This window comes from Phyllostomus discolor, chromosome 1 (assembly GCF_004126475.2).
Source record: "Phyllostomus discolor isolate MPI-MPIP mPhyDis1 chromosome 1, mPhyDis1.pri.v3, whole genome shotgun sequence".
NCBI lineage: Eukaryota > Metazoa > Chordata > Mammalia > Chiroptera > Phyllostomidae > Phyllostomus > Phyllostomus discolor.
Window position 1 is genome coordinate 178,199,493 of NC_040903.2, and position 206,504 is coordinate 178,405,996.

Sequence of the window (206,504 nt, forward strand, 5' to 3'; positions counted from 1 at the left end):
TGGATCCCACTGTATCCCTAGACTGCAGAGCTTAACAGGGGCAGTGGTGCCACTGCCCTGGCCATTCTCCTGCTCTCCCATACAGACCAGCACACCAGTGCTGGTGACATAATGGCAGGGTTGGTCATTATTATATAGGAATGGTGTGTTGTCACAGTGATGAAGAGTCCCTGTACCTTGTGCAGGTCCCCTAAACTGCAGATCTCATTCTTAACTTCCTCTTCTGCAGTATGACAAGAGGAACACCTGCTTCCTAAGGTGACAGTGACAGAATCTATGTGTGAGTGCTTGAGTGTGCACATAAAGGACCTGCTGTGCTTTCTGGCTGTGAGGCCTGGCCTTTTCCTTGAACTGAGGCATTGAGGCCTTTCCCTGAGGCATCCAATCCCTAGATAGGGTGGGGGTGGGGTGGGGTACTGACAGCTGTGCTCCCGTCCCCCACCCCACCACCCAGTACAGTAAAATCTAGCTGCACATCTTGCTGGGCCAGTTTTGCAGGGAGCTGGGTTCCTTCATTTCCTGCCTAACATCTCTTTACATCCAGCTCTCGTGTCCAGGGAAATCTGGCCATGATTTCAAATCAGCAATTATGATTCAGAAGACATGCTTATCCACAGCTCTAAGGTGCCTGCCACACTGTACAGCAAGGGATCACACCCTTAGCACCTCCCTTGCCTTATCTGGACCATTCTAGCTTTCTCGGAAACGAATTCCGTCCCATCTCTCTCCTAGTTTCCTTTTCTGCCATGTATGTGTCTCTCTAATGAACAGCACAAAAACTAGTAAACCAGGTTTGCCTTCTGGGCAGGATTTATGAAATCCATGTGTCCCCGGATATAACAGCTTTAAAACTTTGTTTTGGCTGCTCAGCATTGTCCTGATTTTTTTCAGAGCATTGCCCCTCCCCTGCTCACTGAGAGGCTGACTCTACCCCGGCTCAGCATGGAAATCCACCTGGCTGGTCAGCAATGTGCTCAGGGATAGGCCCAGGCCTAAGTCTGGCAAAGAGGCGGTCCCAGGATTTTCACTGACACTATTAGCAGAGAGGGTCTGGCTTTCCACAGGGCTTGCTAAACTGGAAGGACGTGATCTAAGGCTTCTGGTGGCCACCTTGCCACCACTTGGGGAGGGAGAGGCAAATAGAAAAAAGCAAAGGTGAGAGATACTCTTGGTGACTCTGTTTAAGCACCTGAAGCCAGCTGTGTGCAAAGCCTCTGGTTATATGAGCTGATGAATTATTTTTTTGCTGAAGTCCATTTGAATTGGGGTTTATATCACTTTCAATTTAAAGAGAGCTGGCTGCTAGCTGGTTGCAGTGTAAACTGATTTCAGGCAATCAGAGACAATGTGTTTCTTCAGGTAAAAGAGAAAATAAGAGGCAGAGGAAGAGAATAACAGAAACCCGGGCAGAGAGGCTGGAGTCTGAAACACAGCTTTACATTTTCTCTCTGCTTATTAAAACCATTCACTCCCCTCTCCCTCAAAGCCTTGTGACCTGTGTCTACTGTGCCGTTAGCAACACACCCTTGAAAAGGAGACTGGGAGAGACTTGCTTTGGTCAAGGAGAATTTTTAGAACATACCAGGTTTTCTCCCCAAGGGTCCTTTCCTTGAGCATCCCTCCAGAGGCTGTTCTGAACCCTAAGCGTCACTCCAAGCTGATAAGCAGCGGCTGTGGGGAATGGCGATCTGGATCCCCCACCACCGACTTGGAAAAAATAGTTCTTGGAGTAAGCCTTCCACTTCCGGAAGTCTTCAGACAAGCAGCCCTATTCCCTATCCAGGTGCCAGTGAAAATTAGATTCCGCTTTTAATTGGCCCCACCCTCCACCCCCAAAGGAGTTTAAACAAGATACAAATCTATTTTCTTCTCATGTAAATGAAGTTTGGATTTAGGCTTCCTGAAGTTGTCAAGAACCCAGGATCTTTTTATCTTGCCTCCTCACCATCCTCAGCATTTGGCATATGCATTCAATCCTCCCTCCCCTACTCCCTCTCTCCCTCCACCCCCACACACCACTTCGACTCACATCATTGGGCAGACATGGACTCAACCAGCAAGGGAGCTGGAAAGGCATCCTTTACTCTGTGCGAGCGTGGGGGACGCATTACTAAGGAAGAAAGGTAAAATGGATAGTGGGGACACTAGGAGTCTCTGCCGCCACGTGGGTTACCCCATGATGTGCCACAGCAGAGCCCTTCACAGGAACAGCTCTGCTGCTGGCGATGCTGATGGGGTCGCTGGGGAAAAGGATGATTAACTCCAGACACATCAATACAGACACCCTCCTGTTACAAATGCTGAGAGGATGGCGTGGGACCACCTGGGGAAGCCTATCCCATCATTATCTGTCCTGACCATTCAGGGGTCACTGCCCTTAGGGAGTAAGGCCTCCAATCCCATCTCAGTGCCTCAAGGACAGCTGGACTTACAATGGCATTAGATCTGCAGAAACGTCTTAGGAAACTCACTGGGAGCCAGAGAGCAGGCAAAGGAGCCGTGTCCCTACTTGACCCCATCTCAGCTGAGAGTAAACAATAGCAGCTTTCTTAGTGGAAAAATAAAGTGGAGTGTGTTTCTTGATATATTTCACTACCATTTGACATTGGGTTCGTTTATGAATAAGTGAACTGTGAAATTCCACACCGGGCTGTTTGATCCCCGAGTGCCTTCTGCAGCTCAGAACTGTCACTGCCTTGGAAGGTCACGCATGCACAACCGTTTGACAAACTGTGTTTAGGGAAGGACCCCAACCTCCCCACTCACTGCTTAACATTTGCAAAGTGCTTAAAATGCTGGTTGGCACTTATTAGGGACTCAGTCAATATTAGTGGAATATGAGCCTGAGTGTCGTGGGTAAGAAAAGGACTTACTGTTATTAACATTTTATGAAATGTTTATTATACATCAACTATGTATAAGGGACTACTTGAAGCACTGTGGTGGGTGACAGAGATGGAGAAGACACCAGCCTTTGCCCTCAAGTTTACAATTCTAATAAAAATTATTTTAAGAAGCTGTTTAATTCATGTTGATTATCAAAACAAAGCAAAAATTAATCAAGAAGAGAAGCTGGGGATCCTGCTTTCTGCATTTGTCATTGTGTCTGTGAAAAGGCTGGTCTCTCAAACCCAATTCTGTCCCCTGGAAGAAATGGGGAGGATTCCATGTAGTTCCCGTGGGCCAGGGTTTGGGGAGTCTCGGGCAGAACAATGTCCTTGGAAATAGCGGTGGTCGTGCCTTCGGTTTGCTCCAGGCACCTCCTCTCTCCAGGTGAGCCTCTGCCTCAGCTCCCCTCTCTCCAGGTGAGAGCCACTGCATTTGTTTCTTCCCAGCTCCCTCCCTCCCTCCCTCTCTTGCCATCTGTACTGATGGAAGCAGCGATATCTGTGAATTATGGGGAACTTCCTGAGAACTGGTTTCACAGCAAATCTGCCTTTGGAATGTAGGACTGAAACAGCTGGCTTTTCAGCATAACAGCTTTGTTTTGAATTAATCTTGACACCAGCTCTTCCCAGGAAAAAACGATGGAGGAGGAAACAGAGGGCAGGATAAAATGCCCAACGGAGAGTAAAACAAAACGCCGGAGACCTGGGGGAAGACTGGAAATTTCCCGAACTGAATCCTCTGCCACCAGACCTGAGGGCAGTTCTTTGATCTCTGGGCACTGAGTCCCTCATGTCTGTGCCTGGGGCAGCCACTTCCTCTGCCCCAGGGCCACTCTCCTCCCCACCGCACAGCACGTTTGCTGTGCCAGCAGACTATAGCCTTCAAAATCATACACATTTTTGTTCCATTCATTTAGTGACTCATTTACTCATTCTATATTCATTCAGTGTTTATTGAGCACCAATAGGCACCATCTGGAAATCTTACCTGCATTTGCTACCAGGAAGGGTATGTATTTGCATCAACATTTCTGTACAGTTAGTTTCATTTCTCAAGCATGGTTTTGGACTTGAAAGTAGAACCTCTTCTGAAAGCTGAGTCTACAGTTCTGAGGGTGGGGCCCACTTCTCCAAAATAGTCTTGCATATCCTTAGCCCAGGTGAGCACCCATCTCCCAGCTCAGCCCCATGGGCATTCAAAACCAGAAGTATCTCTGCACAGTCCACGCTGTCCCCAGGGAAGCCAGAGGTGACTGGTTGTAACTAATAAAGACTCTTTGTGTGGATGGGGCTGAGTCACCTGACAAAGTCTGAAGTGTAACTTCCTCCTCTGGGGCCAGAGGAGCTAAATCTGAAACACTGGAAGGATGGGTCAAAATGAAAATAAAATTTAAAAGCATAAAAGTAGAGTTTTGTGCTTAGTGATTTAAAAAATAAAGGTGAAAGAAGAAGGAATCTCATCTTGATGGTCTTCTATGTGAAGCTGACTTAGAGATTTTGGTAGACTGCAGGCTCAGCATGAACCAAGGGCTAATCTGGCAACTAGAGACCGAAACAACCTTGGACTGAGTGACAAGGGTCTAGAGAAGAAGAAAGGATTCCCCTGGGCTTGTCTCAGGGCAATGTTTAAGCTTAGTTCTGAATCTACATTGTAAGAGACATTTTAATGTACTAGAAAGATCCATTAGGAGGATGGTATTAGTGTAGAACCAACACCACACGAGAAATCATTGATATTCAGTCTATAAAAAACAATTTATGGACGTGACAACTTTCTTCAGATATTTGATTGGTCATATGGAAAAGGCAGCCTGGAGAACTGAGGGCCGAGAAGGGCCATATCATTCCCAGATCATCGTTGAAACCTTCTCGTGTGGACTTCCGCAACTTCAAGCCCCTCAACATCTGATCTGCATTTTTCTCCTTTCGCTTCCTCCTGTTTCAGAAGAAGAATCATTCCTCTTTTGTTTGGAGGCTGACCTCATGCGCTCCCATCTCCTCTAGGACATATCCCACCAATTACCACCCCCTCCAGAATCGTTCATTTTTCCGTCTCCACTGGTTTTTCCCATGAGCCTGTGAATATAAGAAGGTGAAAGATTTATACAATCTGAAGAGAAACCAGAGTATGAGCCTTCGAATATAAGGAAGACAGTGATTTTGGTTCTTATTATGTTCCAGGTTCATAGTGATTTATCTGCCTTATCTTGATTAATCCTTACACCAACCCAATGATATCCTCTCTTTTTATAGATGAGGAAACTGAGGCTTTGAGGAGTTCAGTGACATTCCCGAGTTCACACAGTTGCCAAGTGGTAAAATTAGGAGTCAATTCCAGGCCCATCTGCCTCTCACACTCTGACCTTCACTTGTATTTGGGCTGTGAAACACTCTCTCCTCCCTTCCCCAGCCTGATTCCTTTAAAGATGTCTCTTTTCATGTGTCTGCTTCCTCACCTCTAATTCATTCCTCAGCCTGTGCAGTCTGCTTTCTGCATTCACCCCCTGCAGAAACAGCCTTCCCAAAGGTCATCAGTGACCCAGTGATACAATCCAACAGCCTTTCCTCAGCCCTCATTCTACCTGGCCCTTCTGCGGCACCTGACATTGCTGACCATGCACCCCTTCCTCCCTCCCTCCTGTGTCTGGCTGAGCTCATCCACTCCCATCACTTTGCCTCTCAACCTTCTTGGGTCCCTCTTTCCATGTATCACTAGTTATTTTAAGGAATCTGAGGACTCATCTGAAGTTGGAAAGCAGGAATCTGTGTGTGAGATTTCCCTGGTAGGTGTGAGGGTAAGACATGGAGAGCAAAGACTTGAGTGTGCTGGAGAGCACAGTCCCACGATTCAACTGTCCTCACCCATGTGAGGTGGAGTTAGAGTGGAGAGAGGAAAGTTTTAAGGCAGAACAAAGGAACAGAATGGGAAATGGTATAGTTTCAAAAAACAGAGAAGGCTGGCAGGGCAGAAGGCAGTGCTTAAGAAAAGAGATATGAAGTTCAAGGAGAAAGCAGGCTGAGACTCTGGGAATGGATGACCCTGATACAGATCAGATGAATATTGCTGCAGTGACAGATGTCAAGGAATTAAGAGTCTAGAGTGTTGGCTGGCTCATCTACCTAGACTCTAAAGCCCCTACAATCATGGTAGGAAGTGGGTTAAAATTCTCTGACTTGTGCCTGGAGCCCAGATGAAGCTGTATCCTCAGCAGCAATAAGATTTCATATCCCTTGGGCCCATCTTCAATTTTCCAGTTTTCCCAGAGCTCAACATCCCTGCTGCAGTTAAGCAGGGCCATAAGCCCAGTGCTATACTGAGTGGCATAACTTCAGTAGTGCCCCGCCCACTGAACCATTCTGATAGGACAGTGTGTAGCCCACATAAGCACTTATTGAATGAACAGGTGAATGAATGAATTCATTTCCTGCGAGTCTTATTCCAATGTAGTTCAGCAACATTATTTGAGCACTTAGTGATGTCAGGCTTTTTGTGAGGGCTTGAGACAGATTATGGTGAGAGAAGGGAGCAGAAAACAGCCTGATGCTCAGGTGCTGATATCCTAGATTCTAAATTAGGCCAACACCTTGGTTTACAGGATCCAGATGCAGCCTTAAGCTCTTCTGGGCTCAGCATTTGCAAATCTCCTTTAGAATCCCAGAAACCCTTTAGCATGATAAATGACAAGAAGATAGTCTTGATGAGACCACTCAAGACTGTTTGGCTTTTCTCAGGTACTGGGCTTCTCCACCAAGAGATACCAGGGGAATGAGGTTGAAATGTCGTAGTGCTTCTTGGACAGAGCTACTGCTGGGTCCTCAGTGGAAGGCCCTGGAGGCTGCATCCAATAGAGCCCCTTTGGATTCGCTCTTTGTTTTTCAAATTTGAGTGGAGAGGTTGTGAAATTTACTGGCTTGTCTCCCTTGCTTCATCTCTCATCTCATTCTATTATGAAAGGAATCTGAAGATCGCTTTTCATTTATATAGAAACAACTCCTGCTTCCAAAACCCTCCTGGTATTTCTTGGAGAATTTCCTCTGGGCTGTTTCTGTCTACACCAACAAGAGCTATAGCATCACAAGAGGCTACTCCTCCTAATTTCCAAAAGAAGAGAGCAGGCAAAGAGCCTTGCAAGGAGAGCCCCCAAACACTTCCTGCTGTGCCCACATTAAAGTAGCTGTTTCCCCTCACTCTCCCATTCTAAGCAGTGATGTGTCGGGGGAGCAGGCTGAGGATTCAGCTAGATGGAAGGAGAGGTCTTGAAGGCTGCCACCACAGGCCTTTCTTCAGAGACTTCCAGAAGAGCTTCCCTCTTTGTTACTCTCCTGGCTGGCCATTAATGTCCCTGGTACCCAGGTTCCTGCTACTCAAGCTATAAAAACCCAAGCAAAACTGGAGCATCCAACATGTGGCAGGGTGGGGGGGGGTGAGGGTGCACTTTTGGCTCTCCGACTTCCTCTGGCAGACTTCCTCTGCCAGCACCCCGCCCCCAAATACATGAAAAAAGACAAGCTGGGGTCGGGAGAAGAAGCCAAAGACAGAAGCTTAGAACGCTGATGAGGAGGGGACTGGTCCAACAGACAACGGGGAATCCCTTTCTAGAGGCCAGTTTTGATGTGGGGGGTGGAGCAGGGGAACCCAGAAACCCTCTGGAAGAGTTTGAACCCCAGACCTGGATTCCTGGGCTAGTCCCCCTACAGGACAACCCTAGAACTGGACACATTCTATGGCGATAACTGGCAATGCTGGGGACACATTCATCTACAGATGTGTTGTACAATATTGCAAGAACTGGGCTGTCATGGCAAACTGGTCTGTGCTGGTTACGCAGAGTGCATGTCTGACGATTCTCCACACTCTCCACCGCACCCTGTGACATCCTTCACACGGCGGCAGGGTACAATTGGCTTTGCACTTGCCTAACTGTTTTCCTTATAGTAGAGAAAGATTTCTCCCCATGCCCTTTGCCATCAAAAATAATTTTTCCACCACCAAAAATTATTTTTCAACACTGGGCTTCCCAGCTCCCATTGGAGTTGGAATTTGCAAACCCTGACCTAAGGCACCTAGATTAGCCAAGACTGTGTCAATCACAAGAAACAGAAAATAAACCCACCCAATTTAAGCAGAAATAAAAAGAGGGGTGGCTGGCTCGTGCAGTAAGAAGGACACATGGGTGGCTACAGAAGTGAAGGAAGGCCTGGAGGAATCACAAAAAATGGTCATTCAACCCCCAGAACTCTCTCCAGCTCTCCACTCTGCTTGTCTCTGCGTTATCTTTGCACATCGCCCTCATTCTCTTTCAGCAGATGCCTTGGCCGCACGGTGCGGATCATGGTCACCTGAAGCCCTGATTTAGAAATCCCAGTAGAAAAAAGAGCTTCCTTTCTCCACTTCTGAAAATCAATCCCAGGAAAGAATTCTGGCCTCACTTGGGCACATGTCTTAGAGCTACAGGATGTTTCCTTTTAAATCTAACACCAAAGTAGCTGGTCAGTCTTCTAAGCAGGTCACAAATATTAATTTATTTAATCCCTATTTTTTAAAAAGCCCATGAGTTAGGTCCCATTGCAAATGAAGTATCTGAGGCCCAGATCAGTTAAGTGGCTTTCCCAAGGCCACATAGCTATTAATTGGTGGAAACGGAATCTGGACCCAGGCTGTGTGGTTCCAGAGTCCATGCTGGTACCCCCATGCTATGACTTTGCAGGTTTGCTGCCTGACCCTAGGGGAGCAAATCTTGGACTCGGGAGATCTGGACTTAGAAGCATGACCTGCATAGGCAACATGAAGGGCCGGCATGTACCCACCCCTTGGGCCAATCACTGTCGTCAGGGTGGATGGGAGGCTGATGGAGGCTCATAGGGGGTGTGTGGGGGGTGGCCCTGTGACTGACAGCCCCCTGTGCCACATCTATGGAGGGACAAGTGGTTCCCCAAAGAAAGAAACCCAGGCAGGCGGTAACATATGACTATCTCAGGGGCATCTAGGGTCAGTCTTAGCTATAGCATCTTCTTGTCTTCCGGTCCCCCAAAGATGTCTGAGGTCTGAAATGGCCTCTGGGAAGGTATTCTGGTTTGGGGTCTCTTTTTTGAAAATTATAGATTTCACCAACTAAACAATAAAAGGTAAACAGACATAGTTCAATGTCAATAACACAAAAAGGCTCAAAAGAAAGCTCTCCCAATCACTGTCTGTAGACATGCTCTGAGCCTCTTATAACTCTGCCTTTTTGTTGAGATACCCCACACAAGGTACCTCCCTTTTCTGAATCTCACTTTCTTCATCTGTGGAGTGGGAGTACAAGGCCTGTCTTCTGGCGCTGTTAGGATTTGGGGAGATATGCAACCATCTAGCATGGCTTGTGACACATGGAAGTCTCTAGAAAATGTTAGCATTATGGGGCTAATTTTCACTTTTGCTCTCATGGGCAAGTGCCATTCAGAACACTCTTTTCTCATTTCAACCGTATCTAGCATGTACCTCTGAGAGCTACACAGGCCTTATGCATCCGGCCTCCCTGTGGTCCTCCATACATGGCTCCTGGAAACAAAGTTTGAAAACCAGATCTGAATCAATCCGGAATCAACACCATCACAAATATCAACTCTGCTTGCATTCTACAAATGAATTACCTATTTCGTTGTCCACCCCAAAACTTAATGTCTGAAAACAACCACCATTGTATTTGCTCTTGATCTTATGGGTCAGCCGTTTGGGCTGAGCTCAGCAAGGGGGTTCTCCTGGGGCCACTCACATAGCTGCTGTCATACAGAGCAGGGGTCCCCACACCCCGAGGCTGCAGACAATGTTAGAAACCCTTCCACAAGGAAAGCTTGCCTGGAATCCACCTCCAGTCTCTGTTCCTGACTTTGTTCTTCCCCCCACAACCCAGTCCACAGCAGGAGGTGAGCCAAGATGGCCTCACTCTTGCATCTGGTAGTCCATGCTGGCTACTGGCTGGCTTTCTCTCTGTATATGGTCTCTCATTCTAGGAGAGTGCCTCCGAGCCTCTTTGTATGTAGCACTGAGTGCTAGGAGGGCAAGCAGAGAGGCTGAAAGGCCTCTTGTGGTATGAGCTAAGCAGTCACATAGCATCACTTTTGCCACATTCTACTGGTCAAAACTGTAGGGAAGAATGTCAAAGTCACACTGAAAGGAGTTATTTACGTAAGAATGGGAGGAAATTTTGAGTATTTTCTGTAATCTACCACTTCTTATTTTCTATAACCTTTAAAAAACACATTTGGCATGTGTTTGGTATACAAGGTTGACAAGCTGTAGTATGTGTGGGAGGATGTGGCAAACCCTGCTAGTCCTCTCCATTGTTCCTTCTCCATGTTTTCTTATTTACAGAACCTTAATTCTTTTCATCGGGGTGGCAATGTGCCCAGTTATAAACATTCACCTTCCTAGATGCCCTAATAGTGGGGGTGACCGTGTGGCCATTCTGGCCAAGGAATGTAAGTAGAAGTCTCCCAGGCAGGGCCTTCGGGAGAGCTGTTGTTTTCTTGATAAAAAGGAACAGGCTCTGTGCCACTTGCCACTTGCCTTTTCCCCTTCTTCCTTCCTGTCTGATTCCTGCCTGGATCTCGAATGCAACACTTAGGGCAGAGCGGCCTTCTTGAAATCATGAGGATGCTTGAAGGATGGCAGGAGAGAAGCACAGATGAACCCTGATATCCGATGGCACCATGGGACATCAATTCTAGTTCTGGGCTCTCTCCTCTGAGCTTCTTGGTGCCAGAGGAAAGTAAACCTTACTTGGTTAACTCACAGTAGGAGCTGTGCTTTCTGATACTGACACAGGGAGTGACAAGGAGATGAGACTGGAAAGGAGAGCAGAGGGCTGATGGCAAAGGGCAGTTACTATCGGAAAGACATCATAGTTGCTATGAAAACTGGAATGAGTTTCTGCCTGCTGTGACACAGTTGTGTGTTTGTGTGTATTTGGATGTGCATGAGTCTGGATATATGTGTGTTTGGGTGTGGGGGAGAATGTGTGCACGTCAGGAAATACTATAACTGTTGCAAAATTTAAAATCAAATTGGAGCCCTGACCAGTGTGGCTCATTTGGTTGGTCATTGTCCCACAAAGCCAAAGGTTGATGGATCGATTCCCAGTCAAGGCACATGCCTGGCTTGCAGGCTGGTCATGGGTTGGGGCTTGTGTGAAAGGCAACCAATCAATGTTTCTCTCACACATGGATGTTTCTCTCCCTCTCTTTCTCCCTCCCTTTCCCTCTTTCTAAGAATAAATAAATAAAATCTTTAAAATCAAATCGGAGTCCAGATTTTGAAAGGCTAAGATAGTAACTTAAAAGTGAAAAGATAAGTTTAATGGCGATGAACATAAACCCTTATACTTAGATTAAAAAAAAAGATGTTAGATTAGGAAAGCTCAGTTTCACAGCCGGGGGTGGGGTGGGGGGTGTTAACTTAACTGCAAAGGCTTAGAATGAGCTCTCAGACTAAAGCACAAGTGTCAAAATCTCTGGCTCACCCTTCCCGCTGCAATGATCACCTAGGATCCAGAACACAGAGGGCAGACGTCCCTCAGCCTATGCACGTCAGAGCACTGCAAGCCAGCACTGTGTCCCTCCCGGGGCTGGTGAATGGAGCCCAGCAGGGGAAGACCAGGATGCCATCCAGAGATCTGGGAAACCAACTTGGATGAGAAGACATGGAGGGGCTAATGTAACAATAACTGTAATAAGTCATCTATCACTGTGTGTCAACCACACCTAAAATTTAGTGATTTAAATCAACAATAATCACTCATTTGCTCATGATTCTGCAGTCTTGGCTGGAGAGGTTCTCTGCCCCATGTGGTGTAGTGGTGTGGGCTGGGCTCTCTGATACGTTTGCAGCCAGCTGGCAGGTCGACTGAGGCTGGAGGAGACATTGTCTTACTCGCAGTCTGTCGCCTCAGATGGGATCTTTGGAATGGCCACACCCCTCTGCTCATGCTCTTTCAGCCTCCTTCTCCACATGGCCTCTCATCCTCAAGGAAGCAGCCCAGGCTTCATGGCTTCTGCAGACAACGAGATAGTGAAAGCAGATGCTACAAGGCTCCTAATGCCCAGGACTAGTAATTTTGTCACACTCTATTGGACCAAGCAAGTCATAAGAACAGTCCAGGTATAATGTGGAAAGGGACTACACAAAAGGGTGAACACAGGTTCTGATGGTGCCGCTCAGCTGGTTGGAGTGATGTCCTGTGAGCTGAAAGTTTGCAGGTTTGATTCCCAGCCAGGGAGCCTTTGAGAGGCAACCATTCACTTTCTCTGTTACATCAATCTCTCTCTCTCTTTCTCCCGCTCTCTCTCTCTCTCTCGCCCCTCCACCTTCCTCTCCCTAGAAGAAATGAAAAGAATGTACTCAGGTGAGGATTTTTAAAAAATGTGAACATACAAGTGTGATTCATTTGGAACTGTTTTGTAGCAGTCTTTCAAAATAACTAACATCCATTTTTTCTATAGGCTGTGCAGTTCACAAAGAACATTTCTTGTACTATTTTATTTTATTCTTATAATTAAGTTAAGATATGGTCAGTAGTGTGCTGGTAAAACAAAAGTAAACCAATGAAAACCTTGATTCATCACATTTTCCACTTTCCATGGTATAAATACTCCCACCATAGCTCATTTTAAGAGACTAATGTGAGATTACTGAATGCAGAGCTGAGAGGAGATACACTCAATAGTTGGTTCCAACACACCATGTACAGTGGGTATTATCTCTACTTGCAGGTGAGGTTATGGGACTTTTTAAAAAATCACACACAACCAATAATAGCAGCACTAGGACTCAACCTGGATCTGAACTGTAGACTTTGGATCAGTTTTCTTCAAACAGCTAACAGGCTGCTAGAGAGGAGGAGTAACTAAAGTCTAGGTTGTCCCAGAAGGAAAAATATGAGTCAATGTGAGTAAGTTTCAGAGAGGCAGATTTCAGTATCAGAAAGCCAATATGAAAATGGATCCTTCAGTAATAGAGCCATCCAAAGAGAATGAATGGCTTTGTGCCATAGTGTTATCCCTATCATAAAGTGACAAAGGCCAGACCTTTGAAGATTTCTGAATTAGGAAAGAGGTTGAATTAGATAACCACAAAGACCCCTTCTATGACTTAGATTCTGGGTGCAAGAATGTTCTGAGCTCCCACATCTGGCATCATTTAATGTCCTTTTGAGACCAAAGAAGGCCAGGTGAGGGAACAGGGCAAGTGAAAGGAGAGAAGATAAGGGACAAAAGAAAGGCGGTGAGTGTTAAATCCTGGGAGAAGCTCAGCCAGATGAGAAGCCCTAGCCCTGGAGATCTAGGTCTCCTGAATATATTCAGAGGTGAGAAATGGGTCTTCACTAGGGTAGCTCTGGTCTCAGTGACAGAGCCATATAACTCATTATTCAGATTCACATCTTTCATTTACCCCAAGTCCACTGAAATGACAACAGACAGCCCCAGACCTAGTGTCTGAAACACTAGGATGTTCTCAGAGTAGTAGAATGCAACCACTGATGCCGCCTGACTGTTTAGATAATACTGTTTCTTTCCAAATGAGCTTCTTTAACTTTTCTCAGAAGGAAAACTTGCCGAGGAGTTAGTATTTCGTCTTTTTGGCTCGACCAGAACCCAACTGCTCCTCCTCCTGGCTACACACCGCCCCAGCTCTGCAAAAGTACAGACGACTTGCCTGATGGTCTGGCAGCCTTGGGCACTCCCTGCTCAGTCCTGAGGGCTTCCTAAAGCAGTTAAAGGTTCTGGTTTTATTATGAGAGGCACAAAACTACAAGCTTTCAAGAAGGAACAGCTCAAAACTTGAGGAATAAATCTTAGCATTTGGGAATAAACACCTGGGATATTTTCTGGGGTGACTCAGGTGTCACCAACAGTACCAAGACACTACACAGGTAATCATAATGCTTGAGAACTTCCAGAGAATGCCCAAGACAGTTACTAAAGTAGCTAACTCATCTCTGAGAACATGTCTTTCAGCTCAAAAACTGCAAAAGTCCATGCATCTCTGGTTCTGAGGAGCTGCTATTTCCTTGTGCTGAACCCAAAGAAAGGAAGATAAGTTGACCAAGTGTAGCCTGGCCCTGCTCTTCCTGCAGGCAGCTCCCACAGGCAGGACTGGCCCCATCAAATACTTTCAAGAACACCTTCAAATTAAGGTTCCTAGGTGTCCACTGGGTGACATCCCCCCCTCCCCCAAGTCCAATGGATCCATCACCCATGGGTAGAAGGGCCTGGAATAGCTGGGCTGGATGTATAATAAGCAATGATGGTCTCAAAAGCTGCTCCCTAGAGACAGGTGCTGGGTGGCTGTACTCCCCTCTGAGAAACATTTAGACAATAAGGAACTATCACTGATTAAGACACAAACTGGCACCGGCTCTGGAAACCAGAGGAGCCCTATCCCCAGGCTCAGAATGCCCTCAGTTATCGCTGTTTTGCTCTTGTACAGAAATAGATCTAAAAACCTCAGGGAAACAGGGTATAAGCTATTAAACTAGAGCTTCCTGTTCCTATTTCCTCCCTCAGCAAATGGTAGGATTTGGGCATTCATCTTGAGTCTGAAACTGTGGGGCACTCTGGGCCTGGGACCTGGAGCTAGCTCAGGGCTCAGGGCTCAGGTTTTGGGGCTGCTTCACAAAACCCATGTTCCTTTCTCTTCTTACTCCTTCCCTTCTTCACTCCTCTCTTCACCAGCATCAAGTCACTAGAATCACAGGCTTTAAGGAACTTAAAGATCATGCTAGTTTAATCACCTGCCTTTACAAGAGAGGCCCAGAGATGAGGAGTAGAGGTGCCGACTTTTGAAACGCATTCAACTGGTTAATAAATGAGTCTGTCACAAGCCAGTTCATACCATTAACCTTATTAGTGCATGACCCTCTTCCCCGTTTCTCTTTCCCAAACAGGGTGAGGTAGCCAGCCTCTGAGATGGTTCCTAAGGTCTCTGCCTTCAGGTATTTGGACCCTAGTATAGCCCCCTCTCTCCCTGTACCAAGATTATTCTATATGACCAATAGAATATAACAGACATGATGGTATGTCACTCCTGAGAGTCTGCCTTGGATTCTTTCTCTTTCTCTTGGTCACTCATTTTGGGGGAAGCCAGCTGCCACATCATAAAAACACTCAGGCAGGTGATGGGAGCTTCACGTTGTGAGGAACTGAAGTCTCTGGCCAACAACCAATGAGGAACTGAGATCTCTTCACAACCACCTGAGCTTGCAGGCGAATCCTTCCCCAGCTGAGCCTTCAGATGACTGCCGCCACGGGCAACAGCTTACCTGCAACCTCAGGAGACCATGAGTCAGAACCACCATCTGAGCCACTCCTGGATTCCTAACTCTCAGAAACTATGAGAAGATAAATGTTTGTTGCTTTAAGCTGGTAAATCGCATAGTCATTTGTTACATAAGATATGAAAACTGGGGTTATTTCTTTGAAAACAATAGAGAGATGAAATAAAATCCTAGGTTATGGCTCAACAAGGCCTTGTCCCACACCAGGAAAAAGGAAGCTTCCCTGGAGGCCTAGGGCAAGTGTGTCATTGGCACAGGACTGGGTGTCTTTCCAGGCCTGAGTGAAAGAGTTCCAGTTACTGGGTGGCTAGAAGGCACCAGCTCCCTTTCCAGAAGTTGTAAGCATGTGGCCTATGCAAACGCTCACCATGAAACATGCATCATATATACACTTTACAAAGCTGTAGAAATGGAGTTTCTCATTGGTGGCTGTTCTGTAACTTATGGGCTCTCTCTTTTAAGCTAAAGGTGATTTCCTATAATCCTGGCTTCCCAGTTGGGACTGAGTTTCCATGTGATGTTTTTCAGGGGCTTTGGCTAAGGCAGAGCCTGCATTTAACATGTCCTCCCCGCCCCCATTCACTCTTACTGTGGACCAGCCCAACCCTATCTGCCATGTACACACCAGGAAAAGAAACTCTTTGAAAGGTGCCTAAGCAAAAAGCATCTTACAAATGCATACGTTCAACAGAATATGGTCACAAGTGTTCTTTTTCATGGACCAACTCATTGGAGGGTCCAAAACTGTAAGGTCCTTAAATAACAAGCTCTATCCTATGCTCTCTGCCCAGTGCTCAAAGATGAGCTCTGTCTCGTATTCTTTCCCAGAAAGCCTATAGCTAGAAGCATAATGTGCTTTCTGGTGCCCAGCAGTTGTTTCCTAAAATATAGCTAAACTAGGTTAATCCTTTTCTTTTTTTGCCCTTGGAGTATAGATTCAAGGGAAACTTCCTAATTTCTTATTTTAAAGATCCAACGAGAATATAGCTATTACCTTCCTTTTGGGAGGGATTTCAATTGAATTTCCTAGAAACAGACAAGCCAGAGAGGTGAGCCTGGTTGGCTCTCTCAGGTCAGTTAGAGACGGCGAGCTGGCTGGTGCTCACTCTGCAATGTCATGGTGTCTTACTGTACAAAATAATGCCAAGTTCATTTGGCTGGGAGAGGGCTAGTGGCGATTTCAGGACCTATTATATGTAAGCCAACAACCTCATCTCTCCAGCTGTTCCTTGGTCTCCTAAAGGAGACCAGGAAGCAGAAGAAAATAAAGAAGTCAGAGCCAGAAGTCAGTTTCTGCCAGCAGGAACAATGGGTGCAATTGTGCTTCTCATACAGCAGCAACTGCTCTCAAGAAGCATTAAATGAAATTATGCACATGCTGTTACCATCATGAGAACCTCGCCATGGGAATTTCCGGATGTAGTCTTTTGGAATTTGAGTGATCTGGGGAGACCATTCCAGTGAAAGAGAGATTCTATAGAAAACTCAAGCAGTGGTCAGTTCTTGGGTGACCTCTCCAAGTGAGAGAAAATGCAAATATATGCTTTAGGAGTTTCCTCAAAATTAATGGAAATCTTTGTTAGTGCAGAAGACATACTTGCCCCTAATATTAAGATAGTCCTGGCTCAATAGCTACCAAATTCAGAGGAAAGAAAGAGACCCTCAGAGCTGGGAAATCATCACTTTACATGGTCTCTTGTCCTTCCCTTGATCGTGCTCATGCCAAACTCTGCAGAGTCTACAATGTTGGGCCCTGTGTATGCGCGGGGATTCTGAGACTTCTCAGGGGAAAGACTGAGGTGGGATCTCAGAGTCAATGTGGTGTGCTAATAAGGACAAATAACAAGTTGTGCTTCAGGCTAATAACTTGAGTTCTGCTAACCTCAAGAAAGTTCCTTAACTTCTCCCAGCCTCTGTTTCATCTGCTTTACAATGGAGATTATAACGAATTTCTGGGTTCTTTTTTTTTTTTGAGACAATGCATGTGAATGAGGTTCAAAAACCAAACAATACTCTCTGTATTACATTTGATTGTGCCTGATACACAACATTAATAGTTCAATGACCCAGGGTCAGTAGAGGAAGCCTTGTCATGTGCCACAGACCATGTGACGCCTCAGCCCAGGACTGCCTGGGAGCCCTGTTCTACTACATAATGAGAAATCTTGAGTGGGCAGGCTTCCTTGTCCTAGGGCCTCCTCGAGGCAGTGGAGTGATTCTTCTGGAAGATCTTTGTTCTTCTTCTTCCTTTTGTCCATCCAGTGTTGCTTTCTCTCTCCTAATGTGGTATCTGTGTTCCATAACTCACAGCCTGTTACATTTACAGATCAAAAGACCGTTTCAAAAAACTCACTGACCCAGCTCTGACCCTTCTTCTGATGGCTCTCAAATCTCTGTCTCTAGCTCTGGCCCCAATCCCAAGCGCCTGCTGGAAAACACTATCTAAATATCTATTCTACCTTTAATTCTGTTTTTCAAAAAGGATATTTTCCTCTCAAAGTGGTTCCAACTCCCAACTATGGCAAGCTAGTAAAATAAGGGCTCCACTTTTTATTTACTTATTCTACTTTTTACTCTTTTTTTATTCTCTATTTCAACCTGTTACAAAAACCTGGTACATCTTCATTTCAAATGACTCTTAAAATTCCCTCATTCTTTCCAGCTCTTTTCCCGCTTCAAATCTTCCTTCTTGCACATCTGAATTCATGTCCCTTCTTATCATCTCTTTACATCCAGCTTTCTCTCTTCCATTTATTTGAACACATCTTGATCTTCATATCACTCAGGCTAGGTTAGGCTATGCTGCAGTAACAAATGACTCCAAAATCTAACTGGCTTAACATGATAAAGGTTTGCTTCTTGTTTACATTATACATCCACAACAGACTTGCTCTGGTTCTGCTCCAAGATGTTTTCACTCTGGGAGCCACGCTGATGGAACACTCCTCACCCGGGACAGTGTTGCTCTCAATGCCAAGGGAAAGGAGCGCATGGTGATCCATGCAACAGCTAGCAACACTTTTGCCTAGGGATGACAGACATCCTTTTTACTCATATTTTATTGGAAAAGTCACATGACCAAGTCTGTCGTCATCTGCGTAGGGGTGTATAACCCTTCCATAGGGAGGAAAAACAAATAATTATGAATACTACTATAATCTGCCACAGTACTTGTTCCTGCATTTTAGTTTTCCTCTTCTCTGCCATGACTCAGATGCCATATATTGAACCCCAGCTATCTCACTGCCCTATGAAGCCTACTCTCTCTAGCTCAGAGTGCTTTCTCTTTTCAATGGCCTTCAGGTGACTTTACAATCAACAGTCCCCATACTGGATTTATTTTTGGTGTCTATCTGCCCATAGCCCTTTAAATGGTGTTACGATCCACTACTCGTGGCCCACTACTCCTGACTGGACCTTCAGAGATGGCAAATGACTTAAGGATAGCCAAAATGTAAGCTCACAGAAGCCTAGGAGCTGGACCGATCAAGTGTAAAAAGAACCACTAAACAACTACCAGATACAGAAAGAATATACCACTTGGGGTGGTACTGAAGGTTGAAAGGATGCCTTGAGGTAGCATCAGAGCAGGTAGAAGCTATTTGTAAGTTGAGGTTAGGAAAGAGGGAGAAGGCTTGCCAGTCCCCAGAGCTGTCTTAAATCCTGTGCTAACCACTTGGACTCTTCAATGAATCCCTATTTTCTTGAGACAGTTTGAGCGGTCTCTGTGCTTACCATCAGCAAGTCTTGAATAAAACTACTTTGGGTTTAGAGAAACATCTGTTGACAATTGTTTCACATGAGTTTAGTTTGATCTTCCCATTGAGACTTTAGGGCCCTAAAAAAAGGTACATGGTTGCATTCTCCTGGTATAGTGTAGATCTGCATAAATATTCTCCAAATGGCTTACCATCAGTTTCCATATGCCTTTGCCCCATTCTTAGCATTATCTGCTTTGAAGCTAACTCTTGAAAATCAACCCAAAACATTATTTTTGGGCAGATGAAAAAAGAAATAGTCTCTGTGCCCACTTAGCACAAACTTCTTTCTGGGACCTTTGTCACTGATGTGCTTTGTCACTGATTATGGGCACAGAGTAGACTTTTCAGAATTGCTATAGCCTGGTCTCCAAATCTCCCACTTGGGTCTCCCAGGTAAATTGCTGAGTTTCAGATTCAGCCTCTTAAAAATGGGTTAACACCTGGTTATACTGAGGGGTAAATAGTAAAAATGAAGAGCCATCAACAAGACGAGAAGCAACACAGATGGCTTAGTAGAAGCACGTCCTCAATTTGTTTTAAAAAATGCCCCATGTGCCCAAAGCTGCCTCAGCCTAGACCGTCATGTTGTGAGATGGACAAAGCGAGCAGATGAGAGGAGCAGCTGGTGGCCACTTGGCCTGCTGGCCTGTTTCTGCAGAGCCCTTGGAAGTCCTGTGTCCCTCCTCCCCCATCCCTTCTGCCTGCCAATCCCCCAAGTGGAAAGCAAAGTTGGAGGGATAGGGGAGACAATGCACAGTGCTTGGGGTTTTTCACACTTGTGTTTGTGTATACGATCATTCAACAGAGAAAGGCTTTAGTGGGGGTCTGAAAAGACTGCATACCACATTTCCCACCCATCTAAACATGGATTTTCTGCCAAGAAAAGGAAAATAAATAGACATATGATAGATAGATAGATAGATAGATAGACAGACAGACAGACAGACAGACAGGCATATTCAGAGACAGACCACGCCAGTTAGCATCAGCCCTTTATCCTTAGGAAGCATCCTTAACATGACTCCCAGGAGGCGAGCAGAAAAGGTTCTACTGAAGGATCTGATCTCACTGGCTAAGCCTCTGGTTGTTGTCTGCCTACAGGTGGAGGGAGGGTTCCCTGAGGTTCTCTGTTAAGAGTAATGACCAAGGGAGACTCTGGCTGGTCTCAACTTCATATCCCGACATGAGGCAGCAGGGAAATTGTTTGCGACCAGTGGCTATCCCCAAACCTCTCTGTTTGCTTGGGCTGTCCTAACAAAAATCCAGAAACTATGTGGCTAAACAACAGAAATTCATTGAAAGTTCTGGAAGCTAGAAATCTGAGATAGAGGTGTCCACAGGGTTGGTTCCTTCTGAGGGCTGTAGGGGAGACGCTATCCCAGGTTTTTCTCCTAGTTTCTGGTGGTTTGCTGGCAATCTTTGGCATTCCTTGGCATGTAGAAACAGCACCCCATCTTTGCCTTCATGTTAACACGGCATTCTCCCTCTGTGCTTGTATGTCTCCAAGTGTCCCCTTTTTATGAGGACACAAGACATATTGGAATAGGGCCTACCCCAATGACCTCATTGTAACTTGCTTCCCTCTGCAGCCCCATCTCCAAATAAAGTCACATTCTGAGATACTGGGGGTTAAGACTTCCATATATTTTTTTGGGGGGGGCGGGGAACGACAAAATTTAATTCACATCAGGCCTCATCTCATCTGACGCAGCATGCTGAAGTCTGCGCCCACTCCTGGCAGCCCTGAGTTTTATAATCAGCCACACACATTGACCTTCTCCCTTTGAATCTTGACCTCTTGGACTCAGTTAGCCAGAGGCTAGGGAAACAGACAGATTAAAGCCTGAACAGCTTGAAAAGCCTCATGGAGGGAGGTGTTGTTAAGGTATCTCTAAGTATTTTTATGGTTTCTCTAAATTGGCAATGTTCTCCAATTATAACTTCTTTTTGAGGTTGTTTTTTAAATTAAATTTATTGAGCCCTGGCTGGTGTAGCTCAGTGGATTGAGCTCAGGCTGCGAACCAAAGCATTGCAGGTTTGATTCCCAGTCAGGGCACATGCTTGGGTTGCAGGCCACGGCCCCCAGCAACCGCACATTGATGTTTCTCTCTCTCTCTCTCTTTCTCCTTTTCTCTCTAGGAATAAATAAATAAAATCTTGTAAAAAATTAAATTTATTGAGGTGACATTGGTTAATAAAATTATGTAGGTTTCAAATGTACATTTCTATGATACATGACCTGTACATCGCATTGTGTACTCACCACGCAAAGTTAAATCTTCCTCCACCACACATTTGACCCTCCGTACCGTTTACCATGCCCCATCCTTTTTCCCTCTGGTAACCACTGTGCTGTTGTCTGCATCTAGGAGTTGCAGTTTTATATCCCACATATGGGCGAGATCATATGGTTCTTGACTTTTTCTGTCTGATGTATTTCGCTTAGCTTATTTTCAAGATCCATCCATGTTGTTGCAAATGGCAGTATTTCATCTTTTCTTATGGCTGAGTAGTACTCCATTGTACACATTCACCACATCTTCTTTATCCAGTCTTCTATCAAAGGACACTTCAGTGTTTCCAAGTCTTGGCCACTGTGAGTAATGCTGCAATGAACATAGGGGTGCATATATCTTTCTGAATAAATGTTTTCAAATTTTGAGGGTAGATACCCAGAAAAGGGTTGCTAGGTCATATGGTAATTTTATTCTTTATTCTTAATAAGAATAAGAATTATGCTTATTCTTGTACCATTTTCCTTAGTGGCCGTACCAGTGGCTTCCCATCAGCAATGAGTGAGGGTTTCTTTTTCTCCACAACCTCTCCAACACTTGTTATTAGTTGTCTTGTTGATATAGCCATTCTAACAGGTGTGAAGTAGTATCTCATTGTAATTTTGATTTGCATTTTCCTAATAGCAAGCAAAGTGGACCATCTTTTCACATATCTGTTGGCCATTTGTATGTCTTCTTGGGAGAAATGTCTGTTCAGTTCTTCTGCTCATTTTTTTAATTGGTTTGTTTGCTTGTTTGGTGTTGAATTGTATGAGTTCCTTATATATTTTGAATATTAACCCCTTGTTGGAGCTGTTGTTTACAAATATCCCAGTTAGTTGGTTTTGTTGGCACTTTCTTTTGCTATGCAAATCTTTCAGTTTGGTGTAGACCCATTCATGTGTTTTTGCCTTTACTTCTCGCCTTTGAGGTCAAATTTATAGAAATCCTGTGTAAGGCCAAGGTCTCTAAGTTTAGTACCTATGTTTTCTTCCATGCAATTTATTATTTCAGGTCTTATATTTAGGTCTTTGATCCATTCTAATTCTTCACACCTCCTTGGGAAGGACGAGAAGGAACCCAGAAGGCTGGCTGTCTCCCTGGACTTTGACTTACTCTCTGTAGGGGGACTCTTGCCAGGCAGCCACTAAGGGAAGGAGCAGGAGCTCGGGCTGTGAGCATGTCAGTTTGTGGAGGTGGAAACACTGAGGTCAGGCCTGGCTTTGGTGTGGCACTCAGACAAGAGAGGAAGCACGGGGGACACGGGAAGGATAGGGGGACCAGGGAGGAGACAACGGAGTTTGGAAAAAGAGATATTATTACAGAATTTTCTATAAAATAAGTAACTTGTGGGTAGTCCAGACAAATGATATTTTTGTTAGGCTGAAAAGAAATTTTGTGTAATAGTTGGGATTATATTTGGTTTTATATAACAGAAAATCCCCAAATAATAGAGGCTTTATAAAGATTGGTCTTTATTTCTCCCTTACATAAAAGAAGTCTGGAGATAGTCAATCCAGTGTTGGTAAGGCAGTCCTGTGAGGATCAGGAAATCAGGCTCTACTTAATATGCTGCTCTCCGAATGCTGGCATGTCTCCTCATGGTCCCTGATGGCTGCTCAGCCTCCAGACATCACATCCAGATACTAGGTAGCAGAAAAGTGGCTTCTCAGAGACCCCATACATTACTCATGCCTATCCCTCATTGACCAGAACTTAGTAATGTGGCTATATAATCTTTTCTCTTGGTAGCTGTTTAACTAGCAAAAACTGAGGATTTGTTATGACGAAAAGAAGGAATTTTGGAGGGCAGACTGTGGTCTCTACCACTGTACTGTGTATGAAGGGAGAAAGTTACTATTTAAATTTCTAAGCTTATCCTTGAAAAGAGAATGTTTCCGAAGCATAAATTCTTTGTGCCCTGGAGGATCTCCCCTTCTAACCTCATATTCCGCCACATCTGAATGGTCCCTTGGGTTTCAGCTTCAACCACAGCTCCTCAAGGAGTCCTCCCAACCTCTTAGCCTGCATTATGCGCCCAGTGCACCCTGCGCTTCTCCTTGAAAGCACTTTGCACTCTAGTCATTACTGGACTCTCTGAAGTTGTTGGTGTAAGGACTGCCCTCCCTGTGAACAAGACGGCAAGCCCTATGTTAGCAGGGACCCTGCCTTGCTCACCATTATCTCTGCAGTTGATGGAGGTAGGAGAGGAAAAACTTCCTTCTACCCTTTTAGGTTCTGTAGCTGGACCTGACAGTTCAACTGACATAAAACATATTAACAAGACTGAGAAAAGTATACACACTTTCTTTAATATTTTTACATGGACATAGGAGTCTTCAAAAGAAAAATGAAGACCCGAAGAAGCCATTAAGCCCCAAATCTTATATACATTTTAAAACAAAGAACAATACATCACGCAGATGTGACGAGACCAAGGGGCTTGGGCTAGGGGCAGCACATTTGGGGCCAGTGGCTAGGAAATACCTGGGGAAACGAAAGGAAGGCAAGTGCTGTTTGAGTGGGTAGGTGTGCTGGCACAGGCCGGTTTTGGCACCATCTCCCAGTCTCTGGTGATAAGAACGTTCTTCTCTCCCTGGTTGGGTGGGGGTGGGGGGGAGCAGGGAGACACCTTTCTCAGGAGAAAATTAATGACCTGATTTCAGGCAGAAAGGGGGGAATCAGAGAGCCTTTCTGTATCTGCTGTTCCTCAAGTGCCTTCAGCTGAAACTAATCGATAATTTGGGGTGGCACCTTCTGAAACTTCTTCATGCGCCCTCAATAAATATTTGCCAACGGGCTGGCTTTGAGAGATTAGAATACTAGAGAAGCCCCAGATTCAAGTTCCATTTCCAGCGAGACTTCTCTCAAACGGCTTCCCTGGCTGAGACCAGGGCAAAACCGGATTCTCCAGTGCTGCACATTGGCCAGGATTTGAGCAGCCTGAGCGCCCACGTCGATGTTGGGAGGGATGTGGGCTGGGGCTGTCAGAACAGCCTCTCGGGGAAAGACTCCCACAGCAGACTCCACTTTACAAAGCCAACAATGCCAGAAGCACACCCAGGAGACAGGGGAACGAAAACTGCAGCAGTGTGGGTGAGCTTTAGATCTGAAAATGCAACCAGCTGCCCAGTGTTTGGGAAGAAAAAGTAGGTCACTGTCTTCTCTCACTCAGTCCAGTGACGTCCCCAGGCCCTAAAGGGGAAGGAAGAATTGTGCGATCTCTGGCGTCACAGGCTGTGGTCAAGTTTGGTCACGCTCAACTTTATGAGAACGGCTTGCTCCATGTCTCCTCATGTTTAAGACTCCCTGAGAAGTCAGGAAAAGATCAGTCCAAGCTGGTCAGCCTTTAGCTCTTTGGACAGAGAGTCTTCCTGAAGCCAGCTTTTTAAGTAAGAATCTATGTGATCACCACACAAGCGAAAAGGCAGGACTCAGAATCCAGAATGGCTCCCAAACCCCTCATTTTAAACTTAATAAAGGAGCATTCCTTTATCTGGCCTGGGACCACAAACAGGGTTTTAAAGGAGAGGGCAAGAAAGAGGGAGAGACTGTGGAGGCCTCAAGCCAAGCGCTGCCTTGAAGCTCATGAGGGTGTCTGCGAACAGGGCTCCCTCCAACTTCCCCAGCCCTGGGAGAAATGAGAACAGGATTGAGAAATGAAAACACATCTCCAGTGCAACAGACAAACAAAGTCATCCCCTGCATCCTATCCCTCCACGTTCACCACTAGTTTAGTCATAACAGTTAAGCACACTTCCCCACTTCTCCTTCTGACTGAGAAGCTGAGAGTGACACTCACCCTGGGTGCGATGTGGGGATTTTCCTGGGGCAGGTCTGAGGCGATGAGGTGCTGGAGCTGTTTCTTCCTAGTTTGCAAGGGTTTGATTATTACATATTCAAGAATTTGGTGAGTCATTGTTGAACCATTGGTAACTTGAAATCTGCCATGGTAGGTGTATTTACACTATGGAATTAGGCAAATCTTACAAATTGGTTTTTCTTCCCTTGTTTAAAGACAGCTGCTTTATCAGCACACAACAGATTCCTCACGCAGGAGCTCTGAGAGGACTGCAGGAGGAGGCGGGAGACAGAGGGTGTTTAGTGCTTCCCCAGCGTCTTTGTCACGTCTTCCTTCTCTGCTCTTCACACGTTTCCTTAGGGTCAGTGTTGTCTCTGTAGAAACACCTACGGATTCCACTTCTGCTTCTTCAGAGACCATGAAGAAGTTGACTTTCATCACCCCTGTGCTAAAAGGACTCCAAGATCACAACCTCCAAGAGCAGCAGGCCCATTTTCTTGCAGAAAAGAAGGGGGAAGAAAAAGCTGAGGAGCCCCCTTTAACAGCGACAAGCCCATGGAAAAGCAGACACAGGTGGCCTAAAAATCAAAGGTTGGCTTCCTTTGAATCCCCTGATACAATCGACAATCCACACTTGCCAATTAAGGTCACAGGTGATGTTTCTTATGTAAGCGGATCCCTCTGCTTCAGATTCATTTTCAGAGGTCATAAAAGGTTGAAAGGAAACAAATTATTTTTCATGAAAAAGATAACAAGTGAAACCAAGACTGGTATGGAGAAAGTTTTTTAAACCTGACTGCTCTGGCCAACTTGGGGATGGGGTGCTTGCAAAAACACAGATTTGCGGGACTTTCACTGAGAAATTTAGATTCTGGAAGTCTGCAAAGGGAGTCAAGAACCAGCCTTTTGAATAGCTCCCACGCCCACCCCACCATCCCCTGCGGGTGGCCTGTGGTCTTCGCTTTGAGAAACTGGTCTGAAGAGGCTCCTCAGCAGGCATTTTGTAGGTGGGGAGCTGACCCCTGTGTAGGACCCTGCTCAGTGACCAAGCCTCACCTTGCCTCAGTTTCTGGTCTTCAGGATTCATCCCCCAGGACATGTGGGCCCAATGTTGTCCCGAGAGGTATGGGAATGGCTTAAAAACACAGCAGAGCATTCCACTTCTCACCACTGTCAGTAAGGAACGGGGTGGAGCCCGGGAAACGTAGTCCTGAGGCGCTGAGAAGAACAGCTGGGATGACAGTGAACTTGTGTTTCTCAGCACAAGTGCAAGAAAGCCTTTTCCTCACGGGCTCAGACAACCCTCTGGGAACTACTGAAAGCTATGAGAAGTTGGGTTTTCTTGTTGGAAGTGCCTTGAGAATTTAGATTTATAAGGCCTGGCAGAATGTATCTCAATAACTCAAATCCACTTGCAAAGGTGAGGTGGAAAGGGACTGTGACATCCCACAGATGTGCTCACTGTGGAGAGAGCTACTGATCCACAGCTGACCCAGTTCCCCAGCCCTGGAGCCCGCCTCTAGGAAGATATCCCACTCCCCATTCAGATGGCCCATCCCTGCCAGGCAGTGTCATGGCAAAGGAGAGAAAGAAAAGATGCGAAGCTCCACCTCTGCACATTGTATACTCTGTCATCAGAGGAGAATTCTACTGCAGTCTTTCCTGGGCTGTGCTCTCTATAGTTCTAAGCCACTTCCTGTTTCCGTTTCTAGGTCACACACCAAGCTTACAGTTGCTGTGATTCACTCACCCAGGAGGCTCTGCTGTTATCTCTCCTCAGAGACTATTGCTGCCCCTCAGGCACGGATCAAGGAGTGCAACTTGGAAAGACAAGGTCCTGGTCCATTCTTAGGAAAACACCCAACCTATCTTAGGCTTTTCAGAATGCTTGTGCCTAGGCCCAGAAGCTCCGCATGCCTCGAAAATCTGTGACTTGCTTGGTTTGCATTTTCTTCTGTACTGACGACGAGGTCCTCAGTTCCCTAGAGAGGCTGAACAAGTACAGTTTAAAAAGACTTTTTGTCAAAGACCTCTCTGGAAACCTTGGTTGACCAAGGAGCCAGGCCTACCAGACAACCACCAGGCAACAGCGAGTAGTCCCTGAGGAAGGTGTGAATGAGAAGCCATTCAAAAACATTATCTTCTAGAAACTAAATTTCAAAATGAGGAGACAATCACAGCTCAGACGTAAGCTGGTATTCAGCAACCTGGGTTCACTTAAAGGCAGACAAGAATAGGCTGTGCACAACTGTGTTGCCTTCCCATTATGATTTCCAACCGTTTACTCATTGGGGAAGGATTATCCCAGTGGAACAGTGAGCACTAAGGATGAGGCACTGGATGACTTGGTCAAGGTCAGTGTGCCAAGTCAGCATGAGGGTGCTATATTTGTCTCCCAATTTTTTTCTCTGACTGTGTGTGTGTGTGTGTGTGTGTGTTAATGTATGGGAAGCTGGAACACAAACTGAGATGCCACAGAAAACGCAGGGCTCCAATGTCTGTTCCCTTGTCCCTGAAGGAGCCGTGCATTCAGGATGATGCTGGGGCCAGGGCCTGGGGCAGGGTCCCTGCCAGGGTCGCCAAGGCTGCAGACACATGCACACCACGTCTTATTCTACAGCAGAGAGGGGGAAAAAAGGCAGTGAAAGACCCAGAAACACAGGCCAGCCAAGGAAGTAGGACTGCTGTCCTGAAAGCAGTCTGGGATGCAGATCCTGGCTTTCTAGAGGTTCTCTAGGTCCTGATCGCAGTGAGATTATCTCCAAAGAGGAAAGCAGGCACTCTGAGTCTACTTGTGCAGAGAAACAACAGCGTCACATGCAGATCTACAGAAAACAGAACACAAAAATAGACAGCATAGGAAAGTAGGAATTCTCATACCCTGATGGTGGGAAGGTAAACTGGGAAAACCTGGTTTGTTGGCAATTTGGTAATTTATGTTTAAGGCAGAGACAATGCTCCATATTCACCAAACTCTGTCCCCCTGCCTCCCTGGGCACTCAGGAAGGCTACAGTTCCCAGATGCTCTTTCAGTTAGAAAGTGGTTGTGTGACTGGGTTCTGGACAGCTGAAAGGTGGACAGAGGAAGTGACGTGAGTTACCTCCAAGTGTGGCCCTAAAACCACCTGTGCAATTTTCCATTCTCTCCTCTCTGCTGTGGGACTCTCTCCCTTTGTGTTTCAGCCGAACTCAGAAGACCCAGTGGAGAACTCCAAGGCCCTGGCAAATGGGAACAAATCCTGGTTCCAGAGGACTGTGCAAAGCCCCCTCCACCCCAACCAGATGACTACACTGAATTGTAACACAAGAGAGAAATAAATGTTTATTGTGTTAAGCCACTGAGATTTGGGGGAGTTTGTTATAACATTTAGCCTGTCCTGACTAATGTAGTACCAAAATCCTTATTATTGTCCATAAGCTTTGACCTAGCAATTACATTCTTTGGAATACTTCCTAAGGAAATAATTAAGAATAGTCACTACAGTATTGCTTATAATAGCAAAAAAAGGTAAACATTAATTTCCAATAATAGAAGATTCTTTATATAAATAATAATATAGCTTTCCAAAGGAATATTAAACACTTAATACCATTGAGATGTATTTATTAACATGAAAAAACTTCATGATATAGTGTTATATGAAAAACAGCAAGGAACAAAACAACATGGAAGGTATGGCCCTATAATCATTCATATGTACGTGTGTGTGTGTGTATCTGGTACTATACCAAAATAACAGTGATTATTTCTGGTAATAGTATTACAGGTAGCTTTAAAAAAATTGTCTTTTTAATACAGTTTTATGCTTTTTTCTACAATAAACATGTATTTTTTGAGTTAAAAATTTTGTTTAAGTAGACTGCTGGAAATGGCTGGGTCTCCTTTGAACTCGAAGCCTGGCCTTGCTCTCTCTGTGTGTAAGTGTAATGTATGTGAAGGAAACCCAGGTCCCTTGGACACTCTACAGGCGAGGGGCTAAAACTCCACCATTCATAAGGGTGAACAGCTATTGATCTTATCCACCAGGAGTAGCTCTTAAGCCTTTCACTTAGCTTCAGGGCTCAGTTCCACAGACAAACTGCCCTGGTTTAAAGGAAGAAGGCACCTTTTCATCACAATGTTTTCCAGGATTTCCTCTAAAATTTGATGTGCCTCAGAACTTTTTCTTTGGGGGTCGCAATCTGGATGATTTTAGAAAACAGCCACACATCTCCCTTCTCCCAAGACAAACTGTGTGATGTAGACCATAACCGCGCTGCAGAAAGCAGGGCAGGAAATTACACTCTAACTATAGGTCTTTATTCAGAAACCCAGCAACCTCACCACAAAGTACACTCAGAGAGCCCTGCAGCCTTCGGGTCCTGACTTACAAGATCAAAGAGTCGTATGCAATCTCTCCAAGTGAACTTTGAACAAAAACTAATGTTGCAGGTTTTTGTTTTGACCTTCCAGCCACATGATCAAGCCAGAACTAAGCTGAAACTCCAACCTTTCTCCTGCTGAATTACTCCCTGCCCTTTTCAACAGACCTTCACACACAGAACAAGTCGCTGAGGTTTCCTGTCGAGGAAGGTTCTTTGGGTTCTGTAAGGGGATCACATGTTATACTAACACAACCCAAGAATAAATTTTGTGTGTAGTGGGACAAAGCTATTTTAGTTGAATTCAACATCTTTTTGGCAAATCACCTGTCCCCAGACTGAGGACATGGAAGGAAAGGATGACTATTTTTAACAGGAGATCCTGATACATTGTATCGGGAAATGAAGCAAATGAAGACCAAAGTCTGAGGACCTGAGAGTGTCCACAAGAAAACCTTAGTAACTCTTTTCCGTTCCTCTCTACAACTCAAATCCTACCTGCCCTTCAAGGCCCAGACAAAGAAAATACTCACAAAGTTCTCTATGGGCAGGTCAGCGTACACCAGTGTTTTTCCTATTTCTGAACCCCTTCCCAGTGGAAAGGTTGTATCAGGCAGCATCTAACCTGAGTGCTGCAGGCTCTGAGTGAACACCTCTGGGCCAGGGCAGTCAGATTCACATTTGTGTCTGGTTTAGGATTGCTCGGGTCCCTTCCCACTGAGGGTCTCTGCTCCTCGAAGATCCCTCTTCCCCCAGGAACTGAGAACCTATCAGATAGTAGCAGCTACACACATGGGCATTGGAGCTAGTGTGGTATGTGATCCTGAGCTAGTCACTTGTTTTCTCTGTGCCCGGTTCCTCGTTTGTAAAATGGTCTTAATAGTTGTGAGAATTCAGAGAATCCATGTAATACACTTCAAACTCAAATAGCAGTGTTTCCATTTTTTAAAATGGCCCCCAAATTCTTTGACACACTTCCCACGCAGAGGCAGTGCTCTCTGTCCCCTCTCAAATCTGGGCTCTGAAACCAACCAATAGAATGTAAGTATGAGATGCCACGCCAAGTTTCGGGCCTCAGGCCTTCAGAAACGGGGAGCTTCCACATCCTGCCTCACTCTCAGGACCCAGACACCACGCTGTGACGGAGCCTGGCCACACAGACAGGCTGCTCTGGCGGAAAGCCCCAGATGAGCTAAAAGCCAGAGTAAAAGCAGAGAAGCTTTTGCAATGACTCCAACTACAGCCACCATTGGTCTGTAACCACGAAAATTAGAGATCAGAAACTCTGAGTAAGAACTGCTTAGCTGAGCCCAGTCAACCCCTAGAACCATGAACGATAAGAATAAAATGACTGTGGTTGTTTTAAGTCACTTATTTTTCTGGTGATCTTATACTCAGCAATAGGTGTCTGAAGCCTTTCCTTGTTGCTTTAAGGAGGTCTCACATCGGTCTGTGAGAGATCTTAGCCCTCACCTGCTAGTCCAGGGGGACACTCGATCATGCTGCTTCCTCCTCCCGAGCTTCACACGGTCAGGTGCGCCCTTCCCTTCCCTTCACCTAGAGATACGTTCAAAGACACGACAGAATAGCTTCTCGTGTGTGCTGCCACCTTCTGTTCACTGCGCTGTCCCTCTGTTAGAGCCTGGTCTCCCCAAAAAAGAATGTAAGCTCCTAGAGAGCAGGCACCCTGCTTTAATTTTAATTTTTGTACAATGTTAATTTTCTTTTTGAGCAAATTTTAACTTTTTGAGGGAAAAAGTGATCACAGCTGGTCGCAACCAGTGAAAAGCCTAAGTATAATGATTCTCCACAGGGACAAATAGTCAAATACGTGCTGGAGGAAAATTACACTGCCCAATATGAATCTTCTGATGCCCAAATTCTCAATGTAAAAAAATAGAATATGAGGCTAAATCATTCTATTGTGAAAATAGGGGTGAAGATGGTTCATACAAAATGAAAACTCCTGGGGTTAGAAGGTAAAATTTCTTTGGTTGTTTAATGTTGTTTCCTTAGTGGAAAATCAAGTATTTACTATATTCTGTCCAAGATATAAGAAGTATTTTACGTGCTGAGTTGATAACTGCAAAAATCTTGGCACTTAGGTCTGGCACCGAAGTCAGGCCTGAAGGATGTGCAGTGGCTGGGTGGCAGAGCGGGGAGCGGGGGTTGTTGGTGGGGGGTGTTCCTGGGGAGCTCATCCATAGCCTCTACCTGGAAGCATGTTACACAACATCTCCTGCTCCGTGGAACCATCTCCCTAAGTCTCCCTGTCTGTTGCCAACCAAGAAGCTGAACATGCTCCAAGACTATTGGCATATGTGGAGCAATCATATGCTCCAACACTGGCCCCTCCTCCAGGCAGGGTTAGTGGTGCCTTTTCTGTGTTCCCACAGCCTTCGTGCTTCCTTTTACACCAACCCCTACTCTGCCTTTCGGTGTCTGTGTACGTCTCTCTCTCTCTCTCTAACAGACTGAGCTTCCTGAGGGCCTCGACAGCCATTGAGGGCCTCAAGTTTTTCTCTTCCTGCTCCCTGGCAATAGCAGGATCCCCTTAGTGAAGTTCCAAATCAATGAGTGAGTAAATGAATTAATGAGTGAATGTACTTTCCATTATTTCCTTTCAATCAGCACAGATTACATGCTTTTTCCTAAACGTGCCCTGTGTTTCCTTGTCTCTGAAGGGACTTGGTTTTATGTGTTTTTGGAAGCCTTCCCAGTGCACATAGTAGTGTAGCAGCAAGATCAGCTGCATAATGTGCAGGATCCATTGAAAAATGAAAATGTAGGGCCCCTGGCTCAAAAATTATTAAGAATTTCAAAAACAGTGACAGCAGAGCATTGTACCATGTGTGGGGTCCTTTTAAGGGCCAGGCCCTGTGTAACTAACTGCATAGTCACATATCCATGAAGCTGGCCTCTGTAGCAGCCACCTGTTCTCTGTAGCAGTGCTGCATGCCATGCCCCTGCTCCTGGTAACTGTAGTTTTCACTCAGGGAGCTACCCTTTCCTAACTGTGTGTCTTGGATGGGACTGCCTACCCCAAGAGGGAACATGTGATCCAGGTCTGACCAATGAGAGCATCGTATCCACCTCATCACAATTAGTACAGGGATAGGCAAGTGACCACCTGTGAGAACCATACCTCAGAAAGGTGTTCTTTTTGTGGGTACTCCTAAATTGGCAGGAAATAAGCCTAGAGCTTTTGGGAGTCACCAGTTGGGGAAATCCTGCCTAAGATAAAGCTGATCCTGAAAAAAACAAGAACAAGATGGAGTAGTGGGGAGTGGGATTCTTGCCAACATCATTTAAGCAGCAGATTGAGCTGACCCTCCAGACTTTTCTTTTTTCTAATTTGTGTAAACCCCAAATTTCCTTCATGGCCTAAGCCAGCTTACCTCAGATTTCAGTGCCCTGTAATCAAAACGGACCTGACGAATGAGTGGGAACTTAATAAATACCTTTCAGTTTGAATAACAGACCAGAAGGGCTTGAAGGAAACCATTGTTACAGTTCTATTGCCCGTCCTTTGCTTAGTTCCATTTGACTTGAGAATCAGGGCAAGAAATTGAGTAGCCCAGAGAGACTGTGACTGGGTTATTAAAACGGGAATTTAATAGTATGTGAAGGACTTATCTGTTCCTCATGCTCATTGTTTCTTGTGTAGACAGAGACAGGAATGAGGAACATGGGTTGGAAGCTGTCTTTGCTTTGGAGATTTGAAAACAAAGTGTTTATGTTAAACATGTTTTACTTTGATAATATGAAAGAACAATAATACAGTTTATTGTTTTAAAGGCTCTGAAAAGATGTGACTAGGGCCAGTGTACCTTTCTGTGGACAGTTTACCTTTCTGTAGACCAGCCCCGTACAGTTAACTCGGATCAGCCATGCCGACCCTCCACTAAAGCCCACCTTCGCAGGGTCCGGAAGTGGGTGAGCCCCGAAGCTCCTCCCTGGGCCTCAGCCTGCCTGCGCTGCCCCTCTCTGCTCCGAGCTGCTTGTCAAGGCCAGCAGGGCACTGGGGTGTTTACTGACTCGGCCTAACCACGCCCCACCTGCATCCTTTCGCCAGTTTCATTTGGAATCCTGAGAAATGGTCTCAGATTGCTGACTCGACTGCCAACAGCAAACATTATTTATCTTCTGGATGGGTTGGCAGGAAAACCAAATTTTTTTCTCTCCACCCCGGCCAAAATCTTGAGGCCAGTTAACTTCCCTCATGATCTCATCAGTCATCCTTCACTTCTGCTCCGAATGAAACCTGATCGGTGCCCTGCTTGCCTCCCAGCCAGCGTTGTTCTCTGTGTCCACCCCCAGACCTGTCTCCCACCCTCCCTCACAACCTTCCTCAGGGGAGCCCTCTTCTGTTCCGGGGGGAACTCTCTCTCCATCCTATTCCCTATTCCTTCACTGAATGCTATATGCCTTCCCTGAAACTAGATCTTTCCAAGGATGCCTACCACCGTCCCCCATGGGCCTCTCACAGTTCTCAAGTGGAAACTCCCAGGGACTCTCCCTACAGCTATCGTCCAGAGAAAGTTTAATTTTCTAACAGGTGTCTCAACCAATACCCTAGCATCAAGTTTGGTTACCAGCTCAGCCTCAGTGGCCTTTGTCTTCTCTCGACTTCAGCCACGTTCCTGTCCTGTATGTCCTCGAAACTCAGCAGTGAAATGTTGAACTCCAATATCTCTGAATGTGTTTAAGCACACACACATGCATCACTTATCTCCCACTTTCTAACTTCAATTCCCTGATAACCAGCATTCATACTGCCAAACATCAGCATTTTTTGCTGTATTGAGGCTTCTAGTCAATGGTTAACTCCATTTTCCTCAAACTCACATATTCAACAAACATCTACCGAGTCTACGTCTGTGCCAGGCATGGCCAGGCAAAGGTCTCGAAGCTTCATTCTAGTGGGAGGATGTTCCAGCTACCTACTGCTGTGTAACAGAACACCGGCACTTCAACTGCAAACAGAAGGATGTATCAGATCCCACAGTTCTCTGCCAGGAACTGGGCCAGGGCTGGGCTGGGCAGCCCTGCTGCTGCTCTGGGGGTCAGCTGAGATCACTCCCTCGTTGACGTTCATCATCGCTGCCTGTCTGTCCCTTCAGTGGTCCTCCGCCCAGAAGCATGGACTTCCTCCCCGCAGGTTGGTCTCAGGGAGTCACACTTGTTACCCGGCAGCCAGCCCCTGAGAATAAAACTGGAAGCTGACCTGACAAGCCTCCCCAAAGTGAAGCCCAGAACTGCACAGCGTCTTTCTGCTGAATTTGGTCAGTGAGAGCCAGTGATAAGAAGCCGTAGGCCAGTCCAGACTCAGTGGAAGGAGAAACAGGCTCCACCTCGTGACTGGTGAGCCGGCTGTGAGTACAGCGAGAAGGAATTGACGGCGGCTATTTTTGGAGACTGTCAACTACAGAGGAGGGAGACAACATATGTATATATGGACAAATCAACAGTGAACTACCAGACAGTACTTCAGTTCTCCGACAGTAATAAAAGCTGTCGGAGAACTGAAACAGGGTGTTTCAATAGAGAACCAACCACTCAGTAGCTCCTGTAGATTGAGGAGATTGTCAAAGAAGCTGTATTTAAATCACAATTTGAAAGGCAAGAAGTGATAGCCGTGTGAGGATCCAGGCAGAAGGAAGAATTAGCGAAAAGCTCTAACTGGGAAGGAGCCGGGCGTGTGTACAGAACAGAAAGAAGGACCAGGTGTTAGGAGCGCGGACAGTGACAGAGTGCAGTTGGAAATGAGGTCAGATGAGTAGGAAGGACCAGATCAAGTGCACTGTGGTAAGGAGGTTAGATTTTATTCCAAGAGCAGTCAGTGAAAAGCCATTGAAGGTTTTAAACAGAGGAGGACATGGGACAACTTACATCACTAACAGGTCACTCCGGCTGCCGTGTGGGGAACAGCCTGTGAAGTACAGAAGCAAGGCTGGTGAGGGCGCTACTGCAGGAGCCTGGACCAAGAGATGGTGGCTTGTTTGGCTGCTGGCTGTCAGGAGGAGAAGCTGAAGGTACGTTTGGGGGTTGGGCCAGCAGGAAGTGTGGAGGACTGAGCCTGTACTCTCTTGGTTCAAGTCCCTTTCACGCCTGGGTGATCAGCAATGCTCCGCACTCATCTGTCCTTAAATGGCACCTTAGAGCTTTTCAAGATTATACTCATGAGTCACTTTAACGACAGGGATACATTTTCAGAAATGCATTGTGAGTTGATTTCATTGTCGTGTGAACATCACAGAGGGCACTTACACACACCTAGATGGTACAGCCTGCTGCACACCTAGGCTGCGTGGTACCGCCTGTTACTCCCAGGCTACACACCTGTACAGCATGTTACTGTACCGAGTGCTATAGGCAACTGCAACGCAATGGTATTTGTGTATCTAAACATATCTAATCATAGAAAAGGAACAGTAAAAATACCATATAAGAGATAAGAAACGGTACACTGATACAGGGCACTCACCATGGGTGGAGCTTGCAGGTCTGGAAGTGGCTCTCGGTGAGTGAACGTGAAGGCCTAGGTCATTGTCGTACACTACTTTGGACTTCATAAACACTGTACACTTTGGCTACACTAAATTTACAAAACAACATGAGATTAAATCAAGCACAAGAGAAAATGACGTAATCAAGACACGAGGTAAACACAAAAGTATGAAGCTGTTTCCAGCATAACATGGCACACTGTTTTACAGAAAGATTATACTCTAAAATAGTGATAAAAAGTGTGCTATAGGAAATGCATAACCCAGTAACACAGTCGTTTGTTACCATTATGAAGTACTAGGTACCATATCGAATTGAACTGCTGTATTTTACATGACTGGCAGCACAGTAGGTTTGTTTGCATCTGCATCACCACAGACACGTGAGTAATGTGTTGCACTGTGACATTACCATGGCTACATCACTAGGTAATAGGAATTTTCAGCTCCATTATAATCTTTTCTTTGTAAAGATTTTATTTATTTATTTTTAGAGAGAGGGGGAGGGAGGGAGAAAGAGGGAGAGAAACATCAATGTGTGGTTGCCTCTCATTCATGCCCCCTGCTGGGGACCTAGCCTGCAACCTAGGCCTGTGTCCTGACTGGGAATTGAACTGATGACCCTTTGGTTTTCAGGCAGGCACTCAATCCACTGAGCCACACCAGCCAGCGCTCAGCTCCATTATAGTCTTAGGGGACCACCACAGCATACGTGGTTCTGCTATGCAGCACACAACTATATTTTAAATTTAGTACCTTTGCATACAGTGCAGCCCTTCATGATAGGCTCTGCCCCCCGCCCCCTCCACTTAGGCTCGTGTCCAGTGTGTGTCCCAACATGCCCTTTGCTCCAGCCATTTCTAATTATTCAGTGTTCCCTGACCATGTCCTAGTTCATGATCCCATGCCTGGCAGGTGCTGTTTCTTTTTTTTTAAATGTTGCTTCTCCCTCACCTTCATTTGTCATCCAGCCAACTTCTATTCCTCCTTCAGAATATAACAGGTGCCACCTTTTCCACTAAGTCTTTCCTGAAACCTCAGTTTTATTTAGATTTCTGTGCACTCCACACATGGCACCAGAGACATCCAACTCCTTGCCTGCCTCTTCCAGCTGACTGCGGGTGCCTTGAGGACTGGAAGCCAGTGCCTGGCTCCGTAAGTGAAGAAAGTGAGACATTTAAGAGAGCTGATGCCACCACGTTTGTCATGATTTGCCCTTGGGGTATGAAACCTGTGTAAGATCAAATCACAGCAGGAAGATGGATTTGATAGGTGGGTCCCTTTACTGAGTTCCTTTCTTCTCCTGAGCTGATTCTAGGGGGCCAACCTCATCCCTTCACAGGCCTTGCCAGCCTCCCACAGCAAGTACTTATTTTCCCCTGAGCTCAGAATTCTCCAGGAAGGGTCTGGCCTCTGCACACACCAAGTATAAACATCATTGTTGATGGAAATCAGGAAAATCTGAAAAGCCCACTTCAGCCAACATGAAGTTCACTGTGATGTTTCAAGGTAAATAAACTACAAGCTGCTGACTTTCAAATCTGTAGCCAGACTTGGTCCTTGCACTGAAATTTAGATTCTCATTTCCAACTGTCCAAATAACTTCTTTGCCTGGGTGTTCCCCAAGCTTGGCAGGTCTAAAATCAAACTCATCATCTCTCTTGCCCCCATATATCCATGACTGGGAGACTACCAGTAACTCAACAAGGAGTCACCAATGAATATTTCTTGAGTGCACCCTCCTCTTCCTTCCTATTGCCAGGATCCTGGCCCAAGTCCTCAGCCTCTCCGGTCTGCACAGCCACATCGACCCCTTCACCAGCATCCCTGCTCCAAGCCTGTGTTCTTCTGGCTCCCTGGGGATCCGTGTGAAATGCAAATCTGATCTGCCCCTCCCCACTCTGAAACCCTTTACATACCCAGCACAGGGTTGTCAAACTTTAGTTTGTATCTGAACTGCCTTGAGAGCTTCTTGAACAATGCAGATTTGATCCCCTCACCAAAACCAATAAATTCAAGGATCTGCTGGGTGGGGCAAGGGACTCACATTAACTGGTCTCCATGCACTCAAGCACTTTGATCCATGACATGAATCCAAGCTCTACATTCACTTTACCAAACCCTCCTCACGTGTCCCTTGCCCTCTTTAGGGGAGGTCCTACCCACCTCTCTAGCCTCACCCATCCGCCTTTACACACCCTGCTCTTCGTGGTACTTCTCACCTTTGACCTTTGCTCTATCTTGCCTGCTAACAGGAATGACTTCTCTGAATGACCACCCCCGCCCCCCCCACTTGTCAATTAGGTAACTCTTTGTAACTTAGCTACTCAGAACAACAGCATCACCTGGGAGCTTGTCAGAAACACAGAGTCACAGGCCCCACCCCAGCCCTACAGAATCAGACCCCGGGTGATTCCAATGTACTTCAGAGAATAAGGAGCACAGCTTTAAAACTCAGCTCAGAAGCACATATTCCAGGAAGACTGACACACACCACTCACCAGGTATTCCCCTGAGTGAACACTGCGCGTCTGCACCGCTGCACGTGCAACATGCCACAGGTCAGGCCTCCCATAACCCAGTCACAGAGAACTATCGGATTTAAAGCATTGCCCAAAGACGAATGTTGATCCCCAAGTACACCAAAGTCAAGAGCACATCCCTTTCTTGCTGTCCCATCCCCTGTCTTGGTACCTCTGCTCCCTGTCTTGTCTGCGAGTGCTCAGCCCCACAGGTGTCCCAACATGCAGGGTCCCCTACCTCACCTGGTCTCTGGGGTGATGCACCTCTTCACTCCGTCTGCTTTTCTCCTGAGAACCTGCCTGTGTGACATGGTCTCTTTTCCCCTCAGAGACGGGGACAGGAGAAGGAGGCAAGTGTCCAATGCTCTTAGAGCATTCAGAGTCCCAGGCTGCAGTAGAAATGTTTGTTCGTTTAAATATGTATCTGCCTCTCCCATCCTCCTCTTACAGCAGTTCATTGCTGAACACCTGACGTGCTCTTCACCACTGGGAGCCAGAGGCCTGTGCTCACAAGAGGCTCTGCCATTGACTGGTGATGTCACCCTGGGCAGGTCCCTGTACCTCTCTAAACATCTAGTTCTTGATCTGTAAAAGGGGGATAATAATGCTGCCTAGTCTGCCCCACCACATTTCTACTGAGCCTGACTACGCTTGGGTGCGGTGCGCATGTCCGCAGGTGCGCGCGCGCACGCAGCCACAGCCTCTCCGTGCTGTTCATCAGCTCACGCAGAACGCAGGAAAGTCCCAGTTTTTCTATCATCTTTCCATGCTGCCTTAAAGCCATGAATGACCTGGCTGATTAGCCGAAGAGCATCAACGGCACCAATAAAATGAGACAGGCCAAGTTCATAATAGGCTGTGCTGCACAGTCATCATTTGTCTCTAACGGTGATGAAGGAGCACGGTTACACTGCAAATTTGAAATCACCTCTTGATCACAGAGCTGGGGAGATTTTTGTGAATCTCACCAACACATTAGAATAATGTAGGTGAAGCAAGTGTGTGGCCTCAGATTTGATGTACAACTCAAAGGTCTAGAAAGATGGCAGAACAATTTGCTCCTGTCTGTCTGTTTGGTTTCATTATACTGATGATGACCTTAGCTGGCATCATGGATGAATACACGCAGAAGAAAAATCCTGGGATTCTTTTTCTAGGTATGTAATATATACATACAAATTGTCTCAATGGAAGAGAGAGGGAGAGGGCCAAGCCCAGGTCAGCTGTCTGCCAGCTGCCGCTCTGAGTCTCAGCCAGGGCACTGAACAGGGAGGAACCCAATCCCTTGGCATCCACATGAGTTTCTAGGTATCTGGTACATGCGGAAGTTCTCACTGGGAAGCGTACCAGAGCCGTTAGCATGCACAGGGGGACAATGGCCATCCAGGGAGCTCGACCCAGCAGAAGCCTGGGTTCGTTGTAACAGAAGAGTGAGGGAGCTGTGGGTGCTGGAGCCAGGGTGCCTGTGGAGGACATCCTCTGTGTCTTTATCTCTGACCTGCTGAGTGGAGGGCTGGGAGGTGTTATAAACTGGTATGGGGCCAGAATACATGGGGTTTTATTTTTGGAATGGTTAGAACTCTTACACAGAAATGAGATTTAAAACTGGAGTATTTCTCTCCTCCCCTACCTCATGTTATTAATAATAATGATCTATGACATACCTACTACGTGCCATACACAGTATTAGGCACTTGGCTTATGTTAAGATGAGAGTGTCTTAGTTAACACGCTCTCGTCACAAAATTGAAAAGGAGGCTGAGGAGCTGATGTGATTTTTAGAACCTAAAGTAAAACCCCTGCAGCTCTGACTCCCACCTCCACTGGCCTTTCCCACAACATTCCCAGTGAGTGCTGGTCCAGAGGGACCTTCTGCAGTCAAATGAATGTAGGAATATCTGCATATTTTTGTCCCCTTTGGTTTTGGGATGCAATTAGCTAAAAAAAACACTGAAGAAACTAACCCAAAGATCTAACACAATATTTAAACAGCATAGGGAATTGAGATCAGCTGTTCGGATGTCCTTGGCTTTTCCCTAGTGATTCTGCAGTAGCTCCGCTCATGATAATGTCCAAAGACAGGAAGAGGCAAGTACACATCTTGTGTTTTGGTTTACGAGTAAGGGATACCTTTCTAGGACTCCCCAGGCCTGATTTTTCTGACACCACAATGAGCAGGGCTATAGCACATGTCCAAGCCTAAAGCAATCACTGTTAGAAGGATGGCTTAGACCAGCCTGGGCACTGGAGAAGGAGCCCACGAAACACACAGGTATCATTGCCAAGCAAAATCCAGGCTATCTGAGCAAAAAAGTTGGAGCAGGGATGAATGGTATTGAGTAGAAAATAACAGGGTCTTCCACACTTTTCTTGGAGATTCGCATTGCCCATGAGCATATTTAAGGCTCTAGTTTCTTTACTAACCCATGTAACTTCTTCCAAATCCAGCGCTTCTCAAAGTTATCTTTCCTTGGAGTTACTAGCTTCCTGCAGGCATGTTGAGAAATGCTGGATCCCACCGTGCTGTTTGTCCTCAGTGGAGTGACAGTCCTGAGGGCTCTCGAATGTGGACAAACTTGGAGCCAGACGGCACTCTTTGCACCTGCGGGAGAGCAATGAGAACAGCTCAGTAGTTTGAGTGTTCCTTGACCCAATTAATAGGAAATAAAGGCAGGAGTTTTCTTTCTTCTTCGGGCTCCTTTTCTTTCTGACGACTCTAAATTAATAGGTTTAAAATGTTACTTATAGTTGGATTTCTTCCCACTAATGTTGCCACCAGGGAGGGAGAAAAGGACAGCTTTTAATACTGATTTGAGAGGGACCAATGGTTAGGTCAAACCAGGACTATGGTTCCTCCCTCCCAGTCTGCATATGCATCTACGTTAGCAAAGCCTGTAAGAATGCTCTCCCACTTGTTACTTGCCTGTGGCCTCTTTTCAGAAGCCAACAACCTCCAGAAGCCTGGACAGCTGGCAGTCAGCTCTCACAAAGCACTCAGCTCGGCAAACCTCTGCCTTTCTCTTCCCCCTTAATCCTCCGGTCTTCCCACCCGCCACTTCTCTGTGCTTCTTCCCTCGTTGGAAATTTCTTACTGGTTTACAAAAAGGAGATCTTGAGGTTCCTTTGACATTGCTATTTGAATGAAAATAGAAACCCCACTGTAGCCCTCTGCTGGGAAAGCCAGCCAAGTGGTAATATCTCTCTTCACCACCCCACCCCACCCCACAAACACAGGTGCTCAGAACCTACTGAGCAGAGGTCCTGAGCAGAGGAAAGAGTTTGGGCAGGCAGGCAGGCAGGAAGGCTACACTTAGCATTCGAGATAACCGAAGTTCAGGTTGATTTCACAGACACAACCACTATTCTCACTCTTTTCCGTCTCTGGGTCCAGCTGTGGGCTGGCCTTTGTTTCCATTCATGCATGTGGGTTTTAAAAGTAAGGCCATTCTGCTGGGCATGGGAGGGAAGAGCAGGCACCCGCGGCTTTCCCTGGCTTCCTCAGACAAGTTGTCCTGCAAGCTCATGAGCTGAGCCGTCTGGGCTAGTGTCTGGTGGAAAAGGTCAGGTGGGCGAGGTACCACTTGCTAGGGTGACAGGGAAAAGCTCAATTCACTCTGCCTACTTCATCCAGACAAGTATCATTTGCAACACTGAGGTTCCCGGGATCCCGGGGTACAGGCAGGTCTGGGATGGACCTTGCACAGGCTTAGCTCTCAATCACATGGCCTTCCCCTGCACGCCACAGTATGCATCTTCCTTCTTCTGGAGTCTCACTTCCTCAACCTCTGCATCTCCCTTTTCTTTCACCCTATGTCCAAAAAATATTGGGTTGGCCAAATAGGTTGTTTCATTTTTTTCTGTAAGTTGGCTCTAGTAAGTGCTTAGTTGTCTTTAACTTCATTTGAAACAATTTTTGATTGTCTTGTGACAGCTGTCATATCAGCATGAATATATAAAAAACTTATCAAAATTGGTGAATTTTTGCCCCTTCTGTCATGGCTCACTGGATTGAGCATTGGCCTGAGAACCGAAATGTCAACAGTTTGACTGTGGTCAGGGCACGTGCCTGGGTTGCAGGCCAGGTCCCCAGCTTGGGGTGTGGGAGAAGCAATTGATGGATGTTTCTCTCTTCTTTCTTCCTCTCTTCCCCTCTCTCTAAAAATAAGTACATAAAATCCTTTTTAAAAATTGGTGAATTTTTGTGTGGCCATTTTAATATTGAAGATGAAAGAAAATAAGCAACATTTTTGGCATATTGTGCTTTATTATTTCAAGAAAGGTAAAAATGCAACTGAAATGCACACACAAAAAAAGACTTGTGCAGTGTACGGAAAAGGTGCTGTGACTGATCGAACGTGTCAGAAGTGGTTTATGAGGTTCTGTGCTGGGGATTTCTCACTGGAGGATGCTCCATGGTCAGCTACACGAGTTGAAGTTGATGGTGATCAAATTGAGACATTAATTGAGAACAATCAACGTTATACCACATGGGAGATAGACAACATACTCAAAATACCCAAATCAATAAAGTTATTGGTGAAAATGAAAAATGTGTCTTTTATTTTACGGGAAAAACTAAATGAACTTTGTGGCCAACCCAATTTCCCATCCATCCACTTCTCTCCATTTCCATGGCCTCTACCAGAGTTTAAATCACCGTCATCTCTTGCCCGGACTGGTCAGCACTACTTCTACTCTTTTATGGTCCAACCCATTCTCCCCACCACAGCCACCATGACCTTAAACTATCAATTCTATGCCTGAAACCCTTCAGTGGTTTCCCACTGACAAAGAACAAAATTGAAAATCTTTACAGGGACCCACAGATCCCAGCATTTCCTGGCCCCTCTTCTGCTCTCCACTGCTCCTGTCCCTTTGAGCAGGGCTGGCTGGCCTCAGGGCCTACGACCAGTGCAGCTGCACAGAGCCCTGAACTCAGAAGGGGGCCCCTGTGCTTGGGGGTTAATGCTCTGGAGTCTCCATCTTGAATTTCTTAATAATTAGTTTTAAATCTGTGTTTTGCAAGTGATGCCTGATGGGGCAATGGAGCATGCCATTTGCCCTGGGCTTGGAGCCTCAGCTAACTTGTGGTCCTGCTTCATGCCTCCCCATTCCCTGGGGCCCCAGATCCCATCTGACCTCCCCTTCTCACCTCCTACCTGTGGCTGCTGCCACACTCTGCCAGGAGCAATGGCCAGGTACACTGGCAGGGGGAGGTCCACATGCTGCTGTCACCCTCCACCCCTGGCAGGGGCTGGGCGTGGTTGTGGGGAGGGTGGGAGTCAGGCACCTGGTGTGAACTCTCAGGACTGGGCATGGCAGCGGCCATCTCTGTCAGGACAGGCAGCCCCATGGGGCATTTAACAAGTGACAACAGTGTTCTGTCACCCAGTCTGGGTCCAAGGATCAAGCATGTCCTGGGACAGAGGTTGCCACCCTTTGAGGGTCTTTCATCTGTGGTGGGTTGGGGTGGTGAGCCCCCAGGAAGGAGACACAGACACCCCACCCCTGGCCTCGGGCCTGCATTTTCATTTGCACTGAGCATAGCAAATTAGGCAGCCAGCTCTGGCTCTGAGATGCTCTGCCCAGTCTGCTCTTCTGAGGGGTGTTGCTCATTCTTCAGTCTCAGCTCACAGATCTCGGGCTCCGACCATGCTGCTCTGCCGTTCCTGTCCAGAGTAAATCAAACCTACTATCCTCTGTTTCCTTCATGCAATTTAGCATCATTTGTAACAATGTATTTGCTTTATTACTTGTTCTCTGTCTGCCTGAGATGTTAAGCTCCACAAAGGCCGGTTGCTTGTCTGTCTTGTTCAGTTACATCCACAACCCTTTGCACAATCTTAGTGATGATGTGTATGTATGAACATATGCGTAGTATATGTTCAATAAATGCTTGTTAAATGAGTAAACAAATTTATTTCCGTTGCTGTATGGTGAAAATGGTTTCTATTAAAGCAAGTATTGACTAAAAATACTACATGGTGGGTCCACAGGTGTTCATTATTTTATTCTCCAAACTTCCCTGTATGCTTAACATTATAACATTTTAAGGAGGTAGGTTTTAGAAAGAAAACAAAGTATTGGAGGTTTTTCAATATACAAATCCTGTAGGTATTATTTTCAACTTGCTGTTTTCCTCTCAACAATGAATTTGTGAGGGTCTTTCCACATCAGTCCACACTGATTGATTCCTCATTTGTACGTTGTAAGTGGTTTTCCAGCATGCTGTAGCAATGACACATTTTGCTTAGCTGTTTCCTTTTGGCTGCACAACCAGCGCCCTGAAACATCTTTCTAGTGCTGTAAGTAATGCCTCCTGGTGCATGTGTATGAGCATTTCCCTAAGGCAGAAAAAAAGATGATCCCCTTCTGTATTTCTGCTCAGAGCCCCTCCTCCTCCCTGTGGGGTGGGATGGGAGCAGAAAACAATGGAGAAAAAGTATAAGAAAGCCTTTGTTTTAAAATAGCAAAGCATTGCTGCTTGTTGTTTTCCTGTTTATTTACTGAAAAACCTGGCTCCAGGTCCTCTTGCATGTAAGGTAGACGATGGAAAGGCTTGGTGTCACCCCAGGATCTAGCATGCACACACTCCACCAATCTTTATCAAGCACCTCAAGGGCTTAGTCCGGGCATTGATTAACCAGCCTGTCACTGGCCCTAGTGCAGAAGTAGGACCCTGGAAGCTCCCTACTGTGTGAGCCACTGCCTGTTTAGTTGGTGTTAGGGACAGAATGATTGTGTTCCCCCCAAATTCATATGTTAAAGCCCTAACCTCCAGTGTGATAGTACTTGGAGGTGGGGCCTTTGGGACGTGATTAGGGTAGGTGAGGACAGAAGCATGGGCTCCTGGTCCAATGATATTAGTGCCCTTATTTTTTTTAAAAAAAAGGACACTGGAGAATTCTCTCTATCTCTTTCTCTCTTGTGTGTGTATACAATGTGACATCTGCAAGCCAGAAAGGATGCCGGCTCTCTCCAGGAACCCAAATGACCATCACTTTGTTATTGAACTTCTCAGCCTCCAGAACTATGAGAAAAAATTTCTTTTGTTAAAGCTACTCATTCTATGGAATTGTGTTATGGCAGCCTGAAAAAACCAAGGTTGTTTGGTACCATGGGGGGTAGGAGCATGGTCCATGGGGACTTGGGGTAGTGTCTAGTCACCAATTGGTACAGAAGTATTTCAGTATTTTAACAACTGGTGCCAATATATTGTGATATGCCAGTTCTGTTTATAGAGTTTACATTACACAGGTGGCAGACAAATGCTAAACAAGCAAAATAAATAGTATGTCAATGGTACTGTGTGCTATGAAGAAAAACAAAGAAGAGGAGAGGGTTAGGAAGCACTGTGGGGCAGGGAGGCTGTTTTATGTTGCAAGAAGAAGGAAAGAGGAGGAAAATGGTCTGTTCCTCATATTTTAAGGCTCCTTTCCAGAATTTGCACATCATCCTTAAAGCCCATTGCTCAAAACTTAGTCACACAGCCACACCTTGCTGCAAGGGAAGATGGGAAATGCAGGCTTAATTCTGAGAAGCCATGTGTGTGGCTACTGAGGGGAAGCGGGGTTTTGTTACTGAGGACGACAGAACGGGTATTGGGGGACAACCAGCCACAATGGGAATACCGCCCATAGTGGGTCAGACTGATAATCACGTGCCTCTCAATGTAATGCCCCGAGAAGAACCCAACACCATCTCTGTTGTATTGTTGTTAAAAACGTGTGGCCAGATTCTAATCATGAGGAAAAATAAATCCACATTGGGGGATATGCTACAAAAATATTAACACCATGAAACGTAAAGAAGGCTGGAGGCCCTCTTCCAGACTCCGGGGACTACAGAGATGGACAACTGAGTGCAATCTGTCATCCTTGACTGGATCTTAAATTGAAAAAGGAAAAAAAAAAACCTAATAATATTATATAACATATCTGTATTCATATTTCCCTTGAAAAAATGGAATATGGATATATATTAGATAATATTACATCATTTTAAAATTTCCTGAATGATATTGTAATGATATAGAAAAATATTCAAGTTCTTAGGTGGCACACACTGAAATATTTAGGGAAGAAGTGTTATGACATCAGCACCTTATTCTCAGAGAGTTCAGGACAAAAATGTGTACACATATAAGGAGGGAAAAGGCAAGAATACAGATGGGGCAGAATTCCAAACAGCTGGTGAGTCTGGGTGAAGGATATGAGGATGTTCACTGGGTCATTCTGTAAACTTCTCTGTAGTCTGATTTCTTTTTTTAAACAAAAAGTTGGAAAAGTGGTACAGAATTCTGGTGGCTCTGAGGAGGATGGATTGGAGGAAGGACAGAGCTGGGCTCAAGCATGGCTGAATGAGGGACTCCAACTCCTCAGAAATTCTCTCTCTGCATTCACCAGAGCTTCTCTCTGCAATATGGTTTAGGTCTGTCTTGCTGCAGATCAGCTTTGTCCAGGCAGTAGAGCACATGGCCACAAGACTCTCTGGATTCACAGCCTTCCATCTGGCAACCAGAGAGGAAAGAAGTGTTCAGCTCTCTGCTTCAGCTCAAAAAATCCTGGGGAAGAGCTCTGATGAGCTCAGCATGGGTCATGCGGTGCCCCGCCCCCCCCCCCCCCCCCAGCCCCAGTAGAAAAAGGCAGGGGGAGGGAGCGATGTGGCCAGGCCCGGGGCTGACTATCCACTCCAGGCAATGAGGGGAGGCTTGGGGACTTCATAAAGGCAAAGGCATCAGGAGGGAGAATAGGTGACACATGGTGGGGAGGAGAGGAGCAGAGAAACCGGGCTGACGCAGCACTTTCTAATTAGGGTGACTAGGAGGTGAGGCCACTACCTAAAAGAGAGAATATAAGAAGACGAGTCAGGGCTGTTCTATTTTGAATGTGGTGAAGCTTTGAGAAGCTTTCAGAAGCTTTGAGGGCATCCATAAGGAGATCTGTCACAGATTGTTGGAAACAGAGTTCTGCAGCTCAGAAAAGCTTTGGCAGTCCAGCCACTGGATGATAGTGTGGGTGTGCCAGCTTCCTCCTGAGAAGGGGCCACCTTGTCCAGCAGCCTAGCAGCAGAGCCTTGTTCCTGTAACTGGGCTCCTCGGTGAGACAGACCCCGGCTGATGAGGGACAGCAGAGGCTGGGAGCCGTGAGAAGGCATGGCATCCACATTTCTGTTTCACGCTTCAGCACCCATGAGTCAGCAAGGGCTGCTCCCGCCGCTTGTTCCAAAGCTCACTGGGAGGTGCTGGGCAAATATTTGAACAGCATTTAGTTCCTGAACCTGCAATGGCTTGAGTGCCCTCCCCACACTCCCAGTTTCAGAACCTCCTGGCCCTGTGTGGGCAGCCCTCTCAGCTTCTCCTTGAAGCCCAGCTACAGCAGGAACAGAGCCACTCAGAGCTCTAGTCTGGCTTTCCAGAGACCGCACCCTGCCAAGGAATGTGTCACCGGGGGACAGGGACACATACTCAAAATTCCAGGGAACTAGCACCCTTCTCCTGCCTTCCTCTCCAGAAAACAGAGGGCTCTCCTTTCTTCACTGTGATCCTTTCGCCTTCTTAGTCTGTGCTCAGGGGAACTTGAGTCCGTGTCTGTCCTTGAGATCCAGAATGAGTCAGATGTGGCTTTGGATTCCAGTTTCTCCATCTACCAAATGGGAATAATGATGCACCTTCCTCCTGGGAGTAAGTGAAAGTTAACATGACTCAGGCTAGAGCTGGGCACAGGGCTTGGCGTGTGGGGGTTGTGAGACAAGTGGTTTCTGGTCACAGGGCAGAAGAGATGGACCCCAGATTGGCTGTCCGAGGATGCTGGAGGGGGGGAGGCTGGAGGGAGGGAGGCCGGGACTTCACTTGTGTAAGCTGCACACCTAAAATAAACCCCAGCAGAAGACTCTGGGAATTTCCTATAATCTTCACTATAAATGTCCTATTCATAAAGCTGAGTCACTGCAAGCCATTGTTTCACAGCCACTCAGCATGTGGAGACAGCCTGGGACAGGAAATAAGGAGTACACCCAGCAACTCGGGCCTCACCCCGGCCTGGGGGGGCGGTGTGCCTTGGGCCGGCCTGGTCTTCCCATCAGCTCTCAGAAGCATCTTGACAGGCTCAGGGTATTCACTGTAAGGGACCAAGATCTCTTTTCCATTGATCCCTTTTTCTGGATTCTTTGCTCCCAAATAGCCTCCTTGTTTTGGAGTTACACATTTACAAGGAAAGCTTGGCCTCCTGAGGGCTTGCTCACAAGCAGTACCTCCTGCCCACCTCCCATCTGAGACCTTAGGGGTCTAATGTCTGAGCAAGGAGCGAGGCATCTGCCTGTGTTCCTGCATGAACAGACCTGTCTGGCCATCTCTGCTCATCCCAGTCTCTATTTTCTGAAAAAGCAAATCCTCCTAGGAGAATTTCCACACAGCCAGGGCTCTGGATGCCTGGGGAGCAGAATTCATGAAAGGCAGTAAAAAAAGGAGCAAAGAGGGGGGCAGAGGTCAGCAAAGAACAGCTGCACTAATGCAGCCATCAGTCCATCCAGGGCAAAGCCTTGAAGGGGGATTGGGAGGGCTCCCTCCTCACTTCCTGATTTTATAGTCACTCAGCCCTCCACTGAAATCTGAGTCGCCAATCACGGCTATTAAACCAAGGGCTCCCCATCCTGCCTGCAGCAGCCTAGTCAAAACTGTGTGGGGCAGAGGGCAGCCCCATATCACCATCTCTCCAGTATGCAGAGAAGTTTCCAAACCAAAGCAACCTTAATGCTCAGCTACAGCTATCCATTAAATACGGTAAACCAGCTGCCCGGTGAAAACATTCTCAACCCCTGACCCCACCTCAGCAAACTGCTTATCAGGACCAAGTGTGGGACCCCGACCTGGCTGTGTCTTGTGGATCCAGCTCTGACGTGTGGCAGCTCTGAGGATGCAGGAGGTTCAGATCCTGGGAAACTCCTGGGGCCCTGAAGCTTTAGGCATTAGGGTCACATCAAAGTGTGGTGACAAGGGCAGACATGGGGCAGGGCCTCTATCAGTTAGTCACTGTGGGCTGGTGGTGGGAGGGATTGGAGGTGCCCATGCTGGTCTCCCAGGGGCTTAAGCTCCTCCCCCTGGCCCCACGTTAGGTAACCAGGGCTTCTTTGGGTGACAACTGCCGCATAGTGGGTCTCGGTCCTGCTACTCTTCTGGAACTGGGACTCTTTTCCCATCTACGGTCCTTGATACTTCCCAGGCCCAGGCTACCCCCTCACCATCCAAGTCCCCCTCTGGAGCCTTCCCCTTCTCTCTGTCTTCTTCCCCTTCTTTAAAGTTCTCCCTTTCTCTTTTTGGTAACATTTTCTTCCTGTTTCCTGTTACCAGAGAGCTTTAGGCGGTGCATACTCCCATCACAGTGGTCAGTGGCCTGACTAGCAAGTCTCTGCATCTATGGAGAACCCAGGTGCTAGCACTGCAGAGGCCCAACCCCTCCCTGTAGTCGGAGGGAGGAAACATTCTCTACTCGTTTCTAGTGAGTCATCTCCCCAACCCCACCACGTACCCACCACAGAAATTAAATGGGGTGGGGTGAGGGGGTGCTTTTTACCACAGCGATAGAAAAACCAAATGTCAACTTACAAAAAATGAAGGCCCAAACACATTGTAACTAATAAGTTTCAGCAAGTTTGCCAGATACAAGACCAACCTGCACAGATCAACAGCACTCACCACCCACAACAGCCAGTAGAAAATATTACTAAAGGGAAATCATTCACTATAGCAATAAGACTCACAAAACATCCAGTCATTAACCAACAATACACAAAAACTTCTATGCAAATTGTTAAGATTCTAATAAAGGAAACAGAAGGTGATCTGAATGAGTAGAGCATATTCCATGCTTTTGGACTAAATTACCTAATATAAAATGACTTATCTTAGATGGCTCTATTAAGTCCTGTCTTAATTAGCCCTGTCTGGTGTGGCTCAGTGGATTGAGTGCCAGCCTGTGAATGGAAAGGTCACTGGTTCAATTCCCAGTCAGGGCACATACCTGGGTTGCAGGCCAGGTCTCTAGTAGGGGTTGTGTGAGAGGCAACCACACACTGATGTTTCTCTCCCTCTCTTTCTCCTTCCCCTCCCCTTCTCTCTATAAATAAATAAATAAAATCTTAAAAAAAAACTAAGTAATGATTAACCTACAGGTTCAATGTACTTCCACTCAAAATTCCAGTTGTATTCATTTTTTTATTTTAAATTAATTTATTTTTAGAGAGAGGGGAAGGGAGGAAGAAAGAGAGGGAGAGAGATGTAGATAAGAGAGAAAGATGCATCAGTTATGATGGTTGCCTCTCATATTCATCCCATCCTGGGACCGAACCTGCAACCCAGGCATGTGTCCTGACAGTGACGACACCCAATTAACTGAGGCACACCAGTCAGGGCCAGCTGGACTTCTTTATGAGGAATTCAATAAATAATCATTAAGGTAACTGTAGGAAAGAAGAGTCAAGAGGGGAGACTTGCTCAAATACACTACAAAACCACAGGAGTAGCAGCATGGTTCTGGCCAGTGGGACAGAACAGAATGGTCAGCTATATACCCACATGCTATATATGTATATACTTTACATTAAAACAGGGGTCACCAAACCCCAGGCTGGTCCACAGCCTCTTAGTAACTGGGCTGCAAGCAAAGCTCGCCTGAGGTCTGCCTCCTCGTCACCCCCATCCTATCCACATGGCGGGGAGGGGGCCGGAGTTAAGCTCACCTGAGCTCTGCAGGACTCCCGGCCCCATCTTCCCCCATCTTAAATGAAATGGGAGCCAGTCTGTGGTGCCAAAAATGCTGGGGAGCACTGCATTAAAATACTCCTTCTCAGTGGGTCCAGACACAAATTAAGGTTTTGTTGGGATGTTCTGTACACTACCACATTGTAATGGGTGTACTTAGGGAATAAACAAAACATGTACCTTGAGGTCCCTGTGTGACTCAAATTGAACTACAAAAAAGTGGCTCTGTGGAGAGAACAGCACTGTGTTGCACAGGCTTAACTTTGCAGTGGTTCCTCCTAAAGTCGGCAGCAGCCACACCGCCCTGTGGTGCGAGGTATAAGAAGCGGGGGAGAACACTGAGGTAAGCCGGTGCACAGAGCCCCGGGGCATCCGTCTCTCCCCACGGGAAAACTGCTGTGCAGCGACGAGAAGACGAGCTCTCAGAGCCAGAGGAGCTGGACAGCGAGCTAGAGAGATGGATTTAGGCTGAGACCGAAAAACAAGGATTCCACAAAACAGCCCCATTCTGAGTGTCCAGCAACTTTTACCCCAACTAATCCATGCAGATGTTCAGCTCGCCTAAATTCCTAAAAGCATAAAAAAAATTTTTTTAACTTTAAGAAAACTATGGCGTAACTTCCTAGTTCCCACGGTTGGCTTCGCAGGCATCCTCTTGGGAGGGAAAACAATGGGGAGGAAGGACCTGCTCAGTCCCCGGGGCTCCTCGCTCTGCCCCCTTTGCTGCCTCCTCCCGAACCCCAGGAGGAGGAGGGACCTGTGTCCCTCCGAGAAACCCTGGATGGCAGATTTTGGTTTAATGTCTGATCGGGACAATACACAGAGACCTTTCCAGTCATGAGTAAGGAGACTGAAGCTCACACAGGTTGTGACTTGCTCAAGTTCGCATCAAGAATAAGTGGTAGACAGTTACTAAGAATTCTGTTGGACAGAAAACAAAATAAAAAATGAAGTACTATTCTGGCAGGTGAAGTAATTTTGTGAAATATTGGGTTGGCCAAAAAGTTCCTTTGGTTTTTTCTGTAAGATGGCTCTAGCAGTTCTTAGTTGTCTTTAATGTATTCAAAACAATTTTGTTAGACTGTATTGTGACAACTGTTATGTCAGCATGCATTAAAAAAGTTATCAAAATTGGTGAATTTTTGTATAGCCACTTGCATATTGAAGATGGAAAAATATGCAATATTTTTGGCATATTATGCTTTATTATTTCAAGAAAGGTAAAATTGCAACTGAAACACAATAAAAGACCTGTGCAGTGTACGGAGAAGGTGCTGTGACTGATTGAATGAGTCAAAAGTGGTCTGTGAGGTTCCATGCTGGAGATTTCTCACTGGACAATGCTCCATGGTCTGGTAGATCAGCTGAAGTTGATAGCAATCAAATCAAGACATTAATTGAGAACAATCAACGTTATACCATGTGAGAGATAGCTGACATACTCAAAATATCCAAATCAATAAAGTTACTGGTGAAAATGAAAAAATGTGTGTTTTATTTTATGGAAAAAACTATACAGACTTTTTGACCAACCCAATAGTATCGGTTTCATTTAATTTGTTCAATGAATCCATCAGACTGCTGTGAAACAAGGAAAGCTCAAATTTGTACATGTTTACATACACACACACATTTCAGACATAATTAAGTAGGAAAGCCCTTTCTAAAGTGTGTTATAAATGAAGAGAACCACATTTTCCAAAAAGATTTATGGTATTTGATAGAATTTAAAAGGAAGTAGGCAATTAACTTTCATTCTGTGGGCATTCCAGTGCACTTGCCAAGCAATCTGAGCTTCTGGTTTCTAGATGTGCTTAGATTTCTAGAGGAAAATAAATCAAACTGAAGGCATCTCCTACAAGAAAAATCCAATTGCCTCTCATTTCTAATACTAAAAAAAGTCACTAAAAAAGAAAAATATGGCATAAAAATCGGATCTCATAAATTTCGTTTCCACTCTCTACCTACTTGTCGCTCATTCAGTATTTCTGTAAAATAACACCCTTTCCTCTTGTTTTCAGCAGGATGAGTCTAGGTTGCGCTGTAGTAACAAGCAAGGCCTGAGTAACAGAGGCTTATGTCTTGGTAATTGCTGAAGGTAAATAATGGGTATAGCAGTTTGGATATACTGCTGTCTCTGCTTTTATATATGTATGTTTGACAATTTTTGTAATAAAAGTTTTAAAAATCCCCATGGCTTAAAGCAACCAAATTTTGTTGGTTGCTCATTCTACGTGTCTATCAAGGATCAGTAAGGTCTCTACTCATCAATGTCACTTCATCCTCACTGACAGACACAGGCTGGCAGGCTTTCACTGTCAGGAGTATTGCTGGTTACATGGCAGAGGAAAAGAACCATGCAGAGCCATGTGACGGGTCCTGAGGCTTTGCGGGGAAGTAAAATTTGTCGTGCTATGCACATTTCATCAGCAAAGCGAGTCTCGTGGCCACACTTTAGTGGCTCAGGAAAATATGATCTACTATATGCTCAGTAAAGTAAAACTGTAAGTATCTGGCAAGTAACACTGATAATGATCACAGCCCCAAAGAGATGGGAATCTAGGAATTGAAGGCAAAAATGTGCTCTGACACACCATACTTTTTCCAGTGGATTTCACCCCAAGACAACAATCACTCAGCTTTCTCATTTGTGATGAAACACTCAAAGTCATACCAAGAGTGGGAGTTCTACAATATCAGGAAGTTTATCTGTCTTACCTTTCCAATGCGGAGCACCCTGTCCTGTCTTTACCAGATGCTAAAATAAGATTTGCTGAACTAAAGAAACACTGGCGGCAGGCAGTGTGGGTTACCAGGCGTTCCCTTAGAGTACCCACTTTTCATCTTGGTTCTTATTTCACCTGACTTGGTCCATGACATTTCCAGACAGAGTGGGGAGGGGCCTGATACTTTTCTAGTTCACTGGGTTGTTGAGGCTGTTTGGGGTGGCCAGTCTTTCTCAGCTGAGAGCCCTGGGCTTGAACTCACCAATGGCAGGGGCTCCCTTAGGATCATACTACCCCAATAATGCATCTTACAAGTGAGCAAACTAAGCCCCAGAGGATGGAATGACTTCCACTAACTTTAGGAGCCTATGGCCTCCTAACTCCTTTAGTCTTGTGGTTGAATTGACCTTGCAACCTGGGTATTCTGGACCCTAGTCCAGTGCTCTCTCTCTTTGCTATGTTCTGTCTAACCATGCTGTGAATTGTAATATGTTCAGCAAAACTAAAATTGAGAGAGAGAGAGAGAGAGAGAGAGAGCGGGCGCACTATTTAAATAGTTCTAGCATTCTGCCTGCTATTCCACTCGGTGAAAGGATACGAGTCTGCTTCTCCCAATCGGTCTTGATTCCTGCCCCCTTCTCATCGGGTCGGAACCAGCAAGGCTTTGGGTACACAACCCTTAGACATAGGCCAGCTCTTCACCTGGGGCTCCACTGAAGAGACACTAGGTATTCTGTTCCTAGTTAGGAAAAGCTGGTCCGACTGGACTCGGTGAGAAACAGAGTCACAGTCTCTAAAAAAGCGACTTCTGCAAGGATTTCCAAGGGCATTTGGACCATCCTCACTGTCTTTAGGACCTAAGCCTCAGCGTGAAGTGCCTCCGATCTAATCACGGCCAACACAGGGGACAGGTGCCAAGAAAGGACCCACCCAGGGTGAGGCCAGGTGTCCGAGTACCCTGCAGCAGGCCCTCGCTGCCTGCCGTCTTCTGGGGATGAAAACATGAACAGACCCACACATCACCGAACTACAAAAATCCTTAAAATACTGAAGTATTTAAAGACTTAATGACCCAGCAAAAATGGAAAATAGAATGAAACGCAGACCTCAGTCATTAAAAATGCATTTTGCACGCCACATTTATCTCCTATGAAAATGGGGGAGAAATACACTGAGGCTAAGATTGCCACAGTTCCCCAAGAGGGTGGGACAGAAAAGTAAGTGACAGTCCTCACTGAGTGCCTGATGAGGCGGAAGCTCTCAGGTGCTCCCATGGCCTTTCTGTCACCATTCAGAGACTTCCATTCCAGAGACTTCTGAACTGTGCAAGAGGCAGGAAGTGTTTTTCTGAGACAGATCCCCTCAAGGGGGAGGCTGCCAGGAAGAGACTGGCTTGGCAGGAGCATCAGGAGAGGAGGCAGCCGGAGCAACGTATATGCAGAAACGCCCAACTTATCAGAGAGCAAATTAGTCTCCTACCACTGCAGGTTTCTTTTCCTTACCGGTCCTTAGTTGCGTTAGTCTGCCAGGGCTGCCAAAACAAAGGATCAGATACTGGGTGGTGTACACAACAGAGATTTATTTTCTCACGTTTCTGGAGGTTGGAAGTCCGAGGTCAGGTGTCGGCAGGGCTGGTTTCTTCTGAAGCTTCTCTCCTTGGCTTGTAGTTGGCTGCCTTCTCCCCGTGATTTCCTGTTATCTTCCTCCCATGCCCGGCTGCACCCACATCTCATCTTCTTAAAAGGATACCAGTCATACTGGATTAGGGCTCACCCGAATGAGCTCATTTTAACTTAATCACCTTTTTAAAGGCCTTATCTCCTAATCAGTCACATTCTAAGATTCTGGGAGTTAAGACTTCAACATATAAATTGGAGGGCAGGGAAGACACAATTCAGCCTATGACAGTTACTAAATGATTATAATACATCAAAAAGAAGGCCTTGGAGGGTTTTGTTTGTTTGTTTTATAGAGAAAATTAAAACTTCATGGTGTGTGGAGTGGCTTCTGCCTCCCTAAGGTGTTTGATTCCTTGAAATTCCAACTCACAAGGACTCCTGTTGACAAACTACATGGACAGAGAGGGAATAAATGCCGGGTTTTTAGCCATAAACCAGTTGTGTGATCTTCAGCAAATAGCACACTCCTCCTGAGCCTCAATGTCCTCATCTGTAAAACAAAGGAATTGAGTCCTGAGCAGGAATTGATGACTGGCACTGGACTTGCTTCTGCTAGCTTTCCTGTGTGGCAGAGACAGGAACACTGAAAACTACATTCTCTGATTCCTTTGCGGCTAGAGTTGTGGTTGCAAATTTGGTTCCCCAACAGGAGCACTGGTGAGAATTTGGAGGACGCAAATGAAGGTGAGGCTGCTTTTCTGCTGCCGTTTTTGCCATCAAGGCCAATCCCAGAAAAAGGAAGTGAAAAAGGAAGCCCTGGCTGGTGTGGCTCAGTGGATTGAGGGCTGGCCTGCAAACCAAAGGGTTGCTGGTTTGATTCCCAGTCAGGGCACATGCCTGGGTTGCGGGCCAGGTTCCTGGTTGGGGGCATGCGACAGTCAACCACACAGTGATGTTTCTCTCCCTCTCTTTCTCCCTCCCTTTCCTTCTCTCTAAAATAAATAAACCATTTAAAAAAATGAAAGGAAGCTAGGCTGAGGGACTTGCAGAGCTTTGACAGTGAGGGGGCAGCAGCAGGAGCAACAGCAGGGGAGAGCCCTAGGAACCCTTCCCTAAGACACGCTGGCAAAATAGGAAACAGTGCGGTGCGTGGCTGCCCTGCCGAAACGGCAACGGACTAGTAACAGCCCTAATGTCTGGCAAGAGGGAGGGAGCTATTTGAATAAGCTGTTGTGTGGATGGAGTGTTCTATACAGGAATAAAAAGAATCTTTCTGGATACTGTTCTGACATAGTTTTCAAGATATATAATTAAAGGCAAAGTGGATAAAGAGCTATAAAATATACTATTTAGAAAGGGGAGCTAGGTGTGCCTATTTTAAAGAGGTCTCAGAAGAATAAACAAAGAAGAGGTAGTCCTAAAGATTTCTTTCAATAGCAAAAATAGTGTGACTCCGGGTCCCAGGCTCCCGTGGTGCAACTAGAAAGAAAGCTGCAAGCTTGCCGGCCTCTGTTTCTCCCACCCGGTTCGGACTAGAGAGCGAGGAGGAAGCAGAGCGATGGCTGCGGGGGGTGTGTGTGTGGGGGGGGGGTGAGAAGGGCAGGGGGGAGGGCACAGGAGGGCAATGAGCATTTACTGAGTGCCATTCACAAGTGCCTGTGCCGGGCTCCTCACATTTGTTCCTCTAATCCTTCACTGCTGTGCTTTCAGGTAGGTATTTTTATTATCCCCACTTTATGCATAAGGAGAGCAAGAAGAGGTTAGGAAACTTGATCAAATTCATAAAGCAAGTGAAGTACCAGAAATAGGGATTTTCACCCTGACCGTTGGGATCCCAGCTATAGCCTCCCTCTCTGGGCCGGCCCCAGACAGAGCCTTTAGGCCATGGCCGTGGGAAGGAAATGCCTCCTTCGGATCCCGGAGTCTGTCTTCTCCCACTTCTGTAGGAACACCAGGCCTGGATGCAAGGGATGAGCCTGGCCCAGCCAGGACATCCTCTGGCCTCCCAGCTGCTCCTGGTCTGGCTGCCGGGGAGGGACGAGTGCCTCTAAGTCCCTGGCTTTCAAGTTGATTGCATATTAAAATCACCTGATCCTCAGGTCCCATCCCAGGAGATTCTGACTTAATACATATGTGTTGTAGCCTAGCCATGGGGTCGTTAGAGGCTCCCCAGCTAATCCTAAGGAACAGCCATGTCCGAGAACCACTGCATGAGGTGCAGAACTAGTTTCTGAGAAGGGGAACACCAATATCAAAATACGATGCTGCTACTCAGCAACGCTGTACCAAAAGCTGACAAAAGGGATATTGACAATGAAGGGACATTGTGGTCCTCAAGGACAGCGGGGCCTGGGTGAACAGCCAAAGTGAGCCAGCAGACTGGTAGCCCCCTTACCAACGCTTCTCAATTTGAGTGCTATATTAATTTCCTAGGGCTGCCATAACAAATTAAGACAAAACTTAATGATTTAAAACAACAACAATCTCCTTTCACAGTTCTGGAGGACAGGAGTCTGAGATCAAGGTCATGGCCAGGGTTGGTTTCCCTGGAAAGTCTGTTCCACACTTCTCTCCGGCTTCTCGTGGCTTCGGGCCACCCTGGGAGTTTCTCCGCCCGTAGACACGCTGCTCCAAACTCTGCCTCCATCTCCACAGGGCCGTCCGCTCTGTCTCAAACCTCCTTCTCCTTTCTCTTATAAGGACACCAGTCACTGCATTTAGAGCCCATCCTAGATCCAGGATGATCTCATCTGAAGATCCTTCACTTAATGACATCCACAGAGATTCTATTTCCAAAAAAGGTCACCTCCACAAGTACTGGGGATTAGGACTTTGTCTTTTGGGGGGCTGCAATTCAAACCACTACAGATGGGAAACCAGTTCCACTTTCTCACAGCTGCCCTCCTGAATGCTGACTCTGAGCAGAGGACCTCCCTGCCAACATCCGTTTCCTGAGGGCAAACGTAACGGGCCTGGAACATGGCGCTGATCCTTACCTCTGGGGTTCTGTGTGAAGCAAAGTGCTTTCACGTGTGCTCAGACTTTGACAGAAAGCTGTGATACTTCTGTGATATTGCACAAAGGAGGAAACTGAGGCTAAGTGACTCCCCAAGCTCACAGAACCAGCAAGGGATAGTCCTCCCACTCTGAAGGTGCTGCCCTTCTGTTGGGAGCAGCTACTGCCAGGGGTATGACCGAACCAGACTGCCTGCAAGAAAGTAGGGGCTGGGAGACGGTCACCTGAGACCAGTGGTCTAATCAAGATTCAGCATCATGCCAGCCAGTTTATCACCACTTGCTCATGGGGATGGTCTGGTCACTTCTTTTCTCTCTCTGTTTCTGGTGACTTCCTTCAATGCCTGTTCTACAAACACAAAGAGCCTCGTATGTGTGAGGCACCCTGGCCTCTGGGAAGCACTCAGTAAATGGGAATGGATGACTTTTGTTTGTGTCTGGCCCTCGCTCAGCAGGAAGCCTATTCGCTAATACACAGTTGAATAAAATGCATCTATTTCCGGGACTCACCCATCCAGGGGACCCACAGACAAGGAAAGCAGAAGCAGTGGGTTCTGACACCAGCCCCCTTGCTCTTGCCAACTCAAAAAATAAACAATAACCGGTAACCAGAGCAGCCAGCAGACTGGCGTTGGTGCTGTCACCTTCAGATAGGTGCCGAGTTTTCCGTGGGTTCACGTGGTCTGGTCAGTGATGTGATACCAGCCTCATCTTTAGAGTCTTCGTGACTGAGCCCAAAGGCCTTGGGGATGCTTGTCCACCTCAGCCATGGCCGCTGCTGCCTCTTCCAGGTACTGAGACTCCTGCGGTTTGAACACCCCTAGTGTCCCCACTCAGGACTCCTGCTGCCCTGTCCTCGTTGCCCTCTCTCAGCCCTTGGGTTTCAGCCAGAAGCATGACTAGCCTACTAGCCTACTAGCCTACCGTCACTTCAAACTCCAAATTTCAAAACTCAACCCTGTCTTCCTTCTTCCCCTTCCTTTTTCCATCTGCTGAATGGCGCCAAATAGACATCACAGTTTGGCCCTCTCTTCCCCTCTTCCCTCTTTAGGCATCTCTTGCCCCAAGGCAGGAGGTGGGGTGCAGAGATGAGTAGGTGAGAAGGGAACGAACATCCTTGAGCACTCCCCGTGATGAGAGAGCCGTGTGTCGTGTGCTAACTCACTGATCTCGACAGCAGTGAGGTGGGGGACAGCATTACTGTTCTAATTATACAGGTGGAAAACAGGGGCTCAGAACCATTCAGGCCCTTGAGGCCAGGTGGCTGGCTACCAGGCAGAGATAGATCCGAACCCACCCTGTGCTCCCTGCACTCCACTGTCATATTCAGCCTCATTTATTTTCTCCGGTGACTCCCAACTATGCTGCTTCTCTCCTGCCTTTGCTGGCACGCCCCAGTCCGGGCCATCACCATCTCCTTCCTGAGTTGCTGTAACAGGTTCCCAGTAACTTTGCATCCACTTTTTCTGCTCCAAGTTGCCTGGGTCCAACGGCTGTGTATTTCTTTTCTATCTCCTGTAGTGCTTGGCTGAGGACCGGATATGAGGTCGGTACTCAGTACATTTTGTTAATAGAATGATGTGAGCCTGGTACAGCAGGAAATTTATATTCTAGCACCTAAATAGGATTTTCTATGAGGCCAGGTGTTGCCTGCCGTTGTCTTGAGAGGATGTAGTAAAATCATCCCAGATACAGACTAGGTTAACCATCCTGAGTAATGAAGGAGGAAGGTGGAAATTACACAGGAAGTTCATATCTACTCTACAGCACTTGCCATGGCTAATAGCTTTAATCCTCTCCCCTGACAAGTCTGCAGTCAGTCTTGGTTCTCTCCTGCCATACAACTTCAGGTAAGGACAGAAGGTCCCAGGGTGTTCATCACTTACACTCCAAATCCCCCAGCTTAGGCGGGAGTTTATAGAAGCCACAAGTCAAAGGAATTGCTGGATTCTCAGGTGACTTGGATGAAAAAAGTCAAGTAACTTTAGCATAACCTGACCCAGGAATGCACACCTTAAGATGCACTTTTCAGAGGGGAAGATGGATTTTACAGAGTAAGTTCTATGTGCCACCTGATGTAATCAGGACAGTAATCAGGACAGTTTGAATCACAGAGACGTATTCCCTTTAGCAACCTGGGTGTAGATCAGAGGCGTACATGGTTAGGAGGTCCCAGGTTAATATGGCAAATACACTGCGCCAGCGGCTGACCATTTGCCAGTTAGCAGACGTGGAAACCACACCTAATTCTTCTCCTTCCCATGAGAGCACCCCTGCCAGGAGCCCATCAGCTGCCTCCCCACCCCTGCCCACAAAATTCAAAACATTTTCACAAATGCACCCACTCTATCTCATATATTTGTCATTGTCTGACTGACTTGTCACCACACAGCAAAGCTGGATTTTATATGAAAATCTAGTCCGATAACAAGGGAACCAGACTCAGCACTTAAAATTTCTTTGTAGGATAATTTGCAAATATCAATTAAAATTTAAAATACGAACATCCTTTGACCTAACAGTTTCAATTCTAGGATTTCCCCCCATGGATAATAATGATAATAACAATAACAACAACAACAAAACAAGCCACAACAAAAATGCGCACACGTGTGTGTAAATATTTATTTAAGTATTATTTGTAAGAAAACAAAACTACACACAATTAAAATGTTCTTTAATAGATGATGATTAAATAAATTCTAATACATTCAAGCAATGGAACTTTATGAAGTCATGAGAAAGAATGTGATAAATATTTGTGATTATATTGAATATGGAATGTGCTAGAAGATATGCTACGATGTGTAAAAATACAAGGGCACAGAGGAATGGGTATAGGGCGCTCGGCATGTGCAGTGCGTAGTATGCTTCCATGTGTATGAAAGGGCATCGAAGGATTCATTCATTTATTCAGTCTAAATTACCATAAGTGCCTCTTCTCTATGTATTTATTTGCTACTGGGTTTATTATAGATTTCTGAGACCCATTATATAATTTAATTTGTTCTAAGAAGCTGTGGTGCCACCATCTCTGAATCAAAATGAGGAGGAAGGAGATTAATGAGGAGATAAGGTCCCTCATTATAGCCTCAGGAAAAAATAGATTTGCTGCTATTGGGTCCGTTCATTATCATCCTCACTGAATTATCCTGCTCCCTTTAAGCTGGTCTTGGTGGGTTCTTGGGATTGGGTTCATATAAGTAACCTTTTAAAAAATCTATTAATACCGAGTCTGGTGCTGGCTCCTTACACCATTTGTGGACTGGAGAGCAGAGTTGGTTCAGATTTTCATCCAGCACCAAAAAGTAAAGGATGAACACTGGAGATTATAAAATAAAAGAGCCCACCTATGTTTGCTGGGAAATTCCACACCAATAGTTCTGTAGGGGCAGCTAGACTAGGGCATTAGGGACCACGAGATTCAGCTCCATACACTTAACCTTGGAAAAGTACTGTAATAAAAAGTGTATGCTCATGAGGAGTGTCCAAATAGTTCTAATCTCTTAGGTTTGATATCCTCTCTCAAGGCCATATAGCATGGTAGATAAGAGCAAGGCTCTGCAGTCAGATTCCAAGATTTGGTCCTGGTGATGCCATTTATTAGCTATTTGATCTTGAATGAGTTACCCTCTCATCTGAGTGTTCTCATCTGTAAAAGGGGGATAATTCTAGCACCTATCTTCCAAGGTTGTCACAAAGATTGAACAAGTAAATATAGGTAAAATATATACCAAGCACTTAACCAATGCTATTACATCCTTAAAAACTAGTCTTTTCAGAAAACCATTATATGAGGTCTGTCTGGAAAAAGTCCAGCCATTGTTAATATAATGAGAATGGTTTGCGTGACATCAACGTAACCTGGCAGCCAAGGAGAGTGGACTGGAATGCATACACGTGAACAATGACAACTTCACTGTACTAGTCAGTGGGGGTGGTAGATGCTGTTGAGTGAGCATATGTACTGTGTAGCTACAACATTCAAAATGACTGAGCGAGTAGAGCAACAAATCTGCATCAAATTTTGTATTAAGCTTGAATATTCACCCACAGAAACTATTCAGATGATTCAGAAAGCCGCAGCTACAGGCAACTGGTGATTGGCAGCTTCATTATGACAACGTGCACACTCATGCATCACATCTCATGCGTTTTTTTTGTGAAACATCAAATCACCCAGGTGATTCAGCCCCCCTACAACCCAGATTTGGCACCCTGTGACTTCTGGCTTTTCCCAAAACTAAAATCACCTTTGAAAGGGAAGAGATTTCAGATCATCGATGAGTTCAGGAAAATACAATGGGGCAGCTGATCGCAACTGGGAGAACTGTGTGAGACTCCAAAGTTTCTACTTTGAAGGGGACTGAGGCATCATTTTCCTGTGTACAGTGTTCCTTGTATCTTGTATCTTCTCCAATAAATGCCTCTATTTTTCATATTACATGGTTGGATACCTTCTGGTCAGACTTTGTATTTCTGCATAGCAAGCATTAAAAGCTTCACCCCCTCATTGCCACCTTCCCTCTCCGAGCTCCCTGAGGCCACAACTGACACAACAGACATGAGCTTTGTCTCCTAAGTGCAACAGAGCAGTTCTTCTTAAGCAATGATTTCCACTGCAATGCAAATTAATGTAAACCATTTAATTTCAAAATCATTTCAGAATCCCATAGTCATTAATTTCAAACCCAGACTTGCTTTTGTATTTAATTATTAGCCCTTTTCTCAGGAGTGGAGAATGTAGCACTTTCATTCATTTACATAAAGTTTAGGTGCACACTGTGGTGGTGGTGGTGTCTGAAAGGACCCAAGGGAGCCCTTGGGTTGGAATGCAAGAAACTCCCAACTGCTGCTGTAGAAATGAGACACCATCCCAGTGCAGTTTCTGGGCCAAAAGCACAGCAGTTTCTACACTGTAGGCAGAAATGGGATTCCAGAAAAGGAGGCAGCAGTGGGCTCCTGAAAAAGCCCTTACCTGTCTGGACCTGCATTTCATCATCTCTAAAACAAAGGGATTGAATAAAATGGTCTAGTGGTACTTTCTAGTCCCAAAGACTCTAAGTAGATATAAAACTTGTCTCAGGAAGCTGGATGGGTTTTTTTTTTAATTATACTAAAACACCCCCCTCTGACCCTAACATTGCCACGACACACGTAAGCACACAGACATGGTGAAACCATAACAACAGCTCCCATTTATTGAGTGCTAAGTGCCAGTGCTTTATACACATCGGTGCAGCAAATGCTCACAATAAGCCTTTGAGGTTTATTAATTTTTCAAACACCCAGAGAGGCCAAAGCGAAGGCCAAAGTGGAAGTCGAATTCTTCTGTAAAAGAGAAACCTGGGCTGGATTACTAAGGTGCCTTCCAGTCTACACCATCCTATAAATCCAGAGCCACTGTATTCTCAAGCCTTCCAAGTCAGCCACACTTCGGGTGGGGGCCTGGAACTGGGCGACTCCTATGGGATTCTTCCTGACATATGAGATGTGAAACAGCACCACCATCCTTGGATGGATTTCTGCTTTCCAAATGTGTTGTTTTAGCCAAGCTGGCTTCATGGGCAGCACTCAAGCTGTCCTAGAGCCCTTGAGTCTCTGGGGCAGAGAGAGATTCCGTACTTTTGATTCCAAACATCCATCCTTCCTCTTAAAAACTCAGACCCCTCTACAGTTTCCCTCAGGAGAGAGATTCAGCTGAGCTCCTCTCCTGTGGGTGTTCAGCCTGCGCCAGGCCACTGGGTGAGGCTGAACCAGAGCACAGAGTGATGCGAGCTCACTTCCAGTGTCTGGTTTCAAAGCGCATATTTAAGTCTTGGATTCCGCGGTAGCTGCACATTTTCTGAGCCTTTAACTTCAATCCCTCCCTTAAGCATTTCAGTCCCCACAGCCAATCCCTCTCCCTCTCCCCACTCCCCCCCCCACACTCATTTTCTCACTCATTCTTCATCTCTTTGAAGATAGTCACAACTGAAAATAAACACATCAAAATTAAGACTGTTCCCTATGACAAGAAAGCGTGTCCAAAAGAAGCAAGAACCTGAGTTCTTAAAAGCTCAGTCACTAAGGAATGTCTTCGGGACCATCCTCTTCACAGGGCTGAGAGCTGCTCCCAACAGAAGGCATCAGAGACTCAGACAGGCTCAGAACGGGAAACGCGCACGTTGTCAGGAGCAGCCACCGGAGGGCTGTGGGAATGCGGGAGCACAGCGGCGTTCAGCCGCTGCTCTGATGCCTGCGGGCCCCCAAAGGAGCAAGCCCCCAGTGCCGCGCGTGGCAGCAGCATCTGCACCGCGGGGCCGTGTGGGAGGACTTCCTGAGCGCCTCCTCTGGAACCCTCCAACGATGAGATGGCTCAAGGGCCCTCAGTCTGCGGCCTGCCTGTGGGGTGGCAGAGGGGCAGGGCCCCGCTGGACCGCCAGCAGCCCTCTCACCAGACCCTCGAGGAGGAAAGTCCTGCCATCTGCAAAGGAAGACACCACTGGACTTCCTGCTGGACCTTCCCTCTGGGTGGCGTTTACCCAATAAAAGTAAAGCACACCCAGTTACATTTGAATTTAAGATTTTATATTTCAGTATAAATAAATCCTAAATACTGCATGGAGTGTACTTATACTAAAACATTTTTTATTTACTATCTGAAGTTCAAAGACAGCTGGCGCCCTGTATTTTATTTGGTCACCATACCCCAACTTGCAGTCTTCCCTTCCACCAGGCCTTCCCAGGGAGTGTTTCTCCTCACTGTGCGCCCTCAGGCAGAAATCTGTGCACCCCTAATTCTCCTGGGGTTCCTGGTAAAAAAGGAGAAGCCTTTAGGCCACATCTACTGAATAAAATCTCCAAGGGTGGGACCCAGCAATAAACATCAAGTTGTTATCTAGATGATTCTGATACACATTTGTATTGGCTATCTTTCCCTTCTGAACGAATTACCCTAAAATACAGATTGGACACAACCAACATGTATCACCTCACAGTCTGTATGGGTCAGGATTGGGGACTGAGGTAGTAGCTTTGAGACCCTGGCTCAGGGTCTCCCGTGATGCTGCAGTCAAGGTGTTGGCGGGCTCTGAAGAATTTGCCTCCCAGCTCACTCACATGGCCTTCAGCAGGTAGGCTTCAGGTCCACGTGGCTGCTGGCTTTTCCCAGAGGTAGGCATGGGGGGGGGGCGGGGCCAGGGTAGGATGGGAGGAGACTCCCCAAGACAATCCTAAAGGAAGAGAATTACACTCAAAACAAGAGAATTACACAAGACCAAGAGGTGGGACTCATCAGGGGCCATCTTGCAGGCTGCCTGCCACAGCACTAAAGTGTGAGAATCATGACTACAGATCAGTCCTTGACACACTGCAACCAAGACCACATTCAAAACCTAGGAGCCAATGTCTTTCTTTACTATTTTTTTTTCTGATTTCCACCCCTCCATCACCCCTTGGGGATTTGAGACAACAATGAGGAAGTAAGAGGAAAAAATAATCAAAACAACAATCCTTAGAGAATAGCAGAAAGTTAAAATTTTTAAATGTCTGCAAATATTATTTGAGTAGAAGGAACTTATTTGCAAACCCCACACATATATAGCTGTGTCTTCCTAAAAAATTTTAGCTCTCAATGTGGGTCCTGAAGAATCTCCCATGAGACCTTTGGGCAACGTGAGACATAGGATGACCAACTGTCTCCATTTGCCCAGGACTCCCTCATGTCCTGGAAAACCTCCAGCCCCAGGCAAAATGAAGTGGTTGGGCAATAAGAAATCACATCAGCCGTGGCTCCTACCCATGGACTGACAGAGCAGAGACAGTGTGGGCTTTGAGCGCCAATGCGGGCCCTTAGCTGTGGCCTTAAGCTATGTCATCTAGAAGACAAGGACCATCAATCTGCTTCAGTGAAGTTTTAACATAATGATGCACATGGAACTACTTGTGAGCTGACAGGTGCCACAGAGACGCTCTTTACGGCTAATTTGAAGAGAAGAGCCACTCCCAGCCTGAAAGGTGGGACTAAAATCGTCACTCCTTCACACTTTTGCGACCAAATCTGACATTTTCTCCTTCCACTGGGCTGGCGGGGCCGACCTCCTGAAAAGGTGAACACAGCCCACCAGAGCCATTATACATCTTTCATTTTCATTTGCCATTTAATCCCCAAATCGCACTATTCCCTCCAGAAAATGCTAAGCTACCAAAAAGGGCAGTCATCTCTATTGTATCCTCACTGACAAGTTTCCCAGAAAGTCTGTGGGAGAACTTGATGGAAAAGACATGATTCATTTTTCACAGCTGTGATGGTGTGACTCCCATCTCTCTCGGGGAGCAAACCTGCCACCAGCGTCGCTCCTGCCCTCACCCTCCTCCACTTCCACTCCTCAAGGTTAGGGAGGCTGTGGTTTGTTGGCAAGAAAGGCAGTCATCTGTAAATTGTGTTCAAGTGTCTCCTCTCTGTTTTTCTTCTGCCTTTACCCGTTCTGAGCAGGCCTGCACATTCATACGATGGAAAGTCTCTAATTCAAAATAGACAATGCCATCTATGCACGCCCTGGCCCTAACCCCTGCTCCCCGGGGGCCCGTTCCCTGCCACTTTGTAGCCACGTAACCTAGAAACCTCTCTGAATCCCACTGAGAAGAAGGGTATCTGGCCCACCTGCAGCATGGGGTGGCTTGCAGAGCTCAAATCAAATAAGAATGATGTAAATGAAAGATCTTTTAAAGTCTTAGAGTGTCATATTAAATATAAGGTGCTTGGTTTTTATTGGAGTCCCTCCTTGGACATCTTGCAGCTCTCTGGCCAGCCGAGTGTTCCCATAGTATTATTATTTGCATTGTTTATTAGGTGAGAATTTCTACTTACTGACCTTAGCAAGCTTACCTAGTAATTAGAGTAGTCTAAAGACTGCCCACAAAGCTGTTGCCTTATGATTTCTGTTTTATGATTTTAACTCTTAGGAAGCTGATTTTTGCCCCTGCAATTTAGACCAGTCTCCAAGGTGTGTTCTTTCTCTGACATTGAAGGTGGTGATATTTCAGTTTCTGCAGAATCTAGCTTTTTGTTTTATGCCATTTCTATAGAGTGACAGGGAGATTTTAAAAATCTCTTTTCATCCTGGCCAGGTGGCTCCGTTTGTTGGAGAGTGGTTCTGTACACCACAAAGTTTGCAGGTCTGATCCCTGGTCAGGGCACATACCTAGGTTGCAAGTTTGATCCCCAGTGGGGTGCATACAGGAGGCAACCAGTCAACGTTTCTCTCTCTCTCACTCTCTCTCCCTCTCCCTTCCTCCCTCTCTAAAAAATCAATAAAAACATATCTTTAAAAAACAACAAAAAGGATTAAAAAACAAAAATCTGTTTTGAAGTCAGCCGTTCTACCTCAATAAAATTGATTTTTAAAAATGAGCAATGTTTAGCAAATCTTAAATAAGTACCGTAATTAAAGAGAAGATTTAAAACATTTTTCCCTGGTTCAGTAAGGTGCATGCTAGCATTAGTTAATATATACAGTTAATTAAAACATTGCAACCATATCAAAAGAAATGACAAGAGAAAGAAATTCACCTACCATCCTATCAGCCTGACACAGGTGAGTAGACTGAAAACGAAACAAAGCACATTGTTTCAGGACAGCATTTTTCTTCTGAAGGAGAAGGGATGAGAGAGCTGGGCTCGAAGACTTGACCTTGCGCCACAGCCCTTTTCACCTTATCTGGGCACTTGGGGAGCCGGGGTTAGTCAGAGCCACATGTAAGCTCTCTCTGAAAATTCTTGAGGGAGCTGGGCACAGACACTGTATTAGTTAACTTTATGTGTCAAGTTAGCAGGGCCATGATGTCCAGATCCTTGGTCCAACATTATTGTGGATGTTTCAGTGGGTGTGTTTTCGGATGAGGTTAACATTTAACTTACCGGACTTGGATTAAAGCAGCTTTCCCTCCCTAATGTGGGTGGGCACCGCCAATCAGCTGACGGCCCCAGCTGAGTCCCTCAACTTCTCTCAACTACAGGACTCTGTAAGCAGTGCCATAGAATGTCTGGTGAGATATTACCTACGACATTTCCTAAATTCACAGTAAGAGTTAACATTGGAGGACTTCAGATGTGTCAGGCTCTGCGCCAAACACTCATTATTTCTTTAACCATCCAACAGCCCCACGTGGTGGAGAGTAGTACTGTCCTCACTTTACAAAGAAAGAAACGGGGGTATAGAGAAGCTATGCCTCCTGCCTTGGGTCACACAGCTGGATGCAGCAGAGCTGGGACTTATACCTAGGTTTTTCCGACCTAGGGAATGCTCTCCCTGATGATGAGCTCTGTGACCATGGGATACCTGTCTATCTCCTAAGCTTGCGGTCAGAATGCAGAAAATCACATTTGGAGAGGCATCTAACACACGCCTGGGTGCACTCAAAGAGAGCAGGGAGAGTCTCCCACCTCAGATTCCCTGTGTCCTGCACCACCAGCCCTTTGCACAGGGGGACTGTGTAATCACACCTGTGAACAGGGGGAGGGGCCAGATTTGCTGGAAATCAATGACCTATCTGCCACGTTCATCAGCATCTTGTTTTAAGAAACATATTCTTCCTGAAAAGAGTCAATATACTTGAACACATTTTTTAATGTTAAAAATTTTTTTTGAAACTCCTCACCTAAAGGCATGTTTATTGATTTTAGAGCGAGCGAGAGAGAGAGAGAAACATGGACTGGTTGCCTCCTGCATGTGCCCCAATGAGGATTGAACCCACAACCTAGGCATGAGCCCTGACCAGGAATTGAACCTGCAACCTTTCGGTGTACAGATGACACTCCAACAATCTGAGCCACCAGGTCAAGACTGTTAAGACTTTCAATATGTTAAATGATTATCTTCTCAAGTATATTTATGAAAAATCTAAATTAAATTACTCTGTGATGCAAACCTTTTGACAAATGAAACATTCTTTAAAATAATGATGAAATATATCTAATATTTTAAAATATAGCTGTAAGACTGTGCTAGTTTGCTAGGGGTGCCATCCCAGAATACCACAGACCAGTGGCTTACACAACAGGAATTCCCTTCCTCACAGGAAAGTGCTAGAGGTCCCGAATGGGGGTGTCGGCAGGGCTGGCTCCTCTGTGGCCTTGCCCCTCTGCTTGTAGTCAGCCTCCTGCCCCCGGGGCCTTTGTCTCATCTTCCCTCTGTGCCTCGCTGGGTCCGAATCTCCTCTTCTTATAAGGTCACCAGCCATAACGAGGTTCGGGTCCATGCTAAGGACCTCATTTTAATCTAATTGCCCCTTCAAAGACCCCATGTCCAAACACAGCCACATTCTGAGGTCCTGGGCATTAGGGCTTCAACATCTGAATTTAGAGAGACACAATTTAACCTAGAACAAATATATTGATATATGTGTATAATATTTTATATTGCATTTACAATAAAATATACTCCTATTTATTGGACATCTTTAGAATCATTGCCTGTGCATAAAAAATATAGTTATAGTCACTATCGTTGAGAAAATATACACATGAATATATTCATACTCACATAAAAGAGTTCTTGAAACAAGCTTTCAGTTAACTGGTTATTTTGGTAAATTTGACAAGTTGGCCATATGGTGGATTGATACCTTGTTGAATTGTATCTCTAAGAAGTAACAATTAAGCATATTGAACCAGAGCTGATGTAAAGCCCTGGTGACCAAAATCTAATGGGACCACCTCCCCCAAGAATATCACACTGCACCCAAAGCTGCGACCACCCACTAAAACAACAGCAGCAGTGGGTTGGTGGCAGGAAGCCAGCGAGGGGCAGTCTAGGGGAAGACAGGAAGGGACCGGACTTCTGAACCTGGAGAAGGCCAGTGGGTGACCTGCTTCCCTGGGAGACTCCGGATCTCAAGACATATTGTGAGCGTAGGGAAGGGAAGAAAAGATAACTCTAGAGATAACTCCTGTCTCCCAAATTTACATTTCGTTCTCCCCCCTTTTCCCAAATTTCTCTCAATCAGGCCACATGGCCATTTTTGTGTCACAAACGCCACTTGCAAGTTCCCCTAGCAACAGATCCTTAGAGCATAAGCTCCTTACTGCAGAGGCCCAAGTCCCCTCCTTCACCCAACTGTGGAAACCCAAGGATACTAGTGGTGTACTTCTCTCCTCCGCATCCACACCCAGATTTAGCTGCATCTCCCTCCCTCCCTCCCTCCCTTCCTGCCCTCTTCCCATCAGCCCTCCTTTTATGAGGGTCAGTTCATCGGAGGTGCCCTGGATCTCAAGACTGGGCTCCTCCACACCTCAACCTGGAGATTATCTAATCCTCCCCCCAGAACTCTCTCCCCTTTGCCTCCAGCCACCACCTCCCCGCTTTCACCCCTTTCTGCAAGCCTTCTCTGGACCCTCCTCCTTATTCCCACCAAACTCTGTGAAATAAGCTGCAACTCTCACTTTCTCCTCTCTATTGCCTCGCTTTTCATTCACATCCACTCGTTTTTGTATCCCCTATATTGCAGGGGATACACATTGTAGGTGCTCAAGGAAAGATAGTTGGATTAATTACTGAAATGAAAAATGGAATATTTCTCGAACAATAAATACAAGGATCGCACAGAATGCAAAGAAGACACTGTTCTTGCCTCTAGGAGGAGACCGAGTTACCAAGAAAAAACAGCAACATGAAAAATGTCACCGGACCTAGGTTGTAAACAGCACAGAGTCTTTTTAAATGGAGGCCTCAGGAGAGGCCCCGAAGCTACGTGAACGCCTTCCTGTTTCTGCCCGGTGAGTACGTGAGCGCCAATCAATACGGCCAGGACCTACGGGGAACCCAACCGCTGTGCCACCCTGGGGGGCTCACCGAAAATGAATGCATGTAGTATGTTGGGACCTCTTTCGTTGAAAAGGACTGTGTCCTTAGAAGGAGGAAGGTGTCAGTGGACAGATGGGCTCCGTGCAAAGGGTGACGCGGAGGAGACCCTGAACTGGTGTAGGGTATGCAGGGCTTCCTCGCTGTCCGGAGGACGCAAGTCAGAACCTGGCAGCTTTCCCTGACCGTGCGCCTGGTTTCCTCAGCTGTAAGCGCAGGGTGAGGACTGAAGACAGGGCATGTGTGCAGCAGTCTCAAGGTGATTTTCCGCACTCTGCACCATGACCTCTGCCACCTTCAGGACCCAGCCCTGCCAGGGCAGCTACAGGACTTGCTCTCTCAGCAAAGTTGGCAGCTGGGAGGAAACATCAGGACCTTCCCCTGAGGTTCAGCCCTGGGAGAGCCCTGTTCAAGGGCCAGGCTCTGAACAACCCAGGCACCTGAAAGCCGGGTGACCAGGGTCCACCTGTCTCCACAGCAGAGCTTCCCATGGGCTGGGCTACTTTAAATCAGGCCCCTCCCACAAACCAAAGCAGCATTTACAGCCTGCCTGGGCAGACCTGCAGCCCCAAGTTCTTTCTGGAACAAAGAAGACACAGTGTGGAGCTGAAGAGTCCTTTCACTTAATAGTTTTGAGAAGCCAAAGTAAACACATTTGCCAATCCTCTATGTAGTAGTAGTAGTAGTAGTGATAATAATAATAGGAGGAGGAGGAGGAGAAAGAGGAAGAAGAATAACAATTTTTTAAATGCTTGGCATGTCCTGGGCTCTGTCCTGTAGCATTCACTCCTTGCAGGGACTGCATCCCTTACCCCCGAGCACCTCACAATTTGCTGGTCACCCACTGAATGCAAATGAGGAGAGATGGTGACTCTGGAGCCGCGATTTTCAACCTTTGTCATCTCGTGGAGCACACAAACTACTCACTAAACTCTGTAGCACAGCAAAAAATATGGTTTTTGCCAATCTGACAAAAAAACAGGTATAGTTTTGATTCACTCACACCAATGGCTATTGTGTTGGCTGTTGTTATCTTTTTACTTGACAACTTAAGAGAAAAGAGGCCAGTGCCCCTGACTGAATAAATATTGCACATTTAAAAAATTCTGGCAGCATACTGGTCGAACATCACTGCTCTTTAGAGGTATCTGGTTATCTTCTATGAAGAAACAGAGTGAGGGGCAAGACTGATAAGACTTGGCCCCAAATCATCTGGAGTCTGAAAGGAAGAAAGTCTGACCCACAGTCTACCTCCACTCCCTTCTTCGGGCCTCGGGCTAAGCACCCCTGCTCGTTCGAGATCCGCAGACGGCGCTGTGAACTGGGCGAGCCAGCGCTCCTGAAGAACTGCCTCTGTTCACCCGGAACGGGCACTCCTGGCTGAGGCAGGGGAAGAAGGAATCCTGCCTTTTGTTAACCATAAGCACCAAAACCAGTAATTACTCATACTTCCATCCAGCTTTCAAGCTGACATTTGGCTCTCACATCCATCTTCCTATTTGAGCATCTTAAGAACTCTGAGGGTAGACAGAACAAATGTCACCATCACCATTGCCATCCTCGTCTTGAAGATGAAGAAATGAACTCATGCCGAGGGCCCTGCCCAAGGACTCAGCTAGTCCACAGCAGAGGTAGGAGTTCAACCTTCACCCTCAGGATTCTACACAGTCCAGGGAGTTTCCAACAAATGGGGGTGAGGCACATCTTTAATCAAGAGAGGGACAGGAGGCAAGGATGTAGAGAAAAGGAGCCCTCGGGCATTGCTGGTGGGAATGCAAACTGGCGCACTCAATGGAAAACTGTATAGAGGTTTCCCAAAGATTAACAATGGAACTGCCTTATTATGACCCAGTGATTGTTTCTGGCATATAGCCAAAGTAACCCAAAATACTGGGTTACTTTGAAAGAATATATGCAACCCTATGTTCATTGCAGTATAATATACAATAGCCAAGATATGGAAGCAACCCAAGTATCCCTCAATAGATAAGTGGGTAAAAAAAAGCTGTGGAACATACATACAATGGAATATTACTTGGGCATAAAAAGAATGAAATCTTACAATTTGCAACAACATGGATGGACCTAGAGGGTATTATGCTAAGTGAAATCAGTCAGTCAGAGAAAGACAAATATTATATGACTTATAGGTAGAACCTGAAGAACAATATAAATGGACAAACAAAACAGAAACAGACTCACAGATAGAGAGAACAGGCTGATAGTCATCAGCAGGGAAAAGGGTTGGGGTACCGGGTTAAGGGACTGAGAAGTACAGATTGGCAGCTACAAAGCAGTCCTGGGGATGCCAAGTACAGCACAGGGAATACAGTCAGTAATACTGTAATAACCATGTATGGAGCCAGGTGGGGACTGGAAATATCAGGGGAAACACTTTGTAAGTATATGATTGTCTAACCACTATGCTGCACACCTGAAACTAATATAAAATAATATTGAATGTAAACTGGAATTGGGTATTGAATAAGCCATAAACCCTTGAAGATTTGAAAAAATAACAACTTAAAGAAAAGAGGGACAGCGTGACCAAAGGCGGGCTTACATGGCCACTCTCCTGGTCAGGCTCAATAGCTGGCAATGATTATTCGGAAAGACGGTAGCGAAATGCCCTGGGACCTCACGGAAGAGTTAGCGTCATGGGGACGCTCCTGTGGTGGGAGAAGTGTCTCCGGAGGGTCACGAGCTGGGGCCGTTTCACCCCCTCCCGACCTGGGGAGGCCGACCAGCCAGAGTCTTGGGCTGTCTCTTTACAGACGCCCACCCGCCTTGCCAGAGTCCCCATGCAAGGACGGCAAACAATGCCCTTCTTTTTGCTGCACAATAATGGTCACATTTTTCCAGGCTATTTGGCAAGTTATGCCTGTGCTCAAGAGACATTACTAAGAAAAATAAAGCCAAAGAATTTCTCCAGCCCTATATCAATTAATTACAAACCTACTTACAGCCTTCGCCCTTCTTTACACACACACACACACACACACACACACATCATCACCATCATCATCATCACCACCACCACCATTCCCTCTGCTCACATTTCACAGGTCTGGGCTGAGATCTTTACCCACATGTAAAGCTCTGAATTGCTAAGTGGCAATATTAGCTTAGTTCTTATGTTAGCCTTAATCATGTTTAAACATTTAAACAAGATCACATAAGGTAGCGTTTATATCAGTTTTGACAGTCCTGAGCCCATCCATATGCAACTGCAATATTTAATCTGGTTTCCTATCGGTTGGCAATTTAATTCTTCTACAATTGAAGCCAATCATCTGTCAATCATCAGAACCTTTAAATTTTTAAAAATTAAATTTATTTTTTATTTTATAGAGAGGGAAAGGGAGGGAGAAGGAGAGGGAGAGAAACATAGATGTGAGAGAGAAACCGATTGGCTGCCTTCCGTCTGTGCCCTGACTGGGGACCAAACCTGCAACCCAGGCATGTGCCCTGACAGGGAATTGAACTGGTGACCTTTCAGTTTGTGGGGCAATGCCCAACCCTCTCAGCCACACCAGCCAGAGCACAGCTGCCTTTAAAATAAACCTAGACTCTATTGTGGGAAAAAGAAGTGAATGGCTGTTTAAGGTTTTTCATAAATTAGTTCTTGTGAGTCAGGGGTCATTCTGGAAACTTTTGAAATTCATGGTATTTTTTTTTCCAGTTTGGTTTCAGGATGCAGTATAATCACAATGTAAGGACCTCAGGCATCCTATATAAGAAATCACAGTTTTTGTTTTGTTTTGTTTCTTTTTCTTGAAGAAAACATGCTTATTTAAAGATTTTGTAGTAGTTTATAACATTACTCTATGTATTTCTTTCAGTAGAAGTTGAAATATGTGGTTTTTACAGTAATACATACAGATTTTTAAAAATTTTATTTTAATCATTGTTCAAGTACAGTGTTCTCCCTTTTACTCCCATTCCAGCCCACCCTCTCAACCCTCCCCACTTCCCTCCCATTACCACCCTCCCCCTAGCTTTTGTCCATGTGTCCTTTAAATTTGTTCCCGGAAATAACAGTTTTTTAAAACTATCATACCAATTTATCTGGAATAACATTGTGTGCCTATAAACTGTATTGCATTTCAGATCTGGTGATATCAAAGAAAATTAGACTTACTTCAATCTATTCAAATACCTCAACTGTTCTGGACTATTATATCTAAAGTCAAGTAAAATGTGTATTGTGTCTATAACTTCTGCACGCCAAGGATTATTCAGCTCTGCCTCCAAAGGCAGCCTCTGGTACATCCTGGGGAAAAGGAAGTTTTATCTTGCATCTCTCCGAGTGGCCCCCAGGGTGGTGCTCTCCCTGGCTCTCCAGCTCTGCGCTGTCCATTCCGTGAGCTATGCCTGGTCGTCCCAGACTGGTCCCCATGCAAAGGATGCACCTCCTTCCTGGGGGCACCCCCAGACCGGTGAATGTGGGCAAGTATGTTTCTTACACTGCCTTCATTTTCTGTCACCACATGTAGGCTAGACCCAGGTGCCAAACTTTTCTGAAAGCTGCACAACTCAAGGGAATTACAATAAGAGAGGTAAAAAATTAAAACTCCACACTGAAGTAGGCAGCATGGAAGTCTAACCTTTTTTTAGATGACACCTTCCATTCCTAATCTTGCTTTCCGGACTTCAGGTCTCACTGCCCAAGACCCTTTCCTAATAGATGCTATAACCTCCCTCCACCTTCCAGTCACTGCTCTGACCACTGGGGTTAGTTCAGTGCTGGAATCCACCTGCTCTCCTAAGTGATTCATGTTCCCAACTCTTGAATTATTCCCTCTAAATCCCCAGATGGGGATAAAGAGGTGGCAGAGTGAACATCTTCTGGGTGCAAACGTAGTGCATTTGCTTTTTTTTTTTTTTAACAGTTAAATCACTCCTACAAAAGGTTTCTTCATTTACACTTTCTGACTCATTTTATGATGTTTACTTTTGTAGTTTGATAGGTTAAGATTTCCACAGTATCAGCAATCAACGCTGTTCTAGGAAGCTTGCAAATCCACTGCTAAGATGATGTGGCGGTATTACAGACACAATGGAGACTTAACAAGCAGATTACTTCCTGGGAAAAGCAGCAGTTGAGAGGATCTTAAGATAGAAGTAGGGCAGAAAGGTTTGAAGGCTCTACCAGTTAGGACCTGCTCCACCACAGGGAAGGGAAACCCAGCCCCAAACCAGCAGAACCGAGTTAACCAGGTTACACAACTGGAGAGTTCAGGGGTGCGGCTGGCTTCAGGCATGGCTGGTTTCAGAGGTCAAAATGAGTCATCAGGACAGTGAACCCATTTCTCTACTTGCCTCTAAACCCTGCTTTCCTCTGTGATGACTTTTATTCTTGGGCAGCTGAAAGCTGATTTTATCCTTAGCATTACTCAGAAAAGAAGTGCCTCTTATCCACCAGGGTTCTGCGAGGTTAACTTGGGTCATGTGACACCCAGCCCTAAACTGAGGCTGGAGGCATGAGGGGGCATGAGGCTGTTTGGCTGGGCTTGGTCTTGGGCCAGCAGAGGAGTCAGTGCAAGGGGTTTGGACAGAAATGTGGTCTTTAGCAGACGGCTGGGAGGAGGTCTGAGGGAGGACAGAAGTCACAGACACAGTCACCCACTACATGAAAAGTTCATGAGCTAAGACAGGCAGCAAAACACACTGCGTATCTAGAAAACTCCGCTTTGGTAAGACAGCAAAGAAGGTACATTGAAAAGGGTATTGAATACCAACGTGGGAGTTTCTACTTAACCTGGCAGCTCTGGGGAGGTTTTCGAGCAGGATGATGAAGAGTCTGGAACTCCCAAGTTAGGAGAGTGCTCTGCCACCATTGTTTGCACAGATGTGTGTCCAGGGACACTGGAAGCGGGAGACTATTACAGGAGCATAAATCAGAGTTAATGAGGCCCAACCTGAGGCGGTGGCAGTAAAATCAGAAAGGAGAGGAAGACTCCGAGTCCCACGGATGGGGGAACTGTGTGATACACTATTTTATGTAGGGGCAGAAGGAATTAAAGATGGTGAGAGGATGATGCCATTAGTAAAACTATGAGGGCAGAAGAGTCTGTTTGGCAGAGATTTTGCCCAGAAAGGGACATCAAGCTAGTGAGGCAAGCAGAGGAAGACAGCAGGCAGGCCGGTGAAGAGGAGAGGGCGGAGCTTAGGTGAGGGGTCAGAGACAGAGGTCTCAAGAGGGGAATCTGTAGTTGGAAACTTGAAAATGTCAAGATCTCTGAAGGAAAGTATGCAGAGGAGAGCTGTTGAAGGACAGAACTCTGGGGAGCTGGGAAGGACGCAAAGGAGAAGGAAAAGGAATTATGCAACTACTCACTGGGCAGAGGGAGGAAGTTGAGCCTACTTAAGTCTAACAAGAGGGGAGTCGTATCCCAAAGAGAAAACGAATTAGACTTCCATGTTCAATATTAATTTCCAGTGTTGGTTCCGTATCCTTCATTTCACATTCTCCTTGTTCCTTTCCACAAGCAAACTCCCACACTAAATCCAACGAGTAGCCATTAGCCGTTGAGGCTAAGGATTCACGGCTTTCTTAGCACCAATTACTTTCCCCCTGGTCTAAGTTGTTAATTTGAGAACCAAGCTTTTTATCACTAGTCATAACATATTCTCTTTTGGGTCTTCTCCCATTTCTCAGACCAAGTATTAAAATAACAGTCCAAGCACCACTGTTCTGCAGCCAACTAAACTGTTGACTGGCAGGCAGTATCACTATGTTGATTTGGGGACAGATGCACAAAACATGAACTTGGCACATGAAAGGTAAGGTGGGGTCAGTGTGTGAAGTACACCAGTGGGAACTGGGTAACCATCAACGTGTTTGAGAACTGCTTGTCCCTGAAGCCAAGAGAGAAGACATTTTCAAAATTTATTGTTTCCCCTTTTCCCAACTATTTCTGGAATGTTGGTATGTCCCAGGTTCTTACCTTGGGTTTTTTATTCTCAATCCCCCCTTTTCTCAACTATTTCTGGAATGTTGGTATGTCCCAGGTTATCTTGGGTTTTTTATTCTCAATCCCTACATGTACGACCTCGTTGTCTGCTACCCGCCCTATCCTCTGTCCCTAACCCTACAGATTCAGCTGCCTATCACATACTACCTAACCAGGGTGCTCAGGCTGTGGACTGCAAAGAACGCCTCCAAAAAGTGGCATGGTTCACGCTGCAGATATCATTGTTGTTCTGGAGTTAAAGCAAAAAATTAAAATTAGAACCCTTGATTCCAGAGTGGTGCAATTTGTATACATGACAGTTTTCTGGCAGGTGGCAATAAAATCTGTATTTCTAATAAAATTAGTATATTGAAACATTTTTTCAAAAGAAAGTGCTTTTCTTAAAAAAGGAACCCTTTCTGATGTGCACAAGGTCACTGTATGAGGGGATTCCCAAAATTGGAATTTTTTAATAAAAATTGTGTATTTATTCTTATATGTTTAAATTTCAGTCATCTTCAAAGTACTCTCCATTTGATGCAATACACCTGTAGAGACGTTTTTTCTACCCCTCAAAAGTTTTGAACTCGTTGATTTTGATGCTTTTTAGTGCTTCTGCCATTTTTTGTTTCACCTCTTCTACATTGGCAAAACATTTCCCTTTGAGGATGTTTTTCATCCAGGGAAACCAAAGAATAGTTGCTTGGGGTGAGGTCAGATGAATAGGGAGGGTAGGGCACAGGGGGTCATGCCATTTTTGTTCAAAAACTGCTGAACACGCTGCATGGTGTGGACAGGTGTGCTTATAAATCACCCATCATGAAATGGACAGATGTGTTGAAAGAGTCTTCCAAAAAAACTCACTGAAGCCGAATGCAGCCTCTCACAACAATGCCAGCTGGTACACTGGTACAGATGGGTTCCCAGAACACTCACCCAGTAGGGGAAGCCTATACAACAAGGGGCCTGCCCTCCAGAAGATAATTCCAGTTTGGGGGATCCCTTCTGTATGGACTGTGTAGGCCTTGATTCTTTTAGGATTCTCCACAAGTACCTACCCCACTATTTCTTGTCCAGTCTAGGTCCACAATGGCTTCAACTCCACCCCTTCCTTCCCATTCTCACTGCTACTGCGGGAGTTCACACCCTCCTACCCCGACGTCTCTTGCCTGAGCCATTGTTAATGCTGCCTTCCTGATTTCTCTGCCTCATGTTTTGCTCCCCTCCAGTCTATCATCCAGACCGTCAGAATCTTTCCACAATGATTTGAACAAATGACTTCTCTGTTTAATATATCTTCTCATTGCCTACAGAATCCAACTTACACTCCTGAATACAGTAGACTCTCCCTGCCCTTCCCCTGCATGCCCGCCTACCAGTCATTTGCTACACACACCCTATGTTCCGACAACCATCGTGTTTGATGCAGTTGCAGGTATTCGTCTAGAACCCCTGACAGGTTGCCCAATGGGCTCCAATCCATCCTTTAAAAGTCAAATTAATGGTCCTCTCATGAAATCTTCCCTGATCAACCCAGGCAGAGTTAACGATTACTCTCCTTTGTACTGCTGCTGTGGCTAATTGACCCCTTTATTATTGTACTTCTCCCAGTGTTGCAATTATTTTTGCATATATCTTTCATATTATGAATGAGTGAGCAGCTTCAGGTTATGGATTTCATTTTATTGATTTGTTTGCCCCTGAAGGAGTATCAGTGTGTATCCTGGCCACCTAGCATAGTTATCTGATGACTAAACTGAAAGAGTAAATAAACTTATTGTTTCAGAGAAGTCATGGATGGTGAATTAGAAAAAGGCAGAAGGGAAGACAGCATGGTTAAATGTGGAAAAACTTTAACAGCAACAAGCCGTATTTCATTTGCTATCACCTCTGCAGTCTTTTGTGGCGTCTCCAGGAACTTCTCCACTAAGTTCTGCTCCTGCCCTCTGCGCCCTCCTCTAGTCTGCGGGGTGGTGGGCTGTTTCTCTGTTTTGTTTTGTTTTGGTATTACATTCTGCTGGCAAGTACCAACTCGGTAATGCCTTGTGCCTTATTAACGTTTTACAGGATCTTCTCCCCTGCAACTTCTCACTCCCTTCCCATGATAAACACAGAGTCTAACTAGGAGGCGAAGAAGTCATGGTGGGAAATAAAAGAAAGTGACAGGCACACTGCTAAACCTGGAATCCCTCCTTTCTGACAAGGAGACTTTCGTTTGTTTTTCATGGGCCACATTGTGTGTTGTTTACTTAAGGAGACTTTGCACCTATTTACCTTTCTGAATTCTCAGAGTGAACAGCTGGGGCTTATGCTGTGGAGATGCCTTCTTCCTTACCCTCATCCCCTTATGTTATCCAGTTTAACCATCACTCCAGTGCTCTCCAGTGGAGAGAGCTCTCATTTTACACAAAGGGACACTAACATTCACAGTTTAACTCACCTGAGACATAAAGCTAGATTACACAGTAATCAAGAGAGCCATTTTCTCCTTAAGAGAAAAACAATGTTCAAGCTTGGATGCATAAAGAGAAGGTGACGGGATTTAGAACTGAGCTGGGGCTATTTTCCAGAGTAAATTAGGAATCTGGTTTCCACTAGCCACACGGAGCCTCCGCTGTTCTCTCCTCTTCCATGGACTTGCGGGCTAACAGACCAAATGGTGGTGTCGAATACATGCTTGAGAGTGAAAAGAGAGGTCTGAACCACAGAATTTTTTTTAAAAAGCCTTGTGACAAAATTTAGAAAGAATAAGTATTTTAAAAGCACATTATTGTACCTACATTCATAAATGGCACCGAAATCCAAAGACACTCTCTGGTTAAACATTTATTATTTGTGGGAGTGTGAAACTTGTTTTTCCTGTTTTTAAATTTCAGGAAACCAGGCCTATGTTCAATGTGAATGATATGCCACAAGATTATTCTTTACGCTCATTCTGAATGCAAACGTAAAGCTTCTCATCTAAGTGTAGGATAAAACATGCCACTTATATTCAGAGCGCCCCAGTATGCAGCTGTACTGTGCACACAGCACAGGTGGGTCTTCAGGACACATCCCTGAAAGGACAAGGTCAGGTACCGAATGCAGATTCATGGGATTGTTTGCACTGTAGATACGTAACTCTGACAACGATTTATCAAAGCAATAATGAGGCAACACGTAGACCTGGAACTCAGACTGTGGATGCTGGGACTTGATAGAGTAACAAAGGGAAGTAAAACTTAACCTTTACAGCTTTTCACCAGGAGTGTTTTAAAAGCACTGACCCATCAAGGGTTTAACAGACTGCCAGTGGTGCTTCATCAGAGCTAATAACGTGAAGGCAATGTGCTAAGTACTGAAATACGGAAGCCGCTGAGAATTGCATCTAGAGCAGCTTTTTCAAAAGCCCTCACTTTGTTTTGCATGGCACAAGTAGCACTGTTTTCAACCTCATGAATATTAAAGTGTGAACTTACTCTTCATGAAAATGTTACGGTACTATAGATAATAAATGTTTCTAAAAATTAAGACCAACTATTTAGTGTCCATGACAATCCTCACAATCTTTTCCATCAACTGAAAACAGAAAGGCCTTGAGAGTTTAATATAACACAGTTAAGCACATGTGCCACTTTATACTGGCTCATGGGGAAGCAGGTACGATTCAAGGTTCTGACTCTCATTCCTGTCCGTTGGTACACAGTTTGAGGGATTCATTAAGATAAGCTCCTGCAGCCCACCACAGACACTTATTACATGGTAAAAGATCATTTATCCAAAAAGCAACTGCTACTGAAGCATTTTAGAGTTAATACATCTAACCTCTGAAAATGGTTATAGATACATCAAGCCCCAGACTTCAAAAAAATGACCTGCTGGAGTACTTTAATTACTTGCTGCTTAACTGGTCTCATTTAAACAGAGATAAGAACCTGCTGCCTAACTGGTCTCATTTTAACAAAGAGCCAAAGAAGGAAGAACTGTCTAAGGATCCAGGGCAATGGAATGTTAATCTTGCAGCTCCAGCCAGCAAGCCCAGACTCCTGTGTTTAGAAATGAGGATTTTCTGTTTCTACTGGCCTTTGAATGCTTAAGGAACTTGCTTTAGAACAATAAAAATGAAGAGCAAAAGTTCTTTTTCCCCACCATATTTTCTTCTAAAACTGTTTACTTGTTCAAATAACAGAACTGTGAAAGTATTCTCAACCTTCTCCCATCATGATGGAGTGATGTTTACACGGGTTCTATACTGTCAGGAAGATGCCCGGATTCGGCACTGCAGCACAGATAAAAACCCACTTGCATCAGGCACATCTCCCCAGTCCCCACATGTAAATAACTCCACTCCTGCTATAATCACATTTATAGAACACTTACTGCTCAGGTACCTACATACATTGCATGTACGAAACTGATTTAATCCCTGTGGCAGACTATGGGGTAGATACTATTATGATCCTCGCCTTATGTTTGAGGAAACTGAGGCACACAGAGTTCAGATCACTTCCTCAAGGTCACACAGCTAGCAATGGCAGAATTGAGATTCAAACCCAGATAATCCAGTGTCAGAGGCTGTGTGCTCCGACAACACTTTGTTTTCAGAACACAAGTGGGAAGAAACATCATTGAAATAATCTGCTCTAGTATTTTTAAAGTCTATTATTTTGAAAACTATCTTGTTATTAATAATGAATTACATAAAATGTAACTCACAATCAATGGACACACTAGATCTTCACAGAATTCTACCAACACAAAAGACTAAGGCAATGTCTTAAATGACCACAACAGTTTTAAACTGTTAAATGAGTAACAGTTTTAACCTAACTGGTGAAAATCATTTGAGAATTTGCTGCTTTCTTACCCAAAATATTATGTAAAGTGGAAACTTTGCTTCTCCATTACTTGATTAATTTTCAGTAAAATTTTGTTGCCAATTTTTTCCTGTATTCATATTAGCATGAAGGTCTCTATGGCATGGAAATGGAGTATTCTACGTTTACAATGTTTATTACCAATGAATCAACAACTCTTTCAAATTCTGATGTTCCTTGCAAAAGAAAAACTGGAAGTCAAATAGCTGCACGCAGCTTATGGGAGTGTGGTATAGTCAAAAACAGAACTTTAGTTTGGATGTAAAAGCTACTAACAACTCTAGTGAGGAAGATACACTGGTATCTTCCACAGAGTTTCAAGTACCTCAGATGTAAAACCATGCATTACATAAAAGGTACTTTCGAGATGAATTTTCTGAACTTGAATTTAGCCACTTAAATGTCTGTCTCTCTAGAAGATTACAGAAAAAAGGCTTATAAATTGCAATTTATGTAGCTTTATGAATGACATTCAAAAATTCAAAAGGCATATCAGAATGCAATGGATAAAAAAGATAAATCAGATAATTTTATTAGAAATCCAATTTCACTTATACTATTGTTATTGAATGTTTGTGTCCACCCCGCCGCCCCACCCGCCCCAATTCGCCCAATGTGATGGTATTTGAAGGTGGGGCCTCTGGGAGGTGAAGCAATCATGAGACTGAAGCTCTCATAAAAGGGACTAGTGCCCCATAAAAGGAAGGCACCCCAGGGAGATCACTTGCCCCTTCTTCCATGTGAGGTTACATTGAGAACAGCGGCTTATGAGGAAGTGGGCACCTTGCTCTTGGACATCCCAGCTTCCAGAGCTGTGAGAAATAAACTTCTGTTGCCTATAAGCCATCCGATCTACGGTAATTTGTTATAGCAGCCCACACAGCCTAAGACAACCATGTTATATTCTGAAGGCAACTCATAACAGGTAGGTAGGTTTATTCTTTAAAACCCAATTAAATTCACCTTTAGAACGCAAGTGTGATTCCACTTCAAAATATTCTATTTTAACAACTTCCTCTCTATAAACTATTTAAAGATAAAGTCAAGCATTGCCATCTACAGGGAACCTTTAGAACAACAAGTCATAGTTCTATGACCCTCATTCTTTAAATGACTCCATCTGCAGTCTGAGTTTAATATTGTATCTGGCATCATGTAACAAGAAAACTTTCAAGGAAAAGGGTAAGAAAAATTTAAAAGGTATGCTGTGTTAAAAAAAAACCCATTACCAATCATTTTGGATTATTAACACAGTACTTCCTAAAAGAATTAAAAGTAACTTCACTCCCAAGTTCACCAAACACATGATCTATGGACCCTTGGTTATGAACTATAGCAGCTTAAGAATCAGAGCTATGCAGCCCCAAAGATCTTTCATTATAACTGGCATATAGAGGAGACCCAAATCATTGGTGACTATACCTGTTAATGATTTTCTATTTCCAGCTGTTGAATTCCCCTTTCCACTTGAGTAGTGCTACCAGGCAGGGGCCTCACCCTAAGTGGGTCTGCCTAGGGCCAGCTGTAGTGTGTGGAGTCTTGAATTTGTGTAGGAAAGATTTCACATGATTCCCGGTACTATGAGGGTATGTTTATTAAAACAGGACAGTGGAACAAGGAAGGGGTTAGTTTAGAACATGCAACAGGAGAGCCTGGGCTGGGATGCCTTAACTCACTGGGAGTCTGAGAAAAGGGGATTTTGGGGACAGGTTCAGGGGATTAGCCTGGAAGAAGCTGTTGCTGCCTGTTTCTCCAGATTGTAAATCTCATGGGAACCCTTTGAGTTTAGGAGATGTGTGACTGTGGGGGAGGAGGTGAGGGAAAGGTAATGGCGCTGGCTGCTCCCCAGAGGGAGACCATGCAGTGCACTGGGTCCTTTGTCTTAGGGTAGGTGTGTTAGTGGTGGTGGGGGGTGGGGGAGGTTCTAGCAGAATATTTGGCAGTTTTCCAAGTGTGTCCTTTTAGCATTCTGGTCTTTATTGGTTGGTCAGTGCCAGGGCAGGTCATTGCAGCTGGTCCTTTGCATCACCCACCTGGTTTTGCCGCTTTTCTGGGCCTGGAGCTGAAATACAACTAAGACCTAGATGTTACCTCTAGGGAGGTGACCTTTTGCATCTGGCTGTAAATTGCTCAGCCAGATTGTTCAGCTATGTTTCCCTATTCCACTTGCCAAGGAATTTTCCTAGCTTCTTACTATTCTCAGTAGTTTCACCTTTACCTTCTTGGCCAGATTCTCTGAATTTTCAGATAATCCATTTCTAAAGCTCAGTCCTGTTTATTTTAAAATCTATTTCATAGAAAATTCCACATTGGATTCAAAAGTCTTTACTTCCCTACAAGTACAGGCCTACTCTAATTAAGGATAGTTTTTCATATTTCTCTTCCCTTTGCTCTCTTCTCTTTGGGAAGAAGATGCTAGATTTCCTTACTGCAGTAGCTCTCAATTTAGGCTACACATTAAAGCCATCTGGAGCCCTTTAACAAAATAGCACGTCTCTGATATAATTGGACTGGGATGGGACCTGAACATGGCTTTTGTTTGCTTTTAATTTTCCAGGTGACACCACGTGTAGTCTAGTTTGAGAAACATTGCCTTATTATGGGGGATCCCTAATTGGCTCTGTGTTCTGATAAGTGCCCCAGGGATTCACTGTGCACAGTGCAACCCCCACTAGTGTGAAAAGCCAGAGGATCAACCCTGAGCAGCTCTACCCTGCACTGGCTGCCTTTAGAGATTTGAGAGTTAGTTATATTCTGGCTGACTCCAAGCTAAGAGGCACTGCACCACACTCATCTGTTGCACCTGCCTTTTAACCTCAAGTTGCTGCAGTTCTCTAGCCCCCAGTTCATGTATCAACTCTCAGGCTGGCAGGATCCACCTTCAACACCTCTGTGCCTGACAGTCCCATCACCTCTCCAACTCCATTCCTATGCTTTGGATAAAACAACAAACATGTTGATCTGCTAGGTAAACACAAATCCACCCAGGTGGGAAAAATGCTGGTCCCTCCTTATTATTTTGAGAATATTGAATTATTCTCAGGCCTCCCTCCCATGGTTTCTAGGTGCAGATGCACCTTGTTTAGCCCAAAGGACTAAACTAAATCCCATTCTTCTACACTGCATTCCTGCAAAAGACCTCTCCTACTCCAGGCCTCCCTGACCTTGTGGGAAATGGTTATTAGTGATAGGGCATGTCATGTGAACTGGGACTTTCCAGTAAGTTCTGCAGGGCTCACTGGTCCTAACTATCAGTAGTAGTTGCCTGATCTTAGAATGTGGGGACCTGGGAATAGGACAGAAAGGGAAGCACACACAAAGGTGTGATTCCGGTGAAGCTGAATGGAGGCTGACCTCAGACTGACTCCTCCATGAAGTTTTGGGGTGTAAGGTGCACCCATCAAGATAAAGGAGCTGGGCTTTTACACAGGAATGTCAAGGGGCACTTTAGGCCGAAGACCCACAGGCAGACTGTCTATCACAAATATAGTGAAAAGGGGAGGAGGGTGAAAAAGGATCTGAAGAATCTTGGTATTGACCAGGCTACTAAAGCTGGTCAATACCAAACTTAGTTTTATAAGTTCCATAATGTTATAGAACAAGCTAGGAAGTGGTCATTTGTCCTAAGACTTCACTAATAATAGCTGGTGCTCTCTGTAACAAATTATCACATATTTAGGTTGTAATAACTGCTTAGTAAATTTATTAATAAAATGCTAAGGGCAGTATGAACAAAGTATTTGAAAAAGAACAGCAAAACAAACTAAAGATTGGAGTAAGCCTGAAGGAAAGAACTATTCTCTTGACTTTAATCCTTAATTTCTCTAAAGAAGATTGTTTTGCTCTTCTGGAAAGTAGTTGTCTGCTTTAGAAGTTCATTTCCTTCAAAGCAATTTCTGAAACATTCGCAGAGTCACAGGATCTCAAAAAGAAAGTTTATTTTAACACATAAAATGTGCGACCTAGCTAGCACCAATGCCTGTAAGTACCATTATTTTATCATTTACTACTACTCTTTGTAACTGGTGAGATAAGTTCTAGACAGATCAGTCTGTGAGCAAACGATTATCATAACATAAAAAAAGACTACACAGAATCAAAATCGTTTCCTAAATGTATACAGAACTACATTTGTGGTTATTTAAAAATGTTTCTCTGTTTCATGTAAACAAGTTAACACCAGTGATTTTTAGCCACCTTTTCTGGGAAGATATATTCAGTTGGCCAAAAAGTCTGTTGTTTTGCCGGTAGATGGCCTAGTAGTGCTTAGTTGTCACTTCATTTGGAACAATTTTGTTAAGATTGTACTGTGACAGCTATCATTGTCAGCATGCATTAAAAAAAAAATTAAAATGTGAATTTTTGTGCAGCCATTTTGATATTGAAGATGGAAGAAAATATGCAACATTTTTGGCATATTATGCTTTCTTATTTCAAGAAAGGTAAAAACGCAACCAAAATGCAAAAAAAAGATTTGTGCAGTGTATGGAGATGCTGTGAAAGAATGAATATATCAAAAAAGTGGTGTGCCAAGTTTCTTGGTACTCCTGACATTTTGGCCAAATAATTCTTTGCTGTGGGGCTGTCTTACACACTGGAAGATGTTTAGCAGCATCCCTGGCCTCTACCCACTAGATGCCAATAGCGGGAGAGAGCCAACATACTCAAAATATCCAAATCAGTAAAGTTATTGGTGAAAATGAAAAATGTCTTTTATTTTACGGAAGAAAACCCCATAACGAACTTTTTGGCCATTCATGAGCCACGTAAGTGCAAGAGCCTGAAAATGGGCTTTTTATTCTCACTCATTCTCATATGAAAAAATTTTATAATGATGGCTTCCCACCCCTCATAATCTCCTGATTTCATTTACCAACTCACTATAGTACAATTTACTATTTAACTCATATAGACATGTTTGGTGGAAGAAAAGATTAAAACTTTGGTCAATGTAAGTATACAAAACATTTTCAGTTTTTTTAATGAACAAGAACATTTAAGTATTAAAGCTATCATAAAATCAATGCGGAACACACATATGATAAAAACTACTGCATAATTATGTTAAAAGGAAAACCTTTTAGATTTACCTATTTTGAAGACAAACTAAAATTTACTGGTTTGAATTTAAACTTTATTATATAGCAATAGATATTTTTCTTTGGAAATTAAATAAAATTTATCTCTAATTTCCTGAAAATAAACCAAATCAATCATGCTGCTTCACTGTTTATCTTTGGCCGACTTTATGCTAACCTCAATACCTATTTTTACTTGAGGAATGATTAATACACAATAAGCAGAACTCGATGTTGAGCTAAAAGTAAACTAAGTTGGATATCAGGCCGATTGGCAGGCGGGCAGGTGGTCATTTTTCGTTTTGCTGCAGCCCATGATGGTTGTTGTCTAAATATCAGATCTTTAAGGACATGCTGGAAAAATCTGTGAACACAATCTTCCCATGCTATATTCACATGCTCCATTCACATCTTTAGCTTACCCAGGTTGTTAGGGGCTTGGGTAAGATGATTAAAGACTTCATGATGAAAATTTCTATAAGAAAAAAAAGGACACTTTACAGATTAAATTCCTATTATTAAAAATGAAGTATTTACTGGGTACTTAATACTAGGTTAATATGCCTAGTAATGGCTAAATTCAAAAGAACAGTCATGCATAATGTTTAGAGATTCTTTGCTGATATCTAAAACACAAGCAACTGAAGAAAAAACAGATACATTTGACATGATCTTAAGCACAAAATCAAAAACCTCTGTGCTTACGGACATACTACCAAAACAATGAAAAAAATTTACAGAATGGGAGAAAGTATTTGGAAATTATGTATCTGGTTAAGGGTCTAGTATCCAGGATATATAAAAAACTTTTCAACTATGATTTCTATAAATATACACAAATGGCCAGTTAAGTATGTGAAAAGAAACTCAACAGCATTAATCATTAGGGAAATGAAAATAAAACCATAATGAAATACCATTTTGTACCTACTGAGGTGGCTATAATCAAAAAGATGAACAATGACAAAAGTACTGGTGAGGATATGGAGAACTGGAACTCTCACACACTGCTAGCGGAAATGCAAAATGTTACACTAGTTTTGGAATACAGTTTGGCAATTCCCCAAAAGTTAAATATAGAGTTCCCATATGACCTAGCAATTCTATTCTAGGAATATACCCAAAAGACGTGAAAACATGTCACACAAAAATGTTTACATGAATATTCATAGCAACATTACCCATTAGAACCAAAAGTGAAAAATACTAAAAGGCTTATTAACTCATAAATGGATGGATAAGGAATGGAATATCCATACAAAAAATATTATTCAACTATAAAAAGGGAGTTCAATGACGAAGTATGCTACAGCATAGCCAAGCCTTAAAAACTGTGCTGAATGAAAGCCAGACCCAGAAAAGCCACAGAGTGTGTGATTTCATTTCCAAGTGTCTCCCCCGAAACCCCACCCCACCGTAAATTCCTAAGCAGCCTTTCACAAGCTGAAATGGCATAAAGTGGAGAGTACCCCAGTTTCACATTATGCCACTTTGCTTTTATGAAAGACCTACATTAGTATCTGTTTTCACTAATCAAAAGAAATCCAAACAGAATTTTCTCATTTACAGAAGCCATTACCATACTAATGTAGGTCTTTCATAAAAGCAAAATGGCATAATGTGAACTTTCAGAAGGGGATACCTGTACATGAAATGTCCAGAACAGGCAAATCCACAGAGACAGAATAAATTGGTAACCACAAACTAGGGACTGAGGCAGGAACAGGAAGTGACTGCTTACAGGTATGGGGTTTCTTTCTGGGGTAAAAATGTCTAAAATTAGAAAAGTGGTCATGGTTGTGCAACTCTGTGAATATACTAAAAACAATGAATTGTACACTTTTTAAAAGGGTAAACTTTATGGTACATAAATTATATCAATTTTTTAAAAAGACCCTGGCTGGTGTGGATTGAGTGCTGGCCTGCGAACCAAATGGTCATGGAATTGATTCCCAGCCAGGGCACATGCCTGGGCGGCAAGCCAGGTCTCCAGTAGGGGGCACATGAGAGGCAACCGCACATTGATGTTTCTCTTCCTTCCTCCCTCCCTTCCCCTCTGTCTAAAAATAAATAAAATCTTTAAAAAAAAAAGATTCTTTGCCAAAATAAAGCCTTATATATTTAGAAGACAAATTCTTTATGCCTCAAAAAAATCTACTTTTAAAACTATGCAATATCAGCTAAAACTAGTTCCATTAAGTCACAAGCCATTTTTTAATCATCGTTATCTCCAGCATCATGCCACATAAGCACTCACTGATCTGAATTACTGATCCCACCACTCCTTTTACCTTACAGTCCTAACATCTAATCTTGATCTCCCAAATTACAAGTTGTTTGCTTTAGGCTAAAATTTGCAATAATCGGAAAACTTCATCACAAATTCAATCAAAATAACAGAAAAAAGTGTTTAACATCTTTAATTCATAAAATTAATCACGCCCCTGCCTTATTACCAACCAGTCACATATACAAAAGGTACTTGGAAGAAAAAATGGATACAATTCTTCCTTTCTATAGACTCAAACTCTAGGTATCACAGAAGCAACCTGCATAAAATATAACAAGTAAAGGAAGCAGCAAAAGAGAGTAAGATAAATTCTACTTAACTGAATGCATTTTTCATTATTGGACAGATTTGCCTTGTTTCATTTTACTTTTTAAAATTTTTTATTAAAGTGTAGATGACATAAATATATCAGTTTCAGGTGTACAACATAGTGATTCAACATATTAACTCCCCTCACCAAGAACTGAACCTGGGCTGCAGTAGTGAAAGTGGACAATCTTAGCCACTGGACCACCAGGGAAGGGTTGTTATATTTTACTTTGACAATTAAAAATTTTTGAATGGTTGGAAAAAGTTCACAAAGGTCAGAGCTGGCACTTAAAAATCTCAAAGAAATACTGGGTTGGCCAAAAAGGTCGTGTAGTTTTTTTTCTATAAAATAAAGGACGCATTTTTTCATACTTATTTGGGTATTTTGAGTATGTTGGCTACTTCCCGCATGCTATGACATTAATTATTCTCAATTAATGTCTCGATTTGATCACTATCAACCTCAACTGGTCTACCCAACCATGAAGCATCATCCAGTGAGAAAACTATAGCATGAAACTTTGCAAACCATTTCTGACACTTTCAATCAGCCACAGCACCTTCTCCATACACTACACAAATCTTTTTTTGCATTTCAGTTGTGTTTTTACCTTTCTTAAAATAATAAAGCACAATATGCCAAAAATATTTTCTTCCATCTTCAATATTAAAATGGCTGCACAAAAATTCACCAATTTTTATAAGTTTTTCAATGCATGCTGATATGACAGCTGTCATAATACAGTCTAATAAAATTGTTTCAAATAAAAATTATTTCTAATAAAAAAGAAGTTAAAAACAATTAAGTGCTACTAGAGCCATCTTACAGGAAAAAACCTAATGAACTTTTTGGCCAATCCAGTAACATAAACTTATAAATAGCTAAGTTACTTGTCTAAGGTAATGCCTAATTATAAAGCTATATAATTTATAGCTGGAAAGGACCTTTATAGAAGAAGCCTGCCTTATTTTAGAGGAGGAACCCAAGGCCAAATAAAGTGACCTAATATTCAGTTAACGCCTGAGTCCAGTGAATCGTCATAGCTATTTCCCTACATCAAAATCAACATCTGCATCACACATAAGCTCAGAGACAGCATCCAGCTAAAGAAGCCTCCTTCAGAGATAGAGCCAGGAATGTATTTACCGATTTTTTCTTTCTGATGTATAAAATATGAATATCTTCACTTCGATATTCTTCATCATGTTTTTCCAAAGGAATTTTTTCAAAGTCAAAGTCTAGTTGAAGGAGCTATAAATTTAAAAGAGATATACTTCAAATTCAATAATATGAACTGTACTGTGGTGACTGAAGTCAGAACAGTGGTTGTTTGTGGTACTGACTAGGAAGGGGGAACATGGGGAGCCTTTTGTGGTCATAAAAATGTTCCATATCCTTATGTTGGGTAGTGGTTATTTGGGTGTGTACACATGAAAAATTGAGCTGAGCACTTGATATATGTGCATTTTACATTTTTTAAACTTAATCAAAACTGTTTAATAATATAAAACTTTCAATGATAAAGTTTCAGAAGTTCATTAATATTCCTAACATTCAAGAAAAACCTTAAAAAATTTCAGCATGTACCTGAGGCTGAAATTAATATTCCTAACATTCAAGAAAAACCTTAAAAAAATTTCAGCATGTATCTGAGGCTGAGGCAGAGTCACACATTTGCTTTCTCGTGTAACCAAAGTCCTTCCAGTGGCTAAAACTGCAGGGCTATGTGCACAAGAGGAGTCATTTGTAATATGATGGATTTTTGTCCGTAAAAATGGTTTGGGTGACCACTGGGGGAGGGTGGATGAAAGATACATGGGACTCTATGTACTACTTTGGCAAACCCTGTAAATTTTTATTTTAAAAAACAAAACAATATCAAAGCCTGAAAACAGGTAAGATATCTCGGTTGACGTTTTCACAAAAATGCAGAGGAAAACAGAAGTAAAAATATCACATTCCATTTTCTATGATGAATTCTCCAAAAGTAATATATAAATCATTAGTACATTCCCCAAAGCCATCATGTTTAATAAAGAAACATTGCAAACTTTCTCAGAAAACACAGGGCATCATCACCCTATTATTTTACATTGTTCTGTATATACTAGATCAACTTATTAGAAAATAGAAATAAAGGCTCAGAAAAGATGAAAAAGGGGCAGGAGCTTAGCAGAATGGTGGGCTTTGAAGAATCCTCCTCGGGTTCTTTAAAGCAGAATGTTTTCCTGACTCAAAATCACCATAATACACTTGAACACAGTCACACAGAGCCTCCCTGAAGGATAATCACTACCAAGATCAATCTAGTAGAGCACCCACCTCAAAATATTTTTTCTCGATTTCTGGATTTTTTCCCATTGTTCGCTGTTCATAACAACATATAATACAAGTCTCAGGTCCACTGAGATCTTTTAGGGTTTTCAACAGCGGCTCCAAAGACTGTTAAAAAAATAGAATATAATTTTTGTTTGAGACTTTAAAAAATACATATTTTTATTGTAAAAAGGTCTAGGGAAGGTAGAGGGTATAATTATACCTCCCCTACAATTTACCCATCTTTGAATCAATCCAACAAAGAACATAAAGACTCTGTAACTAATGATAAGTAAACTCCTCTTAACCACTGTAGTGACTTCAGTTTCCAAAGACAAGAGTCATGTAACTTCATTTTCGAGTTCCCATGGGAAAACAAGTGGAAATAACTTCACTATTAAAAATTTAATGTTATTTAATCTAACTTGGGATTTAAATAATCAGCAATTTACCTACAAAAGCAAGTCTGATCTAACCTAAACATTAAGTTGACTCAATGTTCATACTTTAAAAAAACGAGTGATACTGCTATACACAAATTGGTAATTTTTAAAAGTCACTCTGAGTCTAATAAATTTTGTCACAGAATGATGACTTTGTTACAACGTAATTTAATTCTCAATGTCATGCTTTATATGTTCACTGGCAACAGCTAAGTTAAAAAAGCAGCCCTTTAAAAACAGATCTTAATAGCAAAAATTCTTTAAAAACTTTACAGAAGCCTCTACTAAAATGCACATAACACTTTTCTCAACATGATTCATAGACCTGTACATTAAACACGAGTGTATATACATAGCACCTGGTGACAATATCCTGCATTCAGGTATCTTAAAATGTGTGCTCTAGAATCCAGGTAATACAGTACATCTTCTAAAGAGATTTCTCTCATTGAATATTTACCTCTTCGTAGTATATGCAGTCGGCCATCAATATGTAGTCTGGTGGAGAAGTCAAGTCTTCTATTTCTTCCCCCCTTAAAAATGGCAACCAAATATTTTAACTGTTGTTTTAATAATTTAAAAATCCTTGTTTTAAAAACAAGACCCGGAAGATCCCCTTCCTATTAACCATGCTTTTAGCAAAACACAACTTAAAGCAAACTGCAAATCGTTATTAAAACAAGCCAAAAGGCCATACAAACCATTTCAGTACCTTGGCTTGAACAGAACCAGTGACAAGATGCTTGTTCATATTAATATTCAGCTTCAGCAAGTCTTGCAGTTCCTCAAGATCGGTAACTACAACATCTGCCCTATAAAAGAACGTCGACTGAGGCATAGGCAGAAGGGTGGGAAGCCAATAATCAGTTTCCTAAAGTAGCGCCCCTCCCACCAGCTCTTACCCGAGGGTAGCAGCCATTAGCCCCACGGCCCCGGTGCCGGAGCCCAGCTCCAGCACCGACCGCCGGCTCAGCGCGTGGGCCCCATCGCCGGAAAACCCGGGCGTTTCCAGGTATTTAGAAAGGACAATGGCAGCGTCCCAAACTACGCAACCCACGCCGCCGGATCCATATTGCTGCAGCCGCAGAACCGTGCCATCTGTCTTCTCCAAAATCCGCACGAAGTTCCGCATTGGGTCCTCCACGGAGGACTCCAAAGTAACCTCCATTGCTGCCCAACAGGAGGCGGCGCATGAAGTGACGTCACACCCACGCACAACACCCTGAGGCCCTGCCTTCCAAAGAGCCCGGCGCCTCCTAGTGGTGCAGTTGGCCACTCGACTCCCGACCAAAGGCACAAAGCCCGGAAGGCTGCACTGTCGGGCGTGGCCGAGGCTGGCCACCACTTCCTCTGCGCGCTGGACTGCCTCCCTCTCCCCTAAATTGTAAGTCTAGCTTAAGTCATTTTTCCAGACAAAGAAAGTACAATAATATGCTCTTTAAAAAACAAAGCCAAGCCAACCTCAATATTTTTACCTGGTTGGAGATTGACTCACGCAGCAGTTACTGGCCTTAAATCCAGGCAGTTTCCAAGACTTTACCAAGGATAGCTATAATCCTGTTTATCAAAAGTTGCCAGTATGCTCCTAATTTTTAAAAAATTCAAAAATGGTTGCTAGAGGCTTGCTGACTGCATTTAGCAGTGAAGACAGTTATCCCTCTAAACTTTATTTACATCACTTAAATGCTTTGGGATTATATAATTGAAATTGTACAAAAATACTGAAAACAACATATGTACAAATATTTCTACAGCACTCAATAATCTCCCCCCTTGTTCCTTATATTGAAAACACGTCTTTTAAAAGTCTTTTAAAAATTAAGACTGGGGTGATTTATTGATCTTGTTAAGAACTCTGATACAAAGCACAGTAAAAGGCCACAGACCAGTAAATAAACAACGTGGCTTTCAGCTACCTTACAACTGCTGCTGCAGCACTATCAGAACACACTTTTTTTTTCATCACTTTGAACAAAGGAGTCCAAATGGCAAGTAAAAGTTTTACTCACTTCTCTGATTAAAAAGTTTAATATAGCTTTAAGTATTTGCTGGTTTAAATATTACCAATCTAAAAAAAATATTTAAGAAAATTTTAGTTAACACAAGATTTATAGACAAAGTTACTAGGTTTTGAAGGCAAGGCAGTTGATTCCTATGCCACAGGAAACTTTCCCTTTGAATTTATGAATTAGTAAAGTAGCAGATGTATTATAGGCCTCGAGTCATTTAAATTTATATAGGTTATTAGCATTATCTTCAAATATACAATATAAACAAAACTGTACATACACGGCATATTGTTTGATTTCCAAAACAATAGGCAACTCATTTGCTAAAGACACCATAGTCTGCAAAAACAAAAGGCACATCTGAATAAGATACATGCCCTTTTCTCCTCTAAGATTGGGTTAGGTAGTCTTTTTGTTGACATTTTGACAAAATAATAAACACAGTGCATTCTATTCTTTTCATTCTATTTTTCATTTTTGTCTTCAGCAGCAAATTCTGGCATTTAAGACATGGCATTAAAGAATTTAAGAACAGTGGGTGTTACAATTCTCCTAAATGTAAAAACTGGAAGATGGTCAAAGAGGTTTAAAAATCAGTAACACCACACACCCTAGGCAGTTATTACTCAAATTTGAAAAATTCCACAAATGCACTATCCCTTTCAGTGCAATCAATGTCATTTTAAACCATATTTTTAGCAGAGTCTACAGTGCAAATATAAATTCTTTATACTGGCCATTTGGCAGCACTGAGGATCCAAGACAAGGCAATGCTACTGATCACCTGAGGATAATGGCAAAGGACTTTTATATTTTTATTTTTCCAATTTTTAAAAGCTTATTTGATCAGTAGCATTTTTAAGAGCATTATTTGTAAAAAGTACTAAAATACTATGCCTTTTTTAAAATAAATTAAAAAAGAACTTTACAAATATCATTCCAGTGTCAATGACTACATATGGCTAAGATCATTGAGGAGTTTCTGCGTTTTCTAGCAAAGGCAGTCTATACAATGGGGGGTGTGAAAGCTCCCGTTTATAAGTCTTTGGTGGCAGTTTTGGTAGGTGAGGGCTTGAATTCTGCCTTGGTGGAACAGGGGGAGCTTGGGGATGAACAACATTACTGTGACTAGAATTGAGCACATAGCATCGACGTGGTACCCTTGGAGAGGGTGTACTAGGAGGAGTGTTTGGCGAATTTGGACAAGTGCTAACGTCTCTGAACCAGTCTGGATCTCTGTGAAGATGTCCCAGTGGAGGCGGTTGAAGATTAAATGGACAGTTTATAAAGTGTTCCGGAGGCCGAAGGGGAACTGGTGGAGGGCTATCAGGAAGAGGATCTCTTGGCGGTGGCGGCGGTGGACTAAGCAGTGGCCCATCAAATGCACCAGTAGGAGCAGGAACTCTGGGTTTTATCTTTGGAGGAGGAGGTTGTCTTGGTGGAATAGCAGGAGGGTCATCATCAGATTTCAGATTTCCCTTTAAAAAAAGCAATTAAATTACACTTCTATTCTACTGAAAAATCTCTAACAAAAAGTTTTTAAAAGGATGAAAAATTTCTATGTGTCAAGTTGAATCCAGAGGTTCAAAATAGGTTAATTTAATTTCATGATCAGATTTATGAATAAATTACTCTCAGTTTAATTCAGGGCCCAGTTTAATATTTTTATATGAGTTGTTTTAATTAAAATCTTAGAACATAATACCCTAAGTTATCTTGCTTTGTATATACATTTCATAAATGTATGAACTTTAATGATAATAATAGGCAAATGAATGAAAATAATATATAGTTTTGTAGACATGGAAGAACATGATGTTGAGAAGATTTAATATCCAGCTACTAGTTTCTGGCCATGCTCTTCTACTTTTCCCAGTGAGGCTTAGAGTCACGGTTTGAAAAGTGTGATCCAGGATCCAGAAGTATCAGCAACAGTGGGGAACTTGTTAGAAATGCAAACTACTGGGCCCTATTCCAGACCTACTAACTCAGAAACTCTGGCAATCTGGTTTTAACAAGGCTTCCAGGTGATTTTGAAGCACCCTAAAGTTTGAAGAATGCTTTGAATAATGAAGTTATATCTATCTCTACAGGAAAGAAAATGTACTTCTAAGTATCTGTGAATTTGCTCAGCCACTTTAAAAGTATTATAAGGATTTAAAAAATAAAAAAGCCCTGGCTTGGTGTGGCTCAATAGACTGAGTGCCGGCTTGCGAATCAAAGGGTCACCAGTTTGATTCCCAGTCGAGGGCACATGCCTGAGTATAGGCCTGGTCCCCAGCATGGGACGTACAAGAGGCAACCACACATTGATGTTTCTCTCCCTCTCTTTCTCCTTCCCTTCTCTTAACAAAATAATAAAATAAATAAATAAAATCTTAAAAGAAAAGAATTATGAGGATTAAACAATTACTTATTTTTCAAATAGCCCTGGTTGGTATGGCTCAGTAGATTGAGTGCTGGCCTGCAAACCGAAAGGTCACTGGTTCAATTCCCAGTCAGGACACATGCCTGGGTTGTGGGCCAGGTTCCCAGTTGGGGGCATGTGAGAGGCAACCAATGGACATTGTTTCTCTTGTACATTGAAGTTTCTCTTCCTCTCTTTCTCCCTCCCTTCTCCTCTCTCTAAAAATAAATAAATAATATCTTTTAAAAAAGTATTTTTTTAATAAAACCACACAAATATTTAAAAACCATAAAGGGTCACCAGATTCTGAGACTCTTTATAAGAATAAACACAGTTTTAAAGATTTACAACCTTGAATGAGATGAGTAAGGCAAACCCTACGTCCGATTGACTACCTTGGAATTTGAAGCATCATGATCAAACTTTTTTCGAGGAGGAAGTGGAGGAGGAATCAGTGGCTCTTCACTTAGTTTATGTAAACTACCACACGAACTGAAGAAAGATTCTGTGAATTAAAAAGATCAGTTTAACCATAATTCACAGGGCAATCATTATACAAATTTAATCTCAATTTGTGATCACCTCTGCTATGGCATCTGTCAGACTGTATTCTAGCTGACTATTGGTTTATCTAACCTCTCCAATAAACTGTAAGCTTTCTGAGGGCAGTGTGTATTTATTTTTGTATCTCTAGCACTTAGCATAATGATACTGCCTGTAATGTTGCAGATACTAAGCTAACTAACAGCATATTACTTAAGATTAATGAAGACATTCTGCTCCCTGAAAGCCTTTTAAAAATCTAAAACAGGCAAAACAGACATATTTGTATAAGCTACAGTAACTTCTAGAGATAGATCATTCATAAACAGAGACCATGCATTTTTGAAGCAGCTAGTACGAACACATTTCTATACCAGTAATAAAACCCCCACACAGGAGACCATAAATTAGGGTTGTTGCACATAACTCTCTTTGCAAATCTCTTATTGATAATTGACATGTTATATAACCACATGAATGGAAATTAACTAAATAACATAAGGGGAAAATCAACACTAAACATGCCAACCAGACAGAGAATAATAACTATTTTCATTTATTTATCTTTTTCATATGATTAAAATACCTGTAGTTATGGACTAATTCCCTATTTGATATCTCTTTTCACACACAATTATTATGAAGTCAGTGACCATGTCTTATTTATTATTATACTGAGATTGGGTTTATAGGAGCTAGTTGAGAAGTTGATGAGTTTAATTTTAAACACACTGTGTGTGAACTGCTATGGGACATCCAAGTAAGGATGTTAGATTTATTACTCTATGTCAAAATTTGCTGTCCTAATCATGTGACTGCATTTACCCCAGGAGGTCTTGTTGGCTTAGGGTGCCAAAAGTAGAAACAAAAAATAGGCCATTAGGGCCTGTAGTGAAAGCTGACCTATTCCTTAACTCCAGAGATGGGGTTGGATCAAATCGATCAGAGTAATCCCATTCCTTCAGTCATAGTGTTTAGCTGTAGGCACATAACCTAATTCAGACTAGTAAAATTTGAAAGATTTTCTAGGGGCTACTGAAAGGGAAGTTCCTTGCCCTTTTGGAAAACACTCAGTCTGTCTCTGTACCTCTCTTTCTTTCTTACTTGAGTGAACAAAGGAAAATAAACTTTATTGTTCCTGCCACCACTCATGACTGAGGGGAAACAGCCTTAGATACAGCTGATAATCTGGACAAATGAAGAGTCAAAAAGAAACCTGGTCGTGGGTCTTCTCTTCCTTACAGAAACATAAACACTCAAGGAAGCAGGAAGTAGCGGAAAGATGGTGGGCCAGCTGTGAAAGTTTTTGAATCTGGGTCTGACTATAGTTAGAACACTTAGTGACTGTGTTATACTTCTCCATAGTGGGCACTCAATAACCCTTGCTGAAGTGTGAACAGAATTTTATTTTCTATCAAGAGTATTTCCCTATAAGATTACAGATTTTGCAAGTATTTAAAATGACTCAATATTTCATACTAATTAATGTAAAATAATTTACTAAATAATTTCTATAATGTTTAGTGAGCCATGTAAGTTACTTCCAGTTTTTTTGCCACTCATTCATCCATCCATCCATTCAACAAATATTTACCAGGCACCTTCTATACTGCCAGGCACTATTCTAAGCAATAGCAATATGATAGTGAACAACTGACAAAAATTCATGTCCTTATGGAGCTTATACTCTAGGCTAGGAATGGAGAATAGACATAGTAATTAAGTAAAAGTATAATGACTATAAATTAGAAGAAATATTAGGTAGGGAAGGGAGATAAGAATAGGTAGAAGGGGAGCAATTTTAAATAGGGTGATTAGGGATGGCTCAACTCAGGTACACTGAGCCAAAGCCTGAAGGAGGCAAGGGAGCATGCCATGAAGCAATATAGGTGAAGAGCATCATAAGCAGAAGGAATGGCAAGAGCAAATGTCCTGATGTGGGAATGTGCCTATTGTGTTCAGGAGGCAGAGAAGCTGGAGGAGATTAAGTGATGGGGAAGGGTGGTAAGCAATGAACTCGAACATATCAAAGGAGGCTGAATCGCCTTATGCATCCTTTGAGTGGATTTTAGCTTTTACTCTGAGCTGGAAAGCCACTGGAGGGCTTCAAGCATAGGTGAGACAAGTGTAACTAACATTCTTAAAGGACTTGGCTGCTGTACTGAAAACAGACAAGTGTAGAGAGTGGGAAGGTAAGAGATCATGGTGGCATGGACTAGGGTGGCAACAGTAGAGATGGTGAGAAGTGGTTAGATTCTAAATGTATTGAGGGTAAAGAAGATTTGTGGATGGATCACATTTGGGGTATGAAAAAAGAGATGTAAAAGATAACTCGAATATTTTTGGCTTAAAGTGATTACACAAATGCAATTAGAACTGAGATGATGATGCAGCTGGAAGAACAACTGTGGAAGGGATGAAAACAAGCTCAATTTGGGAGGAGTGAACTTTGAGATTTCTATCAGGTATCCAAATAGAGATGTGTCAAATAGGTCACTGAATATCTGAGTCTAAAAGGTTAAGAGAGAGGTTCTGGGCAGAGAAAAAATAATTGAGGAATTATCATCATATAGATGATATAAAACTGAATGAGACAATCAAGTGATGAAAAGAAGAGGTCCAGGGACTGAGTTTTAGGGCTTTCCAATGTTAATAGGTTAGGAAAATGAAGAAAAATCAGTAAGAGAGACTAAGGAGCTAATAGTAAAGTAGAAAAACCAAGAGAGTGGATGAACATTGTGATCTTCATGTATGTTACTTCTTTGCCAAAAAATGATATTTTATATAAACAAAGGCTGAGATTTTGTCTTTCCCGTTTGGCACAGAATCCCTAGTACTTTGCAGAGTGACTAAGTACAAAGCACTTAATTTTTTGTTGAGTAAGACCAAAGGCTGTGTACATTTTTATGGTTTGATATGCTGTTTTCAGATCTCTGTCCAAAAAGGTCACATTAATATACCAATTTATAAGGTTTAAGTAATGTATGAAACAATCTTTAACACAGTCTTACTCAATACTTTGATATGAACAATTTATTCATGTCCATTGTTAATTCACCCTTGCTATTTTCTCATTACATGTGAGAACTTTTCATACTTACTATAAATATTTATTTCAAGATTTATTTTAGGATATTCAGAATTTTAGGCAGTTACTCTTAATTTTTTCTATTAAATTTCAAAACAAAAATTTCTCTATCATATAGAAAATATGCTTTACTACCATCTAAAATAATACACTCCTGGCTCCAAAATACTACCATCCAAAATACTCCTGGTTCTAAAATGGCACAGTGTTATGGATTGAATTGTGGCTCCCCCCAAAACTGTATGTTGAACCCTAACTCCCAGTACCTATAAATGTGACCTAATTTGAAAATATAGTCTTGTTAAAACTGTATATAATGAAGTTAGTATGAAAGCAGGCCCTAATCTAGTATGACTGGTGTCTTTTGTAAGAAGGGGAGAAGAGACAAAGAGACACACAGGGAGAAGATGGCTATGTGACAACAGAGGCAGAGACTGAGGCAATGCATCTACAAACCAAAGGATGTCACAGATTGCCAGCAAATGCTGGAAGGTAGAAAAGGCCAGGAAAAATTCACCCCTACAGGTTTCAGAAGAGCATGGCCTTGCCAACACCTTGATCTTTGGACTTCCAGCGTCTAGAACTATGCTCTTTTAAACCACTTGGTTTGTGGTACTTTATTACAGCAGCAAGAGAAACTAATATACACAATAAAAACATTTCTACCACAAAACAAGGAAATTAATAAAATACACAAGCTTCAGTGAAGCCAGGAAACATCAAAGCATGAAGATACAATGCATACGAAAGGGACAAATGGAGTAACATGAAACCCACATGTCTACAGTCAGTGATACCGACAGTGAGCAGCAAATTTGCTCCCACAGAACCAAAAGAGGGATCAGAAGCTGAAGGCACTTGGTACAATGGAAGGCATGAGCATGAAAAAAGAAAACCTGATTAAATCTATATAAGGTGCAATTAGGACCCCAATCCCTCATTCTCCACTTTGTGAGGCTAAGCAACTACTTCATTTCTACCACTGTAGGAGACTAGGAGTTTTCTTCTCTGGAGAATCTAAACTTCAGATGTGGGGACAGTAGTCTATGATAGGGACCTGCTGTTAATTTCAAGTGTTTTGGCATTATTTGCTTTTAAAAAAATTTAAATAAAGTTTGAAATTAAACATTTAAAAGAATAAACTTACTTTTCTCATAAGACAGGTACTCTCTTGCTACTATCTAAATCATAAACATTACTATGACAGAAACAGAAGTCTTCCAGATTGGGAGAATTATCCCCAAAGCTGCTATGTCCTTACTGAGTTACATTGTTTTAAACAAATTACTATAGAAAGAAGGATGACAACATGTGTCATGAATTATGAAATAATTAAGAATGGCAGAGCCCTGGAAAGGTGGCTCAGTTGGTTGGAACACTGTCTGTACATCAAAAGGTTGTAGGTTCGATTCCTGGTCAGAGCACAAACCTACATTGTGGGTTCAATCCCCAGTCAAGATATGTATGGCATACAACTGATTGATGTTTCTCACATCAATTTCTCCCTTCTTTTCCTCTCTCTCTAAAATCAATGAAAACATATCCTCAGGTGAGGATTAAAAAATAAAGAGTGGCAGAATAGTGTTTTACTTAAAATACTGCTTTAAAAGATCATGTGAAAAAATAAGTGATCAAGGGCTAGCTTGGGAACCTAATAAACATTTAGTAAATTAAAGGAAAATGAGTTGGGGGGGGGTAGGGAAGAGAAGAGGTAGCATATTTTTCAGACTATAAGATGCCCTTTTTTACCATATTTTTTTGCTTCAAATTTTGTTTCCTATTTCCTCCTCTAAAACCTAGGTGCATCTTAAGATACGGACCCCAGACACACCTAAGTTTTAGAGGAGGAAAATGGGAAAAATTTTGAAGCAAAAAATGTGGTAAAAAGTGTGTCTTATAGTCCAAAAATATGATAACTGATATAAAATCACTACTCATTTTGGGCCAAGTAATGCGGTAGATGCTCTACATAGTTATCTCATTTGATCGCTAACAAGTTTACAGATGCTAATATTTGTTCAGTGGTCACACAGCCCCTAGAACATAGATAGGTTATAAAATGATGAAAATAAACTATAGTAAAGTTTAAATAGTACACGGTTGTAAGCAAGTAATTCAATTTATTATAAGAACTTCACTCATATGTTAAATTTTTAAATGTCACTAAACCCAAAATACTCACATACAAATTTAGTCAACTTTATTATTTTTATAGTCATTTCATTAGAATCAACTCAAATTCTTACTTACTTGAATTTGGCAAGAGAACTGGAGCAAAGATGCTATTGCTGCCTATTGGAATGAGAAAAATTAATTTGAAAAGGAAGATATGTATAGTTTTTATTTTTAAAATATGTCTGCATAAACACAGAGTACAGAACTTCATTGTCATCTTTTGCCATGTTTGTTTTTAAAGAAATGAACCCAGTACTCTTTGTAGCTGGAATGTTTTTCCTTTATTATCATTAGTTTCCTCTCTATCAGTCTCTTTTTAAATTTCCTTCACAGAACTTATCTGCTTGTTTTCTTATTGTCTATTGTTCTCATTAGAGTAGTAGTGGTGCCCAAAAGGTACTAAATAAATCTTTGTTGAATGAATACATAAGAAAATAATATGCATGAACAATGCACAAATGATGCTTTATTCCCCTGTATTAATCACAATTTTCACATTTCTCTGTCACTTTCCACACTAACAGTTTAAAAGAGTTCTATAGTTTCCTAATTAAAATGATGAGAATTATCTTAAACACAAGATTCCTTTCTTTACCAAATGGTTTACATCAAATACATACCACAGGAACTGTTGAGATCCACATCTAAAAACACACTAAGGTCTGAAGAAGCAGATACTGGTGGAGTAGACGGTGTATTTGGAGAGGTTGGTGCCGACACTGTTGATTCAAGCTCAGTTTCAGCAATCCGACTAAAGCTTATTTTACATGGTTCTCTTTCTAATGGTGTTGGATGACCTCTTAAAGTGCCTGAGGTAGAGCCATGTCGGCCTGTATTAGGCCTTATTCCAGGAGATTTTAAAGAGAAAGTTGATTTCCTGGGCTAGGAAAAGCAAACATAATTATCATTATTAATTTGGATGTAGTTTATTTTTATGACTTAGTGCTACTTTAGTAATTCTTAGAATACAGTTAGTTACAAGAGTACAATGAACTCCTAATTTGTAAAATCAGCCTGTAGCATTCTAGTAGCACACTTTGGATGTATGACACACAGACATGGACAACAGTGTGGTGATAACCAGGGGGAGTGGGGATTGAGGGCAGGTGAGGTGGAAGGGGGCAAATGAGGGATATAGATGGGCAGGGAAAGAGACTACTTTGGGTGATGAGCACATGATGTGGTATGTAGCTGATGTTTACTGAGTTGTATACTTGAAAACTGTATGGTTTTATTAACCAGTGTCACCCCAATAAAGTCAATTAAAAAAAGAAAACTTTAGCTTTGAGTGGCTTAATTTTAAGATGGACTCAAATATAAGTAAATTTCCTTTCATACTACATAAGTAAAATTCTTAAATATCTGTGTGAGTAACTTTTTGCTCTCAAAACACTTAAACCTAAACTTCTTCAAATCACTGATATCAATTTACCAATATTTACAATGGACTTAATATATGCAACGTATTATAAAAAGTGCTTCAGAAAAAAAAAAGAGACCTTGCTTTTTTCTTCATAATGGTATATGACCAACATATATAACAGCACTTGATATTTATTTATTATTTATTTTTAGACAGAGGGGAAAGGGGTGAGAAAGGGGGAGAAACATTGATGTTTGTGACAAACATCAATCAGACAACACACTTAAAGTTTTAGAGAAACTGCTATCATTGTCCCCCCTTCAACACCTGCTCCCTTTTTGAAATTATCATAGTGGTAATCTGATGAAAAACCATGAAACTAAGATTCAAATAACTTGAGTTAAAAATCTCAAGTATGTCAATATCTTAGCTATGCAGCCTTGAAAAAGTTATTTAACTCCTTTAAGCCCCAGTTTTTATATTTGTAAAACTAGAATAAGATGTATATCACACAAGTGTTGTGGAAATGAGATAATATGAAACTATAAACATACTGCTTGACCCAGAATTGGTATGTGTTTACTTCCTTTCACATTTGGCTTCACTTTTAACTAATAAGAATTGGTCTGCCACTATTTCTGCTGTCACTGCAAATCTCAGGAATAACTAGGAATTGCAGCAAAAAATTTTAGCAATACAGGTGGGTTCTAGTGACAACCAAGGACCATGGTGCTCTAATGGCAGGAGTCATGCCCAAGCCAGAAGAACCATGACATATCTGCTTACTCCTTCTCAGGTCTTTTGTTTCCTGTTCCAGCTGGCTACCTGTCATTTAGGTCTCTCACAGTTACATTAGGAAGGATAAAAACTGAACAGGTAAATAAGTGGTACTAAGATAAAAGATAAACCAGATTTTATCAAAAGGCTAATGTTTTTCCCCACAGTATATGTAATTTTAGAAATAGTACAGTGCTGCAAAACAAAATACATAAAAACAGGTATTCAAGTAAATTACAATTTTAATGGAAACTGGCTGTTAAACATTAAAGATAATATTGTTTTAAAAACACTTTTTCTAAAATTGTAATAAACTTACAAATCGAGGTGGCTGTTTGCAGTTTCGGGGTTCAATTTCTAGTGACTTGTTGAACAAGTAATCTGTAAACTCTTTTTCAGAAGCACTTCCCATGGGATTAAGGTTTTCAAAGAACCGCTGGAATTAAATATCCATAAGTATATGTTTTAGATCTTATTAAAACATTTATTTCATCAGTTTAATATAAAAAATTGTCAACAAATTAAGAGATCATAATGTCTGAAAAGTCCACAAGGATTGCTAATTCCAATCTTTCTACTTCTGAATAAATTCTGTTCATTTCTTTGGAAGTTATATATTCTAGTTTTAAGAGTTCTGTTAAGAAGGTGAACAGATTTTCATTTATTACCACATAATGGCTCAGTATCCCTCAGTTAATATTATTCCTACTCATTATTAAAACTAAATGATCATTACCAGTTAGCTATCAAAAGTGTTTACAACAGAATTATAGTTATAATCTGCAATGAAACTTTGACAATCAGAAAAAGAGTAAAGATAAACTGGACTAATGTCTATTCAAAAGCAATTTCAAGTATAATTATAAACAACTTATCTAGCAAAATAAACTTTTTTCTTTAGGAGATATTTTCTAAGCTTAAATTTAAGTTTTTAGGTAGAAAACTTAGATGATTTAGTAAAGTGCAAAAAGACAAATAGTAATCTCATTTAACCAGAGATCTCACTGTTAACATTTCACTATTAGACTATCCTTAACTGTGTGTGAATATATGCATGGATATATATATATTACATATTTTTCTGCAAAATTAGGATATGCTGTAATTATTTTTAACCTTTTAAAATTTATATTCAATATATTCAATTATTTTTTCATGCAATTCACTTTATAAAATGTAAGTATTAGCGCTATAGTATTTCATCAGATGGATGTTCCAAAATTTGTTTTACCAATTCTCCATACAGGTAGCTATCCATATAGTTACCCTTCTAATTTCTTGCTATCATAGTAATTATTGTTATTATTACCTCCTTGTGCATAAATTTTTCTGTTCATTTCTGATGATTTCCTTAGAAACATTCCTTAGAAGCAAATTACTGGATTTAGCTTTATTTAATTTTAAAGTGGTTTAGTTAGAATCATATATAAAAACAAGTACTAGGTTTTATCTTTAGCAGTACGCAAAATGAGCTGTAAAATTTCTAGTGTAAAATTCTTCCACTTTTCAGGCATTCTGTCAATTTCAATAAAATTACATTATATTGAAACAAGTTAGGTTAACTATGTTAAATCATATGAACCAACAGTAATTTAAAGACTTTTATGAACTTATAACAGCAATATTCTTGTTTTTCTCATTGTTTGCTCTACTTTTTAATACAATTTAGCTTGGTTAACTATGGTTTGAAAAGTGAATAGCTATTTTATTTACATGTGAAATTTGCTTTGGCTCAATCATAAAGAGAGCATTCTCTGCACCCCACCCCTTCTCATCCCCAAAAGAATGATTTAAAAGATGGCAGGAAGTCTAGTCCAGGTCACAAAAACCTATTAGAAGTTACTGAGATAAGAAGGCTTAACAGTTCTATTTCAAGTATAACCAAGTACAATGTAACATTATTTCTGGGCAGGGGAATATATTGTGAACACCAATCTGGATTTCAAGAACATATGTGCTTAGTCCTATGAAGTCCCACATCAAAGATGGCTGGCTCAATGAAGAGGGAATGGGATGAAATAGTAGCTTATCATCATATTCTTCACAGCCAGTATTTGTTTACATTTTCATAATGGTATATTTTAAACTTTAGGTCATTCTTTCTTAGGACTTCAGGGTACTTTGTTTTGAACTGGGAACAAAGAGCAGTTACCATTTTTTAATTTAAGAGGGTAGGAGTGATGGTGGCCTTTGCACTCAATATGCCCAACATGCAGACTACATCTGAAAGTTTAGCACAATTTTTAATGAGACAAGTGAACTGATTCTGATCCACCATTATTTTATGTTCTGAATTTCAAATAAGTATAATACAATAAATTCATTTAACACAAATTATTATAATTTATTCTAATTTAGAAGGTATTCTACATCTTACAGTACCATAGAATCAATATTATGAATTACTGCTCAAAATAGAACATCAATTGATAGAATGTTTAAAAAATCATTTTCTGCTATGCATATACATATATCATTCTATCAGCAACTTCCCATTAAACCCAGTATTCTTAAAAAGGGATTAATTACTTAATGTTTTATTGGCATATAAAATGTCTAAAATGGCTATCAATAATAGCACTAGTAGATTTTTTTACTGCATGAAAATCAGAAAGCTTCTTACATTCCATTTTGTCATATTTTTTGCTAGTGTTACCTGAACCAGTTACACAAAGAAGCAATACTTTCAAGCTAAGACACCTAATAATATTAATAACTTCAGATAGTTAGAGCAGAATACCTAACATTTATCATTTTATCTATTGATTATTTACTGATTATGTTATTTTCATAGAAAAATATAGCATAATATGTGGTTATGATATTTTTTAGAGATGGCAGAAGATTTAACATGTTCTCTTTTAAAGATAAGCAAAGAAAATATTTACCCTTATTTCTGGTTCTATCCGTAAACAGTAAGGTTGATTCTGATATTGCTGAATTTCTCCAGTAATTTCAGCCACTTTCCTCCTCTTACTGAAATTGATTAAATCTTTCCCTTTCTTTTTAAAAAATCATTATTCCCTTCTTCAGTCTTCAGAATATTTGTTAAATATATTCCTAGTTAAAAAAAGTATTGGAAGAAAAGTTATAAAATTGGTTACTTAACCATTTGGGAAAACGATGTATTTAGAAAAGTTGAAAGACATTCTATAATCTAGCAACTTACTCCTAAAATGTTGGTAAGTCTCTGGTACTTAATAATTAATTCTACATTAAGAATTTAATATGCAAACAATTCAAAACAAAAAAAATTAGGGTTTGAAGAAAGTTTAATTTGTCATTTCTTAGACTAACAGCCTAAAATAAAAGGGAATATTCATTCATAAGTCTAAATTTTAAGTATTAAATCTATTCTAACCATTTTAATATTTGGTTATACATATCTAGTGCCAATGATCTTAAATGATTATTGATCAATAAATTTTAAGTCAATTCTGATTAATAAGACTATATAAGATTTATAAACTATTTCTGTGTCCCAAAGCCCATAATTTAGATAAAAAAAAATTATTCCTCATTCTGGGACAGTAAGAAAGTTTTTAGTTCCTTTTTCATGCATAATTACTGATTCATTTAAATCAGTAGTTCTCACTGGGGGAAATTTTGTCCCCCAAGGGATATTTGGGAATGTCTGGAGATATTTTTTGTTATCACAACAGGGTGTACATGTGTATGCATGCATGCATGTTATGGTTTGAATGTTCAAAATTCATGTGTTGAAATCCTAATGCCCAAGGTAATGGTATTGGAAGTGGGACCTTTGGGAGGTGCTTAAGTCACGAGGATGGAGCCCTCATGAATGAGATATGTACTATTATGGAAGAGACCCCACAGAGCTCCTTAAAACAACTCTATGAGGTAATTATCATAATATTTATTTTATAGGTCAGAAAAATAGAAAGTTTAAGTTTTATTTATTAATCAACAGCTAATAAAAATAGATGTTTTCAGAGATAAAATAAAAATGATCTAACTCTAAAGGGTGTCTTTTTTGTATAACAAACTCTCCCCCCATATAAATCCATATTTAGTAACTTACCAAAAAAAGGCACACAAGGTGGATTGATTGACTTAAGTTTTGCTAGGTATTTTTTAAAGTGATCCTGACTTAATTCCACAGCTTCATCCAAAATTCTCCTTTTTCTTTCCTGCAATGCCTTGCAAATATATAATTGAGTATGACTTATTTTTAAAATTCAATCATATTTTATGAATGCAGAGCTTTGAATTTTATAGTACTTTGCAAATACTTGAAAAAACAATTTCTAAATTAAAAGATAAGTAGTATTCCTTTCTGTACTTGCCTGAAATGATTTCTCTTCTGATATCTATAAATATAAAACTTAAAAACCTAGTTTTTTTTCTAATATAAATCAAAGGATTAAACAATAAAAATTCTTTCTCAGGATCTCATTATTTATAAATCTGATTAACCTAGAGTTTCAAGTTATAGCTTTAGGAGAGAATATAATCCTTTAACATTAAAATATTTTTCCATTAAAAGATATTTTGAGGTTGCCCTGGCTGGCGTAGCTCAGTGGATTGAGCGCGGGCTGGGAACCAAAGTGTCCCAGGTTCGATTCCCAGCCAGGGTACATTCCTGGGTTGCAGGCCATAACCCCCATTAACCGCACATTGATGTTTTTCTCTATCTCTCTACCTCTATCTCTATCTCCCTCCCTTCCCTCTCTAAAAATAAATAAATAAAATCTTTAAAAAAAAAAAGATATTTTGAGGATAAGGCAAGGTTTTGGTAAGGAGAAGACTTTGGCAGGGAGAGAACTAAACAAAAATTTAATAAGTCAAGTAACCAGAATAATTTCTTTTATATATTATTATCCTAATTTCTTATTAAAATTAATTACATTATTCTTAACCTGATAGCACACACACACAATGCAAACATTATACTTGTTGAGAACCATTCAATGCATTCCCTTTAACTTATTACAAATCTAAACAAACAGGTATCCGATCTCCATCAGGGAAACCATAAACTGGCCCTGGGCAGGTAGCTGAGTTGGTTAGAGTGTCATCATGGTAATGCCAAGATTATGGGTTCGATAATCCAGTCAGGGCACATACAAGAAGCAACCAATGAGCGCATAAAAAAGTAGAATAACAAATCAATGTTTCTCTTTCTCTCCCTGCCTTCCTCTCTTTCTCTCTAAAATCAATAAATAAAATGTTAAAAAAGAAATAATAAACCTTATTAAATTAATAAATGGAAATAGATATCATATTCATGTCATGGCTGGAAAAACTCATTATAAAAATGTCAGCTCTTCACTAACTGATTTTGGAGAAATGTAAGTCCTATCAAAATCCCAACTTTTTAAAAAATGAAAGCTAAACTGATTCTAAAATTTATATAGAATAACAAAGAGTCAAGAGTAGTAACTCTTGATAAAGAGTAAGATCGGTGGGGACTTGCCCTACTATATCAAGAAATAGTATAAAGTTATAGTACTTCAAACATGTGGCACTAGTGCAGGAGTAACATCAAAGAACCACAGCAGAGAAACAAGAAACAAGTCCACATATTTATGGACACTCAATTTATGACACAACTGGCACTATGTATCAATTGGGAAAGGATAAACTTGCAATAAGTATGTGAGAGAGCAGCTGGCTAGACAGATGGAACAAGAATAAAATCAGACTCCCACTATACCCCATACTCAAAACTTATTTCCAGCTGGATTAAGAACTTACTTAATGTGAAAGACAAAACATTAAAATAATAGGATAATCTGTTAAACAAGAAACCAAAAGGCACAAATTACAAAGGAAAAGATGAGTAAATCTGACTACATTATGAGTTTTTGTTCATTAAACAATATCATAAAAAAGGTGAAAAAGGAAGCATCAATCTGGAAACAGTTACTTACAACACACAGAACCAACAAAAGATTAAAATCCAGTATATCAGAGAACATATAGAGGTTCGTAAAAAGGACAACAAAAAAAGGTCAAATAATTTCCACAAGAAGAAATACAAAGAACAAATAAACATTTAGAAATAGGTTCAAATTCATTAGGAATCAGGAAATTATAAACCAAAACCACGAGACTGGAAAAATTAGAATTGAAAATAATAAATGTTGGTGAAAATGTGAAACAACTTGAACTCATACATTTCTGGTAAAAGTATAAACTGGTACAATTACTCGGGAAAACAATTTGGCCAATATCTAGTAAAGCTGAAGCTATTCACATCCTATCATCAGTAATTATACTTCTATATATATAAATTAGAGAAATTGGTGCATATCTGTCCGGAAGAAGTCCAGCCATTTTTAATATAACAAGAATGGTTTGTGCAACATGGCTGTAACCTGGCAGCCAAGGAGAGTGGACTGGAATGCACGTGCATGAACAATGATGACTTCACTGTACTAGTCAGTGGGGGCGGTTTGAGGCCACTGAGTGAGCATGTTGTCTAAGAGGCTGTCACATTCAAAATGACTGAGCGAGCAGGGCGACAAATCTGCATCAAATTTTGCATTAAGCTTGAACATTCCTCCATGGAAACTATTTGGATAATTCAGAAGGCTTTCGGGGACAATACAATGAGTGCAGCACAAATAAAAGTATGGCACAAACACTTCAAAGATGGTTGAGAGACTCTGTTGAAAGTGATACACGTTCTGGGAGGCCTGCAAGAAGCACAGCACCTGAGAATGTTGAATGTGTACAGGCTACAATCAACAAAGATCTGTGACTGACAGCTCAAGAACTAGAAAGTGATCTGGGGATTCCAAAAACTACTGTGTCCTAGATTTTGATGCAGGATCTTGGCATGAAATGGGCCATAACAAAATTCATTTTGGGGCTTCAGCTACCAGAGCAGAAAGAATATCATGTTACAGTTGCTAATGACTTGATTCACCTGCTACCAATGAACCAGACTTCCTACAAAAGATCATAACCACAGATGAATTGTGGGTCTAGGGCTACGATCTGGAAACAAAGGCCCAGTTGTCCCAATGGAAGTTTGGCTCTCCACACCCAAAGAAGGCACAGCAAAGTCACAGCAAGATCAAGACCATGTCTGCTGTATTTTTTGGTTGGGAAGGCATTATACTTCATGGGTACACCCCTCCAGGCCAAACAATTAATAAGGAGTACTACCTCAAGTTCTTCATTGGTTGAAAGATACAACACAACAAAAATGGCCACAGCTATGGGCAACAGGTGATTGATAGCTTCATCACAACAATGCACCTGCTCATGCATCACATCTCACATAGATTTTCTGGCAAAATATCAAATCACCCAGGACACTGAGCTCCTTGACAGCCTACATGTGGTGCCCTATGATTTCTGGCTTTTCCCAAAACTGAAATCACCTTTGAAAGGGAACAGGCTTCAGGCTGTCAATGAAATTCAGAAAAATACAACAGGGGAGCTGATAGCAATTCCAACAAAGGATCTTGGAGAATATTTTGAACAGTAGGAGAGATGGTGGGAGAACTGTGTGAGGTCCCAAGGTGCTTACTTTGAAGGGGACTGAGGTGTCATTGTCCTATGTACGTTTCTTGTATCTTCTTTAATAAATGTCTCTACTTTTCATATTGTGTGGCTGGATACTTTCTGGACGTATGTGTACCAGATTATATCTAGAGAATGTTCATAGCCATATTACTGATAATAACCCCACCTTGGAAACAATCCAAATGACCATTAATAATGAATAAATAAGTAAATAAATTTTGGTAAATTTATTCCTATACTATGACACAGCTATGAAGAATTAAATTATAGCTAAAAGAAATGACATGGAGAAATTTTAGGAATATAATACTTAGTGAAAAGTCTTTAAAGGATTAAATTCATATATAATTAAGAAATATGCAAAATGAAATCATAATATGTTTGGAGATATAAATTGTAAAACTATAGAAAAAGTAAGAGAATGATAAGCATTAAATTCAGAATGGTAGTTGGCTCTGAAGAGGCAAGAAATGAAACTGAATTGGTAGAAGTTCTTAAATTAGATGTCAGGTGTACAGGTGTGCTTTGTATTTTTATTCTTTATACCTTATATGTATTTTCAGAAATATTGTTCTGTAAACAATATTTTAAGAAACTAAAGCTCAACCTTTTCAAATGAATATACTACAGAGTATTTCAAAATCAGAATTGAAATTGATGTATTAAATAGATAATATTTGGCACTATTTGACTGTTAATATCTTTTTTTAAAAATGTCATATTTTGCTGTGGATAATGCACTCCCATGTATAATGAGCACCCACATTTTTGGCCCAAACTTTCAGCGGAAAAAATCTTTCATTTTAACTTTTTAATTCAATTATTTACTTATTTATATTCAGAAACAAAACCAATTCTCATATTCCAGGGTATTATTTTGCATATGGGTATTGTTATTGCTTTCTAGAGTTACATTTTTAATGCATAAACATAAGTAAAAGAGTTAAAAACATTTATATAGATGCGGAATTAGTACTACCCATATATATTGTGCATCCTTATTTTTCCCTAAAAAATGTGTGAATTATAAATGGCAAAATACTGTATATTTTATTGATTATGCTATTACAGTTTTCCGCACTTTTCCCCCTCTGCCCCCTTCACCCAGTAAAAGTTCATACAAATGAACAAAATGAAAACACCCAACAAGAAAAATGAATACATGAAAGCTATTTATCCTCTATACCCCCTAATCACAACCCATTGAAAGAACCAGCATTAAGAGAAGTGAAGCCCTGGCTGGCGTAGCTCAGTGGATTGAGCGCGGGCTGCGAACCAAAGTGTCGCAGGTTTGATTCCCAGTCAGGGTACATACCTGGGTTGCAGGCCACGACCCCCAGCAACCACCCATTTATGTTTCTCTCTCTCTCTCTCTCTCTCTCTCTCTCTCTCTCTCTCTCTCTTTCTCCCTCCCTTACCTCTCTAAAAAATAAATAAATAAAATCTTTAAAAAAAAAAAGAGAGAGAAGTGTATGTATCTTCACTCTTCTCAATGCTCATACAACTTAGATGTTTAGTGTTAGTTCTTTTTTTAAAAATCCTCACCCAAGAACATTTTTTATTGCTTTTAGAGAGAGAAACATTGATGTGAGAGAGAGAACATTGATTTGTTGCCTTCCATAAGCACCCCGACTGGGTATCAAACCTACAACCTAGGTATGTACCCTGACCAGGAATCAAATCTGCAACCTTTTGGTTATAGGACAATGCTCCAACCAACAGAGCCACACTGGCCAGGGCTGTTTGTTCTGTTTTGTTACATCAAAATGAAGTCATATTGTACTCATTATTCTGATGTTTTTTTAAATGTCTTTCCCCCTAAAATATCACAAATATTCTTTCAAGACATACACAAAGACCCTTACTCAATTTTTTTCTATAGCTAAACAATATTCTACATTATAGGTGTAGAATAATGTATTCAATTATCCTCTTACTGAACATATAGGATTTCTAGTTTTCTGTTACTACAATTAATGCTGTAGAAATCACATTTTTGTACATTAACTTTACAGTATGGTACTTTTATTTCTGAACCTAAGAGTATGTGTATTTTAATTTTAACATATAATGCCAGATCACTTTTCAGAAAGATTGTAAAAATTCACATTGCCAAAGGCAATTATTTGCACAGCTGTGCCTCTAACATGTCATCCTTCACTTAGGCATAAAAAAAAAGACTTTCTAGGTACAAAAGCAAAGGAAAAATTCATAAATGCAGAGGTTGATATATTTATTTAAATAAAAATGATAATGATAAAACATCCACATATAAAACCATTATATAAAAATGTTTTAATTGAAAAAGCAGATAAAGACAAATAGACAGTAAAGGCTATTTGAGCAATATTTGACCTAATGTTAATATATTTAATATATAAAAAAGTTGAAGCACGAGCTGTGAACCAAAGCATCGCAGGTTCAATTCCCAGTCAGGGCACATGCCTGGGCTGCAGGCCACGGCCCCCAGGAACTGCACATTGATGTTTCTCTCTTTCTCTTTCTCCCTCCCATCCCTCTCTAAAAATAAATAAGTAAAATCTTAAAAAAAAATTGTCTTAAAAAACACATAAAGATACCTCAAAAAGTTAAAAATGGATCTGCCTTAAAAAAAAAGTTGATAAAAATCAATAAAAGGCAAACATCCAAATTTTAAAAAGAGGATATAAACAGATAAATTATAAAGAAGAAATTAAAGTGGCCCAATAAGTACATTTTAAAATATTCAACCTTACTACTTATTTTTAAAAACACAATTTTTAAAATATTTTATTTATTTATTTTTAGAGAGAGAAGGGAGGGAGAGAGAGAAACATTAATGTGTGGCTGCTGGGGGCCGTGGCCTGCAACCCAGGCATGTGCCCTCACTGGGAATCGAACCTGCAATGCTTTGGTTTGCAGCCCGCGCTCAATCCACTGAGCTACACCACCCAGGGCTTAAACACACAAATTTTAAAAAATGAGAATGGAGAATGAGAATTTTTTCTGACCAATGAAATCTGTAAATAAGTTTTTAATAAGGTAATACTCAGGAGAATTTATTATATCTTGCTAGAAAGCACTTTGATGATAGTATCAAAAGACTTAAAATGTACAAATACTCTGACCCAGGTATTCTACCTCTAGAAATTTATTTAAGGAAATAATCAAATTCTTACAAAGATTTCTGTATATGGATGTTACATGTTAAATTATTTATCACAGCAAAAAAAAAAAACCCCAAAACACAAACAGAGTTCCAGCCAAGTTGGAGGCATAGGTAGATACACATTGCTTTCTTGCACAACAAACAGAAGAGCAACAACAAATTTAAAAACAAAAAGTAACCAGAACTGCCAGAAAAGTGAATTTTATGGAAGTCTGACAACAAAGGAGTTAAAGAAGAAACATTCATTCAGACTGGTAGGAGGGGCTAAGACAGGCAGCTGGGGTGAAGAGGACGCAGCAAGGCAGCAGCTGGAGGATGACGGGGTGGGCAAATTGGCAGCTAACAGACCTGTGGTCCCACATTTGCATGTGGATAAACTGGGAGGAACAACTGGGGAGTGAGACAGACCATGAAACCCACAGTTCTAGTGTTGGGAAATGAAGCCTCAAAACCTCTGGCTGTAAAAACCTGTGAGGATTATGGCTGTAGGAGAAACTCCCAGCCACACAGGAGAGTCCAATGGAGAGACCCATACAGTCCTAGAATGTATACAAACTTCCTACCCGGGAATCAGCATGAAAGGGCCCAATTTGCTTGTGGGTAGCAGGGGAAGTTACTGAAAACCGGCAGAGAGCTGAGCAAGCTCTTGGACCACTCCCCCACATCAGAGCCACAATGCAGTGAGTGGGTTGCCCCACGCTGGTGAAAACTTACAGATCTGTCCATTACAGGCACGTGAAAATAAAGAAATATGGCCCAAATGAAAGAACAGATCAAAACTCCAGAAAAAATACAACTAAGCAATGAAGAGCTAGTCAACCTATCAGATGCATAGTTCAAAACACTGATAATCAGGATGCTCACAGAAATGGTTGAGTATGACTGAAAAATAGAGGAAGAAATGAAAGCTATGCAAAGTGAAATAAAGAAAAATATGCAGGGAACCAACATTGAAAGGAAGGAAATTGGGACTCAAATCAATGGTTTGGAGTAGAAGGAAGAAATAAATATTCAGTCAGAACAGAATGAAGAAATAAGAATTCAAAAATGTGAGGAGAGGCTTGGGAACCTCTGGGAAAACTTTGAGTGTTCCAATATCTGAATCATAGGGGTGCCAGAAGGAAAAGAGGAAGAGCAAGAAACTGAAAACTTATTTGGAAAAATAATGAAGGAGAACTTCCCCAATCTGGCAAAGGAAATAGACTTCCAGGAAGTCCAGGAAGCAGAGAGTCCCAAAGAAGTTGGACCCAAGGAAGCACACACCAAGATACATCATAATTACATTACCCAAGATTAAAGATAAGGAATGCATCAAAAGCAGCAGGAGAAAAGGAAACAATTACCTACAAAGGAATTCCTATAAGACTGTCAGCTGATTTCTCAAAAGAAACCTTACAGGCAAAAGGGGCTGGAAAGAAGTATTCCAAGTCATGAAAGGCAAGGACGTACATCCAAGATTACTTTACCCAGCAAAGCTATCATTTAGAATGGGAGGGCAGAGAAAGTGCTTCCCAGGTAAGGTCAGGGTAAAGGAGTTCATCATCACCAAGCCCTTATTATATGAAATATTGAAGAGCTTTATTTAAGAAAAAGATGATCAAAAATATGAACAGTAAAATGACAACAAACTCACAACTATCAGCAACTGAACCTAAGAAAAACAAAAACAAACTAAGAAAACAACTAGAACAGGAACAGAATCACAGAAATGGAGATTGCATGGAGGATAATCAGTGGGGAGGCAGAAAGGGAGAATGGGGAACAGGTACAGGAATTAAGAAGCATAAATGGTAGGTACAAAATAGACAGGGGGAGGTTAAGAATAGTAGAGGAAATAGAGAAGCCACAGAACTTATATGTAGGATACATGGACATGAACTAAGGGGGTTGGAATGCTGGTGAGAGGGAGGTACAAAGGTGGAAGGGAATAAAGGGGAGAAAAAAATGGACAACTATAATGGCATAATCAATAAAATGTATTTAATTTTTTTTTTAAAGATTTTATTTATTTATTTTTAGAGAGGGAAGGAAGGGAGGGAGGGAGAGAGAGAGAGAGAGAGAAACATCAATGTGCGGTTGCTGGGGGTTATGGCCTGCAACCCAGGAATGTACCCTGGCTGGGAATCGAACCTGGGACACTTTGGTTCCCAGCCGGTGCTCAATCCACTGAGCTACGCCAGCCAGGTAAAATGTATTTAATTTTTTTAATTCACGTTTTAACCATTTTTTAAAAAGCTTTGTGTGTGTGTATGTGTTTAAAGATTTTATTTATTTACTTTTAGAGAGAGGGGAAGGGAAGGAGAAAGAGAGGAAAAGAGACATCAATGTGTGATTGCCTCTCACATGCCCCGTACTGGGGACTTGGCCTGCAACCTAGGCATGTGCCTTGACTGGGACCCTTTGGATCGCAGGCCCACACTCAATCCACTGAGTTGCACTAGCCAGGGTAAAATTTTTTTTTTTTCTATATGCTTGTGACTTCTTTTTTTTTTATATTATTTTATTTATTTATTTATTTATTTTTAGAGAGGGAAGGGAGGGGGAGGGGGGGAGAGAGAGAGAGAGAGAGAGAGAGAGGGAGAGAGAGAGAAACATCAATGTGCGGCTGCTGGGAGTTATGGCCTGCAACCCAGGAATGTACCCTGGCTGGGAATCGAACCTGGGACACTTTGGTTCCCAGCCCGCGCTCCATCCACTGAGCTATGCCAGCCAGGAGGGTAAAATATTTTTTTAAAAATTAAGAAATAACTTAACTGTCTCACAATAGAGTGTAAAATAAATTATGGTTTATCTACTGGAAGGAAAACCACTCAGATATTAAAAATTTGTTTTTCAAGATAAGCTAATTAAACAAGAAAATGTTCATGACAAAAACCTATGTACAATGTAATCTCAATTTTATTATTAAACACATGTGAAATATCCTTCTAAACCTTCTGTATCTTCTGAATTTTCTATAATAAACACTAAACATATACTACTTTATAATTTAAAAACAAATAAATTTGGGTTTTAGAAAGGGTTCTCTCCATGTTATTCCTTCTTTGACTATCTATCAAAGGTACACTTATTTGTACACTTATATTTAAAATCCTTTGTCACTATTTGGACCTATCAACCAATGTGCTGTTCAAAAATCCATTTGCAACTTTATTACATTTTGGGTGAGCATACTAATTAAACAAAGTCACAAGTCCCATATCCTTTTATGAACTGTAGACTTACTAGTGTATATTGATGTATTGTCTAATATCTTGATATCACTGCATTTAAGGGAATAAGATGGGTTTACAAAGGATCTATTGCAAAACATCAGTGATAGAAGGAATCTTTTTATATTAATTTTATTGCCTGACCAAATAATGAAATATTTAAGCTGAAACTTACCTCAAAGGTGTGATCTAGTCTATATACTGACACTGAATTTACTGCACTGACTATCTCCAATACACCATTGAAATTATTCAAATCTTGAAAAACTTGCAGAATTTCTATAATTCTACTTAGTACTGCTACCCGTTCCTCAAAATTTTCTGCTTCCACAATGCACCTAAAATAAAATAAACAATGCATGGCTTAGAAAGCAACTTCTTTTTCATCACCTTATGTAGAAAAGAATAAATATATTTTAGCAAAGATTTTAGCTGACATATGACTTAATAGTATGATTATTGAGAATGAGACAGAGTAAGTAAAAACTTACTTTTCAAACCAAAGTGTAAGATTTGTAGTATGACGAATCATTTTTAATAAATTTGGAGAATTTATTTCTTTATCTTCTTTGGTCCATACACTCCCTACAAGTTCAGAGGGTTGAACTTTCCTGTGGAACCAAAAATCAATGCAATTTAACCTACAAAGGATTACCATCAAAATTATTTAAAGGTGTCTTAACAGTTAATAAGAAAAACACAATTAACCCAAAAGATAAGTGGAAAAACATAGAAGAGGTAATTCACAAGGGAAGAGAACCAAACATAAAAAACAAAAACGAACAAAAAAGTTTATCTCTTACTCAGGGAAAAGAATATTAAATCACAATTAAATCCCATTTTATTCCTGTTAGACTAACAAAAGTCTGATATCAAATGGGTAAAAATGTGGGATACCAAATGTGAAAAAAACCCCAAGAAATTTCAAATACTGATATACAACTAAAAATTAATAACTACTTTATAAAGCAACTTGTCAATATCTAATATCTCATCATACTAAAGATATACATACTAGACACCCAGCAATTCTTTACCTAGATATATACTCCAGATACAAGAGGATATAAGAACACATTTATAGGGATGTTCCATGAAGCACTGTATGCAAAAGTGAAAAGTCCCAAACACCTAGAGGCTCATCATCAAGACACTGGAGAAATTATGGAATATTCATACAGCTGAATACCACATAACAATTAAAATAAGCAAACTGGAACTATATTTATCAACTTGAACAAGTGCCAGAAACAATTTAAGTAAAAAATAAGTTGCAGGATGATACATAAAGTTTTAAAATATGTAAAACAATGCTATATATTATTTATGAATGTTTATATGTATATAAATTATAAAGACATACACAGGAATAATAAATACCAAAGACAAGATAGTGGTATTACTTGGGAGAAAGAAGAGGAAAGGGATTGGGGACAATTACACAAAGGATTTCAACTTTATTCATAATGCTTTTGTTGTTCATGAGCCCTCATATATTGTTTTCTACATTTTTTGGAATACCTGGAATATTTAGTAACTAAAATGTCAAACAAAGGAGCATATTAAATCATAAACAGTGAGTCAGGATAAATTGACCAGGGCATTGCTATCAACGTCCTACAGATTAGGTTATTAATTTTTTTTTAATGTTTTTAATCAGCAAATTTGAGTACAAATGGGTACTTGTTAATAGTTTTCAAAATAATTTGTCTTAAAGTAGTTTTATTATTTCATCAGGAATTTACAGTGGCAATGTTTTATATACATTACTCATCTTCATAATACAAGTATCATTTAACAAAGGTATTTCTATGTTCCAAAAGCAAGTCCACATAAAGCTAAGTGCTTTTTTCTTTCTGATGTCCATTCATTAAATAGTCACTATATGCAGAAAAACATGATTCAGTACTATTTGCTTTGGTATCTCAAGTAACAAGTTCTTTCATTTCTACCTATCACAAATCCCACAATATAAACAAAAACCACCTAAACTCCAAAATTACTTAAACTATAACATGACACTCTGAACCAGATGTTGATAACCTCTGACATGTGTGCTAAATTCTAAAGCACAGCCAGAGCAAAGGCCCAATTCTAAAGAAAGCAAAGTTTTATAACTACTGCTAATGGAGAAGATGCCTTCCTACATTCTCCATTGGCCCTAAACTTTACATAATCTTACTTTTCTCTGTGTAATACCTATAAAAAAAAAACTAGTTGCTAACCAGGATAACTTCTTAAAGGTATTGCATTTTAAAAGAGGTTCATGAATGCAGAAATGTTTTTGATGGGATGATAGTGGTAGGGTTTTTGGTTTTGGTTTTTGATGGGGGTGGAAGGTGGACATTGAGAGTAGTGTTACCTGTGTGGCCTATACTCTTCACAGGAACCTGGATTGTAAATGAAAGACAAAAGCTTAAATTGAAAGGGAAGAGAGGACAGAAAGGGGCTATGCACAGGGAAAGGATAGTATTTTAAAAGAAGATGACAGAGGAAAGAATTGATAAAGCAAGCAGAAAGGAGAGAAGACAATTTTTAGGAATCAATGAGATGCTTGAATTAGTAACTTTGGAATAAGAATATTTGAATTGATAAAAAGGTTTCAAATATGACCATGAGAGGTGTCTATTTTGGAGTAGAGAATGACCTCAGAAGTGACGAAGCCATGAAACTAAATTGTTAGGTTGTGAAGGGTGATCTGCATGGACATAGGGCGATGGTAAGAATGCTTAATATATAAAGACAGATGATGGGATACAGATTAAAATAAATAGCCAAGAACATTTCTAGTGACACTGATGAGAGAAAATGGCTTGAAAGTATGGTTCATCATCATACTATTTCAGAAATAACCTTTCTTTAAAGTTCATATTGACTTCAAAAAGCTAAAGTATTTGAGACTCCTTAAAAGATAAGAAATCTTTATTCTTCTAACAATTCTGATACTCATTTGTCTAATAAACCTAACCTAGTCAAGCTCCCAAGTTACATTTTGATTAGGTAGAATTTGAAAAGAAAAAGAAAAAAGAAGAAAGCTTGTCTCATTCAACATTCTACCTCCTTAGCTGCCAAGAGCTTAGCATCCATATGATTGACTTTGAGGAAACAATTCAATAATCTGAGAAAAGTAGTAGGAGTGGGAGCTCAGCGATTGCCTTGAAAGTGGTTGCTGTTCTATTGCATTAGTCTCCTCGCTGCCACTGCTCTTGTGAAGGATTGCTATTACCAAATCTAGGCCTAAATAGCAATATGTTTTAAGACTTTCACCTGCAGAACAGACTAGTTAAAAACTGTTGTATGAACTTTCTTTCATACCCACAAGAATGAATGAGGTATTTTTAAGCACGCATGGGTGATTTGCTAAATGTTCTGAAAACAAAGGTATGTTCAAGATTCTTGGAAATAGAACAGCATGTTATTGTTAATTGTGTACCTGTAGAGATCAGATTCCAAAAGTGTCAGCTGACGTGCAATTTCTATTGGATGAAGTGTCATGAGATCAAATGTTTCAAATTGTCCTGGTTTGCTGATATGCCATTCAATTGGTGGAGGGGGACTTTCAAAGGTAATATTATGACTTATTCCATTTGCCTGAGCTTGTTTCTTTCTCTTGATGATCTTAGCAATGGACTCTACCCATTTCTTCATGGCTTTCCCTAGAAAAAGACACAAAGTAAAAATGTCTTTTATTTGATAGATAACTATAACTCTTTATGTAATCTTTAGCCTTTACCCAGCTTCAACAACGATCAATTCAATGGCCTTTTTGTTTCATCTAACCACACTCGTGCCCTCCCTTCTATGTCATTTCAAAACTAATCTAAAATATCATATCATTTCATTTTTAAGTATGTAAAGATTTAAAAAGTAATGTCATTACCACATATAAAAAATTACAGTAACTTCTTAATATCATCAAATATTAGTGTTCAAATTTTCCTGATTGGCTCATAAATGTTTTCTTATAGTTGGTTTGTTTGTGACAGGATTTGAATGAGATCTACACATTGCACTGTCAATATGACTCACGTCTCCTTTAATCTCTCATTTTGCTTTTAATTTATTTTTTACTCGGTGGTGTTCCCCCAAGTCTGAATCTTTCCAATTCTGTCCCTGTGGTGTCACTGCCATGTTTCTCTGTCCCTGTATTTTCTGTACATCAGACACAAAGACTTGATCTGATTCAGGATCAATTTTTGATATGAATACTTGCAAGAATATTTCCAAAGTAGGTAAATAAAGTCCAGTTTCTTCTCTTTTTATGATGTTACTAGGAGTTTAGAAATGGTAATATTCTAGTTCTAACACTCCTTGTTCACTTCTTAGGTGTAATACTTCTATTAAAAAACTTGTGCACATCAATTATTTGATTATCCTGAGTTATGTGTATAGAAAAAGCCTTTAGACATTAACTATTGACATTAGCATGATTTACTTGTTTTACTCTAATACCTGTGTATATTTTAGAAGCTTCTTAGATCACATACATCTAATGTCCCCATTAACAATATTATTTAAATTTAGTATTATAAACAATTTTAAGGTACACAAGAAAAAATGTATCTTAAACATCTCAAAATTGAAACAAAGCAATCATATTCTCTATTTTAAGTAAAATTCCCCTTAAAGAACAAGTAGATGAATTAAGCTAGGCTTAGTTTTAGTATTCTTAATTAAGGCTTTATACTATCAGAAAAAACAGAAATGTTCTTAACTGAATAACATACATTTGATGACACATTTGTTTAAATGTTCATGGCCTACAGTTTTATTTCATGGGCTGTGTTCTGTAACCTCAGGTAGGAAATGCCTATCTTTCAGGTACCAAAATTGCACTAAAAACTTTCCTAGAAGAAGTAAACATTATTTTTAAAGCTGTTAACTATTCAAAATGAAAGAATAAAGTTAAGGAGAACCAAGAAACAGATAAAATTATACAAATATTTAATTAGTTGAAGGAATGGCAACACTAACATGAGATAAAATTGAAAGGCTTAAATTTCTTTAAAAAGACTTTTGACTTTCTTTAAAAGAAAGGTTCTCTTAAAAAACTTGAAAAGGCAAGGTTCTGGGACTTCAGCTGGCTCAAACATACAGGAGCTCCTCAGAGTCTATAAAAATCATTCCAAATGTTATCTCATTTTTTACAAAATGAAAACCAGTTTAGCTTCTTAAATTAAAAGTCACATAAATCTAAAAATAAATTCATGTGCAACATAAGATTCAATCAAACCTTTAAACAATATACCTCTTACACTTGAAATGAAGGATTCTAGCCTTTCAAGCAACTCCAGATCTCTTTCAAAGTCATAGAAATGGTGTTCAACCCAGTGCCGAAATACATTTAGGATCCTGATAAAACGGGGGGAAAAACACATTTTAGTAAAACCTAAGCATTCAATTACACTTCTTTTACTTCTCTAATACCATGGTGACAGTTTTATACAAGGTCTGTACAGAAAGTATCCAGCTGTGCAATATGAAAAATAGACATTTACTGAAAATACAAACATTGTGCATAGGACAATGATGCCTCAGTCTCCTTCAAAGTATGCACATTGGGACCTCACATAGTTCTCCCAGTGTCTCTTCCATTGTTCAAAATACTCTGTAAAATCTTTTGTTGGAATCGCCATCAGCTGCCCTGTCATATTTTCCTGAATCTCACTGATGGTCTGAAATCTCTTCCTTTTCAAAGGTGATTTCAGTTTCGGGAAGAACCAGAAGTTGCAGAGTGCCAAATCTGGGCTGTAGGGGGTCTGAGTCATCTGGGTGATTTGATGTTTCGCAAAAAAATTCTCCAGGCCTTCCAGAATGTGGGTCATTTTCAACAGACTCTTGACTATCTTTGAAACATTTGTACCACACTTTTATTTGCACTGCACTCATTGCATCATTCTCTAAAGCTTTTGGAATCCAAATAGTTTCCACAGAGGAATGTTCAAGCTTAATGCAAAATCTGATAGATTCATTGCTCTACTCGTTAATTTTGAATGTGACAGCCACACAGTACATATGCTCACTCAACAGTGTCTACCGCCCCCAAATGACTAGTACAGTGAAGTCATAGTTGTTCACACATGCCCATTCCAGTCCACTCTCCTTTGCTGTCAGGTTACACCGACGTCACACAAACTGTTCTCATTATATTAACAATGGCTGCACTTCTCCTGGACACACCTTGTATACAAGGCCATTTATAACACTTAAAAGTCTATAATTTGTATTTAATTGATATCTTAAATGCTTCAATGATATGAAGATAGGAAATCTCAAGAATGTTTATTATTTAAAAATTATACTTTAAAAAAATTTATAAGCATAAAAACTATACTTAATTACCCATTTATGTTCTGGAAAAATACCTTTCCTTTATTGATATGTACAACATTCTTCCTTTATATTACACAAAAACAATTTTTAAGTGTTTCTATTAAAAAGGATTTAAGATCTAAATTTTTATATGTTTTTCATATAAGATGGAAAATCAACCAAGATTTATTGTATTTGGTTCTAAATTCAAGTGCTGTTATTAAATTTGTATATAATTGACAGGTATATCCATATTCTCTTATTTTATTTCAAAAGACAATAATATTTTGGAAAGTGCTAGTTTATTTTGCAGTACCACAAATATATTACTTATAACCTTCCAAGTAGAGATTTAATCAATCCATACAAATATAACATTCCACTCTCCACCAGAGACTTATACTGTAAATTAATTAGATTATCATTTTCCTTCATTATTTTAGTAAGTGACTACTTCTACTTTTTATTGAACTTAGTAGTAATGACACTGGTTAATAAAAGTATATACGTTTCAGGTGTACAGTTATATAATATGTCATCTGTACACTGTACTGTGCATTCACCATGCACCCCACCTTAAATCTCCTTCCATCACCATCCACCTGCCCCATGCTCTCTTCTACCTCCCCTCACCCCATTTTCCCTCTGGTAATCACCATATTGTTGTCTATGTCTGTGAGGTTTTTCTTTTTTCTCAATCCCTTCACCTTTTTCATCCCAGTTCCACAAGTCACTCCTCTCCAACAGCTGTCAGTCTATTCCCTATTTACAAATCTTTTTCTATTTTGTTTGTTAGTTTATTTTGTTAATTAGATTCCACATATGAGTGCAATCATATGGTACATATCTTTCTCTGACTGGCTTATTTCACTTAGCACAATGTTGTCCAGGTCCATCCATGCTGTTGCAAGTAAGATTTCCTTCCTCTTTAGTGCCAAGTATTATTCCACAGCTGTTTTATCCACTCACCTACTGATGACCACTTGGGCTGCTTCCAAATATTGGCTACTGTAAATAATACTGCAATGAACTTAGGGGTACATACATTCTTTTGAATTAGTGTTTCGAGTTTCTTCAGATATATTCCCAGAAGTGTAATTGCTGAGTCATAAAGCAGTTCCATTTTTAATTTTTTGAAGTAACTCCATTCTGCTTTCCACAGTGGCTGCACCAATCTGCATTCCCACCAACAGTGCACGAAGGTTCCCTTTTCTTCAAATCCTCACCAGCACTTGTTTTTTTTCAAGGTTAGCTTTCTTTTCCCCCTAACTAACAGACAATAGTTTTTCTCGAAGATTATGAAAATTCTTTAAATTCCAAATCTTTCCTTGCTATTGGAACTAAAAGCACCTTAGTCATTGAGTGCCTGGTTAGCTCTGTGACTTAAAGAATATTTCAGGATATCACAAAACTGTTAACTTCTAGTTTACACTAGGTGAATTCAAATAACTGCTTCCATTTCCTCTCCTTCCTAGTTTCTACAGCATCCAGAATAGTTTAAACATTATCATGTAAGAGGGAAAAAAATCTCATAAAATCTCATAATTAAAAACTCCAGCTCATCAAAAGGTAGTATTAAGAAAAGTAATAGGCAAGCCACAGATTTGGAGGTGACATTTGTAAAACATTTGACAAAAGACTGGAATCTAATCCTACTCAATACACTACAACAACTCAATAATAAGTAAAAAAACTCAAAAAATACAAGACTTGAATAGATTCTTCACAAAATTAGTACAAATAGCCAATGAGAGACAATATAAAGTTCTCAACATCATTAGTCATCAGAAAAATAACAAATTAAAACCAAAGAGAGATACCACTGCACCCCACTAATGTGGCTGTGGAATAAAGGTTGACATCATTAAATGCTGATGAGTATGTCAACTACAACTCTCATACACTGATGATGAGAGCATAATATAGTATAATCACTTTGGGAAAAGATGTTGCAGCTTCTTTTAAAATTAAATATACACCTACTCTATGACCCTACCATTCCACTCTAAGCTATTTACCCAAGGTACTGTATGAAAAAATATATTCACAAAAAAACTTGTAAAATAAAGTTCATAGCAGTTATATTTATAATAATCAAAGACTAAAAAAAACCCAGGTGTTCTTCAGTGGAAAAATTAATAAAACAAACTGTGGTATATTCATGTAATAGAACACCACCTCAGCAATAAAAAACAACAAATCACTGATATAACCAACAACATACTCAAAAACATGTTCAGTGAAAGAAGTCAGATACAAAAGAGTACATAAGAATCAATTTATATGAAATTCTAAAATATATAAAATTAATCTATGTAGGAAGACACTGCTTTGGGCAATAAGAACAAAAATTGATTAGAATGGGCAGGGCATAAAGGGATTTTCTGGGGTGATGGTAACATTTTATATCTTGAAAGGAATTTGGATTATAGAGATGTATTTGTTAAAATTTAACCGAAGTATACTGTATACACAATTTAGAACAAAAGAATAATAAATATCATTAATGACATGCAAATTAAAGTATTTAAGGAGAAGTGTACTTTGAAATATATTCCCCAAATTAGATTAATGGACCAAGAGAAGAATGATAAATGTATAGACAGATGATAAAATCAGTAGAGCAAATCAATAAGCCCAAGATTATTCATTACAATGAGACATGAAGAAAACAGTGGGGGTAGTTGCCAGTAGGTAAACTCACATGCAACTTTATAAATTTTACTTAATAGGTACCTTGGTCTGTAAGCATATCACATGCCAGATATCTGAAGCAAATAACATTTTAATAATTAAAATTCTTCAGGGTATTTAAGAGTAGCTTCATATGCAAAGAACTTTGGAAGTTTAACCTAACTGCTAGGAGGTTAACAACAATACCAATACCTGAATTAAGATGTAAGAACTTTTGTGCTAATCATATATTAAAAATTAAATGGCATATAAACAATATAATATTCAAGCCAAACCTAAGTTGTACTGGTTGGACATATTCCTTGCGAAATCTTTTAAGGTCTGCACTAATTGGCTGTTCGCCTTTCTCTGCTGCCAATTTATCTGCTTCAGTAGGTTCTGGCTCTGGAATTTCAAATCTAAGAAGAAAAGCAAAATGAGAGAAATTTTTCATTGTTTTTACATAAGTGAAAATAATTTCAAATACCACAAGAAAAATATTTTAACTAAGCCACCTTCCTTCCTACCATTTATGTAAAAAGTACAATTAGTGATAAACTTCTGTTAAAGCATTACATACTACAAAAAACTGCCCTTCAGCTATATAGTAGTAACGTTTTATAGTCTTTTATCAAAATTAAGCTTAATAACTAGCACTTAACACAGAAAAGATCAATGGAAAAGATCCAAGAAAAAAATCTTTAAGGAATATAACCTCTTTAAAGAATGTAACAGAGATGGCTAATCTAATAACTTATCTTTAATATTTATTTTTTAAATGTAAGTAGACATAAATTTTATGAAATAAATGAATATAAATCCAAAAAGAAGATCCAAACTGAATTTTAAACAATATTTAAAGTGGTTTTTTTGTAAAGCAAAGACCCTTTTTTTTTAGATTTTATTTATTTATTCTTAGAGAGGGGGAAGGGAGGGAGAAAGAAAGAGAAATACAACTGGAAATATTTACAGATAAAAATACATTGTCTAGGATTTATTGCAAAATACAGTTGTCTCTCAGTACCCAAAGTGGATTGGTTCCAGGACCCCAGCAGATACCAAAATCCACTGATGCTGGAGTCCCTTAGTTAGCCCTGCATATCCTCGGATATGGACATGGACAAGGAGAACAAACACATGGATACAGAAAACCATCCTAATCCTGGGGTTAGGATGTTGAAGTGGTAGGAAACAGATGACATATGAGTTAATAATTACCAAAGTTAAGATGATTGATAAATGGAGTTATATTTTCCTATTTACTGTTGTATATATTTTGAAATATTCCATAATAAAAAGTTTGTTTTAAAAGTAAAAAAGTCTCTTTTAAGGAAGTATTGTTTTATTGTACAGAAAACAATTTCATTAAGATACATAGTTTTCTATCCTTTCTAAAACTGGGTCTTTCTGATTCCCACAATAAATATTGCTAATCACTGTTATAAACAGGGTTTCAATTTAAGCACACTGTTTAAAGTGAACAGAAATACTGCTAATTTAATGCCAAATAAATTATGCTCAAAAACTACTTCAGTTCATACTAGGTACCAAGTACTTCGCAAGATACAAAACTTAACTTTTTATAAAATGTTAATATAAGTAAAATAAACATTTTTCTTACCGTTCAATCAGTAAGCTTAGCAGTTCCTGTGGTTTACAAAATGAACGATATGTAGTAAGAAAAGTACGAACAAAATTGGGATCTGCAAAGGTAGAGCATAAAATAGGTTGCATGTTCAGTTTATTCAGCATATTTTGGAGGCCTTACTTCTGTTTCATTTTTATTCTGGTTTCTCCCACTGTGGCTCTTCCTGCCAATATCAGTATTTCTTGACAAATGAGGGTTATTTCAAATTCAAGATTTATGAACACACAATTTCACAAATATTTAATTGTTAATGAAGTTAACATTATATTTTAGACATGTTTAATTAGTTATTACTTTTGATTCTGCAATATTCTTTCATATTTTAGAGGCAATCATTTTTCCCAGGCCTCAGATGTTTTTAAATATTCATGGAAGCTTTTAGCTCCTCGGCCCTAGATAATCCCTTGTAATGAGTTTCACGTACCTGCATACATATGATATGTCAGTCTTTCAATTAACTTCACCACCGTTCCTCCTTTAATAATGGGGATTCCACTTCTACTTTGCAAGTTGTCTTCAAAAACAATGTTTTCCTCAGAGTCTTTTACCACAAAACGATACACTTCAGGACTTGGTAATCTCAGTGGTTGCTCATTTTCTTCTTTCAATAATACTGAATCTAACATTCGATCTAGAGTACTACGATAATGAAGAGAAATAAGTGCTGCCATCCAGTTATTTTTCTCTTCCGCAGACTTAGCAGCAAATATTACGCTGTTTTCATCTTTGGATATCAATTCAAATGCATGTTTGTACTCACAACTATCTTCTTTATCACATATTTGTGTTTTTCTCATGATGAATTTTTCTTTTAATCTGTATTCTGCACTACTATAACCTGGAAGGCGTGACTGGCTATGATTGGGTTTGCAGCTAATCATTAAGCCATCAAAGAGGAAAATATGCCGTTCATGTTTAGCACCAATTCTTGTCAATGGACCTTCCATAATAATTCATTACAACACTGTCCAATATCTTTGCCTTCCCATCCATCTATGTTTTTCTGAATTTCATTCATTTTTTTAATAGCCAAGTGCTTGCTTCTTAACTGACGGTTATAAAAAGGGCAGACAGGATCCCTAAAAAAGAAATACCAAGACAAATTTAGCTTACTCAATAGCTAAGCAACCTTAATTTCTTTAAGTGTAAACTACCTCAAATCAAGTGACAAAAATATTAAATGACCAAATTCTAGATTTTGCATGCAGCATTTACTTTCTTTGACTAACTAACTTTGCCACTATATGCCTCATTAGTGTGAAAGAGAAGTACTAGAGACTCTATACTTCATTTCTATTGCCATAACAATTAAATGGCAAATAATCCTATTCCTTATAGAAGTTGCACAAAATATTAAATATCTTTTAAAAATTGATTACATATATCTTATCAATATTACAATGACAATTTTAAGACTACAAGACCAAAATAAAAATGTAGAACAGAAGTATAACTGGCAAGAATGCAACTATCACCATAAATAATACTTCTTGAGAAAACTAGGCATCAGATGTAAGAGAAGTATGCAGAGGCATTCATATTTTCAACAGTTTGGAATTACCCAGGTCGGCGTCGAGGTGAATATTGCTTGTAAATTCGGTCCATACTACCTTGGAGATTCATGAGAGCAGTAATTGCTTGATTTAAACATTCTCTGTCCTCTTGTTCTTCACTACATGCTTTCAATTGCTAGGAAAACCAAAAAGAAAAATTAAACCTGCACTGTTCAATTTTTTACCTTCTCATAATTAGAGGAAGCAGCAATATTATAACTCTAAATGACTCTTAAGTATACTTAATGAAAGCAGCTATAATTTTATGTAATTATGTATACCTCCTGATCCCTCAAACCAACCCTCCTTCTACAATACAGATATAGAGTCCTTTAACTATAGTAATCAGGAAAAAAAATAAGCAACTGTAATAACCATGCGGACATTTTCCAGATATCTGAAAATAGTTTAAAACATGCAAAATATGAAACTTAAAAGTGACTTTTATTTGTTAATAACTATTAGTAGAGAAAATAAGATAAACACACTAATTATTTCATATTCTTTTTTTTAATCCTCATACAAGGACATGCTTATTGATTTTAGAGAGAAGGGAAAGAGAAGGAGAGAGAAAAGGAGAGAAATATCAATCGGTTGCCTCTTAAAAGCACCCTGACTGGGATCAAACCCACAACCTACGCATGTGCCCTGACCAGGAATCAAACCTGTAACCTTTTGGTTTATGGGACAACTCTCCAACCAAGTGAGCCACAATGGTCAGGGTTATTTTGTATTCTTTAATAATTAAATTCTTAAGTTTTAGAGATTTCCAAGAGCTTGAGTATCTTTGTTAAACAACAATCAATTGCTAACTTTAGTACTTCAATCCTTTGTAAACTTTTCTGAAAACAGCATCTTACAAAAACTTCAAGTGATATTTTTTAAATGTAAAATTCAACCATTTTAGTAAATATCAAGAAACCATGAAAGTTAATATTCTACCTTATGAATCTTTAGAAATAAGGTTTATAAACTGCATTATTAATCTTCACAACTCTGGCTTTATTGTATTTATCCAAAAATTTATCTTGAATTTCGCCCTCAAAATAGAAGAAAATTTACCTTATAATAAATAATTCAGCCCAGGCTGGTGAAGCTCAGTGGACTGAGCATCAGCCTAGGAACCAAAAAGCCGCTTGTTCAATTCCCAGTCAGGGCATGTGCTTAGTTTGCAGGCCAGGTCCCCCGTTGGGGGCTTGCAAGAGGCAACCAGTTGATGTTTTTCTACATCTCTTTCTTCCTCCCTCCCCTCCCTCTAAAGATAAATAAAGAAAATTAAAACAAAATTTTTTCTTAAAAATATACTTCAGCTTAAATGAATTAAATTTGTTTGACAGAAGAATTCAAAGTGGAGCATTATATAGATATAGAAAGCATATGGATAGAAATACATATTTATACAAGATCCCAGGAAAATTATAATCACTTATTTTAGAAAATTTAAAAAAATAAATCTATTTCAAGATCTTAAATTACCTCACTAGAAATTTTGTGACAAATTTGACTTCTATTCCAAGAGCAACCTGAAAACCATTCAGCAATGGTTCCCCTTCCTTAGCAAGGAACTGAATTGAGTACTAGGTCCATTGCTTCTCATTTCTATGACTTAGAAATTATTCTCTATATGGAGCACAGAGTCATTTGGTATTTTTCAAGATATTTGCAATAGTATTTCTATCAAAAGATTTGCATTATAAATGAGTGACTATCATTAAAAATAAAACCTTAATATCTAGATTAAGAGACAAAAAACTGAGAAGATGAAGGAGAAAGAGACAAAATACAAAATATCATTCTAATCATTTAGCACTTGATCATTCTAATTTCTAAAGGTGAAAATTACAATCAAATCACTTATGCTGTTATAAAGATTTCTTACAGAGTTTTCTGAACTCTAAAATAATTCCTTAGTAAATAAGGGTACTGATGGTATAAAATAATTATGTTTTTTTGTTCTCACTGTTTTTGTTGATTCAAACTTCCAAATTATCACTAATAATGACATTCTATCAAAATGAGAACTGCTTTTCAATTTACGTGTATGAGGATACTAAATTTCCTCTGTCTACTTGGTCTTCAGGCTACTCAAACTCTTCCACATAAATGACCATGTCATTTCTAAATATCCATGGAATTATTACAGGCCATCAAAGGAAAATAAAACTTCAGGCTATTTAAAGCACAGGATTTTCTGGTGATAGAAGTATAAAATGGGGAGGCATAGGTGGATGCACGGTACCTCCACGCACAACCAAGATTAGAACAACAACAATTTAGAGGCAGAATAACACCCAGAACTGACAGATTTTATCTGAATGGAAGTCGGACAGCCAAGAAGTTGAAGTAGACCCGTTCATCCAGACCGGTAGGAGGGGCGGAGACGAGCAACCAGGCATGGGTCGAGGCGCCCGGATTAGGGGAAGAACTGGGCGCAAAAAGCAACCTGGAGTATGTAAGGCATCTGGGGTGCACAAGATTGTAGCTGGCAGACCCAGTGGGGCGGTGATTGTGGACCAGGGCAGAGCGCGCAACCCAGGATCCCAGGGAAGGAACTGAGGTCCCGGGAAAACAGAGTTACTGCCATTGTTCCCTCCTGTTCCAGTTCCAGTTCCAGCTCCCGCTCCCGCCCCCACATACAACATCACAATCTAGCGACTGGGGTGCCCAGCCCCAGTGAACACCTAAGGCTCTGCCCCTCACCACAACAGGAGCGACCAGACCAAAAAGAGAGAGAGAGAGAGAGAGAGGGAGAGAGAGGGAGAGAGAGAGAGATGTCTCAAACAGAAAAACAGATCAGTGCCCAAGGGCTCATCCTTTTGAGCGACCAAGAAATAGCTAATCTATCAGATGCACAGTTCAAAACACTGGTGATCAGGAAGCTCACAGAATTGGTTGATTTTGGGCTCAAATTAGATGAAAAGATGCAGGTTACATAAAAGAGATGAAGGAAGATACACGGAGAACCAATAGTGATGGGAAGGAAACTGGGACTCAAAACAATAGAGTGGACCAGAAGGAAGAAAAAAACAACCAAGCAGGAAAGAATGAAGAAATAACAATTCAAAAACACGAGAAGCTTAGGAACCTCCAGGACATCTTTAAACGTTCCAACATCCAATTATAGGGGTACCAGAAGGGGAAGGGGAAAAGCAACAAATTGAGCACGTATTTGAACAAATAATAAAGGAGAACTTCCCCAATCTGGCAAAGGGAACAGTCTTCCACGAAATCCAGGAAGCTCAGAGAACCCCAAAGAAGTTGGACCCAAGAAGAAATACACCAAGGCACATCATAATTACATTAGCCAAGGTAAAAATGAAGGGGAGAATCCTAGAAGCAGCAAGAGATAAGGGGACAGTAACCTACAAAGGAGTTCCCATCAGACTGTCAGCTGATTTCTCAAAAGAGACCTTGCAGGCAAGAAGGGGCTGGAAAGAAATATTCCAAGTCATGAAAGACAAGGACCTACATCCCAGATTACTCTATCCAGCAAAGCTCTCATTTAGAATGGAAGGGCAGATCAAGTGCTTCTCAGATAAGGTCAAGTTAAAGGAGTTCATCATCACCAAGCCCTTATTTTATGAAATGTTAAAGGGACTTATCTAAGAAAAGAAGATAAAGAAAAAACATGTATAGTAAAAGGACAGCAAACTCACAATTATTAACAACCACACCTAAAGCAAAACCAAAAGAAACTAAGCAAACAACTAGAACAGGACAGAACCCACAGAAATGGAGATCACATGGAGGGTTAGCAACAGGGGAGTGGGAGGAGGAGAGAGGGGGAAAAGGTACAGAGAATAAGTAGCATAGATTGTAGGTTGAAAATAGATAGGAGGAGGGTAAGAATATTATGGGAAATGTAGAAGCTAAAGAACTCATAAGTATGACACATGGACATGAACTAAAGGGGGGGAATGTGGGTGGGAGAGGGTGTACAGGGTGGAGGGAAGGGGGGAAAACGGGACAACTGTAATAGCATAATCAATAAAATATATTAAAAAAGTGAAAAAAGTGAAAGTTTAATAAAAATAAATAACATAAAAAAGTATAAAATGATGGCTCTATTTGGTATAATCTTATTCCAATAATTTGCTAAATAATTCTTGAACTTTCTGCAGTGAGATTTAATAAACATCACATTAATGAATGTCCAAGCATATCCATACAAACATTTAAGTTTATTCTAAACATCTTACACTGACATAGAAATTACCATTGAAATGCCCCCTCCTCATGAAGCTCTTCTCTTCCTTCCCCCAACTTAAATTTCTTATTTTGAAATAATATATAATTTATAGAAAACTCATAAAAATAAACACCCTGTCACCAATTTTTAACATCTGCCACATATACTTCATCATTCTGTGTGTAAGTGAATGTGTACCATTTCCCACCTCCCCACCCCCAAAGTATCTGAGAGTAGTTTGTGATACAATTCTTTCAGGTTCCTTGCTCAGGAAGAGTAGCCTTTGCTGAACAGTTCTGAGATTGTTTTTTGGAATATGAGAAAAACTCAAATGTATCAACAATTACTCTCAAATAGTATCATTCCCTTTTATGCTTTTAGTATTTCAGTGGTATTCTTAGAACAAAGATATTCTATTAAAATATAATGATCAACTTCTGGAAATTTAACATTAGTAAAGTTCTATTATCTAATTTATAGCACATACCCAATTTTGTGCTGTAAAATGTCCCAATCCTGTACTTTAGTCTAATTTCCCCCATTATAGCACCCAGTTAGTGCTGCATTTAGCTGTCATGTTTCTACTGTCTCTTTTAATCTGCAACAGTTCCTTGGCATTTGTCCTTCATGGCTCTCCAAATAAAACACACACACCTAAATAAACCTCTATATATCCAACATTCATATTAATTTCTTTCTAACTTCCCTAGATGGAGTTAGTTACTCCTGCCTCAGTATCCCACATGAAATAATATATGTACTACTTATGTTACATCAGGCACTTATATTGTAATTATTTATTTGATACTCATCTCTTCACCAAACCATGAACTCCTTAAATATAGAGATATATATGTTTTACCCATTTTTTGTATAGTACCTGCATTGGTACATACCCAAAAAGGTCATCAGAATGAATATTATATAAATACTTATAATTTTAAGTGTTTTGACAAATAACAATCATGAATATTTACTGAGCTCTTATTCTATGCACACTCTTTAATTCATTAGTTTATTTAATCTTTGTTATATCTCTACAAGAGGGTACTATTATTATACATATTACAAATGAGAAAACTTAAAGCACAGAGAGCTTAAGTAATTCACCCAAGATGAGTAAGAGAGTTTGTATTCAAACTCGAGAACAGACAGCAAGGTCCAAGTTTTCGGCCAGTACTACACTGTCTCTCTACAATAACACCAGACAAGTAATGCAAATAACAATTATGCAGTACTGGCCTATGCCTAAGCCTGGTGACAAGGAGTTGAAGGGGAATCCCCCTGCATTAAAAACAAACTGGAAAATTACATAGTTTAAGAAATAAATTATCACTAATAATTAAGTGTGCTTTGGAAAAGAGGTCAGAGAATAAATGCCCTTGCAATATAAGCTTAAACTAAGCAATAAAGTGGCAGTGAACTTTCATTTGTGTGTAGTATCTTATAAACTTGACTGAATATACTCCTCTTTTAACTGATAATCATTATTCTCCTTAGTTGTGTATAAGTGCATCCTGTCAAAGATTTTGCACTTTATATAAGTTTTCTTAACTCTGTAAGACTTCACTTAAACACTTACCATACTTCTCTTGAATTCCTATGACATGCTGTACCTACTATGGATATCTGTGTGACTAAAGCAAGGGAAATTTTAATAAATTAAAATTGTTGTCTCTAATTCATTATACTGGTAGTTTGTTCAGTATAAATGTGAAATAGTATATGTGATCAATCCTTTTTTTAGTAACAATAAATTTCTATCGTCATAAAAATAGAATTTTCCTAATTTGGTGGGAAATTTAACTCATTAAAACTTAACTACTTTTTTTGCCCTGGTCAGTTGGCTCAGTTGGTTGGAGTGCTGTCCCATACACCAAAAAATTCTGGGTTTGATTCCCGGTCAGGGAACATACAGAGGTTGTAGGTTTGATTCTGGTAGGGGTACATTAGGGAGGCAACCAATAGATGTTTCTCCCTCACATCAGTGTTTCTTCCTCTCTCTCTCTCTCCTCAATTTCTCTCTTAAAAAAAAATCAATGGATATAACCTTGGGTGAGAATTAAAATAAAAACAGCATTATCTTTCTTCAGATGTCCTTGAGTGATGTGTCAATACTGAAAGAGTAAATATTATGCTGTAAGATATTCTTCATAACCTCTTCAAGAGTAAGAGTATTTCTTTTAATAGACTTTACCTCAAGATGCTGATGTTAAGAACACACTCACTCACATACTCACACACAGGAACACAAAGATGGTGACAAAGCAAATATTAGCTGTTAACAATTAGTAAATCTAGGTGAAGAGAGCTCACAATACTACTTTTATAACTTTTTTCTATGTTTTTAGTAAATGGTAAAAAAGGATTACCTAAAAATGCAATTGTCTCATATTTGAAATACTGGCTGATCTTTCCCAATGAACCTTATTAAAGTTATTAATAATAGGTCTTCCTGTTAAGCTTTAAGCTAAAGTAAGATTAAGTTCTTTTGAGAGGAGAATTTTTATTCTTTCCACTACTAAATTTCTAAGGAATGACAAGAGATTTAGAGAGCAAAAGAATGTTGTCTTTGAATGAATCAATTCTGAAGTGAGAGAGTAGATATGTTCTTAATAACAGAAGGATAAACATAGATGTTTTCTTAGAATATAAGAAGTATATTATAAAGTTACTTATAAAAATATTTTTTCTTTTTTTCCTCTCACATAAAAATTGAAATATATGTTAAGAAAAAAAACTAAAATTTCTTTTGAGAAAAAAAAGAAAATGAAAATAGTTCATGATTAACCCCAAGGGGATTAAATTTGAAAAGAACAACAAAAAAATTACTTATAAAATAAACTTTAAAGTATTGCTACAAATAAGAATAATCCAACAATGTACTCAAAAATAATTTCAGGCAAATTATATATGTGCTATCATTTTTGATTATACAGTTATTACTACTTATAAATTCTGATTCTGGGAAGTAAAACTTGAATAATATTTAAATAATATGTCCACACATAAATCTCCCTTGGTATACGACTGAAGCAGATATTTAAATTAAAAAGTGCTCCAGGATTGTGTTTACTATTACCAGGGGAATGTGAAAGTCTTAAGTCACACTGGTCCAGCCTTTTTTCTTACAGTTTTCATCCCAAAGTGAGTGTAACAGGAAATGAAATTTCTTTTGGATGAGTACTTGATCCTGAACACTATCACAAAAAGGCAATCTATAGAATAGGACAAAATACTTGCAAATGATACATGTAATAAGGTATTAATATCCAGAATACATAAAGAACTCCTATAACACAGTAAAAACAAACAACCCAAATTAAAAATGGGCAAAGGACTTGAACAGACATTTCTCCAAAGAAGATATACAAATACCCAACAAGCACATGAGAAGATACCATCACTAACAATTAGGGAAATGAAAATCAAAACTATGATGAGATACCACCTCACACCCATTAAGATGGCTACTACCAGAAAATAAAAATACAAAAAATAATAAGTGTTGGCAGGGATGTGGAGAAATTGGCACCCTGTACATTGTTAGTGGAGATGTAAAATAGTATATAGTTGCTATGGAATGCAGTACAGTTTCCCCCAAAATGATTAAAAATACAATTATCAGATAATCCAGCAATTGCTTCTGGGTATATATCCACAAGAATTGAAAGCAAAGTCTCAAGGAAATATTTGTGTACTCATATTCCCAGTAGCATTATTTACAATAGTCAAAAAGCAGAAGCAACCCAAGTGTAAGACAACATTTGTTGCATAATAATATACTTAGCACTACTGAACTGCACACTTAAAATCATTAAGATATTAAATTTCATGTTTTGTATTTTTACAATTAAAAATAAATAAAATGCTTTATAAAACCAATAGTATCACAATCAGAACAGAAAAAAAATAATTTTTCATTTGCCCACGTGATAATCCACTTAGCTTGTGTCTAGAATTAGTCCATCTGTGTTTTTCAAACTGCATGTTATAATCTATTAGTGCATCACAATAATTTTTAAAAAGAAATGGAAGAGACTTCCGGCAAGATGGAGGAATAGGTGGGCGCACCGTACCTCCTCGCACAACCAAGATTAGAACAACAACAATTTACAGACAGAATAACACCCAGAACTGACAGAGGATTTATCTGAGTGGAAGTCGGACGGCCAAGAAGTTGAAGTAGACCCATACATCCAGACTGGTAGGAGAGGATGAGCCGGGCGGGTCCAGGTTGGCGTGCACAAAGGTTGCGGAAAACTTGGCGCGAATCGGCGCAAAAGCCATCCAGCGCGCAAGAACGCAGTGGTGGTCCCTGAGCACGCAAGCTGCGACTGACGGACCCAGTGAGGCGGCGATTGTGGACCAGGGCAGAGCTCGCAGCCCAGGATCCCAGAGAAGGGACTGAGATCCCAGGAGAATGGAACTACCACCATTGTTCCCTCCCGCCCCTGCTCCCGCCCCCGCCCCCACATACAACATCACAATCTAGCGACTGGGGTACCCAGCTCTGGTGAACACCTAAGGCTCTGCTCCCCACCATAACAAGAGCACCCAGACCGGAAAAAAAAGAGAAAAAAAGGAGAGACAGGGAGAGATATGTTTCCCACAGAACAGATCAGTCCCCCAGGACTCATCCTTTTGAGCGACCAAGAAATAGCCAGTCTATCAGATGCACAGTTCAAAACACTGGTGATCCGAAAGCTCACGGAATTGATTGATTTGGGGCACAAATTAGATGAAAAGATACAGGTTACCATAAAAGAGATGCAGGAAGATATGCGGAGGAGAGCCAATAGTGAAAGGAAGGAATCTGAGTCTCAAAACAATACAGTGGACCAGAAGGAAGACAGAATCAACCAAGCAGGAAAGCATGATGAAATAAGAATTCAAAAAAACAAGGAGAAGCTTAAGAGCACCCAGGACGTCTTTAACTGTTCCAACATCCGAATTATAGGGGTACCAGAAGGGGAAGGGGAAAAGCAACAAATTGAGCACGTATTTGAACAAATAATAAAGGAGAACTTCCCCAATCTGGCAAAGGGAACAGTCTTCCAAGAAATCCAAGAAGCTCAGAGAGCCCCAAAGAAGTTGGACCCAAGAAGAAATACACCAAGGCACATCATAATTACATTAGCCAAGGTAAAAACGAAGGAGAGAATCCTAGAAGCAGCAAGAGATAAGGGGACAGTCACCTACAAAGGAGTTCCTATCAGACTGTCAGCTGATTTCTCAAAAGAGACCTTGCAGGCAAGAAGGGGCTGGAAAGAAATATTCCAAGTCATGAAAGACAAGGACCTACATCCCAGATTGCTCTATCCAGCAAAGCTCTCATTTAGAATGGAAGGGCAGATCAAGTGCTTCTCAGATAAGGTCAAGTTAAAGGAGTTCATCATCACCAAGCCCTTATTTTATGAAATGTTAAAGGGACTTATCTAAGAAAAGAAGATAAAGAAAACACATGTATAGTAAAAGGACAGCAAACTCACAATTATTAACAACCACACCTAAAGCAAAACCAAAAGAAACTAAGCAAACAACTAGAACAGGAACAGAACCACAGAAATGGAGGTCACATGGAGGGTTAGCGACAGGGGGGTGGGAGGAGGAGAGAGGGGGAAAAGGTATAGAGAATAAGTAGCATAGAATGTAGGTTGAAAATAGATAGGGGGAGGGCAAGAATAGTACGGGAAATGTAGAAGCTAAAGAACTCATAAGTATGATACATGGGCATGAACTAAAGTGGGGGAATGTGGGTGGAAGAGGAGATACAGGGTGGAGGGGAGAGAAGGGGGAAATGGGACAACTGTAATAGCATAATCAATAAAATATATTAAAAAAAAAGAAATGGGAGACTATGTCAGAGTATACCACAGGAAACTTTGTTTTGTGTGTGTGTGTATATATGTACAGTCATAATGTTACATGTATTTCTTCCTATGGATCATTTCTACTGTATAACATACACAGGGTGATTCCCACAGGAGAATAAGTGCTCCAAATATCAATAAATGGGCCATTTTCTAAAATATCTAAGCCCTGTGGATCCTACTAATTAAGTCATGTGCTTACCAAGAATCAGCAGTCTATGTTCCCAAATGTTTATGGCAGTTGTGCTTATGTTCTAATAATGTAATTTAATTACATATTATATAAGTCAAAGCAATATAAGTATAAAAAATGATATATATGTAGAAACAATCAAATAATTTTAAAGGCAAGTCTCTCTAAAAAGGTATAGGAACAACAAATGTAAAAGATTTGAAAGAATAATAAAATCCTAGGATTCTGCTCTAAGATTGCTTTACAAGCACCTTCAAGTTCATGTATCATCTAAAGGAAAAGGAAAATAGAAATCATAGAAAATAATTTTGTGACTTAAGCCACAAAGATTTGTATTCAAAGAAAAGATTTTACCCTAAGTCAGCAGATTAGCATATAAATACATAAAAATTTTCATTTGCAGGGGTTTGTGTGTGTTTTTATTAAAATAAAATATATATGAGTCAATTTTATGATTCTTTGCTTTATTTTAATTAACTGACCAACAACTAGTCCCAATCACAATGGCTCAGACTAGTTGGAGTCCAATGATTAACCAGTGATAAAAGAAGCTAGGGCCCCAGGAGGAGTCAGACCATCATAGTTGGTATCTTGATTTTACATGCAGACGTTGGGGATTTCTTTATCTTCACCTGAAGATATGTTTTTATTCACTTTAGAGAGAGAGGAATGGGGGGAGGGGAGAGAGAGAGAAACATTGATGTGAGAGAGAAACATCCATCAGTTGCCTCCTATATGCACCCCGACCGGGGATTGAACCCACAACCTTTTGGTGTACTGGACAACGTTCCAACCAACTGAGCCTCCTGGCCAAAGCAAAAAGCACATGGATTTTAAGAACTAAACATCCAGATGGGGAGAAATAAAAATCTTCAATTACAGAACCAAACCAGGATTTTTAAATGTTGGAAAATATTGGCAACTATAACACTATAGCTAGGACATCCAATTAAACAGGAATATTACCTAAAAATTTTTAGGAATCCAAATATACATCTGGAGCTGCCAATGTGTTATTCATAGGAAGCCTGCAATCCTTCGTCTAAGTCCTTATGGATCCATTAGTCTCCATGGAAATATACACAATCAAGTTGCTTATCTACTTGTGTACAAAAGCTAGTGAGCTCCAATACCACACATTATGGGTTATAAGATGTCATAAAAAAGAATTCTTGAGGTAGGCATTCATTAGAAATCGACAAATAAATACCTTACCTAGGATGCCTACAACATATAGTTATTCTGGCTTTTATTTTAATATTATTACTAATGAGTTAGAGAAAGTCTCAACAGATTTTCTGAACCAGCAACCTGCTATACTCAAGGAGAGGTACAAAATGCTGAAGCAAAAAGATGCCTTGCTTATAAAAGAGCAATAAAAAAGTTGGAGAAGAAAATTTTACTGAGCAAAATATGTTGAAATTATTGTACTATTGAAAAGGAAAATAATCTGAAAGGAGGCAAAAATCCTTAGATGTTAGCTGGAATCAGTGAAGATCAGTAGCTATGATGTAGAGAAATGGGAATGGAGAGTCCTCAGAAAATCTTCATCTCTTCATACACCTATCTGGGATCTTAAATATTAAGGGAACGTGGATATGAAACCTAAAGTGGAAAAAGAAACACTGGAACTCTGATCCCTGTCCAAAGGCAGTAGATTCTCTTTTATAACTAGGGAGTATTATTTTACAACTTCGAATAATGAACAATAAAGGGAAATCACCCATCGCTCATTAGTGACATTATAACCCTCAGAATAAATATGGAATATACTCAAGTTTAATTAATGTACAACAAGAACAAACAGAAAAGTGGAATGCAAAGACAAACCACATAAAATACTTAAAATGGCAAAAGACTTAAATAACTACACAAGAGATTATCCAAAAGGCCAATAAGCATATTATACCCAAGTTCACTAATAATGAAGGAAATACAGATAAAACCATGACAGATGATTACAAATATACCAGATGACAGAAATTTAAAAGGATGAAAATATGCATAAAGGACATGCATGCATTCTGGCTGGAGTGTAAACTGTACAACAGACTTTGGAAACTGCTTGGCATTATCTATTAAATCGGAAAAGATGCATACCCTGTGACCAAACAATTCTACCCCTGAATACATACTCTGGAGAAATAAAATGCATGCACATGTGTACCAAGAGATTTTTCAAGAAAGTCCATAGCAAGTGTTATCAGTAATAGCAAAACACTATTCAGTAACCAGAAACAAATAAACAATTGATGGTTTATTTAAAATGAAAGAAAATTAAACTAGAACATACAATAAATCTTACACATATAACTTTGAGAGAAGATATAAGATGGAAAATAATATATTAAATTTGTTCTAATTTATATAAAATTCAGAAACAGGCCATATATATGTATATATGTACACACACATATACATTTATATATATAGCTACACATATACACACATATATACATATATTTTAGTGATATATACATAGGTGATTAAACTGGAAACAAAAGCAAGAAAGAAAATGCCATTAAAGTCAGGGTAGTGATTTACCTCTGATGTGTTTACATATTATATTTATTTATTATATAACATTCATATTTGTATTATACTTTTTAACTACATCTTATTGTTTATGCTATTACAGTTGTCCCAAATTTCCCCTTTGCTTTCCTCCATCCAGCCCCCCTACTCTCTCAAGTAATCCTCACACCATTGTCCTTGTTCACAGGTTCTGCATATTCTTTGGCTACTCTATTCCTTACACTGTACATTACAACCCCATAGCTATTCTGTAATTATCTATTTGTACTTCTTAATCACCACACTTCTTCACCCATTACCCCAGGCCCCCTCCCATCCAGCAACCATCAAAACTTTCTCTCTCTGATTCTGTTTCTGTTCTGCTAGTTTATTTTGCTTTTCAGATTCAATTGTTGAAAGATATTTATTGTCATTTTATCGTTCATATTTTTGATCTTCTTAAAGAAGATCATTTAAAATTTCCTGTCATACTGGTTTGTTAATGATGAACTCCTTTAGCTTTTTTTTTGTCTGGGAAGCCCTTTATCTGTCCTTTAATTCTAAATGATAGCTTTACAGGATAGAATAATCTTGGTATACGTCCTTGTTTTCAATACTTTGAATATTTCTTGCCAGACCTTTCTTGCCTGTAACATTTGAGAAATTAGCTGACGTCTTATGGGAATTTCCTTGTAGGCAACCAATTGCTTCTCTTTTGCTGCTTTTAAAATTTCTCTCTTTATCTTTAACCTTTGACATTTTAATTATGATTGTGTCTTGATGTGGGCCTCTTTATCTCCATCTTGTTTGGGACTCTGTGCTTCCTGGACTTGTATGTGTTATTTCATCAAATCAGGGAAGTTTTCTTTCTCTATTTTTTCAAATATATTTCCAATTTCTTGCTCTTTCTCTTCTTCTGGCACCCCTACAATGTGAATGTTGGTATACCTGAAGTTGTCCCAGAGGTTCCTTACACTATCCTCATTTTTTTTTAATTCCTTTTTTTTTTCTTACTGTTCTGCTTGCATGTTTTTTGATTCCTTATGTTCCAAATCACTGATTTGATTCTCAGCTTCATCCACTTACTGTTAATTCCCCATAAATTGTTCTTTATTTCAACTAGTGTACCCTTTATTTCTGACTGGATCTTTTTATGCTGTTGAGGTTCTCACTAAGTTCCTTGAGTATCCTTATAAACCAGTGTTTTGAACGCTGCATCTGACAGATCACTTATCTCCATTTTGTTTAGTTCTTTTTCTGGAGTTTTGTTTTGTTCTCTCATTTGGGTCATATTTCTTTGTCTCATTTTGGCAGCCTCCCTGTGTTTGTTTTTATGTATTTGGTAGAGCTACTATGTCTCCTAGGCTTGATAGAGTGGCTTAATGTAGTAGGTATAGTAGGTGCCCTGTAGGGTCCAGTGGCACAGCCTCCTTTATTACCTCAGCCGGGTACTTAAGGTGTGTCCACTGTGTGAGCTATGTATACACTTCTCTTGTAATTAAGCCTTGATTACCATTGTCATGTCAAAGATCAACCTGTGTTCTGTCTGGGGGTCACACAGCATTAGCTACTTGTGCCAGGCTTGGAGGTGTTCATGAGAGGCCAAGATGTGAACCAAAGCCATCTGCTGCTAGTACCAGGCCTGGAGCCACTTAGGAAGAGGGATGAGGTTTGCTGAAGCCAAATGCTGCTTGTTTCAGAGAATTTAGGAAAATCTGAAGCACGAGCCAAGATATGCCATTCATATAGAAGAGCCACTGGAAACAGCTTGGGTGGGCCTGAAAGTTGGGTGAGGCAGGGCCTCAGGGAATCACCAGGGTGGGGCAAACAGTGTGAGCCAGATTGATGGAGTCTCACATATGACACCCACCTGCTGTCTCTGTGGGGGGCAGGATTGGAAAAGGAACAATGACCTCTTCCAGCATGTCTGTCTGGAATAAAGCTTCCCCTCAGCTCTTGCCCTGGTGTCTGACAATTCATTTCCTCTCTGTATGTCTCTGATGCCTTTCAAGCTGCTGTCCCCATGCTGGAACTCAGAGGAAGTGAGTCTGAGTAAGTCTGTGCTTGGGCTCTTGAAGAGGATCTGCTCAGGAGTCCTGCAATTCTGTCTTCCACAGCCTCATTGCCCTCTGGTTTTTGCAGCCATAAGTTGTGGGACTTATCTTCCTGGCACTTGAACCCTGAGCAGGGAGGCCTGGTTGGGGATGGGACTCCTCATTCCTGAGATAATGCTCCTAATTTTTATTCACCTCATATGGGTGTGGGACCAGCTTGTTCCACGTCTCCACCCCTCCTACCAGTCTCTATGTGGTTTCTTCTCTAATTCTTAGTTGTAGGACTTTCATTCAGCTCAACTTCCGATGCTTCTGAATAATGGTTGTTCTACAGTTTACTTGTAATTTTGTTGTGGTTGAGTGAGGTGGTGAGCCATGTTTACCTACACTGCCATCTTGACCAGAAGTGATATTACATTTTATTACATAATTTTATTATCACCATAAAGTTTATACTGTTTATTAGAACCTTAAAGAATTTAATACATTTTATATTCACTGATCTCTGAAAAGAGTTCAAGTTTTACCATATTTTTTTAATGTTGTTTGAGTCCTAGCTAAGAAAGGAAGAATACTACTGTGCATGAAAAATATGTCAACTTTAAAAGTGTTTTCCTTAATAAGTTAAAGATGGAAATTTAGAACAATGCTATGCATAAAACTTCTTACTTAAAATAAAAGTTAAACCACTATTCCTGTGTGCCTCCAAAAATTAATTTTAGCAAGTGCATTTTTAAATAATGTTAGTACTTTGAGGTTCTATATTATAAAATGACAGATAAAAATACAGTTTCCTGTTTCTATCTGCCATTTGGAAATATGAAGATAAGTAAGAAATACAAGCTTTTCTCCACAGTCTGTGGAAAAAAGGTAGACATTTAAGATACTTTATTTTTATAAGTAAAAAGTATTTTTAAATAATATGATCACATCAAAAACTAGATTTTAAGCCTCATAAATGCAATGATTTTGGTTCAAAAAGCTTTCATCTTACCTTTAACAATTCAAAATAGTGCCAACAGTGATACACTGGCACCAGCATAAGGCGTGGAAGGACATAACGAACTGCCTCTCTAAAACCATCAGCAATGGACTGCAAAGCAAAATTGTATAATATTATATCTCTGATACCAAGGATACATAACAGCAGTGTTGAAAAAAAATAGCTTTCAAAAATAGCAGATAGAGACTTATCAAAACTATAATGGCAAACACGTTCTATATTAAAATCAAAGTGCTGTCAATCAAGGTTTTTTTTCTTTTTTACTCCTTACAGTTATTAAATACATACATTTCTACATCTCTTATATGGCTAAAATAACTTTCACAATAGTCAGCTTTTCTTCAAAGATTTTGGGTTCCACATACTCTACAGGAATTTCGAAAAGCTATGAACTTTCTCACACATTTTTATGTCACCATTTCATATGCATTAAGTAATTACAAAGAATATTTTGGGGGGATTGATACTGATGGACAGCCTGTCCAGACCACTGGGAGTGGTAGGAGGGTAAAAGGGGGAGAAGCCACTGGGGGAGATAGAGTTAGGCCATGGGAACAGAACCTGGCAACCACTTGTGCACTGAGCCATACCCCTTGGGGACAGAAGTTGGATGTTTGAGCACTGAGGGCATGCTGTGCAGTCAGTCAATGCCTTCACAGACTTCCTGGGGTCATGGCAACAACATTGTGTTTTGCTTCTAAGCATGAGGCTGCATTGCCCAGGTAACCAAGCATGTGCCTTGCATATGTTTCACCCCTGTTGCAGAGGTCCTGCTCTGGGCTGATGCCCCATCCCTTCCACGGGGGTCACATTTGGTGCTGCCTGAGAAACTGTGCTGGGTTTCTAGGGTTACTTGTTCTGCTGATGGGCCTGAAGTGTGGGTAACTCACTGCATGTGAGGACTAGAGCATGGGAGGCACAGAATTGACAGAGTTGACCACCAAGATGATGGCAGGGAGAGGTTCTTACACTGAGCATGTGCAGGGCTAGCAAGATAATTGGGTAGAGGAAAAAGCCCTTCTATCCCCTCTGGTACTAGATTGTGGTAGAACTAGGGAGAGGCAGGCATATACACAATAGAAGTCAAGATGGTAGCAGGGAGAGGGGCTAAACTAAAGAACCTGTTAGTCTAGCCTTGAAAATGAAGGGATTGGTTGGGAGGCAGACCCCTGCAAAGTTCACAGAAGTTTGGGAAGTTGATTGGTCATTTTGAGAAGCACCTGGTCCATCCCACACACAAAGCTTATATAAATCCAGGGAAACAAAGAAACTCTCTTTTGCTTGTTGTTCAAGGCTTGGAACCTGCACTGGGATGGTACACTGGCCTGTCCTCTCCATGGGCTCCAGAAGGGAGTCCCCTCCTCTGACCTGTTAAAGCATTTGTTGGTGTATTCATGAGCTCTCTGGCCCAGGAGCACAAGACTTCATAGCACTAATAACTGCATGGTGATGGCCATGTTGGCTCCACATGCAGCTGCCAGGAGAGAACCTGAAGACAGACAGCAGCTGGGGACAAGTTAAGCTACCTGGATGACTGCTTAGCTGTCACCTTGGGTTCCAAAGGATAGTACTTTAAAATAGAGCAGGAACTCTGGGCTCTGGCTTTTGTTTTGCTCTTGCTGAGGGTGGCTAGGTTTTATGTGGGTTTTGTGGAAGAGATGATTTTCAAGACTTAAGTCCCCATTCTCCCAGATGGCTCAGCATCTGAATAAAAACTTTTCCTTTCTCACCAGCCCACTGGGTGCTCTAGAGCTTTCCTTTTGTGGCAGGAGGCAGCTGAACCTCCCTTTTGTGTTCAGTAACAGGATGTTACATGTATATTACAGATATAATTTAAACGTATTTCACCAAACAATGATTATGTAAGTTTCAGATTTAACTAATTTATGAAAAATGTCTGTCATATAACTTAATTGACAAGGCCAATTTTCACTGTCAAACAGATCATACTTTATTTCTACAAAATATACATTTCTTACATTCAAATACATGTTAATGTCACAGTCTTAAGTACAACAAGCACCTGAAAGAACCTAATATCCATCCAGGTATCAGAACTTTAATTTTACAAGTCTCCCTCTCCTTTACCCCACTGTCCAATGATTGGTGAAGTGCTTTTTAAAAAGTTAGTATTTGCACTGTTACAACCATCTCATTTAATTCTTAGTTATATATGACAAGCCATTTCAACTACCAAGAGTTTTTAACAATACAAGATATCTCTTGGAACTCTTGCTTTACACTCAATGAACTTGTGATATTGTGATTTATAAGATATTTGGTCTTTATGTACAGTTCCAGGCTCAAAGCTCCTCCAAACCCTAGGAATTTTCTAAGTTTAGAGAGTGGAAAAAAAAGTGTCTTTTGTTATGTTAAAGGTAACTTTTAGACCAGGGGGCTGGTTGCCAGGAGAACCAACCCTGTGATAAGAGGTTTGGAAATTTCAGCTCCACCTCCTGGCCTGACCTAAGGGAAGGGATGAGGGCCTAGAGATTTACGTTCAATATCCAGTGGCCAGTGACTTAAGTCGATCTAAAACACCTAATGAAGCCTTCATAAAAACCCAGGAGAACTAATTGGTCTTTCTAGAAAGCTTCCACATTGGGGAATCAGAACACTTTCATGTGCCAACATACTGAGGCCCCAAGTCCCATGAAAACAAGTTTTTTTGTTCAGGACCTCAACCTATGTATCCTGGCTGTTGACTCATACCCCTTAATATCCTTTTCCTTTTATATCCTTTTATAATAAACCAGTAATCTAGTAAGTAAAATGTTTCTCTGAGTTCTGTGAGCCATTTTAGCATATGGAACCCAAGGAGGGAGTCGCTGGAATCTCCAATATAGCCAGTTGGTCAGATAAGGTAAGACCCTGGGCTTGCTGCTGGCATCTGAAATGTGTGTGTGTGTGTGTGTGTGTGTGTGTGTGTGTGTTCTGCATGTATATAGGGGTGAGGAAGTGGGGAGCTGGAGGGCACAGTATTGTAGGATTGAACCCTAAACCTGTGGAATCTGACCCTATCTCCAGTAAATCATGTCAGAACTGAGATGAATTCTTGTTGGTGTCTGAGATTTATTTGTTGGTGGAAGTGAAGCACCGCTCTACATTGCAACTGGGTCCAGAAACCCCATTTAGAACTCATTTAAGGGCAATACCTTTTTTCTGACTGGTGCCCTGAAAGTTTTTACACCTAGGATCAGTGCATAATGGGAAATTCAATATGGTGATAGGTAATGTGCAAGAGAAATCAGAAAAGAGAATAGAAATAAGGTGGCAGGCAGACTAGAAACTGATTCTCTTAAAGTTATCTGTGCCCTTATATCACCTGAAAGATCTTCATGTATAGCCAGGGTTACATATATCCCAGTTCTGAAAACTAATAGTCTGCAAAATAAATGCTTTTCTAAAACTTATGAGGAATTTAAAAGTGACTCATGTTGATTTTAAATGTCATTAAGGTTGACTTTTTTAAATTAGCATTTCTCTTCAGTTAAATATGAACAACAGTAATATATAACATGAAGAAAGAATATGATACACTGTTTTTAAAACACATCCTCTTAGGCAAACACTCCCATAATTCTCACATATTGTTAACTGAAATTAAATTGTAATTTGTTCAATATACTTGACAACTATTAATTGGGCTAAAGCTCATATTCTTAAGGTGTGCTATACAACTTCTAAAGAATTTTTATTATTTTTTAAATGAAGCATTACTTCAGCTTTTTAAAGTTAATATAGTACAAGTAAGTTTGGCCTGAAAAGGTGTTTTATCTAACTCTTTCAACTTCACTGAGTATTTGGGGCAGTAGCTTAAATAATTGGGCCCTAGACATTCAAATCCCACAGTAAGAATTACTAATAAAAGAACAAAACAAAAAATGTAACTGCTTTTAATGAGTATGCAAAGATCTTATAGGCAAATTGTCCTATTTAACAAACTTTTACTTTATGATTTATATCTCTATATAAGATTAACTTAAAAATTATTCCTTTGTTGAAGTAAATTTTGTGATGTGATGTAGAAGTAAATTTTGTAGATGTGATTTTTATTCCAAGTTGACAAGTTTTTGATAAAAGTAGAAGATAATAATGGGAATTCACAATAAAGAAGTCAGGGAAAAGAGGGTAGGTTCAGTTTTGAACATTTTTATGTTTGAAGTGCCTGTGGGATATCTAAGTGAATTACAGCAGCTGGTTATATGAGAAGTATACACACACATCCACTGCTCAAGAGAGTTAAAGCTGAAAATACAAATATGAAGTTACCAGCATACAGGCAGTAGCTAAAGCAAAGGGTACAAATAAAGTCATTCTAGGAGAGCATTAGAGGGACAGAAAATCATGGGATGATCATAGAAGGAGACTGAGGAGACAGAGAAGAAATGAGAGAAGATGAAAATTAGGAGAAAGTATCATGGGAGCCAAAATGACAAGAAAGGGACTAACAAATACTCTAGACATAAATATGAAATCAAAATATTCACTGGATTTGGTGGTTGAGTTCATTGTCAGGGCAGTTTTTAGTGTTATATTCTGATTAAGACACAAATGATAGCAGTTTAATGAAGAATAGTAAAAAGTAACATGAAGACAATTGGCTACACATAAGAAAAAAGAAACAACAAGATTTATTGCTAGTTTTAGGATGATAAATATTTGACCATACAGTATTCATATGCTAAGGAAGAGGAAGACAGGAAGATTTCCTGTCTAGATTCAGGAAATTCTACAGCAATAAGTAGTCAAGAGTCATCAATACCAAGATAACCTTCATTTAGTGTTGAAAAAGTAAAAAACATAAATTTTATTTGTCTCTTTCCATTATTTTCATTTTATCTAACTGCATTATTGAACCAATTAACTTGTATACTTCCCATTAATATATTTATCTCCTTTAAATTACAGTCCTGATAGAAAAATCAATATCAGTATACATGAGGATATTCTCCACTCTTGATGATTTCAGTTCTATCTTGTTGAAAATAAGAACCTGAAGTAGCTCTCCATACTCATCTTTATATCCCAGATCTAGAACTTGCTAGATTTCTCTGGTCAATCAATACTTGTAATGGCATTCTATAAAAGATTTCTACATTAAGGACGGATTAGTTTTTTCAGTCTAAATAGGCTTAGAATTAGATTTTGAAAGACTGGTGAAAATTTTCCTCAGTTGCTTTGTAAAAGAAATCTAGAATCACAAATATTTGAGGGATAAAATGGTAAATGAGTTCTTTAGTTGCTTTATTTAAAAAAAAATAACATTCAATTTAAGTTTACCTGAAAGTATTGAGCCACTGCAGGTCTGCCCATCAACTTACTGAAATGTTCATTAAATTTTGGTGAAAGAATGTCCTGTGATAATGTTTCATAAGGATCAAATGCTTGCTCCTATTTTTTAAAAAGAAAATATGTTGAGTTTAAAAGATCATCTTTTCTACTAATTTGGCACTGATTATATAAAGGCAAATTTTTATTCAAGTCCTCGCTAGGTTTCAGAACTTTGTGCCATCTACTTTGCAGGGACAAATAATAACTATGGCTGTAACTGGATAATATTTTAAAACGTAAGTAATGACCTTGAGCTACTGATCACAAGAAACTACTGATCTCAAAATAGGTCACTGACTTTGTTTAATTATTAAAATGCTTATGCACATTTATCTCCAATAAGTGAAAAGTGTGTTCATCAGTAAAAGAAGGCTGGGATTTGAAATTTCAGTTAGGTTTACCTAAGTTGAAATAAGTTTACTCATTTACTTTCAAATGAAGGGGAAAAAAACACTTTTGTTATGATACTGCTCCTTTGGATAAAAATTAGAAAAAGAAAGCAAAAACTAATGTAAAGTAACAGCAGAAACTGTACATATTTGGTCCAATTTTTATATTTAACTTCCTATTATTTGGTAGTCAATATCTGCAATGTTTAGTTAGAACTAAGAGGTTTGTTTCATTTTTGTATTTAAAAAAATACATTATGTTTCCCCAAAATAACAAGTACTGGCAAGAATGTAGAGAAACTGGAATCCTCATCTACTGTATATGGTAATGTAAAATGGTATTGCTCTGTGGAAAATATTTTTGTCAGTTTCTCAAAAAGCAAAACAAAGAATTACCATATGACCCAGCAATTCCACTCATAGGTATATACCCCAAAGAACTGAAGACAGAAACTCAAACAGATACTTGTGTGCCAATGTTCAGTACAGCATTATTTACAATAGCCAAAAGGTGGAAAAAATACAAGTGTCCATCAAATAACTGTGTAAACAAAACATAATATATACATACAGTGGAATATTACTCAGCCATAGAAAGAGATGAAGTTGTGATACATGCAATGACATGGATGAACCTCAAAAACTTTATGCTAAGTTTAATAAGCAGACACAGAAAAACAAATACTATGTGATTCTAATTACATCAAATATCTACAGTAGAATGAACAAATTCATAGAGATAGAAAGTAGATTAGAGGTTACTCATGATTGGAGGGAGGAAAGAATAAGGAATTGTTTAATGAGTAGAATTTCTGTTGGGGGTTGTGAAAAAGTTTTGGAAATACATAGTGGTATACTTAAAGTGGTTAAAATGGCAAAGTTTGTTATATATATTTTGCTGTAATAAAAAACAAAATAAAAATGAGAAAATATATCATTTTTGAACCATCATACCTTTAAGAGTCAAATTATTATAATATAAAAACTTTCTAATAAGAACCAAAGCTGAATATTTTGGTTAAACATCAGTAACTGATTATTTCTATGCTATCAGTTTCACTGTCTACAATACAGATGTAACAAATGTAAGCTATATTTTCAGAAAAATATAACCAGAGGTTATAACATTAGGAAATTTATATGAACGCTAAAGATAGACTTTTAAAATTCTGTTTTTCAAAAGAAATAAAAATGGTCAGTAAGTATGACAAGATGTTCAACATCATTAGTTTTTTTTTTTAAGCAAAATTAAAGAACAGTGAGATACTGGGGTTTCTTTACCACTAGATGGGCAAAAATTAATGGCATAATTTCTGAATTAGTCAAGATGTGGGAAAATGTTTCCCAATTCTAAAAATGTACCAAGTCTTCATATTCTTCTCCTAGGAATATATCCTAAAATAATCACTAGACTATAAAGGCATACTATGAATATGTTTGTTGCAGTATTATGACAATAACAAAAATACAAACAACATACATGCTTAATGATAGCATAGAGCTAAAATGTTATGGTGTTGCCATAACAACATGGTCCTCTTCAGACTTTAAAAATTGTGCTGAAGTACATTTATTGACCTAGAAAATGTTTGTGATATATTCACTGAAAAACAAAAGAACAGGTAATAAAAGAGTGAGATCCTATTTTTGTAAGTATACATAGGTTTGTATGTGTGTGCAGAAAATTTTGTATGTTATGAGGATATCATCTGTGGGTATTGCAAATGAAGTGATTTTCATTTTATTCATATTTGTCTCTTTGTAACTATTTTTACAATGAGTTACATTATTTTTATAACCATTTAAAACAAAATGATTTTCACTCTGGAAACAAAACTGAAATACAAACGTCCTTTTCAAATTTTGGAAATTAAGACTAAAAAAGCTAAATCCACAAAAGCTAAACAGCTATGGTCAATACCATTTCTTTTACTTTAAACCACTTGCCATTAAAAAATCTTAAAATTTACTATACTATTAACTTTTGCCATGATTATTATCATAAACACACTACCAAATGTCATTATAAATACAGTGAAATTATACTTTGCTAGTGGTATTTTTTATAGCAGCCAGCAGGATCTTCTAATTTTCACAAAGAATATCTTACTAAATTTCTTAATACATCCTTTAAGACTTAAATGCAAATAAAGTGTTTCATAAACTTACTTCTGCCAAATCTTCAAAACAGCTGCCAGCTAAGGGATGAGGACTGCTTTCATCAGTCATTTCAACTGTGTCTTCAATCAACCCTAAAAGTTTTACTGTCAACTCATGTATATCTGAGATATTACTGAAAATCTTCTCAATGTCCTGAAAAACAAAAAGGTTAAGATGTGAGGTTGAGAATTTTGTTTAAAAGTTACTAAAGTCATGTAAGTATTAAGAGTGTATTTTCACCCAGTCACACACTAATACATTCTAAGATATATAATATATTCCAAAACATAATAAAGTCAACCACAAATAAGGGAAGCTAAAAGCTTTTTGGATTACACACAATAAATGTATTGGAAAATACAGACTCTCAATACTTTTTTTAAAATTTATTTTTCAGTTACAGTTGACATAAATTATTATTTAGTTTCAGGTATACAACCCCATGACTAGACATTTATATACCTTAAGAAGTGCATACTCCGAACTTCCGGCAAGATGGAGGAATAGGTGGATGCACTGTGCCTCCTCACACAGCCAAGATTAGAACAACAATAATTTGCAGACAAAATAACACCCAGAACTGACAGAGGATTTATCTGAGTAGAAGTCAGGCAGCTAAGAGGTTGAAGTAGACCCGTACATCCAGACTGGTGGGAGAGGACGGGCCGGCCAGGGCTGGTGCGGGTCGGCGGCACTCGGAGGTCGGCAAAATTTGGCACGAAATCCGAGCGACAGCCATCGGGGCGCAAGAATGCAGCAGTGATCCCTGAGTACGCAAGCTGTGGCTGTCGGACCCAGTGAGGCAGCGATTGTGGACCAGGGCAGAGCTCGCAGCCCAGGATCCCAGAAAAAGGACTGAGATCCCAGGAGACGGAACTACCACCATTGTTCCCTCCCGCTCCCGCCCCCGCCCCCACATACAACATCACAATCTAGCGACTGGGGTGACCAGCCCCGGTGAACACCTAAGGCCCTGCCCCCCACCTTAACAAGAGCAACCAGACCGGGGAAAAAAAAAACAAAAAGGAGACACATGTTTCCAACAGAACAGATCAGTCCCCCAGGACTCATCCTTTTGAGCGACCAAGAAATAGCCAGTCTATTAGATGCACAGTTCAAAACACTGGTGATCAGAAAGCTCACGGAATTGATTGATTTGAGGTGCAAATTAGATGAAAAAAATGCAGGTTACCATAAAAGAGATGCAGGAAGATATGCGGAGGAGAGCCAATAGTGAAAGGAAGGAAACTGAGTCTCAAAACAATACAGTGGACCAGAAGGAAGATAGAATCAACCAAGCAGGAAAGCATGATGAAATAAGAATTCAAAAAAACGAGGAGAAACTTAGGAACCTTAAGGACACCTTTAAACGTTCCAACATCTGAATTATAGGGGTACCAGAAGGGGAAGGGGAAAAGCAACAAATTGAGCACGTATTTGAACAAATAATAAAGGAGAACTTCCCCAATCTGGCAAAGGGAACAGTCTTCCAAGAAATCCTAGAAGCTCAGAGAGCCCCAAAGAAGTTGGACCTAAGAAGAAACACACCAAGGCACATCATAATTACATTAGCCAAGGTAAAAACGAAGGAGAGAATCCTAGAAGCAGCAAGAGATAAGGGGACAGTAACCTACAAAGGAGTTCCCATCAGACTGTCAGCTGATTTCTCAAAAGAGACCTTGCAGGCAAGAAGGGGCTGGAAAGAAATATTCCAAGTCATGAAAGACAAGGACCTACATCCCAGATTGCTCTATCCAGCAAAGCTCTCATTTAGAATGGAAGGGCAGATAAAGTGCTTCTCAGATAAGGTCAAGTTAAAGGAGTTCATCATCACCAAGCCCTTATTTTATGAAATACTAAAGGGACTTATCTAAGAAAAGAAGATAAAGAAAAAACATGTACTAAAGGGACTTATCTAAGAAAAGAAGATAAAGAAAAAACATGTATAGTAAAAGGACAGCAAACTCACAATTATTAACAACCACACCTAAAGCAAAACCAAAAGAAACTAAGCAAACAACTAGAACAGGAACAGAACCACAGAAATGGAGGTCACATGGAGGGTTAGCAACAGGGGGGTGGGAGGAGGAGAGAGGGGGAAAAGGTATAGAGAATAAGTAGCATAGAATGTAGGTTGAAAATAGATAGGGGGAGGGCAAGAATAGTACGGGAAATGTAGAAGCTAAAGAACTCGTAAGTATGACACATGGACATGAACTAAAGGGGGGGGGGATGTGGGTGGGAGAGGGGGTACAGGGTGGAGGGGAGAGAAGGGGGAAATGGGACAACTGTAATAGCATAATCAATAAAATATATTAAAAAAAGAAGTGCATACTCCAATAAGTCTAGCACCCATCTGACACCATGCATAGTTATTATATTACTGACTATATTCCTTATGCTGTACTTTACATCCCCATGGGTATTTTTATAACTGGCAATAAGTACTTCCTAATCCCTTTCACCTTTTTCACTCATCCCCAAGCCCCTCCCATCTGGTGATTATCAATTTGTTCTTTGTATCTATGTTTGTTTGTTTCATTTTGTTTGTGCTTTAGATCTCCACACATAAGCGAAATCATATGATGTATGTCTTTCTCTGTATGACTTATTTCACTTAGCATAGTACCTTCTAAGTCCATTCATGTTGCTGCAAATAGTAAGATTTCATTTTTCATGGCTGAGTAATATCCCATTGTATATATGTACATCTTCTTCATCCAATCATCTATCAAAGGATGCTTTGGTTGTTTCAATGTCCTGGCTACCGTGAATAACACTGCAATGAATACCAGAGTGGGTACAAATACCCTTACAAATAAATGTTTCAAATTTTGGGGGTAGATACCCAAAAGAGGGATTGCTGGATCCTATGGTAACTCTGTTCTTAATTTTCCATAGTGAATACCAAATTATACTCCCACCAGTAGTGTATAAGGGTTCCTTTTTCTCTACATCATCTCCAACATTTATTTCTTGTCTTACTGATCAGAGCCATTCTGGCAGGTGTGAAGTACTATTCTATTGTGGTCTTGATTTGTATTTCTCTTACAGGTAGTGAAGCTGAGCATCTTTTCATGTATCTGTTGGCCATTTGTATGTCTTCTTGGGAAAAGTTCAGGTCCTCTGCCCATTTTTAATGTTTTTAATTTTTTAAAACAGATTGGGCATTTAATTAGGTTCTTCATAAGAAATTTAGAACACCAATTTGTGAGATAAATCCCTTTTATGAGAGCAAACACAGAGTGAAGATAGCCCTGAAACTGATAAATAACTTTGTTGGCAGAATTTGCAAGTCTATGGCTTTTTGATTAACCCTGTGCTGCTCTGTAATCTCATATCTCTCTTTCTGTGTCGAAGATCTTTCCCTCTTGGTGTCTGGGGCTTGCACAGCTTCTTGAAATAATAAGGATAAGTGAAATGTTTGGGGATTTTTACACCACTGATATCAATTTTGATGGAGGTGGCGATTACAAATTTCTGATGTGGTCTATGTAAAGGAACTCAATTCAGGGGCAGAGGTGCAGTCACAAGCAGCAAGGCACTGCTCAGCTGCTTCAGGAAAACCACCATCTTGCCTCTGTGGTACCCAGTGAGGATGATCACAATGGTCCCTGGGAGTAATGCTGGCCTGCAGTTTTCTCATATGCTGACTAAAGGGTTTCTTGCTATGATTCAACAGCTTTCAGGGCACACCTTCAGCAGGGTAAGATCTAGCCATTTTGCAAAGTTTAACTCCTTGGGTAGCACCATTCTTGTCACCACAACTGGCTTTGTGACAGTAGCAAGACCTTTCTCCTTTTTCTTGTCAATCTTGGATTTGGCTGCTAAATACTTCCTCTTGTAAATGGTCTTTTGGAAATACATAGCCAATCAGGTATCTACCAATTCGTCCAACTAGAACAGGGTTTTGGCTGCTATGGGGCTTCCCCTTCTTAGGCATCTTGGCCTTGAGGTTACCCTTCTTAATCAGTCTTCTTGGCTTCAGGTTTCTTCTCCTTAGTATTGGCTTCTCAGCTTTCTCACCTACCATCTTGCAAGATGGGAAAGGGGCCCCATCCGTTTTTAAATTAAATTGTTTTTTTTTTTTGTATTGAGTTATATGAGTTCTTTATATATTTTGGACATTAGTCCATTTTCAGAGTTATCATGTACAAACATCTCCCATTCAGCTGGTTGTCTTTTCTTTTTTTAAATCCTAACCTGAGAATACATTTATTGATTTGAGTGAGAGAGAAAAGGAGAGGGGTAGGGGGTGAGGGGGAGAGGGAGAGGGGGGCGGGAAACATCAATGTGAGAAACATCAATTGCTTGTTTCCCATACGCACCCTGACTGGGGATCAAACCCACAATCTTTTCTTGGTATATGAGACAACACTCCAACATACTGAGCCACCTGGCCAAGGCTTTTTGTTTTGCTTATAGTTACTTTTACTGTACAGAAGCTTTTCATTTTGACGTACTCCCATTTATTTTTGCTTTTACTTCCCTTGCCTTTGGGATAAAGTTCACAAAAGCCTCTCTAAGATCAAGGTCCTTAAGTTTAGCACCTATGTTTTCTTCTATATATTTTATCATTTCAGGCCTTTTAGTAAATCTTTAATACATTTTTAAGTTTTTTGTGTACGGTGTCAAACAGCAGTCTAGCTTTACTCTTTTGCATGTGGCTATCCAATTTTCCCAGTACCACTGAAGAGGCTTTACCTTCTCCATTGTATGGTTTTGGCTCAATACCACACTATTTTGATTACAGTAGCTCTGTAGTATAATTTGAAATCAAGGGGCATGATACCTCTGATTTTTCAGGATGGCTTTGGCTATTTGGGGTCCTTCATGATTCCATATAATTTTGGTATTTTAAATTTTAATAATATTTTACTTAACATAGTACTATAATTTTTTTCAAATTTGATTTTTTTGTTCTATTTCTTTGAAAAATACCATTGGGATTTAATGGAGATTACATTAAATCTGTACATTGCTTTAGGTAATATGGCATTTTAACTATGTTCACTCTTCCAATCTATGAACACAGAATATCTTTCCATGTCCTTGTGTCTTCTTCAATTATGCACAACAGTGTCTTGTAGTTTTCAATGTATATAGGTCCTTCACTTCCTTTGTTACATTTATTCACCTGTATTTTACCCTTTTTATTGCAATTGTCTTCATTTCTTTTTCTTATATATTTCATGATTAGTATATAGGACAAAATCTTTCTTAAAAAAGAGTATTTGTCATCTTGGCCAGGTGGTTTGAGTTAGTTGGAGTATCGTCCCATACACCAAAATGTTGCAGGTTCAATTCCTGTTCAGGGCACATACCTAAGCTGTGGGTTCAATCTGAGCTGGGGCCACACATGGGAGACAACCAATCAATGTTTCTCTCCCACATCAAAATCTTACTCTCTCTTTAAAAAAAATTCAGTAAACATATCCTCAGGTGAGTATTTAAAACAAGAAAAAAGTGGTTTTTGTCTAGCTGGATTCTTTACAGGTGACTTTCAAAGCTACAGATAAAAAAGATGGTCAAAGCTCCCCAGGTCCCCATACTACTCTCCCCACTCCCACCCTATTTTCCAACAGAGAAGCTCTGCCTTTGTTTACATGTTACTCTGCATAAAATCTTATTCTTATAAAGTTCCACTGTTAAATCTTTAAACTACTGCCTTAAAGTACCTACCAAAAGAGAGAATAAAGCATGTCTTTTCTAGACCATACATCTTTTTCACTGCCTTCCAATGAATGACTATAAATCTTAGCTACTGCATAGCAGAAAAAGATTCCATTCCAGTGTAATCCCCCTTTCTCATTTAGTGTCTAATTTTCATTGTCACCAAACTTACTACATTAGTATAACATTCACATAATTAAAAAACACACAAATACTATATAAAATAATATTTTTGTTTTGTATACTCATAAAGTATATAGAGTTATTACTACTTATGATTTTTGGCTGCTATTTGACTTTGGGATAGACAGAATTTCAAACCCAAAAAGGTACTTACAGAAGATTTGAACAGCTTTTTGTCAGAAAGAAAGGCTTCTCGGAACACTTTTATGATCATATTTAGTTCCCGCAGATACTGTCTTTCTTCTGCAATTTCAGTTCTGACAAGGTCGTAATAGTTTAATTCACCTGAAGAACTAGGTTCATCTTCACAGAGAGAAACCAAACCTATGTCATCCTGATCAAACATGTCCATCAAAACCTGAGAAATAATTTGATAATGCATGATTTATTTTCTTTACTTTTACCAAGCCATTTCAAAGTACTTGCAATTAAACATACTAAACAATAAGAACTGTGTGTATTACAGGTTAATATATATGAAAAAATTCAAAACAAGGGAAATATGAAAAGTTGATGTGGAAAAAGAAGTATTTCTGGAATAAGATAAACCTAATAGTGAAATATATGTGTGTGTGTGTGTGTGTGTGTATCTCTCTCACACACACACATAATAGGAAAAAGAGCATAGCTTTGGAGAACAATCCAAGCCAAAATTCTAGTTCAACTATTTATTCACCTGTGATTACAGATGATTATTCTTTTAAAAAGTCAGATTCCTATATATAACATGGAACTGATAAAAGAATCCAATGAGGTAATATACATAAAATGAACACTACTATGTCTGCCAAATAGCAGACATTCAAAATGGTAGTTCCCTGCCCTACCTATAAAGATGTTTTATGTACTTAGATGAGTTCAAGGGAGAAAAATATGAAATGACACAATACTATAGTACAAGCACATGATAGATTAAAAGTGTGATACTTTTCTGAAATTTATTTACTACATGAACAACTGCTATTAAAATTATTTGTTAAAACCAAGCAACCCACAGATGCTTAAATTGCTATAGCAACAATTTTCCCTTTTCAGAAAATAGTAAAGATTGGTAGTATGGACATAAGCCAAACAACAGGCAACAATCAGTTGTAAATAAAAAGCAGTATGAAAAAAGGTGACCATAGTTTTCATAATTAAACATAGTTAATAAAGAAAAATGGTACCTATGTAATTATACATTCAAGACTGGTTGAAAACTACTTTCTTAGAGTTCAGGGAAACAAAGGCATAATCCCAAAAAAGAAGCTCCAAAAGAAAACAACTTCAAAGAGTTAAGAGGAAATTCTGACAACACACTATAAGATAATCATTCATTCTGAAATTGTTCGTATTTAATAATTGCCAGAAACTGTGACAGTTACTGATAAAGTATAGCAATTAACAAAATAAATACTGCCCTTCTGATCTTGTTGAATCTAACTCAGAAATATTTAAATGTGGTCAGTTACATCTACTATACTTCCTCCTGTGTAAGCTCATCTTCTTAAATGATTTCCAATTACTATCTCAATGATAATGACTCCGTAAGTGTTTATTTCTAGCCTCAGCATCTCTCTGGACTCTAGGCAAGTATTACAAAAGACTTGCTACTTATGTCCCTATTTGACTAAACCTATAAAGGTATACTCCACCTCACAATCACTAATAACAACATCACCTACTTGATCGTCATAACTAGAAAACTTGTTACCATAGACTTACCACTCCTCCAACTTGTGTATTAAATCAGTCCCCAACCTGTTAATATTAATTCAGAAATACTTCCTAAATCTGGTCAGTTCCTTGTATTCTCCATAATTTAGAATATCTTCTCTTACTTCCTTTCCAAGTACCATATTTATTTACCTGACAAATACCTAGCCATTTTCATCACTCAGCTCATGTATAATTTTCTTTGTGTAGCTTTTCCCACTCTCTCTGGCTCCACTATCAGAATCTTTTCCACTGGCTTAGGTCCTCCAGTAGCAATCTTCTCCTTTACTGGTATAAACACTTGTATTGAAATTTCTAAGGATAAGGACCATGATTTCATCTTCAAATCCACAGAATTTGACAATCAATATACAAAAGATATTCCCTTAAAAAGCACACATGTATTGTACATGTTCGTAAATTATTAAGACTTGTAAAGGAGGCTAAACTGCAGATGAGTTAAGAATCAAAAAATATTAGAATAATAAAAAGATTTTTTTCGTCATGTTCAAAGAAGTAGGGCCAGTTTTTGGAACAGACAGATTAATATTATTACCATGAAAGAAAAAAAACCACAGAACTCAACTCCTTACATCTGGGCCTGGGGAAGTAAACTTGAGAGTGGCTCTATGCTATCTTATTCTCTTGTCTTCCTTAGATTCTCTTGTCTTTCTTAGACATCAATTTTCCTCTTCAGCACATATGTCTATTTTTCCAGTCTGAATATTATTTTCCTTAATAGTGACCATTATAGTAGGGGTTGAGTTGTATAATTCTTTCCTGTTATCATCTATTCTAAGCAATCTTTGATGTGCCAGAATACTTCATATAGTCAAATGTTGCTTTTATTTTTAAACATAAAGAAAAAAAGGTTAATTCTCAAGTTCCCTGTCTGGCAAATTATATGACCTTGCGCAGTAATTTATACAGATTCCTAGAAATCATCTATTCAAATAATTTACTAAACAAGATGAGTTGTGAGCTCTTGAACCAGAGACCACTAGAAATCAGTTTAGTTTAACTAAGATCACACCATGTCATATTAATCTCATTATTCCATTCACACGACTAGACCCAGAAATAAAGCCAACTTAATTTTCAGCCAAGCATATGATAGTCTCTTACAACAAACTTGGGATCATGGTAGAAAGAGATGGGCAAATTATAGTCCATAGACCATATTGCACCCACCACAGTAGTTTTACTAGAACACAGCCCATACCCATTTGTTTATGGTGCTATGAAGGCAAAGATGAATAGATACAATAGAGACTAAAATATTTACCCTCTGGTCCTTTAACGTTTGTTGACCACTGAGTTGACAAAAGGCAAAATAGTAGCTGACCAAAAGGCCACAATATAAAAAAAGTGGTAATTTATTCTTAGAAGCATGCCTCTAATAATATGAAAATTTTCATTTCTAATACACTGTTTTTTCAACATTTTTTAAAATTCCAACTAAAACTGCTTCTCCCATTTGCATACATTTAAAAAAGGTGGGAAGGATATTGAAAATGCTGAATGACAAAATTAGATTTTTGTATCTCAATATGTTGATGTATAGTCTCAATAACAGTATGAAATGCTCGAGGGACAAATTTGAGTTCAAACTTACATGAAGAAAATCAACAGCAGTTGTAAGAAATCAAAGACATAGGATAATAACTAGTATCACATGTGAAAAGTCCTAGGGAGCTTAGACATCTGCAAACCCAATAAGTGAGCAGAGTGACATGGGTGTCCTCATGCCCCAAAATGCTGAAATTATAAATTAACAACACAGAATAAAGGAAGGCATTTCACTATAATCTGTGTTGGTCAAACCAAATCCAGATTTTTATCTTTAGTTTTAGAAATTATAGGCTAAGAGTAAAATAATAGTGGGATCTGAAAATCATGTCACATAAAGACTACTTTTTAAAGTCTCAAAAGGTAAAGATTTAGTACATAAAAATACTTCAAATAACTTATTCTGAAAAACAGTTTGGTCTTATTTAATGTAATTTAGTAGAAAGAATTAGAATTAATGAATGAAAGTTAACAGAAGCCCTGGCTGGTGTGGCTCAGTGGACTGAGTGCCAGTCTGCAAACCAAACGGTTGCCTGTTCAATTCCCAGTCAGGGCAGGTGCCTGGGTTGCAAGCACACATTAATGTTTCTCTCCCTCTTTCTCCCTCCCTTCCCCTCTCTCTAAAAATAATAAATAAAATCTTTAAAAACAAAATAGAGAAATCTACTTTAACTTTGTATGAGAAAGACATTTTACCTTATTAGGATTTTATAAAAATGGATCAACAGTGTTTAAGAAATGAGTTTGCCAGTGCCCAAACAGAAGCTATGTGATGAACTGTCAGTTTATTGTGAGGATTTGGCCTCTTGCAAATTCTGAAACTCTAATTATTTAGAATTTAATTGCTTTTACCTTTAAAAAGAATCATGGAAAAGGTGAACCTCAAACATGGTATAAAGTCTTTCTTTCCCACAGTTCCTCAATAATTCTAATGGGCAGAGGAGGAGGAGGAAATGGAGCAAATAAGGTAAGACTCCCTGAAAGGTGGGGGTGAGGAAAAGCTAGTGTGGTCCATCTCAGGGTGGTAGACTCTGAATGGAGTAAGGAGGATGTCTGTAGGGAAAAGCACAGCTAACACAGCAGGTTAGAGATCAGTTGAGGTAAAGAAATCATCCACATGACAAGGTGGCTTGATGAAGGGTGCTAGAGAATGTGGTCCAAAGCAGGAGCCCAACAGAGTATTATCAGAGCTTGAGTGAGGGAGTAAGGAAAGTGTATATAAAAGGAAGAGAGGTTTCCAAGCCATAATGGGGCTAAGGCAGGTGCCTATGCAAGCAGAAGAGAGGCCTGCCAGGAGGCTGGTTACACAGGAGAATTGATCAAATAGGAAAATATATTAAGAAAAATGGGCCCTGACCAGTGTGGTTTAGTTGGCTGGGCATCAAGGAAAGTGAAAGGTCATGGTTCAATTCCCAGTTGGGGTACATGCCTGGGTTGCGGGTTCAGTCCTCGGTCAGGGTGCCTATGAAAGATAACTGATCGATGCTTCTCTCTTACATCCATGTTTCTCTCCCTCTTTTTCTCCCTTCTCTCTCTCTAAAAATAAATAAATAAAATCTTAAAATAAATAAAATAAAATAAAAATGGGAGCCAGGTTTCTCCCTCTCAGAGAGGAAACTACAAATATGAAAAAGGGGAGGCTAAAATAAACCTGTGACATTGGATTTGGTTCGAAGAGATCTGTGAACTCATAATAAATAAATATGTGTATGCATATATAATATATACACACAAATATACATATTTTCCCTAACTCTGGCCTCTAAGAGAGCAGAGCAATGATGCTCAAATAGCAATAAGCTCATCTAGCACCCAGATCTTGGTTTCTAAATACCACTAGCCACTAAAGGAACCAGGATATCTTAGAAAACAACCAATTCCAGGCTTGAGCAGTAAGTAAAGAACAAGTTGAACCTAGTCTTGTATCAAAAGAAAGTGCGTGGCCCTGGATGGTGTGGCTCAGTGGATAAAGCGCCAGCCTACAAACTAAAGGGTCGCTGTTTGAATCCCAGTTTGATTTCCAGGTACATGTCTGGGTTGTGGGCTAGGTCCCCAGTAGGGGCATGTAAGAGGCAAGCACACATTGTTTTTTCTCTCCCTCTCTTTCCCCCTTCCTCTCACTCTAAAAAATTAAATAAATATTTTTTTTAAAAACAATAAACAAAAGAGAGTCCTCAAAGAATGATAGGGACAGAGAAGCCAACTTGAAAAAGCTCCCACTGGATAAATCTGGGGCAATTTGAGTATTTAAATAACAAAGTAATAGATTAGGACCCACTGAATAAATAAGAATCCATGAGTCCACATTAAAATAAACAAATGAATAAACTAAAAGTGAGATGAGGAACAAGGCATTTATAGTCTCAAAATATTCCACAAAATATTCATTTGTAATTACAAAAGAGAAAAGAGCACTTCAAAGTAGAGAAGCCTAACAGACAACCCCTTAATCAAATGATCAAAGTGAACATCACCAGTAATGGAAACAATGAAATGGAGTGCCATGTGAGAAAATACAACGAGAACCACTTCTATGATATTCCTGCCATAGATCCATAACCTGAATCTAATCCAGAGGAAACATAAAAAAAAGGATATTTAAAAAAATAATTCATGTAATACTAAAAACTGTCAAGGTAGTGAAAGTTAAGGGAAAAATGAGAAACCATTTCAAACTGAAGAAAGAGAAAGAGAAAAACATTCATGACAACTAAATGCAATACATGATTCCGGACTGGATCATTTTGTTATAAGGGACATCATGGGACAACTGGCAAAATTTGAATGGGATCTGAGGGTTAAATGGTATAATGCATCAACATAAATTTCCTGGATTTTAATTGTCATACTATTGTTATGCAGGAAAATGTTTTTGTCTGTAGGACACTAAACTATGTTGGCAACTTACTTAAGTGGTTCAAAGCACAGGCAATTTTACTAAAAGTCTGAGATAAAAACAAAAACAAAATTATGATAACCATAATTTTAGAAGTCAAAATAGAAATAAGAAAGAATTTTTACTATGAAATGAATCATTTTTGAGACTATGGCACAGTACAATGGCTCTCAATCATAACTGCTCATCAGAATCACCTGGTTTACTTTCAAAAACCTTGAAAATACTGAGACTTGGAGGCCCAATTCAGGCTAAGTAAATTAGAATCTTTGGGGGTGAGATACATCAGGATTCTTCAAAAGCTTTCTGGTAATTCTGATGTACGGTTGAAGTAGAGAACCGCTGGGCTGTGCCAGATCCTGAGGGCCCTTCATCCTTGGAGGTCTAGTTTAGGTGGTATCTTTGTGAAGTGTTCCCAGTCATCCCTACACCTCTGACTTATCCACTTAATAGTTTTAATTACATTGTACTACAATTAGTTGTTTACATTATTTTTATTAACTACTAAAATAAATTTCTTTTAACACAGTGTTTGCTGACTTGTTCACTCTTATATCTTCAATGCTCAGAACAGTGACTAGCCCATAACAGGTACTCAAAAATATTGATTTAAAAAGTAAGAAAAAAGGAGGGAAAGTAAAAAGGAAAGAAAAAGAAGACGGAAAAAGTATTCAGTTTCTCTCCTTAGTACCTTACAACCAGGAAAAAAGAAGATAAGTGCAACAGATTATCAAAAGGAAATAACTTGGGCATTGCAATTTTTTCTCTGTCTTCCCGTGCCCCACTAAACTATTCTATGAAACCCAAGCACGTTTTTCAAAATTACTTCTTAAGCTTAAAAGTATCTGAATACCCTATACATATTCCCTTTCTAAAAATATAAAAAACTCAAATAAATAAAGACAAACTCAAACTACTTTTCTTGAACTGGTTTGAAGTTCTCCATGCTCTTTCCTATACGCAAAAGATTCTTGCTGGAAAAAACAGAGATTCTCATCCTATCACATGATGAAAAAATCTGGAAATATCATGGTTAGTTTGTAAAGTTAGCATTTTTCTGTCTTCCAAAACCAATACTTATAAAAATTACTAATATAATCATAAAAAAGAGGGAAGTAGACATAACATATAGTCACTACTACTCAAATTAAGTTTAAATACCTTTTAACACTTACCTTATCTGCACACATTGATACTTTAATGTCCTGCTGAGATATTTCATAATGTCGAATATTAAAAACATAATTACCAGCTAATTTCAAAATATCAGCTGAGATATACTCTAGTACAGCCACAATATATAAGGACACATGGTAGTCCACTTTGTACCCTAAAACTTCCTGTGGAAAAAAATAAACAATTTATTTCTTAAAAAAATGGCAATATCAAGTACCAGTTAAACACTTAAAATTTCATTTAACATTCTCACTTATAAAGAATTTTCTATAAACCAAATGTCAAAACTTACAGGTACCATAAGATATAAAATGAGTTAGTGGGCCCAGTACCAGTGGCTTTCTTCAAAAAGAGACCCCAATCTAACAAATCTGCTTTTAGTACCAAACAAAAAGAGTTCATTCTAAGAGGAACTCTTGGGCTGAACTTTACCAAAAACCTCTTAATTAATACATTACCCAAAACCTATTTGACAAGCATCTGCTATCTTCAAGGACCTTGCTTTAACCAATATCTCCAGATTACAATGGTTTCCATTGTGAAGATCCATGTATAGGGAAGGGAAGGTCTTAAAATTGATACCAAGGGGTATCAATCATTCAAATCTATGTACACCAAGTATTTTCTATAGACTAATTAATATTCCCAGTCTATTTTCCAACATATATACAAATACCTGTGGTAAATACAGATTAATTTAAAAACAATTCTGAAATCACAGTATTTGACATTTTTTTCAAATAATTTAAATTTATTTTTAATTATATTTTTCCATGACGATTTATCCTCCCTATACCCTCTGCCACCCCTTCCCCTCGCTATGCATTTTCTGAATCAACAAAAGGCTGAAAATCAGTAAGGGGTAGTAGTCATCAGAAGATACCACAAAAATACATTATTGCTTATTATTAACTTTTAATATTATTTGAAAGGCAATCTAATTTTATCAAAGTATACTTATTTTCATTTTGTACACATAGTAAGAAATATATAAGTACAAATATAAACACACACAAGTGCACATAAACAATAACACAGACCATACTATATATACACCAATACTATAGGTAAATATTATTTGTTATAAAGAACTTCCCCAATGTTTAATTTCTTTATTACCTTCAGTGAAGGATGGATTTTGTCCACAGGCAATAAGAGAGGATTTCTTCGTTTTCGTTTCTCTATGGCCGACTGTGCATCAGCTATAGCCCATTTATCAATTGGATGAGGAAAGGTCTTTTGAACTCGTTCCTGTTCAGATCATAGCAGTACTATTGTTAACAGAAGTGCTCTAAGTAGAAAATTCACATAACTTTATCACCATTCTTAATGGTAGCAGATAATAGTAACATAAAGTTTTGATTCCTGTAATAAGTAAAATTTTTAAAAAGTCAATGAGATTATCAAGATTCTTCAACATAATTCCCATGGGTAAATAAAAAGGTAAAACTTAAACAGAAAGCTTTAAATATAAGCATAATTAAAATGAAACAGATTTTAAAAAGTAATAATGTTAGGAAAGATTAAAGCTAGCATAAAATACTGCATCAGTGATTTTATAGTAAGATTTCTAGGGTTAAAATACCAGCAGAAGTTAATCATTATTAATAATTATTATGCAGTCACTCCCCTTTTGCTAATTTTGAAGCTTCAAACATAGAGAAGAATTTTAAAAAGAAGAGAGATCATGTACCTCTTAGAGGATCAACTGGGTGGCAGAGCTTACAATGAAGGAAATGCATCTCTTGGTAAAAAAACCCAAGCCTTTTAAATGATGATTTATGATTCATCTAACCTTAAACTGAACCAGTAATTGGCATGAATAAAGGAAGTAATGATAAGTGAATCAAACCCCAATTGAGCAGAATTTATTTTTTAAATTATATTCAGCTTTGAGATTATTTAGCTACTGAGAAGTGTGCTTTTATTATATTTCTTTAAGGACCAATTCTTACAGCAGAAAATAGGAAAACAAATGCTTTAATTCTCAGAGTCTCTAAAACTCGTAGTAGCTCGATTACTCCAAATTGAGATTTTCCTTCATACTGGAAGCTGTTGACTTATTATAGAAACAATTTTCAAAGGAAAGATAAGATAAGCAGTCTAGTGCAAAAGTTAATTTCAAAAAGCTATAATCACAGATACTACTAAAAATCTAAAAATACTCCCATGTTACTGAACCAAAACAGTATTTTAGCAATGCATCACACATGATCTTTTAGTGGTGTGTGTGTAAGATTTATACTAGTCTTTTATTGAGACAACATTTACACACAGCAAAATGCACATATCTGAAGTATACAACTCACTGAATTCTGAAAAATGCTTTACTATACTAATCAAGATATAAAATATTCCACCCCTCAAAGACAACCACCTGCCATCTTGATTTCTATCACCATTAATTTTAGCTGTTTCTGAACTTCATCTAAATGGTATCATACAATATGTATTCCCTAGGGTCTGGATTTTTTGCTTTACATCATGTCAGTGAAGTGTAGGTATGTTACTGCATATATCAATAGTTCATTCTTTTATTTTATTATGAGTAGTATTCCATTTTATAAATCTACCACAATTTGTTTAGCCATTTTCTTGTTGATGGAAATTTAGATTGTTTCTAATTTTTGGCTATCATGAATAAAACTACTTCAATATTCATGTATAAGTCTTTTTGTGAACATAATTTTCATTTATTTAGGGTTAAATACCTAGGAGTAAATTTGCTGGGTCATAAGCTAGATACATATTTAACTTTATAAGGAACTGCCAACAATTTTCCGAAGTGTTTATACAATTTCCACTCCCATTATCAGTGTAAATATTTCTAGTTGCTCTACATCTTATTAACATTTGGTTTTATCGGTCATTAATTTCATCCCTTTTAGGAAATAGTAACTCATCGTGGTTTTAATTTCTATTTCGTTGATGAGTTGTGAGCTTAAACATCTTTTCATGTGTTTATTGGCCATTAGTAGATCTTCTTTTACTAAATGTCTGTTCAAGACTTTTGCCCCTTTGGGATAAAAGTTGGCTATCTTTTTATTATTGATTTGTTGGAGTTTTAACATACTCTGTATACAAATTCTTTGTAAGGCATTGCAAACATTTTCTCCCAGTCTATGACTTACATGTTTTTTTCCTCACCAATTTTATTCTTTAATACTTACTGTCTTTAAGTCCTCTATAAAAAATACTTGCTTTAACCTCAGGTTATGAACATATTCTGCATTTTTTTCTAGAAAATTTATACTTTCAGCTCTTATGTTTAAGATCATGATTCATCATGAATTAATTTTTGTGTGAAATAGGTTTCAAGGGTTTTTCACCCAATAAATTTATCCAGTTGTTCTAGCACTTTTTTTTTTGCTGACAAACCCCATTGAATTGTCTTGATGTCTATTGAAAATGAACTGACCATATAATCCACATATGATTTCAATGACAATAGTTTCTACAATAATTAACAATGATACATATTTGAATTCAAAAATTAATTTGTACAGTTGTTCAGTGTGTTTTTCAAATAATGAAATAGTTTTACCTCTACATCTTGAACAGTCCTTGGTTGGGCCATGCATAATTTATTAAGTAGCTGAAAAATCAGCTCTTCAATATAATAGAGAGATTCTTCATTAGCCGAGAGATTGGGATGTACTTGCTCCTGAACCTTTAAAAACAAAGGTCTTAGTTAACATACAGGCAAAATAATATTTATTGAATAGATGTCACAGAATTATATCTATATAATTTACTAGCATGGTATACTCAAACAGAGACATAAATCACAAAGATTAAAAAATACCTGTATTTGGTGGCTTTTGTAAACTTTTCTTATCCTGCAGAGCAGTGATTCTTAAGCTTTCTAGAATCATATGAAAATCTATTGTTCTCCTTACCACCAAAAAGATCATATACACATACAATATTCTATATAATTTCAGAGGAATCACAAATACCCTGAAGTTAACTAATGTATCTACTAAAAGTCCCTGAACACTAGCTCAGAAATCTCAGCAACAGAGGTATCTCCAAATAACCATAACACTTTACAAATTATGGACCTGGTCTACTAGTCCACTTTCTTTTACAATGTTATGCACTCCCTCCTTATTGTCACCATGTAAATTTGCTGAGCTGTTTTGTTGTTAAATATCACTCTCTTTTTTTGCCCTTTAATAACTTTTTATTTTTCAATTAGTTGATGTACATTATATTAGTTTCAGATGTACAATTCTGCAATTAGACATTTATATAACTTGTGAAGTGATCATCCTGATAAAACTACTATCCATCTGACACCATACATAGTTATTACAATATTACTTGACTACATTCCCTATGCCGTATTTTATATCCCCAGGACTATTTTTTACTACCAATTTGCACTTCTTAATTCCTTCACCTTTTTCTCCCATCTCCCAACTGTCCTCTAATCTGGCACCTGTCAAAACTTCCTCTATATCTAGAGTCTGTTTCTAGTCTGCTTATTCATTTATTTTATTTTTTAAATTCCATATACAAGTGAAATCACATGGCATTTTTCTTTCTCTAACTTATTTCACTGCACAATATCCTCTAAGTCCATCCACATGTTGTTGCAAATGGCAAGATTTCATTCCTTTTTTATATGGCTGAATCATATTTCATTGTGTATATGCACCACTTCTTTATCCATTCATCTAGTGAGGGACACTTAGGTTGCTTCCATGTCTTGGCTATTGTACATAATGCTGAGTTTCTTTGGATAAATACCAAGAAGTGGAATTGCCGGGCCCTTTGTTGTCTCTTATTATAGTCTTTGCTTTAAAGTCTATTTTGTCTGGCATTAGTATTGCACTTCTAGTTTTGTATTGTTTTGTTTAGTTTCCACTTTCATAAGATACCTTCTCCTATCTCTTTCTTTCTGTCTGTGTCTTTTGATCTGAAGTGAGTCTCTTGTAGGCAGCATATCTAAGGGTCTTGTTTTGTTATCCATTCAGCCACCCTACGTCTGATAGGAGCATTTAATCCATTTACATTTAAAGTAATTGTTGATAAGCATATAGTTATTGCCAATTGTTATTCATAGTTTTCTTCTTTTTTTTTTTCTCCTTCTTCTTAAAAAAGACCCTTTAACATTTCTTATAATACTGGTTTGATGGATGAACTCCTTTAGCTTTTTGTGGTCTGGAAAGCTCCTTATCTGTCCTTTGATTCTAAATGATAGCTTTGGTGGGTAGAGTAATCCTGGTTGTAAGTCTTTACTTTTCATCACTTTGAATATTTCATGCCAATCCCTTCTAGCCTGCAAAGTTTCTGTTGAGAAATAAGCCGACAGTCTTATGGGAACTCCACTGTAAGTAACCAAGGGCTGTTCTCTTGCTGCTTTTAATATTCTTTGTTTTCAATCTTTGGTATTTTAATGATGATGTATCTTGACATGGGTCCTCTTTGGTTTCATCTTGTTTGGGACTCTCTGTGCTTCTTACATTTATATGTCTATTTATTTCACCAGCTTAGGGAATTTTTCAGTCATTATTTTTTCAAATAATTTTTCAATTCCTTACTCTTTCCTCTTCTTCTGGTACTCCCATGATGTGAATGTTAGTATGCTTGAATTGTCCCAGAAACTCCTTAAATTATTTTAATTTTTTAAATTCTCTTTTCTTTTTGTTGTTCTGATTGTTTTCTGTTTTCTTATTTTCCAAAATGATGATATGACCCTCTGTTTTGTCTACTCTACTGTTGACTCCCTGCACTATGTTCTTCATTTCTGTCTGGTTCTATTATATGTTCTATCTCCATTTTTAAGTTTCCTAACTCTTTGTTGAAGTTCTCATTAAATTCATCTATTCTTCCCCTAAGAGTATTAAGCATCCATGTAACACTGTTTTGAACTCTGTATCTGTTAGATTGCTTGTCTTCATTTTACTTAGTTTTTTTCTGACGTTGTGTTCTATTCTTTCTTTTGGAACATGTTTGCCTCCTCATTTTGGCTGCCTGCCTGTGTTTGTTTCTATTAGGTTCAGCTGCTACATCCCCCAGTCTTGCTAGAGTAGCCTTATATAGTAGGTGTCCTGTATGTCCCAATGGTACAGCCTTCCCAGTCACCAAAGCTGTGGGGCTGTGTGTACCCTCCTGCTGTAGTTGAGCCTTGATTGCTATGGCACGTCAATGGAGGGATTTACCCACAGGCCAACTGGCTGTATGTACTGGCTGCAACTACAGAGAAGGAACTGCTATGCAGGGCCATCCTCATGGAGCAGGACCCACTTCAGCAATGAGTTCATCCCTTGAGTATGTCCCTCATGGAGGTGGTTGGGTAATGCTCTGATGTGGTCTGAAGTTGTCCACCCAGTCTGCTGGCTCTGGGTCCTCCAGGGAGGTGCAGGCCAAGATCAGCCACTGTCTGTTGCCTGCCTGGGGCCACCTGGCATGAGCTACAAAGGGATTCAGATGGCTGCTACTTGTGCTGGGCATGGAGGTGCCCAGGAGAAGACAAGCTGAGAAATGAGGCTGGCTGCTACTAGTGCTGGGAGTGGGGCAACTTAGCAAGAAGTACAAGGCATACTGTGGCTGGGTGCTGCTTGTCTGGGGTTTGTGAACCTTTGAGAGATTTTAGGTAAGTCCAAAGCATGAGCCAAGATAGGCTATTCATATGGAAAAGCCATTGAAAACAGCTTGGTGTGGATGGGATCTCAGGGAATTGCTGGGTGAACAGTGTTAGCCAAATTGATGGAGATTCACACATGGTGCCTGCCTGCTGGCTCTGTGGGGGGAGGGCTCAGAGAAGAACAATGGCCTCTGCCAGCACCTCTGACTGGGAGAAAGCTACCTCTCCAACTCTCACCCCAAAGCCAGACAATTCAGTTCCTCCCCACATGTCCCTGGTGCTTTTTAAATTGTTGTCCCAATGCTGTAGCTTAGAGAGAGTAAGTTCTAGGAGGAACACCTGGTATTCCAACAGCCTTCATCTCACTCAGCCACACTCCCCACTGGTTTTCAAAACCAGAAGTTATGTGGACTTCTCTTCCCAGCACTGGAATCCTGGGCTGTATAAGAGTCCTGGTGTGTGGCTGGGATTTCTTGATCCTCAGGGAGGACCTGTGTAGCAGAGATATCCCTCCTGATTTTTAACCACCACACGTAGGTACGGGATCAGCCCAGTCTACATTTCTGCCCCTCGTACCAGTCTCCACCTGGCTTCTTTATATCCTTAGTTACAGAGCTTCCATTCAACTGGATTTCAGGCAGTTCTGAATAATAATTATTTTGAAGTTTACTTGCAATTATAATGTAGTTGCAGGAGGATGCGAGTACCCCATTTACCTACTCTACTATCTTGACCGGAGGCCTGTTGTTAAATTTCTTAAAGTTGAACCTAGTTTTGTCCTAAAAAATAATCCAGTCAAACTGGACATGGAGAATAACACAGTAAAACATAGTGGCTAGTGTATAGTAGATGTTATGTAAGTATTTGTTTTAAGAATAGTTGAGAAAAGTTATCACCATAACTTTATGCCACAGTATTAGGATACAAGTGCTAGTGACATAAAAATTAATAAAAAATTTAAAGTCTTATATTACTTAAAAACTCATTAATTAAAAACCTTCTCACAAAGAAAATAGCATGAAATTGGCCACTGCATCTAAATTCTCAAAATTTATCATAAAATTGCTCATACAGCCTCTTGTATTTTGTAAGTCTGTAGTATCTTTAGTAATGCCCCTCCTTTCACTCCTAATATTTGTGTTTATTCTTTTCTTGATAAGTCTCTCAGAGATTTATCAACTTTATTTTATTAAACTTTTCTAAAACCAACTTTTGGCTTTCTTGATCCTATTTTATGTATATTGTATATTTCATTTATATTTGCTTCATCTTCATATTTTCTTCTGCTTTTTATTTATTTTTTCTAACTTCTTGAGACAGATACTTCATCTATATTTTTCAACCTTTCTTTTTTTATATGTATATTTTCTCTAAGAACTACTTTCATAAAAAAAAGCACAGATTTTGATATGGAATATTTTGTAGTCACCCATTTCAAAATAGTTTCTAATTTCCAGTGTGGTTTCTTCTTTGACTTTCAAAATTTACAAGCATACTTCTTAATTTCTAAACATATGGGATTTTAATTATTTTATTTTTTAAATGTATTGATTATGCTATTACAGTTGTCTCATTTTCCCCCTTCACTCCCCTCCACCCTGCACACCCCCTCCCACCTACATTCCCCCCCACTTCAGTTCATGTCCATGGGTCATAAGTTCTTTAGCTTCTACATTTCCCATACTATTCTTGCCCTCCCCCTGCCTATTTTCTACCTACCATCTATGCTACTTATTCTCTGCACCTTTTCCCCCTCTCGCTTCCTCCCACTCCCCTGTTGCTAACCCTCCATATGATCTCCATTTCTGTGGTTCTGTTCCTGTTCTAGTTGTTTGCTTAGTTTGCTTTTGTTTTTGTTTTTGTTTTAGGTGTGGCTGCTAATAATTGTGAGCTTGCTGTCATTTTACTATACATGTTTTTTATCTTCTTTTTCTTAGATAAGTCCCCTTAACATTTCATATAATAAAGGCTTGGTGATGATGAACTCCTTTAACTTGACCTTATCTGAGAAGCACTTTATCTGCCCTTCCATTCTAAATGAAAGCTTTGCTGGATAGAACAATCTTGAATGTATGTCCTTGCCTTTCATGACTTGGAATACTTTTTTCCAGCCCCTTCTTGCCTGCAAGGTCTCTTTTGAGAAATCAGCTGACAGCCTGATGGGAACTCCTTTGTAGGTGACTGTCCCCTTTTATCTCTTGCTGCTTCCAGGATTCTCTCCTTCATTTTTATCTTGGCTAACGTAATTATGACGTGCCTTGGTGCGTTCCTCCTTGGGTCCAACTTCTTTGGGACTCTGGACTTCCTGGAAATCTATTTCCTTTGCCAGAATGGGGAAGTTCTTCTTTATTACTTGTTCAAATAGGTTTTCCACTTCTTGCTCTTCCTCTTCCCCTTCTGGCACCCGTATAATTCAGATGTTGGAACATTTAACGATGTCCTGGAGGTTCCTAAGCCTCTCCTCATTTTTTTGACTTCTTGTTTCTTCATTCTTTTCTGTTTGGTTGTTTCTTTCTTCCTTCTGGTCCACTCCATTGATTTGAGTCCCAGTTTTCTTCCCATCACTATTGGTTCCCTGTGCATTTTCCTTCATTTCACTTAGTGTAGCCTTCATTTTTTCATCTAATTTGCCACCTAATTCAACCAATTTTGTGAGCATCCTGCTCACCAGTGCTTTGAACTGTGTGTCTGATAGGTTGGCTATCTCTTCGTCGCTCAGTTGTACTTGCTGTGGAGCTGTGATCTGCTCTTCTGCTTGGGCCACTTTTTTTTTTGTCTTTTGGTGCCTGTTATGTAGTGAGGGGCGGAGCCTTAGGTGTCCACCGGGGCAGGGCAACCCAGTTGCTGGGTTGTGATGCTGTATGTGGGGATGGGGTCAGAGAGGGAACAATGGCACTTGCTCATGTCAGATTTCAGTCCCTTCCGCCGCTTCCCCCAAGCAAACTTGGCCTTTCTGGTGCTAATTCCCGTGTGGGTGGGCTGTGTACATCCTAGGACCCTATGGGTCTCTCCAATGAACTCTCTCATGAGGCTGGGAGTCTCCCTGCACCTCAAACCCCACAGGTGTCCCCAATAGGTGCCTTGAGGCTTTATTTCCCGGCGCTGGGACCCTGGGTTGCACAGTCTGTCTTGCTCCCTAGGCCTTGCCTGGTTTATCTGTGTGTGAATGTGGGGCCACCTGGGCAGCCAGCCGCCTTGCATGCTGTGCCTCGCTTCACAATCGCTGCCTCTCTGGGTCTGCCTGTTGCCACCCCACCCCAGGTGTCTTCCAGCCACCGCCTGCGTGCCCAGGGTCCACCCACTTCTGTCTTGCTCACCCAGTGCTGCCGCCAGGTGCTGCAACCCCTCTCCACCCAGCCGCCCGACTCCCCCCTCCCCCAGCTACTCCCCCACCTACTGGTCTGGACGAATACGTCTATTTCAACTCCTTGGTTGTCAGACTCCCATACAGTTCAATTTTCTGTCAGTTCTGGTTGTTATTTTGTTTTTAAATTGTTGTTGTCCTTATTTTGGTTGTGTGAGGAGGCACAGTATGTCTACCTATACCTCCATCTTGGCCGGAAGTCTAATTATTTTATTTTTTCATAGCTTCAGTGTTTATTCTGAGACAATATGCTTGTATGTACAAAGAACTCATGGCAGATATAGAAGACACTAAAACAGATTTCTTTGGAGAGAAAGATCAGGGACTTATGTAAATGACTCACATTTTACTGACTCTCCTGTAGTGTTTAAGTATTTTTAAAACCATGTGCATATTTTAAAAATAAAAAATAAATTGCTGAAGATATATTAAAAAGCAGCTTCTTCTTGTAGGACTTACTAACATAGTAGGTATAGTAGTGCCATAAAGCATTTTAATACTACTTTGGTCATATAAAACTGTTGTTCATAGTCCTTCTGTAGAACAAAAGTCTTTATTTGTCATCTTTCTCTCTTGTCTTTCTATATACCATCTCTTGGAAAGTGGCCAAAATGTTACTCTCTCTTCTACCTCTCTTCTTGGTTAAAGGATGCAAAGACTGTCCTCTCATCTGCACTGTGATCTGGTTCTCTTTACGTAGTCATACAGCCTCCATTCTGTGATGCCTGTTACCACCCACAGCATACCCTGAGCATTCAAATATAGCAATCTCTTCACTCTTCAGCCCAATTTCACCTCTTTGTGGGATATGCTTTCCAATTTTTACATACTCATCCAAAGCTGCACCTTCACCTGGGAACAGGACATGGCCATGGATCAAAGGTTTCTCACCTTGAGAGGTATGTGTAATAGGTGCTTCTGGCCCTATTAGATCCATGGTATCTGCAATCTTTGAGTGCTCAGTCCAGATATCTTTTCTCAACTCCCCTTCAGAATCCCTATACCTTGAGTCACTGGGTTCTTTTTTAGTTTTCTTAAACTTTTTTTTCTTTTCTTCCCACTCCCCAACCCCATGTTTCTTTTTCTTCTCTTTGTTCCTGGCTCTTTTTGGCTGTTTCCCATCATCAAAGCTAAAATCAGTGTCAGAGTCTGAATTACTATCACTATTATCATTATATTTGCTATATATTCTGTTGGACTTTTTCTCTTTTTCTTCCTTGTTTTGTTCTGTTCAAAAAAAAAAAAAAACAGGTCTTTTTCCTTTTTCTTTAGAGCTGAAATCTGAACTTCTGAGTGTTTTATCTCATCTTCAGAAGAGTTGTGTTCATCAGATTCCAGCTTTCAGGATACTCTGGAGACAGCCCCTGCATCTCAGGAACTGTTGAGTCCCCAAACCTTTCCTCTCTTTCAGCCTCCTCTGTTGGTAGCTCTCCTTCTACGTCTCCTAGTCTTCCACCATTGCTGGTCGGCTGCATAGTGGTGGTAGTGGTAGCACTGTCCACCACAGAAAATTGAATAAGATGAGAAGGCGAAGCTGCAGAGCCAGAGCATGTGGACAAGGGCACTATGCAGACCTGGAGCGACTACCAGGATAAGATGCATGGGCCCACCCCATGGGAGCCTGAGGTCCTCGCAGCTGGAGGAGTAACAGAACGGTTGCTCCTCAAAGAGCAGCATCGCCATCACTGTCTCCGGGAGTCTGCAGTATCCTCAGAAGAGCAGAACCCAGACACTGGTGGCATCATATAAGAGATTTTTAAAAGTTACATTTTAACCCTGCCCAGTGTGGCTCAGTTGGTTGGAGCTTGACCATAAATGGAAAGGCTGATTCTTGGTCAGGGCACAGGCGGATGTTGCAGGTTCGGCCCCACGTCTGGTGTCTACGAAAGGCAACCAATCTATGCTTCTCTTCTTCTCTCTCTCCCTCCCTTCCCCTCTCTCTAAAATCAATAAGCATGATCTTGCATAAGGCTTAAAAAAGTTATCTTTTTAAAAATTTATTTCTAGAATGATATCACTGTGGTCAGAAAAGATGCTTTCTTTTTTAATTTTTAGTATGTGAAATTTGTTAACTTGCTTTTTATAGCTCATTATATGCCCATAATTAGCTTATTTAGGAAGAAGTGCCACAATCTTAAGCAAACTTTCCCAGAGAACAGAAAAAGACCAAGACAGACTTCCCAATTTATTTTGAAGCCAGCCTTGATATAAAAACTCAAAATTAAAGACAAAAATTATAGGCCATTATTTTCACTCATGAGCCTAAACACAATACAATATCAGCTAACTAAATTCCATAATATATATATATATTTTAAATTATATAACATGACTAAATTGGGTTCATCCCAGGAATATAAACTTGGTTTAATGTTGGAAAATTAAACAACGTAATTTACCTTGTTAACATAATAAAAGAAAAAATAATATGCTGATCTCAACAGATGCACAAAAAGCATCTAAAAATTCAACATTTATTTATAGCAAAACCTCTTAATGTACTTCCTTAATTTAATAAAGTATATCTACAAAAAAGTTACCATTAACTATTAATGGTAAAATATTGAAAGCTTTCCTTTTGAGATCAGGAAAAATAATTGTATCATGTTTATTCCACATTATACTGGAGATCTTAGTGCAGTACAGCAAGACAAACAAATAAAAATTAGAAACAAATTTATAGATGATTTGATTGCCCACTGTGATAGTTAATTTTATGTGTCAACTTCTAGGCCAGAGAGTACCCAGATTATTTGGGTGAACATTTATTCTATGTATATCTGTGAGGGTGTTTCTAGATTAGATTAACATTTGAATGGGGGGGGGAGAAAGTTGGGGGGAATGTTGATTGAGTCTGTTTCTGTGGAGACACTAGACTAATATACCATGAAGGAAAATCAAAATATTGTACAGATAAATTACTTGAATTCATAACGAATGAAACTGTACTCTATGTAACAGCAACACAGTTAGAAAATTTAAAAATATCATTTACAACAGAATTTTTAAAATGTACCATGTACTTTGGAATAAATCTTACAAATGAAGTTTAAGATCCCTAGTGAGAAAATTATGGACTCTGAGAAAAATTAATGATCTAAATAATTGAAATACATGTTCATGAATTATCAAACTTAATATTGTAAATATACCAATTCACCTCAAAGTTAATACAATCACAGTCAAAACCAAACAGATTCTCTTTCTTCTCAATGAGGCATGACAGCAGACTCCCACTCCCCAGCAAACACAAAGATGCGGATCTTTGTGAAGTTCCTGAATGGCAAGACCATCACCCTTGAGTTTGAGTCCAGTGACACCACGAGACCATCAAAACTAAAATCCAAGACAAGGAAGGCATCCAACCTGATCAGTAATATCTGATTTTTACAGGCAAACGGCTACAGGATAGCTGCATTCTCTCCGGCTACAACGTTCAGAAAGAGTCTACCCTGTACTTGGTGCTTCGTCTGTGGGGTGGCATCATCAAGCACCCCCTCTGCCAGCTTGTTGGGAAGTACAACTGCAACAACATGATTTGCCTCAGGTGTTAAGCCTAGTTGCACACCGCTGCACTGATAACTGTTGCACTCAGTCACACCAACAACCTGCACCCCAAGAAGGTTAAATAAGGCCCCTCCACCACCTCCTCAGGTCAACAGGGCAGCCTTCTGCCTGAACCCCATGACCCTGGGGCCTCAATCAAGTCTCCCTTTCACTGACTGGGAAATAAAAACCCAAACAGGTTATTTTGCTGAAATTGACAAGACAATGTAAAGACTTATATGGAAATGCAAAAGGCTAAGAAAATCAGTCACACGCTCTTAAACAAGTACAAATATTTCCAGCAATTGTTACTGGGATTTATTACAAAGCTACAGTAATTAAGAATGTGATTCTCATATAATAATAGACAAACAGCCCTGGCTGGTGTGGCTCAGTTGAGTGGAGTGTCCTCCCATAAACCAAAGGGTCATGGGTTGGATTCCCCATCAAGAATGATGCAAGGAGCCCTGGCTGGCTTAGCTCAGTGGATTGAGCGTGGGCTGGGAACCAAAGTGTCCCAGGTTCAATTCCCAGCCAGGGTACATTCCTGGGTTGCAGGCCATAACCCCCAGCAACCGCACATTGATGTTTCTCTCTCTCTCTCTCTCTCTCTCTCTCTCTATCTCCCTCCCTTCCCTCTCTAAAAATAAATAAATAAAATATTAAAAAAAAAAAAAAAGAATGATGCAAGGGGCAATCAAATCATGTTTCTCTCACATCAATGTTTCTCTCCCTCTCTCTTCCACCCTTCCCCTCTAAGCATGTTTCTGGTGAGGATAAATAATAATAATAATAACAGAAAAACAAATGAAACAGAAGGGAGAGCAGAGAAACAGGTCCACAATTATTACAACAAAGGTGGCACTATAGAACACTGGGGGGGAGGAGGTCGTGTTGTGGGAAGGTGGGGGAAGTGAGTGAATAGTAAACAACTGGATACCCACACGGAGAAGAATGAACCTCAACACCTATTCACATTTTACATAAAAATCAATTCTAGCTGGATTTGGATCTATTAAAAATAGATCTAATAAAGTTCTTATGATATAAAACAAGATAATATTGAAGGACTTTTGGACAAGATGGAGGTGTAGGTAGATACACTTTGCCTCCTCACACAACCAAAAGAAGGACAAGAACAAATTAAAAAACAAAAAAACAACCAGAACTGCCAGAAAATAGAACTGTATAGAAGTCCAACAACAAAGGAGGTAAAGAAAAAAATATTCATCCAGATTGGTAAGAAGGGCAGAGACGGGCAACTAGGGTGGAGAGGACTCAAGGCAAGTCAAGGCAGCGGCTGGAGGAGCAAGCGGTCTCACACTTGTGTGCAGATAAACCAGGAGGAAAACTGGGGAGGGAGACAGACCGCACAACCCAGGATTCCAGCATGGGGAAATAAACCCTCAAAAGCTCTGGGTGCAAAAACCTGTGGGGGGTTACGGCAGCAGGAGAAATTCCCAGCCTTATAGGAGAGTTTGTTGGAGAGACTCATGGGGTCTTGGAACATACAGAAACTCACCCACCCAGGAATCAGCACGAGAAGGGCCCAATTTGCTTGTGGGTAGCGGGGAAAGTGACTGAAAGTGGGCCCAGACCCGACCAAGTGGCATTGTTCCCTCTCAGACCCCTCTCTTACATATAGTGCCACAATGCAGCAATGTAAGTTGCCCACCCTGGGGAATACCTAAGGCTCTGCCCTTTACAACGACACAGGAGTACTGAGACAAAGAAATATAGCCCAAATGAAAGAACAGATCAAAACTCCAAAAACAGAACTACTGAATTTTTCAGACTATAAGATGCACCAGACCATAAGATGCACCTAGGTTTTAGAGGAGGAAAATAGGGAAAAAAATTTTGAAGCAAAAAATGTGGTAAAATATTTAATAACATAAATAACATAGGCCACCGCCCCCCACCCTCACAGTGATCCATGTAAGCTACATTCAGACTATAAGACCCACCCCATTTCCCCCCCAAATGGGGGGGTGCATCTTATAGTCTAAAAAGTACGGTAAGTGATGAAGAGATGGCCAACCTATCAGATGCAGAGTTCAAAACACTGGTAATCAGGATGCTCACAGAAGTGCTTGAGGATACTCACAAAATAGAGGAAGAAGTGAAGGCTATGCAAAGTAAAATAAAGAAATATATACAGGGAACCAACAGTGAAGGGAAGGAAATCAGGACTCAAATCAACAATTTGGAAGAAAAAGGAAAAAATAAACATCCACTGGAACAGAATGAAGAAACAAGAATTCAAAAAATGAGGAGAGGCTTAGGAACCTCTAGGACATCTCCAAAAGTGCCAACATCTGAATCATAGAGGTGCCAAGAAAAGAGGAAAAGCAAGAAATTGAAAACTTATTTGAAAAAATAATGAAAGAAAACTTCTCCAATATGGAGAAAGAAATAGACTTCCAGGAAGTCCAGGAAGCACAGAGAGTCCCAAACAAGTTAGACCCAAAGAGTCACACACCATGACACATGATAATTAAAATGTCAAAGGTTACAGATAAGGAAAGACTCCGAAAAGCAGCAAGAGAAAAGGAGACAGTTACCTACAAAGGAGTTCCCATGAGACTATCAGCTAATTTCTCAAAAGAAACCTTGCAGGCAAGAAGGGGCTGGAAAGAAGTATTCAAAGTGATGAAAAGCAAGGACCTATATCCAAGATTACTCTATCCAGCAAAGCTATCATTTATAATGGAAGAAAAGATAAGATGCTTCCCAGCTAAGGTAAAGCTAAATTCATCATCACCAAACCATTATTATATGAAAAGTTAAAGAGACTTATTTAAGAAAAAGAAGATCAAAACTATGAACAATAAATAAAATGACAACAAACTCAGAATTCTCAACAACTGAATCTAAAAAACAAAAAGTAAGCAAACAACTAGAACAGGAACAAAATCATAGATCATTTGGAGACTATCAGCTGGGAGGAGGAAGAGGGAAGGGAAGATGCGGGGAAAGGTACAGGGATTAAGGAGCAAAATTGGTAGGTACAAAATAGACAGGGGGAGGTTAATAACAGTATAGGAAATGGAGAAGCCAAAGAACTTATATGCACGACGCATGGACATGAACTAAGGGCGGGGGATGCTGGAGAGAATGGAGGTACTGGGCAGGGGGAATGAATGGGACGAAAACATGGGACAACTGTAATAGCATAATCAATAAAATGAAAGAAAAAAGAAAGAACTTAGGTAAAAGAGAAAAACATAATGTCTAATAGGGATGGATTTTTTTTTTCTCTGTGATTAAGATTTTAGTAAATAACCTGCAAAGGAACCTCAACATTGAACATGAAAGTTTCATAAGACAAACTTCTTAAAATAACTGCAAATATGAAAATTCATAAGAACAAATATACAATGTTAAAATCTCACACATAAATACTAATCAAGATGACAATAAAATATAGTCATACTTTGCACTTTGATAGTATTTACTATCTCAGCACCTTCAGAACAGTAAACATAAAACTACCACATAGAACAAACTCACCTGTCGTAATTTTCTGAAGGACTAGTCAGAAAAAGAGCAATTAAAATAATTTTCAGTCTTTAATAGTAGATTAACAAGTCAGACCTGTATTTTAGTTACATCATGTTTTCAAATTGCCAGAAGTATTTCCTTACACATACTCTGTTAACAAAATAGTCATACCATAGATCCAGGCACAGACACATAAAAAAGCATTAAACTTTAAATTGTTTTTACCCAAAGAAACTTTAGATTTGACAAATTTCAAAATATTATTTTCTAATTCACATTTTAAGTTCTTGAAATTTAAAATCAAATAAAAATTCCTGCCAGTGTATTTGTTTAATCAACTAACATTTGAGTTTCTGGCACAATGTAGAAATAAATCCCTTTGGCTACACAGTGTGACATTTATCTTTGCCAAATTCTTCATTCCATTGCCAAGATTTCTGCAAGGCTGCAAATGTTAAGAATACTGGAAGTTTTGTTTGTTATGAAAGAGTTAAAACTTAAAAAGACAAAAGCAAGGTTTATAATACAGCAATTGATGGGTTAATCCTAAAATTCGTAGAAAATACAAAGAACCTAGATTAGCCAAAGCATTCTTGAGAAAGGACAAAAAAAGGAAAAAAAAATTTCATTCTAAAGATATACACTAACAACTACAAAATATTGCTGATACAAAATTTAAAAGATCTAAATAAATGAAAAACGTAGTTTATAGAAGACTCAATATTGTTAAGATGTCAATTTCTCTGAAATGATCTATAAATTCAACACAATTCCAAAATTCCAGTAGTTTTTTTTTTTTGAGAAATTGATATGTAGATTTTTAACACTGCTATGGGAATACAAAGGTCCTAGATTAACCCAAACAACTCTGAAAAAGAACAAAGCTGGAGAGCTAAAACTACCTAATTTCAAAAATTTTTATAAAGCTACCATAATCAAAACATTATTGGACTGATGTAAAGATAGGCAGAAGGATAAATGGAATGGAATAAATACAGAAATAAAATCATATATATAGACAAATGATTTTGATAAAGGCTAAAAGGAGAAAGGATAGCCTTTTAAATAAATGATGGTAGGAAAAACAGATATCCATATGCAAAAACACAAACATAACATATACAAAATTCTCATCATATATAAAAAATTAACTCAATATATCATAAATCAAAATGTAAAACCTAGAACTATGAAACTTCTAGAAGAAAAAATGGAAGTTTTTTGTAATTGTGGATTAACTAAAGACTTCTTAGCTATGACACTAAAGGTATATAGTCTCTACAAAAGCAAATAGATAAACTCTATAAAAATTTAAAACCTGCTCTTCAAAAATAACACTGAGAAAATAAAAAGTTATAGACTAAAAGAAAATCCTTGCACAGCATCTATCCAATAAAGGATTTGTATTCTGACAGATAAATAACTATCAAAACTCAACAATAAGAAAACAAACAGCTTCCAGCCAAGTTGGAAGTGTATATAGACATGCTTCACCTCCTCGCACAACCCTAAGAAGGACCACAACTAAAGCCAAAAGAAAGTACAACCAGAACTGCCAGAAAATTGAACTGAATGGAAGTCCAACAACTAAGGATTTAAAGAAGAAATACTCATCCAGACAGGTAGGAGGGGCAGAGATGGGGAACCAGGGCAGAGAGGACATGGTGTGGCAGCAGTAAAATGAGACAACTGTAATAGCATAACAAAACATACTTTTAAAAACAACAAAAATGGGCAAAAGATCTGACCCCTTCACCAAAGATAATATATGGATGGTAAACAAGAACATAAATATGCTCTACATTACTAATCATCTGCAAATGCAAACTAAAACCACAAGATACCAGTACACATCTATTAGAGTAGCTAAAATTAAATTAAATACCAAGTGTTGGCAGAAGAACTAGAATTCTCATATTGCTGATGGGAATGTAAAATTGTACAACAGTTTGAATGGAAAACAGTTTGATAGTTAATGAAAACATACACCTACTACCTGAGTCAGCCACTCTTTGGTAATTGTTCAAAAGAAAAGGAAACATATGGCCATCCAAATACTTGTATACAAATGTTTACAGCAGCTTTATTTGAAACAGCCAAGATCTAAAAACCAAATGTACATCAACAGGTGAATGGATAAACAAACAATGGTATAAATACATAATGGAATACTACTAAGCAATAAAAAGGAATGGCCTGCTGATATATGCAACAACATGAGTGAATTTGAAAATAATTATGTTGAGTGAAAAATGCCAAAACAGTATATACTGGATGATTCCATTATTACGTAACTCCAAAAAGTGCAATCTATAGCGATAGAAAGTAAATCAGTGATTTCTTCTAGATGACGAGTGGGGAGGAGAAGGAGGGAAAATCACAGAGAGTCATGAGAAAACTTATGGTGCCTAAGGATATACTCACTATATTGTGATGGTTTCACTAATGTATACATACATAAAATGGAAACTGTACACTTTAAATATGTGCAGTTTTTTGTATGTCAATTATATCTCCAATAAAGTTGTTAAAATAATATAAAAATATAATTTAAGGTAGCAGTCTTCTGATCAAGGTATATAATCAAGAATTAAGACCACAGCTGTATACTATAATCTCACTAAGGTCAGGAATCATTTCTTACAATGTTTCTTCCTATTTGCCCACTCCTTTTTCCTAACACACAGGTAACCTAGTATCTACTACTTGTGCATAACGAAAGCACTCTGTAAATATTTGCTAAATAAATAAATTCATGGTAGCAAACAGATTTCTTGGCCTGGTTGAAAACTGGAGACTGGGAAAAATTAAGCACTCTATAATATTTGCCTTTACTTCATTAGATATATACCTGGAGACTTAGTTATCTCATAAAACATTATAAATGAGGAGATTCCTATTTCATGTTCCCCCATTCTCACTGTCTACTAATATTCACTTCTCACTTAGATTCAGTGTTCTTAATTAGGTGCTTTCTTGATAGGTTTTCAATGTATTGTAGGTTTATTTAAAATAAATCACAGGCCAGGAATCTCATTCTAATTAGCTTAATATTAGGTGAAGGCTTACCATAAAATAATCAAAACATGCAGAAAAGTCTATCAGCTGAAGCTAAAATTTTTGTCATTAAAATTTTCCTTGATTGGCATGAAATGGCATGTGATCTGCAAGTACCTTCACATACAAGCAGGACACTAACTAGCCTGTAAAGCCAAGAAAGTTAGATCAGTGGTTCTCAACTTGTTCCAGTGGCAGAACATTTGGAAGTCACAGTGCTCTTAGCAGAATGTGAAATATTAAGATACTTATATTTCATCATAGTAAGGAGCGATATGTTAGTATAAATGACTATAAAATTTTTAACTATAGGCCCAAGTTTTTAAGAGAAAACCAAAAGTACCATAAGCTGTTTTCCCTGTAAAACCTCTCTATCTCTTGTTCATGTATTCCTCTACTCACTAGCAAGTAAGCTGCAGCAGGAAACAGACTTTAAAAAAGCTTCTGAGAAAAAAATTAAATTAAAAATAAATATTGGCTTTCCCCCCGTGCACTAGGAAATTATTACTATTATTAAATATGTTTTATTCAGTCAAAGTTTAAGACTCATTTGGCCAGATATCCACATTCTTTAGTCTACTATCAAACTACCATGTGTACCCTTTCTTAAAGAAGATCTGCCTGACAAGGTACCTGCACTCAAGGAGTAACGCAGGTTCTCCTTCACAACTGCCCTCCTCCCACTTTACTGAAGAAAGGCTGATGTCTTACTTATCCTAAACCTCACTATGCTGTGTTGCCCTGGGGTGCAATAAAATAAAGAAACAGAAATCCTAGGACACTAAACAAAGAGAGAATTGTAAGTATTTTTCATTTAAGTGCTTGGCTTCTTCCATCCCCTAGCCCAGCAATTTTCAACCGTGTGCTGCAAGAGGCATGTATACTGGTGTACCTAAAGAATTTTTATGAGCGAGGGCTGTGAACCGAAGCATCGCAGGTTCGATTCCCAGTCAGGGCACATGCCTGGGTTGTGGGCCACGGCCCCCAGCAACCACACATTGATGTTTCTCTCTCTCTCTTTCTCCCTCCCTTCCCTCTCTAAAAATAAATAAAATCTTTAAAAAATACTTTATAATAAAGTGGACTGAAATCTTAAATCTGAAATTTTTAAAAAAATGAATTTTTTAAACATGCAATACCTGACAATTTAGTCAGAGGCACTGACCTCTTTTCCCTTAGACTGCCAAATTAAAAAATTACAACAGCCAACACAACAATAACCATCTGGTATGGATGAATCAAAATTATACCTATTTTTTTGTCAAATAAACAAAAAATAAAAATATATTTTAGTGCGCTGCAGAATTCCAGTAGTTTGTGTGCCATGAGATTAAAAAGGTTGAAAATTTCTGCCCTAGCCTTTTGTCAAAAAATGCATCCTACAAAGAGGAAAAGCTCATGAGAACAAAAAAAAGAGAAAGCATCTTTTAGAAATACTAAAGGCAACATTATGTTATTTCATTCAAGAGGAAAAATTCAAAGCAAGTTTTCATATCTTATCAACCTTTCTATCTTACAATTAGATTTCAGAAGTGAGATGGTTGGCATGTGACAGGTTATATTCATTTGACCTGAAAAATTAGGCCAGACTTTTCTGAAAGAAGATAAATATGATTAAGCTGGTTGGCTTGACAATTAAAACTGACCTTGACAATTAGGTCATGAGGTGGATATCTTCTATAAAATGAATGTGGTAGGCAGAATTCTAAAATGGCCGCCAAGACTTCCACCCCTGGTATATACCTGTCCCCTTGACTGAGGGCAGCACCTGAGAACACAATGGACTACCACTCCTGTAATCAGCTTACCCTACATTGCAAAGGTGACTAAGATTCCCTAATCAGTTGATTTTGGTTAATCAAAAGGTTAATCTTGAGTGGATGTGACCTAAATCAGGTGAATCCTTTCAAAAGGGTCTAGAAGTGTGAGATAAGAAACAGCAGCAGATGCATTCCTGCTGGCCTGGAGGAAGCAAACTGACAGTTACAGGGAGAGTCAGTCATGGGCAAAAAATGGTGGCGGCCAATAAGACCTGATGGCTAAGACATGTGAATACAAGGAAATCAATTCTGCCAATAACCACATAAGTTTGAAAGAAGACACCAAGCCTCAGATGAGACTGCAACCCCAGCCAAAATCTTGATTTCATCCTTGTGAGACCCTAAGGAGAGAATCCAGCTGGGCCATGTCTGGGCTTCTAACTTATAGAAACTGTGAGAAAATAAATGTGGCATATGAAGCCACTAAGTTTTTGATAATTTGTTATGCAGAGAAAACTAATACAATGAGCTATATCTATAGTTCCAAGGATTCAGTGAAAATATATTTAAAGACTGTGGTAAGGTAAAATATATTTTACCAACAAATATTGCCATGGCTAAGGTATAGTGAAGTTAATACTGTCTTATGTCTTTATCTTTCTTAGATATATTGGACTACACAAAGCACCTCTAAATAAAAAAGTGGAAAAGTAGTATTTATAATTATCAGTCATTTGACAAGTCCTGGAAAAACTAGAAAATGAAAAAGTAACTGTAGCTCGGTGTATCCTCTATCACTATCTGAAATTAAAGATGAAAATTTGTAGATGTCAACATAAAAATGTGTGCATTTTTCCAAATTCTTTTGGGGATACATAGCAAAAAAAGTTAGAAAACTCCTTTTAGGAGAAAGAATGAAGATGCAGGGTTGGTTAGTTGTAAGCCTGGAATGAAAGAGAAGGGAAGGATGATGACCAGGTTTCTGACTTGAGAACTGAGCATATCACTTATCCTGGAGATGTAGGTTTATGGAAGATGATAATAAGCTTGGATTGAGTCATGTTCTGACCATCCACACAGGAGAGGAAGAGACTTAGCAGTTTTAGACAGGCTGCAAAAGAAGGCTTCTTCAAGATGATGGTTGCTTGCCTGAAGACAAAGAAGGTTAAAGGGCTGCTCATTTTTTTATTTTCAAGAAAGTTGCTCTAGGCTGGAAAAAATAGCAAGTACAAAAGTCCTAAGACTATATAACATCTCTGTGTGTTGTAGGTACAAGGAAGTCAGTGTGGAGCAGGAGTAAAGCAAAAAAAAGAAGAAGAAAGGATAAGTAATAAATGAGATCAGTAAGGATAAGGGAGAGGAAGGCAGCACCAGACTGTAGAGGGCCAAGAAGGCCACTGAGAACTTTGACTTATTCTGAGAAGCACTGACAAGAGTTTTGAACAAAGGAATTACATGATCTCACTTACCTCTACTGTGCTGAGAAAAGACTGAATGGGGCAAAGGTAGAAGACAGGAAACCAGTTAAGAGGCTATCTTAATACTTCAGGGGAGTGGAGATGACTTGGTCCTGGGGGTAGAAGTGGAAGAGTAAGAAATGGTGACTGAATATAGTTATAGTGTGAAGTAGAGCTAAAGCAATTTGCTGACAGGTTAGATATGGGTTAGAAAGACAGAATTCAAGAATAACTTAAGATTTTTATTTTAAGCAACTACAATGATGGAGTAGCCACTTACTAATATGGGAAATACTACAAAAGGAGCAAGTTTTGGTGGGAAGAGGAATTTGGTATTGGCTGAGATGCCTGTTATACATCAATGTGGATGTATCAAGAAAGAAGTTGAATATCCAAGCTCAGGAGAGGGCTGAGCCAAAAATGTAAATTGGAAATCATCAGATACTGATTATATGTGAAGCAATGAGGCCTGGTAGGATTTCTAAAAAAACAGACTGTAAATAGAAACAGAAGTCCAAAAACTAAGCTCTGGGAGGTTAAGATGATGTAGTTGGGGCGATGAGAAGGAATCAACACAGGATAACATGATAGCATCAAGTTACGGGAGAAGACCTACAAGAACAGCCAGAGAGGGAGAAAATCAGCAGAGTTTGGTGTCCTGGAAACCAAATAAGGAAAGGAGTTCAAGGAGGAAGAGATCAACTCTCAACTGCTGCTAAGTGCTATGTCAGTAAGATATAGTATTTGAATTTACAAAGTGATTTGATAAGAAAACTGGGGTACTGAAAACTTTACTTGGAAGAGACAACAGTAGTGCTCACATCTAAATCTTAATTTATTTTCACTGTGTTGCTTCATCTCTATACATTAAAATGTGAAGTGTGGAACACTATATATTTCCAAAGCTTTCTATTTAACTATCATGTTTTATGTAAAAGAAGAAAAAATTTAGGTTGTTAATTTTTAACGTGACTACATGGGATAATGCTAAATCCATTAGTTCCATTAAAATTCCTTCACTGATTCAAATATGCAGGCTAACACAGGATATAATCAAACTGCTGTTCCCTCAAAAGAGAGGCCATGGTTAATATAAAAGACATATACTTGATTTATGTCAAGTGGTAACACAGGTAATGCTTTACATACTCAGCATAAAACACTTTAATGGAATAGTACTGCTCCAAATATACCATACCAAAATTAAAATGAAATTAGAAAAAGACTACTAAATCATGGGTGACAGGGAGCTAAATGCAGCAAGCTAAAATGCATCCCTAATGCTCATCCAGTACCCCTTGCATCAGTATGGGTCATCCTTAGTTTGGAATAATTCCAAATGACTCCCTGGAGTTCTACTGTTGCAGTCAGTGGCTTTAGGAAATCCAGAACAGGCCACAAAAACCATAGGATCCCCTATTCGTTTCTAGCTTTCAATTGGAGTGATCTTTTCAAAAAGCAATTTTTGATCAAGCTAATAGAATTACTTTGTTATATAAATAACCCTACAGGACACTTCCTTAATCTGGTCCACCTATAACCTCCCAAACCAGCTTCATCTCTTTCTTTTGACTTGATCTTGTTCTTTAAAACAAGTCATGTTCCTACCTTTCTCTTGGCCACAAACCCTTTCTCCTCCTTCCTTTGCTTTAATTTCTGTTGATCTTTCAAATAATTATTTACTTCTTTTTTTTCTATCTTTCTCAGGCCTCTCTCTCACAGTCATTTAGAATGAAGGCATTATGAGAGAAGGGGCCTTGCTACAACCATATGTGCCTGGCACATACAGGAGGCACTCAATATGTATCCGAATATATCCTCCAGAACTCAACATAATGTTACTTCCTTGACCTTCTCATGTCAGTGACATCAATTTTATTTTCTGAAAGCCCATAACTTTTCTTCTAGGCCCCAGGGAAAATCCAATGCAATCTTCTAAAACAGTTCCAAGAGACAATAGTACAAAGGCAGAAACATTAGAATCTTTCAGATTTCTGAAATTGAAACTCCCCACCCTCTTTTTCCTTGCTTGCTGTTAATTAACTCAGACATTCTCTCACACCTCTTAAACTTTAGACAAATATCTAAAGGCAAACTAATGGCTGGGGTGTGGAGTCGATATTTAACCTGAATTAAATTAGGCTCAAGAGCAAAGTAATTCAACCAATTCTTTCCAGCTCTCTGACATCTGTAACTACAGATAGACAGAGAGTAAGTAGGTCAACAGATAATTTATTTTTTCGGCTAGCCTGCTGAAGAACACTTTACAGAAAAGACACCTATAAGGGAAATATCAGGGACTAAAAAACCTGATATAATGACATTAAGGCATGTTTCCCACATGCAGATTGCTTACACTGACTTTTCTCAGCATATAATCAAATAGCATATACACAAAGTACCAAAGGCATTTCAAAGACACAGGTAATAAGCTGCATTGCAAATATATATCCCACTCTCTTTTTTCACCCAAGTAACATGATAGCATCAATGTTCTTGGGGATTAGTGCTGAAGGCATTTATGTTTCTGGCTCTTTTAGGTAAGATACATAATTTAGCAGTAATGTTAACAGTGCATGTATTTATCCATTAGTAGTATCATTTTCTCTGTTTTACCCTTTTGTAGTTCTGTATGTATTTAAATGTTCAAGGTAAACTTCTGCTTTAAAAGTGAAAAAACAAAAATGAAACAAAACAAAAAGTTATAGAACACATTTCTATTTCCAAAATTATTTTCCCATCAATGGTTCTACATAATGAAATGAATGCTTAATGTTGGTTTTAAAAAAAATCCCTTGCATTTTCAAAGTCAACAATGGAGACCTTGCCAAATACACACACACACTTTTTTGGTTTTCACAAATATTAGCAAAAATTTGAAAATAAACAAAAGGGATTACTAGGTGTTCTTCAGTGCAGTGCTATGCTTGAACTTCAGTTGCCTCTCACATACCTTCAACTGGGGACTTGACCTGCAACCTAGGTATGCGCCCCGACTGGGAATCGAACAGGCGACCTTTAGGTTCACAGGTCAGCACTCAATCCACTGAGCCACACCAGCCAGGGCTGTGCTTGATCCTTTGATTGCTCTCTATTTATTCACTGGGCTCTTTTACAAATCTATAAGATTAATTTAGAGACTTTTTTGCCTGGTACAGATGCAAATGCTAATCAGTGGAAAGATAACTGAGAACTTACTGTTTATGTTTCTGTAGGATATTAACCAATTCTGTGTTTAAACCAACGATCTTACCTCAATATTCCTTTATTAAATTGCCTATAAATACCCACCTCCTCAAATTTTCAGATTAAGTAGCTTTAACATCTTATGTATTTCCTCATTAAGTAATGAGCTGAATCAAAATCATTGACATGTTCACTTATACAGGGCGGGGCAAGAGTAGTTTTATAGTTATAAGTACACAAAAGTTTATTCTTGTATTATTATTTATGAATTATTATATTATTTTCCATATGAACAACTTTTTGCTCCTCTCCCCCTCCCTTATGGTGAGTGTCAAGATTTTATCTTTCTCAAAATTATACTTTAACAGCTTTAGAGTTTGCACCAAGAAACCCATGTGGACTACCCTAATAGAGCCAATTAAACTACATTGCTTCTCTCATACACACATATAGATATCACCTACAGAACTCTAAGCTCATAATTGCTCTCATTTATGTAAATCAAAACCTCAAAGTTTAAAATTTCAATCTAGATGGTAAACACCTTCAGATCAGGGCCTTTGCTTTTACTCATCTTTGTATTCTTGGATCCAGTATGGTGCTAAGTACCTAAAATGTGTTCAACAACTGTTAAATGAAGGTAGAGTATACCACATGTTCAACAGCAGCACAAACTGAAAAAGAAAAATCCTATTAGTCTATTGCTGCTTCTAATACTAAAGACAGTAGTCTTTGTAACTATCTGGTCAGCTGGAGGAAGGAAGCCAAGTTTCAGATACTTACGAAGACAGAGCCTCTCCAGAAATGACAGGAATTCTCATTGTGCAAAGACATGGGCGGCAGGTAAATACCAGCATTTAACACATCCAACAAAGAAAGAGTGAACCTTGAGATGCTTAAGAGTTACAACTCTTATCAAGTACTATAAACCTACATGTTGCAATACCACAAATACCCAAATACCACAAAACTAGACATAATTCAAATTACTAACACCAAAAATGTTTTTAAAAATCAGTCTTCTGTGGGGCTATACCTCAATTGTATAACAATAATAAATTAATAAATTAAATAGAAATTGTTTTTTTGGATTTATCTCCAAAGACCAAATCTTCTAAGATGCACTCATTCCATTAGCAAAGGATATACAAAAACTGTGGAACAAGACAATATGGATCTACATAGCACCTGCGTTCCAGAAAAACAAGAATAACACACAAACGCAAAATAATAGTCTCCAAGCAATGGACTAGGACTGGATGCTAGTTCTGACTTTGTTTCCAGCCTAACTTGAAGAAATAAATTTGTATGTGTGCATTAAGGATTATTAGGGTCAAAGCTACCTACTGAATAAGTTATACAACATATACTCGAACACTATTTGCTACTATAAAGTACTAATAGGTAGACACCTACATCATACAGCCAACAATACAGACCTATTGGATAATTGCATTCACACTTCTGTGTGGTTGAAGGGTCAATTACTATCTAAACATTTCCTTCTTTTGGAAAGGAAAAGAAGGCCAGAGTTCATAATCACCACTCAGCACACTTTCCATTTCTTCCCCTCTCCCTACAGAATAGGGCTGCCCATGGAAGGAAGGTCAATTTAATACTTTAACACCTAGTGTACCAGTGAGTGACACGATAGCTGTCTAGCTGCCTGCCCTTAGTCACTTCCACCAAGTTCTTCAAAAAGACATGACTTGGCCCAAGGGGGCAATATCTCCTTGTAAGAATTATGTAAAGAAGGGAAAGTCTGAAACTCTGAATGTATGAGGAAAATGGTTTTACCTTTAAAATGTATCACCTTTCATTTCTAGAAATTTAATGCATAAAGATTTAGTTTTCAAGTGCAATCTCTTAAATGTTTATTTCTCTTTATTATTTTAAAATGTATCCTTGCTTATTTTGCACAAGAGGCAGAAGGGGCTAAGTTTGCATGGATGGCATAGAAAGACCATGTTCAGCAGGCATATCATACCCCGCACTCAAAGTCTTTAAATTTGTCTTGACCTTACAAAAGCGTTCATTATAAACATGATAGCATGGTTATTACCTAAATTCACTGAGGAAGACTGACAGCATCTGCAGGAGAGATGCACCCTAGCGACGCACCCAACTTAAAAGATTTTTTTATAAGTTACATTTTGTCCTCTAAAAATGATTCTAAGTTCTAAATTGCACTCAGTATAGAATCTGACCAAATTTTATAGGGGAAATCTCTTGTAAACAAGGACACCTTTTTCAGGAAGTGAAGAGGTACTTTAATTACCTCAAATAATGTAAATGGGAGAGGATCACTCACTGACATTTCGCACATGTCAAACACATTTATGCTACAAAAAAGTACTACCCTTTAAGTGAATAGATGCCCTTCACAAGCAAATTGCCTAGGAAACACCCCCAAAGAACTTGATTTAAAGTATCACCGAGCTTGAGAATGTGCTTTTGCTTTAGAAACTCTCTAAATATATCAGCAGGACTTGCTCTTGCCCCAAGCCAGCCTTGAGGACAACAAATTGGTCAACGGCGGAAGTTGCCTGACGAAATGACTGCAACATCAAATTCAGTTTTATGATCATAACAAAACCGTCCTTCCGGGCCCAGCCAGGGGGAAAAAAAAAAAAAAACAAAACAAAAACCCAACCTTGAGAAAACGTCCTTTCGGACGCAACAGGCAATCATGAGACCCCCTGTCGCCAGAAAGAAACAGCACCAGAAAGAAACAGCTCGGGCCGACCCGAGACCTGGCAGGACCTGCCGCTCCCCGTTAGAACGTCGGAGGGGCCGCGGGCCGGGCACCCAGCCAGCCTGCTGCGGGGCTCAGCCCACAGAGCCCGCAACCGCCCCTCCACTTCCCTCAGCCCCCGTGGCCGCCGGGCACCAGCACTGACCTTCCTCAGGGCCGAGACCAACAGTCCCCGCCATTTCGGACTGTTCTCTTCGCTGAAGAACTCGTAGGGCTGCGGCGCCTGCTGCATGGCCCCGGCGGCAGCGCCTCTTCATCGAGGGCTGCCCGCGGGCCGGGCCGGGCAGCGCCGGTGGCCTGACAGGCAGAGCGCGGGCCGCCTCGCCTCGCCGGCCGCCGCCGCCTCCCGCCTGGGCCGCAGCTACGGCCGAGGCGGCTCGGAGGCGGCGCCGGCAGGCGGGCGGGGGCTCCGGGGGCGGTTTCCTCGGCGCGGGTGGCCTTGCCCTGCGCTGCGTCCGCAGAGGAAGCTCGGCAGCCCGTGAGCCCGGGAGCCCCCGGCTGTGACCGAAGCTGCGGCTTTCTGCCCCTGAGGCGCTGATCGAGCCTCGGGCCGCTCCTCCTCCTTTGTCTGGGTTCGTAGTTCGGCGGGGTACGACTGGGCTCGCCCCCACCCCGAGTCCCGCTACGGCTGCCGCAGGCGGAGACCGGCGGTGGCGGCGGCGGCTGTACTCTTCATCGCCTCATCCCCACCCTCCCAAGCGGCAACGCCACTCGGCCGGCCCACCCGAGTCACCTCCAGAGGGCCCCGGGCACAGACCGAGAATGAGCGAGCCACACTCTGGCGCACGCAGGGTCGGCCACCCCAGACAACCCTTTAGCAGCTGCGAACAGCGCCCCACTACCACCACGAAGCTCTGGTCTCAGCAGTCGCGGCTCGGCTCGGCCCGCCCCCTCCACCGCCCCGCGCCCATTAGACCGGGTCACTACGGGAGGCCAGCACGGAGCATGCGCACCCCGCAGCGGGCAGAGACGCCGGCCTGGCGGGGTGGGAGGTGCGTAGAGACGGGGAGGCTAGCGCGCCTGGCAGGAGGAGTTTGTCTCTCTCCTGAATTTGCTGGAATCCTGTTCGAGACAGACTCCAATTTAGTGACTGCGTTTTACAGACTCTCACTCCTCTCGACCTTCCCAAGACAATCCTGACATGGTGGCACTCCTCCAGCGTCCAGCCCCAGGACTTAGGTCGTGGAAAGCAGTGTGGGGATGTGGAGAGGAAGAAGCATATTGAACGTATTTGTGTTTCACGTGGCTATTCAGTATATAGGAGATAATAACTATATCACAGAGGGGTGTTGTGGGGACAGAAGGAGGAGGCGTGCCAAGCCCTTCGCTCACAGTAGGGTCAGAAAAGGCAGTTGTGCTAAGCAACTGTGCTAGCAATTGTGTTAAGGAGGCTTGAACGTAAAGGTCCTTCCTTTGCACTGTCCCCTGTGTGTTCACAAAACCATATCGTTTTTGTGAAACTTTCCAAAGGTATTTTTGAATTGTTTTCTTAATGATGTCCTCCGAATTGTGTAGGCATCAGGTACCACAAAACCTGGATCACCTCTGTGGCCCAGCCATACTCAATAGCAACCCCAAAAAGATCCCAACCATAAGCTTTCCTAAGTGGAAGAGGCATTGACTCCAGAAACTTTTATCATTAACATAAATTTCATCCCACTATAGATGCTGAGCATATGGATTATAATAGATTGTCAGCAGCAGGGAAGGGAAAGAGGAAAGGTGCAAAAAATAAGTCTGCCACACTTTAGTTCAAAGATCAGTAGCTGAGCGATTACAGTCCCCTAAAACATATACCAACCATTCTGTCATTTTACAAAGATCAGAATGCAGGGCTGGAAAATTTAAGAGATCATTTTTCTAATCCAAGTATCTACTAAATCCAGAATGTCTTCTAATAAGTGATGACATCCACATTCCCATGTCCTGGGGATAAAAGTGAAATGTGTGTATTTCTCCAATTAATGTTTTCATTAGTGAGGGCAAAGTCTTAGGCTGACATAGAGTCTTTGCTTTTCTCTCCTCTTCCTGAACTCCAGACATAAACTACTAAGCAAACTACTAGAATGTGATTGTATTTCCTTACAGGCGAGTCAAGTTGTTATGGACATTTCATTCTTGGCCAAGAACATTGGAAATGTTCTCTAGGCCACATCTGGCTTGAAGACACATATTGTTTAGCCAAGGCTATCTTTAAATTCTTAAATTGTTAACATTTTAAAATCAAGAGACTTTGTACATCTGAAATTTCCGCTTATCTTGACAAAGATCTGGTAACACTGGACACTGCTGCATTCTTTCAAGGGAATAATCAGCAGGCAGTGAGTAGTGGCTGCCCTCTTCCAAAAAATATGCCATCCCATTTCCATTTGGCTATATTCCCCATCTGGCACTCTCCACCCTTTTATGTAACCTGCCTCGTCTCCACAGGCATCTCAGTTGTGATCTCTGGGCAAGAAACAGAATGTGATCCACATGCTTGTGAAGAATAATCCAAGAAATGACACCAATAAAAAGTGTCCCAACCAGACAAATGAACCATCTAGAAAAAAAATGTTGGATCCATACCCCCACACTCTATGCTAGGATGGATTCCAGATGTGTCAAGGATTTAAATGTAAAAAATAAAACTATAGAATAATTTGTTTATAACTTCTGAGGGCAAAAGACCTTTCTTCTATGATATAAAATCTAGAAGATTGACACATTGTATTTTGTTAGATATGTGGGGGAAAAAACACCACAAGCTAAGCCAAAAGGCAAATAACATGACAAACTGGAAAAAGTATTTGCAACTCATTTCCTAAAGAGTTAGTTTCCCTAATATCTAAAGGAGCTCCTATAAATTAAAGAGACTAAAACTCAGGAAGAAAAAAAGGATAAAGGATAGCTCACAGAAAAGGAAATATAAATGTCTCAAACACAGTAAAAATGCTCATCTTCATTCATATTATGAAAAATACAAATTTAAATTATACTATTATTATTTTTACCTATTTGAAAAGCACTGATCATAAGTTTGATGATACACTGTGTTGGTCAGACTTTGGGGAAAGCAGGTACTCCAATATATTATTGATGAGACTGTAAACTGGTTCAATCTCCATCAAAGGTAATTTAATACCTGTGAAAGTTGCAAAGGAACATACCCTCTGACCCAACAAATTCTAGGAATATGTCCTATAGGTAAGTTGCTCAAATGTGAAATGACAGCACAAGGTTATTAATTGCAGTATTATTACAGCAAAAACAAAAAAAAACCCCTAGAAATAAAACATTTAAATAATCATCTGTAAGAATAAGGGACTGGTTCAACAACAATAACAACAAAAAGCCCCAGTAAATCCATAAAATTGAAACTATAAAGTCATTTTAAAAGAATCAGGTCTCTGTGTTCAGGCCACTTAAGATGAACATTCTCAAAGGTACACTACGAAATGAAACAAGCAAAATGTATAATATAGTATTCAGAATATACTACCACTTATGTAAAAATTTAGGCAGTATATGTTATTATATATAAATATAGTATCTCTGCAAAGCTGTACAAGATAGCAACAATTCTTGTTGCCTCTGTGATGAGGACTGCATGGCCAGAGGAGAGAGGGCTTTTTCAATGGGAACCTGTTTATGACTTTTCAACCATATGAATGTTGTACTTATTCAAAACATTAATTGAAAGGTATTTTTAAATGAAAAATTTCTAACTCTTAGAGACTTCTGGCCAAGATGGAGGCATAGGTAGACACAGGGTGCCTCCTCATACAACCAAAATTAAGGACAACACAAATTTAGAAACAAAAAAAAACCCAAATCTGACAGAAAATTGAACTGTATGGAAGTCTGACAACAATTCATCCAGGCTGGTAAGAGGGGCGGAGTCAGTGGCCAGCAGAGATGGGTCAAGGCAGGAAAAAGCAGTGGTTGGCAGACCCCAGGTGTGGGGTGACAATAGATAGACCCCGTGAGGCACACAAGGCCACTGGCTGATCTCGGACACACATTTGCACACAGCTAAACCAGACAAAAACAGGGAGCAAGAAATACTGTGCAACCCAGGGCCCCAGTGCTGGGAAATAAAGCCTAAAAGCATCAATTGAAAACACGTGTGGACTGAGGTGCCAGAAGACACTCCCAGCCTCACAGAGTTCGTTGGAGAGACCCACAGGGTCCTAGAACATACACAAGCCCACCCACCTGGGAACCAGCACCAGACGGGCCCAATTTGCTTGTGGGAAGCGGGGGAAGTGACTGAAATCCAGCAGAGAGCAGAGCAAGTGCCATTATTCCCTCTCTGACCCTGCCCCCACATACAGCATCACAACCCAGCAACTGGGTTGCCCTGCCCTGGAGAACACCTAAGGCTCTGCCCTTTACTACATAACAGGCATAACCAGACCCCCCCCCCAAAAAAAAAAAAAAAAAAACAATGGCTCAAACAGGAGTACAAATCAAAGCCCCAGAGCCAATACTTTTAAATGCCTAAGAGATAGCCAATCTATCAGATGCACAGTTCAAAGCACTGGTGAGCAGGATGCTCACAGAATTGGTTGATTTTGGTGGCAAATTAGATGAAAAAATGAAGGCTACACTAAGTAAAATGAAGGAAAATGCATAGGGAACCAATAGTGATGGGAAGAAAACTGGGACTCAAATCAATGGAGTGGACCAGAAGGAAGAAAGAAACAACCAAACAGAAAAGAATGAAGAAACAAGAAGTCAAAAAAATGAGGAGAGGCTTAGGAACCTCCAGGACATCGTTAAATGTTCCAACATCTGAATTATACGGGTGCCAGAAGGGGAAGAGGAAGAGCAAGAAGTGGAAAACTTATTTGAACAAGTAATAAAGGAGAACTTCCCCATTCTGGCAAAGGAAATAGATTTCCAGGAAGTCCAGGAAGTCCAGAGTCCCAAAGAAGTTGGACCCAAGGAGGAACACACCAAAGCACATCATAATTACGTTAGCCAAGATAAAAATGAAGGAGAGAATCCTGGAAGCAGCAAGAGATAAGGGGACAGTCACCTACAAAGGAGTTCCCATCAGGCTGTCAGCTGATTTCTCAAAAGAGACCTTGCAGGCAAGAAGGGGCTGGAAAAAAGTATTCCAAGTCATGAAAGGCAAGGACATACATTCAAGATTGTTCTATCCAGCAAAGCTTTCATTTAGAATGGAAGGGCAGATAAAGTGCTTCTCAGATAAGGTCAAGTTAAAGGAGTTCATCATCACCAAGCCCTTATTATATGAAATGTTAAAGGGACTTACCTAAGAAAAAGAAGATAAAAAATATGAATAGTAAAAAGATAGCAAACTCACAGTTATTAACAACCACACCTAAAACAAAAGCAAACTAAGCAAACAACTAGAACAGGAACAGAACCACAGAAATGGAGATCACATGGAGGGTTAGCCACAGAGGAGTGGAAGAGAGAGGGGGAAAAGGTACAGAGAATAAGTAGCATAGATGGTAGGTAGAAAATACACAGGAGGAGGGCAAGAATAGTGTGGGAAATGTAGAAGCTAAAGAACTTATGACCCATGGATATGAACTAAAGGGAGGGAATGTGGGTGGGAGAGGGTGTGCAGGGTAGAGGGGAATGAAGGGGGGGGAATGGGACAACTGTAATAGCATAATAAATAAAATATATTTAAAAATTACCAGAATTGCCAAAAAATCGAACTGTATAGAAGTCTGATAGCAAAGGAGTTAAAGAAGAAATACTCATGCAGACTGGTAGGAGGAACAGAGAAGGGCAGCTGGGGTGGAGAGGACTCATGGCAAGACAGTGGCTGGAGGGCCAGGGTGGGGGAGGTGGCAGCTGGCAAAGCAGGCGGTCCCACATTTGTGTGCAGATTAACCAACAGGAGCAACTGGGGAGTGAGACAGACCATGCAACCCAGAGTTCCAGCATGGGGAAATAAAGCCTCAAAACCTCTGACTGAAAAAATCTATGGGGGTTGAGGCTGCAGTGGGAGAAACTCCCAGCCTCACAGCAGACTTTGTTGGAGAGACCCATGGGATCCTAGAACATACACAAACTCACCCACCCACGAATCAGCTCCAGAAGGGCCCAATTTGCTTGTGGATAGTGGGGGAAGTGACTGAAAGTGGGTGAGAGTCACGCAAGCAGCATTGTTCCCTCTCTGACTGCACCCCTCCTCCCGCACATAGCATCACACACAGCAAGGTGGGTTGCCCCACCCTGGCAAACACCTAAGCCTCTGACCCTTACAGGGACATGGAGACAAAAAATATGGCCCAAATGAAAGAACAGATCAAAGCTCCAAATAAAAAAATGTAACTAAGCGATGAAGAGAGAACCAGCCTATGAGATGCACAGTTCAAAACACTGGTAATCAGGATGTTCACAGGAGTGGTTGAGCAGTGGTTGAGTACAGTCATAAAACAGAGGAAAAAGTGAAGGCCACGAGAAGTGAAATAAAGGAAAATGTACAGGGAACCAACAGTGAAGGAAAGGAAACTGGGACTGAAATCAACAGTTTGGAGCAGAAGGAAGAAATAAACATTCAACCAGAAGAGAATGAACCATCAAGAACTCAAAAAATGAAGAGAGGCTTAGGAACCTCTGGGACAACTTTAAACATTCCAACATCCAAATCATAGGGGTACCAGAAGGAAAAGAGGAAGAGCAAGAATTTGAAAACTTATTTGGAAAAATAATGAAGGAGAACTTCCCCAATCTGGCAAAGGAAATAGACTTCCAGGAAGTCCAGGAAGCTCAGAGGGTCCCAAAGAAGTTGGACCCAAGGAAGCACACACCAAGCCACATCACACTTACACTACCCAAGATTAAAGACAAGGCGAGAATCTTAAAGGCAGCAAGAGAAAAGGAGACAGTTACCTATAAAGGAGTTCCCATAAGAGTATCAGCTCATTTCTCAAAAGAAATCTTGCAGGCAAGAAGGGGCTGGAAAGAAGTATTCAAAGTTGCAAAAGGCAAAGGCTTGCCTCCAAGATTATTCTATCCAGCAAAGCTGTCTTTTAGGATGGAAGGGCAGATAAAGTGCTTCCCAGATAAGGTCAAGTTAAAGGAGTCCATCATCACTAGGCCCTTATTATAGGAAATGTTAACCGGCCTTATCTAAGAAAAAGAAGAAGATCAAAAATACAAACAGTAAAATGACAACAAACTCACAACTATCAACAACAGAACCTAGAAAAACAAAAACAAAAACGAACTAAGCAAACAACTAGAACAGGAACAGAATCACAGAAATGGAGATCACATGGAGGGTTATCAGCGGGGAGGGGGAGGGAGAAGGAGGAAAAAGGAGGAAAAAGGTACAGGGAATAAGAAGCATAAGTGAACCCTGGCTGGTGTAGCTTAGTGAATTGAGCACAGACCCACAAACTGAAGGGTTGCCGGTTTGATTCCCAGTCAGGGCACATGCCTGGGTTGCAGAGGCAACCACACATCATTGTTTCTCTCCGTCTCTTTCTCTTCACTTTCCCCTCTAAGTATAAATAAATAAAATCTTTTTTTTAAGTATAAATGGTAGGTAAGTACAAGATAAACAGGAGGAGGTTAAGAATAGTATGGAAATTGAGAAGCCAAAGAACTTATATATGTGACCCATGGACATGAACTAAGGTAGGGAAATGATGGTGGGAAGGTGACACAGGGCTGAGGGTAATAAAGGAGATCAAAAAATGGGACAATACTAATAGCATAATCAATAAAATATATTTAAAAAATAAATGAAAAATTTCTAACCTCATCATAAGCACCTGCTTCAAATGTTAAAGAATGCAACTATTAAACACACTGATACTGTAAGGAGAGCCTATCTATGTACAAAAACTCAAGCATAAATTTCAGTTAAAATTAATGCTATCATAGTAATAATTTGATAGTAATTTTGTCTTTTTAAAATTTAGGATGACTTTTGAGGGATAGCTTGAATGACCCAAACACATCTCAGATTTTAAAAGGCAGTTAAAATGTTACTAATAATATTCTCCCACTGAAAACATTTTGAGATCTTACTCAACATTTCTCCTGTGTACTCTCTCTTCCTCAATTTATTTAAAGCTACAAGTGCTGCCAGTCAGTAGCAAACCAAAGCAACACCACAGGAAACAATAAATGTCATTGTCACTCACTTTCAAGGTTCGTAGCTGTAGCTAACTTCAGTTCTCTTACAGTATCTGCCATAAAGAAGTTGGAGTGGGTACTCAGAATCATTTGCCCTGTAATGGGAAGCTCATGCCCAGAAGCTCAACCCCCTGTAAGAGAGAGCATACCAAAAATGTCTCCCCAAGAACTATACTTTTTGATAAATTTCCAAAAGATTGACTTATTTATTGAACTC

The 206,504-nt window shown here is 40.1% G+C and overlaps 2 protein-coding genes, 1 long non-coding RNA gene and 2 pseudogenes across 5 annotated transcripts; all 5 read right to left on the bottom strand.

Moving 5' to 3' along the window:
• Positions 1-72,449: 72,449 nt before the first annotated feature.
• On the bottom strand, positions 72,450-95,324 carry VCPKMT (valosin containing protein lysine methyltransferase). Of its 3 annotated transcripts, none has more exons than XM_036009763.1 (6): positions 94,542-95,324; positions 94,341-94,451; positions 94,100-94,172; positions 93,203-93,322; positions 92,027-92,131; positions 72,454-72,770 (listed from the first exon to the last, which is right to left on the bottom strand). In XM_036009763.1, the coding sequence occupies exons 1-6, from the start codon at positions 94,805-94,807 to the stop codon at positions 72,543-72,545; spliced, it is 903 nt and encodes a 300-aa protein (XP_035865656.1). In that variant the 5' UTR covers positions 94,808-95,324; the 3' UTR covers positions 72,454-72,542. The 3 variants fall into 3 exon arrangements, with proteins under 3 accessions (XP_035865662.1, XP_035865656.1, XP_028363970.1); XM_028508169.2 differs by lacking the exon at positions 72,454-72,770 and adding an exon at positions 87,124-88,755; XM_036009769.1 differs by lacking the exon at positions 94,341-94,451 and having other exon boundaries at positions 72,450-72,770.
• LOC118496828 lies at positions 80,856-88,292 on the bottom strand. Its single transcript, XR_004899387.1, has 3 exons — positions 88,280-88,292; positions 83,986-83,991; positions 80,856-82,145 (listed from the first exon to the last, which is right to left on the bottom strand). It is a non-coding gene; the product is annotated as an uncharacterized LOC118496828 (long non-coding RNA).
• Positions 95,325-95,600: 276 nt separating the features above from the next.
• Positions 95,601-199,067, bottom strand: SOS2 (SOS Ras/Rho guanine nucleotide exchange factor 2). Its single transcript, XM_028508318.2, is given in 25 exon segments — positions 95,601-97,126; positions 98,451-98,560; positions 103,937-103,978; positions 104,482-104,743; positions 106,321-106,437; positions 108,890-109,011; positions 109,014-109,061; positions 110,044-110,161; positions 120,037-120,199; positions 120,353-120,472; positions 123,295-123,517; positions 125,110-125,213; positions 129,143-129,265; positions 130,468-130,549; positions 130,919-131,446; positions 131,449-131,573; positions 132,056-132,183; positions 147,865-147,963; positions 153,157-153,267; positions 155,766-155,909; positions 161,767-161,970; positions 168,948-169,112; positions 170,068-170,199; positions 172,493-172,618; positions 198,318-199,067. Coding segments are annotated over 25 exon segments (3,993 nt in total). The 5' UTR covers positions 198,405-199,067; the 3' UTR covers positions 95,601-96,616.
• LOC114493441 lies at positions 158,814-159,789 on the bottom strand (annotated as a pseudogene).
• On the bottom strand, positions 179,100-180,760 carry LOC114491496 (annotated as a pseudogene).
• Positions 199,068-206,504: the final 7,437 nt, after the last annotated feature.

Excerpts from the sequence above, each read along its gene's own strand:
- VCPKMT (XM_036009763.1), bottom strand. The coding sequence starts at position 94,807 with ATGGAGGTTACTTTGGAGTCCTCCGTGGAGGACCCAATGCGGAACTTC. Across the intron at positions 93,323-94,099 it reads ACTGCATATACTACGAAGAG|TCTTTGGAGCCGCTGTTGAA; the intron begins GTAAATATTCAA and ends TTTTTTTAACAG. Across the intron at positions 92,132-93,202 it reads TCGAGAAAAAATATTTTGAG|CTCCTTCAACTAGACTTTGA; the intron begins GTGGGTGCTCTA and ends TTAAATTTATAG.